The sequence below is a fragment of the Ranitomeya variabilis genome, chromosome 7, assembly GCF_051348905.1.
Source record: "Ranitomeya variabilis isolate aRanVar5 chromosome 7, aRanVar5.hap1, whole genome shotgun sequence".
Taxonomy (NCBI): Eukaryota; Metazoa; Chordata; class Amphibia; order Anura; family Dendrobatidae; genus Ranitomeya; species Ranitomeya variabilis.
Genome location: NC_135238.1, coordinates 179,218,734 through 179,477,141, shown reverse-complemented (window position 1 = coordinate 179,477,141; position 258,408 = coordinate 179,218,734). Strand labels below are relative to the sequence as shown.

Here is a 258,408-nt window from a genome sequence, read left to right as displayed (position 1 = left end):
GAACGTTCACTATTCTGTATGGATGATGTAGAGGGACATCATTCACATCAATCATAGCGAGGGCAGGATTATCTACTCTGCAGGAGGCTTCGAGGGTAATCTGGGCCGTATGGTCTGACCAGGCTGCGGTGGTGATCCTATCATTTCTTTACAAAGATGTTTAGAGTAGGACCATGCCATTGGGGGGTCTATTAAAACAAGGGAACATGTCATCCGATTCTTGCTGCCCCAACTACCGCATTGCATGACTCAGAGACCGGCTCCTACATTACAAATACATTAATTATCTTGTCCAAACACAGCTAAGAAGCAGGTCCTCGTCAGCTTCTACGCACCGCTCAGCTAGACTACATGTCCGTTCACCTGCGCGGACGGGTGACAGCTGGATGGGACCTGGCTCTTGGGTTAGAATTCAAGGTACGACTTGGGGCAGGATGACCGTTTTCCTCTGATATGGTCTCGGATCCACACGGCTCGCGGTTCTAGCACCATGAGTCAACTGACAGGTGCCCTTTAATTTATGTCCACTGTAAGGATCAATCTGTCCCATAATCAGGGAGATCAGCTTCCAAATGGAAGATGCCATTTACAAAGAAAATGGCATAAAGCCTCTCAAGCGATGCATAGAGTATAAACACTCACCCTGAACAAAAGCAAAATAAATGGATATTTTATGTCAGGGGAAACATAGAAGGTTTGTCAGTGAGTGATGAAATGAGCAGGTCGGTGCATAATTCAGTCTCTGCCGGACGCTCCAATGCTCTGAACCATCTTCTGGATCTTCTCTTCATTCCGCAGTATGTTCCCCTTGACTGTACATATCTTATCTCGCTGGTCTTTGATCAGTTGCTCCAGTTCAGCCAGTTCTGCCTTGAGCGGATCCACAGCGGTGTCAGTGACGCTGAGAATACAAGGAGAGACATCATCACCTATAATGTATACACGATGTACTTTATACTGTCAAGTGCTGGTGCCACTGATAGATCTAATGTGGAGCCTTCAAGACGAGGCACAGACCCCAAACTACTACTGTGCACACAGCAGGGGTGTTACAGGTTATCTCACACCATGGGCCAAAATCTTTCACTAAGGTCCTGTGCCCATGTATCAGATTATAGCATTTTTTTCTGTGCAGCTTTATCACAAAACCTGAAGGGTTTCCTGATTCCATCAAAGTGAAAGAGAATCCTGACGTCTCATGCACACGGTGCTTATTTTTTCCGTGTAGATTTAAATCTATTCTAAATCTAATTTTGCTGCAGATTTCACCCATACTAATTAATCTGCACCAAAAAAATGCATGCAAAAAACACCTATTTTACCTAATGTTTTTCCTGCGAATGCAGATATGGTGCAAAAGTTTCTGCACCAAATACTTATCGTGTGCACATACCCTAATGGAGTGATAAGTGTGATAACAGAGAGGGGTAAATCAGTAATTACTAGACTGGAGGATTTCGATCCTGAGCTGGCATTGGGGAGGAGTTGTATCGAGCACTCGCTGAGCATTATAGGAGATTCCGTCAGCACAGAATGACTGTGCAAACCAAGCACAGACGCTCAATGCACCAATGGTACAGCAATATAGTTCAGTGCTCCTTCCCACCTACTTGTTTTGCACCCAACTCAACCCTTCTACGGCTCCGGTCATCATTGAAAAAGGGGAGCAGAGAAAATGGGAATTAGGGGGCACACCGCACTGTTGGGCCATGCCAAGGGTGCACTCAGTGCATGTGCTTGGTTTGGAAAATAACTATAAGCTCACAGACTCTTTAAAGCAGAATTGTCACTTGATTTTAAAATACAGGCTGCATACATTGCTACATAGATCTTGTTGAGCTGATGAGGCTGGTGTCCTTACTTTGAAAATCCAAAGATCTGTATGCAGTTTGTATTGTAAAGTCGGACAATAGTTCTGTTTTAATGGCCGGAGCATCCTTTCAGACATCCTTGCGGAGTACTTGCACTATGCACTTATCAGAAAATAATAAGGAGGAGACATGACGGTAAACCAGATCGAGGGGGTTTACCGTCATGTCTCCTCCTTATTATTTTCTGATAAGTGCATAGTGCATACAGCACTTTGATGCAGATTTGTGACTATTTTGTATTGATGTTTGTTATATAGATATAATTAATAAAATTCTACATATTTTTTAATGATGTTGTGGACGTTTTCACTCCGTTTTCTTGTGTTAATATGTGTAATGATTGTTCACACCTGCCTAAAATGTTTGCACAATACTGTAAATACATACTTATTACATCAATAATCTCTGGGAACATATTGTTGTTCCTTTATTACTCAGTATTTCCACTGAAAATGGGGCCTTCATATGAGCCCCAGTTACCGGTGAAAACAGCCTCCTGTTCTACTCCCCTCATTTCCAGAGCTGATTGGGGTCTGCTAGGACGCAGCACCCCTGCCATGCTGGACAACACCCTGCAATCTTGTTATCACCGGGTCCTACTGAGACGTCAGCCGTGCCAGCGCTTCTATACACTACATACAGCGCTATGTATCTTGTGAAATTAAAAAGACAGAAGCGGTAATAAACTACTTCTGTCTTCTCCCAAAAGCCCATGGCTGCTTCTGACAGTTGTGGATAGGATCTGCTCCTATGAGGAGAAGAAGCTTTAACCCCGTTCTGTATATATACAATAGTATGGGGTTAAAGCCCAGAACCAAGTGCCATAAATGAGTGGAGCCAGTCCATCATCAGGATTTACAACCGTATCACCGCAAAATCTGCAGCTTTTTTTCCCCGACATTTCTTTGTGCAAACCTTAACCAAAGGTTTATAGGTACCTTTGCTCCCTCAAAAGAACTTCGGCGTGCTCTCGGTTCTCCATCTTCCACATCTGCAATTCATTTTTCATTGTGTCCATGTCCTCTTGGATGTAGTCCATCATTTTACCCAGTGGTAAAGCACTGCGACACAAGATCTGGATGGAGCCCCTGAGTTTCTCTATCTCTTTTGTCACCAAATCCTTTTCTTTTTTCCTTCCAGTATCAGCCAAGAGAAGTTTGTCCTTAAAAACATTAAATATAAAAATTGGAATATAAGCAAAGTGAGCTCCCACTGGATTATATTTATATGCTGGTATATATATGCACATCTCTGCACTGCACCCAGAGAACCATTTAAGTAAGACACAGCTACATCACCTATCTAGTGAAAAGATAAAAAGCAATACAGAAAAGGTGCACACCTACAAATACAAAAGCAATTACATTTTATTAAACACCATATAGCTCCAAGATTTAAGAAAATAAGATAGATATATATATATATATATATATATATATATATATATATATATATATATATATATATATATATATATATATATACTGTGCACCTGATAATAGAAGTGATAAATAAAATAAATACACGCTGCATATAATTTCCGTATGGGTAGAAAAACCACACAGAAAGCAAATCTAATAAAATAAGTGTTGAATGAGATAAGTGCAAAGCCAATAGGCCAAACAAAATGCCCATATGAATGTGTTATATTGAAAAATACCCAATATTAATATTCTTTGCATTGAGAAAATACAGAATCAAAATAATAAGGGTCTTTATCTATGATCCATTGCAACTAGATTAAATAAGAGAACTGCTATTGAGCCCATTTTCTTGATTCCTTAGTGGATTATCTCTGGATTTAATAGAAGAGGGTCAGGTATAGAAAGTTCCAATATGGTGTCAGGCAGAGAGGGTTAGATCTAGAGAGTCTCAAAGATATCCTTAATAAAAAAGAGATTTTTGTGTACTCACCGTAAAATCGCTTTCTCTTAGCCTCTAATTGGGGGACACAGGACCATGGGTGTTATGCTGCTGTCCACTAGGAGGCGACACTATGCATAATCTGAAAAAGATTAACTGTGGCTACTCCTCTGCAGTATACACCCCTGGACGGCGTCAGCCTTCTCCAGTTTTGTGCAAAAGCAGTAGGAGGAACGTAACATGAATAACATAGACATGCCTATAAGAAGGCCACTATGTACGAGCTCAAGGAACAATATGAGAACTCAACAGTAACAACAGCCCGAAAAGGGCAACAGGGTGGGAGCTGTGTCCCCCAATTAGAGGCTAAGAGAAAGAGATTTTACGGTGAGTACACAAAAATCTATTTTACTCTGTCACCTCATTGGGGGACACAGGACCATGGGACGTCCTAAAGCAGTCCCTGGGTGGGAAGCAATGGACGAATATTGTGTAGACAGGCCCCTATACTTAGGGCACCGCCGCCTGCAGGACACATCTACCCAGGCTCGCGTCCGCTGAGGACTGGGTATGACCCCTGTAGTGTTTAGTAAACGTGTGTAGGCTAGTCCAAGTGGCCGCCTTACACACTTGTTGTGCCGAAGCCTGGTGCCGAATGGCCCAGGAGGCCCCTACCGCCCGTGTAGAGTGGGCCATAATACCGGCTGGAAGAGGAGAATTCTTAAGGCGGTAGGCCTCTTGTATGGTGGATTTGATCCACCTGGCAAGGGTAGCTTTGGAGGCTGGCAGACCCTTGTGGCCGCCTTCCGGAAGGAGGAAAAGAGAATCAGACCTCCGGAAGGACGCAGTCCTAGACACGTATTTACGCAATGCCCTGACGAGGTCAAGCGTATGCAGAGCCTTCTCCACTCTATGAACCGGAACCGGACAAAGGGATGGTAGTGAAATTTCCTCATTGAGGTGGAAGTTGGACACAACCTTCGGAAGGAAGGATGGTACCGTACGAAGAACTACCTTGTCCTGGTGAAAAGCCAGGAAGGGCTGTCTGCAGGAGAGTGCTGTCAGTTCAGACACCCTGCGTAGCGAGGTGATTGCCACCAGGAAAACCACCTTCTGGGAGAGAAGGCGGAGCGGGACCTCCTTAAGGGGTTCGAAGGGTGGTTCCTGCAATGCTGTCAGGACCAGGTTGAGGTCCCACGTTTCTAGTGGTCGTCTGTAGGGGGGAACCAATCGGGAAACCCCCTGAAGGAAAGTCCTTACTTGCGGCTTGGTAGCAATGTGCCTTTGAAAAAGCACTGAGAGGGCTGACACCTGGCTCTTAAGCGAGCCCAATGACAGCCTGGCCTCCAGACCGGATTGGAAAAAACCAAGTACTTTGGGTAGGGAATAAGGGAGTGGGATCTGGCCACGAGATTCGCACGAGGTAAAGAAAGCTTTCCAGGTACGGTAATAAATCTTGGCAGAGGCTGGCTTCCGTGCCCTGATCATGGTTCTAATGACGTCCAGCGAGAGCCTTGCCTGGGTTAGAACCCAGGTCTCAAGGGCCACGCCGTCAAATTGAGAGCCCCTGAGTTCTGGTGGTAGAACGGGCCTTGTGATAGAAGATCATGGCGGACGGGGAGACGCCAGGGGGCGTCTGCTGTAAGTTGTACAATGTCGGCGTACCATGTACGTCTGGGCCAGTCCGGTGCAATTAGGATGGTTGGAACTCTCTCTTGTTTGATTTTCCTCACCACTCTGGATATCAAGGGGAGAGGTGGAAAAATGTACAGAAGCTGGAACTGGGTCCAGTCCTGAACCAGAGCGTCTGCTCCGAGCGACCGCAGATCGTGTGTTCTGGCCATGTAGTTGGAGACCTTGGCATTGAAGTGGGATGCCATTAGGTCCACATCCGGGGTCCCCCAGCGGTGACAGATCTGGCGAAAAATTTCGGGATGGAGAGACCACTCTCCCGAGTCTATTCCTTGTCAGCTGAGGAAGTCTGCTTCCCAGTTGTCCACACCCGGAATGTGGACCGCCGAAAGAACCGACCCTGTGTCCTCCGCCCAGCGGAGGATGTGTGACACTTCTCGCATCACCTGGGTACTGCGGGTCCCCCCTTGGTGATTCACATATGCCATAGCCGTGGCATTGTCCGACTGTATTCTGATGTGAGAGGCTGCCAGTAAGTGATGGAAGGTCCTCAATGCCAGGAGGATGGCACGAATTTCCAGGATGTTGATGGGCATGGTACCTTCCACTGGTGACCACTTGCCCTGTGCCCTGTGGTGTAGGTGCACCGCACCCCAACCCGTCAGGCTCGCGTCGGTGGTCAGAACCCTCCATTGACCTGTGAGAAAGGATTTCCCCTTTGCTAGCGAGGTTGGCTTGAGCCACCAGTGCAGGGACCTCCTGGTTGACGACGTCAGCTGGAACTCCCTATCGAGAGAAAAGGGATTCCTGTCCCAGGACTTGAGAATGGCTAGTTGGAGAGGCCTGAGGTGAAACTGGGCAAATGGGACCGCTTCTATTGCTGCCCCCATCTTGCCGAGGACTCTCATGGCAAACCGGAGATCGAGGGGGTTTGCGGATGAGGGTGCAAACTCCTAGGCGGAGAGCCAGTGCCTTGTCCTTGGGAAGGAGCACTAGACCCCTGGAGGTGTTGAATAGCATTCCCAGGAAGGTCAGGGACTGACTCGGGGTTGGTGATGACTTTTGTAAGTTGATTAACCAGCCCATGCGACTGAGAGTATCGGTTGTGATTGAGACGCTGAGCTCGCAGTCCTTGAAGGTGGGAGCCTTGATGAATAGATCGTCCAGGTATGGAACAACTACTATGCCTCTGGAGTGTAGGACGTCCATGGTGGCTGCCAAGACTTTGGTGAACACTCTGGGAGCCGTGGCGAGTCCGAAAGGGAGAGCCACGAATTGGTAGTGGTCCTGGCCTATTGCGAACCTGAGAAACCTCTGATGGGCAGGTGCAATGGGTATATGCAGGTATGCGTCTTGTATGTCTATGGAGGCGAGATATTCTCCCTTCTCCATGGACGCAATGATGGACCGAAGGGACTCCATGCGGAAGTGACGGACCCGTACATATTTGTTGAGCTGGTTTAGGTCTAGTATGGGCCGTACGCTGCCTCCTTTCTTGGGAACTACGAACAGATTGGAGTAGAACCCTCGGAAGCGGTCGGTCGTGGGGACCGGTACTATGACTCCTGCTTGAAAAAGCGAGGAGACCGCTTGGTGGTAGGCACGAGCCTTGGCTGGCGGTTTTGGGGGGACAGAGAGAAAGAATCGGTCCGATGGGTTGGAGGTGAAGTCTATTTTGTATCCGGAAGACACTAGTTCCCTGACCCACCTGTCTTCTGTAATAGGCAGCCAGACTTGATGAAAGAGCAAAAGTCGGCCACCTACTGGTGTGGTGTCTTCCGGAGTCCGTGAGTCATGATGAGGATAAAGTCTGAGATTCTCCTCCTCTGGGCTTAGGCTGGCCTGCTTTTGACTGCCAGGTCTTGTCCGACCTTTGCGTCGATCGTGAGTTGTCCCTGCGTGGGGAACGGTTACGATTTTGTGCTGGACACGAGACGGACCAGCCCGAGGAATTCCGAAAGGATAGGAATCGAGTTTGGTTACGCTTCTTGTAAGTGCGTTTAGGTTTGAGTTGGGGAAGAGAAGTACTCTTACCCCCGGTAGCGTTGGATATCATAGTGTCCAACTGTTCACCGAAAAGTCTCCCACTGAGGTAGGGGAGGTGCGTGAGGGACTTCTTTGAGACTGCGTCCGCTTTCCATTCCCGCAGCCAGAGGATACACCGAATTGTGATGGCGTTTGATGCTATCCCCGCTACTCCCCTTGCTGAATCCAGAGCTGCATGAAGCATGTAGTCTGCTACAACTGCTATTTGAACCGCTTGGTCCAACAGCTCAGGAGCGGATGCTTGGAGAGCTTGTAAATTTTTTGCCCAGGCCAGAATGGCCTTGGCAGCCCAAACTGAGGTGAACGCGGGAGCCAGGGATGCCCCTGCTGCCTCGAAAATTGAACGAGCCATGCGTTCTACCTGCCGGTCTGCTGCGTCCCTGAGGGTTGAGCTATCTGGCAGTGAAAGTAGGGTCTGTGCTGTTAGCCTAGAGACTGGGGGGTCCACTTCGGGTGGATCTGTCCATTCCTTGGTGTCCTTCTGTGGGAAGGGGTAACTTGCCTCCAGATATTTGCGATTAGCGAATTTTTTCTCAGGCTGTGAGAACTGCTTTTTAAGGATCGCCTTAAACTCTGGGTGGTTAGAGAAAACCTTAGGCGGCTTGAGAGGTCCTTCAAAGGAAATCTTATGTTCTGGGGCCTCTGGTGGCGGATCAGAAATGTCCAGCACCTGATGGATGGAAGAGATAATGTCCTCAACTAGCGCTGCATTGCTAGGAGGGATTGGGATCAGGGATCCCTCCGTTTCCCTGTCTGAGTCAGAGTCGCAGATGCCTTCCGAATCCTGTGTATCACTGAGGCGTCCCCTGCTGAGTGAGCCGGGGAGGAGGCCTTCTCTGGTCGGGGATTGCGGAGATCTGCATTGTCTGTCCCTGGAATGGGACGGTCTAGATGACCTGGAGCTACGGTGTCTCTCCCTAGAGGGGGATGACCGTGTGCTATGGGATGACGCAGATGGACTTGATCTATGGGTCCGCTTGCGTCCTGACCTAGACGTGGATGTGCCAGGGTCATCTTGTTCCTGAGTCAAGCTCTCCCTTTGCTGGGTAACGGTCACAGCCGAGGCATGACCCTGCAGAGCCTGAAGCAATGTGGAGGTTATCGCAATCTATGACGCAGTCTATAGATAACCTATCTGAGTAGCCCATTCCGGCGTGGCATTAGACACCGAGGCATTGGCAGAGGCTTCTTGGGGCTCTGACACATTAGTTTGTATACAGTTCTGGCAATGCGGGTAGGTGCTGCCACTGGGGAGAGCGGTCCCGCAGGCTGTGCAGAATGCATAATAGCAGTTCTGTCTGGTTCTCTTGGACCTTGAGCCCGGCATAGTGCACAGAGTGCAGAATGGCTGCCAGCAGAGGACCTTACAGGGGTAGAGAAACCTATAGGGGAGCCTTATAGGTAATATGGATTCACAGCTGAGTAAAAAACCCAGCTGTGATCTTACCCCACCAGTGTGCCCCTAGGTCCAGCGCCGAAGATCCACAGTCCTGTGCCCCCCGGAGACTGGCTGCCTGGTCCTGCAGACCGGGAGATGCAGGGTTAATCTACAGAAAAATGGCTGCTGAGAAGGGGGCGGAGAGCTGGAAAAAAGGCGGCAAGGCTGTGTAAAAACGCGCCCTTTCTGTCTCGATCCACCCCCTTTATGACACTACAGAGTGTCATATTTGTCATCCGGGGGGCGGGCCGGGGGACGGAGAGGAGGCAGCAGCTTCAGCTAGGCTGAAGCCGGGGCCTAAATTAGATGCCTGAGGCCCAGAAGGGCTTCAGGCTGGCGCGAAAGTCCGGGAGGGGGCGGATCTGAACCGGACCCCCCCGGATTTAAAGGCAGGATGGCGGTGGGGATATAAGCGGAAGGGGGGCCCAGTGAGGGGTCCCCCTGAGGCAGTATAGAGCTGGTGCTGCCGCAGAGACAGGGGTGCAGGGAGCCCTGTGTTTGTCTGTGCCATGCCTGCCTGCACTCCCCCCGGCCCCGACAGGAGCCCGCAGCTGGGCTGGTGTCCCTGGATGCAGGCGCAGTGTGCTGGCCCATTGCTGGGAGCTGTAGAATGCTGCCTGTACAGGCCCTACCTGAGGTGTCTCAACCTAATACCCCCAGAGGGGGATTAGGGAGGGTGCTGTGTGACCATCAGGGGGCTTTATCCTCGCCTCGACCTCAACCCAGAAACCAAAAGGAATTGGGGAAGGAGGGGGGGTCTTGACTTCGAACCAGCACCCGAGGGACTGGGGAAGGAGCCATCTCTACTTCAACTGGGCACCCCATAATAGGGGGCCGAGGAAGGAGCCATGCCGGGAGTCTCGCAGGAGACCCTCTTTTCTTCATCTGTAATCCCGTCTGAAAAAACGGAGTAAAAATATTTTAGGTGTGCCTCCTATGCGACACTAAGCAAAAACTGGAGAAGGCTGACGCCGTCCAGGGGTGTATACTGCAGAGGAGGAGCCACAGTTAATCTTTTTCAGATTATGCATAGTGTCGCCTCCTAGTGGACAGCAGCATAACACCCATGGTCCTGTGTCCCCCAATGAGGCGACAGAGTAAGAAGGCAAATTAGGAACTAGTGGCTGTAAAAAGAAATCTACTGCAATACAGGTAGTCTGGAAATATATGTTGTCCATGATCCATAGGGATAAGAATGTTGGAAGGACAGGTGGAGTAACCCACAGACAACTCTTCTCTTTGGATGTAATAATGCCATGTGCAAGAGCGGAATCAAGAAACCTTCATGGTTTACTACAGAAGACAGAGGTGGGGGTCTGAGGTCCAACTTTTGATAGACGCTGTCCATGGACCTCCTCCAAGAACATAGTGACCGGCCAGAGGACCACATTATCCCCTATACTGGCCTCCTTGTTTAAGAATGAATTATTTCTAATTGAAGAAATAGCTTTCCTTTTGCCCAAAATTAAATTTTGTTCTGAATATCGGTTTTTTTGGCAATTTAAGGGTGTAACTATCTAAAAAAACAAAGTGAACTGATCGTACTAAGGAAAGGGGCAGGGAAACATCTATTTAGAGCAAGCTGAAAATGACGAGAGCTAGTTTAAAAGGGGTTTTCAGTCACTGATTTCCTATCCACCGTAGGCTTAAAAGTGTAAAAATGACAAACTCCGTTATACTCGCCCTCCGAAGATCCAGCAATATCTCTCCAACGCTACCCACGATCTGTGTCTACAAGCTGCAGCGGTGACACCTCTGCAGTCAATCACTTGGCTCAGTGGTCTCATGCCACTTACATCAGACCATTACACCTGTTCATTGTGCACTTCTCAGCAGGTGTGAGGGATCGTACATCATCGGCACTAATTAATTCCGATATATACAGCACAGGGTATCTCCTCTAACTGCCCCTAGTTGTTATGTGCAACACAGAACTGACTCTTCTCAGAGTCATGTCTTATGTCACCACTGTCAATGGTATATATGTACACACACACACACACACATACACACACGTACACACGCACTCTTGCAGAGTATACATAGTAGTAAGCACTGAATTGAAGTGCTTCTATAACATTCTATATCTGAAGCTTGTCACCAGTCTTGCTCCATATGCTAAGCTTTTATCAATGATTAATGAGCACCATAAAACAAGTATCAAGAGGAGTATAACCGACTACACAGGCTTTACATCTCCAGTGCTCACGGTCATGAGAGGCCACTAACCGGAGGCTTATTAAAACTATAATTTCTGTTCCACAGCTGAAGATCTGCAGGTCTCATAGGGTTCATATACTAAACGGAGTCAAGCTGCCAAAGAAGCAACACTTTCTATTGCTACATGTCCCAAAAAGACCATGGATGTAATGATTTCCAACTGCAAACGGAGCACAGGTGGACTGACTCCGATACGAGACAATATCATGTGATGGGTAGAAGATGAGCTAGGATACAATTATGCAGATGTCCGTTGAGGCCTGTCTGCACCATTTGGTAATGTAAAAGTAAAGACATGGATGTAAAGAACATTAAATTGATACCTTTGGTGAAGAAATCTGCTTTGTTAAACTTCTTTCAAGGGGCTGTCCACTACTCGGACAACTCCTTCTGAATCCCTATATTTCACCCTTGCAAAATAAGAACACCTAGAGTCCCCTCTGGTGCCGGCGCTGTCCCAGCAGTTTCAGTACTGGATCTCCAAGGGACATTGTTATGTATACCACAAAATCACTGCGGCCAATCAGAGGCTGCTTTTCCTACTCTCCTATGGATGTAATTGACATCCGGAGAAAGCAAGACCTGCAGACGCTCCCCTCACTTCTTTAGAATGTCTTGCTTTGCCCCAAGGAGAGGACAGTGAAGCCAGCACAGACTGGCCACAGGGATTGCATGACATAATGTCATGCGATCCTCAGGAGAGCCAGTGGTGATACCGCTGGAACAGCGCCAACACCAGAGGGAAATATAGGGATACAGAAAGGGTTGTCTGAGTAGTGGACAACCCCTTTAATCACCATTTGACGATTTCTGCTAGATTTCGGTGCGCTGGGGCTGAACTGTTCCCTGGGTTTTCTCCTCCCTGTCTGTGATTCCCAGTTCCTCCAACTGCCTCCTGTTTGCAAATGACAGGTCATTGCTGGCATGCAAAGGGGCTGGGAGACCACAGGCAGGGAGGAGAAAACTCTGTGCACAGCCCAGCCCCTGTGCACCAAAATTAACAGAGAACTTCAAATGACGATTAAAGAAGTACAACAAAGCAGATTTCACCGAATCACTGATGTTCTTTCCCTAATGCTGCTATTTGGTTCCAACGACTGGCTAATTTGTATATTTACATGTTTTATATTTTTTCAATAAAATTGTAGATTTTAAATAAATAAAAACCCTTTTTCTTACTTCCTTTTCTGGCACACTTTTTTTTTTTAAATGTTGCATGTTTTGGTGCTAAACCTCAATAAACAGCCCTATATTCTAGAGTACGTTCCTATTATTACACATTTCTTGTACTCAGACTTGCTGCTAATATTTGCTTCTAGGACCTGAGTTAAGGTACCTTCACACGAAGCGACGCTGCAGCGATAGCGACAACGATGTCGATCGCTGCAGCGTCGCTGTTTGGTCGCTGGAGAGCTGTCACACAGACCGCTCTCCAGCGATCAACTATGCCGAGGTCCCCTGGTAACCAGGGTAAACATCGGGTAACTAAGCGCAGGGCCGCGCTTAGTAACCCGATGTTTACCCTGGTTACCAGCGTAAAATCTAAAAAAAACAAACAGCACATACTTACATTCACGTCCCCCTGCGTCCACTTCCTGACTGACTGAGCGCCGTACAGTGAGAGCAGAGCGGTGACGTCACCGCTGTGCTGCTTTCACTTTCACTTTGCGGCGCTGAGTCAGAGGAGGAAGCAGACTGCAGGGGACGCAATGTGAGTATGTGCTGTTTGTTTTTTTTACATTTTACGCTAGTAACCAGGGTAAACATCGGGTAACTAAGCGCGGCCCTGCGCTTAGTAACCCGATGTTTACCCTGGTTACCAGTGTAAAATATCGCTGGTATCGTTGCTTTTGCTTTCAAACACAACGATACACAGCGATCGGACGACCAAATAAAGTTCTGGACTTTATTCAGCGACCAGCGACATCACAGCAGGATCCTGATCGCTGCTGCGTGTCAAACGAAACGATATCGCTAGCGAGGACGCTGCAACGTCACGGATTGCTAGCGATATCGTTATAATGTCGTTTCGTGTGAAGGTACCTTTAGTCTATGGATAAGGGATAGATGCTGGTAAGGGGGACAGATATCACCAAGCTTTATTACGCATTTCGAACTCCCTGAGCATTTTGGCCACACAGCCAAGATCTCAACTACAGAGTTTCAAGGGTTACAGGCTTTTTACATTTGCTCTATGAAGATTCATTAAACCGACCTGCCTCCATGCATAAGATATAGATCGTCTCTCCATAAATCATAAATACATGCTTCTGCTCGTTAGATATTCGATCCTCAGCAGCCCTATCAAGTAGATGTCTCTCAGGAAAAATAAAATCACACAAAAGGTCTAATGAATCGCTCTTGGAGGTGATCTGGACAAGACACAACTATTCCTGAGCGGATCCAACCACTGTTCCTGTATAATGCCTAGGGAACAGACATGTCATGGATTCCTTTATGAATTCATATCTGCGCAAAACTGTTTGTTTTTATACCATAAAAAGACATGTTAGATTCATAGTTGTAAATATGAAATACAGTTTTACTTATGAAAATGTATATCAGAAGATTCTAAAGATTCTGCAAGTCATATAAAATGTAGAAATGATTAGGCCCAGTTTTAACATGAAATTCGGTTCTGGTTCCCACCTTACTGGCAGCATCACGCTGGGTCTCATAGTCCTTCTTGGTTTCTAAGATTTTCTTAACAAGGCTACCTGAAAAACATGGAATGAAAATGTCAGCATTTACAGAGTGAACGTAAAACGAGAATTTAAACTGTTAACGTCCGTCAGTTTCCACGTGGTATTTTGACTCCATTATTTCCTGATTGAACAGCACTAAAGTCACAGAATATTCTCAAATAGGTCACGACTGATTAGTAGTAATTCCCTGCGCTGTATTACTACTCCACAACAGAGACCATCAATATCAGAGCGGTGGAGGTCCATCATCCAGCAGCCCCACCAATCCCCACTGGTAATGGCCAGATGTAGACATATTGGTCCAAGCTGGAATGTGCAGGTCTATTTAATGTGTAGTGGCCACTGCCGGATACTGCAGAACATCTCTTATATAACGAGTATAAGAGCTATAGTGCAGTACCAAGCAGCAGCTGATACATATTGAATGGAGTCGTGCAGTGCAGCTCCATCGAATGCATTTCACATACGGAGCAAATAACAGCTAATTGGAGGGACTGGTGGGTGTCGGACCTCCTCTGACCTGATATTGATGACCTATCTTATGGATAGCTCATCATTATCTTGTGACTAGACAAAGCTCAGTAAGAACTATATAAATTTGATTTAATTAAATTCTCCCTGATGCAGGCATTAATAATTTTATTTTATAATTTAAAAAGGGATTTTTCCACTTAAACGCATGTATTTCTTGCTACATTTCGTTTTCGTTTTTTGCAATTGAGCTTCATTAACAACTTTGCACTGTTTCTCTTCTATAGTCTGTGTTGTTCTGTCTATTGATGGCTGTAGAAAGAGTTAACTGAAAATCCATCAGTGATCTCGTTTTGACAATCTTACGGGAGAGTTTTTAGATCTTTATCTGTATTTTTTTCTGGACTCATCTTAACTGATTTGTAGCCACAGACCACATCAAGGTTGAATGTGCAAGAAAACAAAGCGCCTGTAAAAGGCAAACAGTGCAACATTTTTAATGAAATCCAGTTGCCTAAATGTGTTTTTTTTAGCCCTCAAATACATGCATTTAAGTAAAAAAAAAAAAAAAAAAAGTCCTCAAAGGCAGAAAACCTCATTAACATCTTGGTTTAAGCTGGTGATGAAATATCTATAATCATATCTACGGTATATCTATACCTTCCACATGTCTGAACTACAACTCACCGTGCTTCTCATCTCCTGGGAGATCCAGTTCTGGCTCCTGAAAAAAGAAACCAGGTAAGATTTGTTTTAGTGCAGATAGCGGATGTATCACAGCACACAGTGTTATGGTCTGACACCTACCAGATCCATAGGCATCTCTGACAACTGAGGAGAAGCTTCCTCCACCACAAACTCATTGTCGTCATCATCACCACCGTCATCTTTCTGCTTGTCGACAATCACATTGGATACACCTTTTCCACTGCTGACCCTATGCAATAATAATACATCTCAGTAACAAGCCCTAAACTCTTCCTGTTTTCATGAATGCACAGATAATTATTGTCAGTTCATAGGTGGTCTCCCCTCGACATCTAGAGGGTTCCTGAAGGTTGGCATCGAGAAGCAGGGCTGTCTATAGTTAATAATAATAATAATCTTTATTTTTATATAGCGCTAATATATTCCGCAGCGCTTTACAGTTTGCACACATTATCATCGCTGTCCCCGTTGGGGCTCACAATCTAGGTTCCCTATCAGTATGTCTTTGGAATGTGGGAGGAAACCGGAGTACCGGGAGGAAACCCACGCAAACACGGAGAGAACATACAAACTCTTTGCAGATGTTGTCCTTTGCGGGGTTTGAACCCAGGACTCCAGCGCTGCAAGGCTGCTGTGCTAACCACTGAGCCACCGTGCTGCCTATACAATACAGGTTATTTGCATAAGGCAGAACGCAGGCCAAGGCAAAGCCTGTGAACCAGAGACCAAGAACTGTGATGCACTGGTCACCTACCCACCTTTCTGGAGCGACGACTTCTGCACTGGCTTGACGTCTGACTCTTGGTGGTGCAGGTCGGGCACTTCCAGGTCGTGGGATTTTTCTACAACAAATAAGATATAAGTAGCAAGAAGACACTTGTATCACTGATAGACACAATTATTTATTATATAGAACTCACATAGGATAAAATATAACTTTCACTAAATCATTTAAAAAAACAAAACTCACAATGAAAGTGCAAGGTGCATAACACAGACAAACATACAAACAACTGTGTGGATAGCGCTGTAGATCCTTGTCAGAAATCAATATAACTCTAGGTTTCTGATATTCTATCGTGTCCTATTCAGAAATACTCAATAGGGTCCAACAGCGCAAGAACCACTATGGTTACTGATACCTTATAACATAGGTGTGGAAAACCACTTTAGCCTACTGGGTACATTAACCCCTTCATGACCCAGCCTATTTTGGCCTTAATGACCTTGCCGTTTTTTGCAATTCTGACCAGTGTCCCTTTATGAGGTAATAACTCAGGAACGCTTCAACGGATCCTAGCGATTCGGAGATTGTTTTTTCGTGACATATTGGGCTTCATGTTAGTGGTAAATTTAGGTCGATAATTTCTGAGTTTATTTGTGAAAAAAACGGAAATTTGGCAAAAATTTTGAAAATTTTGCAATTTTCACATTTTTAATTTTTATTCTGTTAAACCAGAGAGTTATGTGACACAAAATAGTTAATAAATAACATTTCCCACATGTCTACTTTACATCAGCACAATTTTGGAAACAATTTTTTTTTTGGCTAGGAAGTTATAAGGGTTAAAATTTGACCAGTGATTTCTCATTTTTACAACAAAATTTACAAAACCATTTTTTTTAGGGACCACCTCACATTTGAAGTCAGTTTGAGGGTTCTATATGGCTGAAAATACCCAAAAGTGACACCATTCTAAAAACTGCACCCCTCAAGGTGCTCAAAACCACATTCAAGAAGTTTATTAACCCTTCGGGGTAAACCAATGAACTCAAACTTGCCAAAATTGCATAATATTCAGTCTACCTGAGACTGTCCCGACGCGTTTCGTTTCAAACTCTTCAGGGGATATCATTGGGGTTGCCTTAACATGCCCGTCCAGCCGACGCTGCCATCCATGCGCGTGGTGAGTCATGTGTACGTTGGCTCTTTATCATGCGTCTTGCATACCGGCATCCGGTCCGTGTCCCGCCCGGAGCTGACCACCTGACCGGATGTTTGAAACAAAACGCGTCGGGACAGTAGGGGAGGACATCCACCACCACCAGTATCTAATATATAATTGCCTAGAATACTACTTCCTGCAATTTGTGCCAACTTCCGTGGCTTTGTCCGGAGCTAATGTCCGGAGATAAGTGACGTCACCAGTGTCCTACACCCAGGCAGAGCACAGGGGCCCCAGGCAGCATATGGGGCCCCAGGCAGAGCACAGGGGCCCCAGGCAGAGCACAGGGGCCCCAGGCAGCATATGGGGCCCCAGGCAGAGCACAGTGGTCCCAGGCAGAGCACAGGGGCCCCAGGCAGCCTATGGGGCCCCAGGCAGAGCACAGTGGCCCCAGGCAGAGCACAGGGGCCCCAGGCAGCATATGGGGCCCCAGGCAGCATATGGGGCCCCAGGCAGAGCACAGGGGCCCCAGGCAGCATATGGGGCCCCAGGCAGAGCACAGTGGCCCCAGGCAGAGCACAGGGGCCCCAGGCAGAGCACAGGGGCCCCAGGCAGAGCACAGGGGCCCCAGGCAGAGCACAGGGGCCCCAGGCAGCATATGGGGCCCCAGGCAGAGCACAGGGGCCCCAGGCAGCATATGTGGCCCCAGGCAGAGCACAGCGATATTTTGGACCACTGTGCGGTGTTTCAGACCCCCTGTGTGATGTCTGGGGCCCTGTTCTTAAGTATATTAAAGATTAAAGTAACGTATATTAAAGTATATTATAGATCAAATTTAACACGTTTATGAGCACCATTGAGTGATATACTCAAGAATGACATAATTTTTCAACATTTTATGGTTTCAAACTGTAAACACTCAGAGTTTTTTTTACTTCAACCAGAAAACCTTAACGGTTCATAAAAAACTTGACTGTTCAGGATATGATAAAAGTCATAGTATTCTGAATCTTTAACTTATAAAGATACCTTTACATGGGGTGATTATTGGTTCCAGAGAGGCTTTCGGCCGATAATCGTACACATGGCTGGTGACAGGACAATACAATATAAACGTTCAAAGGTAAACACTGATAACATTAAAATCTAATATATAATTGCCTAGAATACTACTTCCGGCAATTTGTGCCAACTTTGTCCGGAGATAATGTCCGGAGATAAGTGACGTCACCAGCGTCCTACACCCGCTCAGGGTGGACAAAGATATATGCCTTCGTGGTGCGTGGCACTTTTCTGATTGGTTGCCGCCTGCCGCGAGCGACCAATCAGAAATGTGCCGTACTGTCAAGAATTGTCAAGAGCTGGTGAGTGCAGCCATTTTTTGTTACTGATACCTTATAACATAGGTGTGGAAAACCACTTTAGCCTACTGGGTACATTAACCCCTTCATGACCCAGCCTATTTTGGCCTTAATGACCTTGCCGTTTTTTGCAATTCTGACCAGTGTCCCTTTATCAGGTAATAACTCAGGAACGCTTCAACGGATCCTAGCGATTCGGAGATTGTTTTTTCGTGACATATTGGGCTTCATGTTAGTGGTAAATTTAGGTCGATAATTTCTGAGTTTATTTGTGAAAAAAACGGAAATTTGGCAAAAATTTTGAAAATTTTGCAATTTTCACATTTTTAATTTTTATTCTGTTAAACCAGAGAGTTATGTGACACAAAATAGTTAATAAATAACATTTCCCACATGTCTACTTTACATCAGCACAATTTTGGAAACAATTTTTTTTTTGGCTAGGAAGTTATAAGGGTTAAAATTTGACCAGTGATTTCTCATTTTTACAACAAAATTTACAAAACCATTTTTTTTAGGGACCACCTCACATTTGAAGTCAGTTTGAGGGTTCTATATGGCTGAAAATACCCAAAAGTGACACCATTCTAAAAACTGCACCCCTCAAGGTGCTCAAAACCACATTCAAGAAGTTTATTAACCCTTCGGGTGTTTCACAGCAGCAGAAGCAACATGGAAGTAAAAAATGAACATTTAACTTTTTAGTCACAAAAATGATCTTTTAGCGAAATTTTTTTTATTTTCCCAAGGGTAAAAGGAGAAACTGGACCACGAACGTTGTTGTCCAATTTATCCTGAGTACGCTGATACCTCATATGTGGGGGTAAACCACTGTTTGGGCACACGGCAGGGCTCGGAAGGGAAGGAGCGCCATTTGACTTTTTCAATGAAAAATTGGCTCCAATCTTTAGCGGACACCATGTCGCGTTTGGAGAGCCCCCGTGTGCCTAAACATTGGAGCTCCCCCACAAGTGACCCCATTTTGGAAACTAGACCCCCCAAGGAACTTATCTAGAAGCATAGTGAGCACTTTAAACCCCCAGGTGCTTCACAAATTGATCCGTAAAAATGAAAAAGTACTTTTTTTTCACACAAAATTTCTTTTAGCCTCAATTTTTTCATTTTCACATGGGCAACAGGATAAAATGGATCCTAAAATTTGTTGGGCAATTTCTGCTGAGCACGTTGATACCTCATATGTGGGGGTAAACCACTGTTTGGGTGCACGGCAAGGCTCGGAAGGGGAGGCGTGCCATTTGACTTTTTGAATGGAAAATTAGCTCCAATCGTTAGCGGACACCATGTCGCGTTTGGAGAGCCCCTGTGTGCCTAAACATTGGAGCTCCCCTACAAGTGACCCCATTTTGGAAACTAGACCCCCCAAGGAACTTATCTAGATGCATAGTGAGCACTTATAACCCCCAGGTGCTTCACAGAAGTTTATAACGCAGAGCCGTGAAAATAAAAAATAATTTTTCTTTCCTCAAAAATGATTTTTAGCCCAGAATTTTTTATTTTCCCAAGGGTAATAGGAGAAATTGGATCCCAAATGTTGTTGTCCAGTTTGTCCTGAGTACGATGATACCCCATATGTGGGGGTAAACCACTGTTTGGGCGCACGGCAGGGCTCGGAAGGGAAGGCACGCCATTTGGCTTTTTGAATGGAAAATTAGCTCCAATCATTAGCGGACACCATGTCACGTTTGGAGAGCCCCTGTGTGCCTAAACATTGGAGCTCCCGCACAAGTGACCCCATTTTGGAAACTAGACCTCCCAAAGAACTAATCTAGATGTGTGGTGAGCACTTTGAACCCCCAAGTGCTTCGCAGAAGTTTATAACGCAGAGCCGTGAAAATAAAAAATAATTTTTCTTTTCTCAAAAATGATTTTTTAGCCCACAATTTTTTATTTTCCCAAGGGTAACAGGAGAAATTGGACCCCAAAAGTTGTTGTCCAGTTTCTCCTGAGTACACTGATACCCCATATGTGGGGGTAAACCACTGTTTTGGCACACGTCGGGGTTCGGAAGGGAAGTAGTGACGTTTTGAAATGCAGACTTTGATGGAATGCTCTGCGGGCGTCAGGTTGCGTTTGCAGAGCCCCTGATGTGCCTAAACAGTAGGAACTCCCCACAAGTGACTCCATTTTGGAAACTAGACCCCCAAGGGAACTTATCTAGATGTGTGGTGAGCACTTTGAACCCCCAAGTGCTTCACACAAGTTTATAACGCAGAGCCGTGAAAATAATAAATGTGTTTCCTTTCCTCAAAAATATTTTTTTAGCCCAGAATTTTTTATTTTTGCAAGGGTAACAGGAGAAATTGGGCCCCAATGTTTGTTGCCCAGTTTGTTGTGAGTACAGTGATACCCCATATGTGGGGGTAAACCACTGTTTGGGCGCACGTCAGGGCTCGGAAGGGAAGTAGTGACATTTGAAATGCAGACTTTGATGGAATGGTCTGCGGGCATCACGTTGCATTTGCAGAGCCCCTGATGTGCCTAAACAGTAGAAACACCCCACAAGTGACCCCATTTTGGAAACTAGACCCCCCAAGGAACTTATCTAGATGTGTGATGAGCACGTTCAACCCCCAAGTGCTTCACAGAAGTTTACAACGCAGAGCCGTGAAAATAAAAAATCATTTTTCTTTCCTCAAAAAAGATGTTTTAGCAAGCAATTTTTTATTTTCACAAGGGTAACAGGAGAAATTGGGCCCCAATGTTTGTTGCCCAGTTTGTTGTGAGTACAGTGATACCCCATATGTGGGGGTAAACCACTGTTTGGGCGCACGTCGGGGCTCGGAAGGGAACTAGTGACATTTGAAATGCAGACTTTGATGGAATGGTCTGCGGGCGTCACGTTGCATTTGCAGAGCCCCTGATGTGCCTAAACAGTAGAAACACCCCACAAGTGACCCCATTTTGGAAACTAGACCCCCGAAGGAACTTATCTAGATGTGCGGTGAGCACTTTCAACCCCCAAGTGCTTCACAGAAGTTTATAACGCAGAGCCGTGAAAATAAAAAATAATTGTTCTTTCCTCAAAAATTATGTCTTAGCAAGTAATTTTTTATTTTTGCAAGGGTAACAGGAGAAATTGGACCCCAACAGTTGTTGCCCAGTTTGTCCTGAGTACGCTGGTACCCCAAATGTGGGGGTAAACCACTGTTTGGGCGCACGTCGGGGCTTGGAAGGGAGGGAGCACCATTTGACTTTTTGAATGCAAGATTGGCTGGAATCAATGGTGGCGCCATGTTGCGTTTGGAGACCCCTGATGTGCCTAAACAGTGGAAACCCCTCAATTCTAACTTCAACACTAACCCCAACACACCCCTAATCCTAATCCCAACTGTAGCCATAACCCTAATCCCAACCCTAACCCCAATACACCCCTAACCACAACCCTAACCCCAACACACCCGTAACCCTAATTCCAACCCTAACCCTAATCCCAACCCTAACCCTAATCCCAACCCTAACCACAACTGTAACCCCAACACACCCCTAACCCTATCCGTAACCCTAACCACAAGCCTAATCTTAACCCTATTTCCAACCCTAACTCTAATTCCAACCCTAACCCTAAGGGTATGTGCCCACGTTGCGGATTCGTGTGAGATTTATCCGCACCATTTTTGAAAAATCTGCAGGTAAAAGGCACTGCGTTTTACCTGCGGATTTACAGCAGATTTCCAGTGTTTTTTTTGTGCGGATTTCACCTGCGGATTCCTATTGAGGAACAGGTGTAAAACTCTGCGGAATCCGCACAAAGAATTGACATGCTGCGGAAAATACAACGCAGCGTTTCTGCACGGAACTTTCCGCACCATGGGCACAGCGGATTTGGTTTTCCATAGGTGTACACGGTACTGTAAACCTGATAGAAAACTGCTACGAATTCGCAGCGGCCAATCCGCTGCGGATCCGCAGCCAATCCGCTGCGGATCCGCGGCAGATCCGCGGCCAATCCGCTGCGGATCCACAGCCAAATCCGCACATGCCATAACCCTAACCCTACCTGTAACCCTAACCCTACCCCTAACCCTACCCGTAACCCTAACCCTAGTTCTAACCCTAACCCTAGTTCTAACCCTAACCCTAGTGGAAAAAGAAAAAAAATATATTTTCTTTATTTTATTATTGTCCCTACCTATGGGGGTGATAAAGGGGGGGGTTTATTTATAAATTTTTTTATTTTGATCGCTGTGATAGAACCTACCACAGCGATCAAAATGTACTTGTAATTAATCTGCCATTTTGGAAGATGGCGGCGCCCAGCGAGGAGACGGACCGACACCGGGAGCCTCGGTAAGTATAAGGGGGGGGGGAGATCGGGGCACGGGGGGGGCGTCGGAGCACCGGGGGGGTGACATAGGAGCAGGGGGGGGAGCGGGCAGGAGGACGGGGGAGCGGATCACAGGACGGAGGGGACCGGACCCCATAACGGAGGACTGGGAGGGCGATCGGTGGGGTGGGGGGGGGTCACTTCAGGTTTTCCAGCCATGGCCGATGATATTGCAGCATCGGCCATGGCTGGATTGTAATATTTTACCAGTTTTTTAGGTGAAATATTACAAATCGCTCTGATTGGCTGTTGAAAGTGAAACTGCCAATCAGAGCGATCGTAGCCACGGGAGGGTGAAGCCACCCCCCCTGGGCTGAAGTACCACTCCCCCTGTCTCTGCAGATCGGGTAAAATAGGAGTTAACCCTTTCACCCGATCTGCAGCGACGCGATCATTCCATGACGCCACATAGGCGTCATGGGTCGGATTGGCACGGGTTTTCATGACGCCTACGTGGCGTCATGGGTCGGGAAGGGGTTAAACTCATAGCACCACTAGAAGATTTTGTGGTCCCGGTACAGCAGCGGAAACCGTATACACGTATACACTGCAGTCTGGGGTAAACCAATGAACTCAAACTTGCCAAAATTGCATAATATTCAGTCTACCTGAGACTGTCCCGACGCGTTTCGTTTCAAACTCTTCAGGGGATATCATTGGGGTTGCCTTAACATGCCCGTCCAGCCGACGCTGCCATCCATGCGCGTGGTGAGTCATGTGTACGTTGGCTCTTTATCATGCGTCTTGCATACCGGCATCCGGTCCGTGTCCCGCCCGGAGCTGACCACCTGACCGGATGTTTGAAACAAAACGCGTCGGGACAGTAGGGGAGGACATCCACCACCACCAGTATCTAATATATAATTGCCTAGAATACTACTTCCTGCAATTTGTGCCAACTTCCGTGGCTTTGTCCGGAGCTAATGTCCGGAGATAAGTGACGTCACCAGTGTCCTACACCCAGGCAGAGCACAGGGGCCCCAGGCAGCATATGGGGCCCCAGGCAGAGCACAGGGGCCCCAGGCAGAGCACAGGGGCCCCAGGCAGCATATGGGGCCCCAGGCAGAGCACAGTGGTCCCAGGCAGAGCACAGGGGCCCCAGGCAGCCTATGGGGCCCCAGGCAGAGCACAGTGGCCCCAGGCAGAGCACAGGGGCCCCAGGCAGCATATGGGGCCCCAGGCAGCATATGGGGCCCCAGGCAGAGCACAGGGGCCCCAGGCAGCATATGGGGCCCCAGGCAGAGCACAGTGGCCCCAGGCAGAGCACAGGGGCCCCAGGCAGAGCACAGGGGCCCCAGGCAGAGCACAGGGGCCCCATGCAGAGCACAGGGGCCCCAGGCAGCATATGGGGCCCCAGGCAGAGCACAGGGGCCCCAGGCAGCATATGTGGCCCCAGGCAGAGCACAGCGATATTTTGGACCACTGTGCGGTGTTTCAGACCCCCTGTGTGATGTCTGGGGCCCTGTTCTTAAGTATATTAAAGATTAAAGTAACGTATATTAAAGTATATTATAGATCAAATTTAACACGTTTATGAGCACCATTGAGTGATATACTCAAGAATGACATAATTTTTCAACATTTTATGGTTTCAAACTGTAAACACTCAGAGTTTTTTTTACTTCAACCAGAAAACCTTAACGGTTCATAAAAAACTTGACTGTTCAGGATATGATAAAAGTCATAGTATTCTGAATCTTTAACTTATAAAGATACCTTTACATGGGGTGATTATTGGTTCCAGAGAGGCTTTCGGCCGATAATCGTACACATGGCTGGTGACAGGACAATACAATATAAACATTCAAAGGTAAACACTGATAACATTAAAATCTAATATATAATTGCCTAGAATACTACTTCCGGCAATTTGTGCCAACTTTGTCCGGAGATAATGTCCGGAGATAAGTGACGTCACCAGCGTCCTACACCCGCTCAGGGTGGACAAAGATATATGCCTTCGTGGTGCGTGGCACTTTTCTGATTGGTTGCCGCCTGCCGCGAGCGACCAATCAGAAATGTGCCGTACTGTCAAGAATTGTCAAGAGCTGGTGAGTGCAGCCATTTTTTGTTCTTTCTTACTATTATTTATTAATTGTATTATTCTTACATTTGAATAAATAAAGTATATATGGATTCTAGACTCCCGATACTTTAGAATCGGGCTGCCATCTAGTAACTGAATATAATGGTGTATTATGGTTCGAGGCGGGTGAGATCGTTCTATATTATTATTATTTTTCCATACCAGCCATAACTCATGGATTCTTAAATGGGCCTAATAAGGTTGACAAACAGTCTCAGGTAGACTGAATATTATGCAATTTTGGCAAATTTGAATTCATTGGTTTACCCCAGACTGCAGTGTATACGTGTATACGGTTTCCGCTGCTGTACTGGGACCACAAAATCTTCTAGTGGTGCTATGAGTTTAATGTACCCAGTAGGCTAAAGTGGTTTTCCACACCTATGTTATAAGGTATCAGTAACCATAGTGGTTCTTGCGCTGTTGGACCCTATTGAGTATTTCTGAATAGGACACGATAGAATATCAGAAACCTAGAGTTATATTGATTTCTGACAAGGATCTACAGCGCTATCCACACAGTTGTTTGTATGTTTGTCTGTGTTATGCACCTTGCACTTTCATTGTGAGTTTTGTTTTTTAAATGATTTAGTAAAAGTTATATTTTATCCTATATGAGTTCTATATATGCAAATTTTGGGATAACACCACCGGCTGAATTAATATATCCGACAATTATTTATTATGCTTATATAGCGCCATCATATTCCGCAGCGCTTTAAAGACTTTATCATTACTGTCCCCATTGAGGTTCACAATCTACATTCCCTATCAGTATGTGTTTGGAGTGTTGGAGGAAACCGGAGAACCCGGAGGAAACCCACACAAACACGGGGAGAACATACAATCTACTTACAGATGTCCTAAGTGGGATTTCAATCCAGGACCCCGATACGGCAAAGAAACAGTTTTGAGTACTGAGCCAATGTGCTAAATAGACATACTTATAATGAATAGATTACAAGTCCGGGGATTTACCTTTGTGCAGCAACACTCGGCTCTGCAATATCATGACTTTCCAAATTGTGCAACTCTGAAACTCCAGCTTCTAAAGAAAAGGAAATCAACAAGTGCACAATGTTACATGGTAATAGACGCAATGACAATAGAGATAAGCCCCAAACGTCACACTACCCAGGTCCGGCGTCCACCTGAATCCTCCATGGCAGCGTTCATTTCTGTGCTGGCCACTTTTGGCCTCTGCCACTCACAAATCCCCACAATAACATGACGTTGCAAAACCCTAGTAAAGGGCATAGGAGTCCAAGATGCCAGGTGGAAGATTATTGGCCTAGGAGAGAACATGGCCCTAGTCTGGCTGCCACAAAGGACTGAAGTGGACACAGGACCAATATAATATGACTCCTTTTGCACATCCCTAGATGATGATAATATTAAGCTATAGAGAATCAACCATTGGCCCTCAATATCTAATTGGATGGGGTCTGACGCTTGACATTCCAAATGATGACTTGTTAGTAGGGGATGTGACACTCAATGAGCAGCAGTGCTCTCTTCTACAGCCATCTATGTAGTAGCAGCTGTGCGGGGCACTGCAACGTGGTCTCATTCCTGCAATGTAAAGACTATGCAGGTGAACAGAGCGGAAGAGGCGGCAGAGCCCGGTGAGCGACCACCTACTATGAACAGCTGCTCGGTGTGGGCGCCTAGCGCTGGACCTCCACTGATCTGATACGGATAGCAGATCCCTAACGTAGGATATCCAGATTCTGAACCTGGAAAGCCAGTTCATAAACTCTGCTCACAAAGAAACACACATGGGCCACATAGCAGTAAACCCAAGAAGATGAAAACACATACTGATATCGGACAAAGATTTCATTTTCTGACTTTAGGACAGCCCAAAATGCACTAAATTTATTAAGAGGCATATACTTTTTATTATATTTCATTCCAATGATCTGATTTTTTGTTTATAGACCGTAATATAAAACACCAGTGTCGAATTGAGGGTTGCCTCATGTCAGGCGACTAATATTTCCTCTGTAAGGGTATGTGCCCACGATCAGGAACTGCTGTGGGTATTTATACAGCATCAAACCCGCAGCGGCCAGCTGTGACAGCATAGCGAATGGGATTTCAAGAAATTCTATGTCCAATATGCATCCACAGATACCTGCGGATCACCAGCGGAGATGGAGATGCGGCGCGTCTTTCCATGTATAGGATGTGGTAAATCCACACGGTTCAGTGAACACATGCGGATTCACCTGCTTTCAATAGAAGGCAACGATTTGGACACAGCGAATATGCACTGCATCCAAAATGCTGCTAGTTCTGGGTCTAGACCTGGCCTAAAAGTAAAATAGAGCCCTGACCCCTATATAAAAAACATGATGGACTTTATTCCTATTACAGCACCTCTAACCCCTTCAGCCCGAGCCTGATTTCACCTTCATGTACAAGGTTTATTTTATTCTTTATTCATACAAAAAGAAAAAAAACAACAACTGTATGCTGATCAGTGATGTGTCGCTGATCAGCGCTCGACGGCTGTAGGACGCATGCACGGATATGATTATTTTTTAATGCTTTGCTATCTGACACTACCCCTGACTAAATTAAGTAAAAAAATACTGTATTAGATGCTATTACTATAGTATATTTTTACTCTCCCTAATCTAGTCATAGCAACTAATCTAAATTATTTTTTTCATTCTTTTTTCACACACACAAAACAAAAACTACCAGAGACAGATCAGTGATGAGCATCACTGCCCAGCGCAAAAAAAAAAATGGTGTCAGGAAATATGACGTATTTGATTCTATATTATCACGCACACTGAGCTCTGCTACATCCATTAGGTCTGGGTAAGACACACGCTGCAGCTGTGGTTCCCCCCACAGCTCCTCCTTCTTCTCCCTGCCTAGATAGCTCTCCTTCTCACTGTCTAATTCTATACCACCCTTTCTCCCCTCCCTCAAGAATGTGTTATTAGCAAAAACCAGTTCTTTGTTTGCAGCCAAGTGCTTCCATTTGTGTATGAGAGCTATTCAAGATGGAATAACTCGACCCCAAGTAGTGGTATAGGTGTGAATATTACATTTTTTGGAATGTGCATCAGTTGAGCTACACCCCAGTGCGTTTTCTAATTTCTTGTACCAGCAGTATCCGAGAAATGGATTACTACTTAACCAGGTCATACAGATACCTCGTGTTTAGAATTAATAGTACGCTAATCTCAAAACAAGATCTATAATACGGTCATTGTCCTTCCACGAGCCCCTCCCCAAGAGAATAGAAGAGTTGACATAAGGGAAGGGCATTCCAGGGCGCAGCCCACTCAGTGATGTCACGAGCAAAGGGTATAAGAGATTCAGCCTCATTTTATAAGTGGCTATTTGAGAGGAAGTCAGCTAACAGAAACTCTGCAATCTGCTCTGACGCATTGGGATGTATCACACTTCCCCCAGCCACATGGCCAGCCATGATATCAGAGAACTGTAAGTGCTTTTTCATCTTTAATCCCATCTTTAATCCCTTTTATTTTGTAATCGTACTGAACATATTATAATTGTCACACCTTCTAATATCATTTTTTATACCTTTTGTAAACACTGCCTAATGTTTTTGGAGTAAAAGTTACAATATTTACTTGCTTCGTTTTTCTTGTTTTAAAACATACCCCCAACGTCCGTAAAATTATGCTGATTGGGTTGAATCCTGACATGCTATTAATCATAGTAATAGGAGCTGGTGGCAGCGAAGCATCCTGAGCTTTTCGGGAAAACTGGCAGCGACGGACGGCGGTTGATAATTATAATTCCTGCCTGAGCGGGAGTAGTTATATCGCCCTCGCTGCTGTGGGTCCAATAGCCAGTACATAGCAAGGCAGCCTTTCTGGCGACTAATTACCCTAGGTGCAGTTCCGTGACTGACCTGAGGGTAAGGGGGGTGCCAGAGAGGTGCAAGTTCCAAACCGGAACTGGGAAGTGGGATATAAATAAATCCCTGATGAAGAACTGGGGGCAACCAAACACCCCCGGTTCATGACATATAGGCGGGAAAAAAAAAAGTCCTTGCCAAAAGTGAGCACAGGTGCCAATCAGTGATGTGTGTCTGATCAGCAACTCGGCAGCTGTAGAACGCACACACGGAGGTAGTGCAAAAAGGGGAGGGGGGGAAGGGGAGGGGAGAAAAAAAATGGACATGGACAAAAAATAGTCTTGGAAAGCAGCACGGATGCCGTTCAGTGATTTGTGTCACAGATCAGTGCTCAGCTTCTGCAGGACACACTTACAGAGGTGGTGCAAAGGGGGGGAAAGTCAGGAACCATGAAAACCCTGGAAAACAGCGAGCACAAGTGTCGATCAGCGCACGAACAAAAGAAACTGGCAAAAGTCGAGCGATCAAGTACTGACCAGCATTCAGCAGCAGGAGGGGTGGGGTAGAGGGGTAAAAAGGAGGGAAAAGTGTGTGTGTGGGGGGAGAAGGGGATTGGGGTGGATTAGGAAAAATCAGGGATCAGGAACGTTTTCTTTGTTCTTTAAAGAATTGCAGCAACAACACCAGCAGTGATGGCACAGGCTTCACAAAGTCTCTGGCACCACAAGGCTCAGCACAGTGTGATATAAGTGCAGAGCAGTCATACTGAGGTCAGACCGTGTCTCTGCATTCTGACTGGTGCGATTGCACCAATCACTGCTGGGCCTGGTAACGATGGCGGTGCTAAGCTCCAGCCTATGATTGGTGATGTTACAGCATAGATCATAGGCTGGACATCAGTGTTTGAGGCCATTTCATTGCCTTAAACACCAAAATCGCTGTGATTGGCTGAATTGAACAGCCAATCACAGCGATCATAGTTGTTGAGGGTGCCCCCCCTGTGACGACGACTCCCGGTGGCCGGCTGTGAGAGTCAGCAAGCACCTTAATGCAATCATCGCGACTGTGAAGTAATACTGATATGACTTATCCATACATCCAAGGTCAGAAAGTACTCACCAATCTGGACGTATGGATATGTCCAAGGTCGAGAAGGGGTTAAATAAGCTCTCCAACTATGTTTTTTTGCACGTATAATGCTTACTCACCATCAATAGTCTTCCTAAGTAATTTATTTCACCTCAGCTACATCTACACATTTCCTACACCTTCATTAAAGGAAGATATGTCATGCGATCTCAAATCTGACAGTCAGATCCCCCCTCGGCAGCAACTCCTTCCTGGTCTCTCCATACAGCTAAAGATATTGGTGAAGTTTAGTTAAACTGCTTAAAAGAATGGCAGACTTTACTGCTTCTAGAAATTACTCATAGAGCAGCTTTCATCTTGTATTGTGCTCTGAAAGCTGCACTGTGAATAATTGCTTTTCTGTTAGTTACCGTATTTTTCGCTTTGTAAGACGCTCCGGATTATAAGACGCACCCCAAATTTTGAGGAGAAAAATAGGAAAAAACTTTTTTTAATAAATTGAGGGGGCTTCTTATAATCCATGCGTCTTATTGCTTACCAGGGGTTGTGGCTGCGGTGGATCAGGGTCCCAGGGTCGTTGCTGGAGGCAGGAGTGGAGCATTGCTGCAGGCTGGGATGATGGGGTCTGCAGGGGGGCTTCGGTGCTGCATGGGGGCTGCTGTGCTGCAGGCTGGGATGAGGGGTGCTGCAGGGGGCTCTGGTGCTGCAGGGGGCTCTGGTGCTGCAGGGGGCTCTGGTGCTGCAGGGGGCTCTGGTGCTGCAGGGGGCTCTGGTACTACAGGGGGCTGTGGTGCTGCAGGGCTGTCTCCAGTGCTGCAGGGCTGTCTCCAGGGCTGTCTCCGGTGCTGCGGGGGGCTCTGGCAACATTTTGTGAAAGACCAGAGCCCCCAGCAGTTCGTCCATGCGTTCCTGTATGACTGACTCCGGGAAAATGGCCGCCGGAATCTCGAGAGATGAGATCTCAGTGCTGAAATCTCATCTCCCGAGATTCCGGCGGCCATTTTCCAGGAGTTAGTCATACTAGAACGCATGGACGAACTGCCGGGGGGCTCTGGTCTTTCACAAAATGTCGCCAGAGCCCCTCGCAGCACCGGAGCCTCCAGCATCACCCGGGGCAGCAGCGGACAACCCCGGCAGTGGCGGCGGGTGACAGCGGCAGCGGGCGACAGCGGCGGCGGGCGGTAGCAGCGGCGGACACCCCCTCATCCCAGCCTGTAATGGTAAGCGGTATATCCGCTTTGTTAGACGCACCCACATTTCCCCCCCAAATTTGGGGGAAATAAAGTGCGTCTTACAAAGCGTAAAATACGGTATATAAAGCAGTAATAATGAGGCAAATTTATGTAATGATGCACAGATAAGAGATAGTGAGAAGCTGTATCACACTAGGTTCACTGAGACTGCTGTATATACGTTACATAGCAGAGACAGGCTGCTGTATATACATCACATTGCATTCCCTGAGATTGCTGTATATACAGTACAGACCAAAAGTTTGGACACACCTTCTCATTTAAAGATTTTTCTGTATTTTCATGACTATGAAAATTGTGCATTCACACTGAAGGCATCAAAACTATGAATTAACACATGTGGAATTATATACTTAACAAAAAAGTGTGAAACAACTGAAGTTATGTCTTATATTCTAGGTTCTTCAAAGTAGCCACCTTTTGCTTTGACTGCTTTGCACACTCTTAGCATTCTCTTGATGATTTTTAAGAGGTAGTCACCGGGAATGGTCTTCCAACAATCTTGAAGGAGTTCCCAGAGATACTTAGCTCTTGTTGGCCCTTTTGCCTTCACTCTGCAGTCCAGCTCACCCCAAACATCTCGATTGAGTTCAGGTCTGGTGACTGTGGAGGCTAGGTCATCTGGCGTAGCACCCCATAACTCTCCATCTTGGTCAAATAGCCCTTACACAGCCTGGAGGTGTGTTTGGGGTCATTGTCCTGTTGAAAAATAAATGATGGTCCAACTAAACGCAAACCGGATGGAATAGCATGCCGCTGCAAGATGCTCTGGTAGCCATGCTGGTTCAGTATGCCTTCAATTTTGAATAAATCCCCAACAGTGTCACCAGCAAAGCACCCCCACACCATCACACCTCCCTCCTCCATGCTTCACGGTGGGAACCAGGCATGTAGAGTCCATCCGTTCACCTTTTCTGCGTCGCACAAAGACACGGTGGTTGGAACCAAAGATCTCAAATTTGGACTCATCAGACCAAAGCACAGATTTCCACTGGTCTAATGTCCATTCCTTGTGTTCTTTAGCCCAAACAAGTCTCTTCTGCTTGTTGCCTGTCCTTAGCAGTGGTTTCCTAGCAGCTATTTTACCATGAAGTCCTTTTGCACAAAGTCTCCTCTTAACAGTTGTTGCAGAGATGTGTCTGCTGCTAGAACTCTGTGTGGCATTGACCTGGTCTCTAATCTGAGCTGCTGTTAACCTGCTATTTCTGAGGCTGGTGACTCGGATAAACTTATCCTCAGAAGCAGAGGTGACTCTTGGTCTTCCTTTCCTGGGGCGGTCCTCATGTGAGCCAGTTTCTTTGTAGCGCTTGATGGTTTTTGCAACTACACTTGGGGACACTTTCAAAGTTTCCCAATTTTTTGCACGGACTGACCTTCATTTCTTAAAGTAATGATGGCCACTCGTTTTTCTTTAGCTAGCTGCTTTTTTCTTGCCATAATACAAATTCTAACAGTCTGTTCAGTAGGACTATCAGCTGTGTATCCACCAGACTTCTGCACAACACAACTGATGGTCCCAACCCCATTTATAAGGCAAGAAATCCCACTTATTAAACGTGACAGGGCACACCTTTAAAGTGAAAACCATTCCCGGTGCCTACCTCTTGAAGCTCATCAAGAGAATGCCAAGAGTGTGCAAAGTAGTCATCAAAGCAAAAGCTGGCTACTTTGAAGAACCTAGAATATAAGACATATTTTCAGTCGTTTCACACTTTTTTGTTAAGTATATAATTCCACGTGTTAATTCATAGTTTTGATGCCTTCAGTGTGAATGTACAATTTTGATAGTCATGAAAATACAGAAAAATCTTTAAATGGGAAGGTGTCCAAACTTTTGGTCTGTACTGTACATCACATAGTAAACAGAGACTGCTGTATATACATCACATAGGAGACACCGAAACTGCTGTATATACATCACATAGGATTCACAGACCGTTGTGTATTCACAACATACTGATACCAACACTAAATGGATCCAGAGAACCACAACTGAGTATAATCCAAAAGAATTTTATTACAAAAAATCAGAAGATCAAAGAAAACAATAATGGAACAATAAAATGAGAACCGCAGTAAGCCAATGTGTGGGACACAACAAGCCCAGCACCCAAGGTCACTACTAATACTATATATATAAGTACCAAATCAATGCCATGTGGGATGCGTGGAAACAGGCTAGACATTGAGAGCCTATATACATCTATTAGGCATCAGGACGGGCTGCGGGCGGTCTCCTGGTTCCTTGAGGCTGGAGATGTTGAAAAACCATTGGCTGATTTTATTTTACAGCTACTTCAATTCATCCTCACACATAATTGCTTTATGTTTGCTGACCAGACATACCTCCAGCTTCAGGGGACCGCAATGGGGGCCGCCTGTGCCCCATCCTATGCCAACCTATTTTTGGGTGCCTGGGAGAGGGATATCTTCTTTACTAATCCAGTGGTGCACATTGACCAGGTGCACCACTGGATTAGATATATTGACGATGTGTTCTTTATATGGGAGGGGACAGCCGATCAACTGAATGAATTTATGGCTGAGCTCAATACGAACAACTTGAATATCAAACTTACCTTTTCCTATGGTCGACAGGTCAATTTTTTGGATCTTGATGTCGGTATCTCTAAGCAGGGATTGATTGAAACTAATGTATACCGGAAACCGACCGCTACTAACACCTTGCTCCATGCGAGCTCCTCACATCGTCAGTCTACCATCAATGGTATCCCAATCGGACAACATTTGCGAATGAAGCGTATTTGTTCCAGCCAGGAAAAATTTCAGAATCAGGCTCGTGATTTATACTGTCGCTTCAGAGAACGTGGCTATAGCCATCGACAGATTCGTCGGGGCTATAAAAGAGCATGCTCAACTTCCCGTAATGATCTCTTATATCAAACTTCATCTAAAGATAAAGACGACATGCAGGTGAGACTTATCACCCCATTCAATAGCCAGTGGAAGGAGTTTGTTGGAATTGTCAACTAACATAGGGTCAGACCGCAAAATTCCCCAATCTTGAATACCATCTTACCCGATAGACCATCAATTACTGCCAAGAGATCTGATAATCTTCGAGATTTATTAGTTCGAAGCCACTATTCTCCAGATAGGGACAAGGTAAAAGGAGCAAGTGATTCGATATATGGCTTCTTTCCTTGCACATTCTGTAAGGGCTGTCAGAATCATGTTAAGAGTAAAGATTTTTCCAATCTCCAGGGTGGTAGATGTTTCAAAATTCGTCATAGACTCACATGTGCCTCTAAAGGCGTAATCTATCACGCACAGTGTCCATGTAATAAGGTGTACATCGGGATGACTACCCGTGAACTCAGCATTAGGACTAGAGAACATGTGCGTGATATAGAGAAGGCCAAAACATCCAAAGATGTGAGTTTACTAAAGACGCTGCCTCGCCATTTTTTTCTACATCATGAGTGTAATGCCAATAAACTTAAAATTAAGGCCATTGACCAGGTTTCCTTGGGTCCACGGGGTGGAGATTTATTTAGATCCCTGGCTAGGGTGGAGAGCCGCTGGATATATCGACTTAACACCGTTACTTCCGGCGGCCTAAATGAGGGATTTGGGTTTGGATCATTTCTGTGAGACATCATACACGTTTTTTATGGGGGTGGGGGTTTTTATGTTTATCTGTTTACATTTATTGTATATGTTATTTTACGCTCATGTTCTGTTATGTTTTTAATATTCCAGTGCTGACCTATTGGTTTATGCCTTGTATATCCTGCTTTGCACTTTGAAATCTTAAACGGCCTTGCTGGAGAAAAATCTACTCAAAAAATGCCGGAGCGAACACAAATTGTTGGACTTCTCACCTTATCAGCTTTGCACTGTAGTTTTGGTGTATAATTATATATATATATATATATATATATATATATATATATATATATATATATATATATATATATATATATATATATATATATATATACACACACATATATATATATATTTTAATATCTATGCTTGTACATGTACATATACACTCACCGGCCACTTTATTAGGTACACCATGCTAGTAACGGGTTGGACCCCCTTTTGCCTTCAGAACTGCCTCAATTCTTCGTGGCATAGATTCAACAAGGTGCTGGAAGCATTCCTCAGAGATTTTGGTCCATATTGCCATGATGGCATCACACAGTTGCCGCAGATTTGTCGGCTGCACATCCCAAAGATGCTCCATACAAGGCAGGATGGATCCATGCTTTCATGTTGTTTACGCCAAATTCTGACCCTACCATCCGAATGTCGCAGCAGAAATCGAGACTCATCAGACCAAGCAACGTTTTTCCAATCTTCTACTGTCCAATTTCGATGAGCTTGTACAAATTGTAGCCTCAGTTTCCTGTTCTTAGCTGAAAGGAGTGGTACCCGGTGTGGTCTTCTGCTGCTGTAGCCCATCTGCCTCAAAGTTCGACGCACTGTGCGTTCAGAGATGCTCTTAGGCCTACCTTGGTTGTAACGGGTGCCGATTTGAGTCACTGTTGCCTTTCTATCAGCTCGAACCAGTCTGCCCATTCTCCTCTGACCTCTGGCATCAACAAGGCATTTCCGCCCACAGAACTGCCGCTCACTGGATTTTTTTTCTTTTTCGGACCATTCTCTGTAAACCCTAGAGATGGTTGTGCGTGAAAATCCCAGTAGATCAGCAGTTTCTGAAATACTCAGACCAGCCCTTCTGGCACCAACAACCATGCCACGTTCAAAGGCACTCAAATCACCTTTCTTCCCCATACTGATGCTCGGTTTGAACTGCAGGAGATTGTCTTGACCATGTCTACATGCCTAAATGCACTGAGTTGCCACCATGTGATTGGCTGATTAGAAATTAAGTGTTAACAAGAAGTTGGACAGGTGTACCTAATAAAGTGGCCAGTGAGTGTATATTGGTATTCATTTTTATTTATCATGCATTTAATTGCGGTGTGTATGTGCATATATATTTCTCTGTTTATTATATATCTCCTCATCGTTTTTATTATTGTCATATTATGCTTCAGTGTTATTTTTCCTTTAATATGCAATGTTTGCACATTTTGTTGATTGTCAGGACTATGTCGCCTGACAATTAATGATATCTTTATGCATTTCGCACTTTCAGTATGTTATCACTGTATAGTATTTTTATCTAGATATCACTATCATCACATTAGTATGCGCTTATTGTATAGCTTTTACACTTATTCATCCTGAGCCTCTTTGGCTCTAGCTATCTCTATCACCACATTGCATAGTTGTTGCGCTTATTTATCCTGAGCCTCTCCGGCCTTAATTATCACTATCACCACATTAGTATGCGCTTATTGTATAGCCATTGCACCTATTCATTCTGAGCCCCTTTGGCTCTAGTTTTCACCTTCACCATATTAGTATGTGCTCATTGTATAGGTGTTGCATTCATTCATTCTGTACCTCTCCGGCTAAAATTCCCTTATGTCCGGTGTGCGCATGCGCCGCTTCTGTGGCGCCAGGTCATTGCGTGGGTGGCATCCGGCGCGCTGCACATGGACGCCGTCTCCATGACGGCGCTCTGTGCTTGCGCTCCATTGCCGCTCCCGTGATGGCCCAGTCGGCGGCTATGGAGATGACGCATGCGCCGCTAATACCGGACATGATGTAACGGCAGTGGGGTGTGTGCTCACGATATGGTCTGCAATATCTCGGCAATTAGGAATTATTCATTCCGATTGGTCAGTGTGTGTTTAAATAGTTGGAACCCCCTCCCCAATGCACGCCTCCTGAAGAAGTCTCGACGAAATGTGCGCTGGGGCGGCAGGGACCAACTTACCACCAGCACTCGGGCTCACTCAGTAAGTACATCATGCCCATATTGGTTAACTTATCCTTTGCATTTTTATGGTCTATTTAAGCCTCTTATGCACTATGCACTTTATCCATTTAAGTGGGGCTTAGTAAAAGTATTAATTATTTATCACTAAACAGTTGCACAGACAGTGTGTCTAGCCTGTTTCCACGCATCCCACATGGCATTGATTTGGTACTTATATATATAGTATTAGTAGTGACCTTGGGTGCTGGGCTTGTTGTGTCCCACACATTGGCTTACTGTGGTTCTCATTTTATTGTTCCATTATTGTTTTCTTTGATCTTTTGATTTTTTGTAATAAAATTCTTTTGGATTATACTCAGTTGTGGTTCTCTGGATCCATTTAGTGTTGGTATATGCTAGTTTGAGTTTTGGTCCTATTTACTATGTCCTGGACATTTATATAGTGTTTAATCACAACATACTGAGTAAATACTCTGCTCAGAGTAAATACATATTAATTAGATTCAATGAGACTGCTGTAAACATCACATAGAATACACTGAGACTGCTGTACACTTCACATAGGAGACACTGGGACTGCTGTATATACATCACATAGGAGACACCGAAACTGCTGTATATACATCACATAGGGACTGTTGTGGATACATTACACAGTATACACTGGGACTGCTTTATAAACATCACATAGAATACACAGATTGCAGAATACACATAACATAGGATACACTGAGACTGCTGTATACATCACAGAGAGTACACCGAGATTGACGTATACAGCTCTGGCAAAAATTAAGAGACCACTACATCAAAGACCTGTCATGGGCAGCCCAATCTCCAGACCTGAACCCCATTGAAAACCTCTGGAATGTAATCAAGAGGATGATGGATAGTCAAAAGCCATCAAACAAAGAAGAACTGCTTAAATTTTTGTGCCAGAAGCAGAGTGAAAGACTGGGGAAAGCATGCCAAGACGCATGAAAGCTGTGATTAAAAATCATGGTTATTCCACAAAATATTGATTTCTGAACTCTTCCTGAGCAAAAACATTAGTATTGTTGTTTCTAAATGATTATGAACTTGTTTTCTTTGCATTATTTGAGGTCTGAAAGCACTGGGTTGTTGTTTTTTTTAATTTTGACAATTTCTCCTTTTCAGAAAAAAAATACAAAATGTATTGCTTGGAAATTCGGAGATATGTTGTCAGTAGTTTATAGAATAAAAGAACAATTTACATTTTACTCAAAAATATACCGTATATACTCGAGTATAAGCCGACCCGAGTATAAGCAGAGATCCCTAATTTTGCCACAAAAAACTGGGAAAACTTAATGACTCGAGTATAAGCCTAGGGTGGGAAATGCAGCAGCTACCGATAAATGTCAAAAATACAAATAGATACCAATAAAAGTAAAATTAATTGAGACATCAGTAGGTTAAGTGCTTTTGAATATCCATGTTGGATCAGGAGCCCCATATAATGCTCCATAAAGTTTATGATGGGCCCCTTAAGATGCTCCATATTAAAATATGCCCCATATAATGCTGCACAAATGCGGATTATGGCCCCATAAGATGCTCCATACAGACATTTGCCCCATATAATGCTGCACAAATGCGGATTATGGCCACATAAGATGCTCCATACAGACATTGGCCCCATATAATGCTGCACAAACGTTGATTATGGACCCATAAGATGCTCCATAAAGATATTTGCCCCATATAATGCTGCACAAACATTGATTATGCCCCATAAGATGCTCCATGTGGACATTTGCCCCATATAATTGTTAGGGACTGGTGATTTAGGAGCGACATGCGACTAGCTCTGAGCAGGTGGTAACTATACTGACCACAGTTCCTGATCTTAACACAACACTAGAAGTAGCCGTGGGATGTTTCTGTCTCTCCCTAGACACCTCGTCACAGCCTAAGAGCTAACTACCCCTAAAGGTAGAAACAGGAAAGCTATCTTGCCTCAGAGAAAATCCCCAAAGGATAGGACAGCCCCCCACAAATAATGACTGTGAGTGGAGAGGGAAATGACATACGTAGAATGAAACAAGATGTAGCAAAGGAGGCCACTTCTAGCTAGATAGATAGTACAGGACAGAACACTGTGCGGTCAGTAATAAAAACTAGAAAAAGTCCACCGCAGAGAATGCAAAAATCTCCACACCTGACTAAAGGTGTGGAGGGCAAAATCTGCTGCCCAGAGCTTCCAGCTTAGCTGAATAGATCCATACTGATAAGCTGGACAAATGAGAAAAACATAGAATGTGCTGAACAATAAAGTCCACAACAAGTGGACTGCAAAAGGACAAGCAAGGACTTATCTTTGCTGAACTGGTCAGAGTGTCAGGGAAAACCAAAAGAGCCGTGACTCCAAGCAGGAACAATTGACAACTGGCATTGATTGAGCGATAAGGCCAGACTAAAATAGCCGAGCCAGAAAGACGATCAGTGGAAGCAGCTGCTGATGCTAAATCCAAGAAGCAGCCATACCACTCAAAACCACCGGAGGGAGCCCAAGAGCAGAACTCACAAAAGTGCCACTTACAGCCACCGGAGGGAGCCCAAGAGCGGAATTCACAACAATAATGCTGCACAAACATTGATTATGGCCCCATAAGATGCTCCATGTAGACATTTGCCCCATATGCTGTTGCTGCGATAAAAAAAAAAAATAAAAAAAAAATCACATACTCCCCTCTCGTCGCTCAGGCCCCCGGCACTTGCTATATTTACCTGCTCCCCGTTCCAACGCCGCCGGCCGCAGCTGCGTCTTCCCGGTCCTCCGCACTGACTGTTCAGGCAGAGGGCGGTGCGCACACTAATTGCGTCATCGCGCCCTCTGACCTGAGCGTCAGTGCAGAGGACAGGGAAGACGCAGCGGCGGCCAGCGGCGGTGGAACGGGGAGCAGGTGAATATCGTACACTGCGTTATACTCACCTGCTCCTGGCGCGGTCCCTGCACATCCCTGGTTCCCCGGCGCCGGCAGCTTCTTCCTGTATTAAGCGGTCACATGGTACCGCTCATTACAGTAATGAATATGCAGCTCCACCCCTATGGGAGTGGAGTGAGGTCCATATTCATTACTGTAATGAGCGGTACCATGTGACCGCTTAATACAGGAAGAAGCTGCCGGTGCCGGGGAACCAGGAACCGCGCCAGGAGCAGGTGAGTATGATTACACAGCTACTGCTCCACCTCCCCTGCCGACTCCTGGATATGACTCGAGTATAGCCGAGAGGGGCAATTTCAGCCTATAAAAATGGGCTGAAATTCTCGGCTTATACTCGACTATATACGGTACCTATAAAGAGAAAAATCAGACAAACTGAACAGTTTGCAGTGGTCTCTTAATTTTTGCCAGAGCTGTATATACATCACATAGGATTCACTGATACTGCGGTGTACTCCTAACAGAAAACACTGGGACTGATGTAAATACATCACATAGGAGACACTACAACTCTGCAGGAGGCAGAGGTGAAACAGCAGAAGGGTAGTGGTCTGGTAAGCATCAGCTCATTCTTAATATGGTCTAATATACTACACGTTATTATAAGAACTAATCTCAATGTCTCAGGAAATAATGAATTAAGCAATTATGGGCCTAATGGCTCTATATATTTAATAGAAGTACTTTATGTATGTATTAACTATTCTTTGTATAAATGCATTTGCCATATAAATGTCAGATTTTTTTTACCTTGTTCTATGCACCTTATTTAAAATGGGATTTAACAGAATTAATGAACCTGTGAAACTACTTCTATTGTGAGTGTTTTGCGCATACTGAGACATAAAATTGTACATATGGATCTCGTTCCCTTTAAGATTATTTTGTTTGGAGTGTTCCATTTCCAATCATTGTGATTGTTTGCATTAAACATGTAAAATAAAATGTATTTTGATGTATTATGGTAGTGGCTGTATTTTGTAGGATATATGTCTGCGGTATACATTGGTGACAGCAGCTCTACGACACTGCTCTTTCTCTTATCTGATTGCCATCAATAAATCAATGTGATCAGACTCTCCCATCTTGAGTCTTTGTTCACCGCTGATATGGTTCCCCTAAACCCTCTCCTCCTAATATCTTTATGTAATGAAGGGGATGTGGCAGGTTTTCTTTATTTGTATATTGGACGAGTTATAACTACTGAAGGGTCTTACCTTCATCACTGGCAGCATCTCCTGTAAAGTGAATAAAAAGTAACCATTACAATCCTGTAACTTTGCGCTAAGTTTGAATAACTAGTTGGATCATTAGAAGCGGTGGTGTATATTTAATAAAAGATTGGAAATCCAAATTTCTATATTATTGCTGCAGCAATGTAAACATTTAAAGGGTTGTTCCACTACTTTTATATAGAGGATTTATCCTTATGATAAGTTATCAATATCAGATTGATGGGGGTCCGGCCCAGCAGCCCCACCAGTCAGCTGTTTACTGTGCTGTGGATGCAGGTTGTTAACATTTATGGAGCTAAACAGCACAGCGCTACTTACGGTGTAGTGGCGGCTGTTCGGTACTGCAGATTTCCTCCTATTATTGGTGAGCAAAAGTGCTCAGTGTCTTCGGCGTGCTCGAAACATTTGTTTGAGTCCCCGCGACTGTATGTCTTGAGGCTGTTCAACAGCCGCAACACATGATGAGATTACCTGTTTGTTAGGCAATCCTGCATATGTTGGGGCTGTCGAACAACCGCGAGACATGCAGCCGCGGTGACTCAAACAAATGTTTCGAGCACGCCAAAGTCACTCTGTTAGCACCTGAGCATGCTCGGAAAACACCTTATCCCAGCACGTTCGCTCACCACTAGTTCCTATTAATTCAAATTGAGAACACCTGATCGCGTGGGATATCCCAAATATCGGGATATCCCAATATCTTCCCTCACGTAATCTCCGATCCTCTCAAGACCTCCTACTCTCCTCCACACTTATTCGTTCCTCACACAACCGCCTCCAAGATTTCTCATGAATATCCCCCATCCTCTGGAACTCCACGCCTCAACCCGTCCAATTATCCACCACCTTCGGATCCTTCTGACGGAACCTGAAAACCTATCTCTTCAGGAAACCCTACAGCCTGCAATAATCATTCTGCTGAGTCACCAACCACCGAGCTGCCGCGTCACCAACCGCCCGAGCTGCCGCGTCACCAACCACCCGAGCTGCCGCGTCACCAACCACCCGAGCTGCCGCGTCACCAACCACCCGAGCTGCCGCGTCACCAACCACCCGAGCTGCCGCGTCACCAACCACCCGAGCTGCCGCGTCACCAACCACCCGAGCTGCCGCGTCACCAACCACCCGAGCTGCCGCCTCACCAACCACCCGAGCTGCCGCCTCACCAACCACCCGAGCTGCAGCACCCCGACCTCCTGTCTCTTCCCCATTATCCCGTAGAATGTAAGTCCGCAAGGACAGGGTCCTCTCCCCTCTGAACCAGTCTGTCATTGTAAATTTGTTTACTGTAAATGTTATCTATAACCCTGTATGTAACCCCTTTTCTCATGTACAGCACCATGGAATTAATGGTGCTATATAAATAAATAATAATAATATCGGGTGTTGGACCCCCACCAATCTTATAGTATTTTCAATAACTTATTTGCTACTATTAGAGCAACCCTCACCGCTCGGTTTTGCCGGTCTTCTGTCTCGAAGTTTTGAGGCTGATGGTCGTGAAGTTTTGGACTGTGCACGGGGCTTCGAAATAAAAAAAAAAATAAAAAAATTATTGAAAACTGTTGAAATGCAAAATCTTTACAACTATAATTTACGTACAAACATAGGGGAACTGGGAAACTGCAAATATGTCAACTATGATCTAGATTTGCTGAGAGAATCTTGATAATTAATCTACCTCTTCTCCAGCCGGAGAGGGCTCCACGGACAATGAAAAAACAAAACACAATAATTACAAATTACAGTATACAATGAAGTAGCCAGAGAAGGCACACTGCCATCAGATGAGCAGCAAAGCAATAACATCTATTCCTTACTAACCGCACCACTATGAGCCGGCTTATTGCACTGGACCCGACAAGCTGTTTCTCAATATGGAGTTGTACCGTTTCCCTTTTCCTAATTAACATCAATTTTTAATGAAAATCTAAAATCAGCACATGTAAACTATCCTTTAACTAGAGCTGAATATTTATGCTGTAATAAACTTTTATTTCTTGGAGACTGAGGGACCTGCTTGAGGCCAATACGGCTAATCTTACCCCAAGTCTCTGGAGGGCTGCGGACAATTGTGCAGCCCCCTATGCACATTATACGTGAACATGGCGGAGGCAGCACTAGGCTACATCTACCTCTTTATCCGAGATGACTTTGTCTTCCCCTGTGACCACCTCGGAGGTTTTCCTTATAGATTCCTGGGATTCTTTATGCTGGAAGACAGATCTCTGAGAAGTTAGTATCAGAGCTTACAGATAATTTGGAGAAATCCCACTTAGAACAAGCAAACATACCATGTTTTCCCCAAAATAAGGGTCTTATATTATTATTTTTCTCCAAAAGATGGGTTAGGCTGGTTTCACATTTGCGGTTGTGTCCGCAGCATTTCTGATGCATACATCCGCATGCGTCTTGATTTCATATGTTTAACATTGTAGATGCAGGTGCATGCGTTTGCCCATGTGTGCTTACGCATGCGTCTTTTTCGCGGTGTGCGACAGGGCGCGGCTAACGCACCATGTTGCAATTTTTGAGGTGGCAAATTTCCGTCAAATATGCGCAGGCATGTGCATGCGGAGGAGTGCGTAAAACAAACGCATTACTGTCTATGGGAGCATGCGTTCGATGCGCTTCGGACTGCACATGTCCAGAAACTGATTTAGCCACGCCCACTGAGACACGCCCTCCTGAAAATATCGAACGCATGCGCATAAAAAGCGCAAACGCATGCAAAAAATGCATGCAAACGCAGCGTTTTTTTCCTGTCATGCGTAAGCTGATGTGGGTAAAAAATGCTGCGTTAGCATGCGTTTGCGGTTGCGGACAAAACGCTGCGGACTAAACCGCAAATGTGAAACTAGCCTTAGGGCTTAATTCAGGGGAGGTCTTATTTTTTCCCAAAAAAACAACAACTCAAATTTAATCTTGAACAAAAAACAAAACAAAAACATTTATTCAGATATAAACATATCAAAACACACACATACACACACTTAAAATCCATGATACCACTAAAGGTCTTGGAACAATCTTAACCTTGGACCAGAAACGCTGGCGGTCCCTATGAGAGTGGGGGGTCCAGGGCAATAGCCCCGTTAACCTCTGCCCCAACAGCGGCCCTGACTGTAATTAGGGTTTATTTGTTAGGTGGGGCTTATATCTCAAGAATACTCCAAAACTCCTGCAAAATCATGCTAGGACTTATTTTCGGGATAGGTCCTTATTTTACGGGGAAAGAGTCCACACGGTCCCAGAGATATGGACCTTTTTATTTAGCTATTTTTTTCACTAAAGAGGCATGGTTGCCAAAGCCCTGTTGGTAATGACCATACACAATAGGCCCAAACTTCTGGATAAAAAAAAATAAATAATGAATACTCAGGTGAGCCAGAACAGAGGACTTTTGCCTGGATGACAGATCCTAGAAGACTGCATTGCTGTTGACTTAACTGCTGAGTGCCAACTCCTGATCACTTGTGTGGAATGAAAATCAACATCTTGAATAATGGCGAATACGTGATCAAGGTGGAGCAAAAACCTGAATAGAAGCTCCGACACTGGAAACTCTGACTAAGATTACTCAGCAATGAAGATTAAAGAAAAAAAACATGAAAGATTATCGGTAAATCTCACCGGTTTGCTTCTATGCATATTAATGCACTTATTTTTTAAATGCCATATGAGGTCTGCAGTCTCTGGTAGAACAAGATATACATTGGGTATAAGGAGAAAATGTGCAAAGAGTTAAAGTAAAATAAAGGGAATATTGAGACAGTGAGCATCTGCTATGATACAAAGCATGCCGCTGAGCTCCAGCATTCTGCCATACTTGATATTTAACAATTAGAGAAAACTAGAATTTCCTATAGATATGACTCAGCGCACTGTCGCACTCCACAATTAATTATTAACTCTGATGTTTGCGAAGCTGTGGCCTAAATAAGTTTGGTCTGCTGCTTAGTAACACTAAGTGAGAAACGCAGGTCCGATCGCCAAACTCGGGGGTAAATCTGGATGGCTTACTCACTGAGCCAGCTGTGCACATAGATACACCTGACAAGACTTGCTCTCCAGCACCAGAGAGGGCCGGTAAAGAAGGCTGCCGCTCCCCAGTACAGGCATACCTAACCAATCAATGTGCTACTGCAAATCTGAAGAATCAGAAGGAAGCCAATCCTGGGAGAGAACTGCTGTAACACTAATGCAACCTTGTTAACCCCTGCTGGTCATACAATAAAAGGCATTATCGGAGCACAATGGGGTTTTGTTTCTTTTAGCATTGAGTGTCTAGTTTAAAGTGGACATTTAAACTTATTCATGTGCATACCTTTCGTTCTGTCCTTTCCTCATCTTGCAGCTTGTCATCTCTTCCACGTTCCTTCCTTCTTTCCCTCTCAGGGTCTCTCTCCCTTTTGCGCTCTTTTTCCCTATCTCGGTTCCGCGTCTTTTCTTGCTCCCGTTCCCTACTACGCTCCCCATGATCACTGTCCCGGTCACGATTGCGATGATCTGAATCCTTCTCTTTGACCAGACTTCTTTCCTGGTCTCTGTCTCGCTCTCTCACTTTCTCTCTCGCTCTGTCCTTCTCTTTTCCATGACTCCCTTCACTACGTCTCTCCCTTTCCTTGCCCTTCTCTCGCTCAGACTTGTCTTTACTTCTATCTTTATCAGTATCTGATCGGGACTCACGCGCTCTGTTCTTTTCCTTCTCATTTTTCTCTCCCTCTCTTAAACCATCTCTCTCCGTCTCCCCAGTTCTCTCCCTTTCTTTCCGTCTTTCCCGTTCTTTTTTCTCTTCCTCTTTGAGTTGTTGCCTGTCCTTCCTATCTCTGCTTCCACTTCTTTCTCTGATTTCAGTTTCTCTTTTGTCCTAAAAAGTGGAACAAAAGAAAAAACGGTAACAAAAGGCAATATATCATGAACATTATATGGCAAATGATTTGTCTGAAATTCAGATCCATTTAAAAGTGATGCCCATTAAAAGGGTTCTCTGGGACTAACATATTAATGACGTGGCCATTGAATAGGCCATCAATGTGGGATTGATGGGGGTCATGGACAACCCCTTCAAACCATGTGATGTAACGACTAGAAGTCAACTTCACTCCAATTACAAGTACATTACTTCAGAGAGATGGAGGGAGGAGGGTTGGCTGACTGGCTCATCTAATAGCTAAGTCAGCCTTCGCAGTCAATGACTTGGACTTCGCTACTGAAATAAGCCAGCCAGCCCCCTTCAAACACACCACTAGTCACATGTCAATTCAGGAAACTCTTCCTCTGTCAAAACAATGCTGAAAGTGAAGGTGCCAGGATCGTTAACATCTTGAGAAAGGGGTAGTTTTCTTAAAGGGAATCTGTCACCACATTTGAGCTATATAAACTATTAATATGGGAATACAGGTTATAGACTTCTGAAAAAAAGTTCTACCTGTATGTGTCATATCTCATGTCTTGTTGTGAATAAATAATCTTTTATCAATTTATATAAATGACCTCTTCCAGGCTCTGGGGAAGACGTTGCCTGGAAGATGACTCACACTGGTAACTCTCCTTCATGTATAATAAGCTCTGGAGGCAGAGTTAAGTGACTAATGTAGAAAAGGAGAAATGAATCTTGTTTTCTTGAAAACACATTTTTGCTTCCCTCTACGCTCTGCTGTATTTCAACAATGTCACAACCCTGTCTGCCTGTGAGATAGAAGTTGAAGCTGAGAGGAACCTGCAGATGTGTCAGGTATAATCACACACAGCTTTGCAATAAGATCAGGAGAGCAGAGAGCGGCCATCACACAGGTAACCATCACACTGGTAACTCTCCTTCATGTATAATAAGCTCTGGGGGCAGAGTTATCTTCCAGGCAGCGTCCGCCCCAGAGCTTGGAAGAGGTCATTTATTTAAAGTGATAAAAGATGAATTTCTCAGCAACAAGACAACTGATGTGAGGCAATCATGTAAGTGTTTTTTTCAGCAATCTATAACCTCTATGCCCATATTAATAATTTAGATAGGTCAAATGTGGTGACAGATTCCCTTTAATTTATGCAAGCCATTTGTGAGTTTCATGGTTTTTTTTGCACTCACATTAAAACAGGAAGCTGAATAACCTCATTTAAAAAGTCACTTATCAATAGTCTTGGTTGCATGGCCTCTTTTAATTGACTTACAATGTTAGTACATATTTTATCCATCCTTAGGACTTCATGTCTATCACTTCATAAATGACTGTATCAAAGTTAACAGCAAATTCCCGTCAGTGACTCTAACCTACTTCTTTCTCCTTGTGACCTCTCCGCTCTTCATCCTTTGCTTCTCTGTTCTCTTTATCTTGAGATTTGGAACTTGATGGGGGCTTGCCTTTGGGGTCTACTTTTTCTCCTGATAATATCCGCTTTACGGCATCATCACTGGACAGCTGGTTAAAAAGAATGTAGGGTACATGGTGTGACCACAGCATAATGCTGCCAAAAAAACTGCTGATCCTACATGGGATGTATACATGTAGATTATTATTTCTGAACCCTCATGTAATAGCCATAGTGTCGAGTGGCGGGTTAGGGTATCCTCTGTCCCCACTCATTGCATGGACATCCTATTTCTCATTCATTCTAATGGGTTTCATATGCAAACTGCCTCTTCAGAGAAGAAAACAAACTCTAGCGCCACCTATTAGAAGTAGCAATCTTAAAAGTCTACATTGAACCTTTAGCTAAATCTACCTAGTGGATAAGTGATCAATTTTGCAGGCGGAAATCCACCTTTCATGTAAACTAGCAGAGTTCTCAGGTGACATCTGCACTTACTTTATTCAGGCAGCATTTTCCTATGGCTTGGAGGAACTCATTGGTCTTGTCTGGTTCATGTCCCGCCACAATACGAGCTGGCTTGACCGAAAGCGGCTCCCCGGAGACCAGAATGACGACATCTATTGCCTTCTGTAAGAAGCTGATTTTGGCGTCTTTATCCTAAGAATGAAGAACACAGAAAAAAATATTTGGGGCCTTCCTTAAAGGGTTGTCCTGCTAGAATGTGACTGCAGACTTGTGAATACTTCCAACGCATGCACTGTGAGTATTAGCTAGTGTCTACACTGGGAACGGCGGTCAGGTATGCGATATGCATACTCCCGGCCAGGACCCGACTAGGGGGCTCAGCCCAGCTTGTCAGTTGAGGGTACGACACCCCGCAGGATCCAGGCAGAGAAGACTGAAAATCTGCTGTCACTCACAGATGGAGCCCTGCCCCCACTAACGACGTACGCTACTCAGTACGTCCGATTCAGATTTCCAGAGCAGAAGTAGCAGAGCTGGAATCACAGCAGACTAGATGACCCACGTAGGGATGAGCTTATAGGCGCAGGGCAGGTAGGAGTATGTAGGAAAACCGATGGTTAGGAAGGGTTAGGACATAGGAAAGCGAGTGAAATTAGTAGTGGAAAACCTCTTTAAGGACAGTCAAAAGTACTGGAATAATACACTCTGGAAAATCTAAGCTGGCCCCCGTTACCTGGCAGGACGGGCCCCCAAGAGCAGAGATGACAGGCGCTACACACTAATAGACTGGAGCACAGAATGGATGACGGACAAACTCTGTAAAGACCTTAGTCTTACCGCTCTTCAGATTAGTACAGCTTAAATCTGCGCTGACTGACCTGCATTTACACTGGAGAGGATTAGACATCATCATTTCTAGACCACTTGTTGCAGCAACACAGACCCTGGTTGCAACTTTGTTGCATGGACAATAATGATGAGAAGATGACGACAAATTGCATCGTGGGTACATGAGTCAGTCATCATTATCAAAATGTGCTGGCCACCAGTTAGCTGAGAATAAAGCCAGCAGCGTTCCCAGGTCACTCACAGTCGCTCATTTATGGCAAAAGCCAAACTGTATTTTAGCCTCTGCTTAATGTCAACCACCTGTCATGTCAAGAAATGCTAATTACCTGCAGATATCGGGTTCATCTGTAGGTGAATAGTCTTAAAATTATGCCTGCCTTAATAAACGACCCCTCAGAAGCAGTTGGCTTACAGTCATCGGGGCGGTGCAGGAAGCAGTTACCGGACACAGAGAGCGCACTGTCATCACTTTTTGGCACTTGTGATTGACAACCTTGCTCTGCAGACATGGTGGAGAAAAGGCTGTCAATCAAAGATTCAAGGAGTGATTAAAGCCTGCTCATTGTATATTGAGCGGTGACAGCAGCGGGTCCCTGCACCGCCCCAATGACTGCAATTTATCAGTTACAGGGAGAATATCAATCCCTTTTTTCCCTATAGCTGCGTTTCCAGGAAGGCAGGCATGATTCTAACACCATTACCTACACATTAACCTTATATCATATATAAGATGACATTGGTCTGAGTTTTAGCTTTTGTCAGATGAGAAACAAAAAAAATAAAAAGATTCTTCGCCTTTTCTTATCTACCGTGTTTCTCCAAAAATAAAACATACGGTACTTTGAAAATAAGTCCTGCCATGATTTTACAGGATTTTTGAAGTATGCTTGAAATATAAGCCCTACTCCAAAAACAAGCCCTAGATACACTCAGTGCCAGAGTTAGGCAGGGGGCAGGTGTGTGGGTAATTGCCCGGGGTCCCCAGTGTTTCTATTCCAAGGTTAAGCCTGCTTAAAGGATCTTTAGGCCATGTACACACGTTCAGTATTTTTCGCGTTTTTTCGCTATAAAAACGTGATAAAAACGCGAAAAAAACACTAACATATGCCTCCCATTATTTTCAGTGTATTCCGCATTTTTTGTGCAAATGTAGAAAAAAATCGCATCGCGGAAAAAAAAGCAACATGTTCATTAAAATGCGGAATTTCAGGGGATTCCGCACACCTAGGAGTGCATTGATCTGCTTACTTCCCGCACGGGGCTGTGCACACCATGCGGGAAGTAAGCAGACTATGTGCGGTTGGTACCCAGGGTGGAGGAGAGGAGACTCTCCTCCACGGACTGGGCACCATATAATTGGTCCAAAAAAAAGAATTAAAATAAAAAATAGTGATATACTCACCTTCGATGTCTTCCCGCCTCTCCGCTGCATGCTGCCGCTTCGGTTTCTATAGCTGGTGTGCGGTGAAGGACCTGCGATGACGTCACGGTCTTGTGATTGGTCGAGACCGGTCATGTGACCGCTCACGTGACCGCAACGTCATGGAAGGTCCTGAACCACACCGGCATTTATAGGAACGGACGCCTGCAGGTGAGTATAACCATTTTTTTAATTTTTTTTATTATTTTTAAACATTCTATCTTTTACTATAGATGCTGCATAGGCTGCATCTATAGTAAAAAGATGGTCACACTTGTCAAACGCTATGTTTGACAAGTGTGACCAACCTGTCAGTCAGTTTTCCAAGCGATGCTACAGATCGCTTGGAAAACGTTAGCATTCTGCAAGCTAATTACGCTTGCAGAATGCTAAAAAAACGCGAAAAAAACGGAAATAAAATGCAAAAAAAAAAAAATGCGGATTTCTTGCAGAAAATTTCCGGTTTTCTTCAGGAAATTTCTGCAAGAAATCCGGACGTGTGCACATACCCTCAGGGACATCAAGGTCATGTGACCATGAGGTCACAACAGGTCCTATTAACTTAGGGAGTAGAAAAACTGAAGAGGACACAGGCTGTTATGTACCATATGTGCAGTGTGTGTATATTCATGTGTACGTACAGTGGGGCAGATCTCAACCCTACGTACAGATCTCAACCCTATAGAAAACCTTTGGAGGGAGTTGAAAGTCCGTGTTGCAAAGCGAAAAGCCAAAAACATCACTGCTCTAGAGGAGATCTGCATGGAGGAATGGGCCAACATACCAACAACAGTGTGTGGCAACCTTGTGAAGACTTACAGAAAACGTTTGACCTCTGTCATTGCCAACAAAGGATATATTACAAAGTATTGAGATGAAATTTTGTTTCTGACCAAATACTTATTTTCCACCATAATATGCAAATAAAATGATAGAAAAACAGACAATGTGATTTTCTGGATTTTTTTTTCTCAGTTTGTCTCTCATAGTTGAGGTCTACCTATGATGTAAATTACAGACGCCTCTCATCTTTTTAAGTGGTGGAACTTGCACTATTGCTGAATGACTAAATACTTTTTTGCCCCACTGTATATACAGTGTGTGTATAGTCACGTGTATGTATGTGCAGTGTGTGTATATATTCATGTGTATGTATGTGCAGTGTGTATATATTCATGTGTATGTATGTGCAGTGTGTGTATATTCATGTGTATGTATGTGCAGTGTGTATAGTCACGTGTATGTATGTGCAGTGTGTATATTCATGTGTATGTATGTGCAGTGTGTGTAGTCATGTGTATGTGCAGTGTGTATATATTCATGTGTATGTATGTGCAGTGTGTATATATTCGTGTATGCATGTGCAGTGTGTGCATATTCATGTGTATATGTGCAGTGCGTGCACATTCATGTGTATATGTGCAGTGCGTGCACATTCATGTGTACGTATATGCAGGTGTGTGTGCGTGCGTGCGTATTGACATGATTATATTTGTTGTTCAAGAATAAAAGTGGATTTTTGTTCACAGAAAAAAATAAGATATCCCCTAAAAATAAGCCTTATCCCAACTTTCGGAGCAAAAAAATACAGGACCCAGTTTTAGTTTCAGGAAAACATGGTAGTAGTCCGAGAAAAATGGACAGCACTCAAATGGCATCAGAGTGTTGTCAGATTTCTTTCACATACCCACACATTCTATCACATTGCCGATTTTGTTCTGACATTCAGATGAACATTGGACATGTCTCGGCGATTTTGAGTGGATCGCTCAGTATGTGAAAAATCACGGACATGTGACAGCCCCCCTCCCCTTCACTATTGTAGGTATGAGTGGTATCCGTGAAACACACAGATAAGACTCCCACACAAAGAAAATGGACATGTGAATGAGCCTTTACACTGCAGGCATCTGAGAGCAATGATTGTGATCCGAGCTTGCTTCAACCACAACAGTAACATTTAAGAGGCTAGTACGGGGACAGGCCTCTATGCGATCTGCCATGTTGGTACACCCATGAAGCCCTGACGTTGGATGTAATACACAAGCATTGCAGTTTCATGTATCCTAAGCACAAATTAAAAGGACAAGTGCATTCAGCGTGGACAAACATTTCTCAATCATTGATAATAGCTAAGACGTGTAACTGCTGGGATTTTTGCTTGTGGCGCTCATACTCGATACTGATTAAATTGAGATTTTTTTATTTTATATCCATTTTTTATCTGTTGCATATTATTAGTCGTGTCTATCCATCCTATGATTTCTATAATAACACAACTTTTCTATCTTGGTGTTGCAATATCAATGTTGAGGTGTGAACATGGCACGGTCTGCAGATTACGGTGCCGGCAGTCACACAGGTCACATATAAAGCTCCACACTCTTGGGGCTACGCACGGCTTCCTACAGTCGTTCCACCCTGGCAGCCTCCCACTAACATCAGCCACTGTATCTTGCCCTTGTAGTCAAGTGTAACTGGGCAACCCCCGGACAGTTTATAAGGCAGTTGCCACGTAAGTGATATCTCGGGAATGTGCCATGTTTACAGGCGTGAAATAATTTATTCGGTTCCACTGGATACCATCATACATTTACATAGCTAAGAATATGGTGGGAACACAGAGCAAAAGGGACAGGGTCAGATTTTATGCGATGGGATGTTCATATCGGATCAAGACTTTTTTAAAGGCACAGTCTACATTTTAAAAGGCTCCAGGCTTTCCCGTCTGAAAAAAAGGAACCTGTTTTTAAAAAACAAAACATAAAATTCTGAAATATGACAAATCTTAATTCGCCTTATTTCTTCTAATGGTTCCATTGATCTCTGTAACATTTTGTCTACATGGCATCAGGTCATGCAGCAAAATCCTCCAATACATGCCAGAGATATCTATTTCCCATGGACATAAATGTGGACCTGTCCGCTGGTATCCAAGGACGCGACCACACAACACCACAGAGCCCATGGGGATATACAGGATCAATGGAAACTAATTCTCACCAGTGTAGGGGTTGCAGCTGTCGCCATCAGACTTTGATTACAAACTGTCAGCATGTAACTGCTGCAGCCAATCAGTCCCTGCTGTCTCATGTCACTGCTGCAGCCAATCAGTCCCTTCTGGCCCATGTAACTGCTGCAGCCAATCAGTCCCTGCTGTCTCATGTCACTACTTCAGCCAATCAGTCCCTCCTGGCCCATGTCACTGCTGCAGCCAATCAGTCCCTTCTGGCCCATGTCACTACTTCAGCCAATCAGTCCCTCCTGGCCCATGTCACTACTTCAGCCAATCAGTCCCTCCTGTCCCATGTCACTGCTGCAGCCAATCAGTGCCTCCTGTCCCATGTCACTGCTGCAGCCAATCAGTCCCTCCTGTCCCATGTCACTGCTGCAGCCAATCAGTCCCATGTCACTGCTGCAGCCAATCAGTCCCTCCTGTCCCATGTCACTGCTGCAGCCAATCAGTCCCTCCTGTCCCATGTCACTGCTGCAGCCAATCAGTCCCTCCTGTCCCATGTCACTGCTGCAGCCAATCAGTCCCTCCTGTCCCATGTCACTGCTGCAGCCAATCAGTGCCTCCTGTCCCATGTCACTGCTGCAGCCAATCAGTGCCTCCTGTCCCATGTCACTGCTGCAGCCAATCAGTCCCTCCTGTCCCATGTCACTGCTGCAGCCAATCAGTCCCTCCTGTCCCATGTCACTGCTGCAGCCAATCAGTCCCTCCTGTCCCATGTCACTGCTGCAGCCAATCAGTCCCTCCTGGCCCATATCACTGCTGCAGCCAATCAGTCCCTCCTGGCCCATATCACTGCTGCAGCCAATCAGTCCCTCCTGGCCCATATCACTGCTGCAGCCAATCAGTCCCTCCTGGCCCATATCACTGCTGCAGCCAATCAGTCCCTCCTGGCCCATATCACTGCTGCAGCCAATCAGTCCCTCCTGGCCCATATCACTGCTGCAGCCAATCAGTCCCTCCTGGCCCATATCACTGCTGCAGCCAATCAGTCCCTCCTGGCCCATGTCACTGCTGCCACCAATCATGGGCCACATCCTGCAAGATATCACCACCACTTGGGCTAGCAGCTTGCAAACAAAGACACGTGGCCCCGGGTCACCTGCACTGAATCAGCAGGGGACTGAAGAGACAAATGTGTTGTTTGTTTTTTTTAAGTTATTTCAGTGTATTCACTGCTTTTTTACTTTTTTTTCAAAGAGCTAGAAAACACCTTTAAAGTACTGGAAAAAATTATCAATGTCATTATAGCATTAGAAAGTGCAAGTCATCTTCAAAAAATTTTCACATAAGAGGAGTCTTATCTGCAGATTTTAGGAGAGGGTTTAGGGGTCATCCTTTGTGTCCTATTTACAGAAATGAATGTGAAAGATCCTAAATGTGATAGCAGTTATATGAAACGATGCCTCTATAAAGGTACCTTCACATTAAGCGACGCTGCAGCGATAGCGACAATGATGCCGATCGCTGCAGCGTCGCTGTGTGGTCGCTGGAGAGCTGTCACATAGACCGCTCTCCAGCGACCAACGATGCCGAGGTCCCCAGGTAACCAGGGTAAACATCGGGTTACTAAGCGCAGGGCCGCGCTTAGTAACCCGATGTTTACCCTGGTTACCGGTGTAAAATGTAAAAAAAAACAAACAGTACATACTCACCTTCGCCTAAGACTCCCTAAAAACCTACATCTGACGAGCACTTACATTGATATGCGAGGTTATAAGGCACAATATGGAGATTTGCTTCTGGAAATACATATAAGCAAAATTCCCTTTAATGTTGACCTGTCACTGGGTCAACAGTAATGTTTTCCCTTATTTTTACTCCTCAAAATGGTTCCAGAAATACAACCCCCCCCCCCCCCTTAGTAAAGACTATCAAAACTAGCATTACATAAAAAGGCCCATATATCTGGCACTGTTTGGACTAGCCCCTTCTGACAGGTCCTCTATCAATGGTGTCTGCTTCTATAATAGATAGCACACGGACATATTATATCCTGTGGGGTATTCACATTCCAGCATTTTATTTGCTGATCATAGGTCTGCACACAAAAACAGACATCTCTATTTTGGACCAATTTGCAGGTCAAACCTGAGCCATTAAAGTAAATGGGTCATGAAAAGAGGATGACAATTGGATGGTAAAAACGGAAACATGGACCCAAAGCAGATGAAAAAAAAAAGATCCAGCTTACTGATGAAAACTTTTTTTTTTTTTTTTTGAGGACACAACATAATTCCCTGTTAAGGTTTAATAGGGAGTAATAAGAAATGGATGATGAAGAATGATGTTGGGAGTAGCAGTCCTTACCTTCACATTATCCGATTTCAGTTCAGATTCGGTGTATAAGCCCTTAAAAAACCCCGTTGTTCTAATAACCTGAAACATAAAAGCACAACATATTATGGCCCAGACATTATATTAGGGCACATTTACACATGACTGGCGTTAACCTTTTGTTTTTCTTCTCATATATGAGAAATCTGATGAGAATCGAACAAATTCTGATAACTCAGATGACATTCCAATGACAAGCTGATGAAACTCGGTCTGCTTTTCTCGTGCATGATGTCTAAGGCGACTATTACTTATTGACTGACTTTATACGATTTCCAAGGAACCATTGACTTGCATTACCGATGTTAACCCAGCCTACCCAGATTGTAATCGGTCATGTCTTCAATCTTTTCCACGGACCACTCAGTTCAAGGAAAAAAAAAATGGACATGTGCACAGCCCCATAGAATATCATAGGTACACGTGCTATCCATGAACACCACAGATGACACTCGTCCAAGAAAATCAGTCGCTTGCACGAGTCCTAAGGCCGAGCGCCCACAGAACTTATTACCTGACAATCTGCGGTGTGGAATTTCCAGTGATAAATTCACTGTATAATGCAGTGCCAGTGATCCATAACAAAGCTCATCTACACAGTGAAAATATTATTTACATGGAAATTGACTTACAATCTGCAGCGTGTCAATTCATTGTGCAGAATTCCCTGTGGACTCCAGCCCTGCAGTGCACAGTGACGCCACCCACCAGATTAGCGGCAAAACTCGCATGTAACACGTCAATATGAGGCAAAAGGCTTGTGTCATATGTGCTGAACGAAGTGTACACATTGCGCTCCCCGCATCACACTCCTCATATCAGGCGCCCCGAATCAAACACACCTTATCACACTCCCCGCATCACGTGACCTGTATCGAGTTCCCAGTACAATGTTCCCTGCATCAGGCGCCCCGTAACAAGCTCCCTGCATCAGGCGCCCCGTAACAAGCTCCCTGCATCAGGCGCCCCGTAACAAGCTCCCCGCATCAGGCGCCCCGTAACAAGCTCCCCGCATCAGGCGCCCCGTAACAAGCTCCCCGCATCAGGCGCCCCGTAACAAGCTCCCCGCATCAGGCGCCCCGTAACAAGCTCCCCGCATCAGGCGCCCCGTAACAAGCTCCCCGCATCAGGCGCCCCGTAACAAGCTCCCCGCATCAGGCGCCCCGTAACAAGCTTCCCGTATCAGGCGCCCCGTAACAAGCTCCCCGTATCAGGCGCCCCGTAACAAGCTCCCCGTATCAGGCGCCCCGTAACAAGCTTCCCGTATCAGGCGCCCCGTAACAAGCTCCCCGTATCAGGCGCCCCGTAACAAGCTCCCCGTATCAGGCGCCCCGTAACAAGCTCCCCGCATCAGGCGCCCCGTAACAAGCTCCCTGCATCAGGCACCCCGTAACAAGCTCCCTGCATCAGGCACCCCGTAACAAGCTCCCCGTATCAGGCGCCCCGTAACAAGCTCCCCGCATCAGGCGCCCCGTAACAAGCTCCCCGTATCAGGCGCCCCGTAACAAGCTCCCCGTATCAGGCGCCTCGTACAGCGCTCCCCGTATCAGGCGCCCCGTAACAAGCTCCCCGTATCAGGCGCCCCGTAACAAGCTCCCCGTAACAAGCTCCCCGTATCAGGCGCCCCGTAACAAGCTCTCCGTATCAGGCGTCCCGTAACAAGCTCCCCGCATCAGGCGCCCCGTAACAAGCTCCCCGTATCAGGCGCCCCGTAACAAGCTCCCCGCATCAGGCGCCCCGTAACAAGCTCCCCGTATCAGGCGCCCCGTAACAAGCTCCCCGTAACAAGCTCCCCGTATCAGGCGCCCCGTAACAAGCTCCCCGTATCAGGCGCCCCGTAACAAGCTCCCCGCATCAGGCGCCCCGTAACAAGCTCCCCGCATCAGGCGCCCCGTAACAAGCTCCCTGCATCAGGCACCCCGTAACAAGCTCCCTGCATCAGGCACCCCGTAACAAGCTCCCCGTATCAGGCGCCCCGTAACAAGCTCCCCGCATCAGGCGCCCCGTAACAAGCTCCCCGTATCAGGCGCCCCGTAACAAGCTCCCCGTATCAGGCGCCTCGTACAGCGCTCCCCGTATCAGGCGCCCCGTAACAAGCTCCCCGTATCAGGCGCCCCGTAACAAGCTCCCCGTAACAAGCTCCCCGTATCAGGCGCCCCGTAACAAGCTCTCCGTATCAGGCGTCCCGTATCTGCCTTTCTTCCTCCAGCACAGATTCATAGTAGACATTATATTTAAAACTCCCACAGTACTACAAGTCTCAGCATGCTCGGTGAGGAGATTCTGGGAGTTGTGGTTCTCACACATACAGGTTGCCCTCCTCATGTCTGGCCCCGTCCTCACCTCTGTCAGGATGTCGTGCAGGTACCGGAATGGAGGCTTCCCGAGTAGTTTATCCGTCAGAGGCGGTTTCCTGATCACCTTTCCCAGGGATTCCTGTGTGCGCCGCACAAGCGCAGCGTCCATCCCGGACACCGGGAGACGTCACTGCTCAGCGGCAGAGGAGAAGGGCAGAACCGTGCTGTGCGCCTCCTGCTCCCCCCGCTCAGCCCTGCTTTCGGTTTACACCCGTCTCCAAGGCTCCGGGTACCGTATACTCAGGACCGACAAGCCTTTCCTTTCCCACAATCCATAGCGATCACTGTTCTGCGCATGAGCCGCCTCCGCCGTTACCAAGCGTTCGCAACCATGGCAACAAAACGTAACACATTCTGGGGCGGGGCCAAAACTACTGCTAGTCACGTGTCCAGCACGTCAGTAACCAAGACACGTGACCTGGGCCATCTTTTATAAGTGAACCACAGAGTGTCTGTCAGACACAGCGTAATAGCGTATGTAAATACGGTTCGTATTTTACGGCCGTAATACGCAGAAATGTTCCCAAACTAGTAATCCGTATGTCATCCGTAGGCAGGGTGTGGCAGCGTATTTTGCGCATGGCATCCTCCGTATGTAATCCGTATGGCATCCGTACTGCGAGATTTTCTCGCAGGCTTGCAAAACCGACATCTAATGGATTTATGTGCTCAAATGTTCGTTAAAACATAAATACAGTATGTATATATATGTCATTGAGACACACATATATATATATACTGTATTTATATTTAATTCAGCGCGATATATGTGAAGAGCCGGTAATTCAATTGCCGGCTTTTCATTTCTCCTTCACAAACCCGATGTTAGGGCTATCGGAACGCACCAAATGAATATATAGATTTTATTATGATAGACGCGTTCGCAGCCCGGTGTCCACCGTGCAGGAGAACCTGCTGCTAGCAAATAGCGGAACTTAATGGCGGTGTTAGCTAACTGTGTTACTTCACAGAGCAGCCGTGAACTCAAAGCGCTGCGCCCTGTTAGACTCCACAGAGGCACAGGCTAACTGCCTAAACAAGAGCAGTCAGTGGTCATGCACGCACACGAAACTCCTCGACGGAGGTGCCAGCATTCTAAGGGCTTATTTAGGCCAGGTCCCTGAATACTCTCATACAAGACCACACTGGCGCAAAGTACATAAATAAAGAGCAATACTAGCGCATGGCCATGCGAGCCTTAAATAGTAGCAGCACGTACAGGACCTTCCTGGAAGGACCAATGAGAGGCTGCCACAGAGCGTGAGCACCTACAGGACCTTAGCTGCAGTGTTTGATCATGTGACCCTCGATCTCCACTGAGAGATCTTACTCTGGGCATGCTCAGAACGAGAAAAGCAGGACTTAGTCCCAGAAGCGTCTGCTCGCCGCTGTCCAGCACTGACTTCAATGGCAGGAGCAGGAAAAGCAGCAGCAACTCTCTGTACAGAGTCAGACTGAGCAAGACCCTGGGACCGACGTCTCCGCCGTGCAGGCTCCACTGCGGCAGGAGAAGAATGGGAGACCGCAGCAGAGATGGCCCGAGATTCCCCCTGTGCAGAGATGGGCCCTCGACCCCCAACACCCGACATGATATGAGACATGGTTTACATACAATAACCCATCTCATATCCCTTTTTTTTTGCATATTCCACACTACTAATGTTAGTAGTGTGTATGTGCAAAATGTGGGCCCTCTAGCTTGTAAAATAAAGGGTTAAATGGCGGAAAAAATTGGCGTGGGCTCCCGCGCAATTTTCTCCACCAGAGTGGTAAAGCCAGTGACTAAGGGCAGATATTAATAGCCTAGAGAGGGTCCATGGTTATTGGCCCCCCCTGGCTAAAAACATCTGCCCCCAGCCACCCCAGAAAAGGCACATCTGGAACATGCACCTATTCTGGCACGTGGCCTCTCTCTTCCCACTCCCATGTAGCGATGGGGTAATGAAGGGTTAATGTCACCTTGCTATTGTAAGGTGACATTAAGCCAGATTAATAAGGGAGAGGTGTCAATTGTGACACCTATCCATTATTAATCCAATTGTACGAAATGGTTAATAAAACACACACACATTATTTAAAAGTATTTTAATGAAATAAAGACACAGGTTGTTGTAATATTTTATTATACCGGTAATCCACCTGATGACCCTCGTTCTGTAACAAAGGAAAAATAAAAAAACAACAATATCTCATACCTTCCGTCGCTCAGGTAAAGTCCCACGAAGTAAATCCATCTGAAGGGTTTAAATCATTTTACAGCCAGGAGCTGTGCTAAAGCAGTGCTCGTAAAATGATTTAACCCCTTCAGATGGATCATAATGCTATCTGGACCTCCATTTTTTAGTCATGTATGTTTATTAGTATTGTTATTTGGCTCCTTTTTGATTTAAGCAAGACTGTCTGTGTCTGCTTTTGGAAAAATTGTTAGTTATCACCTTTTTTCTCTCCACCTTCCTTTCCTCTTTAGTACGGCACGCTTTATCTTGAACCGGTGTATTTTTTTATATTGTATATATTTTTCTTAGGGTTCATTAGTGTGTATCTAGGGCGAGCCGTCGGTGAGTGGGGGTGCCATTTTGTGTACAAGATAGGGTGCCAACCTCCGCTGTTAGGAAGGGTATACTAGGGAGTAATAGGGTACACTAGGAGCCTATGCTTTTGTGTTTTAGGGTGTTGGTCTGTGGTTATTTGTCATCAAGTTTTTTTACTGGCTACTAATAAAATATTTTTTTAGGTATTAGTTATTTTTTGTTTATTTATCTGCCTAATATATCCACTACTGGTAGGGTATAGGCCAGAGAAGCAAAACTCTGCAGGACTTACATACTTGCAGTCTGGTTGCACCTTGCTATAGCCAGGTGGAGACAGCCGGAAGATGCAACAGTGCTGGAAGTGTTATAAGAGGCAACTCAGCGAGATGGCCTGACACGGGGAGGAGCAGAGTGGCTAACACAGTGATTAGGATGGCGCCGATAAGGTATCTGAGTAACGGGAGTAGCAAACTTCTAAACGCATTAAAAAAGATATGTTTTTCATGGAGCAGTTTCCTCTCCATAACTGACAGCTGTTGACTGACTGCTGAGGGTTTAAATAGCCAGGAATCCTACCCATGGCTCCAGTTGAAAACTAATCAAGGTTAACCCTTCAAGAAGCAAGCAAAAACAGACAACAGAAAGAGTACAAGTCCAGCAGGCCTAGGATTTAGCTGAGCAGTGCTTACGCTGCCCAGCGGCAATCACAGCCTACACGGCACACTGCCTAGTAGACATGGCCGGCGTGGCTGCAGTGTGTTCACACATGAACGTTACAGTACTCCCCCTTTTAGGATGAGTCACTGGACTCTTAAAACCAGGCTTCTCAGGAAATGATTGATAGAATTTCCTAATTAGCTTATTGCCGTTTGGCTCAAGAATTGGTGTAGGAAGGAGGGGTTTGGGTTCCTGAAGAACTGGTCCGACTTCTCAGTTGGCTACAGATTCTACGCTAGGGACGGGCTGCACCTCAATGGGGAAGGTGCAGCTGTGCTGGAGGAGAAAATGGCTAGGAGGTTGGAGGAGTGTTTAAACTAGGGAATGGGGGGAGGGTATTAATTTTATAGGAGGGGAAGATAGTGCAGATAGAGAGCTGGGCACAAATAAGGAAGTTGGAGGTGGCGGTGGCATGGGGGGTGGGGTTAGATCAATTAATAATTTAAGAAGGAATAGAGGTGCAGACAGATACATAAAATGTATGTAGGCTAATGCCAGAAGCCTCGTCAACAAAATGGCCGAATTAGAATTAATGGTGTTGGAGCATAATTATAACATGGTGGGGATATCTGAAACGGGGCTGGATGAGAGCCATGACTGGGCTGTTAACTTGCAGGGCTATAGTCTGTTCAGAAATGACCGAACGGATAAGAAAGGGGGAGGGGTGCATCTATATGTAAAATCATCCTTAAGAATGGAAAAAATGGCAATTAAATTGGTCATACTTTTAGTAGCCACATGTAGGTGCAACAATCTGTGTGGTGAGCTATTTATCTGCTAAGTTTCAAAGGAGGAATGTTTCTCCTTGCGGAGAGTGCCAAGCCAAAGTAAAGTAAAGAGACTTATAGGCCATGCAATGCTCCTCTGGGAACTTAAATATGCAAATGACTTCTTCCGAATAAAGAGGACTTAATCACTGATGCCACCTATTGTCTGTAGCAACCCAAAAAATTAACTATCAACCCTTTACTGAGCAGAGGTCTCTCCCCTAGCCAAATCGGATCTCCTACTTTTCACTGAGGGGCAACACCCTGAAAAACACGTGTCTGCAAATAGAGTTTCTGATTTGTCTTCTTATCCTAAGAAACATGACAAAGCTTGTTAAAGGGTCGATATTGATGTTTAGGATTGCTACTTCTAATAGGTGGCGCCAGAGTTAACATCTTATTTCTTCTTATCAACTCAGCAACATTTTCTAACTGCAGAGGGCAGCATTTTAGCAAATATACCATTTATGGTACGGTATGGCAATAGCCCTTCAATTAAAAAGAAAAACAACAATCAGTAATTGATTTCTCTGCAGATATCTTCCCCTGTGTGGATTCCTAATGACAAATAGGAGGACAGGAAGAGGAAGGTAACTGCAAAGGCTCATTGACTGCCATAAAATATTGATTGTATTATGTTGAGCAGTACTGCAGTAGTGTCATTTAGGCATTTTTTTTGCCTATTAATGACCAGTGCAATTATGTACTGCCTGCACAAGTGTTTACACCTATGCACGCATTCAGTCAATTGTCAGTAATCTGCAGGGACCAGAGATAGATAGAGCTACACGATTAATGTGAAAATCCAACTTGGAATACCAGTTAGTTTTATGTATCTAAATAGTTCAAAAATTGTGTGCTGATTTAATTTCAAACCCCTTCTCAATCTGTATGGTTTTCCTCATTAAAATAATAAAACTTATGCTCCAATACCCCTGGTGCCTCAGCTGTTTTAGCACTGTCGGTGTCGACTCTCCTGGCGATCGCGTGATATTGTTACATCACGCAATCCCTACAACCAATCAGCAACCGTTTCATTTTCCCTGCCTTCGGACAAATCACTTACATCAAGAGGAAGAGAGAGCTGCACATTGTAAAGGAATGTAAAGCTTTTATTAAGTGCACTGAATACAGTAGTGCCAAACATACACTGACGAGCAAAAGGGTAACAATGTTTTGAATTTTTGACTTTCAGGCTCTATTTCTCACCATCCACTACTGCTTTGAACGTGAGACTACCATTATTTTGTAGACAATCATCTTTGCTATCTCCTACATAAATTTGACTTGCAATTATTTAGCATATGATTGGTTATGCAGATTCTTGTCATGTATCTGAATTGTTACCGTTTTGCTCCTAGAAATCTAAATTTGTATTTTTATTATTTTGTCAGCATTTTGTAAATCCAGTTTTGGCTTTCAACACTGCCTGAATCCTTCTGGGTATGCTCATGATCAGATTCAAACGTGTCGACTGAAATCTGATCCCAAGTCTCTTCTACATGTTCCCAAAGTTATAGGGGGTTTTACACTGGCACCCCGGCACCTGACTGTTTTTCAGCATGGGTAAGGAACTTTATCTTTAACACCACCACCTTGTATTTCCATTTCTCCATATAAATTTTTGTTATTATGACAATGTATGGGGCATGTACTACTCTACAGATAGTGGATGTTGCCTCATACTGTACTTATGTTTGGCTATTAGTACGTATAGTTTGGATTATTTATGGTGTAGTGGATTTCATACCATGCTTTAGGCACATTTAGATATACTAATTGTGCCGGGGGTGTAGCAGTCTCCAGACTAGGGTTTTTTGTTAATCTTTGTGCTAATTGTATGTGATTTTTGATATTTTCAATAAAATTTACCATTTTTTAAGAAACATTACATGTATGGAACTCCATTTTTTCTATTGTTAAACAAGTATTGTGAGCATACATTTACTGGCCAGTAACTCAATGGGTATTTATATGAAGCCAATTTGGCATTACCTTTCAGCATTTGGGACACATTTTTTTCTTGTGAGTTTGAGTTCACTATGCTCCCAAAGTTGGTGCAAACTGCTCAACTCACTTTGGTATGTATACAACTTTTCTTCCACTCTACCCACAAGTGTTCGATTGGGTTGAGGTCTGGGGACAGTTGGGGGCCAATCCAGCACCTCTTCTTCATTGTCATTGAACCATTTCTTGGCCAATCTCAACGCATGCTTTGTGTTGTCCGGCTGGAAAACTATGTCGTCCTTTTCATGCTCATAGTACTCGAGTGTACAAAGTAACTCTTCTTGAAGGATACTCCCAAATAGCTCAGCATTGAGATCACCATCGACCCTGGTCAAGTATCCAACACCTTTGGCTGTGAAACAACCCCATATCATCAGGTTTCTTCCACCGAATTTTACAGTTCCTTCAATTTCTTCATCTGTTAGCCCCTTTTTTAATTGTTTCTTTCAGACCCATTTTCACTCATCAGAGTGTAGTATATTGACTTTCGTCTCATCGCTCCAGATCACCCATTTCCAATCTTCTAGAGTCCATTGTTCAAACTTTTTTGCAAACTCAAACCGACTTTTCTGATGAAGATTTGGAAGTCAAGACTTCTTCACCATTTTTCGGGCCTCCATTCCAGACTTACCTCGCACGATCCTTGTATGAGCATCTGTGATCTCATTATTACAAAGCATATGAGTCACTTCCACTGCCCTGTTTGTTGCGCCAGAACTGATAGACCTTGTTCTACATAAATAATGGACTCAAATCGCTGTACACAGTGAAAGCGGCCATAGAGCTGCACAAATCAATGCAAGGTTTGCTTTCCAAAGCTCATCTGAGGTTGCATAAAATTGCATCTAACAGTGCTGTTGTCATGAAGGTCTTTCACCCTTATGAGCATGCTGCAGAATTCAGAGACTTGAATCAAGGCTCAGAAAAACCACCAGTAGTGAGCAGTCTGGGCTTGATGTAGAACTTGTTGAAGGACTCCTTTGGCTCGATTGTACATAAAAAAAGAAATTTAATAAGTGTCGAATCTTGTCTGTGGTGAACAGCCTATATGATCAGTTGAGATTTTTGGTACTCTTCACTATACATGGTGAATCTCTGTTAAGACACTTCTCAGGGGCTATTAAAGAATGGGATGTACCACTGCCTGCTGACAAGCAACTGAAGTAGAGATACTTCAGGTAATCTCTTTGTTCCTTGGATAGGATTCACATACCACACTGTTACACTCCTACATCCCTTGCTAGGAGTGAAAGGAAGGAGATCCATATGATCTCAGATTCCTCTACTAAAGCTTTTGAAGCTGTTTCTTATTTAAACATTATAAACTCTAACAATGAAGCTCGTATTGGATTTCATTTTGGAAAGGCTAAAGGTACCTTCACACGAAGCGACGCTACAGCGATAGCGACAACGATGCCGATCGCTGCAGCGTCGCTGTTTGATCGCTGGGGAGCTGTCACACAGACCGCTCTCCAGCGACTAACGATGCCGAGGTCCCCGGGTAACCAGGGTAAACATCGGGTTACTAAGCGCAGGGCCGCGCTTAGTAACCCGATGTTTACCCTGGTTACCAGCGTAAAAGTAAAAAAAAAAAACAGTACATACTCACCTGCGCGTCCCCCGGCGTCCGCTTCCTGACACTGACTGAGCTCCGGCCCTAACAGCAGAGCGGTGACGTCACCGCTGTGCTTTCACTTTCACTTTAGGGCCGGCGCTCAGTCAGTGTCAGGAAGCAGACGCTGGGGGACGCGCAGGTGAGTATGTACTGTTTGTTTTTTTTACTTTTATGCTGGTAACCAGGGTAAACATCGGGTTACTAAGCGCGGCCCTGCGCTTGGTAACCCGATGTTTACCCTGGTTACCAGTGTAAAATATCGCTGGTATCGTTGCTTTTGCTTTCAAACACAACGATACACGGCGATCGGACGACCAAATAAAGTTCTGGACTTTATTCAGCGACCAGCGACATCACAGCAGGATCCTGATCGCTGCTGCGTGTCAAACGAAACGATATCGCTAGCGAGGACGCTGCAACGTCACGGATCGCTAGCGATATCGTTACAAAGTCGTTTCGTGTGAAGGTACCTTAAGTTCGTTCCCAGACCTGAGTACACCTTTACCTAGACTTGAACTCTCCAGAACTTTGTTAGCTGTAGAGATTGCAGATTTCATACAGATAAAGCAATCCATTAATGTGGATGACCCAAAATTGTGTACAAGTATAAGCAGGTAGCGGGATGCAATGACAGACAGGAGGCAGACCAAGGATTAACAAGGGGTTTAATAAGCAGGCTGAAATGTACACAAGGAGCAAGGTTATACTTAATACAGAGAGAACTAATAGGGGAAGGTTTTTTTTTGTTTTTTTTTTGTAAATATATTTTTATTAAAGAGAAGAGAATTTTACAAGAAAAACAGTAGTTGAAAACTACGACAATGATCAAAGTACTTTTTCTTATAATATACAATTCGAGAAGAGTAACACAAAAAACACTCATTCACAAACCTTGCATAAATCTTACATAAAAGAAAGAAAAAAAAAAACGGTAACTTTAACATATAAGCAATAACTCCTTGCCCCCGCAACAGGCGAGGACTTTCATTACCGTGAATAAAAGAAAGCATACCTAAAATCAGTTCTCCCATGTCCCCTAGAGCGAGACATGCACGCAAATAGTAACATTATAAAAGTAACTGGTAAATCATGGTACAGACCTATCACACCGAGCTGGTGGAAGGTGAACAGCTCACCCAGGGGGGAGATAGAAAGAGGAGGAAATAGAGGGGGGAGCCCACGTAGGTGGGGCTCAAGAAAAGAAATAAAAAATGAGAACACGAAAAGAAAAGAAGAGTAGCTTAGTAATCGACTGTAGAATAGACAGGTGTATTCAGGTAAACAGGTCAGGGAAACGAGCAGAATCTTTAAATAGAATCCATTCAGTCCAGATACCTAAAAAGGAGACCCTTGTCTGTGAAAGGTCTGCATCAATTTCCTCCATCCTAAAGATGGTTTCAAATTCTGAAAACCACTCCACAACATCGGGGGGAACCGGGTCTCGCCATCGGCGGGGGATCACCGTCCTAGCAGCCGCTAGGCAAAATTTAAGGATGTCCTTTTTTTGGGATCCCACCGAACCGGGAATCATGGAGAGCAATGCCATCTCCGGAGTACCGGTGATGTGCTTGCCTGTGATCAAACCATAATTTCGGAACACTTGGTCCCAGAATGTTCTAATCAAGGGGCAGCCCCACCAGATATGCAAAAGGGAGCCAATGCCATTTCCACACCTCCAGCAGCAGTTTGAAATTGAGGGAGAAAATTTGTGTAACCTGTCAGGTGTGAGGTACCACCTATATTGCAGTTTATACCCCTTCTCCGAGGCCTCACTGGAACTCAGGAGTTTATGGTTCATCAGGAAGCAACGCTCCCATTCCTCATCCGACAAAGTCCGCCCTAAATCCTTCTCCCAAGCAGACTGGAAATAGAGCCTTGCGTCAGAGTCAGGTGTTGAAAAAATTGAGTAGAGGGAAGAGATTCCCCTGCTCGGGGCGTCTCCACCGGCAAACAACAGTTCCAAGGGAGAGAGTCTACAGTTCGAACCCCTTGGCAAATTCAAAGAGGCCAGGAAGGACCGGACCTGCAAGTACTCCCACCAAAGAAGTTTAGTGGAGGGAGATTGGGTTTGGAGGGAACAGAGGGTGGGAATCTCACCACGCTGTAAGATATCACCAACCCGTATGTCATCCTCGTATTTCCATCCCATGAAGGCTTTCCTGTGAATGCCCGGAGGAAATGCCGGGTTGCAGAAAATAGGTGTAAGAAGGCTGGCCCCAAGAGGAGCGGACCCCTTCACACCACTGTAGTGCCATGCCCTCATAGCCTCTGAGGTTAGGAAGGAAAATCTCCCCCGTTGAAGAGCATATTGCTTTGGGATCCACTGAAGATAATGAAGAGGCAAATCGGACCATTCTTGTTCCAACTCTACCCATTTTTTAAATTTAATTTTATATTTCCAGTCCAAGAGGCGAACTAATATGGCCGAACTGCAATAGTTTCGGAGGTTGGGTAGACCCACCCCACCAAACTGGCGTGGCCTAGATAAAACCTTGTAACTCACCCTCGGTGTTTTCCCCTTCCAGATAAAACGGGAAATCAAGGACTGTATTTTAATAAAAAACGATTTATGTGGCCAAATGGGAATCGCCTGAAAGATATAAAGAAATCTCGGCAGGATATCCATCTTAACCACCTGAATCCTACCGAGCCACGACAGCCTCAATGGGCCGTAAGACTCCAGAAGGGATCCCACCCTGTTCAAAATGACCTGATGGTTCAAAGAAAATAATTGAAGAGGATCCGAGGTGAGGTTCACCCCGAGATATGAAATCTGATCCTGTTGCCATCTAAAGGGGAAGGCCGCTTCAAGGAAGCCACCACGGAAGAAGATAGAGAAATGTTTAGGACCTCAGTTTTGGAGTAATTAATCTTGAAGTTACTTAAACCCCCGAAGGATTCAAACTCCTTCATAAGCACTGGAAAAGAGACGACTGGGTTAGAGACGAAGAGGAGGATGTCGTCGGCAAATAGGGTCGTTTTATGGTTAGAGTTTCCAACCTGAATCCCTGAGATACTGTCATTAACTCGGATAGCCTTAGCCAAATGCTCAATAACTAAAACATATAATAGGGGCGACAACGGGCAGCCTTGTCTAGTACCGTTCTGAATGTAAAAACGATCGGACAAAGATCCATTTACTCCAACACGAGCTGAGGGTTTTGAATATAATGACATAATTTTCCCCAGGAAATTGGATTGTAAGCCAATATGGGTCAGGGTCTCCCGTAGAAAGTCCCAATGGACTCTATCAAAGGCCTTTTCCGCGTCAATCGACAGAAGACAAAGAGGGGACTTTTGCATCTTGGTCCTCTCAATAAGGAGAAGAGACCTGATAATGCTGTCCCGCGCCTCCCGGCTCTTGACAAAGCCCACCTGATCAAGGTCGATAATAGATGGGAGAAGTCCCGACAATCTGTCAGCCAATACCTTGGCAAATAATTTTACATCGACGTTGATCAGAAAGATTGGCCTATAACAGATTTCTGAAACTTAACATGGACAAAACAGAATTCATCATCTTTCCCCCATCTCACGTGACCCCCCCAACGAACCTATCCATTACAGTAAATGGCTGCCCACTCTCCCCAGTCCCACAAGCTCGCTGCCTCGGGGTTATCCTTGATGCTGATCTCTCCTTCAAACCACATATCCAAGCCCTTTCCACTTCCTGCCGACTTCAACTCAAAAATATTGCACGAATCCGTTCATTCCTCAACCAAGAATCTGCAAAAACCCTAGTCCATGCCCTCATCATCTCTCGCCTTGACTACTGCAACCTCCTGCTCTGTGGACTCCCCTCAAACACTCTCGCACCCCTCCAATCTATTCTAAACTCTGCTGCCCGACTAATCCACCTGTCCCCCCGCTATTCTCCGGCCTCTCCCCTCTGTCAATCCCTTCACTGGCTCCCCATTGCCCAGAGACTCCAGTACAAAACCCTAACCATGACGTACAAAGCCATCCACAACCTGTCTCCTCCTTACATCTGTGACCTCATCTCCCGGTACTTTCCTACACGCAACCTCCGATCCTCACAAGATCTCCTTCTCTACTCCCCTCTTATCTCCTCTTCCCACAATCGTATACAAGATTTCTCTCACGTATCACCCCTACTCTGGAACCCTCTACCACAACACATCAGACTCTCGCCCACCATCGAAACCTTCAAAAAGAATCTGAAGACCCACCTCTTCCGACAAGCCTACAACCTGCAGTAACCACCGATCGACCAAACCGCTGCATGACCAGCTCTACCCTCACCTACTGTATTCTCACCCATCCCTTGTAGATTGTGAGCCTTCGCGGGCAGGGTCCTCTCTCCTACTGTACCAGTTATGACTTGTATTGTTCAAGATTATTGTACTTGTTTTTATTATGTATACCCCTCCTCACTTGTAAAGCGCCATGGAATAAATGGCGCTATAACAATAAATAATAATAATAATAACTCCCGGCCAGCAGGGGATCTTTATTAGGCTTTGGCAGAACAGAAATATGAGCCTCTAGGGACTGGGGGGTAAAGCTATTCTCCTCAGAAATCGCATTAAAGGTGAGGACCATTTGGGGAAGCAAGTCAGATAGAAGGGATTTATAGAATAAGGGAGTGAACCCATCCGGCCCAGAACATTTAGAGGTGGACGTGGATTCAACAGCTTCTGACAGCTCCTCAGGGGTTACGTCCTTTTCCAGGACCGCCAAATCCGCCTCAGGGAGGGACGGGACCTTGATCCTATTCATATAAGATTTAATTTTATTTTTCAACGTGGTGGGATCCAAGTCAGCGTACCTGCCCCTAAAGGTACCGTCACACTAAGCGACGCTGCAGCGATACAGACAACGATGCTGATCGCTGCAGCGTCGCTGTTTGGTCGCTGGAGAGCTGTCACACAGACCGCTCTCCAGCGACCAACTATGCCGAGGTCCCCGGGTAACCAGGGTAAACATCGGGTTGCTAAGCGCAGGGCCGCGCTTAGTAACCCGATGTTTACCCTGGTTACCAGTGTAAAATGTAAAAAAACAAGCAGTACATACTCACCTTCGCGTCCCCCGGCGTCCACTTCCTGCACTGACTGAGCGCCGGCCCTAACAGCAGAGCGGTGACGTCACCGCTGTGCTGTACTTTCACTTTGCGGCCGGCGCTCCTCAGTGCAGGAAGCGGACGGTGGGGGACATGAAGGTGAGTATGTACTGCTTGTTATTTTACATTTTACACTGGTAACCAGGGTAAACATCGGGTTACTAAGCGCGGCCCTGCGCTTAGTAACCCGATATTTACCCTGGTTATCATTGTAAAACATCGCTGGTATCGTTGCTTTTGCTGTCAAACACAACGATACACGGCGATCTGACGACCAAATAAAGTTCTGAACTTTAATCAACGACCAGCGATATCACAGCAGGATCCTGATCGCTGCTGCGTGTCAAACACAACGATATCGCTAGCCAGGACGCTGCAACGTCACGGATCGCTAGTGATATCGTTTAGTGTGAAGGTACCTTAATGTTGTACAGGGATTTATAGAACTTTTGAAAGACCTCTAAGATCTCCTCATTACTATGGACCAGTTGGCCCTTATCATTTTTGAGTGATGAGATAAGGGTGGGACCCGATCTGGGATGAAGCAGTCGTGCTAGAGGGCGCCCACAAACATTAGCTCTTTTGTAGAAAAACCCTTTAGTTCTTTCCTTGTCACCCATAAACCGTCTATCCAGCAGGCCTTTAAGTTCAAGCCTTTTTGTAGTGAGCTCGACGAAAGTCTCAGAGGACCTCAAATTCTTATGCCTGCTTTCCAGGGTCTGAATTTGTGACAGCAAAGCATCTATTTCCTCAGTCTGAAGTTTTTTGATTCTAGCCCCATGTTTGATTAAGGTGCCTCTCATGATGCACTTCAGTGCTTCCCATTTAATTGCCTGAGGTGTGGGATCTGACGCATGAGTATGGGCGAACGCTGCAATGTCAGATTTCAAATCACTCAAACAGGTGGTGTCTCGTAAAAGGTTGCCATTCAATTTCCATGAGAATTTTTTCATAGCCAGCCCGGGTATCTCCAAGGATAGAAAAATAGGGCAATGATCCGATTGAACCATATTACCAATCTTGGCATCAGGCCTCCAAGATAAGACCCCCCTGCTGACCAGAAAAAGGTCAATTCTGCTGTAGGAGTTATGTGGAGTAGAATAGAAAGTATAATCCTTACCACTAGGATTGAGGATTCTCCAAACATCTATCAGATGTAGTTTAAGTAAGAATTTTTGTAGGGCTCTCACCTTTCTCGATGGGACCGCCCCCCGACCAGAGGAGGTATCTAGTTTGGGATCAAAGACAAAGTTAAAATCACCACCTATCACAACCTGGCCCTCCGCAAATGAAGATCGTTTCAACAATAGAGACTTGCAGACCTTAGGCTGTTCCCGGTTCGGGAGATACCAGTTAACTAGGGTCAGGATCTGTTCAGCAACTTTAACTTTCATAAAAATGTAGCGTCCCCCTTCATCTATGACCTTGTCTATCAATATGATATTTAAATTCTTACAAAAGGCTATTGAGACACCTTTTGTCCTCGATTCGGGGTTGGAACTATGGGACCATCTATCATAAAGTTTACCCCCGACAACTGGTATCCGGTCAGCTCTAAAATGAGTTTCTTGAAGAAAAAGTATCTGAACCCCTAGCTTGTGCATATCTGAAAGTACGTGGCTTCGTTTTTGGGGAGTATTAAATCCCCGTACATTTAGGGAACCAAATTTTAAGGAACCCATTTTTCAATAGAACGTCGAGTACCCAACCGTTAGGCCCCAAAAAGGGGTTATCCTGCCACCTGAGATATGAGAGCAGAAAACAAGACGCAGCAAATTAGAAGAAAAAGAAGAGAAAAAGAGTAGGCAAATATAGAAGAAAAAAGGAATGTAGCAGTAAATTGTACCCCTGAGGGAGCTGAAAATTAAAAACTCTTACTTAAAATATGGGGTATAGTCGTTTCACGAATATCACGGTTTGGACCACCCGTATAACCCCTTAATGGGTCGTGTCCTTTCCACTGAAGAAAGGAAGAAAGTCAAAACAATATATAACAAAATAAATCATATACCGATGGATTCGATAAACAATATAACTGTATAACACACCATGTTCCCCGGCGAACTTCCCTGAGACAAAAAAAATACACAAAATTACCCAGTACAACCGAACCACAAGAGGGGGAGGGAAAGGGAGAAGAAAAAAAAGGGGGGGGGGAAGGGGTAATCAAAGGAGAGGAGAGGGAGGGGGAAGAATAAGAAGGGGGAAGGAAGAGAAGGGAATAGTGGAGAGGGAAGGGAAAATGACCAAGGGAAAAGAGCAAGGCATACTGTATATCATCAACACGGGTATTACTGCCTAAAGCTAGACCAAAGACCTAAGGGTCTGCAACCGACTGAACCAAAAATACTGGATGCTTGCATATCAGCCGTCTTCAGATACATCATTACAGTTCTGTCCTCTACCACGAGATCTAGTGCGGCCTCTTCCACGGTTGCGACGCGCCCTCTTTCGGCGCTGTGGCATAGGGCCCATATCCTGACCAACGGGATAAGGCCAGTCAGGGAATTGTAGGCCCGGATCCTCGAGGTTCAGAAGGGAGAGAAATGAACGATGCTCCCTGGGGTGAGATAAGGACACCATCTGGGTTCCCCGCCGAACCTGAAGGCGGAACGGATATCCCCAAGAATAGGGGATCTGGCTCTGGCGAAGGAGGTTAAGTAGAGGTCGCAGAGCTCTCCTCTTTTGGAGGGTTCTCCGTGACAGATCCGAGAGGAACTGTAATTGGCAATCTTGGAAACGGATCTCCTGGGTCTTTCTGGAACAGTTGAGGATTTCTTCCTTCACTTGGTACCTATGAAAACGACAAATCACGTCTCCAGGCAGACCTCCATCCTCAGGGGAGGACCCAGCGACCTATGAGCTCTGTCAAATTCAATACCCAACTCTGGGGCAGTGTTCCTAAAGGAGTTGAACAAAGCTTGAAGAGTCGCAGTTAGGTCACTGGCTTGGACTGATTCCGGTAGACCCCTCACTCTCAGATTTTGCCTTCTCTCCCGATTCTCCAAGTCCTCCATATGGTCTAGAAAGCTCTCAAAGGTGGACATCTGGGCTGACAGTTTATCCTCAAGGGCTAGGATCTTGCTGGAGAGATTTTCCACAGTAGTGTCAGTAAGTGTGACTCTGCCCGCTAGAGCTGAGACGTCCCCTCTCAGGGCCATTGTTTCAGCTTTAAAGGAGTTCTCCACCCTGGAGATAAAGCCCTCAAGTTCCTCTTTAGTTGGAACGTTGCTAATACGGGCCTTAAAAGCTTCCCACATGTCTGGGTCAGGGCTATCTTGTGGCCGCATATTTGGTAAAATAGGGGAACCACTGGGGCCTCCACTGATGGTCGGCTCCACTCGTCGCTCACCCCCTGTGGCTTCTGTGGGGTGATTTAGTAGAGGGGGGAGATAACCTGCTCCACAGCCCGGTTTCTGAATAGAGAGTTGCTGAAGCACCCCCTCTGCAGGTGTAAGTGGCCGAGGTGACAGGCTAGGAGGCAGCCGAGTCTCCTGCAGCACAGGCCACTCAGTTTGGGAGGGGTAGAGATCAGCTCTCTGTGTCCAAGACCTCACCGCTTCTCCCTCTGTTTGTACAGTCTCATGATCCGAGCCCCCACCATCCTCCCTCTCCCCTGCGGTACCTTCATCTGAGACCCCCTGCAGGGGGGCCTCCAGGGGCCTCTCCTGAGTAAACAGTCTGGTGACAGACGCTCTGGAAACCTCAGTGCAGGCCTGCAGTGTCTCCTTCTCTCTCTGTTTGTTTTTTGCCTCATGTGTAGTGCTGCAGGGCTTGGGGGAGGGATCAGCCATCTTAGGATCAGTGCAGCTCCAAGACCCCTTCCTAGAGCTTCTTAAAAAGCGAGATATACTTGCAGAGAACTCCACAGGGGGTCCAGAAGGGGTGTTGGGGCGTGCAGGCTTCCGTTTAGCAGGCATAGACTCCGGTAAAGTCAGTTTCTGGGCTGTTGCAGGGCTTTATTCGGCTGGGGAAGCAGGAGCTCAGGGATTAGCAGCCTTCCTCCATTATGGCCAGGACACGCCCCCCAGGGGAAGGTTTTTTAACTACCGGGGAGAATAATACAAATAATACTCTTAACACTTTGGGCATCAGCCACGGGTGTGCTCCTGCCCGTGACTGAGGACGTTTAGATTATGTGACAAAAAAAAGGATCTGTAACAGTTCTGTGAAAAAATGGGGGAAACTTCCCTGGCGTTAATGGTGTCCTTCTGTGGTCCTGATGATGGCGGTGTCCTCTGGTGGTCCTGGCAGTGGCGATGTCCTCTGGTGAATTTGGCGATGACGGTGATAGTCTGTGGTATTATCACGGGCACTGGCCCCAACGGATGAAGGGAGGAAGGAGGAATAGTCTCTTCCCTCAGTGGTGAGAGTCCCTACACTGCCGGACCCTGTGACACTGTCCCGACACACTCTATAATGACCAGCTCGGTCCACTGTGCCGTACCGTTGAGCACCTGTATCCCGTACACTGACCTTGCCTCTCACGGTCAGTACTCCCAGCTGGGGCAGTCTTGTCAGCGTCGTCGTCAGCAGTCTCTCAAAGGTCCACGATGCAAGTGGGGACAGCGGTATTAGCGTGGACAGCGGTCTCTCCGGGGTGTCAGTGGAACCCCATCTGTCGGCTCCTGTCAGCGCGACCTCTCGTCCCCGGCACCAGTCAGCGCTGTCCTGTTGCCTCACAGCTGATCTTTTCTGAAAGGACTCCCTCACATGCGCCGTTCCCACCTGAACTGTTTGAATTTCTGCACGCGCATTAACTGTCTGCTTAGCCACACCCCCTTCTCTCGAGCACAGGGAACGCTCTGACACCCCAAGCTCTGTATCCTAGGTGACAGACCCAACGGTTCCGGACCCGTTATGGATGAGGAAAAAAACCTGGTTAGTTTCTCCCCCTTACACAGTCAGCAAGGTTATTTTGGGTTATATATACAGTACAAGCAGCCAAAATGCTTCTAAGTTTATATATGTAAGCGTGTTGAAAGGATCAGGCAGTCTTCTAAACCTGAACAATGGCAGTATGTTCCATTTCATTTAAAGTCTTCTGACCATGCCTTTGGGCCAGTGTCTATTAGTTGCTTTACAAATTCCTCTTGGTTGACAGGTCCGGAGTTCTTGGTGGATTAGATCAAACAGACTATCAATGAAGAAGTTTTCAGCGCCTCCAAGATCCTGACAATAATTCCAGAGATTTGTCCTGAAGTCAGTACACTATTTGACAGACTGGGGGAAAGCATTGGCTTGGGCTGTCAGCAATTTAAGTGCTTCTCAAGATGGCCAAGGTTTGTTCACGCCATCTCAAGTTATGTCCATATTGGATAGTGCTATAGCAATAAACCCAGTAATGCTGTTTGCTGTGTGGTTGGGACATTTAACATAAGCGGTTTTCTGCAGAAAAATTGCTCTGAGTGAGTCCATTGTTATCTCAACAATAAACAAATTGTAGCAAGGTTAAGGCTTCTTTCACACTAGCGTCGGCCCGACGTGCCGACGCGCGTTGTGAAAGTAATGTCCGACGTGGGCAGCGGAAGTAGTCTTACGACGCTTCCACTGCCCCATTGTAATGTCCGGGGAGAAGGGGGTGGAGTTTCGGCCGCGCATGTGCGGTCGAAAATGGCGGACACGACGCGCAAAAAAAGTTACATGTAACTTTTTTTGTGCCGACGGTCCGCCAAAACACGATGCAACCGTCGCACAACGGTTGCGACGTGTGGCACTCGGTCGCAATGCGTCGCTAATGAAAGTCTATGGAGAAAAAACGCATCCTGCGGGCAACTTTGCAGGATGCATTTTTTCTAAATAACGACGCATTGCGATGTGCGTCGAACGACGCTAATGTGAAAGTAGCCTAACTGTAGAGCATGAACATGCAAAAAAACTTAAAATTACCAGTTTTATTTGATTATTTAAAATCAAAACAACAAATATAAAAAATGATCAAAAAAAAAAAACCCTGATACACACCTTAATGTGGCTCCTATCCTATTGAACTGCCTAGAAGTGGAGGTTGGCACACTAAGTACATAACAAGTAGTGGCGCCCCCGCTCTTCGGTGTCTGTCCTACCACCCTAAGGCCGGGGTCACACTAGAGAGAAATACAAATGAGGGAGAGGTGCAAAAACAACGCATTGCACTTGGACCAATGTTTCTCTATAGGGCAGCTTCCATCAGCCGTATATTTCTCGGCCGTATTTTTTGGGCTGAGAAAATCGCAGCATGCTGCGATTGTCAGCGTATTCCTACAAAAATACGCCAATGCAAGTCTATGGGGGCGAGAAAAATACGGATTACACACTGACCATGCGTGTGACTTGCGAGAAATACACAAAACTTTTCCAGGTGAAAGGAAATGGGCCAAGCCATTATCAGGAAGCTTAGACATGCTAATTAGCTTAAAAACCGCTCCAGACATCCCGAAAGAACGCCTCCACGGAGTCCTGCAGCATGTCTTCATTCATCAATGTAGAGATGCTTATTGTTCTGGTCCAAGAAAGGCCTGAGCTTTGGGAGCATAGGGATGCACATTACTCCGACCGGGCCAGAAACGAAGTGGCATGGAGGAGGATCTGTGGGCTACTTTTTGCAGATTTTGCAGACTGTCCACGTGAGGGACAGCAACAAATAAGTTCACTCATGATTTGAAAATAATATTAACTGCACTAAATAACATGTTTTCACACTATCCCCTTAAATCCTAGTATGTGGGTTTTTTATGCTATTATTATTAATTAAGATTATGTTTTGAAAACACAGCTTACTAGTCCACATGACTACACTGTGTGCAGAATTATTAGGCAAGTTGTATTTTAGAGGATTATTTTTATTATTGATGAATAACTCTGTTCTCAATCAACCCAAAAGACTCATAAATATCAAAGCTTAATAATTAAGTTGGAGTGTTTTTTTTTTAGATTTGGCTATCTTAGGAGGATATCTGTTTGAGCAGGTAAGTATTAGTGTGCAGAATTATTAGGCAACTTAATAAAAACCAAATATATTCCCATCTCACTTGTTTATTTTCACCAGGTAAACCAATACAACTGCACAAAATTTAGAAATAAATATTTCTAACATGCAAAAACAAACCCCCCCAAAATTAGTGACCAATATAGCCACCTTTCTTTATGATGACACTGAACAGCCTTCCAACCATAGATTCTGTCAGTTGCTTGATCTGTTTACGATCAACATTGCGTGCAGCAGCCACCACAGACACTGTTCCGAGAGGTGGACTTTTTTCCCTCCCTGTAGATCTCACATTTTATGAGGGACTAAAGGTTCTCTATGGGGTTCAGATCAGGTGAACAAGGAGGCCATGTCATTATTTTTTCTTCTTTCTACCTTTACTGGCCAGCCACGCTGTGGAGTAGTTGGAGGCATGTGATGGAGCATTGTCCTGCATGAAAATCATGTTTTTCTTGAACGATACTGACTTCTTCCTGTACCACTGCTTGAAGAAGTTGTCTCCCAGAAACTGTCAGTAGGTCGGGGAGTTGAGCTTCACTCCATCCTCTACCCGAAAAGGTCCCACAAGTTCATCTTTGACTATACCAGCCCATACCAGTACCCCACCTCCACCTTACTGGTGTCTGAGTCGGAGTGGAGCTCTCTGCCCTTTACTGATCCAACCTCTGGCCCAGCCATCTGGCCCATCAAGAGTCACTCTCATTTCATCAGTCCATAAAACCTTTGAAAAGTCAGTCTTAAGATATTTCTTGGACCAATCTTGAAGTTTTATCTTATGTTTCTTGTTCAAAGGTGGCCATTTTTTAGCCTTCCTTACATTTGGCCATGTCCCTGCATATCGCACACCTTGTGATTTTTGTTACTCCAGTAACGTTGCAGATCTGAAGTATGGCAAAACTGGTGGCAAATGGCATCATGGGCAGTTATTTTGCACCTTTTTCAATCCGCAGCATCCAGATGTTACAGCAATGTGGATGGGATTTTATGAAATCCTGTCTCCACTATGTGTGCGACTATGCATCCAGCAGCCCTGCGTTTCCAGACATGTGACGCGTCTTTTTAGACCGCAGCATGTCTGTTTACCTTGCGGCGACCCTCCGTCTCCACAAGCTAAATAACACAGTCCTATGTATAGGGTGCGGCAATTCCGGATGTTTTCAATGAACAAATCTGGAATCACCGCGCTTACAGAAGGGGGTGGCGCTGGTGGCCGTGGAGACGTATCCTAATTCTCCATTGTGATTAGTCTCGCAAAACAAGAGGAAAACTGCAACAAACAAATGTTTGATTTGCCAACTAATAGGACGGTCACAGAGCCACCATTTACTTATGTGGGTTTGGATGTCTTTGGGCCATGGGTAGTTGCCACACATAAAGCCAATGGTGGCCACACAGAGAGTAAATGATAGGCAGTTTTGTTTTCATGAATGAGCATACGCGTGATACACATAGAAGTGATAGAATCCATGGATGCCTCCAATCTTATCAACAATTTTTCCCGATCAGAGGGCAAGAAAACTAATTGAGATTTGATTGTGGAACCAACTTCATAAGCGCCTGTCGTTTTTGGTTTTTGTTTACAATATATATATATATATATATATATATATATATATATATATATATATATATATATATATATATATATATATATACTGTATATACAGTCATAGGTAGGTATATAGGTGTATATACAGTCATAGATAGACCACAACTACGAGAAAACAAATCCCGAAAATCACCTTGTCTGATTTGGCAAGATTTATTTTGCAAATTATGGTGGAAAATAAATATTTGGTCATTGTGATACAGTGACTGGCGTCATTGTGAATGACCGGTATATGTCGCAGAGATAGAGGTTGTCCCCTGCGCTGTAAGCCCGAAATGTTGTTGTTCTGGGATTTGCAGTCCCACAAGTGTTTGCGTAGTAGTAAATGGAGTTAGTCAGGTTAGTCGGAGAGCTGGGCGGGTCTGACTAACCCCACGCACCTCCTGCCTATGGGGGTGGCTTCAGGTACATAATGTGACTATGGTTTGGGTCACATGGTCTGTGTTCAGAGTACATGGACCTGAAGGCCTGTGTGTTGGGAAGTCCTGTGTCTGGGCCAGATCCCTGAATAGCACATGGAGTGGCTGCGTACCTGAAGGCCTGTGTGTTGGGCGGTCCTGGGAGTAGGACAGAAGTCCTGAATAGCACACGGAGAGGCCATGGACCTGGATGGCCTCTGTGCTGAAAGGCCCTGGGAGTAGGACTGGATTCCTGAAGAGCACAGGTGAGGCCATGGTCCTGCAGAGCCTGTGACTGCTACTGTGTTGGGGAAGCTACCGTCCTTCTGTGGGTCTGGAATTGTCGGGTGGCCTGGTGAGCAAGGCATTATCCTGGACAATGACCCCAGTTAGGCTTCCCTGGGAGAGATGACTGACGAGGAGTCAGCATGTGGAGCAAGAGCTCCTGTAAGGTAACTCCAGATAAAGGGGTTATGGGCAGATGAGTATCTGCCAGTGGAACAGACAGTTAGTACCTATGATGTTCCATGGATGTTTATGAACTGTGTGCTCGCCCATGGTAACTGGATGAAGTGAGAAGTCCGATGTGTTTAGTGACTGTGAGTCGAAGTCGTAAAAAGTGTGATGTAATGGACTTTACATTATGCGGTTTGAGTCTAAATAAACTGGAATAGACTGTTTATGTGAGAAACCGTTCCTGTGTGCTTTGATCCCGTTGCTAAGCGACTGTCCCCAACACAGGGAGTGCTATCTTACATCATTAACAAAAGTTCATCTCAATATTTTTCTATATATTCTTTGTTGGCAATGACAGGTCAAACGTTTTCTGTAAGTCTTCATAAGGTTGGCACACACTGTTGGTGGTATGTTGGCCCATTCCTCCATGCAGATCTCCTCTAGAGCAGTGATGTTTTGGGCCTGTCGCTGGGCAACGCGGACTTTCAACTCCATCCAAAGGTTTTCTATGGGGTCTGTGATCTGGAGACTGGCTAGGCCACTCCAGGACCTTCATATGCTTCTTACAAAGTCACTCCTTCGTTGCCCTGGCGGTGTGCTTGGGATCATTATCATGCTGAAAGACCCATCCACGTTTTATTTTCAATGCCTTTGCTGATGGAAGAAGGTTTGCACTCAAAATCTCACCATACATGGCCCCATTTATTTTTTCATGTACAGGGATCAGTTGTCCTGGTCCCTTTGCAGAGAAACAGCCCCAAAGCATGATGTTGCCACCCCCATGCTTCACAGTAGGTATGGTGTTCTTTGGATGCAACTCAGCATTCTGTCTCCTCCAAACACGACGGGTTTTGTTGTTACCAAACAGTTCTACTTTGGTTTCATCAGACCATATGATATTCTCCCAATACTCTTCTGGATAATCCAAATGCTCTCTAGCAAACTTTAGATGGTCTCGGACATGTACTGGCTTAAGCAGGGGGACACGTCTTGCACTGCGGGACCTGAGTCCCTGGTGGCATAGCGTGTTACTGATGGTAGCCTTTGTAATGGTGGTCCCAGCTCTATGCAGGTCATTCACTAGGTCGCCCCGTGTGGCTCTGGGATTTTTGCTCTCCGTTCTTGTGATCATTTTGACCCCACTGGGTGACATCTTGGGTGGAGCCCCAGATCGAGGGAGATTATCAGTGGTCTTGTATGTCTTCCATTTTTTTATTATTGCTCCCACAGTTAATTTCATCATACCAAGCTGCTTTCCTATTGCAGATTCAGTCTTCTCAGCCTGGTGCAGGGCTACAATTTTATCTCTGGAGTCCTTCAACAGTTCTTTGCTCTTCACCATAGTGGAGTTTGGAGTGTGACCGTTTGAGGTTGTGGACAAGTGTCGTTTATACTGATAACAAGTTCAAACAGGTGCCATTATTACAAGTAATGAGTGGAGGACAGAGGAGCCTCTTAAAGATGAAGTTACAGGTCTGTGAGAGACAGAAATTTTGCATGTTTTTAGGTGACCAAATACTTTTTTTCCACCATAATTTGCAAAATAAATCTTGACAAATCAGACAAGGTGATTTTCTGGATTTGTTTTCTCATTTTGACTCTCATAGTTGTGGTCTACCTATGACAGGCTCTGACTGGCCCATAGGGGAACAGGGGAATCCCCTGGTGGGCCCCTGTGCAAATCTGGACCCCCAACCTTACTGTATGGGCAGTACTTGTCATAATTCACTTTGTACAGAAAATAGCAGCATCTCATTCACTAACTAAACTACCCAGTTTATTATTATATAGCGATATAGGTACATTTGTGAATCAGTTTCATGTAATATTTGTATGCAGGTTGTGATGCAGTGACCCCTGTGGCAGCTAGGGGGCACTGTGTGTGCTCATTGGGATATGCATGGAGGCATATCTGTTGTTATAATGGTGGTGAAACAGTGACTGGCAGTGTTGTGAATGGCCGATATGTGTCGCAGAGGGAGTCTGCGTGGTAAGTCTGATGTAATGTTGTTCTGGGACCTTTTGTCCCTCAAGAATGTGTATAGTTAGTAAGGGAGACTTACTAGGCTAGTTATGTGAGATGGGCGGGACAAACTAGCCACAGATCCACACTCCCACCCAGGGGAGTGGTTAAGGGTATATAATGTGACCAGGGTGTTGGTCACATGGATCTTGTGTGGTTCCTGTGTTGGATTTCCTGGGAGTAGGAGTCCTGAGAAGCAGATGTCAGTGTGTTGGATTTCCTGGGAGTAGGAATCCTGAATAGCACACTGGGCAACCTGTGTTGGATTTCCTGGGAGTAGGAGTCCTGAGGAGCATATGCCAGTGTGTTGGATGGTCCCATGAGGGATGGACGTCCTGAATAGCACACTGGGCAACCTGTGTTGGAAGACCTGGGAGTAGGCTTCCTGAAGAGCACAACCTGTGTTGGATCTCCTGGGAGTAGGAATCCTGAAGAGCTCATGCCAGTGTGTTGGATGGCCCATGGGGGATGGACGTCCTGAATAGCACACAGTAAGACTATGGTTCTGGAAGGTCTGTGTTGGGGAAGCTATCGTCCTCCAGTGGCTCTGGACTGACTGATGTGTGCTTGCCAGGCAAGTTGGTGAACACCGTAAAGGCAGTTTCCCAGGAGAGAGGACTGACGAGGAGTCAGCAAGTGGAGCAGGAGCTCCTATAAGGTACCATTAACTGTTGGTGCTTGTGTTAGTCTATGAACTGTGTGGTCTCCCACAGCAACTGAACGGAGTGAGGTTCAGCCTGTTTAGAGACCACGACCGAGTGTCATGTGCGTTGTATGTGAGTTGGGACATTGGTGAACTGTACGGCGTACGGACACCCATGGAAACTGGGCGAAATGAGAGGTCCAGCATGTTTAGTGTCTGTGAGACAAAGCCATATATGAAGTGTACAAGATAAAGCTGCAAGTTAATATCACCAGTTGGTGCCTGTTGTGTTCTATGAAATGTATAATATGAACTGTGCATAACCCGGTTTATGACACTTTAATAAACCGGATGGACTGTTTTGTGTGAAAAATCGTGCCTGACTATGTTAATCCTGTGCCAAGCGAGTGTCCTCCAATACACTCAGTAAGTGCAACCTTACATATGGTGGAGAATGCGGGCAACGGCCCAGAAAGCACGTGTGGAGTTAATTGCTGTGGCTCCGCGGGGCCACGAAGATTGCGTCTGGCTGTAACTCAGCGTGGTTACGAAGGTGACAAGCGTCTTGCTGTGGATCGGCGGGTCCACGAAGGTGACAAGCGGCTTGCTGTGGATCGGCGGGTCCACGAAGTTTGCGGTGAAGCCGTGCAGAGTCTTGTGGAGCGTAGCTGCAGTTGCAACAAGAGGTTCCGCAGCAGCAGCGGGAGCTGTGGCGGTACCAGCAGGAGCTGGTGAAGTGACATATAAACAAAAAAAAAAATACTTTTTCCCTTTTTCCTCCAGGTCGTGCAGACTCTTAAAGGGCCAGTACAAGCCCAGAGACATAGTGGTGTACTGTGCGAACTGGGGCCTGAGTGCCGTGGGGGAGTCCACGGGGTGTACCCAGGGAAGGGGTGGTGTCCCTAAAAGGGGCGGTGACCCAAACGGGGATGGTTGCCCAAAAGGGGGCGGAGTCCCAAAAAGGGGCGGTAGCCCGAAAAGAGATACTGCAGACAAATGGGTGCCCAGGGCGTGTAAGTTATGTGCGTCCGGTGTGCTGTGTGAACTATCCATCTGGTGAAAGTTTACGGGGGTGTGCCCTGCGGATGCATGAGGTGGAGGTGTGCGAACTGGTCGATTCTGGGGGCCCGGTGACTCTGATGAGGGTTGCACCTGAGGGATTCGAAATACCCGGTAGGAAGGTCGGGGTCACCTGCATCCATGGGCACACTAAGGGCTATCAGTGGCCAAGGTGGTCCTCGAGATGGTCAGGGATAGTGCAATACATGATGTCGCCATAGTCTCAACCTTACCCTGCCGAGTGATAATTGGCCGGGACTCTAGGTTGTTCACAGACTCGTGGGAGAAGGGAGCTTTTTTACAACAGGAGAATGGAGGGCTCTCAGCTGGTGGGGTTGCATACCTTAAAGCATGTGTGTCTCCCAAGGTTGATGGGTCAGACATATTGGTGACCAGAGGTGAAGATGGGTCTGCCCAACTTACTGACCTGACGTCACCTGAAGTGTGCCACAATATGACTGGTAGTGGTCTGGTAGATAAGGATGGGGTTGTTAAACAGAGTGGAGCTGTCACCCAGATAGAGAGTGACTGTCGGGGACCTCATTGTGGGGTGTGATACAGACTCCCGGGGTGACTGTGACTCTGAGGAAGTAAGGGAGTACAGTAAAGAAGAGCCCCACAAGAAGGGCAAGTCCTCCCGTCTCCGGAAACGTAAAAGGTGCAAAGAAGTGGTACCAGTTGCCCCTGGTGAAGATGTTGATGAAGAAATAGGGAAAACTCTGAAGTGGCAGAGTGTGGGTGAGCAAGCTGGCCCATCTGAAAATATATTTAAAGAGGTGATAATGCGACACGTGCTAGCCAAAAGAGAACAGGATCACGAAATAGAGCTAATTAGAGAGACAGTGAAAGAACATGTCGAACGAGAAAGGGACCTGAGACAAGTGGCTGAGCATAGGGTGGATGAGCTGGAGAAGGAAGTCTTTGAGCTCAGAGATCTACTGTTCACGTGGCAAAGTGTGTATAAGACCCTAAGGGAAGATATGGAAGTGCTCAGAGAAGCATTAAGAAGCCCTCTACCAGAGAAAGAGTTGGCGCTAAAAGCAGAACAAGACAGTCACCCGGTTGTGACAGGTGTCTTGATGGAAAGGTCCATGGCAAAGCAGGAGCCATCCGTTCCTGAAGAGAGTGAGACTCCGCTCTTCAAGTGCGTGATAGATGTACCCGAAGAGGCGCAAGATGCATGTACCAGTGAGGGTGTGCATGAGGCCTTTAAAAAGGCAGTAGAAGCATGTAGTGTGCACTGGGCAGTAGAGACAAAACAGTTGGTGATACTGTCGACTAAGGATGTCACAGTGAAGTGGGTGGCTGTCCTGAGGGATATGCACCTACAGTTCCTCCGCATGAAACAGATGATCCTGTTGAGGAATAATGAGGCCACTCGATGTTTGGAGCAAGCCAGGAAAACACAAAGTCGGCTGGGCTTGGTGGAAGACCTCGTGCAAGTACCCAGAATTCTGGTGGGGAAGGTAATTGGCAGATTTGGGAAAGTGATGCAGGAGATGGTGAATACATCCGGTGTGAAGAGACTGAGGATTCCGGCTGATGACGAGGCCCAGGTGGGTGAAGATGGAATGGTTCCATTTCTTGTTGTTGGGTCCAAGGACAGTCTAGCGAATATCAGGATTCTCCTCGGGTATCGCGTGGCATACCTGAAAGAAATAAAGCTGCTAAGACTGTACAGATGGCAGGTCAATAACCAGCTGCAGAACTTAAGGTGGCGGCCGCCTTCTTCCCAAGGAAAAGAGATCAAAAGGGACCCTCCAAATAATGGAATGGCTGACCGCCAAGCACGTTCAGAGAGACAAGGTGGTCGAATATCTGAAAGTGTCAGTTCTACTCCCAATACAAAGCTAAGGGACATGGACAGTAGTAGACGTAGTGATGAAGGGTCAGACTCAGATCAGTCGCTAGGCTTGACAGGACGATGGACTCATGACCGCAATAACCGTAGGTGGCAGCCATGGAGAGAAAGGCCGGGTAATGGGACGCACTTGGAAAGTGTGGTGACTAAAGGTTTGGTGACACAGACAGACTGTGACTTAAGGGCCAACGCTCAAGGCCTACTTGTTGACTGCTGGGGGTGGGGTAAACCCAACAAGGGTATAATTATGTGTGATGCTCAAAACCGACTGAGACGGTTCTCTCGACTGGTAGGGCAAGGTAAAGTGTGTGACCTGTCTCGAGACCCCGAGTGTATGACAGGTGTTCAACCCCACAAGTTTGAACAGAGGGGGGTATGTGATGCAGTGACCCCTGTGGCAGCTAGGGAGCGCTGTGTGTGCTCCTTGGGATATGCATGGAGGTATATCTGTTGTTATAATGGTGGTGAAACAGTGACTGGCAGTGTTGTGAATGGCTGATATGTGTCACAGAGGGAGTGAGCGTGGTAAGTCTGATGTAATGTTGTTGTTCTGGGACCTGTAGTCCCTCAAGAGTGTGTATAGTTAGCAAGGGAGACTTACTAGGCTAGTTATGTGAGATGGGCGGGACAAACTAGCCACATATCCACACTCCCACCCAGGGGAGTGGTTAAGGATATATAATGTGACCAGGGTGTGGGTCACATGGGTCTTGTGTGGTTCCTGTGTTGGATTTCCTGGGAGTAGGAGTACTGAGGAGCAGATGTCAGTGTGTTGGATTTCCTGGGAGTAGGAATCCTGAAGAGCACATGCCAGTGTGTTGGACGGTCCCATGGGGGATGGACGTCCTGAATAGCACACAGTAAGACTATGGTTCTGGAAGGTCTGTGTTGGGGAAGCTATCATCCTTCGGTGGCTCTGGACTGACTGATGTGTGCTTGCCAGGCAAGTTGGTGAACACCGTAAAGGCAGTTTCCCAGGAGAGAGGACTGACGAGGAGTCAGCAAGTGGAGCAGGAGCTCCCATAAGGTACCATTAACTGTTGGTGCTTGTGTTAGTCTATGAACTGTGTGGTCTCCCACAGCAACTGAACGGAGTGAGGTTCAGCCTGTTTAGAGACCACGACCGAGTGTCATGTGCGCTGTATGTGAGTTGGGACATTGGTGAATTGTATGGCGTACGGACACCCATGGTAACTGGGCGAGGTCAGAGGTCCAGCATGTTTAGGGTCTGTGAGACAAAGCCGTATATGAAGTGTACAAGATAAAGCTGCAAGTTAATATCACCAGTTGGTGCCTGTTGGGTTCTATGAAATGTATAATATGAACTGTGCATAACCCGGTTTATGACACTTTAATAAACCGGATGGACTGTTTTGTGTGAAAAATCGTGCCTATGTTAATCCCGTACCAAGCGAGTATCCCCCAATACACTCAGTAAGTGCAACCTTACAAGGTGAAAAGTGTCAATTACAGGCCTCTCATCTTTTTAAGTGGTAGAACTTGTACAAATGGTAGCTGGCTAAATACTTTTTTTCCCCACTGTAGTTCTCAGGATAGCCCGCTAGTGCCATTTTCATGATACTTTTGGGCTCTTTATTTCTCACTAGATGGTGGCGCGATTCTAACGCATCGGGTATTCTAGAATATGTATGTATGTATGTTTGTCGCGTTTAGCACAGCCACATAGTATATAGCAAAGACAGCCACGTAGTATATAGCACAGCCACGTAGTATATAGCACAGTCAGCCACGTAGTATATAGCACAGCCACGTAGTATATAGCACAGCCACGTAGTATATAGCACAGCCACGTAGTATATAGCACAGCCACATAGTATATAGCACAGACATATAGTATATAGCACAGATATATAGTATATTGCACAGCCACATAGTATATAGCACAGCCACATAGTATATAGCAGCCACATAGTATATAGCAGCCACATACTATATAGCACAGCCCACGTAACACAGACAGCCACGTAGTATATAGCACTGCCACGTAGTATATAGCAGCCACATAGTATATAGCAGCCACGTAGTATATAGCACAGCCCACGTAATTTATAGCACAGCCCACACAGTATATAACACTGCCCACGTAGTATATAGCAGCCAGGCAGTATATAACACTGCCCCTGTAATATATAGCACAGCCCACGTAGTATATAACATGCATCGGGTATTCTAGAACATGTATGTATGTATGTATGTATATATGTCGCACTTAGCACAGCCATGAAGTATATAGCACAGCCACGTAGTATATAGTACAGCCACGTAGTATATAGCACAGCCACGTAGTATATAGCACAGCCACATAGTATATAGCACAGCCACATAGTATATAGCACAGCCACATAGTATATAGCAGCCACATAGTATATAGCAGCCACATAGTATATAGCAGCCACATAGTATATACTGTAGCACAGCCCACGTAACACAGCCACGTAGTATATAGCACAGCCACGTAGTATATAGCACAGCCACGTAGTATATAGCGCAGCCACGTAGTATATAGCACAGTCACGTAGTATATAGCACAGCCACGTAGTATATAGCACAGCCACATAGTATATAGCAGCCACATAGTATATAGCAGCCACATAGTATATAGCACAGCCCACGTAACACAGACAGCCACGTAGTATATAGCACAGCCACATAGTATATAGCAGCCGCGTAGTATATAGCACAGCCTACGTAATATATAGCTCAGCCCACGCAGTATATAACACAGGCCACGTAGTCTATAACATAGCCCACACAGTATATAACACTGCCCATGTAGTATATAGCAGCCAGGCAGTATATAACGCAGCCCACATAATATATAGCACAGCCCACGTAGTATATAACACAGCCCACGTAGTATATAACACAGGCCACGCAGTATTTAACACTGCCCACGTAGTATATAGCAGCCAGGCAGTATATAACACAGCCCACATAATATATAGCTCAGCCCATGTAGTATGTAGCACAGCCCACATAGTATGTAGCACAGCCCACGTAGTATATAACACAGCACATGCAGTATATAACACTGCCCACGTAGTATATAGCAGCCAGGCAGTATATAACACTGCCCACGTAATATATAGCACAGCCCACGTAGTATATAACACAGCCCACGCAGCATATAACACAGCCCACATAGTATATAACACAGCCCACGTAGTATATAGCAGTGTGGCCACCATATCCCTGTTAAAAAAAAGAATTAAAATAAAAAATAGTTATCTACTCACCCTCCGTCGTCCACCGAAGCTGTCCAGATGCGCGCGATGTGGCTACCAGCTTCCGTTCGTAGAGATGCATTGAGAAATTACCCAGATGACTTAATGGTCTCATGAGACCGCTAAGTCATCTGGGTAGTTTTGCAATGCATCTCTGGGAATGGAAGCTGGCGGCCGCATCGCGCACATCGGTGGACGGTGGAAGGTGAGAATAGCACACTTTTTTAAAATTATTTTTAGCATTATATCTTTTTACTATTGATGCTGCATAGGCAGCATCAATAGTAAAAAGTTGGTCTGGGATGGGGCGACACACTGGCGCTGACTAGAGGGGAGTAGGGAGGGGGCACTGACTGGAGGAGAGTAGGGACGGGCCAATTCACTGCCGGACTAAGCCTGTCGCTGATTCATCGGAAATCAGCAACGCGGGATTTCCGTTAAGGAAGTTGCAGACAGACAGACAAACAGACGGAAGTACCCCTTAGCCAATTATATATATATAGAAGACAGCAAATACAATAAATACAAACACCAAATAACATATTTTCCTGGAATTATTTATTTTTAAAAAATAAGAATGGTTGCCTCTACAATGTAAGTGTATATGTAATAAACATGCACGTACGCTTTATAACATTTTACATTACAATATCCATTATTCACATCTTCGTTTATAGAATAAAGTAAATGTTTGAGTGCCCATTGAGGACTTTTCAATCTCTGGCTATTGTCTGCCGTAGTTTATGTGCTTGTGGATGTCACTTTTCCATTATTGGATCCTAGGCTCTGAACTTTTACCGGTGATTTAACACACCCTATTCTTTGTGTACCTTTCCACTGACATATTTGTATTTCTTGCAGCTGAGCAGGATACCTCCGTACACAATACGGAAACATTACTATGCTGATTGTTCTAGAATCTAACGCTGACTCAGACTTAAGCCGCCCATAACAATTAGATTGAAGTGGATACATTTTGCCAATTTCTGAGTGATCACTCTAAATCGAGCCTCTATTGGGTTTATCAGAGGAACCCAGATGTCTGCTGTCAGGTGGTAACATTGATAACTTACGTTTTACCTCTTTGACAATAATTTGCTATGATGGGAATATTTTTTCCTGTTTTGCTCATATATGATATCTCTGCATCTAAATACAAGGGTTAGGCACCCTCCAAAATAAATGCTAAGCTCTTCCATTGTGAAAACTAGGTACCAGGGCCGTAACTACAACCGGGGCAGCGTCCCAGGGCCCCAACCACCTAAGGGGCCCCAAACTGATGGTAAAAAATTATTTTTTTTTAATTTTCCAAACATATTCACTGAATATTTAACTTCTAAAACTTGCATCATAAACAAAATTTATTAAAGGTCTTGCGGAACATGGTGAAGCCTTTGTGTTGTATACAACAATGCGTAGCAGGCTTCACCACGTTCCGTACAACCTCTAGTGATTGAAATGTTGAGGGGCCCCACTATGAAGTTTTGCCCCGAGGCCCCGAAGTTTATAGTTACGGCACTGTTAGGTACACATTAACAAACGAAAAACATATTTTTTTCACAATGCCTAAGGCAGTGTCACAACTAAATATGTCTCTGGCACAAGCATTCAGGGGATGATGACAAAATGCCAAAGCAGCAAACTAAAGGATTACATTACAAGTAAATGTGGCAGAACTGATACTGTGCAGTTTTACCAGGGATTAGCAATGAATCTAAAATACACACTTGATATTTAATCGGGTCACACAACTCCCCCAGCCCCATATGGCAGACTACGGGTCCACTTTACAGGTTCATAGGAATTTCATGTGCCATCCTATTCTACACTAGACATAATGCTTGCCCCCAATTTTTCTCTGCAGGCTAAAGCATCCAAACAGATCAATGCAGCCCAGACTCTACATATGGAAATGAATGCAACCATCACAATGTCATAGTTTGTAAAAACAAACAAACAAACAAGTAACGGTATAATTAAAAGGGTTGTCCACTCCAACACGTCACTGCTTTGGCTGCTTATTGGATGCAAAGATCACTCGCTTCGGCAGATTTTCTCTGATTAATATCAGTCATTATTACTAATAAACAATGTGCAAATGGATCTTATTTCCTGAGGGACAAATATGCTTTAGACTAATTATATCAGGTCCTCTCATATGAACTACAGACATTCATTCACTCAAGTCTTTCTATGAGCAGGGAGAGCGATGGGAGGGTTATTTTATGGTGAGTGTCCAGGAGACATGGGCGATGGAGTGAAAGGACACTGTGGGTCATACATTAACAGAAAAAGCTCCATGAGTGTTTCTATTACAGAAATGAAAGACAGCAGAATTGCAATAAGTTCTCACATGAGAAAGAGTGTACATATTTGTTGCACAGTATTCAGGAGCATTTTTGAATGAAGATTTTTCCATTAAAGGGGTTGTCCACTACTCAGACAACCCCTATTCAATCCTTTTGAATTCCCCTGAGTAAAATAATAACACTTATACTCACCTCCGATGGCGACACTGTTCTAGCGGTGTTGGCACTGGTGCTTCCGGGGCTTGCGTGACATTGTCACGTGATCTCTGTGGCCAATCCCTGCTGGATTAATTTTCCACTCCTTTGGGCAAATCAAGACATCCAAAGGAAGTGAAAGCTGCTGCTGACATCTTAGTTCCTCCATATGCAAGTTACAGCCGTAGGAGAAGAGAATGAAGCCAGTATTGATTGGCTGCAGGAATCGTATGACATAATGTTGCATGAGTCCAGGGGGAGTCGGTGTGACACTGATGGCACAGCGCTGACACCGGAGGTGAGAATAAGTGTCTTGTCCATTAGATGATATACACTTGTCCCAAACGTTTTTCCACTTATCAAACATTTTTTATACTCTTCTGAACTAATGCTGTTTAATGCCTACAGCTATTGTTTATTAACTTCTATATCCTGAAAATGCTTTTCCTTTAGGTTTTTCTTCATTCTCGAGAATAAGAAGAAGTCACAGGGACTAGTTTGAGTGAGTAAGTGGGATGAGAAACCGGTATAATGCTGTTTTTCTCCAAAAACGGGTCGATTTTCAATGCTGTGTGGGCAGACACGTTATCATGATGAAGCAACCAGTCACCCGATTGCCACAAATCAGATTGTTTGTTTCTCACTGCTTTACGCAATTGCTTCGGCACTTGCAGATTGTAATGTTGGATCACTGTGGTGCCCTGAGGAGCAAATTCAATGTTAACAATTCCATTGATGTTGAAAAAACAAACCCTCATAGACTTCAAATTTGACTTGCCGTGGTTTTTTTGGTCTGGGCGATGAAGCTGTCTTCCACTGGTCGGACTGCTGTTTTGTTTCAGGATTATAGGCATAACACCAAGATTCATCCCCTGTGATGACTTTTTACAAAAGATCAGTGTGAGGGACAAGGGAGACACCATCTTCATTTATAAATTTCAGGCCCAATATATTATCCAGAGCTCTCCCTCTGCTCCCTGAACTGTGGTCCCCACCCATGAGATAAACACACACATTTTCAAAAGAACAGGAACTTGCCATATGGCAAGAGAATTAGGGTACCGTCACACAGTGCCATTTTCATCGCTACGACGGCACGATCCGCGACGTCGCAGCGTCGTATGATTATCGCTCCAGCGTCGTAGACTGCGGTCACACTTTGCAATCACGGCGCTGGAGGGATGCCGAAGTCCCCGGGTAACCAGGGTAAACATCAGGTTACTAAGCGCAGGGCCGAGCTTAGTAACCCGATGTTTACCCTGGTTACCAGCGTAAACGTAAAAAAAACAAACAGTACATACTCACATTCCGGTGTCTGTCCCCCGGCGTTCTGCTTCTCTGCACTGTGTAAGCACCATAGCCGGAAAGCAGAGCGGTGACGTCACCGCTGTGCTCGCTTTCCGGCCGGCAGGCGCTCACAGTGCAGAGAAGCTGAGACGCCGGAGGACAGACACCGGAATGTAAGTATGTACTGTTTGGTTTTTTTACGTTTACGCTGGTAACCAGGGTAAACATCGGGTTACTAAGCGCGGCCCTGCGCTTAGTTACCCGATGTTTACCCTGGTTACAAGCGAACACATCGCTGGATCGGTGTCACACACAACGATCCAGAGATGTCAGCGGGTGATCAAGCGATGAAAGAAAGTTCCAAACGATCTGCTACGACGTACGATTCTCAGCGTGATGTCTGATCGCAGTAGCGTGTCAGACACAGCGATATCGTAACGATATCGCTAGAACGTCACGAATCGTGCCGTCGTAGCGATGAAAATGGCACTGTGTGACGGTACCCTTAGAAGCCCCATGTTAATTAATGCGAGGAGGAAAAGAGCTGTCAACCCCCTGCTGTCTTGTGTGCAGGGCTGACAGGGCCCTAGACAGAGAGGCACCAACATATGGAGATTAATTATGAGAGTACCGTGCATCTCAGAAGTCCAATATGCCACCAGAATCCTGGGAGCCCGCTCCACCCACACCTGTGTTTCATCGTTTTCTAGCTGTCCCAGATACTGAGCTATCGAAACTGGCTCTCCAGAACTCCTTAGCCGACCCAAGTTTCGATTCTCCATATTGGTCAAGCCCCAACGAACCCGAGACATCAGTCGCCCCGCTTGGACCTCCCACTAGGAAGTTATGACCCATCCTGGATATTGGGAATTATTTCAGCTAGAAGGTCAGGGGAGGAGATTTCAGTTCGGCCCAGGAGGCAGTGGCAAATATGGGAGAGGGCAAGCTAAAGGTTAAAAATTAGCTACATGCCTTTAGCCAGTGTGATTGTTCTGCCACAAAAGACGCGTCACATCACGTGTGGAGATGGACCACAAACTAAGAAAGTACTTGTAGATTCTAGTGCTCCCCTGGATCCACATGCTACAAGGACCAGTAACTTGACACATACAGCTACCTGTACCCTACCTTTATATGTACTTCTGACTGTAATATCTGTATTTTACTCTGTATATATTTGTATTATCTAGTGCGCCTTTTGGCAATTAAAATATCAGTTAATTTTGGGCTGCTCTTTTACCTCGAATCCCGATTTCCCACGTCCGTGAGTCCGGCTAGTACTTATATGCTACCTGTGGTTGGTTTCTGAGCTTGTTAACGTACCAGGATTATATCTAATGAGGAACTGGTAGCAGCATACCGTTCTAGTGTTATTGGGGGATCCTGGCAGTGACAGACTAGAGTTTTATATATGTATATTTCTGGCCTGGGACTGGTGATATACACTCACTGGCCACTTTATTAGGTACACCTGTCCAACTTCTTGTTAACACTTAATTTCTAATCAGCCAATCACATGGCGGCAACTCAGTGCATTTAGGCATGTAGACATGGTCAAGACAATCTCCTGCAGTTCAAACCGAGCATCAGTATGGGGAAGAAAGGTGATTTGAGTGCCTTTGAACGTGGCATGGTTGTTGGTGCCAGAAGGGCTGGTCTGAGTATTTCAGAAACTGCTGATCTACTGGGATTTTCACGCACAACCATCTCTAGGGTTTACAGAGAATGGTCCGAAAAAGAAAAAAAATCCAGTGAGCGGCAGTTCTGTGGGCGGAAATGCCTTGTTGATGCCAGAGGTCAGAGGAGAATGGGCAGACTGGTTCGAGCTGATAGAAAGGCAACAGTGACTCAAATCGCCACCCGTTACAACCAAGGTAGGCCTAAGAGCATCTCTGAACGCACAGTGCGTCGAACTTTGAGGCAGATGGGCTACAGCAGCAGAAGACCACACCGGGTACCACTCCTTTCAGCTAAGAACAGGAAACTGAGGCTACAATTTGTACAAGCTCATCGAAATTGGACAGTAGAAGATTGGAAAAACGTTGCTTGGTCTGATGAGTCTCGATTTCTGCTGCGACATTCGGATGGTAGGGTCAGAATTTGGCGTAAACAACATGAAAGCATGGATCCATCCTGCCTTGTATGGAGCATCTTTGGGATGTGCAGCCGACAAATCTGCGGCAACTGTGTGATGCCATCATGTCAATATGGACCAAAATCTCTGAGGAATGCTTCCAGCACCTTGTTGAATCTATGCCACGAAGAATTGAGGCAGTTCTGAAGGCAAAAGGGGGTCCAACCCGTTACTAGCATGGTGTACCTAATAAAGTGGCCGGTGAGTGTATATACCGCCCCCATTACAGAGCGCCTCAATAACCAGTATGTAACAGGGAAGTCTCTCCAGCAACTACTTATCCTAGGTGCAGTTCCCTGACAAACCCTAGGGTAGAGGGGTGATAGAGAGTGCTGTCTGTGTAAGCTCCATCACGGATTAGTGACGGCGGTGGGATATCTGTTTCCCCTGGCTCCCGTTCGTTACAATCAGGGTCAGTTTGTGCCTGTTATTTCCATTCTTGACACACTCTAAGACGTTCTCCCTAGGGTTATTTCGCAAGAAACAAAATTTGACGTGGGTGCGTTGCTCCTCAAAGTTTGTCATCACAAAATAGCCGAGAGGGGCTTACGAAAACAATCACTGTCCGCTGCAATGGTTTCTCATAAATGCTGCTTGCCCAACTGAGCAAGGAGAGTATCTAATAAGCGTATCTAGCTGGGGAGGGCAGCACTGCCAACTCACTTGCCTACAGAAAATAATCTGGGTTTTTTTTGGAGCACCCCCCTCCCCCGAGGAAGCCCATATGAAACGTGCGTTGGGGCTGCCGCTGCCTTCACCTGTGCACACAGGTCATTATGGGTGAGATCATTTCCTTTTTTATCTATGTCATGCTGATTTAAGATGGTGTTTCCACAGATACTATTATTGTGACTTAAACCTGCACCTCATGGTGGTCATCATTGTCTTTTGCTGTGGGTGCCCCTCTTTATGAGGACTGTATGATATTTGAGCCACATATTATACTTTATAAGGAAGCACCACTGCTGTGAACCGCTGTAGGTTTTATCTCAATTCCTAGCCTGTCATTTTTGTGTACATACTGTAGATAGGTCGTTCTCTGACACCTTGTGCCTTTGCCTTTAACCTTATATTTTGCATGTTACCTCTTATTATGTTTTGTTATTGATAATAAAATGTCATACTTTTTCATAATCTGGTTGATACTCCTAGTCTCTTTTTGAGTATATATATCTTAGTGGAGCTTCCAGCATTTATCCATTTTTGCCATTTGTGGACATATAGTTATGGGATATTTTGGTATCGCTATATGATGACTTCAGTTTTGATGATATTGATAGTAAACGTTTGAACACAGTCTAAAAGCTAAGTGACGTGTACTAGAGAATAAAGCCGAGTCTCTGATATTATTCTTCCTTCAGTGTATTATAATACATATAAACATAAGTCAATATTTATTGTGTCACTTCACGAGTTATAGAGATCTTCATTTGTTTTTAAATAATACCACTTCCTTTTTTATAAACATAATAATTATTTGGCTAACAGCATAACTTTTATATTAATGAAAAGTCTCTTTACTTTCAAGACCAATATCTGCTTATTCCTGGCTGTGGACACAAATACACATCTAGTATCAATTAAACCAATTTTTACAAAACAAGTGTATTCCAGGGTTATAGATGAATGGTGAGCTGTTGTGAATTAGACTTTTTTGGCTCCCTCTAGTGGTTACTAGTGATATGACTCTGGGATTTCCTTCCCTCTGTTTACACCCAGCTGGGTCGTTACTTCAGGGGGGTTGCTATATAAACCTCCTGGAACCTTAGTCCAGTGCCTGGCATCGGTGTTATCAGACACATTCTGTTTGCTGGTCCTGGTTCGTGCTAAATTAAGCTAAGTCTTGCTTCTTTGTTTTTTGGGTTATTTGTTTGCTATCATTTTTGTCCAGCTTGTACTAAATGTGATTCCTGACCTTGCTGGAAGCTCTAGGGGGCTGGTGTTCTCCCCCCGGGCCGTTAGACGGTTCGGGGGTTCTTGAATTTCCAGTGTGGATATTTTTGATAGGATTTTTTGCTGACCATATAAGTTATCTTTCTATATTCTGCTATTAGCTAGTGGGCCTCTCTTTGCTAAATTCCTAGCTCATTCTTATGTTTGTCTTTTCCTCTTACCTCACCGTTATTATTTGTGGGGGGCTTCTATCCAACTTTTTGGGGTATTTCCTCTGGAGGCAAGAAAGGTCTTTCTTTTCCCTTCTAGGGGTAGTTAGCTCTCCGGCTGGCACGAGATGTCTAGGATCAACGTAGGAACGTTCCCCGGCTGCTGGTATTTGTGGTGCTAGGATTAGTTATATGGTCAGCCCAGTTACCACTGCCCTATGAGCTGGTTTTCTGTATTTACTGACTTAGCATTATTCCTGAGACCCTCTGCCATTGGGGTCATAACAGTATGCCAGGCCAATATTGAATGTTTAAAGCATTGCAGAAGTGGGATAATAAGAAAGGAAATTCTGAGTTTTTTTTTTTCCTTCCTTCTCTTCCTCCCCTTTACCTTTGAGTGGCGTGTGCTTGCTGCAGACATGAATTTGCAGACCTTGATTATAAGTGTTGACCAGCTGGCAGCTTGTGTGCAGGGTATACAAGATTTTGTTACCAGTAGTCCTATGTCTGAACCTAAAATACCTATTCCGGAATTGTTTTCTGGAGATCGATTTAGGTTTAGGAATTTCAAGAATAATTGTAAATTGTTTCTTTCTCTGAGACCCCGTTCATCTGGAGATTCTGCTCAGCAAGTTAAAATTGTTATTTCTTTTTTGCGGGGCGACCCTCAGGATTGGGCTTTCTCGCTAGCGCCAGGAGATCCGGCATTGGCGAATATTGATGCGTTTTTTCTGGCGCTCGGATTGCTATACGAGGAACCCAATCTTGAAATTCAGGCAGAAAAAGCCTTGCTGGCTATTTCTCAGGGTCAGGATGAAGCTGAAGTGTATTGCCAAAAATTTCGGAAATGGTCCGTGCTTACTCAGTGGAATGAGTGTGCTCTGGCCGCAAATTTCAGAAATGGCCTTTCTGAAGCCATTAAGAATGTGATGGTGGGTTTCCCCATTCCTACAAGTCTGAATGATTCTATGGCACTTGCTATTCAAATTGACCGGCGTTTGCGGGAGCGCAAAACCGCTAATCCTCTGGTGGTGTTGTCTGAACAAACACCTGATTTAATGCAATGTGATAGAATTCAGACTAGAAATGAACGGAAAAATCATAGACGTCAGAATGGGTTGTGTTTTTACTGTGGTGATTCTACACATGTTATATCAGCATGCTCTAAACGCTTGAATCCTAGAAAGGCCCGCTGGTCATTGTTTTTCTCCCGTTTTGACTTTGTGGTCTCGTATTTACCAGGTTCAAAGAATGTGAAAGCTGATGCTCTTTCAAGGAGCTTTGTGCCTGACTCTCCTGGAGTCACAGAACCTGTTGGTATTCTTAAAGAAGGAGTTATTTTGTCAGCCATTTCTCCTGATTTGCGACGTGTGTTGCAGAGATTTCAAGTTGGTAGACCTGACTCTTGTCCACCTGACAGACTGTTTGTTCCTGATAAGTGGACCAGCAGAGTCATTTCCGAGGTTCATTCCTCGGTGTTGGCAGGTCATCCGGGAATTTTTGGCACCAGAGATCTTCAGGGGGGTTGCTATATAAACCTCCTGGAACCTTAGTCCAGTGCCTGGCATCGGTGTTGTCAGACACATTCTGTTTGCTGGTCCTGGTTCGTGCTAAATTAAGCTAAGTCTTGCTTCTTTGTTTTTTGGGTTATTTGTTTGCTATCATTTTTGTCCAGCTTGTACTAAATGTGATTCCTGATCTTGCTGGAAGCTCTAGGGGGCTGGTGTTCTCCCCCCGGGCCGTTAGACGGTTCGGGGGTTCTTGAATTTCCAGTGTGGATATTTTTGATAGGATTTTTTGCTGACCATATAAGTTATCTTTCTATATTCTGCTATTAGCTAGTGGGCCTCTCTTTGCTAAATTCCTAGCTCATTCTTATGTTTGTCTTTTCCTCTTACCTCACCGTTATTATTTGTGGGGGGCTTCTATCCAACTTTTTGGGGTATTTCCTCTGGAGGCAAGAAAGGTCTTTCTTTTCCCTTCTAGGGGTAGTTAGCTCTCCGGCTGGTGCGAGACGTCTAGGATCAACGTAGGAACGTTCCCCGGCTGCTGGTATTTGTGGTGCTAGGATTAGTTATATGGTCAGCCCAGTTACCACTGCCCTATGAGCTGGTTTTCTGTATTTACTGACTTAGCATTATTCCGGAGACCCTCTGCCATTGGGGTCATAACAGTGAGCTGTCTGATACTTGACTTGACATCTTGGATGACTCTTTTCTAGGGGACTCAAAAGGTCAAAGACTAAGGGCCCAATTCATTAAGACCTTGGGGTGTGTTCATATTGCGTTTTTTTCACTCTTTAAAAACATCTATTTTTCAAGCATAAGACACTTCAGGAGTCTCTCCTTTTTTCAAGAGTTTTGTAAACCTGAAGTGTTGGGGTTTTTCTTTGTTGCTTCTTTAGGCTGTTTCCTGAGCCTTTTTCCATAGTTTTTGCCTCCAGTTTTTTTTTTACTTCTTTTTCTTTTGCACCAATACTTTTGTTTGGGCGTTTTTCAGCATTTAATATTAATAATCTTTATTTTTATATAGCGCTAACATATTCCGCAGCACTTTACAGTTTGCACACATTATCATCGCTGTCGCGGATAGGGCTCACAATCTAAATTCCCTATCAGTAAGTCTTTGGAATGTGGGAGGAAACCCTCGTAAACATGGGGAGAACATACAAACTCCTTGAAGATGTTGCCCTTTGTGGGATTTGAACCCAGGACTCCAGCGCTGCAGTGCTAACCACTGAGCCACCGTGCTGCCTGTGCAGCATTTCATTGAGGTTTTCATTCTTTAGACTTTAGAGCATTTTATATTTAGCTTTTTCGTAACAATTTCCAAGCAATATAATGGTGGAAAAAGACAGTGTGAACACACCCTTAGGATATATGCATGCAACATCTTCTAGACACTGAAGTACCCACCCAGTTTTGCAAGAAGACCACAAATCAGAAATTTGCTTTCCGATTGCCATCTGCTCTGATTTCCAGAACCGTTCTGGTTCCCTACTGGCCTACATGACTGATCTTCTACTTTGTCGGCTTACACTGTATGGGGTGGCTCTTTTTGTCCAATGTAAGACTATGAGAACCAAAGTGAAGCTCCATAGACTCATATTGATAAAGCCACTTCTGCTCCACAAATAAACCCTTGTGTGAGCTGGCAAGTCTATTTTCAGGTCAAATGGATCAGATCAGCTCTGGAAACCAGGGAAGACATCAGTTAGAATTTTCTGTCGAGGCAGTCAAGGATCGGCCATTTGAATAGAATTTGAACTGATTCATATTTTTTGCTATATCTATAGTAAATATATATATATATAGAGTACAGACCAAAAGTTTGGACACACCTTCTCATTTAAAGATTTTTCTGTATTTTCATGACTATGAAAATTGTAAATTCACACTGAAGGAATCAAAATTATGAATTAACACATGTGGAATTATATATTTAACAAAAAGGTGTGAAACAACTGAAAACATGTCTTATATTCTAGTTTCGTCAAAGTAGCCACCTTTTGCTTTGATGACTGCTTTGCACACTCTTGGCATTCTCTTGATGAGCTTCAAGAGGTAGTCACCGGGAATGGTTTTTACTTCACAGGTGTGCCCTGTCAGGTTTAATAAGTGGGATTTCCTGCCTTATAAATGGTGTTGGGACCATCAGTTGTGTTGTGCAGAAGTCTGGTGCGCACACAGCTGATAGTCCTACTGAATAGACTGTTAGAATTTGTATTATGGCAAGAAAAAAGCAGCTAAGTAAAGAAAAACGAGTGGCCATCATTACTTTAAGAAATGAAGGTCAGTCAGTCTGGAAAATAGGGAAAACTTTGAAAGTGTCCCCAAGTGCAGTTGCAAAAACCATCAAGCACTACAAAGAAACTGGCTCACATGAGGATCGCCCCAGGAAAGGAAGACCAAGAGTCAGGCCATGTGCACACGTTCAGGATTTTTCGCGTTTTTTCGCTATAAAAACGTGATAAAAACGCGAAAAAAAACGCTTACATATGCCTCCTATTATTTACAGGGTATTCCGCATTTTTTGTGCAAATGTTGCGATTTTTTCCGCGAAAAAATCGCATCGCGGAAAAAAAAGCAACATGTTCATTAAAAATGCGGAATTGCGGAGATTCCGCACACCTAGGAGCCCATTGATCTGCTTACTTCCCGCAAGGTCTGTGCACACCATGCGGGAAGTAAGCAGATTATGTGCGGTTGGTACCCAGGGTGGAGGAGAGGAGACTCTCCTCCACGGACTGGGCACCATATAATTGGTAAAAAAAAAAGAATTAAAATAAAAAATAGTCCTATGCTCACCCTCTGATGGCCCCCGAAGTGTTCCCGCCTCTCCGGTGCATGCTCTCTCTTCCGTTCCTATAGATGGTGTGGTTCAGGACCTGTGATGACGTCACTGTCTTGTGATTGGTCGCGTGACCGCTCATGTGACTCACGCAACCAATCACAAGCCGCTGAGGAGATTGGCTGTCTGCAGAGGGTGAGTATAACCATTTTTTTTAAACATTCTATCTTTTATATAGATGCTGCATAAGCAGCATTTATAGTAAAAAGTTGGTCACACTTGTCAAACACTATGTTTGACAAGTGTGACCAACTTGTCAGTCAGTTTTCCAAGCGATGCTACAGATCGCTTGGAAAACTTTAGCATTCTGCAAGCTAATTATGCTTGCAAAATGCTAAAAAAACGCGAAAAAAACGCAAAAAAAAACGCAAAAAAAAATGCGGATTTCTTGCAGAAAATTTCCGGTTTTCTTCAGGAAATTTCTGCAAGAAATCCGGACATGTGCACAAACCCTCACCTCTGCTTCTGAGGATAAGTTTATCCGAGTCACCAGCCTCAGAAATCGCAGGTTAACAGCAGCTCAGATTAGAGACCAGGTCAATGCCACACAGAGTTCTAGCAGCAGACACATCTCTACAACAACTGTAAAGAGGAGACTTTGTGCAGCAGGCCTTCATGGTAAAATAGCTGCTAGGAAACCACTGCTAAGGACAGGCAACAAGCAGAAGAGACTTTTTGGGCTAAAGAACACAAGGAATGGACATTAGACCAGTGGAAATCTGTGCTTTGGTCTGATGAGACCAAATTTGAGATCTTTGGTTCCAACCACCGTGTCTTTGTGCGACGCAGAAAAGGTGAACGGATGGACTCTACATGCCTGGTTCCCACCGTTAAGCATGGAGGAGGAGGTGTGATGGTGTGGGGGTGCTTTGCTGGTGACACTGTTGGGGATTTATTCAAAATTGAAGGCATACTGAACCAGCATGGCTACCACAGCATCTTGCAGCGGCATGCTATTCCATCCGGTTTGCGTTTAGTTGGACCATCATTTATTTTTCAACAGGACAATGACCCCAAACACACCTCCAGGCTGTGTAAGGGCTATTTGACCAAGAAGGAGAGTTATGGGGTGCTACGCCAGATGACCTGGCCTCCACAGTCACCAGACCTGAACTCAATCGAGATGTTTGGGGTGAGCTGGACTGCAGAGTGAAGGCAAAAGGGCCAACAAGAGCTAAGTATCTCTGGGAACTCCTTCAAGATTGTTGGAAGACCATTCCCGGTGACTACCTCTTAAAAATCATCAAGAGAATGCAAAGAGTGTGCAAAGCAGTCATAAAAGCAAAAGGTGGCTACTTTGAAGAACCTAGAATATAAGACATAATTACAGTTGTTTCACACTTTTTTGTTAAGTATATAAGTCCACATGTGTTAATTCATAGTTTTGATGCCTTCAGTGTGAATGTACATTTTTCATAGCCATGAAAATACAGAAAAATCTTTAAATGAGGTGTGTCCAAACTTTTGGTCTGATTATATATACAGTTAGGTCCATATATATTTGGACAGAGACAACATTTTTCTCATTTTGGTTATAGACATTACCACAATGAATTTTAAACAAAACAATTCAGATGCAGTTGAAGTTCAGACTTTCAGTTTTCATTTGAGGGTATCCACATTAAAATTGGATGAAGGGTTTAGGAATTTCAGCTCCTTAACATGTGCCACCCTGTTTTTAAAGGGACCAAAAGTAATTGGACAGATTCGATAATTTTAAATGAAATGTTCATTTTTAATACTTGGTTGAAAACCCTTTGTTGGCAATGACTGCCTGAAGTCTTGAACTCATGGACATCACCAGACGCTGTGTTTCCTCCTTTTTGATGCTCTGCCAGGCCTTCACTGCGGTGGTTTTCAGTTGCTGTTTGTTTGTGGGCCTTTCTGTCTGAAGTTTAGTCTTTAACAAGTGAAATGCATGCTCAATTGGGTTGAGATCAGGTGACTGACTTGGCCATTCAAGAATATTCCACTTCTTTGCTTTAATAAACTCCTGGGTTGCTTTGGCTTCATGTTTTGGGTCATTGTCCATCTGTAGTATGAAACGACGACCAATCAGTTTGGCTGCATTTGGCTGGATCTGAGCACACAGTATGGCTCTGAATACCTCAGAATTCATTCGGCTGCTTCTGTCCTGTGTCACATCATCAATAAACACTAGTGACCCAGTGCCACTGGCAGCCATGCATGCCCAAGCCATCACACTGCCTCCGCCGTGTTTTACAGATGATGTGGTATGCTTTGGATCATGAGCTGTACCACGCCTTCACCATACTTTTTTCTTTCCATCATTCTGGTAGAGGTTGATCTTGGTTTCATCTGTCCAAAGAATGTTCTTCCTGAACTGTGCTGGCTTTTTTAGATGTTTTTTAGCAAAGTCCAGTCTAGCCTTTTTATTCTTGATGCTTATGAGTGGCTTGCACCGTGCAGTGAACCCTCTGTATTTACTTTCATGCAGTCTTCTCTTTATGGTAGATTTGGATATTGATACGCCGACCTCCTGGAGAGTGTTGTTCACTTGGTTGGCTGTTGTGAAGGGGTTTCTCTTCACCATGGAGATTATTCTGCGATCATCCACCACTGTTGTCTTCCGTGGGCGCCCAGGTCTTTTTGCATTGATGAGTTCACCAGTGCTTTCTTTCCTTCTCAGGATGTACCAAACTGTACATTTTGCCACTCCTAATATTGTAGCAATTTCTCGGATGGGTTTTTTCTCTGTTTTCACAGCTTAAGAATGGCTTGTTTCACCTGCATGGAGAGCACTTTTGACCGCATGTTTACTTCATAGGAAAACCTTCCAAATGCAAGCACCTCACCTCAAATTAACTCCAGGCCTTTTATCTGCTTAGTTGAGAATGACATAATGAAGGGATTGCCCACACCTGTCCATGAAATAGCCTTGGAGTCAATTGTCCAATTACTTTTGGTCCCTTTAAAAAACAGGGTGGCACAGGTTAAGGAGCTGAAACTCCTAAACTCTTCATCCAATTTTACGGTAATATGGATACCCTCAAATGAAAGCTAAAAGTCTGAATTTCAACTGCATCTGATTTGTTTTGTTTAAAATTAAATTGTGGTAATGTCTATAACCAAAATGAGAAAAATGTTGTCTCTGTCCAAATATATATGGACCTAACTGTATATATATATATACACTCACTGGCCACTTTATTAGGTACACCTGTCCAACTTCTTGTTAACAATTAATTTCTAATCAGCCAATCACATGGCGGCAACTCAGTGCATTTAGGCATGTAGACATGGTCAAGACAATCTCCTGCAGTTCAAACCGAGCATCAGTATGGGGAAGAAAGGTGATTTGAGTGCCTTTGAACGTGGCATGGTTGTTGGTGCCAGAAGGGCTGGTCTGAGTATTTCAGAAACTGCTGATCTACTGGGATTTTCACGCACAACCATCTCTAGGGTTTACAGAGAATGGTCCGAAAAAGAAAAAAAATCCAGTGAGCGGCAGTTCTGTGGGTGGAAATGCCTTGTTGATGCCAGAGGTCAGAGGAGAATGGGCAGACTGGTTCGAGCTGATAGAAAGGCAACAGTGACTCAAATCGCCACCCGTTACAACCAAGGTAGGCCTAAGAGCATCTCTGAACGCACAGTGCGTCGAACTTTGAGGCAGATGGGCTACAGCAGCAGAAGACCACACCGGGTACCACTCCTTTCAGCTAAGAACAGGAAACTGAGGCTACAATTTGTACAAGCTCATCGAAATTGGACAGTAGAAGATTGGAAAAACGTTGCTTGGTCTGATGAGTCTCGATTTCTGCTGCGACATTCGGATGGTAGGGTCAGAATTTGGTGTAAACAACATGAAAGCATGGATCCATCCTGCCTTGTATGGAGCATCTTTGGGATGTGCAGCCGACAAATCTGCGGCAACTGTGTGATGCCATCATGTCAATATGGACCAAAATCTCTGAGGAATGCTTCCAGCACCTTGTTGAATCTATGCCACGAAGAATTGAGGCAGTTCTGAAGGCAAAAGGGGGTCCAACCCGTTACTAGCATGGTGTACCTAATAAAGTGGCCGGTGAGTGTATATATATATATATATATATATGTGTATATATATATATATATATATATATATATATATATATATATATATATATATATATATATATATATATATAGTAAATCAAACTTCTGTGAAATCAAACTGTCCACCTAGGAAGCAACACTGTTTGACAATCAATTTCACATGCTGTTGTGCAAATGGAATAGGTAACAGATGGAAATTATTGGCAATTATCAAGACACACTCAATAAAGAACTGGTTCTGCAGGTGGGGACCACAGACCACATCTCAGTACCAGTGCTTTCTAGCTGATGTTCTGGTCACTTTTGAATGTTGGTTGTGCTTTCACACTCGTGGTAGCAAGAGACGGACTCTACAACCCACACAAGTGGCTCATGTAGTGCAGCTCATCAAGGATGGCACATAAATGTGGGCTGTGGTAAGGTTTGCTGTGTCTGTCAGCGTAGTGTCCAGAGGCTGGAGGTGCTACCAGGAGACAGGCCAGTACACCAGGAGACATGGAGGGGGCCGTAGGAGGCCAACAACCCAGCAGCAGGACCGTTACCTCAGCCTTTGCGCAAGGAGGAACAGGAGGAGCTCTGCCAGAGCCCTGCAAAATGACCTCCAGCAGACCACAAATGTGCATGTGTCTGCACAAACAGTTAGAAACCGACTCCATGAGGATGGTCTGAGTGCCCGATGTCCACAGATGGGGGTTGTGCTCACAGTCCAACACCGTGCAGGATGCTTGGCATTTGCCACAGAACACCAGGATTAGTAAATTCGCCACTGGCGCCCTGTGCTCTTCACAGATGAAAGCAGGTTCACACTGAGCACATATGACAGACATGACAGAGTCTGGGGACACCGTGGAGAGTGATCTGCTGCCTGAAACATCCTTCAGCATGACCGGTTTGGCAGTGGGTCAGTAATTGTGTGGGGTGGCATTTCTTTGGAGGGTCGCACAGCCCTCCATGTGCTTGCCAGAGGTAGCCTGACTGCCATTAGGTACTGAGATGAGATCCTCAGACCCCTTGTGAGACCATATGCTGGTGCGGTTGGCCCTGGGTTCCTCCTAATGCAGGACAATGCCAGACCTCATGTGGCTGGAGTGTGTCATCAGTTCCTGCAAGATGAAAGCATTCAAGCTATGGACTGGCCCGCCTGTTCCCCAGACCTGAATCCGATTGAACACATCTGGGACATCATGTCTCGCACCATCCACCAACGTCACGTTGTACTACAGACTGTCCAGGAGTTGGCGGATGCTTTAGTCCAGGTCTGGGAAGAGATCCCTCAGGAGACCGTCTGCTGCCTCATCAGGAGCATGCCCAGGCATTTTAGGGAGATCATACAGGCACGTGGAGGCCACACACATTACTGAGCATCATTTCCTTGTCTTGAGGCATTTCCACTGAAGTTGGATCAGCCTGTAACTTCATTTTGCACTTTGATTTTGAGCATCATTCCAACTCCAGACCCCCGTGGGATATTAGTTGTGATTTACGTTGATCATTTTTAGGTTTTATTGTTCTCAACACATTCCACTATGTAATGACTAAAGATTTCCTCAGCCCACAATCTACTAAAACTCTTGTGCATGCCCTCATCATCACCCGCCTTGACTACTGCAACACTCTCCTCTGTGGCCTCCCCGCTAACTCTCTTGCACCACTCCAGTCTGTCCTCAACTCTGCTGCCCGGCTAATCCACCTCTCTCCTCACTATTCCCCTGTTTCTCCTCTCTGCAAATCCCTTCACTGGCTCCAAATTCCCCAACGAATCCAGTTCAAACTACTAACACTGATCCACAAAACCATCCACAACCTGTCCCCTCCCTAGATCTCTGAACTAATCTCCCAATATCTTCCCTTGTGTAATCTTTAATCCTCCCAAGACCTACTCTCCTTCACACTTATTTGTTCCTCACACAACTGCCTCCAAGATTTCTCCCGAATATCCCCCATTCTCTGGAATTCCACGCCTCAACACGTCCGATTATCCACCACCCTTGGTTCCTTCAGATGGAACCTGAAAACCCATCTCTTCAGGAAAGCCTACAACCTGCAATAACCATTCTGCTGCCTCACCAACCACCCGAGCTGCCACCTCACCAGCACCAGAGCTGCCGCCTCACCACCACCCGAGCTGCTGCCCACCACCACCCGAGCTGCTGCACCCCCGACCTTCTGTCTCTTCCACATTATCCCGTAGAATGTAAGTCCGCAAGGACGGGGTCCTCTCCCCTCTGTACCAGTCTGTCATTGTAAATTTGTTTACTGTAAACGATATCTATAACTTTGTATGTAACCCCTTCTCCTGTACAGCACCATGGAATTAATGGTGCTATATAAATAAAAAAGAATAATTTACAACTGGAATATATCATTCAGTAATATCTAGGATGTGGGATTTTAGTGTTCCCTTTAATTTTTTGAGCAATGTATATATATCCCGTTTATATTACAAGAGGTTAAACAGTTTAATTTAACATTCTTGCAATTCTACTCCCTAATAAGAAGACATTCAGCAACTTCTCACCATCTGTCCACAATTCTCACTCTCATAACCGGTCTAGTAATCTACTTTTTCGGCCGCTCCTACTTTGAGAATGGTTTTATCTGTGAATGTTATCTGCATCCTGGTCCCTGAACATAAAATGATTGCACTTACAGCTCAGCCGGCCGCTGCACCCAGCACAGCATCTACATTTACAGAAAGTGGGGATAGAAGTGGCATGAAGTTACACATACACTATATATAATGCATAGATTGGTTGGGTTACTATAGTTGCAAAGTATGCACTTCTAAATAAGTATTGGATTTACTACATTTAGGTTTACTTGGCACAAGAAGAGCATAACTTGGGAATGAGGGCTCATAAAAATGTTCTGACTATTAAAACATAATAAACATATTAATAAAACATAATAAACATAGTAAAACAAATTAAAACATAGTAACATAACATAAAAATGTTCCGTTTATTATAATCATAAAGATATCTAGGCTTCACTTAAAAAGGCCCTGACACCATGTTAAAAGGAGTTTTCTCTATTGTTTTATTCCCAGTCTATTCTAATAGAAATACATGCAGCCGCACGCTCCGGTACCGAGTGCCGGCGGGAGTGCCGGGTATTGATGCGAGATACTCGTGCGAGTTTCTCGCATTGCACTCGCAAGTGTGACCCCGGCCTAAAGAGTAAAACCTGGCTGCATTAAATCTAGTGACAGATCCTCTTTTATTGCTATTTATTCTTACTAACAGCTGTAAATGTAAAAAGTGAATAAGGCTATGTTCACAAGCAGCTTTTTTGCTGCAGCGAAAAACCCTCGTCTTGACAACAAAAAAAAAATGCCTGATTTTACTGAGTTTTCAACACTTTTTTTGCAGCGCTTTCAACTTTGCCACAGCCATCCAGATTACAGGGATGAATCACCTTCTGGGCTGCATTTTGCTATTTTCAATACAATCAGTGTTTTATCAGCAGGAGATTATCATTACAAGACAACTTTGGCGCATATAGGGTCGTCCAACCTTGCCCGAGCACTGATTAGCGCTTTCTGTACATTGTATACAGACAGCGGTCGATCAGTGGTGTGGACAAGGTTATACACATATCAACAACCGAGCTCTGCTAGATCTGCAAGAGAGGAACTGTGACTCTATCATAACTGCTGCACCCAGCAAACTAAGTGGAATCAGGGTCTCTGGCCCTACATGATGGTGCTGACAGATTCCTTTTAAAGGGAATCTGTCAAAAGAATTTCACCTCTTAAACTATTTATGTGTTTGTAGCTTTCAGAGACAAGTTACATGGTCAGTCCATTCCTCTGTTACTGAGAAATCAGCTTCTGAATTTACACACAAATAATGCTGAAGAACTATTTGTTATTTGTATAACTTTTTGACAGTGAGGGTGATCAATGAGAGGAACAGGCGGCCACGAGAGGTGGTGAGTTCTCCTTCAATGGAGGCTGGACTGACATCTGTCTGAGATGGGTTAATGAATCCTGCATTGAGCAGGGGGTTGGACACGATGACCCTGGAGGTCCCACCCAACTCTAACATTCTATGAGTCTATGACTTTTTGGGCCCCCTGGATGCGATTGCAACCCTTTCACCTATTATAATTACACCCCTGCAGCTACACATACTTGTTACCAGTTTGTGGTTGCCCATGGCTATGATTAAAAGGCTTGTAGATGAAAACATTTGTAACATGCCTTTTATTAATTATAATGTGAAATGATTCTAGTTGGCCACACTAATGCCTAATGTGCTGCTATCGAGTATCTTCATGGCACTGACTGGGAATCAGCAGGTGTACTTTCTTTGCAATACTAATGGAGGAAAGGTGCAGACATAAAGTCAGCCAATAAGTTTAGGACACATCCAGGACGGAGAGCGAGGCCGGGTGTGTCTGCTACATATCTGAACTAGACAAACAATAGAAACCTAAAGAAATGGAAAGGTGTGATGGGGGCAGATCTCAGCTGGAGCTGGTCACTGGGTTGGGCCTGCTGACTCCAAGGATCAGGACATCCTGGTTCTAAAGCTGACGATGATTTCTGCCTCCTCCGAGTATAAATAGGTCATCATCTCAGATCTATAGCACTCATCATCCAGGTGTTCTCCTCACACTGAAAAAGGTGCAGAACGACAGGTGAGTGACTGCATGAAGCGTGTACAGGCAACCTGCTGAACAAGGCAAGAATGGCTGTACTCTGGTCTGCACTCTTTATATTACATTCCCTATTATTGGCTGTGTTCAACATGACATGATATATCTGCAACGCAAAAATTAGTCATAGTACATTAGCAACTAATTGGCCATCTTAGCATGTTGTAGTCACAGCTACAAAGATGATCTGAGTTTACATAATGTTAAAAGATGCATTATATATTGTATTTGTTCTGGTATGAAATAAAATAATATTACTTAATAGAGTTAAAATACAGTACGAAAAAATGTGTATGCGTAATATAATGCAAAGAGCTTTTGACATTTATTTCTGAGAAATTGACACTTAATGAGGTGGTCCAAAACCCAGATTAATTTTCATTCTAAATGCCTATTTACAGCCATAATCTAATCTATTTTCTAATATACTTTAATTAAATAATCCCAATCGTTCCATCACTAATTACTTTACTTTTTTTTTGCTATTTTCTCTTTTATGTTGCTTCGTTTGAGAATCCTAATGCATGCTGGGATACTCAAACAAAGTGTCATCAGGGAGCAGAGGCTGCGGTCACTGCCATTGCCTCTATCGCCTCCCTGAAATGAAGTTTCATCAGTGACCCTCATTTTAGGGGCTGGGCTAGTCCCTGCTATACTGAGCGTGTGTCGGTTGTTAATTCTGACATAAGCTCAGTAGCTTCCTGTCACTGTTTGATATACACAATGACAGTGCGTTCTCTCGCCCTGTCATATCAGAAGTAACAAGCTGGCAACAAAGTGCACTGTCAGTGTGTGTTGTAATAAAATTAACCAGTGTGCAGAGACCAGGGTTGTCCCCACAAGTGATGTCACTGGCGGGGCGGCGTTGGTCTCTACAAGCTGGTATTCATCATATAATATGTACCTTAGGGCAGCACGGTGATTCAGTGGTTAGCACTGTTGCTTTGCTGTGCTGGGGTCCTGGGTTCAAATCCTACCATGGGCAACATCTGCAAGGAGTTTGTATGTCCTCCCTGTGTTTGTGTGAGTTTCCTCTCACACTCCAAAGACATACTGACAGGGAATCTAGATTGTGAGCCCCAATGGGGACAGCGATGATAATGTCTGTAAAAAGCTGTGGAATATGATAGCACTATATAAGCAAATAGTACAGTGCGCTCTGTTGTTGAATTATTATTTGTGATCTGAGCCAGCGAGAGAGCGCACTGTCATTGCATACATCACTCAGTAGCAGGAATTTACTGAGAATACGTCAGAATTGACAACTTATACATGCTCAGTAGAGCAGGGACTAGCCCAGCTCCTAAAATGAAGGTCAGTGATGACATTTCATTTCAGGAAGGGGGCAGAGGCCGCGTCAGTGACCAAGTGAAGAGTAATCAAAAAAACAAGCAGTAAAAAAAAAAAAAAAACAGTTTGTGTAGTTAGGGAAGGATAGGGACTTTTTAATTAAAGTATATTATAAAATAGATAAGATTATGGCATTAACTAGATAGGGACTTAGAATGAAAATTAAAATATGTTATGAAGTTGGGATAAGATCAGCAAGAATAAAAAAAATGGGTAGCTATATATGGCACCCTAGAAAAAGCAGAACACATCTAATTAAAAAAAGTGTCTAAACTTGGGTGCTAGCCTCAAATTCCTCACTAAAATGTAATAAAATTAAAGGCACCACCAATCAATCAATCTAATCATCTCCTGCAAAAGTCCAGGTTTCTAACAATCATGACTCTTTCCAAATAGCAGCTACACATTTTGGGATCGATGCCATCTTACCAAGAAAGAGGAAATGTACAATTAGTAAAAGATTGTCCGGATCCTTCTATTGACAATTCCGCACATTGTTTGCTCATCTGTATAGTGATGTTTGCTCGGTAACATTACGTGTCCAAATACAGGTTTTGCGCACTAAGTAATAGAAGTTCTCTTGCAGACACCATGAAGCGCAACCTGTTCGTTTGTTGCCTCCTTCTCCTCTGTTCAGTGCTGGGAGAGGCAGCTACAAGAAAGCCAAAGAAGCAGCCAACACCCGATGCCAGCGGCACAGCCAAACCTGAATCTGAACCTGTAGATTCTCCTGTCACTCAGCCAAAAACCCTTGCAAGAGGCAAGTGTCTGTTATAGGGTGGGAAATGTTAAAGATGCTAAACCTGTAGGAGAATTTTACTACTCAATGTAGTGGTACAATAACATTAAAATAATGTTTTGCAGTAATCTGAGAAAATGAACTTTCAAGCCACATGCAAATTATCCGGGAAGTGCATTTGGGCAGGTCAATGAACTATGAGGGCAGCCCCAATGCACTTCCAGGGTAATTTGCATGTGGCTTGAAAGTTCATTTTCCCAGTGATGGCACATCAGATTACTCCTAAGCTAATCTGACTAGTCTATTCATGCTGATGGGTTTCTTAAGAGTGAGATCAGACGGTACAGTTGGCCATGTTGCTGAAACTCCACCCATGGTGGCAATAACAAAGGCCAGAAAAAAATCAAATAAAATCAAGGAATGGAGCAATGTAGGTAATACTAAATGGCAGCAGAGACATAATAATCTACATGTGTAGATAAACAACAGAACTGCACCGTGTGGGAGTCCACTTACATTAGTTCCACCCCAGGTATACAGCAAAGTGCTAAATTGGAGTGAAGCATATAGTTACATGGTAACATCCCCATGTGGGGCCCTGAAAATTCTTATGGTGCTTTGAACACACTGTTCAGCATTGTAAAGTGCAAAGTGCCTAGCTGTAATCTGCTGTCCATAGCATGAATAAAGAGAAATTAAACTTACATTGGTGAGTATCCTGGCTAAAGGTGATCCTCTGCTACCCCGACAGCACCGTTTCGCCTGACTGGCTTCCCTTTAGCCAGGATACTCATTCCTTGATTTTGTTTGATATTTTCTGGCTTTTGTTATTGCTCCCAGCTGTATGTCTTCAGAGAAAACTCCCCTGCTGAATGTCACTTGTTTTTAATGATGTCATAATTAAAGATACGTTTTTAATTATTATTATCAGCCTATTTCAGTGTCCAGTATACATAACAATATGTGTCTGTTATCTACAGGCTGGGGTGAGAGCATTGACTGGGCTCAGACTTATGAAGAGGCTTTGGCCAAGAGTAGGGAAGCGTAAGTATGAGAACACAATGTAGAACTAAACAATGTTATAGTATAATATTTTATTCACCTACGGTCAATATTTCATATAAGAATTTTAATCATTTTAATCACATCCCAATTATTTTTTTTTATATTTTACTTTTTTTGCATTAATAAAATTTTTTGTTTTGCTTTCTAAGTCGTCGCTCTCCCAATTAACTTCTCATCTTCTCTTTGCAGAGGGAAACCTCTCATGGTGATCCATCACTTAGAAGACTGCCCTTTCAGCCAAGGTAATGTAAAAATAATTGATAAAGAAATATTTGATAATATTGAACTTGATGTATCCAATGGCCATTCTCATATTTCAGGTTTTAGATAAATCTCCTTATTTAATTTATTTTGTCTATATATTGTATAATCTTAATTTAGTAATTTTCCTTTCACTTATTTTTTTTTTTTTCTTATGCAGTAAAGCAAAAAATATTTTGCTAACTGGAAGCTAAATAAACTGCTGTTGACTGATCTTGGCAGGTTTTGTCGTTTACGACGATCCATTCCATGTAACCCAACTAATTGCAATGCCCATGATTACCTGCTATTTACTAAAATAATACTAGTAAAGAAACATTACAAGACCGATATAGCAAAATCAGATTATTGAAGGTTTCTGGGTGGCAAAAAAAAGAAAAGAAAAGTACAGAAGTGAGGTGCTAAATTTTACCTTTGTTGGCTGTACAGCCCTTTTTAATTTATTGTTAAAGGGACCCTGTCTCCAGAAAAAACGCTATTAACCTGCAAATATGGGGTTAATTTGCAAGTTAATAGTGTTATGCTGGCCGGTGCCCGCACTTAGCCGAACTCTGCAGAGAGAAAATGAACTTTATTCCCCCGGCAGCAATCTCATTTCAGTCACGGGGGGGCAGCGCCGGCACTGGTTCAGGGCACCGCTCGGCGAGTGTAACTGCGGCATCGACCCTGACTGACAGCTAATGCTGAGAGAGTGTAAATCAGGGCTGGGTGCACGGTTTTCAGTCACGGGGGTAGCGCCGGAGCTGGTTCAGTCACCGCTCTAAGGCTATGTGCCCACATTGCAGAAATGCTGCGGAACTGTCCGCAGCATTTCCGCAACTCCCTGCCACGGGTAAAACGCATGTGGAATTTGCATGCATTTTCCCACAAAACACAAACGTTTTGCAAGCGTTTTTAGCTTGCAGAATGCTTGCGTTTTCCAAGCGATTTGAAGCATCTCTTGGAAAAGTGATTGACAGGTTGGTCACACTTGTCAAGCATAGTGCTTGACAAGTGTGACCAACTTTTTACTATTGATGCTGCCTATGCAGCATCAATAGTAAAAAATAGAGTGCTAAAAATAGAAAAAATAAAAAAAAATTCTCACCTTCTGAAGGCCCCCGATCTCCTCAGCGGCGCTCCCGGTATGTTCCGTTCCCAGGGATGGTTTGCCGAAGGACCGTTGTGACGTCACGGTCGCGTGACCATGATATCATCCCAGGTCCTTCGCGCAATGCATCCCTGGGAACGGAAGCCGCCGCGTGCACCGCTGAGAGGCGGGAAGACTCCGGGGGCCATCGCAAGGTAAGTATATCCCTATTTTTATTTTAATTCTTTTTACAGAACTATGGTTCCCAAGGGCCTGGAGGAGAGTCTCTTCTCCTCCAGATCCTGGGTACCATCCGCACATGAAGCGCTCACTTTACGCATGGTGGGCATAGCCCCATGCGTAAAGTGAGCATTTCAGTGCAATCCTATGGCGATTCCGCAGAGAGAGAATCCACAGCATGGGCACATCAACTGCGGAATCCCATAGGATTGCATGGGAATGTGGTTTTTAAGAATTTCTGCTGCTGCAAAAACGCATAAAAAACGCAACGTGGGCACACAGCCTAAAAGTACAGAGTGGCGGGTGTAATCGCGCCCCAGCCATTATGGACAGCTGTCAGTCAGGGCCAGTGGCACGGTTAGAGCCGGTACTGTATACTCAGATTGGTGACTGAACCAGTGCCAGTGCCGCCCCCATGATTGAAACGGGAACACTGCTGGGAAGAATAAAGTTCATTTTCTCCCCGCAACATTCAGGAAAGTGCAAGCACCAGGCAAGTTAATAAACGCTATCTCTCTGCAGGTTAATAGTGTTTTTTTCTGGTGACAGGTTCCCTTTAAGGACTTACATTTGTATAATTTCATATTGAGAATATGACTGAATCAAGGAGATATAAGATGTCTTGTTGATGACATCCAAGCCGAGGTAGGGAAAGTCTAGTAATAAAAGCTGGCGTTTCAGTTAATTGCCCCCCTATGTACGTAGTAGATGGATAGGCAGCGACTTTCGGAGCAAGAGCAACTCTTTGTTAGTGATTCCCTCTGTCCTCATTGGATATATAGAAAAAGGAGTTTACTTTGTAAGATAGCCTTTAACCATTAAAAGAGTTAGTGTACATGCGTGGCCACTAGTGATGAGAGAGTGTGCTCATTACTCGGGTTTTCCGAGCATGCTCGGGTGATCTCCGAGTATTTTGGGTGTGCTCGTAGATTGTTTGTGTCCCCGCAGCTGCATGATTTAAGATGGCTAGACAGCCTGAATACATGCAGGGATTGCCTGTTTGTTAGCCTGAATACATGTGTTGACTCCCTATCTAGCAGCCACAAATCATGCAGCTGCGAAGACACAAACAATCTACAAGCATGCCCAAAATACTTGGAGATCACCCAAGCATGCTCGGAAAACCCGAGTAACGAGCACACTAGCTCATCACTAGTGGCCACTGCTCAATTCTTATTTTAAGTTTCAAAGCCCTGCTTTTGGGAACGGTGGTGGTCCCAGCAGATATATAGCCCAGCGATCAGCAAGTTATCTATCACTAATGCACAATGGATGCACTACAGTCTCTTGTACATATGAAATGTCTACTCATTTTTCTTATAAAAAATACTTATAAATATATTTTTATATTTTAAAAAGACACTTACAATTTCTGTCTCCTACATATAGAATTAAAGAAAGCTTTTTCTCTTGATGCGATGGCACAGAAATTGGCTCGGGATGATTTCATCATGTTAAATGTTGTGGTGAGTTTATGGTTATTCCTTTATAACATACATGGCAAACTCTGGCCCACAGGGTAATTATATTTGGCCCCCAAATCCCCCCTTCCCAAGTGGAGCCATTATTGTGTATGGAGGGCAATGTGGGGCCCATTATACTGTATAGAAGGCATTGTGGGGCTCATAATACTATAAGGAGGACTATGTGGGGTCCATTATACTGTATGGGAGAATATGTGGGGCCCATTATACTGTATAGAAGGCAATGTGGAGCTCATAATACTATAAGGAAGACTATGTGGGGCCCATTAAACTATAAAGAAGGCAATGTTGGGCCCATAATACCATAAGGAGGACTGTGTGGTGTCTATTATACTGTATAGGAGACTATGTGGGGTTCATTATACTGTATGGGAGAATATGTGGGGCCCATTATACTGTATAGAAGGCAATGTGGGGCTCATAATACTATAAAGACGACTATGTGGGGCCCATTAAACTATAAAGAAGGCAATGTTGGGCCCATAATACCATAAGGAGGACTGTGTGGTGTCTATTATACTGTATAGGAGACTGTGGGGTTCATTATACTGTATGGGAGAATATGTGGGGCCCATTATACTGTATAGAAGGCAATGTGGGGCTCATAATGCCATAAGGAGGACTGTGTGGTGTCTATTATACTGTATAGGAGACTATGTGGGGTTCATTATACTGTATGGGAGAATATGTGGGGCCCATTAAACTGTAAAGAAGGCAATGTTGGGCCCATAATACCATAAGGAGGACTGTGTGGTGTCTATTATACTGTATAGGAGACTATGTGGGGTCCATTAAACTGAATACTGGTTGGCCTGTGACTTTGTCCAAGTTTTTCAGTTTGGCCCTTTATGTGTTTGAGTTTGACATCCCTACTCTAGAATGTATGAAAACACTTTAAGAGGAGCGTCATGTAGTGCCTGGTACATGAAATATGCTAACAGATAAGCCAGAACTGCCCTAGTGATAAATATTTAATTGTGCGCTGTATGAAACATCACTTAGTTATGTATAGTCGTACATCACTGAGGTTTGATTAAAGGGGGTTTCCAGATTCAACATACATTTCCACAGTCTCTCTATATGATTGCAGTTTACCAAATCTGGACACTGTGCGGTTTCCCCTTTAGTTCCAGCTTTTGCTGTCAGTTCCCGACTAGCTTCTCATCTGCTTCTATAGAACACTGAGAGAAGAAGAAGAGAAGCTAGTCAGCAGCACATGACTACAGAAATGCAAATTGCAAACTTGTGGCCATGTGACCTTCTGCTGAAGCTGGAAATAGAAGGAAATCCTCAACATTCACACATTGCACACAGTCATGATTTGAAATTTGCAGTCACATTGCATGCCCACAGAAATTTATATTTAGCCCCATAAAATCCCTTAAAGGGAATCTATCACCAGATTTTTACAACCCCATCTGAAAACAGGATGATGTAGGGGCAGAAATCCTAATTCCTGTGATGTGTCACTTACAGGGCTTCTTATTGTAGTTTTGATAAAATCACTGTTTTCTTTGCTGCAGATCTAGCAGTTCTCTAAATGCTGAGCTCTGTATAACCCCACCCACATCACTGATTAGCAGTTTGTCGATTATGCACAGTGTACAGAGAAAACTGCCAATCAGTGATGGGGGAGGGGTTATATAGCGATCATGAATATGGAGGACTACATGGCAGCAGGTTTACTAGTCCTCTAGTGATAATGTTCTGCTGATAAATAAGCGATTTTATCAAAACTACAGCAGACAGCTCAGTAGGTGATACATCGCTGGAATCAACGTCTTTGCCCATACATCATGCTGCTCTCAAACTTGAGTCAAAAACCTGATGATTTCCCAATACTCCGATAAATGGCAGTTGGTACCTATAAAGTTCTATGCAGAACTGTCCGGACAGGAGAACTTGTAGCAGAATGTCTGTCTGCCTCTAGCTCCTCCCCTCTCCATAGAATTTTAAAAGCACCAACTGTCATCTCCTATCTCAGTAATGGAAAAATCTGTCTTCAGTGAATACAGATTATACCCATGTATCGAGAGTTAAAGATCAATTTAGAAGGGGAAAGAAGTAGATATTTTTCTGATAAGATCTATTACTAAGTTGCTTATTTTCATGTGTACTATTGATTTTTGAAATAAAAATAAACATTGTAAAAATACCACCCAATGCTTTAGTTTAAAGACATGGGTGCTTTCATGCAATTCTGCATCAAAATGTATCATAAAAAGTACAAAAATTAATGCTTTTGGCTACTAGTCTGACGCATAAGGAGCCCTCTTAAAGTTCAGTCTGTGTAAAGCGTATATATGTCTATATGTATATATCTATAGAAATTCACCATCAATAATTAGACCAAAATCTCTGATGTAGATACTAGTAGACATGCAAGACACAAGGTCAACCAAAGTCCTGATCAGATGCAGCGGGTGATAAAATGTGCAATTGCTGATCTTCTCTTAGTAGAAAATAAAAGCGATCGTCCCACCGATCGGCAGAATGGGGCACACTTTTCCTGGTTAGAATGTGTGCAGTCTCAACCTTCGACCTATTCATTCCCTATGGTGGGACTGCTGGAGAAAGCCGATAACGGCACTGCCATTCTGTATGGGATCAGTGTGGGTCCCAGTGGTCTGATCCCTACTGATCTACAAGTTATCACCGATCCTGTGGGTAGGTGACAACTTGTTCCAAATGGACAACCCCTCTAAGTAAATCAGATGTGACCTCTACAATATGTTGTCTTCACAGCACCCTGTGGCTGATGAGAACCAGTCTCCAGATGGACTCTATGTACCCAGAGTCTTGTTTGTGGGTGAGTTTTATTAAGCAATTAATAGTTGTGAAGTTTTATAAAATATTTTTTATTTTAGTCTCTAGTTTACACTTTTTTTTTCCATCTGGGTTAATATAATAGAAGTGCACTAGGTGACCGTAAAAGTCTCCGAGCCATTCAGAGTCTGGACTAATGCATTATCTATTCTATAACAGATCCATCAATGACTGTCAGGACAGATCTAGCAGGGAGATACTCCAACAGACTGTATGCCTATGAAGCTGGGGATATTCCAGAGTGTAAGTATTGTATGGTTTATGTATGGTGTGTATTTAAAGGGAACCTGTCAGGTCGCCAAATGCTATTAACTAGTGGAGATAAGGCTAAGCCGCAGGTGTATAGCGTTAAAATGCCTTCCGGCCGCTTTACTAGACGTGTGGCTACTGGGAGAAGATTACCGTAACTTTATTCCTCCTTAGAGGCAGCGCCTTTCAATCAGATGTCTGCCCGGAGCGGCTATAGTCATTGCTCATAGCATTGTGATTAGTGGCTGTAAACAAGCGCCAGCACTTTGTTTGGTAGTTCGCTCTGCATAGTTGTGTTGCAGAACGAGCAGTCAAAGTGCTGGCGCGTAGTCACAGACTTCACTTACTGTGGACTGAGTGACTGAAGCCGCTCCGTGCATGCCCCTATGAGTGAAAGCCGGGGGCTACTGATAGCCACACTTTTGAAACATTAGTAACCTACAGATTAATCCGATAACTGCAGGTTACTAGCATTTGGAGACCTAACCGGTTCCTTTAAGTGGTAGTCATCTTAGATGAAGAATTGTCTGTGCACTACAAGTCGGCCAGAGACACTACTTTTTAGGGGTCGACTCTATGAATTCTATATGCCCTGGTCACAGTTATTTGATAGTAACAAGTCCGTTATGTTGTAATAATATCTGGATTCTTCTTTAAATCGACAGTGATCACAAACATGAAGAAAGCCAAGAATATCCTGAAGACCGAATTGTAGGTGTGTGATCATTGTGGAAAATCTGCAGTGCAGAAACTATGGCCACGAGGTACTGGACACCGCCAGTAACAAGACACTATAGTAGCCCCATCGAAAAAATAAGTCCTTATGGCAACCGACTCACAGTGGCAAATATTTCTAGCTTACTTGCTATACTAGGCTATAGTATAAGAAGTCTTTCCTATTAGTGATGAGTGAACATGCTCAGATAAGGGGTTATCTGGGCATGCCCTGGTGCTAGCCGAGTGTCTCGGCATGCTCAAAAAATATGTTCGTGCCCTCGCACCTGCATGTCTCGCAGCTGATCGACAGCCACGACACAGGCGGGGATTGCCTAACAAATAGACAATCCTTGCATGTGTTGCAGCTGTCAATCAGCAGCGAGACATGCAGATACTGGGACTCTACATATTTTTCAAGCATGCCGAAGACACTTGGTTAGCATCGGAGCATGCTCAGATAACACCTTATCCGAGCATGTTCGCTCATCACTATTTCCTATGGTTACTTTTTCTACCTCTTGTATAGACTACAGCTTTTATTTGCTACATCTCGTTTTCTCTCTGCTTATGTAATTTGGTAAAATGACAGTTTCCTTATGTACGAACTCCATTAAAATAACCTCTTGTACCCTATATTTTCAAGCAAACATAGAAAACGGCCTTCTGTCAAAACCGATACTCCAAGAAAACAACATATACACTAGCACTGAGTTGGCAACAGAGGAGACGACATCTGTATGAAATGTTAATGTTACTAGTATTTTACAGATACACTGCTCTTAATACTCTCACTGTGGTCTTTGCTCTGCTCTTTTCACATATTGTATTGCCGATTATGATCCTCAAATTCTATAAAATCCGCACACAGAACATGGTATTAACTGTGGGGAAACTAGAGATTCTCATTTACTCCTATTTGCTGGTATTCTGTTCAGGTCAACAGGTCACCTCTGCAACTTTTTACATTTTATACAAAATATTTACTATGTATTGTAAAAAAATAAACATATTTTATCCCTAAAAGCTGTGTTCACTTATATCCATTTTTTAATTGCTTTGTTTGGTGCATATAGGGATAAACAAGGGCAAATACAGACAGAGAGGAGCAAAATGCTCGGTATATTCACATGTGGCAGATTTGTCAGAGAAATTAAACATATTGCCTCATTTATCTAAATTGGTCTTGCAGGAATCCATGCACATGCCAGTAAAAAAAAAAAAAAAAAAAAAATACAAATTCACGTTTAGATGAGGATCACACTTATACATTGCTTTTGGTCAGCACTATGTGGGAGTTTCTGTCAGGATCCCCGAAAAACAGAATTCCAATGGGAACCGCAACAAATCCCCGACGGAGTCCCAGTAGACACGGTGTGGCCTCCGTTCTGGCAGTATTCGTCATTTTCAATCATGTACAAAAATGTACCAGACCACGATTTTGTGCCTGTTAAAAAAAGACAAATAGTGCCAGGACGGAGGCTTCATTGAAGTGAATGGGTGCGTTGGGATTTCCTTTGGAATCTTGTGTTTTGTGAATTCCAATGGAAACCCGCATGTAGCCCTTGGCCTAGAGCACACTAGAAGTGTGAACCTAGACTTACGTCATTATAACGGATTTTTAGATACAGTACTTATTACATAGCTACAGAATGTGAATATAGTCTCAGGCTATTTTGACATGCAGTGTTTTTTTTGGGTGCGCTTTTTTCTCATGTGGATTAGAAGCTGCGTTTTATAGTACCAGCAAAAGCAATGAGATTTCAGAATTCTTATGGTGTCAGATTTTTTTGTTCCTAACAGTATTTTAACACTCCCAACGTTTTTGAAAATCTGCAGCGCGTCGATTCTTTAACTTTTTTTTACCCATTGAAAGTGATGAAAGTCTGCATTGTTTTAAGCATTTTTGCAGTTTATGTGTTTAGTGAATGTAACCAGCCTGAAGAATGCAGCTATTTGCTGGGTTTAATGCGCAGCATTTTTACTGTCATGATGGATGGGCTTATCGACAGAAAAAAAAGATGACTGCAAAATTACCGTACATGTAAACATACCCTAAATTTTGTTTTCTTAGCACATCCTGTTTAATGTAGATTATTCTCATGAGATTCCCAAGTAAAACAGAAAAATTTTTTTTATCAAGTATCGGATATTCTTAGAATATGTTAATGGCAGAAGCATGGGACAAAACTAGCAATTGCGCCTGAGCCTTGGTGCCAGAGTGGCCCAACCACATAAGAAGAAATCAGTATTAAGCTGGGGCTACAAAGTTGCAAAGCCAAGGATTGCTTCATCGCAAAGTACTGCAGGTGAATGGATTCACACTGCAACCTGCAAAGTCCTGCAACAAACAAATCACAAAAAATTGCACTGGTTCTGACTTTTAGAAGGTTTCTTGACTGGGAACCCTGCGGGTCATTACTCATTCATTACACAGTGGCATAAAGCACTCTACGGCCACAGGACCAGTGTTGTGGCCAAATTAGTATTGTAGCCTCAGCCACATAAGCACCACAGGATATTTGGGGGCCTTTACCTGATTTTTGGATTAGGACTCAGACACCTTTAGTGGATGAACTATGGCAGAAAATGTGAAATTTTGGTGCATCTAGTTTCAGACCTATTTGCAGGTAACTCGAAAAAGTTATTTAGGCACGAAAAAGAATGTCAACAAGTGGTGTCAAGTTAGACAAGAACATTAGTAACTGAAAAATATGTCTAAAAATCTTCCCTAAAAGTTTCCAGTGTAGTCCATATACTTTTATAAGTGCTGAGGTTTATTTCCATTTTTTACTCCTTAGGGGAGGTTCACAGGAGGGTTTAGAACAGGTACATTCAAGAAAACCACCTCGAAAAGTACTCAGAAGAATGAACAATCATTTCTATGAACAAATGGCTTGTGGTGCATACGTTCCGTCTTTTGCGCATCTTTGAAATGCTTCAAATTCATAAAAGACGCAAAGAGTTAAAAGAAGTGAGCTGTCCATTCTTCAGGCATTTTCTGCTCTGAACACGCTCTATACTGTCCAATACCAGTCAATGAAAAGGCTCAAAAGATGCTCTGGAGTGTTTAAGCTTTGTGTCCGAAATTGTGCCTAAAAAACACAACAACAAACAGCTAGCGGTTTCTTCATTGTTGAATGAAGTTAAATTAAAAACAAACACAAAATAAAGTCTAGAAAACACCAGAAGAAAACATGCTAAAAAAGGGCTAAAAAAAAACAACAGGTGGCCTTTGTAAATGTCAAAATATTTTCAGGAAACAAGTATAAAGAAAATAAGACCCTTTAGGTTTACAAAATACTAGAAAAAAGAAGCGTTTCCTGAATCATCTTCCATTTCAAAAACTCGCTTCTTGTAGCCTGAAAAAAAAACATTCTGTGAACATGTCCTTAGGGAACAACTGATGTCACAATGCATCTGTGACTGATAGCGATTTGCAGGCGATTACTGTGTGATTTGTCGCCATATCATTAAACAAAAGAGTATTAAGGACTTCCTAAAAATTGAAATGGTTAGCACAAAATTATGTTAAAAAAAACAACAGAGGCTTAGGATTTCAATGTTGGCTTAATTGTACTTATTATAAGTTACCAACACAGAGGGAATCAATGAACAAGCTGTGTAATGCGCATGTAACGCTGAATAAGAGACACTAACCACTCTGGCTAATCAGTGAACCTTTTCCCTTAACCCAGATTTCTCTGATGTGAAATGGGTTTTCCAAACCAAGTCAATCTATACCTTCTACTGCATCTTATACTGCAGGTTACCAGCACTCTTACCTTTTTAGGGTATACATGTCAAACTCTATCCAAATCTAGCCCACAGAGTGACTATATTTGGCCAGTGACAGTGATAACCCACCCTTCCTGGATGCCGATATAGTTTAAAACAATGATGGAGGAGGGAGCGTCAGCTGACGCTCCCTCCTCCATCATTCTCCCTCTGCAGCTGACGTCTCAGTAGTGGGTGCGATGACGTCACTATTTTACATCAGCTGTGCCGCACAGTGAAAAGCTTCAGAGAGCTCGCTGCCAGAATCAGAGCATTGGGGGAACAAGGAAACATACTTATTTTTTATGTGGGACCCATTACACTATATGGAGGACTATATAGATCCCAATATACATTATATAGAGAGCTACGTGGGGTTATTTTTCTGTATGGAGGGCTATGTGGGGCCCATTATACTATATGGGGCCCATTATTCTGTTTGGAGGGCTACGTGGGGCCATTATACAGTGTGGAGGGCTATGTGAGGCCCATTATATAGTGTGGAGGCCTGTGTGCTGATCACAGTTGGGGCATCAAACTGTGATGGGGTCACCATACATTGACGGTGGGTTTAAAGGAGGGGTACAGTAGGGTCATTATACTGAGTATGTAGAGGAATTCACTGTGGGGGTATCACACGATGTTTGGGGGGCACTATGTTGGAATCATACATTATAGGGTCAATGAAAGGGCAATCTAGGGACTTTAATAGGATGAAAATTACTTTGTAAGGGATACAAAGTTGTGAGATATGCTCTTCTGCGACTGCACTGAATGTTAAGGTTTCATTTGTTCATTTTCTTTAGTGGGGGGGGGGGGGGGGCAATTAGAATGTCTGCTATGTTGCCCCATGATTTCTATATACACCCTCACCCGTGAGGAAATACCCAATGCTTCAGTCATTTGATCTGTTAAGATCGATTAATAAAAATGTACTTTGTTCATGGGACAACCTCTCAAGTTTGTTTCCGTATGAAAAGGTTCATCGCTATATTTGATAAAAAAAAAACCTCCTCAATTGTCGCCATTTTTTAAAATAAATATCAAGGTTGGCCCATGACTTTATCCAAGTTTTTAATTTTGTCCCTCTGTGTGTTTCAGTTTGACCTCCCTGTTTAAGGGAATCTGTCACCAGGATTTTGCCACCTAATCTGAGAACAGCATAACGTAGGCGCAAAGACTCTGATTCCAGAAATATGTCACTTTCTGGGCTGCTTCACTTAGTTTGGATAAAATCACTGTTTTAACTCTGCCCCCACCACTCATTAGCAAATTTCTGCCTATGCAGTGTGTATACAGCTGCCAATCAGTGGTGTGGGCGAGGTTATACAGAGCTCAGCAGTCTGATCGCTGTTAGATCTGCAACAAGATTTTATAAAAAATACAGCAAGCAGCCCAGTAAGTGACACATCGCTGGAATCAGGATTTATGTTATAACACATAATTAGTTAACTTTAAACGCTAATATATTGGCAATAAAACACTTTAAACACGTGATGCAGATGATAGCTGCAGGTAGCATTTCTCTAATACCCACTGGGAGTATTTTTTTATTTTAAACACAAGAAATAACAAACATGACATTTATAACAGAAAAAAAATATTTATTTTTCAAACTCTTAACTGAAATGATTTGATTGTTACCTCCTGGACATACAATATATTGCTGCTGAGCATTTCCACTTCCAGACATTACTTACGTATACTTTTGCTTTTTCCTTGATAAATTATCCAATGTCTTACCATACAATGATATTTCAAAACATTAACAATATAGATTTTTTTATGTCCTTAAAGGGGTGGTTCACTTCCAGACAACCCTCTATTAAATGTGCACAGGGAGGGAGCTGAAAAACTATACTCACGTTTCAGATCGGTGCTTTTGCATACTTGGTGCTATGTCCCCCGCCATTTTCTTTTAGTTAGGAAAAAATGTGAACACTGCAGCCGATCAGTGGCTGCTACAAGTCAGCACGTGACGCCCCCACCAGATTATGATCCCAGGAGACACATCACTGAATTAAGGAGGTGTAGCACCAGTCTAGGAGGTAAGGATTTTTTTTTCTAACTTCCCTGGTCCCATAAATAAAGGGTTATCCAAACATGGACAATCTCTTTAAAAAGGGCAGTGAACCTTATTGTTTAATCTGAAGGCTCATCTAGGCCACCAATCTTATCTTCTATGGAGCCCATCGTCATCCAGTGCTGCATTCATAGTTCTGTGGATGTCAAGTTTGATAATTTCCAGAATTTGCTTGGAGTTGAGAGTCTATATAGAGCTTTTATGATGATTTGCACAAAAGGAAGTGTAGTCTTTGCAAATCAAAAAGCAAAGTACAACGTCAGAACATTATAAAAAGGTGCGTTACAATGTTTTAGGGCTCTATTTGGTACTCGTGGACAATACACCGGTCAGAAAGCATCCACTGCTGGGACATCCATCATTGTGCTGTTCTCTATGGGTGAACCTGGCAGTACGTGCTTAATTTACCTGCAGCGCCACCTCAGGAAGAACTAAGCATTACACACATCCCCATATGAATCAATGGGTTGTATGTGTAATGCAGGATCGGACAAGTCCTCCACAGTGAGAGACGCTCTTACTAACCAACTTTACTCTCCACTTTCCCCATCAGTTGTGAAACATCATTAACTCAACGATTCTCAGCACGGTGTAAAAAGTTTACTAACTGCTAAGCCCCACTATACCTAAAAGATGTTGTACCAAATGTAGAAATTCCAAAAAACAAACTCATATAAAACATGGAAAAACTTTTAAGTATCTACTTTGGGCACCAAAGAGCTCAGTAAACGACCATTACACAACTATAATGTGGCTTAAAAAAGGAAACCCTGAACCTGGAGATCATCAGTGCTACTTCTAGTCTCTTGATACATAAATAATCAATTGTTTTCTAGAGTTGGCCTTTTTTGATTTCTTATGTTACTTCTCATGCCTTAATGGAATAATGTTGACATATAATCACAATGTGACCAAGTTTGGATCGTTATGACATTGTCATTCTTGCAGCAGGGTGGAAAGGACAGCAAAACAAGTGAAGGCACATTAAGGAGACTTATAAAACCAATATATATGTATATCCATGACTGTTACCTAGCCCTGCAACAAAAACGCCAAAATTGTGTCTTAAGCCCTTAAAAGTTCTATGGATTAAATGATTGCATTGACTATGATCATTCCCTCATTTAGTAAGAGCAGCTTATTCCCCCCAGTAATGAGTGGGAACGTAAACCTTAACCGTGTCATCCCACAATGAAAGGAATCATCATGCGTCGCTATATCGAACGTGAAATGATAAATGCGATTTCTTTTTACCCCGGAGAATTAACCAAACAAGAACCGTTACATCAAGTGATTTGCAGGAGATGATGAGGCACATCCACAGAGAAAGAATATGTCCCTGATGGTTTACAGAAAAGGGTCAGTGACAAGCACTGGTATAAAGCAATTAGAGATGGTGCCGCACCAGACCTCCAGGGGTAGAAAGAAACCGAGATACCACAGTCACATTGCCTTCTAGTGACAGTATATGCTTATCCCTGAGGAAAAAGGGAAACTATATCCCAGAGTGTATGCTCCATCGTCTGGAGCAAGTCTTTGTTATCTGAAAACTCCCACTCGGATGGAGAGAGGGGTCTCTGTCTTCCGCCCTCTTGGTCGGACTTTATCATTGCAAAGTGCTTGTGAACTGTAAAAGAGAAAGGGAATAAAGAAGGAGAGGCCAAAACAATTATTACTCAAACTAATGATGATCTACTAATATAAAAGGGAATGGTTGAGAAAGCTGTATGTGAAACGCGCGTCGGGGTAGTGCTGGCAGAGCCCCACCAAGTATTCTTTCCTCCCCTCATTATGGGTAAGCATTACTACCTACAAACCAGCCTTTTGTCTCACTCTGTGTGTATTGGACTTCTACTATATATTGTGGGTGTATAGGTTTTGTATATACTATACATTGCTTGATATTTTAGATTGACTTGGTGGATCGGTCTGTTTATCCTCCTTATTTTTGACTTTTCAGTGGTGCTAAAAATCCCTGACACCGGAATGAGGCCTTAATAGAAGAAAATTGGGGTAAATATATTGAATGTCTTACTAGCTTTTGACTCCTGTGACACTGTTTGAACTGTGAAGTTTTTCTGCATTTCTGCACACTGGGAAATTAACCCCTTAGTGACAGAGCCAATTTGGTACTTAATGACCGAGCCAATTTTTACAATTCTGACCAGTGTCACTTTAAGAGGTTATAACTCTGGAACGCTTTATCGGATCCCACTGATTCTGAGATTGTTTTTTCGTGACATATTGTACTTCAAGTTAGTGGTAACATTTCTTCGATATTACTTGCGATTATTTATGAAAAAAATGGAAATATGGCGAAAATTTTTAAAATTTTGCAATTTTCAAACTTTGTATTTTTATGCCCTTAAATCAGAGAGATATGTCACAAAAAATAGTTAATAAATAACATTTCCCACATGTCTACTGTACATTAGCACAATTTTGGAAACAATTTTTTTTTTTGTTAGGGAGTTATAAGGGTTAAACGTTGACCAGCAATTTCTCATTTTTACAACACCATTTTTTTTTAGGGACCACATCTCATTTGAAGTCATTTTGAGGGGTCTATATGATAGAAAATAACCAAGTGTGACACCATTCTAAAAACTGCACCCCTCAAGCTGCTCAAAACCACATTCAAGAAGTTTATTAACCCTTTACGTACTTCACAGGAACTGAAACAATGTGGAAGAAAAAAATGAACATTTAACTTTTTTTTGCAAACATTTTACTTCAGAACCATTTTTTTTAATTTTCACAAGTGTAAAAACAGAAATTTAACCACAAATTTTGTTGTGCAATTTTTCCTGAGTACGCCGATACCCCATATGTGGAGGTAAACCACTGTTTGGGCGCACCGCAGAGCTTGGAAGTGAAGGAGCACCGTTTGACTGTTTCAATGCAGAATTGGCTGGAATTGAGATCAGACGCCATGTCGCGTTTCGGGAGCCCCTAATGTGCCTAAACAGTGGAAACCCCCCACAAGTGATACCATTTTGGAAACTAGACCCCTTAAGGAACTTATCTAGATGTGTGGTGAGCACTTTGAACCCCCAAGTGCTTCACAGAAGTTTATAACGTAGAGCCGTGAAAATAAAAAATCGCATTTGTTTTCACAAAAATGATTTTTTCGCCCACAAATTCTTATTTTGACAAGGGTAACAGGAGAAATTAGACCACAAAAGTTGTGCAATTTCTCCTGAGTACGTCAATACCCCATATGTGGGGGTAAACCACTGTTTGGGCGCACCGCAGAGCTTGGAAGAGAAGGAGTGTCGTTTTACTTTTTCAATGTAGAATTGGCTGGAATGGAGATCGGACGCCATGTCACGTTTGGAGAGCCGCTGATGTGCCTAAACAGTGGAGACCCCCCACAACTGACACCATTTTGGAAACTAGACCCCTTAAGGAACTTATCTAGATGTGTGGTGAGCACTTTAAACCCCCAGGTGCTTCACAGAAATTTATAACGTAGAGCCGTGAAAATAAAAAAATCGCATTTTTTCTACAAAAATGATCTTTTTGCCTCCAAATTTTTATTTTACCAAGGGTAACAGGAGAAAATGGACACCAGAAGTTGTTGTACAATTTGTCTTGAGTACGCCGACACCCCGTATGTGGGGGTAAACCACTGTTTGGGTGCATGGCTGAGCTCGGAAGCAAAGGAGCGCCATTTGACTTTTCAATGCAAAATTGACTGGAATTGAGATCGGACGCCATGTCGCGTTTGGAGAGCCCCTGATGTGCCTAAACAGTAGAAACCCCCCAAAAGTGACCCCATTTTGGAAACTAGACCCCCCCATGGAACTTATCTAGATGTGTAGTGAGAACTTTGAATGCCCAAGTGCATCACAGAAGTTTATAATGCAGAGTCGTGAAAATAAAAAATATATTTTTTTTAACAATAAAGATTTTTTAGCCCCCAAGTTTTTATTTTCACAAGGGTAACAAGAGAAATTGGACCCCAAAAGTTGTTGTCCAATTTGTCCTGAGTATGCTGGTACCCCATATGTGGGGGTAAACCACTGCTTGGGCGCACGGCAGAGCTCGGAAGAGAAGGAGCGCCATTTTGGAATTCAGACTTTGATAGAATTGTCTGTGGGTGTTATGTTGCGTTTGCAGAGCCCCTGATGTACCTAAACAGTAGAAACCCCCCACAAGTGACCAAATTTTGGAAACTAGACCCCCTAAGGAACTTATCTAGATATGTGGTGAGAACTTTGAATGCTCAAGTGCTTCACAGAAGTTTATAATGCAGAGTAGTGAAAATAAAAAAAAAATTTTTTTTCCCACAAAAAAGATTTTTAGCCCCCAAGTTTTTATTTTCACAAGGGTAACAGGAGAAATTGGACCCCAAAAGTTGTTGTCCAATTTATCCCGAGTACGCTGATGCCCCATATGTGGGGGTAAACCACTGTTTGGGCGCACGGCAGAGCTCAGAAGGGAGGGAGCACCATTTGACTTTTTTAGCGCAAAATTGGCTGTCGTGTTTGGAGACCCCCCTGATGTACCTAAACAGTGGAAACCCCCAAATTATAACTCCAACCCTAACTCCAACACACCCCTAACCCTAATCTTAACCCGATCCATAATCCTAATCACAACCCTAACGATAATCACAACCCTAACCCCAAAACAGCCCTAATCTCAACCCTAACCATAACCCTAATCAAAACCCTAAATCCAACACACCCCTAACCCTAATCCCAAACGTAACCCTAATCCCAACCCTAATCCAAACCCTAATCCCAACTCTAACCCTAACTTTAGCCCCAACCCTAACCATAACTTTAGCCCCGTCGTCACAAAAAAAGTTCAATGTAACCTTTTTTTTGTATGTCGCGTCCGCCATTTCCGCGCATGCGTGGCCGTAACTCTGCCCCCTCCTCCCCAGGACATAGACTAGGCAGCGGATGCGTTGAAAAACTGCATCCGCTGCCCACGTTGTGCACAATTTTCACAACGTGCGTCGGTACGTCGGGCCGACGCATTGCGACCGCCCCGTACCGACGCAAGTGTGATAGAAGCCTAAGGCTACTTTCACACTAGCGTCGTACTCGGCCCATCGCAGTGTGCCGGGCCGACGTACCGACGCTAGCGTTGTAAGCGCTGCACAACGGGTGCAGCGGATGCTGTTTTTTCAACGCATCCGCTGCCCCATTGTGAGGGGAGGCGGGGGCGGAGTTCCGGCCGCGCATGCGCGGTCGGAAATGGCGGACACGTCGCACAAAAAAGTTACATGTAGCTTTTTTTGTACCGACGGTCCGCCAAAGCACGACGCATCCATTGCACGACGGATGCGACATGTGGCAATCCGTCGCAAATGCAAGCCAATGGAGAAAAAACGCATCCTGCAAGCACTTTTGCAGGATGCGTTTTTTCTCCGACGCATTGCGACGGAAGCCAAAAAACGCTAGTGTGAAAGTAGCCTAACCCTAACCCTAGCCCTAAATTTAGCCCCAACCCTAGCCCTAACCCTAACTCTAGCCCTAACCCTAGCCCTAACCCTAACTCTAACCCTAACCCTAATTTTAGCCCCAACTCGTCTTCTCCTGCCGGCCGGCAGATGGCAGCAGATGGCGGGCGCACTGCGCATGCGCCCGCCATAAGGAAAAAGCCGGCTGGCAGGAGAAGACAGAAGAGGACCCAGGGACACCGGGTGAGTATGTTAGGGTCCCCGAATCCCCCTATTTCTCTGTCCTCTGATGTGTGATCACATCAGAGGACAGAGAAATACAGATCGCTTTTTTTTTTTTTTGCGGTCGCCGGTAAACTGTTAATTACCGGCGATCGCAAAACAGGGGTCGGTGCAAACCGACCCCGATCATGTTCTTTGGGGTCTCGGCTACCCCCGGCAGCCGAGACCCCAAAGATCTTCCGGGTGCCGGGCGTACTGCGCGTGCGCCCGCCATTTTTTCCCGGAAAAAAGATGGCGGCGCCCATGGGGACCCACGAGGAGCACCGGGGGAGGTAGGTAAGTATCGGGGGGCTATTGGGGGCCATCGGGGACCCTATTTCTCTGTCCTCCGATGTGCGATCACATCGGAGGACAGAGAAATTAAACGGCACATCGCATTTTTTTTTGTTGCGACCGCCGGTAAACGGTTAATTACCGGCGATCGCAACTCGGGGGTCGGTAAAAAACCCCCGAATCATGTTCTCTGGGGTCTCGGCTACCCTCGGCAACCGAGACCCCAGAGAAAATCCGACTCTGGGGGGCGCTATTCACTTTTTCCACAGCGCCGTTAATTAACGGCGCTGTGGTTTAAGTACCCTTAGCGGCCGCCGTTAAAAGGCGTATCGGCGGTCGTTAAGGGGTTAAACGATTTTTTTTTTTGTTATTGTTTTTTTAATTGCATAGTAAAATGTGTGACGTGCCATTGACTATTTTTTAACCTGACATCTTTGGAACCAGTGGTTATTTTGGACCACTTGAAGATCCCATTGACATACAGACAAGTGTGATTCTTACCTCTTTTTGCCTTCTGCACTCTGCCTTTGCTTTTCCTTAGCAATGAAATCAACTTCAGAGTAAAAGTCGGCTCTGTCATCTAATAAAAGGTTCTGTCAAAAACATTAACAACCAATGAGTCGGTGCCAACAGCCTTTTCCACGTAGTCAGACCACAGATTCAACTTACCTTTACCCCTATAATGTCGCCATCTTTTAGGTAATACGGTGCCCCCTGTAGGCAGTCTGCTTTTTTTTTCTTCTTTTTCTTGGAAACATGCTGAGTCTGTAGAATAAAACAACTCAGAAATATTATATACATATATATATAATATTCGGTTTCATCCTGACATAAATTGAATGGGTCTTTTTGTGCATAAATCCATTGTGAAAAAGAGTTCATTATTAAAACCCCCACACAACTTAGGGTAGAAACGCGTATCAGGGTCTAAGGTGCAGGTAGATGTGGTGACACCTTCTATTATTTTTTGGGTATGTCTGATTATAATGTTATAATGCATATTCTCTCTTCTCTTGATTTTATTTTTGTACACCAATTCTCTCTATATCTAATTTAGTGAATAGCATTGCAATTAACTTAGTTGATATACTGTATATATGTGCCTATACATAGATGTTATTATCACTCTTTGGAAGTGTTCTGCCATCTTGTGGCTATTCTTTCTATAGTTTTCTTATCCTCACTACTTTGAGTCTCTCATCGGCCTCCCCTTGCTTTCATTGTTTTTTTTGTTATTTTTACTATTAACTTTACATTATATTGTGTAGTTGTATAATTCAAAAGCAATATTTATTGTATATGTACATTTATCTGATTTTTGATCAAATTGGAGTAACACTTCTATGATATTTTATTATTAAAAGAGATCGCCACGTTGTAGATAGAAGTAAAGGGTTGAGTGGCAAGTTACATGAATGTCAGGATGTAACAGAACAGATTAGAACAAACTCCTTATACCATCAGCAACATATAAATATACTGACCCAGCTGGATATCGGAAGCCATTCATGTTTATCTGGAAAATACTTTGCAATCTCAACTTTGTCCACAGATAAAGAGCAATGGTTAGCAATCGTCTGCCGCAGAGCAGATGCAGTGCACCCACGAGAGATATTCCAAGCGACGTCCACAGATGGGAAGTATCGACACTCCCCTGGGACAGAAAGCTGAACCCGTAGAAGGAGATCCTGTGGTCTAAATAATCAAGAGGGAAATCCGAAAATGATTAAAATAATTTCAAACTACATGCCTGTCAATCTTATGTGGATTAGTACAATACTCAAGTAAATAGTACATATAAATAACATAAGGGTACTTAGATAACACTATTTTGATCAAAAAAAGCGTAAACGCCATCCCACCGTGACAAGGTGTACCCATCGAGACAGTTCTATCCTGTTTCTAATAGTAAAACCTCACCTTGTGCCTGCTGGATGTAATACTAAAGACAGGATGGGACTTTCCCGATTGGGTACACTTTGTCGCGGTGGGATAGTTTTTACGCTTTTTTTTTTTAATCAAAATTGTGTTAACCAAGTACGTTAGGTTATTTACATGTACTGTTACTATTTACTTACTACGGGGTATTTGCTCATTTTGTTTTTTTTCTTGGGTTTTGTCCGTGAAATGGCCACAGTGTGAACGTGAGCATACACTTTGCACGTATAACAACTTGTGCTCTGGCTCATTTCTGTGGTTTTACTGTAGTGCAATACTCACCCCAGGATCTCCTCCTGCTGTAATGGCTCCACACAAAGTGTCGTGTTAATGCCCATTTTGTAGTCACTGCAAAAAATACAAAATTCCTATAATGGGCAACACTGCACGAATCTCAGACATTTATGGTACATTTATAGGATCTGACATAGTTGTCTGATAGGTGCAGATTCCAGAGATGGGACCCAAACCTATATTAAAGAACTGGGTCACAGACGCCCCTTTTGACTGTGGCTGAGAACTTGGGTCTCATCCTTTGGGCTCGTTCACATGACCGTAATTTCAGTTCAAGTAATGTCCATGAAAAAAAGGACAGCACTCGGACTAATGTTGTTCAATCTGCATGAAAAAAAATAAAAATCACAGCATGCACTAGGTGCAACCAAAATCCCCTACTTTCATGAGCCATAACTTTTTCTTTTTTTTTTTCCTTCAATATAGATATATGAGGGCTGTTTTTTCATAAGGATGAGTTGTAGTTTTGAATGAAAATTTATTTTACCATATAATGTACTGGAAAATGGGGAAAATAAATATCCAAGTACAGTGAAATGGTGAAAAACAAAGCAACTCTGCCATTGTTTTGGGGGTTTTGATGTCAATTGTGCGGAAACATGCTTCTTTACGATTGCAGTGATACTAAACCAGCTTTTTCTTTTATTTAAGTGGTAGAAAAAATTCAGTAAATTATAAATTATAACAAAAATAAAATAAATACATATGTATGTATACACACATAAAAAAATATATACACTCACAACTGGCTTGCAATATAGAGTCAAAATAATGTTCTCTTATGAATTCCAGTCATTTAGGAGGACTACGATGGCTGTGGTGGAGGGGGAATGTAGGCACCTGACTGCCATGATCATCCATCGGCACTTTGTGATTCTCTTGCAATAGGGGCAATCGCGCCATTTAAATGCGACTGTTAGTGATTGACAGCGGCATTTTAATGGTTAATCAGTGTTCGGCGCTAGCTCCATTCACGGTTGTTACAGGCAGATACCGGCTGTGTGACAATCTTAGATCCATGTGTCCTACGTCTGGGAGGGGTTAAGAAGAGAGTGTTCCCAGGGTTTCCTTTGTGTTAATCTTACATACCTAAATACATACTGATGGTGAATTTACATTGTGAGCCCCATTGGGGACAGAGATGCAGATAATATCTATCTATCGAATATGTTGTAGCTTTACAAGCAAGCAGTCAATGCTTTTCTGTATTTGTCCATTTAACATAAGGATGCTATAGGCAGTGTCATTGCAGGCCTATCAGTCAATATGAAATCTATAACTCTTGTAAAATATAGTTTCATTAGCTTTTTTGCCACTTTCACTTATAGCTGTACAGACATTATCAGCCCTGTCCCCATTGGGCTCACAATGTACATTCCCTATCCTATGTCTTTGGATTGTGGGAGGAAACCGGAGAACCCGGAGGAAACCCACGCAAACATGGTTGTGATTTGAACCAAAGACCCCAGAGCTGCTGAGCCCTGTTAAGATGTGGTATTACATGCGTGGTCCCTTGGTATTAGGCTAGGGTCACATTGCGTTATGTGACCGCGTTTAACGGACTACGTTACACCGCGGCATAACGCGGTGTTAACGTAGTCCGTTCATGCCGCCATAGCCTGTAATGGTGAGCGCGTCGCTAGCGCCCGCCCACATTGGGCGTGCGCTAGCGATGTCGCGTCATTTGAGTGACGGACCTCGGACGCTGCTTGCAGCGTCCGCGGCGCGCCCGAGGTCCGTTCCTCGCTAGTGCAGATCGGGGATCTGCGCTAGCGGGGACACCGAACGCGGACCCTAGGGAAGCATTGCGTTAGCGCAACCCGCTAGCGCTATGCGCTAAACGGATTGCCCTAACGCAATGTGAACCTAGCTTAACAATACAGGAGGCCCCTCTTATAGAAGGTGCATACGCCCTAATAACTCACCTCATTTGCAATTGATTTAACCGCAGCAATTTTCCCAAACGCTTGTTGTCCAAGGTCCAAATACGAAGGAACTCAGGAGAGGGAATCCCAAGAGCATCAAAAACTGTTAATGTCATGATCTGAACAGAGGAAGAAATAATGAAAAAGGATAAATATCTGAAAATCACATTGGATAATACTAAGAAAACATGGAAGATCTATTCAACCGATTTGTTTTTGACATAAGGCAATTCACAAGTATTAGTTGCTGATGTGCAGATACCTGTAATTTAAGGTCCTGGAGTGAAGCGTCCTTGGATATCTCTATGTGGCACACAAAGCAGAGGTCAGACTCCACGTCTTCATGGATCGAATTATCTGTGAAATGTACAGAAAGCAGAATCTGGTCTGAAGGACTGCTTGTATTCTGTAATCTGGAACAAAAGGACTAGACAAAACAAAGAAAGCTGCCCAAGAAGCCTACCTCCAGAAGGGTTTATCTGCAGTGCAGCAGCATGAGTGCTCACATGGTTTACAGAAGTTTGCTGAGTCTTTGGACAGTACAGCCATATTGGTAACTTCAGGAAGCCCTATGAGGAAGTGATCAAATACAATGACATCTCTTATATGTTATTATAGAAAAATCAATGAGATAACGAAGTTAAAATTACAAATACTGACCTTAGGTGGAAGTCTTCCTTCTGTTATAACAAAAATGTCCCCAGATCGAATTTTTAGATCCTTCAATGAAGAGTCCTGAAAATGCAAAATAATAAGGGTAAACAATATATTAGATGAAACCTACTTCTATGGAAGGTTTCGAGTTATGACCTTCTAATAATAATCTTTATTTATATAGCGCCAACATATTCCGCAGCGCTTTACAGTTAAACAGTTTCAAACACAACAGTCATAAGTAACGGCATTAACAATAATACAATGATTAAAGAAAAAAGGAGATTTTTGTGTACTCACCGTAAAATCTTTTTCTCCGAGCCACTCATTGGGGGACACAGGACCATGGGTGTTATGCTGCTGCCACTAGGAGGACACTAAGTAAACAGAAAGATTAACTCCTCCTCTGCAGTATACACCCCTTCACTGGATACAATTTCAACCAGTTCGGTAGTAAAGCAGTAGGAGCATGAACAAAGACCAACTATGTCAAAACCAAAGAAGTAACAACAAGCCAAAACAGGCTAACAGGGTGGGTGCTGTGTCCCCCAATGAGTGGCTCGGAGAAAAAGATTTTACGGTGAGTACACAAAAATCTCCTTTTCTCCTACGCCTCATTGGGGGACACAGGACCATGGGACGTACAAAAGCAGTCCCTGGGTGGGGAGCAATATGCTAATACCCCATGTACCACCAGCTTACTGAGGTACCGTTGTGTGCAGAATGCGCCTGCCGAGGGCAGCGTCTGCCGAAGCCCGAGTATGGATGAGGTAGTGCTTCGTGAAAGTATGCAGACTGGACCAAGTCGTAGCTTTACAAGCTGATGTGCGGACGCCTGGTGCCGAATGGCCCAAGAAGCACCGACCGACCGGGTGGAATGCGCCTTAATCCCAGCTGGGACAGGAGTGTTCCTGACACGATAGGATTCCTGAATAGCGGAACAAATCTACTTGGCTAGAGTGGCCTTTGAGGCAGGTAGACCCTTCCTATGTCCCTCCGGAAGCACGAAGAGGACATCCGACTTACGGAAGGGAGCCGTGCGAGATATGCACCTCCGAAGAGCTCTAACCAGATCCAGAGTATGGAGAGCTTTCTCGATACAATAAGTAGGTGCAGGACAGAAAGACGGCAAGACAATGTCCTCGGGAGAGGTTCTCAAAACCACCTTGTCTGGGTGAAAATTCAGAAAAGGGGGGGGGGTCGGCAAGAGAGAGCCGCCAACTCAGAAACTCTCCTAATTGACGTAATTGCCACTTGAAAGACCACCTTCGATGAGAGGAGGGTGAGAGAGATGTCCTGCAATGGTTCGAAAGAGGCCTCCTGAAGAACTCCGAGAACCAAGTTAAGATCCCATGACGCCAAAGGCATTCTATAAGGAGGGACCACCCGGGAGACTCCTTGGATGAACGTCTTAACCGGCAGTCTGGAAGCGATCCTTCGTTGGAATAGAACAGACAAGGCGGACACTTGTCCCTTGAGCGAGCTTAGGGCAAGGCCTGACTCTAAACTTGATTGGAGAAACTCCAGAATGGACAGAATGGAAAAGACTAAGGGCAAACGTCCATGGGTATTGCACTATGAAAAGAAGATACGCCAGGTGCGATGATAAATGCGCATGGATACAGGATTCCTAGCGCGAATCATGGTAGAAGAAACCCCCGGAGAGAATCCGGCTTGGGCTAAAATCCAGGATTCAACGGCCACGCCGTCAAACACAGGGCCCCAGAGTTCTGGTGGCAAATCGGGCCCTGGAAGAGAAGGTCCGTGCGATCTGGAAGGCGCCAGGGGGTGTCGGCGACCATTTGGACGAGTTCCGCGTACCATGCTCGGCGCGGCCAGTCGGGCGCGACGAGAATCACCGGTCTCCCCTCTGCTCTGATCTTTTTGATGACTCTCGGAAGCAGAGGAAGGGGCGGAAAAATGTATGGCAGCTGGAACGGATGCCACGACAGAACCAGGGCATCTGCCCCGATGGCGCGAGGATCGTGGGAACGGGCAATGAACTGGGGAACCTGGTTGTTGAACCTCAAGGTCATGAGATCCACATCCGGCGTCAGCCAGCGAAGGCAAATCTGCTGGAAGACTTCCAGATGGAGGGACCACTCGCCTGAAGCAAGACTTTGGCGACTTAGGAAGTCCGCTTCCCAATTCTCCACGCCCGGTATGTGGATCGCCGATATGAGCGAGTGATTGGTCTCTGCCAAGCGCAGGATGTGGGAGACTTCGCGCATGGCTGCTCTGCTGCGGGTTCCCCCTTGTGGGTTGATGTACGCAACGGCTGTGGTGTTGTCAGATTGAATTCTGATGGGATGACCTGCGAGAAGGTGGTGAAAGTTGTGTAAAGCGAGAATGATCGCTCAAATTTCCAGGACATTGATTGGGAGACGTGACTCTCTCGTTGACCAACGACCCTGTGCCGTGTGGTGAATAAAAACTGCACGCCAGCCAAAAAGGCTGGCATCGGTAGTCACCACTAACCAGCGCACAGGAAGAAAGGATTTCCCTTGGTTCAAGGAAGACTGTAGTGTCCACCACCTGAGGGTCTGCCTGACCTGTGGGGGTAGATGAAAGCGACGGTTGAGAGAAACCGGGCTTCTGTCCCAGGCTAAAAGGAGCGGGGATGGCACTGCGCAAACAGAATGGCTTCCATCGCCGCAACCATTTTCCAGAGGATGCGCATCGCAAAGCGAATGGAGTGAGGGACTGGGCGGAAGAGCCTGCGCGCTCCCTGTTGTAAGGATAGAACCTTCTCTGGAGGGAGAATGACCAGCCCGCGGGAAGAGTTCAAAATCATGCCCAGGAAGCAGATTTGCTGGGCCGGCACTGGAGATGATTTCTCGAAGTTGATCTTACAACCCAGGCGAGAAAGAGAATCCACGGTGATGCTCACCGACTCCTCGCAGGCAGACTGGGATGGACCTTTGATTAATAGGTCGTCCAGATATGGCAGGACTACCACTCCCCGAGCGTGAACAATGGCCATGACAGCCGCCATGACCTTTGTGAAGACTCTGGGGGCGGTGGCAAGTCCGAAGGGTAAGGCCACAAACTGGAAGTGTTCTTCTTGGGCTGCGAAGAGCAGGAACTGCTGATGAGAGGGAAAAATTGGGATGTGTAGATAGGCATCTTTGATGTCTATGGATGCAAGGAACTCTCCTTTTTCCAGGGACGCGACAACGGAACGGAGGGAGTCCATCCTGAAGTGTCGGACCCGTACGAATTTGTTTTAGCAGTTTGAGATCCAGTATGGGCCGTAGAGTCCCGCCTTCTTTAGGACCACAAAAAGGTTGGAGTAAAACCCCGTGAACCTTTGGTCTCGAGGGACTGGAGTGATGACACCGTCCTTTTGAAGCGCCTGTATGGCGTGAAGAAAAACTCGATTTTGTATCTGGAAGACACGAGCTCTCTGACCCACTCGTCGTGAACGACCGAGAGCCACTGTTGACGGAACAAAAGAAGGCGTCAGCCTACTTTGTCGGTGTCCGCCGGACACGCCGAGTCATTGAGAAGGTTTAAGGGATGCGGACGGCTCAGGGGCAGACGGCCTGGGTCCGGGTTTCCAGGAACAGTTTGGTCTGTATGAGACCTGGGAAGTTCTGTTGTCCCGACGTCTCGAACCAGGGGAAGAGGACGACAAACTGGAGTTGTTACGAAATGACCGGAATCGAAACTGCTGCTGATTCCGAAAGTGCCGGGCCGGTTTTTGCTGGGGAAGAAATTCACTTTTTTTTTTTTTTTCTCCGTAGCGTCAGAAATGATTTGGTCTAGGTTTTCCCCCAAATAAACGACCCGCTTGGTAAGGAAGAGAGGTCAGCGACTTTTTGGAAGCAGAGTCTGCTCACCAATCGCGGAGCCATAGGGCCCCCCCCGATGGAAATTGCGTTAGCAGCCGCTTGCGCTGCGCAATTAGCCGCATCTATGGAGGCGCTAACAACAAAATCTCCGGCCTGAGCTAACTGGTTAGCTAGTCTGGCCGTCTCTGGGGGAAGATTACTGCCGTGGACGGTAAAGGTCAACACCTCAGCCCAGGCCACCATTGCCTTAGCTACCCAGGAAGCTGCAAAGGATGCAAGGAGGGCTGCTCCTGAGACTTCAAAGACTGAGCGAGCCAAATAATCAATCTGGCGGTCAGAAGGGTTTTTGACTGATGAATCGTCTGACAGAGAGAAGATTGTTTTGGATGCAAGCCGCGACACGGCAGGATCCAGAAGGAGAAAGAAGTAAGCCCTTCACCAGATCCCTTGAGAAAGGATATTTAGCTTCCGTGGCTTTTTGAGCCGTAAAGCGCTTTTCTGGGTGCTCCCTGTGTTTTGGATAATATCCTGAAACTCAGGGTGATTAGCAAATATCTTTTGGACGCGTTTTCCTGAGAGGAAGCAGATTCATCGTCCACCATTAATGCCTGACCAATAGAGGAGTCTTGGGTTAAAGATTCCTCCGACTCATATATTGAGCCCTGTACGCTGCGACCCTCAGGGGAGGGGGAGCGAGAAGATGAGCTTGCAGAAGCTGAAGCTCGAGCGTGTACGGGAGATGGGGAAAGGGTCCTTTTCCTGGAACCCCGGGAGTCCCGTACAACGGTGCGCCCCCTGTGGTCGGACAGCCCCGCGCCGTTACCAGATTCCGTTGCAGCCGACGGAGGTGAATTCTGGTTTAAGGAGGACCCACGGAAAGAGTCCAATGCCTTGACCAAGGATTCCACTGAACGTGCGCGGCCCACTCAGGAGACGACATAGGAAGTGGCGGCAGAAGGCGGCTGCACACTGGCCAGGTCACAGTTCTGGCACAGGGGGGTACTGTGGGCACTTGGCAAAGCAGACTTGCAAGTGGCACAAATGGTAAAAAATACAGTGTGCTTTTTGTCCCCTTTTTTTTTTTTTGCGCGTCCATAGATTGAGACATAGTGAATGTCTATCTCCGATAAACCGCAGTAGCAGTTATGTGAGCAGGGAAGGGGTTAAGCTTTTCCCTATGTAGCGGAGCAGCTTACCCACGGTCCTGAACTGGTGTCCCCAGGGAGGAAGAGAGGGAGGTAGCGTTTTCGGCTGTATTTCCCTGCAGCAGTGGAGTCCCAAGATGGCGCCCGAGATTTGCAGGGCTCTTCTCATTCAAAACGAGAAGCGCCTGAACAGTGGGCGGGGCTCCGGCGTGGGCGGGGTTTTTGAACTGCGGCCTAGTCCGGCTAGAGAAGCCGGGGACTAAATTAGTGGAGCCGGCCGGCGAAGCACTCTGGCGGCCGCGACGCCGCGCCTAACGATCGTCGCTGGCATCTAGCCAGCGGTACCTCTCCCCAGGGACCCGGACCGCTTCTTCCCACGCCGGCAGCGTGAGGAAGATAGTACTCACCGAAGGAGGGACCACCTCCAGCTCAATCGATCCTCCCTGTGTCGGGGGACGGAGAGCCTCCTGAAGCATGCTTGCCTTCTCAGGGGACTTACAGCTGTGCCTGCCGCATGGAGATTTTTGCAGGGTTCTTCTGCGCCTGCCACAGGGGGCTTACGGCTACTGTGGGGACTACGAGACGCCAAGATGAGGGCTTGAGTGCGGTGGAGCCCGGGAGATGCACATAAGAGGTATACTCCATGTGCTCGCCATCTTACAGGGGGGAGAGCGGGACCGTATAGGAACCGTCGCCCTAGCGTAGATTAGGCGTGCCCCATACGTCGCAGGAGAGGGACGGGGAGGTATACTCGCCATGCTCGCCTGTTGATGGTTCGGGGGAGAGCGGACCCTATTAAAAAAGGAACCCCCTTTACTCCGTTAAGTAAAAAATTAAAAATTTACAGAAAACTAAAAGCTTTAAAATAAAAATTAAAATAAGAAAGTTGGGGCCTGAAAACAGACCCAAGTGCCTCCTACAGACACTAAGCAAGAACTGGTTGAAATTGTATCCAGTGAAGGGGCGTATACTGCAGAGGAGGAGTTAGTCTTTCTGTTTACTTAGTGTCCTCCTAGTGACAGCAGCATAACACCCATGGTCCTGTGTCCCCCAATGAGGCGTAGGAGAAATAAAACAACCCTGCTCGTGAGAGCTTACAATCTACAATGAGGTGGGGGAGACACAAAGTACAGGAGCTTATTTACAGTGATGGTCCAGCCATATTCAGGGGGTGGGGGATAGATGGAGATAGTGAATGGGCTACACACGAACGCCCTTACACATAAAATGACTGATTAGTGAACGTGATAGGCCGCTCTGAGCAAATGTATTTTGAGGGAGCCCCTAAAACTACGCAAATTGTGGTCCTAATATCTTGGGGTAAAGCATTCCAGTGGATTGGCGCAGCACAGGAGAAGTCTTGGAGTCGCAGTGGTCGGTTAGGCCAATAGACCGAAATGAGGGAGGAGATGTAAGGGGTGCCGCACTGTGGAGAGCTTTGTGGGTGAGAACAAGTACTTTGAATTGGATCCTATAATGATTGGGCAGCCAGTGTAACGATTGGCGAAGAGCGGATGCGTCCGAGTAACGATTAGCCAGTTGGATGAGTTTCAGATAGAGAGCGGACTTGATGTTGGAGAATGCGGACAGTCAGTGGCGTTCTGTAGTACAGCGGAGGTAAGGTCAGAGGATGACGTGTATAGTTATGGGTCATCAGCATAAAGATCGTACTGAAAGCAAATCTGCTGATGTTCTGTCCAATTGGGGCTGTGTAGAGGAAAAAGAGAAGTGGACCAAGGACTGAGCCCTGAGGTACCCCGACAGTGAGAGGAAGAGGAGATGAAGTGGAGCCGGAGAACAGAACACTGAAGGAGTGGTCAGAAAGATAAAATGATAACCTGGAGGGCAGTGTCCTTAATGCCTAGTGACTGGAGCCTAGAGAAGACCAGAATAACATAAGCAGCTTTTGATTCAGACATTTAAGAACATATTTCTACTTTTTGTATATCTACTGAGTTCTGACTTAAACAAAATGCATGAAAAGTTGCATGAGTGAAGGCACACATACTCTGACCTTTTTAGTGCGAAAAGAAATGATTGCTTGACTTCCAATTTTTTTTTTAAATCATGCGGTTTACAAGAACAGCCTTCACACTATAGATTCCTGTGGTGGGAGGGGATTCTTTTGTATCTACACTTAGTGCGTTTGTTTAGGTACCTCCTTTTTTGCGCTGAAATATATGCTGTCCTTCACATAGGTAATTAAAATAATAGTGGTGGGGGCCGATATCCGACACCCCCAACAATCAGCTGTTTTCAGTTCTGGCAGTGCCCAGATGTAGACAGTGAAGGTCTTTGAATAGTATAGATCCGTTCACTACGCGGTGTCCGTTTCCAGAAACTGAAGCTCAGCGCCTATTCCTTTTTGCATTGTGCTCTTTCGATCTGGCCACTGCTTACATCTGGCCACTGCCTGCGGAGCGGCTAGCCACTGACTAGCGGTGTCAGATCTCGACTGATGTTATACTGATTACCTATCCACTGGATCAGTCATCAATTTAGTAAGACTGGTAAATCCCTTTTAAAATGTTGACAGTGCATATAGCGCATATGTAGGAATCATAGGAAGAAACGACATGACAGATGACAAAGAAGGATAAAAAGGAACAAAACAATGTGAAAGTCACAGTATACAAAGGAAGCAACAATTGGTGCCTGTACCTCTTCAGTCACAGCATCTCCAGCTTCATAACACCAGTCCATCTTTCTTAGGTGCCAGCCTGCGTCCCCTAAAAAAAAGGGAGGAAAAAAAAGCTAAAATGAATCAAAAGCTTCAAAACTAAAATTGTAGCTTTACTGAACTGAATGATGTTGAGGAATTTCGAGACCCTGAGAAGTATTATTAAAAAGATTTTTGTTTAAATAGCTCCTATGTCGTATTAACCCATATGTGTATGTATGTATAACCTGTCTACTGTCTATTGTGCACGGTCCGCCATATACAAAACCTCATGGAATATAGTCCGTTTTGACATTTTTTATGCAAAATTGCTTTTTATACTTTTCCTAAATGAACATTAATGAACATTATAAAAAGGTTAAAGCTTAGATTCATCCTATCATCCTCATTATATGGTTTATCCATTTAGTTGATCTCGATAAAAAAATTAAAGAAGTTTCTGGCCTGTATTATGGATCAGAGGTGATCGGCGCTGTATGATCTATATACCTGGAACACTAAGATAATATAGAATGTGCTGATCTGGGGTCAAAGTGGCAACATGTATCTATGTACCGTTACAAAGTGACACACATCAGGTTGCTGGGGGAAGGGGTATGGGGAACATGTAATTCTTATATTTAACACATTTTCATTTCTCACCTGGTAAGCCTGCTCTCAGCAGCATCTGATCCAAGCACTGAAACAAAACAGAATTAAATAAGTAATAAACTCCATGCAACGACCTGATGACTAAAACTCAGCCATTTTGACAATGCACTTCTTTTACTTTTGAATGACAGCAATCATTTCACCATATAATACACTGATAAAAATTGGGAGAATTTCTTTTAAATGGGATGAAATAGTGAAGGAGAAAAAAAAATTGACACTTTTTGAGTTTTGCTTTTGGGATGTTCATTTCTGGTAAAATGACTCTTCCGGGCCATATTATTGGTATCTCTGCTAAATTGCACAGTTATTTTTTAGATTTTAGTGGCTAGAATTTGCTTTTAGAACCTTATAAATTAAAAATTGTTTATCTGTCTCGCCATTATCTGAGATTCATAACTATTTTGATTTGGTCAATGGAGCTATATAAAGACTTTTTTTTTTTTTTGTGTGGTGAGCTTTAATTTTGCGGGGATCACGTGGTGTTTTTATAATTGCTTCATTTTATTTTTTTTAGGAAAGTGCTACAACTGAAAAACAGTAATTCTGGAGTCTCAATATTTTTTTTTACTTTACAGCATTTATTTTACAAGTTAAATAAGTTTATATTTTGACAGAGCAAACTTATGAAATATGAAATATAATAATTTGTTTAATTACTTTATTCTTAATCTAGGTAAAGGGGGTGATTCAAAGTTGAATTTTATTTATTTATTTTTTTTAACTTGAAGCTGCGATCCTTTGTTCTATATACTTCAATGCAGCTGTATTGCAGTATATAGTGAAAATGATTGTCTCCTGAAGCAACTTGTAATCGTTCTGCAGTCTACATGTCTCACACAGGAGTAACCCGCCTGTTCTGGGCTACTCCTGTATGAGATGTAATAACAGCTTTCTCTGTTTGCACAGCAGAGTTATACAGAGCTCAAGAATATAGAGGACTACATGGCAACAGATTTACTAGTCCTCTCGGGATAATCTCCTACTGAAAACAGTAACTTTATTAAAACTACCTCAAGCAGCCCAGTAAGAGACACATCACTGGAATCCGGGTCTCTGTCTCTACATTATGCTGCTCTCAGATTAGGTGGCAAAAAACTGGTGACAGATTCCCTTTAATAAATCTACCCCAGAGCACATCTAGAACTAGAAAGGGACTGCAAATGATTTCCATTTAGTAAGATATACCTTCTTTACTGTTAGACTTTCATCCAGGATAATGTCTTGTTCCTGTCCCTCCTGAAGATCACTTCCAAGGATAAAAGATAAGAAGACCTGTGGATACATACAAATAATGTAGCTAATACAACAGGTTCTCATTGCTTAGTGCGGACACTCATATTTCCAATGGTTCATCAGAGCCATCTGAGACTTAAGTTCCAAAATGAGAGCTCAATGGTGCCCAATCTTGCCATTCATTTACATCCATAAATCAGAAAGAAAACATTAGAAGGGGTACTGTAACCTATTAGTTATTGTGTGATGTACAAATGCAATGTGAACAAGGTACCTAGATGCCTCCATTTATTATCTACCAACACTATACTAGCAATATCAATATATTATAGAGCATTAAAGTCAATAGACCAGTGAAAGTACTTGGATTTTCTGTACCTCCCATTGACTAAAAGGCTATATTCACATCATTAGGCTTTTCAGAGTGCTGTCCGTGGAAAAACTGACAACATGCAGACAAATGTTATTCGATTTGGCTGTTAAGGAGATTGGTTTTTCACGTAGACTGAAAGTGCGCATTAAAAAAATAAAAAAAGGAGATTTTTGTGTACTCACCGTAAAATCCTTTTCTCCGAGCCAATCATTGGGGACACAGGACCATGGGTGTTATGCTGCTGCCACTAGGAGGACACTAAGTAAACACAGAAAGAATAGCTCCTCCCCTGCAGTATACACCCTCCTGCTGGCTCTCAGTGAACCAGTTCGGTAACAAAGCAGTAGGAGCTTAATATTTAACAAGGATGAAATATGTCAAAAACCAAGTTAACTCAACAAAAACCAAAGCCAATAGGCTAACAGGGTGGATGCTGTGTCCCCCAATGATTGGCTCAGAGAAAAGGATTTTACGGTGAGTACACAAAAATCTCCTTTTCTCCTACGCCTCATCGGGGGACACAGGACCATGGGACGTCCTAAAGCAGTCCCTGGGTGGGAAACAATTAACTGCAATTGCTACTTGCACCCACAAGTTACAGATGCGGCACAGCCGCCTGCAGAATTCGTCTGCCGACGGTCGCATCTGCCGAGGCTTGAGACTGAATGTGGTAATGTTTTGTAAAGGTATGCAGGCTGGACCAAGTTGCAGCCTTACAAACTTGTGCTGCCGAAGCTTGGTGCCGGATGGCCCAAGACGCACCCACTGACCGAGTGGAGTGAGCCTTAATCCCTGATGGGACAGGAAGACTTCTGACTCGGTAGGACTCTTGAATAGCCGAAGGGATCCATTTGGCTATTGTCGCCTTGGAAGCGGGAAACCCTTTCCTCGGTATTTCTGGGAGCACAAATAGGGCATCTGAACTGCGGAAAGATGCTGTCCGTGAGATGTATCTCCTAAGAGCTCTCACTAAATCCAGTGTGTGAAGGGCCTTCTCGATGCGATGGACTGGTGCCAGACAGAGTGACGGTAAGACAATCTCCTCATTGAGATGAAAAGAGGATACAACTTTCGGTAGAAAAGAGGGGGATGTCCTCAAAACCACCTTATCCTGATGAAAATTCAGGAAAGGAACTTGAGAGGACAGAGCAGCCAGCTCGGAGACTCGTCTTATAGAGGTGACCGCAACTAGGAAAGCAACTTTCCTTGAAAGAAGAGACAGGGAAACCTCCTGTAGAGGTTTGAAAGGAGCCTGTTGCAAGACTCCGAGGACCAGATTAAGATCCCATGGTTCCAACGGCATCCTATAGGGGGGCGCCCGATGGGAGACTCCCTGAATAAACATCTTGACCTGTAATCTGTTGGCAATCCTGCGTTGGAAGAGAACAGACAGGTCTGAGTTCTGCCCCTTGAGAGAACTAAGGGCGAGACTCAAGTCCAAACCCGTTTGTAAGAACTAAAGAATGGAAGGGATGGAAAAATGTAGAGGAGAACGTCCTCGGTCGCTACACCATGAAAAGAAAGTCTAGTGCGATGATAGATACGCATAGACGTAGGCTTTGTAGCGCTGATCATGGTAGCTATGACTTCTGGAGAGAAACCTGCCTGGGTTAGGACCCAGGACTCAACGGCCATGCCGTCAAACACAGGGCCTCTGAGTTCTGGTGGCATAAGGGGACTTGAGATAGCAGATCTGCGTGAATCGTTAATCGCCAGGGAACGTCGGCAACTAGTTGAACTAGTTCCGCGTACCACGCCCGGTGCGGCCAATCTGGCGCAATCAGGATTACCGGTACCCTCGCCGCTCTGATTTTCTTGATGACTCTCGGCAGGAGAGGAAGCGGGGGAAATATGAATGGAAGCCAAAAATGATGCCACGGGAGTACAAGAGCGTCTGCCCCGATGGCTGCCGGATTGTGGGACCGAGCCATGAAGTCGGGAACCTTGGAATTCAGCCGTAAGGCCATCAGATCCACGTCCGGGGTTCCCCAACGACAGCAGATCTGGTGGAAGATCTCCAGATGGAGAGACCACTCCCCAGAGTCGAGGCATTGTCAACTGAGGAAGTCTGCCTCCCAATTGTCCACTCCCGGGATGTGAACCACAGAGATCATTGAGCGGTTTTCCTCGGCCCATCGGAGGATGTGGCCTACCTCTGTCATGGCCGCCCTGCTGCGGGTTCCCCCTTGGCGGTTGATGTATGCCACTGCAGTGGCGTTGTCGGACTGAATCCTGATTGGGCAACCTGCTAGGAAGGGATGGAACTGGAGAAGTGCCAGCCTGATCACCCGGATTTCCAAGATGTTGATTGGGAGGCGTGATTCCTGGGGGGACCAGCGGCCCTGAGCAGTGTGATGAAGGAACACCGCTCCCCAGCCTAGAAGACTGGCGTCTGTCGTCACAACCAGCCAGTGTACTGGAAGAAAAGACTTCCCTTGATTCAGGGAGGATTTCAATGTCCACCACCTGAGAAACTGTCTGACTCGCTGGGGAAGGAGGAACCGATGGTCTAGGGAGAACGGGTTCCTGTCCCAAACAGCCAGGAGGGCATGCTGTAGAGGACGGAGGTGTAGCTGGGCAAATGGAACCGCCTCCATAGTTGCTACCATCCTGCCGAGGACTCTCATACTGAAGCGCAGAGAGTGAGAGCGAGGCTGAGAGAGCTTCTGAGCTGCTCGCTGTAAGACTGAGATCTTTTCCGGGGGAAGAAGAACCAACCCCCGGGACGAGTCGAGTATCATTCCTGGAAAGGAAACTCGCTGAGCCGGCACTGGGGAAGATTTTTTGAAGTTTATCTTCCAACCCAGGCAAGAAAGGGTATCTATTGTGATGGCCACGGCTTACTTGCAGGAGCAGAAAGAGGGGCCTTTGATGAGGATATCGTCTAAATACGGGAGCGCCACCACTCCTCGGGTGTGGAGTATGGCCACGGAAGCCGCCATGACCTTGGTGAATACCCTGGGAGCGGTGGCGAGGCCGAAGGGCAGAGCAGCGAAATTGGAAGTGATCTTCCTGAACTGCGAAGCGAAGAAACCCTTGGTGAGAAGGTAAAATAGGAATGTGGAGGTATGCGTCCTGGATGTCTATAGACGCCAGGAACTCGCCTTTTTTCATGGAGGCAATGACAGAATGAAGCGATTCCATCCGGAACCGTCGTACCCTGACGAACTTGTTCAGCAGTTTTAGGTCCAGTATGGGCCGTACTGTACCGTCCTTCTTTGGAACAATGAAGAGGTTTGAATAAAAACCTTGAAACCTTTCGCTTTGAGGAACCGGAATAATAACTCCGTCTTTTCTCAGAGAGCTTATAGCTTTGAAGAACTGATGATTTTGCCCTGGGAGAAGACAGGAAAAACGGTTTGGAGGACGAGATAAGAGATCTATCTTGTATCCGGAGGACACTAGATCGCGGACCCACTCGTCGTGAACGACCGAGAGCCACGCGGCACTGAAGGAAAGCAGGCGGCCGCCTACTTTGAGGGTGTTCCCCGGATACCGCAGGGAGTCACTGTGTGGAAGGTCTGCCCGTTCTGGCGCCTCTGGATCCCGGCTGCCTTGGCCTGCCTCTCCATGAAGGGGAAGGCTTAAAAGAGGCCTGTGAACCTCTGTCTACACGTTGTGCCCGGCCGGAACCGGGAAATGTGGAAGTAGAGGACCAGTTGCAGGTTCCAAAAGGGCCGAGAGGGTCTCTGTTGTGGAAGAAATTTACTCTTCCCTCCAGTGGCGTCAGAAATTAACTGGTCGAGCTTTTCACCAAAAAGGCGACCGCTCTGATATGGGAGAGAAGTCAATGACTTTTTGGAAGTAGAATCCGCACGCCAGTCCCTGAGCCATAAGGATCTCCTGATGGTGATGGCATTTGCTGCTGCTTGAGAAGCGCAGTCAGCGGCATCCAGGGACGAGGTCACTCCAAAATCTCCAGCTCTGGCTATCTGAGTAGCGAGGTCTGCTATCTCGGGGGGAAGATTGGTATCCAGTACTGCTGAAGACAAGGCCTCAGCCCAGTGGGTCATAGCCTTAGCCACCCACGTAGTGGCAAAAGATGGAAAGAGTGCGGCCGCTGAGGCTTCAAAGGCTGAACGCGTCATATTGTCGATCTGACGATCGGTTGGATTTTTAATAGAGGCGCCCTCCGAGGAGGATAAAACAGATTTCGTAGCCAGGCGCGATACCGGAGGATCTACTGGGGGAGATTGTGACCAATCTTTTCTTAGATCCTGGGCAAAGGGATATTTGGACTCCATGGGCTTCTGCCCTGTGAATCGTTTATCTGGACGGATCCTGTGAGATTCAACAATTTGCTTAAACTCGGGATGAGTGGCGAACACTCTGTGAGCTCGTTTGGTCCTCTTAAAGGACACGGCATGATCCGTTTTAGATAAGGGTTCCTCCTCAAGTCTCAAAGCCTTATTCACTGACTCAATTAGAGAGTCGAGAGTCTCCTGATCGTGATGAAATTCCTAAACTAGGGACGTGTCAGAATCGTCCTCTGAAACAGGTTCTCTACTAGCCCCAATGGAAGGGGAGCGAGAAATGGAGCTGTCAGAACCCGAAAACCGTTGATGGTCTGGGGATATGGCATGAGTCCTTTTCCTGGAAGAGTGAGAACTCCTTGGCAAGGTACGACCCCTGGAGTACGAGGGGTTCTGACCATCGGAAGCGTCGTCCGTATTAGTGCCCTGGTTAGAGGAAGGGTCTCAGAACGAGTCTAACGCTTTTGCCAGAAATGCCATAGACCGGGAAAGGGAGGTAGCCCACTCAGGGGGACCAGGCTCAGTGGGTTCAGTATCAGCAACAGGTGGTTCCTGAGCAGTCACCGGTTCACAAGCTGTGCACAATGCAGTATTGTGACCCAGGGGTAATGATACCTTACAAGAGGTACATGCAGCGAAAAATACAGTGTGGGTTTTCCCAGACTTTTTGTGAGGCTTTGGTTGAGACATAGTAAAGCCTGGAGGAAAGCGCTTACTAGCAGGGGAAGGGTTAAGCTATGTATCTGCAGCTTACCCAGGTCCTGTGTCTTGAGTCCCCAGGGCAGGTCCGCAGTGTAGGCAGAGAAAAACGGTAGTCCTGAGGACTGTGATAGGAAACGCTGGAGCAGTGCTGCAGCATCAGGGCTGTGGGTGTCCCAAGATGGCCGCCGAGACCAGGAAGTGTGAGCTCATCACAGGGAACGAGAAGTGCCAGGAAAAGTGGGCGGGGCTAACTGCCGGTGGGCGTGGCCAGAACTTTGGCCTGTATTGAGGGAAAATGTATTGTTTTTTTTCTTCTTTCTTCTGCGGTTGTGGCCTGCAGCGCCGCGACCGCTATTAGCGCCATCATTAGCTGCACTCCTTCGTGGGGTTGCCGCACTACGGACCACCCACGGACACAGGCTTAAGGTGCGGACCTCCCATACCCCAGGGACCAGGACCCCCCTAGCGCCTCGGCCCCCGCAGTGTACTCACGGTAGATGCGGTGGGCCGGTGCTCAATCCACCGTCGCCATAGTCAGGGTGGGGGTGGAGAGCTTCTGCCGCCATGCGTCATCCGCTAGATCAGTGGTGATGCAGAGAAGGGGCTGCACGGACGCCATATATATCATGTCCGGCTATGCACCTGGCTCCGGGAGAGATAGATGGAGGGCTACTCCATGTGGTCGCCTGCTATGGAGGGGGGAGATCGGAACGCGAAGGAACCGTCGCCCGTAAGGTGAGCTCAGGGCTGGCATCCAACGTTGCAGGAAAGGATACGGGAGGGACGCTCCACGTACTTGCCTGTTGATGGTTCGGGGGAGATCGGAACCTAGAAAGGAACCGTCGCCCCCATTCGCTCCATTAAGGAAAAATAGAATAAAAAGTTAAAAGCTAAAATAAAAACGGTGGGGTCTGAAAGCAGACCCAAGTGCCTCCTACAGACACTAAGCAAGAACTGGTTCACTGAGAGCCAGCAGGAGGGTGTATACTGCAGGGGAGGAGCTATTCTTTGTGTTACTTAGTGTCCTCCTAGTGGCAGCAGCATAACACCCATGGTGTCCCCCAATGAGGCGTAGGAGAAATTGCAGCATGCATTATACGCTTACACATTTTGGATGAGACCTGTACAAGTCTATAGATAGGCTACAAAAAAAATTAAAATCGGATCCCATACAGAACAACCGTATAGCATCAGACATTTGTGGACCTTATACAAAACTTAGGAAACGGTTTTTGGATATCTTATTCACTGAAAAAAAAAAAAAAAGATATATATATCTCTCTCTCTCTCTCTCTCTCTATATATATATATATCTATATATCTATCTATCTATATATCTCTCTATCTATCTATCTATCTATCTATATATATATAGTGACCCCTGTAACAGGTAGGGGGCGCTGCATGGTCTCCCCGGTATGTGCACGGAGTCGTATTGAGGCCGTGAGAATTGACCTGCAGTAATGTCAGGATCACGTGACCAGCCCAGGTGATCCATTACTGTGGGTGTGGTTACAGGTACATAACCTGACCAGGGTGTGGGTCACGTGGTCTTCTGTGTGGTTCCAGTGTTGGATCTGAATGGTCCAAGTGCAAGGTCCTGGAAGCCTGTGCATGGGCTGTGTGCCCCGTGTAGGAAGACCTGGGAGGAGGCTTCCTGGAAAGCACATGGCTTGGACCTGGTGGCCTGTGGTGTTGGACTGAGTCCTGAATAGCACCCAGACAGGCCACGGCCTCTGTGTTGAACGGTCCCAGGTGGGATGGACGTTCTGAAGAACACAGTGTGATCATGGTCCGGCACAGTCTGTGTTAGAAGCTCCTGCGAGTGGAGTCTTCTTGGAGCACCTGAGAGACTGTGGACCTGGATGATCGGCGTTGGGGAAGCTACCGGCCTTCGGTGGCTCTGGACTGACTGATGTGTGCCGGCCAGGCAAGTTGGTGAACCCCGTTAGGCAGTTTCCCCAGGAGAGCGGACTGACAAGGAGTCAGCAGATGGAGCAGGAGCTCCCATAAGGTATCATTGTCTGATGGTGCTTGTTATGTTCCATGAACTGTGTTGTAACCCACTGCAGCTGGTCAAGAGAGGACCAGCATGTTTAGTTGCTACAGACTGAGGATATGAAACGTGATGTGATGTCCTAGTACAGTGTGTAAATGGACTGTTCACGATGTGGTTTATGATACCCTAATAAACCAGATAGACTGTTTTGTTTTAAAAACCCGTGCCCGTGTGCTGAATGTCGCGGCCAAGCGAGTGTCCCCCAATACACTCAGTAGGAATAGTCTTACATTATCTTACAATATATACATATATATATATACACACGTCTATAAGCAAGAGAGAGGAGAGTGGAGAGGAGAAGGGAGAAAAAAAATGGAAATATAGATGACAATACAGATGAAAGATCATCAAGGTAGATAGAAAAACATGGTACAAGATATATATCTTTCCTGCATCAAGGTAGACACACCGTAAGTTCATCTTTGGAAGGTAAACATCTCATAATTGCCTCATATTAGGAAAAAATACCTTCCCAACTCCACGTACACCATACTTATACACCACACTCTAGCAATCAGTAAGGATTGCAGATGTCGGATGCCAGCAATAACAGGATTTTTGGTTGCTTACCGTAAAATCTGTTTCTCGGAGCCTCCATTGGGGGACACAGGAACCATGGGTGTATGCTGCTGCCACTAGGAGGTTGACACTATGCACAAAAAAAGTTAGCTCCTCCTCTGCAGTGTACACCCCACCGACTGGCATTATACTCTTCAGTTAGTGAGAAAGCAGTAGGAGAAAAACAGTAAGGTTGAAGCATAACCACAAACATGAGAACTGTAAACATGAGAACAGTATAGAACACAGAACAGCGAAAAACATGGGAGGGAGCTGTGTCCCCCAATGGAGGCTCCGAGAAACAGATTTTACGGTAAGCAACCAAAAATCCTGTTTTCTCTATCGCCTCTCATTGGGGGACACAGGAACCATGGAATGTCCCAAAGCAGTCCCTAGGGTGGGAAAAAAGGACTTCTGTCAGGTCAGAGGACTCACCACTGCCGCCTGCAAGATCCTTCTGCCTAGGCTGGCGTCCGCCGAAGCGTAGGTATGGACCTTGTAAAATTTGGCGAACGTGTGGATGGAAGACCAGGTTGCCGCTTTGCAAAGCTGTAGGGCGGAAGCCCTGTGGTGCACCGCCCAGGAGGCGCCGACTGCCCGGGTAGAGTGAGCCTTTATCCCAGGAGGGGGCACTCTGTTCTTGACCCGGTAAGCCTCCAAAATTGCCGTTCTGATCCAGCGAGCGATAGTCGCCTTGGAAGCCGGCACCCCTCTACGTGTGCCATCAGGAATGACGAAAAGAGAATCTGTCTTCCGGAAAACGGCCATTCTAGTCAGGTAGATCCTCACTGCCCTGACAAGGTCCAGCTTGTTCAACGATTGCTCCAGAGGATGAGTCGGAGCTGGACAAAAAGAAGGTAGAACGATGTCCTTGTTGAGGTGGAAGGTGGAAACCACCTTAAGAAGGAAGGAAGGCGGAAGCCTGAGGACTACCTTGTCCTGGTGAATGACCAAGAACGGAGGTCGGCAAGAGAGGGCCGCCAACTCGGAAACGCGGCGGATAGAAGTGATGGCCACAAGAAAGGAAACCTTCCACGATAGGACTGACAGGGGACTCTCCCTGTGAGGCTCAAAGTGGGAAACCTTCAGAATGTCCAGTACCAGATTTAGATCCCATGAATTCACCGGGGCCCTATATGGAGGGACAGCATGGGCTGCTCCTTGAAGGAAGGTCTTAACCTGTGGCTGAGAAGATAAAGTCTTCTGAAAAAGGATGGAGAGCAGAAACCTGGCCCTTTAGGGAACTAAGAGCAAGGCCCAAATCCAGTCCTGCCTGAAGGAAGGCCAAGATGGAAGGCAGGGAAAAGGACATAGATGAAACGCGGTTGGACTCGCACCAACGGAAGTAAGCCTTCCAGGTACGATAGTAGATCCTGGAAGACGAAGGCTTCCGAGCCTGGATCATGGTGTGAATCACCCGGTCTGAAAGGCCGACGCTCTTAGGACTGCGGTCTTCACAGCCACGCCGTTAAACTGAGCGACCGAGAATTCGGGTGGCAGATCGGACCCTGAGACAGCAGATCGGGCCTGTATGGAAGGCGCCAGGGGGCGTCCGCAAGAAGGTTGACGATCTCTGCGAACCAAGCTCTCCTGGGCCAATCCGGGATGATCAGAATGACCGGCACCCCTTCTGCTTTGATCTTTTTCAACAGTTTGGGAAGCAAGGGAAGGGGTGGGAACAGGTAGGGCAGCGCGAACTGTGACCAAGGAATGGCCAGAGTGTCGACGCCCACTGCAAGAGGATTGCGAGACCTGGAGACGAACTGAGGAACCTTCCTGTTTGTTCGAGACGCCGTGAGGTCCACGTCCGGAGTCCCCCATCGAAGGCAAATCTGATGGAAGACTTCCTGGTGAAAGGACCATTCTCCTGCCGCGAGACCCTCGCGGCTGAGAAAGACGGCGGTCCAATTGTCCACGCCGGGGATATGCACCGCGGATATCACCGGGACCGTTGCCTCTGCCCAGAGGAGGATCTTGGATACCTCGGCAAGGGCCAAGGAGCTCCGAGTCCCCCCTGATGGTTGACATAAGCCACAGCCGTGACGTTGTCCGTCTGGATTCGGATTGGTAGGCCCCTGAGAATCCTTTCCCAGTGGCGGAGGGACAGAAAAATGGCCCGAATCTCAAGGACATTGATCGGGAGAGTTGACTCCTGTGCCGACCAACGGCCCTGAACAGTCAGATGGCGAAACACCGCACCCCAGCTGAGCAGGCTGGCGTCCGTCGTCACCACTTGCCAGTGAACTGGAAGGAAGGACCTGCCCTGGGAGATGAGAGGGGACGCCAGCCACCAGTTGAGAGACCATTTGACCCGGGGAGAGAGTCGGATCGGACGATCCAGGGAGAAGACAGACCTGTCCCACTGATACAGAATGGCTTGCTGAAGGGGTCGCGAATGAAATTGGGCGAAGGGAATCGCTTCCAATGTTGCCACCATCCTCCCCAGAACCTTCATGGCCGATTGGAAGGAGGGAAGCCAAGGACCCTGGAGCAAGCGTATGCCCCGACGAAGGATGGATCTCTTGTCTTCGGGAAGAAAGACTTTGCTCTGACGAGTGTCGAAGGGCATTCCCAGAAAGATGATGCGCTGAGAAGGAATAAGGCAGGACTTCTTCCGGTTGACCAGCCCCCCGAAATGGGCTAGGGTGTCGAGAACGATGGACAGGCTTTTGTGAGCCTGAGAAAAGGACGGAGCCTTGATGAGGATGTCGTCGAGGTATGGAAACAGAACCAGGCCTCTGACCCTCAAGATGGCCATCAGTGCCGCCATGATCTTCGTGAAAACTCTTGGGGCGGTTGCAAGACAGAACGGTAGGGCGACGAACTGAAAATGTTCCTGGAGCACCGCAAAGCGCAGGAATCGGCGATGTCCCGGAAATATTGGGACATGGAGGTAGGCGTCCTGAATATCTATGGAACACAGAAATTCCTGAGCCTCCATGGAAGCAATTACCGAACGAAGGGATTCAATCCTGAAGTGCTTCAGAAAAACTCTTGTTCAGCAATTTGAGATCCAGAATGGGACGAACCTTGCCGTCTTTTCGGTACCACAAAAAGGTTTGAATAGAAACCTGTGAACCGTTCTTTTTCTGGGACGGGAACGATTACCCCGGCTTTGAGGAGAGAAGCGATGGCTCCGAAGAAATCCAGAACTAGAGCGGGGTCTCTTGGAGGTCGGGATTCGAAGAAACGATCCCGGGGTCATGAAACGAACTCTATCTTGTATCCCGAGGATACAACTTCCCTGACCCATGCGTCCTCTACTGAGGAGATCCAGACGTCCCTGAAGAAGAGGAGACGGCCGCCCAGCCTGGGAGGTGGGCTGGGGTCTTGCCGAGAGTCATGCCGAGGTGGATCTTCCAGTCCTGGACCAGGAGGATCTACCCTGGGAGTAGCGAGGACGCCAGGAAGGAGTGGGCCTAAAGGATACTGTCTTCTTCTCCTGACGTGCCTGTGGCCTCTGTTGCTGCTGGGGAAAGGAGTTTGACGCCGCGAAGCGACGAAAAGACCGAAATTGACATCTAGGAGGACGACGAGGTTTAGCCTGGGGAAGAAGAGAACTTGTGCCCCCGGTGGCGTCCTTAATGATTTGGTTCAGCTTAGTACCAAAGAGACGAGACCCCTGAAAAGGCAGGCTGGTAAGGGACTTTTTGGAAGACAAATCCGCCTGCCAGGCCTTGAGCCAAACGGTCCGGCGGATGGCAAATGCGTTGCTGGATGCCTGAGCCGCACAAGACGCGGCATCCAGGGAGGCTGAGACCACATATTCACCCGCGTGAGAAATCTGGTTGGTAAGTTCCCCCAGCTGTCCGGGCGGAGCCCAGTCCAGATTGCCCCGACGGAGTTGTTTGGCCCATTTGGATATGGATTTTGAAACCCAAGTGGAAGCGAAGGCCGGGCAAAGACTAGCTGAGGCCGCTTCAAAGGATGACTTCGCGAAAGATTCTATGACCCTATTGTTAGAATCAAATATGATGAAGAAGAACCTTCGGCACTCAACAAGTCCACAATTCTTTACTCTCAAATAGGAATTTTATTAGGCGGCCAGCAGAAAAATAACAGACATCAAAATTCCAACGTTTCGGCATACATTGCCTTTTTCAAGGAAGTCTGTATATAGTAAATAGCGTTCCTATTAAATTACTAGCCAACACGGCGTGGGAAAAGGAGGCGACTGCAAAAAGTAGAATACTGGCGTGCGTCCTGTAGCTCAAGGTGAGAGGTCATCTCACCTTGAGCTACAGGACGCACGCCAGTATTCTACTTTTTGCAGTCGCCTCCTTTTCCCACGCCGTGTTGGCTAGTAATTTAATAGGAACGCTATTTACTATATACAGACTTCCTTGAAAAAGGCAATGTATGCCGAAACGTTGGAATTTTGATGACTGTTATTTTTCTGCTGGCTGCCTAATAAAATTCCTATCGAGAGTAAAGAATTGTGGACTTGTTGAGTGTCGAAGGTTCTTCTTCATCATATTTGAGTCTTTTTCCTTTGAGCACCGCATCATTATTTTTTGAGCGCACCACTCTTGACCTGACTACCTATTGTTAGAATCCTTCAGAGATGCTCCGCCGGACAGTGGAAGAACCATGTTGGTGGACAGTCTGGAAACTGGAGGATCCACTGAAGGAGAAGCAGTCCAATTAGCGATGAGCTCCGGAGAAAAAGGGATATAAAACGCCAAGTCGCTTTCCTCTCTGAAAGCGTCTGGTCGGGTTCTCTCTTTCTCTGGTCATAATCTCCTCGAATTCCGGGTGAGTGAAAAACTTGGAAGGTGGTATAGCCCGTCTAAACGAAACCGCCTGATCTGCGGGTTCCATAGAGGACTCCTTGATGACACAGGTTTGATTTATCGCTCCAATGAGATTCTGAACCATATCCCTCATGGTAGCGATTTGGTTAGAATCCAGATCCGAAATATCCTCTGAGGGCGCATCAGAGAACGCCTCGCCTGACTCAGGGGAGGAGGACAGGGGGGAAGTCTATCGCAGAGAAGGACCGTGTGGTGAGATGGAGCGAGAAGAGGACTCAGACCGGCGTTCCTGTCTGGACCTTTTGCAGCTTGCAATGGAGGGCTCGGATGGAGCTTCCTGCGACCCGCTGGCTACTGCGGGAGTCTGCAGGGGTAATCGGTCCAGCACTGACACCAGAGTTTGAGACACCCGTGTTAGATCCGCCACCGATTGTGACAGAGAGAAAACCCAGCCTGGGGTAGGGGTATCGCTCTCAAGCGGAGCAGCCGGGGGATCCTGGGCGGTGGGAACAATCGGGTTGCTGCAGGCCTGACAGAGTGGAGAGGACTGACCTGAGGGAAGTTTGCAGTTACAAGACGAACATGCAAAGTATTTGACTAAGGCAGAGGAATTAGAGGAAGAAGTAGGAGGACGAGAGCAGGCCCCCTTTAGAGGTAGACATTTTGAAGGGTCCCTGAAGAAATGCCAGAGGGTTAGGGGACAAGGGGGCAGAGGGAAGTGTCAGTCTGCAGAGCAGAGCTACTCACGGCAGACGAAAACTGAAACCAGGTGGAGGACGTCGTCCGGCTTGCATGTGGACCTCCGGGGAAGACTCTAGTCAGGAAGGCGATAAGAGCTCCTGCCGCAATTCAAGAGGAACCGCAGGAAAAAAACGCCAGATTGCGCGCTCTGCAAGGTGGTGGAGCGGCGGTGTGTGGCGCCAGCGAAGTGGGGAGGGCGGAGTCTGCTGAGGTCCCAGGAACAACCGCCACAGTCAGGACATGGAATGCCAGAAAGAGTTGACCCACACAGGAGATAGATATAAAATAGCCTTTATTATAGTGAGTGGCAAAACAAGAAGAGTTATATATACATAAAATTTGCAATCAAATATAGGATAAAAACAAGTACGCGATTTACTTTCAGGACAATAGAAAAAAATATAAAATATTTTATAATATATGGTGCCCTCCAATCATGGTTGGAACAGATAGAAACCTACTTAAATAAAATATAAAAATTGTATAAACAGTGACCACCTAAGATATCACCTCAATAAAACGCATTAAAGTGCATAAGTGAAAAAAGTTTTATGGTGGTAGTGTGTGGGACTGCAGAATATAAAAGCACACCATTCAATACGTGCAAAGCCACTCACAAAAGCAGCATGTAGCTGCACAGTGAACACACCAAAAAAAGTGCAGAGTGCAAAGAAAATAGAGGGGTATTCTATCTGTAAATTACCAGTGAGGAGAGACGCCAGGTCCTGACACCGCGCACCCCGACGCGCGTTTCGGAAAACACTTTCCTTCGTCAGGGGACCCCTGCACGTATTGAATGGTGTGCTTTTATATTCTGCAGTCCCACACACTACCACCATAAAACTTTTTTCACTTATGCACTTTAATGCGTTTTATTGAGGTGATATCTTAGGTGGTCACTGTTTATACAATTTTTATATTTTATTTAAGTAGGTTTCTATCTGTTCCAACCATGATTGGAGGGCACCATATATTATAAAATATTTTATATTTTTTTCTATTGTCCTGAAAGTAAATCGCGTACTTGTTTTTATCCTATATTTGATTGCAAATTTTATGTATATATAACTCTTCTTGTTTTGCCACTCACTATAATAAAGGCTATTTTATATCTATCTCCTGTGTGGGTCAACTCTTTCTGGCATTCCATGTCCTGACTGTGGCGGTTGTTTCTTACTTGAGTGTTTAGTCACTACCTTTCACAGAGCACCGATATACAATATATATTTTATTGAATTTTATCTTGTATTATTATTGGTTTAATTTTTATTGGAGCATCTGTGTATTCTAATTGAGGTCCCAGGAGCATCAAAAATGGTGCTGGTGGGCGGAGAATGTGGAGAGAAGGTCGTCGGGTGGGAGAAAAGGCCGCCCGAGCAAACCGGAAGTGGCGGAGACGCGGCACCGGAAGTAGGCCCCGGCCGAAGCCGGGGACTAAATTTGAAGCTGGCGGCCGCTGGAGAGGACCGCAGACAGCGCGTCAGCTCCGAAAGGTACGGCCGCCGGGGAAAGCGGCGCGGCTGCCTGTAGGGGGCCGTGCCGCACAGAGCAAGGATGCGGCCGCAGGCAAGGCAGTGCGACTGCCTGTAAAAGTGCGGCCGCCGTGGAGGAAGCAACGCGGCCGGTCACCAGGGCAAACGCTACTGCGGAGGTCTGTGCCAGAAAGTGCGGCCGCAGTAACAGCTGTGCGGCTGCCTGTAAGGCGCCACGCCGCGCCGAGTAAAGATGCGGCCGCAGGAAAAGTTGTGGAAGTGCCCATATTTCCCCGCTCTTGTCTTTCCCAGTGATGGAGGGAGCAGAGAATCTGGAGAGACCCCCCAAGGAGAGACTGATAGGGAGGGAAAAGGATACTCACCTAAACATCCAACGCCGTCCGGTACTAACCTTAAAACCTGGAAGGTATTAGACGTCCGTGGAACTGGTCATGGACGTCCTCGTCTCCTCCAACAGACAGGCTCTGGTGGGCGACTGGGTGGGGGACGGAGCTAGGACCGGACTTCTGAGCACGCTTGTGTGCCAGGATCTTGGTCCTGCTGTTGGATCTATGAGGATACGGGGTGGCAGTACACGCCGTACTCATAGTCCGTATTGTGGGACTACAGGTGTGACTGATCACCCTCTATCCCTCCGGAAAAACCTGAAGGAAAAAAACGACGCACATTGAGGTAGATAAGGGTCTAATGAAAGACCCGTGTCCACCTCCTACTGACACTAAGCTAAAACTCAAGAGTATAATGCCAGTCGGTGGGGTGTACACTGCAGAGGAGGAGCTAACTTTTTTTGTGCATAGTGTCAGCCTCCTAGTGGCAGCAGCATACACCCATGGTTCCTGTGTCCCCCAATGAGAGGCGATAGAGAAATGGCTTTTACGGTACGTCAACTGTATACACAATAAAAGTTGTACAGCATTTTAAACAATCTTCCAGATGACTGATATCAGACGATGGTATAGATGGAGTATAAGCTGGTACCCCTTGCTGATCGCAAAATTATTGCGCTAGTCTATACATATTACATTTCCACTGAACCCAAAAAAAACTATTTTGTAAAAGAAACCGGTGATCTGCTGTAAGTAACCGTGACTAAGACATGCATACGCCCAAATAGTAGAATATAACTTTTAATACATGATTTATATTACACACCTAATGACTATTGGACTAAAAAAAAAAATTTTAAACACATACCTCTGAGGCCTTAGGTGCTCTGCCTCTACACAGACCCAAAATGCTCCCAGCTTTAATATCAGCCTCCTGCAGTGTGACATCCTCAGAAACTGGGAAAAAGGAGAAAAGTTTATTAAAGAGGTTTTCCAGAAGTTACATATTGATGACCTATTCCAAGGATAGGTCTTCAATAACAAATCAGTGAGAGTACAAAACCCCAGACCCCCAATGACTAACTGCTTGCAGATTTAGCGGTGGCCAGATGTACGCACTGTATAGATTCATAACAGCGCAGATCCATAACTAGAGATGAGCAAATATTTCAATATTCGGTTCGGATTACGATTGCCGTATTTGCAATATTCGCTGAATGCCACTGGAGTCGATGGGAGTGATCATCATACATAAAATCAGCACAAATATGGTACAAATATGGCACATTTGGATTCGGCGATAGTTTTCCGAACATATTCGCTCATCTCTATCCATAACCTGTGTAGTGGCCATTCCGCGGTACTGCAGCTCCCATTTACTTTAATTACTATCTGGTCCCAGAAAGTGGAAAGTTCATTTAAGATAAAGAAAAAGCTTTACTAGCGACTGTATGACAAAATGTATCTATTCAACTGCTATTAAGTGTCAACGCTCTCACCTAGACTGTCCTCCTACCATTGTTCTTCAATGCTACAACACTATAGTCTTGGTCAAAAGTTTTAAGACCGATACAAATTTTGGTTTTCACATCGTTCGCTGCTTCAGTGTTTTTAGATCTTTTAGTCAGATGGTTCCTATGGTTCCTGAAGTATCAGCATTTCATAAGCTTTTAGGCCATGTGCACACGTAGGTTCGGGTCCCTGCGGATTTGATAAATCTGCAGGGCAAAACCGCTGCGGTTATCCCTGCAGATTTATCACGTTTTGTCTTGCGGTTTCCGCTGTGGGTTTTGGTTTTACTATTGATGCTGCATATGCAGCATCAATAGTAATGTTCAAAATTTTAAAAAAATGGTTATACTCACCCTCTGACGTCCCGATCTCCTCGGCGCTGCACGCGGCGGTCCGTTTCCAAAGATGCTGTGCGAGAAGGACCTTCGTGACGTCACGGTAATGTGACCGCGACGTCACCGCAGGTCCTGCTCGCACAGCAAACCTGAGACCGGACAGCCGCGTGCAGCGCTGAGAGGTGAGTATAGCATTATTTTTTATTTTAATTCTTTTTTTTTACCACAAATATGGTTACCAGGTCCTGGAGGAGAGTTTCCTCTCCTCCACCCCGGGTAGCAACCGCACATTATCCACTTACTTCCCGCATCGTGGGCACAGCCCCATGCGGGAAAGTAAGCGGATCAATGCATTTCTATGTGTGCAGAATCGCTGCGATTCTGCACAAAGAAGTGACATGCTGCGGGTTGTAAACCGCTGCGTTTCTGCACGGTTTTTCCCGCAGCATGTGCACAGCGGTTTGCGGTTTACCATTGGTTTACATGTTTACTGTAAACGCAATGGAAACTGCTGCGGACCCGCAGCATCAAAATCACTGCGGTTCCGCGGTAAAAACCGCAACATGTGCACATAGCCTTAAACTTTTATTAATAAATACATCAAGTTTATGCAAAGATTCAATATTTACAGCATTGTCCCTTATTTGTCAAGACTTCTGGCCTTCGCCCTTACATGTTGGATATCAGCTTCTGGGCTAAATCATAACTGATGACATCCCATTGTTTCCTAATTGGTGCTTGGAGTTTATCACAATTTTTGTCCACCCATTTTTTGAGGATTGACCACAGGTTCTTAATGGGATTGAGAACTGGAGTGTTTCATGGCCATGTACCCAAAATTTAAATGTTTTGTTCATCCAGCCTCTTAATTATCACTTGTCTTGTGACATGGACTCCATCATGCTTGAAAAAGCATTATTCATCACCAAATAGCTTCTAGATAATTTGGAGACGTCGCTCCTTGAGGATTGTCTGCCATTCTTTAATCATGTTCAGAACCAAAGACAGAAACATAATGACTAAATACCTTGCAGTAAATAAATAAATAAATAAATAGCATGGTGCATGAAAATAATATATGGAACTTAGTTAACATGTTTTTGATTAAAAAAAAAATGCGAAAGCCATCTCGCCTCTTCACGGTGACCGTAACTGGGACAGTAAAAAAACAGGATTTTTGGTTGCTTACCGTAAAATCTGTTTCTCGGAGCCTTCATTGGGGGACACAGGAACCATGGGTGTATGCTGCTGCCACTAGGATGGCCCCCTGACGAAGGTGCTTCACCGAAACGCGCGTTGGGGCGGGCGCACATCCCCTGGACACCCTGACTGCATCAAGCTACCGGTAATTATTATGATACAAATGTGAATTATGGTATGCATAGATATCCTCTCCTAGCCTGGGCCGTATACTTGTTTGTTTAGTGGCAATGTGCCTTGATATAATGGTGGCCATTTTTTTGATATGGAGTGGGATTATTCCAGGGTATGTGCTCCCCTGCGTTTTTTCTGCATAGCGTTTTCTTGGGATATGGATTACATCCTTCCTTCTTGTGCACTAAATGTCTGTGTAATTTATTAATAAAGGTGATTTGTATTTTGATATACTAGCTTGACTCTGGTATCGTTTTTTTGTGGTGTGGTGCTGCCACTAGGAGGCTGACACTATGCAAATAAAAATGTAGCTCCTCCTCCGCAGTATACACCCACCGACAGGAACTAGGTATTCAGTTAGTGAGAAAGCAGTAGGAGAAGCAACATGTAAAAGAGAAAGAAAACTCAAACTTTAACAATATAACACAATAAACAGCTGTTCAACTTGGGAGGGTGCTGTGTCCCACAATGAAGGCTCCGAGAAACAGAATTTACAGTAAGGCCTCTTTCACACTTCAGTTGTTTGGCGACAGTCTAAAACCGTCATTTTCCTCAAAAAACGGATACGTTTTTTTTTTGACGGATCCGTTTTTTTCCCCCATAGACTTGCATTAGCGACGGATTGTGACGGATGGTCATCCATTCCATCCGTCATGCGACGGATCCGTCAAAATTTAGCGGACGTCATCTAGACATTGACGGTCATTGCAACGTTTTTTGTCTCTGTTGAAATGACGGATCGCGACGGATCCGTCGCGTCCGTCATTTCATAGAATGGCCACCTATGGGTGACGGATCCGTCGCAACCGTTATTTCGACGGATCCGTCACCCCAATCCATTTTTTCAATTTTTTTCAATTGCGCATGCTCCAAAAAGTATATACAACCCCCGAGTAACGGATCCGTCAAAAAAACGGATCCGTTACATCCGTTTTTTCAACAATTGTGACGGATCCGTCGATCCGTCACTTTGTCGGAAGTGACTGACGCCAAACGACTGAAGTGTGAAAGAAGCCTAAGCAACCAAAAATCCTGTTTTCTCTATCGCTTCATTGGGGGACACAGGAAACCATGGGACCAAAGCAGTCCCTGGGGCGGGAACAGTAGTCATCTCCAATCAGATCGGAGAAACTCACCACCGTCACCTGCAAGGTCTTTCTACCTAAGTCGGCATACACTGAAGCCAGGCATGGACTCTGAAAATGTATTTATTTTTTTTCTTTATTTTTTACGAACATGTGGAGGACCGATCGTCGCTCTGTAGAAGTGCAGGGCGGAGGTCCTATGTGAAATGCCAGGAGGCGCCCACTGCTCGGGTAGAGTGCGCCTTAAACCCGGAAGAAGGAGCTCTGCTCTGACCTGGTAAACCTAAAAATTGTTGACCGGATTTAGCGAGCATTCATTGACCTGGAGGCCGGAGGGCCTCTCTACGCCGAGCCCATATACTGAAAAGGGGGAGGGGCGGCCTAGCTGGATAGACACACGTCGCCCTGGCCAGGCAGCCAGAACCTACGAAGGATGAGTCCGAGCCGGACGAAAGGAAGGGGATCAAGAATGATGGACAGAGACATGGAGAACCTCGGCAAGGTAAGGGAAGAGCAGTGGACCTGTGATCCACAGAATGTGCAAAACTGCTGCCACAGACTCTGCAAAACTCTGGGAGTGGTTGAGAGCACAAAGGGAAAGCTATAAAATTAAAATGGACCCGCCCCTCGCAAAAAATAAAACTGGAATCTCCGATGTCCTGCAGAAGAGAGGACCTGGATAAAGGCTTCCATAGGACAAAGGAAAACATATGTGGTTCCCAGGAAGCAATTACTGAATGAAGAGATTTCATCCTGAAAGACAAGGATGGACTCCTCCGTTAGATCCCGTCGAGTCACGCTGAGGAAAAAAAACAGCAGTAGAACGACGAGGGTTACTCTGAGGAAGAGAGCTTGTCCCTCTGGTGGCCTCCTTAATACTTTGGTTCAACTTGGAGCCAAATCGACGAAAACCCTGGAAAGACAAGTTGGTGAGGAACTTCTATGAGAATAAGTTCGCCTGCCACGCCTTAAGTGAAATGGTCCTTCGGATGGCCACGATATTGCTGGATGTCCAAGTAGCACCTGCAGCGGCATCCGAGGAGACCGATACCATGTACTTAACTGCAAGCGTAAATTGGTCCGCGAGGACAGCCATTTCCTCCGATTGGACTCCAGAAAGAAAGCCCAGATGGAGCCGCTTAGCCCATGCGTCTATAAACTTTGCTGCCCAGGTGGAGACAAAGGCAGGGCACAATATAACGGTGGACACTTCAAGGTTGACCTTGCCAAGGACTATTAGTCCGCCGTTGGTATCCTTGAGGGATGCTCTCTCTGGGAGAGGAGGACTATTGGTGGAAAATCTGGAAACCGGAGGGTCCATAAATGGAGAAGTGGTCCAGTTCGCAGTGAGCTCAGGAGAGAGGGAACATAGGAAACTGAGACGCTTCCCTCTTTGGAAATGGCTGGACTAAGGATTCCGAGAAAATGACAAGGAAAGACCATTAAACTTAATTGACAAGGAAAGACTTGAGAGTAGGGTACTGTGAACCTGCTAGAGAGGAAAACGCTGAAGACGTACTGAAGGGGACCTTGAGTGGAACCCTGGATCTCAACCCCGTGATGTAGACCCTGTTACATCAACAAAACGGCTCAGAAAAGGAGAACCGTTTTAAGAGACAACCTCTTGCCCGTCTAAGCATATAGAACGTAGACTACCGGATGACTCTGCAGACTCAGATCAATCAGGAAGCTAAACTTAAGCATACAGGGATGAAGATGGTTAAAAGGAACTATGGAAAAAGTTGTCTAGATGCGCATTGGGAGGCACAATATACAGAGGTAATTCTGCAGCGCAGCTACTCACAGTAGTTGCCCTGTTTTCAGCTTCCAGGCTGTAGGAAAGCTGGAAGAGGAAGGTCCCACAGGAAAGGCACTATTCGGTCGCAGGAGGTGGAAAATGGCGGCCGTGAGAGGATGCCCTGGCTCCGGAGGGTAAAAGCGCACGTTACAGGGAAACACGCTGAAAAGCCCCACTCTGTACAAGGAGACTGACAAGCCTGGAAGAGGGGCAGAGCCAAGCGCCGGGTTCAGAAGGCTAAATATTGCGCCGGCTTAGAGGCAGAGATGAAGCTGAGAGGGGCAGGGCTATAACAGGCCAGGTGTGCCAAGCTACACAGGCCAGGAGGAACTGAGCAACGGGCGGGAAAAAAGCCCGCCTGAAAAGTAGGAAGAAGGGGGCGGAGCCAGCGCTGCAGCTAGGCCCGAGTGAAGTCGGGACCTAGATTACTGCTGGTGACCGCCGGAGCATGGGGGAGCGGCGTGGAGGATCTAAAAACACTGCAAAAGAAAGCCTGGAGCCCCCAATACCCTCAAAATTTTAGGGGGGAAAGGTCCCTAATGCCCAACTCCGCAGCTAGGCCCGGGAGAAGCCGGGACCTAGATTACTTCTGATGACCGCCGGAGCATGGGGGGAGTGGCATGGTCACTATTAAAATAAAGGAAAAATTGGTCTTCTTTCTTCTTTGATCTTCTTATCTTCTTCGCCACACCTGGGGGGAGAGAGAAAGTACCTCCCCATCCAAGGAAGTTCGTATGTCTGATAATCCAGCGTTGTGGGACATCCGCGTTTCATCAAACCAACAGGCTCTGGCGGGCGAGTGGGTGGGAGACGGGAGCAGGACCGACAATCGGATCACCTCAACACGCTTCTGTGTTAGGGGCTGGGGTCCTGCCGACTAGACGTATGAGGATACGGGGTGGCAGTACACACCGTACTCAGTCTCTTTGTGGGAGTACAGTAGTGACAGTTCACACTGTATCCCTCCAAAGTACCTGAAAAGGAACGACGCACACTGAGGTAGATATGGGTCTAGTGAAAGACCCGTGTCCACCTCCTACTGACACTAAGCTAAACTGAATATCCTACTTCCTGTCGGTGGGGTGTACACTGCGGAGGAGCTAACTTTTGTCCTGCATAGTGTCACCCTCCTAGTGGCAGCAGCATACACCATGGTTTCCTGTGTCCCCCAATGAAGCGATAGAGAAAATATGTTAACCAAGTACCGTATATGATTTACACACACTATGCTATTTATCTACTGCAGGGTTTTTAATCATTGTTTCTGTCTTTGGTTCTTTCTGTTCAGTAGCCAGTCTGAACGTGAGCTTACACGCTGCATACACACCAGTTTATATCCCAGTTCATACCTTTGGGTTTTTTTTCCTCTGTTTGCATCCTGTGCATATAAAGGTAAGGCCTACCGTTCCTTTGAGCTGGCATTATTGATGTGGTTTCCCATATGTCCGTTTCCACTAGTTGGGCCTGGACATCTCAACCCTTATCCACATGCATGTCCCTTGACAAACAGTAAGGTTTTTATATTAGAATTATGGTCGCCGTGATGAGGCTGGATGGCTTTTCGCATTTGTTTGATCAAAAAACATGTTGTTAACTAAGTGCTGTATAATATTTTCATGAACTATGCTATTTATGTATTTATTTACTGCAGGGTATTCAATCATTATGTTTCTGTCTGGTTCCTTCTGTTCAGTAGCCAGTTTGAACGTGCGTTTACACACTGCATGCACACCAGTTTACATCCCAGTTCATACCCTTGGGTATTCTTTAATCATGGCAGTCTTCTTAGGAAATGGTGAAGTAAATTGTGAGTGAACCCACTTCCCTTGGATGAAAAGCAACCCCACACATGGACAGTCTCAGGATGCTTTACTGCTGGCATGATCCAAGACTCATGCTAGCAGACCCCTTTTCTTGTTTGGATGATCATTCTCACAGATGTTCCAAACGTTTGGAAGAGAAGAGGGCTGAGTCACAAGTAATTACTTTACCCCAGTCTAATTCCTGTACTTCCTGCAAAATGTGAGTTTGTCCTTGACACCAGGCTAGCCTTCAAAAGCCTTCACCTTAGTCTGCATGCAGATGTACTGATGCCTGCTGCCATTCCAGAGCATGTGCACTGCTACTTGATTGATCACCAGGCTGATTCATCTTTAAGAGACGGTTCCGGCAATAGTTGGACTTTCTAGGATGACTTGAAGTTTCCTGCACAGCAATTGAACCTCTCTCCTTGAATTTCTTGATGGTCCAATGAATGGTTGATTTAGAGCAAATCAAACAATGTTGTTGCCTGTATAGCCAATCTGATGCAAAACAACACTGACTGCATGTGTTTCCTTGGAGATAACCATAGTTAGCAGAAAACAATGATTTCACACACAATGATTTTTCTTTTTTTTTTTTTTTTTTTAATGATGAGGGATGAGCTAGGGTGGAACCCAAAAGTGCACTAAATGGTGGAATAGCAAAATGGGAGAAAACAGGTGCAGAACGTCGTTGTGCAAAGGCACAACTCCTGTAAAAACCATAGACATCAGCTGCTGCTGCTCTATGGCTAGGAGAATAAATCCTCCAAGAGAATTTTCAGACATGGATATAGACTGTATAGGGGCTGCACTACTGGAAAGAAGAATCCTCTACTAGCGCTGAAAAGGTTTTATTTTTTATTTAAACTCGTTTCAATGCATTTATTCAGAGAAAAAAAATACAACAAAAAACAAATATTCCGCACCAAAACGTGTTGAAATAATAAACCTCATTGGCATTGGTTGATGATTTTTCTTTCCAGCAGCAAAGCCCCTAAACCATGGTATATCCACATCAGTAAATTCAAACAGTATGGCAGAGTAATATCAGATTTGCCCTCATTAAACATTTTCTCCCGAGCTAGTGAGAAGAGCACTTATATGATGTAAGCAAGTAATTTTGTGGCAGGGCTGAAAATCAGTGAAAAAGTGGTTAAGTTAATTTTCATGGCAACTTATTAGTTTGCAATTTATATGATCACTCTTCATAATCTAGTTAATGCAAATTGCCACTATAAAAACTGAAGCAACAAACTTTGTGAAAACCAAAACTTGTGTCACTCTTAAAACTATTAGCCACGACTGTATTTTGCTTTCAGAAAGGCTTTACTTCTATCTGTATCCATCTCTGACCACATTTGACTTACAATATTTGTAAAGGTTCAGATAATTTGCACCATTAGCAATGGGCATAGACGGTCATATCTCTCACCTGGTGGGAGCAGCTTTCCGCTTTTATGCACAGGTCTGAGGCATGTGTCACCTAATATATATATATATAAAAAAAATACAAATAGTGGAAATAATTTTTTTCATACAACAAAAGCCAGGTTCATTAGGGTGAAGGCAAAGCTGTACGATAAAAGAAATGTTAATGCATAACTGAAAGGCTTACCATCATTTCCTGGAAGTTCCAACAGTTCTGCTGCTTTTCTGCGAATACTTAAGATAGTCTGAAAAAAAAAAAAAAGGTGTGCAAAATACTTTTTCTATTATTCTTCTACTTCTTAAAGTTTATCTTGTAAGCTTTAATGGTAAGGTACTTGACAGATGACCATACCTTAGATAGTTATAGAGCGAACACTAGATTTGCTAGCAGCCATTTCTCAAGAACTGATCATTTACAAGCTCTGGCAGCAGCTTAATTTTCCAAGGAGTAAATGACTGAGGACGCAAAATCATTTATATAATCTAATGTGTAAGGCACCCATACTCCGATGTGACAGTAGGGAAATCTCATTTAAAAGTTTTTGCCAAAACATGCAACTACATGTGCTATGCAACATGTAACATATTTACATACCGTAAGTATTTAATAGAGATGAGCAAACAAAGATTAAAACTCCACTGGTTCGCTGTCCGATTGGGTGACCAGTAGGGCCCAATAAGCGGTATACGTACCTCAGGATGACATGTAGAGGATTGCTGGCACAAAAGTGATTCCTGCCCTGGTCCAACCTGTGATGGACCAGACTGGACGCCGGAAGAGGGCAGCTCAAATTTGTTTGCTCATTTATTGCATTTAATTCTAACACATACACTCACTGGCCACTTTATTAGGTACACCTGTCCAACTTCTTGTTAACACTTAATTTCTAATCAGCCAATCACATGGCGGCAACTCAGTGCATTTAGGCATGTAGACATGGTCAAGACAATCTCCTGCAGTTCAAACTGAGCATCAGTATGGGGAAGAAAGGTGATTTGAGTGCCTTTGAACGTGGCATGGTTGTTGGTGCCAGAAGGGCTGGTCTGAGTATTTCAGAAACTGCTGATCTACTGGGATTTTCACGCACAACCATCTCTAGGGTTTACAGAGAATGGTCCGAAAAAGAAAAAAAATCCAGTGAGCGGCAGTTCTGTGGGCGGAAATGCCTTGTTGATGCCAGAGGTCAGAGGAGAATGGGCAGACTGGTTCGAGCTGATAGAAAGGCAACAGTGACTCAAATCGCCACCCGTTACAACCAAGGTAGGCCTAAGAGCATCTCTGAACGCACAGTGCGTCGAACTTTGAGGCAGATGGGCTACAGCAGCAGAAGACCACACCGGGTACCACTCCTTTCAGCTAAGAACAGGAAACTGAGGCTACAATTTGTACAAGCTCATCGAAATTGGACAGTAGAAGATTGGAAAAACGTTGCTTGGTCTGATGAGTCTCGATTTCTGCTGCGACATTCGGATGGTAGGGTCAGAATTTGGCGTAAACAACATGAAAGCATGGATCCATCCTGCCTTGTATGGAGCATCTTTGGGATGTGCAGCCGACAAATCTGCGGCAACTGTGTGATGCCATCATGTCAATATGGACCAAAATCTCTGAGGAATGCTTCCAGCACCTTGTTGAATCTATGCCACGAAGAATTGAGGCAGTTCTGAAGGCAAAAGGGGGTCCAACCCGTTACTAGCATGGTGTACCTAATAAAGTGGCCGGTGAGTGTATAGTCCATGCAAGGTGAGGTTATAGCTGCATTATATTACATTGTTACAGATTTCCCAAGGAAATTACATTTATACTTAGTGGTCAGATATCAGAGTAAGAGTTTTAAACTAAGAATATCAGATCTGCTCTACTCACAGAGTCCGGGTCTGCTTTAACTTGAACGATTCTCTTTTGAGACTCTGAGCCGCACCAGTCCTGGACTTTCATGTAGTTTAAGCTGAAGTCAACAGCCATCTCTTTCCCCGCAGCAACAACCATTTCCCTAGAATGAAAAGTTATCCACATGTGTCTTGGCAATGATATTTTATATACTGCGGCAACCACAGTAATATGTGAAGAATAAGTCCCTATGTGTAATATAAGTGAAATGTGTATGTAACATGACATATGGCGAGTTCTTACCCCTCTTCTTGAGAATCTAGCAGAAGTAGGGAGCTTCCATCTCTAAGGCCCAACATTTTCAGGGTTTTGCTCATATCTTCTATGGCAAAAACACTCCAGCCCTCGCTGGTTTCTGTGGACGGGGAGCACAATAACGACTCTTTTGAGGGGCTACCAGCTAATGTCTGCTGCAGGTCTTTCAACTGAAAGTTGGAAGGGAAAACTCTCTGACTTTCTGAGTATTTCTGCGAGCAACCATTGTTTTCGGTTTTACACGGACGCATAATTGTTAGAAGAAGAGGAGCAAATTCGGGTCCGCTCTGCACAGACAGACCTCCAACCTGCATTACAAATAAAAGGAGATTTAAGTACATTTGCAACATAGCAACCATGAGAAAAAGACCTACCACTATAAAACTCATGATTAGAGAAAAGCCATCTGAATAGTAGGTGAGCTGAAGAGCCCAATAGCTGCCAATTTATAGCGTACAGAGCTGTGCTATTCCGGCTCAATAGACCTTTACATCAGGTCATTGTTGGAGCTGGCTGCAGCTTATCAGTGGTGGTATCGGATGCTGGACACCCATCATTCTGATATCGATCACCTATCCTAAAAATAGGGATTTTTGTGTACTCACCGTAAAATCCTTTTCTCTGAGCCAATCATTGGGGGACACAGACCGTGGGTGTATGCTGCTGCCACTAGGAGGCTGACAATAAGAAAGTTAGCTTCTCCTCTGCAGTATACACCCTCCTGCTGGCTCTCAGCTAACCAGATCGGTGCAAAAGCAGTAGGAGATCAATAACAACATATGAGCATATAGCATGTCACTATATATATATATATATATATATATATATATATATATATATATATATATATATATATATATATAGCGCATGTCAGATTATAAAACAAGCACAAGCTAATAACAGGGTGGGAGCGGTGTCCCCCAATGATTGGAGAAAAGGATTTTACGGCGAGTACACAAAAATCCCTATTTCTCCTACGCCTTATTGGGGGACACAGACCATGGGACGTCCCAAAGCAGTCCCTGGGTGGGGACAACATCAGATCAGGCCCTGTGTAACCGCTACTTACAAGTGCGACACCGCGGCCTGCAGAGTCCGCCTGCCCAGACTCACATCTGTGAAAGTCTGGGAATTATAGTGCTTCGAGAATGCATGCGGACTGGACGAACCCGCAAGCTTGCAGTCGTGCTGTGCCGACTCCTGGTGCCTAGAATCCAAGAAACATCGATAAACAGGGAGATAGGCTCACATCTAACACGGAAGGATTCCTGGATGGTGTAACAAATGGCCGATGAAATGGCTAAACCCTTCCTGTAACCGTCAGGAAGCAGTCCTCTTACAGTGAGGTAGCCCAAATAAAGCGTTCAACCTTCGGAAGGACGCCGTCCTCGAGACGTATCTACTCAGAGAACTCACCTCGTCCAAAATATGGGGAACCCATTCCGTTATGTGGACTGGTGCCGAAAGAGATGAGGGAAGAACGATGCCCTCATAACTGTGGGAATACAATACCACCTTGGTAACAAGGGATGGGGATGGCCTGTAGACAACCTTGCCTTCATGATAATAAGGGAAAGAAGGTCTGAAAGAACAGAGTGGCTAGCTCCGAAGACTCGTCAGGATGAGGAGATTGCAGAAAAAAAAGGGCGATGTTCCCTGATAGTAAAGTCTGTCCGGATCAAAAGGAGTCTACTGTAAGACTCCCAGGATCATTAAGGTCCCAAAGATCTAACGGTATGCGATAGGGAAGAACCACGTGTGAAGACTCCCTGCGAGGAAGTCCATATTTGCAGTTTTGTTGCAATAAGACGGAAAAATACTAGTTTAGCAAACGAAAAAAAACCTGACATGGTCAGTGCGGATCTCCCAGGATCACTGGGGCCCTTCCTGCTTCCGAAAAGATCTCGGAAGTAGTGGAAGAGGGGTGAAGGAAACTGGTACCATGGAAGAACCAGAGCATGCACAGAGATGGCTTTTGGACCTGGAGGTAGAACCATGAACTTAGAGTAAATTGGCGTTCAGTCTGGACGCCATCCGACCTACAACTGGAGTGCTCCAGAGAAGACGGATCTGATGGAAGACTGTTGTGAATTTGCTTTTTGCTCCCTCTAGTGGTTACTAGTTTTTTGACTCTGGTTTTTCTGTCTTTCCTTTTATCCGCACCTGGGTCGTTAGTTAGGGGTGTTGCTATATAAGCTCCCTGGACCTTCAGTTCAATGCCTGGCAACGTAGTTATCAGAGCTAGTCTGCTGTGCTCTTGTCTACTGATCCTGGTTCCAGTTATATCAGCTAAGTCTGCCTTTTGCTTTTTGCTATTTGTTTTGGTTTTGTATTTTTGTCCAGCTTGTTCCAAATCTATATCCTGACCTTTGCTGGAAGCTCTAGGGGGCTGGTGTTCTCCCCCCGGACCGTTAGACGGTTCGGGGGTTCTTGAATTTCCAGTGTGGATTTTGATAGGGTTTTTGTTGACCATATAAGTTACCTTTCTTTATTCTGCTATCAGTAAGCGGGCCTCTCTGTGCTAAACCTGGTTCATTTCTGTGTTTGTCATTTCCTCTTACCTCACCGTCATTATTTGTGGGGGGCTTCTATCCAGCTTTGGGGTCCCCTTCTCTGGAGGCAAGAAAGGTCTTTGTTTTCCTCTACTAGGGGTAGCTAGATTCTCCGGCTGGCGCGTGTCATCTAGAATCAACGTAGGAATGATCCCCGGCTACTTCTAGTGTTGGCATTAGGAGTAGATATATGGTCAACCCAGTTACCACTGCCCTATGAGCTGGATTTTTGTATTCTGCAGACTTCCACGTTCCTCTGAGACCCTCGCCATTGGGGTCATAACAGTTTGCCAGGCCAGTATTAAATGTTTAATGCATTGCAGAAGAGGGATTATAAGAAAGAAGATTCTGAGGTTTTTTTTTCTCCTTCCCCTTTACCTCAGAGTGGCTATGCTTGCTGCAGACATGAATGTCCAGACCTTGATTACAAGTGTGGACCAGCTGGCTACTCGTGTGCAGGGCATACAAGACTATGTTATCAGAAATCCTAGGTCAGAACCTAAAATACCGATTCCTGAACTGTTTTCCGGAGACAGGTTTAAGTTTAGGAATTTCGTGAATAATTGTAAATTGTTTTTGTCCCTGAGACCCTGTTCATCAGGAGATTCTGCTCAGCAAGTAAAGATTGTTATTTCGTTCTTACGGGGCGACCCTCAGGATTGGGCTTTTTCGCTGGCGCCAGGAGATCCGGCATTGGCTGATCTTGATGCGTTTTTTCTGGCGCTCGGTTTACTTTATGAGGAACCCAATCTTGAGATTCAGGCAGAAAAGGCCTTGCTGTCTATGTCTCAGGGGCAGGACGAGGCTGAAGTGTATTGCCAAAAATTTCGGAAATGGTCCGTGCTGACACATTGGAACGAGTGTGCACTGGCCGCTAATTTTAGAAATGGCCTTTCTGAAGCCATTAAGAATGTTATGGTGGGTTTTCCCATTCCCACAGGTCTGAATGATACTATGGCACTGGCTATTCAAATTGACCGGCGGTTGCGGGAGCGCAAAACCGCAAATTCCCTCATGGTGTTGTCTGAACAGACACCTAATTCGGTGCAATGTGATAGAAAAACCGCAAATTCCCTCATGGTGTTGTCTGAACAGACACCTGATTTAATGCAATGTGATAGAATCCTGACTAGAAATGAGCGGAAAATTCATAGACGCCGGAATGGCTTGTGCTACTACTGTGGTGATTCTACACATGTTATCTCAGCATGCTCTAAACGTATAGCTAAGGTTGTTAGTCCTGTCACCGTTGGTAATTTGCAACCTAAATTTATTCTGTCTGTAACTTTGATTTGCTCACTGTCATCTTATCCTGTCATGGCGTTTGTAGATTCAGGTGCTGCCCTGAGTCTCATGGATCTCTCATTTGCTAAGCGCTGTGGATTTACTCTTGAACCATTAGAAAATCCTATTCCTCTTAGGGGTATTGATGCTACACCATTGGCAGCAAATAAACCGCAGTATTGGACTCAGGTTACCATGTGCATGACTCCTGAACACCGCGAGGTGATACGTTTCCTGGTTTTACATAAAATGCATGATTTGGTCGTTTTAGGGCTGCCATGGTTACAGACCCATAATCCAGTCCTGGACTGGAAGGCTATGTCAGTCTCAAGTTGGGGCTGTCGTGGTATTCATGAGGATTCCCTGCCTGTGTCTATTGCTTCTTCTACGCCTTCGGAAGTTCCGGAGTATTTGTCTGATTATCAGGATGTCTTCAGTGAGTCTGAGTCCAGTGCACTGCCTCCTCATAGGGACTGTGACTGTGCTATAGATTTGATCCCAGGCAGTAAATTTCCTAAGGGAAGACTGTTTAATCTGTCGGTACCTGAACATACCGCTATGCGTTCATATATCAAGGAGTCTCTGGAAAAAGGACATATTCGTCCGTCTTCTTCCCCTCTTGGTGCGGGATTCTTTTTTGTGGCAAAAAAGGACGGATCTTTGAGACCTTGTATTGATTATCGGCTTTTAAATAAGATCACTGTCAAATTTCAGTATCCTTTACCGCTGTTGTCTGACTTGTTTGCCCGGATTAAGGGTGCCAAGTGGTTCACCAAGATAGACCTTCGTGGTGCGTACAACCTTGTGCGCATTAAGCAAGGTGATGAATGGAAAACCGCATTCAATACGCCCGAAGGTCATTTTGAGTACTTGGTGATGCCTTTTGGGCTCTCCAATGCGCCTTCAGTTTTTCAGTCCTTTATGCATGACATTTTCCGGAAGTATCTGGATAAATTTTTGATTGTTTATCTGGATGATATTTTGTTTTTTTCTGATAATTGGGATTCGCATGTGGAGCAGGTCAGGTTGGTCTTTAAAATTTTGCGTGAAAATTCTTTGTTTGTCAAGGGCTCAAAGTGTCTCTTTGGTGTACAGAAGGTTCCCTTTTTGGGGTTCATTTTTTCCCCTTCTGCTGTGGAGATGGACCCAGTCAAGGTCCGAGCTATTCTTGATTGGACTCAGCCCTCGTCAGTTAAGAGTCTTCAGAAGTTCTTGGGCTTCGCTAACTTCTACCGTCGGTTTATCGCAAATTTTTCTAGCATTGTGAAACCTTTGACGGATATGACCAAGAAGGGCTCCGATGTAGCTAACTGGGCTCCTGCTGCCGTGGAGGCTTTCCAGGAGTTGAAACGCCGGTTTACTTCGGCGCCTGTTTTGTGCCAGCCTGACGTCTCACTTCCCTTTCAGGTTGAGGTGGACGCTTCGGAGATTGGGGCAGGGGCCGTTTTGTCGCAGAGAGGCCCTGGTTGCTCTGTTATGAAACCTTGTGCCTTTTTCTCTAGGAAGTTTTCGCCTGCCGAGCGAAATTATGATGTGGGCAATCGGGAGTTGTTGGCCATGAAATGGGCATTTGAGGAGTGGCGTCATTGGCTCGAGGGTGCTAAGCATCGTGTGGTGGTCTTGACTGATCACAAAAATCTGATGTATCTCGAGTCTGCTAAACGCCTTAATCCGAGACAGGCCCGCTGGTCATTGTTTTTCTCCCGCTTTGATTTTGTTGTCTCGTATTTACCAGGTTCAAAGAATGTGAAGGCCGATGCTCTTTCTAGGAGCTTTGTGCCTGATGCTCCTGGAGTCGCTGATCCTGTTGGTATTCTTAAAGATGGAGTTATCTTGTCAGCTATTTCTCCGGATCTGCGACGTGTGTTGCAGAGATTTCAGGCTGATAGGCCTGAGTCTTGTCCACCTGACAGACTGTTTGTCCCGGATAAGTGGACCAGCAGAGTCATTTCCGAGGTTCATTCCTCAGTGTTGGCAGGTCACCCGGGAATTTTTGGCACCAGAGATCTGGTGGCCAGGTCCTTTTGGTGGCCTTCCTTGTCAAGAGATGTGCGGTCATTTGTGCAGTCCTGTGGGACTTGTGCTCGAGCTAAGCCTTGCTGTTCTCGTGCCAGCGGGTTGCTCTTGCCCTTGCCTGTCCCGAAGAGACCTTGGACACATATCTCCATGGATTTCATTTCTGATCTTCCGCTATCTCAGGGCATGTCCGTTATCTGGGTGATATGTGATCGCTTCTCCAAGATGGTCCATTTGGTTCCTTTGCCTAAGCTGCCTTCCTCTTCCGATCTGGTTCCTGTGTTTTTCCAGAACGTGGTTCGTTTGCACGGCATCCCTGAGAATATTGTGTCAGACAGAGGATCCCAGTTCGTTTCCAGGTTCTGGCGATCCTTTTGTAGTAGGATGGGCATTGATTTGTCGTTTTCGTCTGCTTTCCATCCTCAGACCAATGGACAGACGGAGCGAACCAATCAGACTTTGGAGGCTTATTTGAGGTGTTTTGTCTCTGCTGATCAGGACGATTGGGTGACATTCTTGCCGTTGGCTGAGTTTGCCCTTAATAATCGGGCTAGTTCCGCCACCTTGGTTTCGCCTTTTTTCTGCAACTCTGGTTTCCATCCTCGCTTTTCTTCGGGTCATGTGGAGCCTTCTGACTGTCCTGGGGTGGATTCTGTGGTGGATAGGTTGCAGCAGATCTGGAATCATGTGGTGGACAACTTGAAGTTGTCACAGGAGAAGGCTCAGCGCTTTGCCAACCGCCGCCGCGGTGTGGGTCCCCGACTACGCGTTGGGGATTTGGTGTGGCTTTCTTCCCGCTTTGTTCCTATGAAGGTCTCCTCTCCCAAATTTAAACCTCGTTTTATTGGGCCTTACAAGATATTGGAAATCCTTAATCCTGTATCTTTTCGTCTGGATCTTCCTGTGTCGTTTGCTATTCACAATGTATTTCATAGGTCCTTGTTGCGGCGGTACATTGTGCCTGTAGTTCCTTCTGCTGAGCCTCCTGCTCCGGTGTTGGTTGAGGGCGAGTTGGAGTACGTGGTGGAGAAGATCTTGGATTCTCGCCTCTCCAGGCGGAGGCTTCAGTACCTGGTCAAGTGGAAGGGCTATGGTCAGGAGGATAATTCCTGGGTGGTCGCCTCTGATGTTCATGCGGCCGATTTAGTTCGTGCCTTTCATGCCGCTCATCCTGATCGCCCTGGTGGTCGTGGTGAGGGTTCGGTGACCCCTCACTAAGGGGGGGGGTACTGTTGTGAATTTGCTTTTTGCTCCCTCTAGTGGTTACTAGTTTTTTGACTCTGGTTTTTCTGTCTTTCCTTTTATCCGCACCTGGGTCGTTAGTTAGGGGTGTTGCTATATAAGCTCCCTGGACCTTCAGTTCAATGCCTGGCAACGTAGTTATCAGAGCTAGTCTGCTGTGCTCTTGTCTACTGATCCTGGTTCCAGTTATATCAGCTAAGTCTGCCTTTTGCTTTTTGCTATTTGTTTTGGTTTTGTATTTTTGTCCAGCTTGTTCCAAATCTATATCCTGACCTTTGCTGGAAGCTCTAGGGGGCTGGTGTTCTCCCCCCGGACCGTTAGACGGTTTGGGGGTTCTTGAATTTCCAGTGTGGATTTTGATAGGGTTTTTGTTGACCATATAAGTTACCTTTCTTTATTCTGCTATCAGTAAGCGGGCCTCTCTGTGCTAAACCTGGTTCATTTCTGTGTTTGTCATTTCCTCTTACCTCACCGTCATTATTTGTGGGGGGCTTCTATCCAGCTTTGGGGTCCCCTTCTCTGGAGGCAAGAAAGGTCTTTGTTTTCCTCTACTAGGGGTAGCTAGATTCTCCGGCTGGCGCGTGTCATCTAGAATCAACGTAGGAATGATCCCCGGCTACTTCTAGTGTTGGCGTTAGGAGTAGATATATGGTCAACCCAGTTACCACTGCCCTATGAGCTGGATTTTTGTATTCTGCAGACTTCCACGTTCCTCTGAGACCCTCGCCATTGGGGTCATAACAGAAGACTTCCGGGTGAAGTTCCCACTCACATGAGGCAGGACCCTGACTGCGTCTGCCGCCCAGATTTCTACTCCTGAGAGGTGTAGTGCCGAGATCGCCAGATGATAGAGCGTGGCCCAACAGAGAATGTTAGGTACCTCGGCCATGACGCCTGACCGTGGGTACCTACTAGATGATTGACGTATGGCACAGACGTGGGATTGTCTGATTGAATCGGATTTGGTGACCCGCCAGAAGGCAGTAGACATGCTGTAGAAGTAGCTGTACCATTCGGATCCCCAGAACAATGATCAGGAGGAGAGGACTGGCATTGGTAGTCACTAATAACCGGAAGAAAGGATCTTCCCTGGATAAGGAAGGAGCTCAGAGACTACCCACTGAAAGCCTGATTGACCTGCAGAAAACGAGAGGAGCGAATGAAACCACTTCCATTGTCATCACCAATTTTCCTCAGAACACTCCTAGCAAATCGAAAGGAATGAGGGGATGAGTGAACAAGTGCGCGAGCTTCCTGTTGAAGGGCCACGGCCTTGTCTCAAGGGAGAATCACCAAACTTCTGGAAGATTCCAGGATCATCCTCAAAAAGGATATCTGCTGGGCTGGAAATGAGGAAAAAAAACTAAGTTTAGCTGCCAGCCCAGGAGAGAGGGTATCGCAAGAGATATAGACAAACTAGATTTTCTATCTGACAGTCGGTTGTATTTTTAATCGATGACCCATCGGGCAGGGATACTGGTAGGTATACCACAGGAGATTCTACCTGGTTAATATGCCAAGTGGCAGAATGCAAGGAGGAAAAACCGTCTCTTACTAGCGCCGCTCTATTTTGACTGTGCGGAGTTAAAATGATGAACCCTCGATCCACCATCCTCTTAACAGGGAAGTGGAAAGGGATCGTCCGCCTTCTTGCGTCATCTGCTAAATAGTGGAGATGCAGAGGGGCTGTTCGGACACCAAAAAAAGGAGCCTCTGTACATCCACAGAGTTAAGGTCCCTGGGTGGACAGAGCTGGTTGTCCGGCGTTAGGCCTGGCTGTAGAAGAGGATACATGGAGGCGACACTCCATGTGCTCGTCTATTGCTGGTGTGGGGAGATCGGTGTCCTTTAAAACCAGGCATGGCATCCCACGTCTTAGGGAGGGAATACCCCGCGTGTTTGCATATTGGCTGAAAAAGGATACCGCGCTTGCAGAGGTTTCTGTCCAGTGGATCGCTTATGCGGACGCTACCTGTCTGGGTGAATGGTAAATGCTCTGCTGGGAGTTTAGTTTCCTTAGGACACTGCGTGATCTAGAGTAGAACCGAAGTCCTCGTCAATCTACAGATATTGGTTGATGATATAAATAGGCGAATCCATCCTTTTCTGAAGTTCTGGTGAGTCCAGAACCAAGGAAATATCCGATCCATATTCAGAGACTTGTTCTCAACAAATCATTGGTGAGGGTTCAGGAAACGAAACTTCCGTTTTCTAGGCGCGTGTACATTTCTAGAATACTTGCGTCTCCTGCTAGCTGACGGCTCACATGAAGGAAAGGGAGATCTATATCGGTCCTGTGAGCACTCCGAGCCACAGAGGGATCACGGAGGGATTCAATCTCTTGTCAGAGAATCCATGGGTTGCGGCAGTGACGAAAACCCACTCAGGGAACTAGGTACTCTGGGATAAGCTAGGGTCGGCGGCGGAGGGCTCCTGAGCTCATTTAGGGTGACCGGCTTCGGACTGGTCATATGCCCTTAAGACCAGGGAATGCTGGTCATGTGCCCTTAAGACCAGGGAATGCTGGTCACGTGCCCTTAAGACCAGGGAATGCTGGTCACGTGCCCTTAAGACCAGGGAATGCTGGTCACGTGCCTTTAAGACCAGGAATACTGGTCATGTGCCTTTAAGACCAGGAATGCTGGTCATGCGCCTTTAAGACCAGGAATGCTGGTCATGCGCCTTTAAGACCGGGGAATACCGGTCATGCGCCTTTAAGACCGGGGAATACTGGTCATGCGCCTTTAAGACCGGGGAATACTGGTCATGCGCCTTTAGGACCGGGGAATACTGGTCATGTGCATTTAAGACCAGGGAATACTGGTCATATGGCAGGAAATACTGGTCATGTTAATCACAGGGGGAAGATGCAGGGGAAGAGAGCAGTACTTCCTTACCCAGATGCAGAGTCGTTGTGCCCCGTTGTGTGTGTGCTGGCAGGGTGGACCAAGATGGCCACCGGGAGTTGCAGAGGTGGTAAAGTCTCGCAGAGAGCGAGAGGTGCCAATTTGGGGTAGGAGCCACAGACGTGATGTGGGCAGAGCCTCGTGACTTCCATGAATAGGCCCAAGCAGGGGCCTAAATTTCTGCAGCCGGCGTGACCAATACCAGCGTTGCTGAGGGAAGCGATCGCTCCCATGCCAGGTAAGAAGCGCCAGAAAAGGTGGGCAGAGCCGCCTTAGCGCGCCATACTGCGGGCGCGGCTTCCGGGATGTGGCCTACACATCGGCCGAAGCCAGGGGCTAAATTTTTGCAGCCGGCTGGAGCGTTACCTCAAGGAGGTGGGCCACAGGGAAGCGGAGGCTGCCTGTCAGCATGTGAATATACCACTGAAGAGGCCCATCACTGACTGGATCCACTCACCATCGATGCGCGTCCTGGCATGGAGCCGCCGCGATGACTGGGATTCAGCGCCGAGGAAAGCGCACGCACTCTACTGTTCTGCTGCAGGTGCAGGGATAAAGGGATAAACCTCAATCCATTATCCCTTTGTTAGGGAGGTAGAGAGGAAAAGTCCGCCTCCTTGTGCCATCCGCTTTAACAGTGGTGGGACAGTGGGGGCTGCTCGGACGCCATAGAGAGGGGCCTCTGTACATCTACGGAGTTCAGCCCCCGGGTGGACAGGGCCAGTTGTCCGGCATTAGGCCTGCCTCCAGGAGAGGATACATGGAGGCGACACTCCATGTGCTCGCCTGCTGCTGGTGTGGGGAGATCGGGACTCGAAGGAATCAACGCCCCTAGAGTGAGCCCAGGCATGGCTTCCCACGTCGCAGGAGAGGATACGGAGAGGCGACACTCAGCGTGCTCGCCTGGTGATGATTCGGGGGAACTTTGAAAGGAACCGTCGCCCCCTTCACTCCGTTAATTAAAAAATAAAAATTTACAGAAAAGTAAAAAGTAAAATAAAAACGGGGTCTAAACCAGACCCTGTGTGCCTCCTACAGACACTAAGCAAGAACTGGTTAGCTGAGAGCCAGCAGGAGGGTGTATACTGCAGGGGAGGAGAGAACTTTCTTTGTATCACTTGGTGTCCTCCTAGTGGCAGCAGCATACACCCACGGTCTGTGTCCCCCAATGAGGCAGAGGAGAGATAGGTGATCGATATAAACTAAGTGAACAACTATCTTAGGTACAATTTGACCACTATTACGGTATATAAAAAGGGTATTGTCAAGTTTGGAAGTTATCTCTCCTACCTATGGGATAGATATTGAGCTCATGATCGCTGGGGGACTGACTGCTGTAACCCCCACCGGTCCCAAGAATTGAGGCTATGAAGAGCCCCATGTGAGAGGAGTGGTGGTCGATCATGCACACTGCCGCCTCGTTCATTATTATGGGAGTGCCAAAGACCAGCTGAGCGCAGTTCTTGGGCATCTCCAGCACTCCCATTAGGAATGAATGGAGTGGAGTGCTCGAACACCGCTCCATGCACACAAAGCTCTTCAGAGCCCCAGTTTATGAGATCAGTGAGGGCCCCAATGGTCGGCCCCCTAGCAAACAGGAAGTTCTTCCCGAACCCATGGATAGGAGATAACTTCCAAAATATAAAATATCCATTTAAATCCTATTTGATTGTGGGGATCAGACGACAGGACCAGTGGTGAAATTAATTTTCAAGTTTTGCCTTACCTGCATTCCATCCCAAACAAATATATCACACCCATTATGTACGCCAACACTCACAAGATCCTGCTCAGCATCTGAAAAAACCCAAAACATAAACACAAGGAATAAGGTTTACTTATAACAACAAATGCAAAGTCTTAACATGTGAATGGAGGCTGGACATAGGAATCAGAAGAAAAATCCAGAGAATTGGGAAAATAAACTTGTTGTCTCCAAAATAAATGGGTGCAATAAAGCAACCTAGAGACATGGTGGCCATTATCTCATATAACATTTGGCCTGGTGAAGAATTCTCAACAGCCAATAATACCGATGATTTATTATCAGCTTTTCACATTGTATTTTATCTTAATTACCTACCGCATAGATCCTGGAAGACATGTAACCCTGCCGGCAGAAGTTTCGCAATGCTCAGAACATGTCCTTCTACGGATGGATCCAAAAGCTTTAATAAATGCGAAGACAGGTGTTAAAAAACAAACATTGAATAGAGAGAGTAACACACTTAATTCTCATCATTATAAGGGAGACCTGCTTTTTAGAATTATATAATTAATTTATAATGAATTTCTTGGGAGTCAAAAATTTACAATGTGCTATAAAATGCAAGTGAAAAATTGTGTCGATTAGACGGCAGAACAAAGTACATTATATTCAGCTTGAAATTACACTGTGTGCAGAATTATTAGGCAAGTTGTATTTTGATCACATGATACTTTTTATACATGTTGTCCTACTCCAAGCTGTTCAGGCTTGAGAGCCAACTACCATTTAAGTAAATCAGGTGATGTGCATCTCTGTAATGAGGAGGGGTGTTGTCTAATGACATCAAAACTCTATATAAGGTGTGCTTAATTATTAGGCAACTTCCTTTCCTTTGGCAAAATGGGTCAGAAGAGAGATTTGACGGGCTCTGAAAAGTCCAAAATTGTGAGATGTCTTGCAGAGGGATGCAGCAGTCTTGAAATTGCCAAACTTTTGAAGCGTGATCACCGAACAATCTAGCGTTTCATGGCAAATAGCCAACAAGGTCGCAAGAAGCGTGTTGGGCAAAAAAGGCGCAAAATAACTGCCCATGAATTGAGGAAAATCAAGCGTGAAGCTGCCAAGATGCCATTTGCCACCAGTTTTGCCATATTTCAGAGCTGCAACATTACTGGAGTAACAAAAAGCACAAGGTGTGCAATACTCAGGGACATGGCCAAGGTAAGGAAGGCTGAAAACGACCACCTTTGTACAAGAAACATAAGATAAAACATCAAGACTGGGCCAAGAAATATCTTAAGACTGACTTTTCAAAGGTTTTATGGACTGATGAAATGAGAGTGACTCTTGATGGGCCAGATGGATGGGCCAGAGGCTGGATCAGTAAAGGGCAGAGAGCTCCGACTCAGACGCCAGCAAGGTGGAGGTGGGGGACTGGTATGGGCTGGTATCATCAAAGATGAACTTGTGGGACCTTTTCAGGTTGAGGATGGGGTGAAGCTCAACTCCCAGACCTACTGCCAGTTTCTGGAAGACAACTTCTTCAAGCAGTGGTACAGGAAGAAGTCGGTATCGTTCAAGAAAAACATGATTTTCATGCAGGACAATGCTCCATCACATGCCTCCAACTACTCCACAGCGTGGCTGGCCAGTAAAGGTCTCAAAGAAGAAAAAATAATGACATGGCCTCCTTGTTCACCTGATCTGAACCCCATAGAGAACCTGTGGTCCCTCATAAAAGGTGAGATCTACAGGGAGGGAAAACAGTACACCTCTCGGAACAGTGTCTGGGAGGCTGTGGTGGCTGCTGCACGCGATGTTCATCGTAAACAGATCAAGCAACTGACAGAATCTATGGATGGACGGCTGCTGAGTGTCATCAGAAAGAAAGGTGGCTATATTGGTCACTAACTTTTTTGGGTTTTGTTTTTGCATGTCAGAAATGTCTATTTCTAAATTTTGTGCAGTTATATTGGTTTACCTGGTGAAAATAAACAAGTGAGATGGGAATATATTTGGTTTTTATTAAGTTACCTAATAATTCTGCCCAGTAATAGTTACCTGCACAAATAGATATCCTCCTAAGATAGCCAAATCTAAAAAAAAAAACATTCCAACTTCCAAAAATATTAAGCTTTGATATTTATGAGTCTTTTGGGTTGATTAAGAACATAGTTGTTGATCAAAAATAAAAATAATCCTCTAAAATACAACTTGCCTAATAATTCTGCACACAGTGTGTTCCAACTTGCCATATTTCACTTACATTAATGCAAGTCCATGTTCATATCTGCATGTTCCTCATGGGTTTTGAATAGGTTTCTCTGGGGCCGATTCATTAAGGTTAATGCTCTATACACCAGTCTTAATGAAGGGCTCGCTAGAGTATGATGCACCAAATTCATTGAGGTGCACGCCATGTAATGAATTCAGCGCATCTTCTCTGTGATTGGAGTAAGAAACGCCAGCGCTTTTGCTAAACCTGATAGGCGGGGGGTGTAGCCACGCCCCATCCTGTTCTGGCTCCTCCCTAGCAGAGCCGCTTTCGTGTGAAAGCGGAAAAAGTCACAACATTTTTGCACAACTCCTGGTTGTGCAATATTTTTGTGACTTTTCAAAGCATTTTAAGGTATGCTAGTGCATATGGGTGATTTTCTACACAGATCATCGGAAAAAAAAAAATAATGACAGCACGCATTAGTCTTGTCCAATTTAAAGACTACTATGGTGATCCACAAAGGAAAAAAAGATGGAAGGAAGAAGAAAGAATTTCAAAATGTTGAACACACACAATTCAACATGTACAGATAAAGTAATAAGTAGTGATGAGCGAATATACTCGTTACTCGAGCATGCTCGGAGATTTAGTTTTTCTTGCCGCAGCTGAATGATTTACATCTGTTGTACTTATGCAGGCTAACAGATGTAAATCATTCAGCTGTGGCAAGAAAAACTAAATCTCCGAGCACTAAAAAAATACTCGGAGGACCCCCGAGCGTGCTCGAGAAATCTCGAGTAACGAGTATATTCGCTCATCACTAGTAATAAGTAATAATGATATCACCTGGAAAATAGTTTGCCTCAAGTCTTCTACATTTCCTCGGCGGTCCACGCTGATTTCCAGGGTACTGTCTCCTATGGAAGTCACTGGATGTAGAGCACCATTATCCAAGCGGTAGAAGGATGATAAGTGGAGGCGCAGGTTCACGGAATAGTCTTTCCTGTCAGACTCTAATCTAAATGGACACAAAATATTATCAAATACACTTATCACTTTGCCGCCAATTCCATCATTTTCTGACAGGTTTTAAGTGGTAAGAAGTCATAATGTTTTTGAACATCATGTACAAAATGATGGCAAGACTAAAGGATAGGCCATTGAAGGGAATCTGTCAGCAGGCTGAGACCGTGTTTTCAGGATATGTCACTTATTAGGCTTTGTGCTGTAGTTTAAATACAATCAGTGTTTTATCAGCAGATTATTACTGCCTGACTAGATCTCACGTGCAAGGCAGTCCAGCTAATCAGTGTAATCCTACCCCCACTACTGATTGGCAGCTTACTAATAATGTACAACAGAAGCAGCCAATCATGGGTGTGGGCGGGGTTATGCACAGCTCAGTATTCTGACCACTGCTGATCTATAACAGAAAAAAACAGGGGTTCTATCAAAAGTGCACCAAGCAGCTAGTAAGTGACACATTGCTGGAATCGGGGTCTCTGTCTCTACAACATGCTGCAAAAACGTGCTAACAGATTCCATTGCCAGTCAGCTCTTTGAAGGGGCCGCAGCACTTACAGCTACAAGCAGTTCAGTCCCACTCAAGTGAACGAGACAGAGCAGTAATAATGGCTATAGCATCTACTAACATGTTTGGAGCTGTGCCTGCTAAACGATGAAAGGAGAGCGATGCTCACTGGTGCCACCACATGGCGATTGTCAGGAGTGCAAGGAGTCAGATCCTCCCCGATCTAATTCTGATGGCCAAACCTATCATAAGTCATGTCAATCTCCTGTAAATACTGAATGAAGAAACAACAGTCATGCCCGACCATGCTGCTCCATTCATGCCCGACCCTTCAGTCCTGCGGTCTGTGTCATAGACTACATTTTTCACAATCCAGAAATTGAACGATGAATGTTAGGCCTTATGTGTTAACTGCTCAAAGCACGACAGCCTGTATTAAAACTAAAATCTTCCATCCTGATAGTGAGCATTTCGATTGTATCGTGTACTGTAGATAATCCGAGTAAGAATATGCAAAAAAAAACAAAACACCCTACTGCAGGTGATGCACTGACTTTAAAGGGGGTGGTCACTTTATCATCTTTGGTAAAGAGAAAGGGGCTGGCTTAGCTCAGGAACTGCCAGATCGCCCCCTTTAAAAACATCACAAACACAATGGAGGAGATCAATGCAGATGGGGAGTTCCTGAACCCCGTGAAGGGCGCTAAAATATCAACATTGGGGTAGTGTCCTTCATTAAAGTATATCAGTAAGTTTCATTGATTTTTTTTCATAAAAAAAAGTTGTTTTAACGCATTTCATGTAGCTGGAGAAACCTTTAATCTATTCATCTAGAAATATGTCTGCACATAAATGGAGATGGAGAGATAATCAATATGACACAAGTGAAGAGATATGGAGAACTGGAAACATGAACTTGCCTTTTCTGCTGCAGCTCCTCATTAGCTTGATCCATCTGGGACAGAAGGTGGTCGGGGACTCCGTACCGAGCATTGCCTTTAGCTAGAAAGAAATGCATATTTTCTATTACATATACTATTCCAGTACGATATGACACTATGTGAGAGGACAAGGGACATGTTACACAGGGTATTACCCTTCTGTGGTCTCTTCAGTTGGCTCCTGCGGTAGAAGAGCATGTACGCACTCTCTTTCCCCTGGAACTGTTTTTCAATGTCCTTTTCCTGGATGCCCTGTACTGACGAGTCATTGAAGTCGAACCAGTGACTGGAACTTCTTTGTGTAGAGACCGTTTTCCCTACATTACTTGGCTTACAACATTGTGGATCAGTGCCATTTACCGAATGTGCCAAGCCAACAAGGGAACCGTCTGAGCTCAAGTGAAAAACCGAGGCATGGTTCTGCAGGAACTAGGAATAAGAGCGCAAACAAAACACTTCAAAATCTGGAAAAAAAGGATTTTTGGTTGCTTACCGTAAAATCTGTTTCTCGGAGCCTCCATTGGGGGACACAGGAACCATGGGTGTATGCTGCTGCCACTAGGAGGCTGACACTATGCACAAAAAAAGTTAGCTCCTCCTCTGCAGTGTACACCCCACCGACTGGCATTATACTCTTCAGTTAGTGAGAAAGCAGTAGGAGATAAATAACAAGGTTGAAAATCATAACCACAAACATGAGAACTGTAAACGTGAGAACAGTCATAAAGCATAGAACAACAGAAATTGAACAACATGGGAGGGAGCGGTGTCCCCCAATGGAGGCTCCGAGAAACAGATTTTACGGTAAGCAACCAAAAATCCTGTTTTCTCTATCGCCTCTCATTGGGGGACGCAGGAACCATGGGACGTCCAAAAGCAGTCCCTGGGGTGGGAAAAACGGACTTCCATCAGGTCAGAGGACTCACCACTGCCACCTGCAAGATCCTTCTGCCTAGGCTGGCGTCCGCCGAAGTGTAGGTATGGACCTTGTAAAATTTGGCGAACGTGTGGATGGAAGACCAGGTTGGCGCTTTGCAAAGCTGTAGGGCGGAAGCCCTGTGGTGCACCGCCCAGGAGGCGCCGACTGCCCGGGTAGAGTGAGCCTTTATCCCAGGAGGGGGCACTCTGTTCTTGACCTGGTAAGCCTCCAGAATTGCCGTTCTGATCCAGCGCGCAATAGTCGCTTTAGAAGCCGGTAGACCTCTACGCGTGCCATCAGGAATGACGAAAAGAGAATCCGTCTTTCGGGAAGCGGACGTTCTATCCAGGTAGATCCTCACCGCCCTGACGAGGTCTAGCTTGTTCAACGATCGCTCCAGAGGATGAGTCGGAGCTGGACAAAAGGAAGGTAGCACGATGTCCTCATTGAGGTGGAAGGTAGAAACCACCTTAGGAAGGAAGGAAGGCGGAAGCCTGAGGACCACCTTGTCTTGGTGAATGACCAAGAATGGAGGTTGGCAAGAGAGGGCCGCCAACTCGGAAACGCGGCGGATAGAAGTGATGGCCACAAGAAAGGCCAACTTCCATGATGGAACTGATAGGGGAATCTCCCTGAGAGGCTCAAAGGGGGAAACCCTCAGAACGTCCAGTACCAGATTTAAATCCCATGAATCCACAGGGGCCCTATACGGAGGGACAGCATAGGCTGCTCCTTGAAGGAAGGTCTTAACCTGTGGCCGAGAAGCTAAAGTCTTCTGAAAAAGGATGGAAAGCGCAGAAACCTGGCCCTTGAGGAAACTCAGAGCAAGGCCCGAATCCAGTCCTGCCTGAAGGAAGGCCAAGATGGAAGGCAGGGAAAAGGACATAGGTGAAACGCAGGTGGACTCGCACCAACGGAAGTAAGCCTTCCAGGTACGATAGTAGATCCTGGAAGACGAAGGCTTCCGAGCCTGGATCATGGTGTGAATCACCCGGTCTGAAAGGCTGACGCTCTTAGGACTGCGGTCTCAACAGCCACGCCGTTAAACTGAGCGACCGAGAATCCGGGTGAAGATCGGACCCTGAGACAGCAGATCGGGCCTGTCTGGAAGGCGCCAAGGAGCGTCCGCGAGAAGGTTGACGAGCTCCACGAACCAAGCTCTCCTGGGCCAATCCGGGGCGATCAGAATGACTGGCACCCCTTCCGCTTTGATTTTTTTCAGCAGTTTGGGAAGTAATGGAAGGGGTGGGAACAGGTAGGGTAGCACGAACTGTGACCAAGGAATGGCCAGAGCGTCGACGCCCACTGCCGGAGGATCGCGAGACCTGGAGACGAACTGAGGAACCTTCCTGTTCAATCGAGACGCCGTGAGGTCCACGTCCGGAGTCCCCCAGCGAAGACAAATCTGATGGAAGACCTCCTGATGCAAGGACCACTCCCCTGCCGCGAGGCCCTCATGGCTGAGGAAGTCGGCGGCCCAATTGTCCACGCCAGGGATCTTGGATACCTCGGCCAGGACCAAGGAGCTCCGAGTCCCCCCCTGATGGTTGACATAAGCCACAGCCGTGGCGCTGTCCGTCTGGATTCGGATTGGTAGGCCCCTGAGAATCCTTTCCCAGTGGCGGAGAGACAGAAAGATGGCCCGAATCTCGAGGACATTGATTGGCAGAGTTGACTCCTGCGCTGACCAACGGCCCTGAACCGTCAGGTGGCGAAAAACCGCACCCCAGCCGAGCAGGCTGGCGTCCGTTGTCACCACTTGCCAGTGAACTGGAAGGAAGGACCTGCCCTGGGAGATGAGAGGTGACGTCAGCCACCAGTTGAGAGACCGTTTGACCCGAGAAGAGAGTCGGATCGGACGATCCAGGGAGAAGACAGACCTGTCCCACTGAGACAGAATGGCTTGCTGAAGGGGTCGCGAATTAAATTGGGCGAAGGGAATGGCTTCTAATGTTGCTACCATCCTCCCCAGAACCCTCATGGCCGATCGGAAGGAGGGAGGCCGAGGACCCTGGAGCAAGCGTATGCCCCGACGAAGGATGGATCCCTTGTCTTTGGGAAGGAAGACTTTGGTCTGACGAGTGTCGAAGAGCATTCCCAGAAAGATGATGCGCTGAGAAGGAATAAGGCAGGACTTCTTCCGGTTGACCAGCCATCCGAAACGGGCTAGGTTGTCGAGAACAATGGACAGACTTTCGTGAGCCTGAGAAAAGGACGGAGCCTTGATGAGGATGTCGTCGAGATATGGAAATAGAACCAGGCCTCTGACCCTCAAGATGGCCATCAGCGCCGCCATGATCTTCGTGAAAACTCTTGGGGCGGTTGCAAGACTGAACGGCAGGGCGACGAACTGAAAATGTTCCTGGAGCACCGCAAAGCACAGGAATCGGTGATGTCCGGGGATTATCGGGACATGGAGGTAGGCGTCCTGAATATCTATGGAACACAGAAATTCCTGAGCCTCCATGAAAGCAATTACTGAACGAAGGGATTCCATCCTGAAGTGCTTCAGACGAACTCTCCTGTTCAGTAATTTGAGGTCCAGAATGGGCCGAACCTTGCCGTCTTTCTTCGGTACCACAAAAAGGTTTGAATAGAAATCTGTGAACCGTTCTTTTTCTGGGACGGGAACGATTACCCCGGCTTTGAGGAGAGAAGTGATGGCTGCGAAGAAGCCTGGAACTAGAGCGGGACCTCTTGGAGGTCGGGATTTGAAGAAACGATCCCGGCGTCATGAAACGAACTCTATCTCGTATCCCCAGGATACAACTTCCCTGTCCCATGCATCCTCTACTGAGGAGATCCAAACGTCCCTGAAGAAGAGAAGACGGCCGCCCAGCCTGGGGGGTGGGCGGGGGTCTTGCCGAGAGTCATGCAGAGGTGGATCTACTAGTCCTGGACCTGGAGGATCTACCCTGGGAGTAGCGAGGAGGCCAGGACGGAGTGGGCCTAAAAGATACTGTCTTCTTCTCTTGACGTGCCTGTGGCCTCTGTTGCTGCTGAGAAAAGGAGTTTGACGCCGCAAAGCGACGAAAGGGCCGAAAGGACCGAAATTGCCGTCTAGGAGGAGGGCGATGAGGTTTAGCCTGGGGGAGAAGAGAACTTGTACCCACGGTGGCGTCCTTAATGATTTGGTCCAGCTTGGAACCAAAGAGACGTGAGCCTTGAAAGGGCAGACTGCTAAGGGACTTTTTGGAAGATAAGTCCGCCTGCCAGGCCTTGAGCCAAAGCGGTCCGGCGGATGGCAACAGCATTGCTGGACGCCTGAGCCGCACAAGACGCGGCATCCAGAGAGGCGGAGACCAGGTATTCACCCGCGTGAGAAATCTGGTTGGCAGATTGGTGGTGGGCTGCACTGGGCCTTGTCCTCTCCACCTGCTTTCCTGTGGATCTGCTTTTGGGTTGCTACCTCGCACTGGGTAACTTGGCCTCAGCATTTTCTGGGGTCTTTCATTATGTATTGCTGCATCTCCTTACCATATTCATGGTGACCTTGGGACTTATGTTGGAGTCCATTTGGCCACTGTTATTTGCTAGATAGTTTGGTGTATTTTTATCCCATGAGCCACGTAGGTGCAGTTTTTTGCCATCTAGGTATTGGCTCGTTATATTGCTCAGTGTGTTACTATCATGGTTGCTAGGGGGCTTTATATTGCTAGCCTGAAGGACTGTTTTCTGGCTTGCTTCTATTAACCCCTTTTGCCTATAGCTGCACAGGCCTGCATTCACGTAGTCCTTATCACACTATTTTGTTGGGTATTCACTCATACTCAGATTTATATGATTGTGTATGGACAAGGCTCTTTGCTGTTTTTAATTATGTTTTATATTGTGTGTTGTGTGTCACTAAAAATCTTGTTTTTTTCATATATGATTTATTATCATGTCTCTTATTTTTGTGTATGTGGTGTGCATATTTGGAGTGATGCTTTTTCTCTCATTATTCATTTGATTTATCACTCATTTGCACCCCATACTATTTTGTTTACACCTTTGTAGTGCGCCTAGGGCTTTGTTTGGTTACAGAAATCTGGTTGGCAAGCTCCGCCAGCTGTCCGGGTGGCGCCCCGTCCAGGATACCTCAACGGAGTTCTTTGGCCCATTTGGGTACGGATTTCGAAACCCAAGTGGAAGCAAAGGCTGGGCATAGAGCAGCTGCAGCCGCTTCAAAGGCTGACTTTGCAAAGGATTCTATAACTCTATCGCTAGAATCCTTGAGAGATGCTCCGCCGGACAGTGGAAGCACAGTGTTGGAGGACAGCCTGGAAACAGGGGGATCCACCGAGGGAGAGACCGTCCAATTGGCGGTAAGTTCTGGAGAAAAAGGATATAAAACACCAAGGCGTTTTCCCCTCTGAAAAAGTCTGGTCGGGTTCGCTCTTTCTCTGTTCATGATTTCCTCGAATTCAGGATGAGGAACAAAAAAACTTGGAAGGTGGTTTAGCCCGTCTAAACGAAACCGCCTGATCTGCGGGTTCCGTAGAGGGATCCTTGATGCCACAGGTTTGGTTTATAGCTCCAATGAGATTCTGGACCATATCCCTCATGGTGGCGATTTGGTTAGAATCCAGCTCCGAAATATCCTCCGAGGGTGCATCAGAGAACGCCTCGCCTGACTCAGGGGAGGAGTATCGGGAGGACGCCGACCGCAGAGGAGGACCGTGTGGCGAGATGGAGCGAGAAGAGGACTCAGACAGTCGTTCCTGTCTGGACCTTTTGCGGTTTATCAAGGAGGGCTCGGACGGAGGCTCCTGCGACCCACTGGCTACTGCGGGGGTCTGCAGAGGTAATTGATCCAGCACGGACACCAGAGTTTCAGACACCCGTGTTAGATCGGCCACCGATTGTGACAGAGAGGAAGCCCAGCCTGGGACGGGGGTATCACTCTCGGGCGGATCGGCCGGGGGATCCTGGGCGGTGGGAACAATCGGGTTGCTGAAGGCCTGACAGAGCTAAGAGGACTGACCTGAGGGAAGTTTGCAGTTACAGGACGAACATGCAAAGTACTTGACTAAGGCAGAAGAGGAAGAAGTAGGAGGACGAGAGCGGCCCCCTTTAGAGGTAGACATTTTGAAGAGGTCCCTGAAGAAAATGCCGGAGGGTTAGGGGACAGGGGAGCAGAGGGGGGTGTCAGTCTGCAGTGCAGAGCTACTCACGGTCGACGAAATTCCAGACGGAAGACGCAGCTCAGGTTGTGGTCCCTCAGGGAAGATTGGAAGGAATGCGGATCTGCAGCAGTCCAGCCAGAGGAATACGAACCCTAGTAAGCCCCTGCAGCGCACGGATATAAGGGACGTGCGTGGCTAGGAGTACTAAGATGGCGCCGGTGGGCGGAGCAACGCCTCATAAAGGATACTGTCTTCTTCTGCCGAGGTGGGGGTGGTCGGCGGGAAAAAAGCCCGCCCGAGTAAAGGGGGAAGTGGGCGGAGCGGCGTCGCCAGAAGTAGGCCCCGGGAAAAGCCGGGGCCTAAATTAAAAGCCGGCGACCAACTGCGGTGCAGGCGCTGCCCGGTTTGAGGGGCGCGGCAGCCGCAAGGCCACCGCATAGAAAAAGGAAGCGCTGCCGCCGGTGAGCGTGTCACCAGAAGTAGGCCCCGGGAAAAACCGGGGCCTAAATTAGGAGCCGGCGACCGCCGGAGATAAAACGCGGTGCCGGCGCTACCCGGCTGGAAGGTGAGCGGAGCGGCAGCCTGCGGGGCCGCTGCATAGATAGGGGGAGCGCTGCCGCAGGCTAGTGTGTCGCCACAAGTAGGCCCCGAAGGAAGCCGGGGCCTGAATTAGGAAAATGGAGACCGCCGGTTAGGGCAGCGGCGGTTGCCAGATGCAGCAAAGTAGCGCGGCTGGCAGAAAGGCCGCCGCGCCAGACAGGACCACCACGCAGGGAACAGAAAAAGTGCTGCAAATGCAGCGATGACCCCTGCTGATTCCTGGGACCCCTTTAGGAACGCCGACCAGGCCAAAAGGTGGCATGGAACACTGAACTCAAGGGACCCCGGGACTAGAGGAATACTCACCTAAAAACATCCCACGTCGTCCGTTACTAACCTCGAACCTTGGGGAATGTCTCTGACGTCCATTGGAGCTGGTGATGGACGTCCTCGTCTCCTCCAACCGACAGGCTCTGGTGGGCGAGTGGGTGGGGGACGGGGCCAGGACCGGACTTCTGAGCACGCTTGTGTGCTAGGCTCTTTGTCCTGGAGAGGGATCTATGAGGACACAGGGTGGCAGTACACGCCGTACTCATAGTCCGCCTTGTGGGAATACAGGTGTGACTGTTCACCCTGTATCCCTTCTGGAAAAAAACAGAAAAGAAACGATGCACATTAAGGTAGATAAGGGTCTAATGAAAAGACCCGTGTCCACCTCCTACTGACACTAAGCTAAACTGAAATGTATAATGCCAGTCGGTGGGGTGTACACTGCAGAGGAGGAGCTAACTTTTTTTGTGCATAGTGTCAGCCTCCTAGTGGCAGCAGCATACACCCATGGTTCCTGTGTCCCCCAATGAGAGGCGATAGAGAAATTACATTTCATGTTGCTAAATGGAACTGGCCTAGCTGAGATTTTCTTTTAAAGGGATTCAACAATTTTGTAGAAAATCTAGGATGATCTCAAAAGTATTGAAGCCAGCGACCCAACTCCATGGCAGTGAAAAGTGACTATGCATTTGTCATACATAGTCACCCTACCTGGTGCCCTGGATGTGCCTCTACCAGTGGAGACCGGCATTTTGGGCAATATCAGTGACAATGGGAGCAGCGGTAAATCTGAACCATTCCTCCACACAAGAGGAAAGTCCAGACTCCCCACTGCATTCACCAAGGCACTGCCACAGCCGTCTTGGACGATGTTGGACCATAATACATGGCACATATATAGTCACTTTTCAGTGCAGGGGTGGAGGTTCACTTTACAATACCTTCTAGCTTTTCACTGAATTATTGTAAAGAACAATTTTTTAAATAGGGCAATGTAAAAAGCATTATATATAAGGGTGGGTACACATTGCTCAATATAGTAATGCTGGGTTGACACGTCCATGATATACGGTCCATGTTCAGTTCGCAGTACCAGGTCCTGCCGGCGGGTCTCCAAACCTAAACTTACATGACTGTCTCAGGTGAAACCAGCGGTAGGTCGAGTATTGCAATCAAAGAACAGAATAGATGTCAAGGACATGATAACCCGGTCCAACATGTTAAATTCATTTCAATTTCAGTAATTAGAATAAACTGGAAAAATCCACCCTAAGCAGTCAGTGTCCCACATATACTGCCAAATACTCTAATAGTGTGTTTTGGCTTTGTATGGCAATTTAGAAGTCTCCATACATAGGAATGCTAAAGAGCAACTTTATTCCCAAAACATACTCTTCCCAATCACCATTGGAGGTGTCTATCCCATTCAGAAAACCTGTATCAACAAGTCTAGTACTTACCTGCAATGTCATGTGGGAATAAACCATTACTTAATTACTGCGGTCTAAAAAAGGGTTTTAGAAAACCCCTGCTTCCGACTGCAGTTTGATTAAAAAATAAAAAGCAAACTGTGCTTCAATGAACCTCCTGGGATCCAACACGGAGTCTCCGCCGCTGCTCCTGATGTCGGTTATTGTGCGTAGCATTGACATCACGTTGACAGTGTTGCAGCCAATAACAAAGTTCAGCGGTTGCGCCATTAAATCGGGCAGCTCAGTTATTGCTAGGACCCGGGGAGGGCGAATAAAGCACCTTAGTATTTTATTTTTTTCCTTTTCTTAAACTGTGCTGGCAGAGAGGGGTTTTCTGAAACCGGAAAACCCCTTTGAGCACTCCTACAAGTCTAAATCAATGGTCTATGGTCGAAGGACCTTTGATGTTACAGAATCCACAAAACTAGGAGGCTCACTATTCCTTATATACTTTGATATCTGGAGCACTTTGATAGACAGGCAGGAAGACATTTTGAGTATAGAGTTGATATAACTATCATTATACAGATATAGACTGATGTATCTAACCTACCAATAGTCTGGATCCCTACACCATGACTATTCAATGCTTGTACCTTACGGAGGACTCCATGCTGCTTCCTATAAGCCTTATTCCAGGAAGATCCGGTGTGCTCCAGTAACTTTTGACTCAATTGATCCATAGGGATCATTTTATCAACCCCAGCCTAAGAAAAAGAAAGACAACATGTTCTGCTTTGATTTTTTTGAAAAGGTTTGTAAGGGGAAACACAATACTTCCATCAACGTAAAAAAAACCTAACAGCACTGATACATGCAAACTGCTCATTAGGGTTCTAACTTTTAGATTGACATAAAAACTAATAAGAAATAAAAATAAAGAGTCAAAACAACAGCATATCAAAGGGGTTAGAAATATGCACTCATTATGTGAACTTAATGAGATATCACTTACTGTGCATATTATTATTTATTTTTAGGGCACCATTGATTCCATGTTGATGTACAATACAGGGGGTCATTATGGGTGTAAGCGTTCTTGAATATGTGGGTTTCCAAGTTCCATATGAAAGTTCTGATTGTGTTGGATAACACGGGTCAGCACAAAATACAATTTCAAGAGCGGTTTTGGTTATTCCACCTAATCTTTATGCTTTTTGGTGCGCTGAATCTGAAAATGACCTCCGTTTTGTCATAGGACATCACGTTTCCTGACAATTTAGACAACTATGTTAAATAAGGCAATACCGCGATATAAATGAAAATAGACTTATAAAATTAATTTGATCTGACACATTTTTCATGAAAAACATTTTTGAACTGAAATAAGCTCACTAACACTCACTAAAACCGTTTTTTTCCCCGTGAGGCTCCTCTTGGTACATTTACGCTTGTGAGTAGCATTTGGAATGTCTCTCTGAAGCGTCCAACGGTTGTCTGATATTATTGTAATGCTCTATCATGGTATTGACAAACTCTTTATCACCTATAAGCCTTCTAACGTCTGGTCCGATGAACACACCTTCCTTCAATTTTGCCTCTGAGAGGCTTGGAAACTAGATGACCAAGTATTTGAAGCATTCCCCATCTCTTTCAAGTGATTTTACGAATTGCTTCATCAAGCCCAATTTTATGTGGAGAGGAGGTAGAAGAACTTAATAGGGAGGTAGCAAAGTTTCTCGGAGGACATTTTTTTCACCGATTGAGCACCCTTGGCTGCCATCTCTTCTTAGTCCAGAGGTTTTTGTCAGTCTTCACTGTCCCACAGACACAGAAAACAAGGGTATTTGGTATACCCAGCTTGTTGCTCGAGCAGCATGCATAAGACCTTCAAATCCCCACACACTTGCCAACTGTGGTCTTCATATTTAAGTTTACGAAGAACCAATTCCAAGTACTCTTAGGTTTGCTTCAAGTGTACGAAATGACCTATAGAGATGGAAGTGTAAAAAACGCCGTTGTGGAGTAAAACTGCATTGAGACTTCTTTTTGAAGAATCTATAAAAAAGATGCCATTGAGCTGAATCATATTGGATTTTGAATTGACCCATCAAATCTTTGACATCGATGCAATAAACCAACTTGTCTTCCTGGGCAAAGTAAGGAATGAACTCCTTTTCACAATGTCTGAACCATGAAAAAGACACTCCTGTTAACATTAAATTCCTGCTTTTGAGCCTTGATCCGAGTAACTCAGCGGCATCTTGGGGGAGATTCAAGTCTTACTAAATCCTTTGTCTCCTCCTGGGGAAAAAAAATGTTGGTCTTTTATCATCTTCGAAGTCAGAACTTGATTCATCATCTGGTTCAGGTATGATTCGACTGATGAGCGGGGTCCTTGGGTACTGGTATAGCTGTGCAGAAGATGTGGCAAGTCCTGACATTTAAAATTTTTTTCAATATTTTTTTCTTTATGAAAACACCAAAATACATGGAAATTATATGAAAATAGGGATTTTTGTGTACTCACTGTAAAATCCTTTTCTCCGAGCCATTCATTGGGGGACACAGACCGTGGGGTGTATGCTGCTGCCACTAGGAGGCTGACACTAAGTGATACAAAGAAAGTTAGCTCCTCCCCTGCAGTATACACCCTCCTGCTGGCTCTCAGCTAACCAGTTCGGTGCAAAAGCAGTAGGAGATCAATAACAACATATGCGCGTATAGCATGTCACGTTATATATGAGAGTATAGCATGTCAAATTATAAAACAAGCACAAGCTAATAACGGGGTGGGAGCTGTGTCCCTCAATGAATGGCTCGGAGAGGATTTTACGGTGAATACACAAAAATCCCTATTTCTCCATCGCCTCATTAGGGACACAGACCATGGGACGTCCAAAAGCAGTCCCTGGGTGGGGACAACATCAGATCAGGCTCTGTGTAACTGCTACTTACAAGTGCGCCACCGTGGCCTGCAGAGTCCGTCTGTCCAGACTCACATCTGTGGAAGTCTGGGAATGATACTGCTTCAAGAATGCATGCGAACTGGATGAACCCGCAAGCTTGCAGGCTTGCTTTGCCGACGCCTGGTGCCTAGAACCCAAGAAACCTCGATAGACAGGGAGACAGGATGACATCTAACACGAAAGGACTCCTGGATGGTGTAACGAATCCACCAGGCTAACATGGCCGATGAAACAGCTAAACCCTTCCTGTAACCATCAGGAAGCCTTCTTCTTACCGTCAGGAAGCCCAAATAAAGCGTCCAACCTTTCGGAAGGACGCTGTCCTCGAGACGTACCTACTCAGAGCACTAACTTCGCCCAGAATATGGGGAGCCTATTCCGTTTTTTTTTACTGGTGCCGAAAGAGATGAGGGAAGAACGATGTTCTTGTAACAGTGGGAATACAATACCACCTTGGTAACAAGGGACGGGGATGGCCTGAGGACAACCTTGCCTTGAAGGTAATAAGGGAAAAAAAGTTTGAAAGAACAAAGCGGCTAGCTCCAAAGAGTCGTCAGGATGACGAGATCGCAGAGGAAAAAGGGCGACCTTCCATGTCCGGATTAAAAGGAGTCTACTGTAAGACTCCCAGGACCATTAAGGTCCCAAAGATCTAACGGTATGCGATAGGGAAGAACCACATGTGAAAACTCCCTGCGAGGAAGTCTCTACTTGCAGTTTTGTTGCAATAAGACGGAAAAATACTAGTTCCGCAAACGAAAAAAATCTGACAAAACTCTTGCAATCGCCGCTCTCTTTTGACGGTGCCAAGTTAAAATGATGAACCCTTAATCCACCATCCTCTTAACAGGGAAGTGAAGAGGGATCGTCCGCCTTCTTGCATCATCTGCTAAATAGTGGTGATGCAAAGGGGGATGTTCGCATGCCAAAAAGGGTGCCTCTGTACATCCACAGAGTCAGGTCACCTTTAAGACCAGGGAGTACTGGTCATGCACCTTTAAGACTAGGGAATACTGGTCATGCACCTTTAAGACCAGGGAATACTGGTCATGCACCTTTAAGACCAGGGAATACTGGTCATGTGCCTTTAAGACTAGGAATACTGGTCATGTGCCTTTAAGATTAGGGAATACTGGTCATGTTCCTTTAAGACTATGGAATACTGGTCGTGTGCCTTTAAGACCAGGAAATACTGGTCATGTGCCTTTATGCACAGGGGGAAGATGCAGGGGGAGAGCAGTACTTTCTTACCCAGTTGCATGTGCCCCTTCAATGCAGAACCATCGCCTCTGTGACTTCAATTAATAGGCCCAAGCCGGGGCCTAAATTTCTGCAGCCGGAATGAGCAATACCAGGGGTAGAATAAAGGGGCGTTGGTGGTTGGTCGAGAGAAGCGAGCGTTCCCGTAATAGGTGAGAAGCCCCAGAAAAGGCGGGCGGAGCCGCCTTAGCACACCATAGTGCGGGCGACGGTTCCAGGATGCAGCCTACACATCGGCCGAAGCCGGGGGCTAAATTTTTGCAGCCGGCCAGAGCGTTACCTCAGGGAGGTGGGCCACAGGGAAGCCATGGCTGAGGCTGCCTGTCAGCATGTGAATATCCCACTGCAGAGGCCCATCGCTGACTGGATCCACTCAACATCAGTGCGCGCCCCGGCATGGAGCCGCCGCGATAACTGGGTTTCAGTGCCGAGGAAGGCGCACACATTGTATTGTTCTGCTGCAGGTCAGGTATTGCAGCGCGGACGGTGCAGGGATAGAGGGATAAACCTCAGTCCACCATTCCTTTGTTAGGGAGGTGGAGATGAACCGTCCGCCTCCTTGTGTCACCGCTTTAACAGTGGTGGGACAGTGGGGGCTGCTCGGACGCCATAGAGAGGGGCCTCTGTGTATCCACGGAGTTCAGCCCCCGGGTGGACAGGGCCAGTTGTCCCCTGGCTGGGGAAGAGGGTACGTGGAGGCGACACTCCATGTGCTCGTCCGTTCAGGGTGTGGGGACATCGGTGCCCTTGAAGGGACCCGTTGCCCCTAAGAATCAGCTCAGGCGTGGCACGTCGCAGGAGAGGGTACGGAGAGGCGAAACTCTCCGTGCTCGCCTGTTGATGGTTCGGGGAGATCGGAGCTTTGAAAGGATACATCACCCCTTCGTTATAAAAAGTAAAATCAAAAATGTAAAAGGTAAAAATAAAATAATAAAGCGTTTTGGGTCTGAATAGCAGACCGATCCGTGTGCCTCCTACCAACACTAAGCAAGAACTGGTTAGCTGAGACTCAGCAGGAGGGTGTATACTGCAGAGGAGGAGCGAACTTTCTTTGTATCACTTAGTGTCAGCCTCCTAGTGGCAGCAGCATACACCCACGGTCTGTGTCCCCCAATGAGGCGATGGAGAAATAATCAAACAGCTTTTTAGTCACGGACCTATGTAATCAGACGTGTTGGAACACAGAATTCCAGAGGATGGGGGCTATTCGGGAGAAGTCTTGGGAGGTGATTGGGTGGGGAGCGTATAAGTGTGGAAGAGAGAAGGAGGTCAGTAGGGGATCAGAGGTTAAGTGTTGGAAGAGATCAGATTAGGTTGGACATATACGGAGGAGACAGATTATGTACAGCTTTGAAGGTCAGTGTTAGTAGTTTGAACTGGATATGTTGGGGAATTGGGAGTCAATGAAGGGATTTGTAGAGAAGAGAAGCAGAGGAGCAGCGAGGAGAGAGGTGGATTAGTGAAGCAGCAGTTAAGGACAAACTGGAGAGGTTCAAAAGTGTAATCTGGAAGGCCACAGAGGAAGACATTGCAGTAGTTGAGGCGGGAGATGAGGGAAGGCACTAAAATTTTAGTATATTGAGGGTTGAGGAAAAGATGGATTCTGGAAATATTTTCTGAGTTGGAGACAGCAGGAGGTGGCGAGAGCTTGGATGTGCGGTTTGAAGGACAAGGCAGAATTGAAGGTCACTCCGAGGCAGTGGACTTCTTGTGCTGCGGAAAGGGTGGTGTCGTTAATTGTGATAGATCAAGTAGGGTGGTTAGGTGAGATGGAGGAAAGATGAGTAGTTCAATTTTGTCCACATTGAGCTTTAGGAATCAAGAGAAGAAGCAGGATATAGCTGATAGGCACTCTGGACAGCGGAGAGTTGACTTCTGGGCCAGAGAGGTAGATCTGAGTGTCATCAGCGTACATGTAGTACTGGAAGCCATGGGACTTTATGTTGTCCTAGGCTAAAGGTATAGATGGAGAAGAGTAGGGGTCCTGGGACAAAGCCTTGAAAGACAATGACAGAGAAATGGTGAGACGAGAAGATAGCGTGGAAGTGGAGTATGAGATGCTAAATGTGCAGAGGGAGAGGTATTTGGTCTTTGATGCCGGTGTTGAAGGCAGAGGACAGGTCTAGAAGGAGGACTATAGAGAATTGTCTGTTCGCTTTGACGGTGTCGTTAGTAATTTTAGTCAGGGCAGTTTCAGTAGAATGGTGGGGACCACAGTTCATTAAAGAGTTAGATAAGTGGTTGGACATGCTGTTCGAGGAGTTTGGAGGCGAATGGGAGCAGCCATATGGTGCGATAGATGGACGAAGCGATCAGATCAATGGATAGTTTCTTCAAGACAGTTGTGATCGTGTCATGTTTGAAAGCAAAAGGGAAGGTACCACACATTAGCGATAGGTTAAAGAGGTGGGCTTGGGCCAGGAGAAGCGTGATGGTGAAGTTGGGGAGGAGGTGGGATGGGATGGGGTCAAGTGCACAAGTGGTGAAGTGCACTTTTGAGAGAAAATGAGTAAGCTCTCCTTCAGTGATAGTGGGTAGGAAGGTCATGAGGGAGGGGCAGTGGCCTGATATACATAGGAGTTGGGGTGGGTAGGTAGCAAAGATTTGCCTTGTTTGCTAGATCTTATTTTTGAAATGTGTTGCAAAGTCGTCTGCAGTGATAAGGGGAATCAGAAGGGGCAGTGGAGGGTAGATGAGGGAGTTAAAGGTGTTGAATAGCTGTTTGGGTTTGTGAGATAAAGAAGATGCAAGGGTGGTATAGTCTTGTTTAGCAGAGATGAGGGCCGACTTGAATGTGAAAGTTGCTTGTTTGAATGCGGTGAAGTATTCCTGTGTGTTTTCTTCCAGCGCTGCTCCACAACCCTGGATGCTTGCCAAAGATTTTGTGGGGTTGTTGTGCCAGGGTTGTCTTTGATTCATCGCATTCTGCCATGCACGAGAGGGGCAACGAGTAAAAAGCTGATGGTGCTTATACACCAAAGCAGGTAAAACGTCTAGTATATAGGAAGATATAACATTGGAAGAAAAAAAATAGGTGTTATGGAATTAAAGGGAACCTGTCACCCCATTTTTTCCGTATGAGATAAAAATACTGTTAAATAGGGCCTGAGCTGTGCATTACAATAGTGTATTTTGTGGACCCCGATTCCCCATCTATGCTGCCGAAATACGTTACCAAAGTAGCCGTTTTCGCCTGTCAATCAGGCTGGTCTGGTCAGATGGGCGTGGTGTCTTCCCCCAGATCTTGCTTATTTTTCCGTTGGTGACGTAGTGGTTTGCGCATGCCCAAGTCCAGAATCCACTGCACAGGGGAGGGAAAAGAGCGCGATCTGCGCTATTCCCCTGGTGATCGGTGGGGACGGCCATCTTCCTGTGGCCGCGCGTGCGCAGATGGAGCGCTCTGCTGCCCGGGGCTTCAGGAAAATGGCCGCGGGATGCCGCGCGTGCGCAGATGGAGATCGCGGCGGCCATTTTCCTGAAGCAGAGTTCGCATCTGCGCTCCATCTGCGCACGCGCGGCCACAGGAAGATGGCCGCCCCCACTGATCACCAGGGGAATAGTGAAGATCGCGCGCTTTTCCCTCCCCTGTGCAGTGGATTCTGGACTTGGCCATGCGCAAACCACTACGCCACCAACGGAAAAATAAGCAAGATCTGGGGGAAGAAACCACGCCCATCTGACCAGACCAGCCTGATTGACAGGCGAAAACGGCTACTTTGGTAACGTATTTCGGCAGCATAGGTGGGGAATCGGGGTCCACAAAATACACTATTGTAATGCACAGCTCAGGCCCTATTTAACAGTATTTTTATCTCATACGGAAAAAACGGGGTGACAGGTTCCCTTTAAGTAATTTGGAAGTTTGCATCTAGGCTGATAGCTTTGGAAGAAAGCTGTGGATGTGCATAGTCAAAGACAGCTTGGCCTATGTAAGCTTAGTTACATTTTTAGACACTGTTTTGCGTAGTTCTCCAAATAAATTCGGTTGGTATAATATAATAAGATTTTACTTTTCTCAGGATTATTTTATATATTTTTTAACATCTCACTCTAGTAAGATGTTAAAAAATATAAAATAATGCTGAGAACCCCCCCCCCCCCCAAAAAAAAAAAAAAAAAACACAGCCATAATGGATCACACACTGTATTTTGTGTATAGGCCATTCGGCATTGCGGGTGTCCTATATATCAACTGCTATAACAGGTACCAAAATCAGAACAGACTATTACAGTCTCTGCAAAGTGATGGATTACAGCCTTCTTCAATTATGTTTAGGGTCTTAGAGGATTCCATCTAAAGTCCAGAAAAACAGATTTTAGATGGAAGTCCGACACAGGCATTGGTTATAATGAGGCATATGAAGTCCAATAACTGCAACTGCCATTGACCTTTTTTCTTGGGGTGTCTATCTTTAATGCAGGATAGAATAGGGTCGTCTCTTGTGCTGGAGCTAACAACAGCTGATCAGCAGGGTTGCCAGGTCTCAGAACAACCGGTAGAATAACAATATCATAGCCTCAATTTTAAATGCCTGGACAACCCCTTTAACAAGGCCTCCACTAGTATATTAGAGCTGTAACTGATTAAATGATAATGATGTATCTGCTCATTCTGTACTAATTTTTACAACAAAGTTGTCAAGCATAAAATAAAATGAAAACTCAGAGCAAAACTGATATGTTTTGCTTAGCAAGGGGTCTTAGGGTGATGTACGTAGCTGGGATTCTGGCTTTGTTTTAAAAGGCTGTCCACTACTGGACAATCTCTTCCTAAATGCTAGAAATAAAATAAAAACAAAAAACCTCATCATCCAGATCAGAGCCATTCCAGTGATGTCGGCACAGTGTCTGCCGACATTCACTGACCGCTGCAGACGACCTGCAGCCGCTGATTAGCTGCAGCCCTTTAGGCTATCTGCACACGTTGTGGATTTTGCCTCGGATCCGCAGCAGTTTTCCATGAGTTTACAGTACCATGTAAACCTATGGAAAACAGAAACCGCTGTGCTCATGCTGCGGAAAAAAAAATGCGTGTCAATTCTTTCTGCGGATTCCGCAGTGGTTTACACCTGCTCCTCTATAGCAATCCGCAGGTGTCAAGCCGCAGGTGGAATCCGCATAAAATCCACGGTAAATCCGCAGGTAAAACGCAGTGCCTTTTACCTGCAGATTTCTCAAATCCGCTGCGGAAAAATCCGCAGACCTAAAGAATACGTGTGCACATAGCCTTAGTATTCCATCAGAGCAGAAGACCATTTTGTTTTGATGTCTTTGCTTGAATGGTCAAAAATGACCTGGCAATAGAATTCTTCAAGTCAGTATGATTACAGCGCTACCAAAACTATTTATTTTGCTATTATTTTAGTGGTTTAAATAAAATTCAGAACTTTGTATATATATTTTTTTTAATTTTTAATTTATATTCTCTGACAGCCATAACTTTGTTATGGATACAATTTTCACTCTTTGACAGCAGCATCTAAATGGTTAAAACGCAGCAATCCGAGCAAGCTCCGCTCGCTGCTGTTACAGACAGATGCCAGCTGTGTAAAACAGCGGATAAACAGTTACATCCATTTTTGTAAAGAGTCTTTTCTTTTATTTGTTTTTTAAACAAACTAGGCAAAAAATTACAGTTTACTGGAAAAGCAGCCATCTTCTGATTTTTATTAGTGTAAGTACCTCTGCAATAACAGCAGCAAGGATAGCAGCGGGGCAGTCTTGGTCATCCCCCATTTCTCCACCTCTTTTGCTTTTCTTCTCTTCCTGTGTAGAAATCAGAGGGAATAATAGCGATCAGTTATAAAACTAGTAGTTCTTACACTTATCTCTGGCTGCAGTTCCTCCATCATTGTCTCTCTGCTCAGTGACAAGTGGGCGGTCCTTCAGTGATGCCCATGTGACCCTCTGAACTACATTTCCCACAACCCCCTGCTTCTTCTCCAGGCTCCTTGCTCTCTCGCGTGCTCCTCTACCTGCTCTGTGATCTGCTGGTGACCGCAGGGGCAGAGCTAACATGAGGAGACTTGGTGCTGTGCACAGTTCCTAATATTATATGACTAAATGTAACCCTTATCTGTCCCTACCACCCTGTATAAAGCTTTCCACCCCTCCAATTCTGTATATGTTCTAGATATAGTCTACCTATGAGTCCTCTCCTGGCTCCAAAAAATATAATTATTGCCTACTGCAACCAATCGCAGAGCAGCTTTCATTTTACTAGAGCTGTTTAAAAAATTAAAGCTGCGCTCTGACTGGTTGCTATGGGCAACAGAGATAGTTTCTCTATAAGACAATATAGACAATGGCCCAGTTGTATTTACACTGTATTTCTAGATAGGAGATGTCCATTATAACAAATATGGACAGGAATATTCATGGTGTTAATGAGAAAAACCACTGATAGTTTAGTGACTGATGCTCCTGTGCTTTCTCGGCGTTTTCTGTCACACAACAAAGAGGGGGTCATACAGATAGGAAGATGGCTGTCCCTCAAACAGCAGTGACAGCAGTGTCCATGTCCACCCTGTGCAGCGAGGACGGTGCAGTCACACATGTTCTGCGTCACTGCACAGTAATAATAGGCTACTCGCTATAGAGGAATAGCTGGTACCTACTGAGCATGTGCAACCTTTCAGGATAGAAGTGTAGGACGTATCCATGGGCAACCAGGTAGACAGAAGCATCTAATGTGCAAGTGTTCAGGGGTCAATATCCAGACTAGCAAGCATTTTTGGAAATCGATTGTATTTGACTTTATTTCAGGATAATACTACATGCTGCCAGAAAACCCTCCATCTCCATCAGCCCAAGGCTTATTCAGTCAATAGCAATTTCTCGTGATCTCTCCATACAAATGCATGCTCAATAAGCCAGAGCATACATGTGTTCTCAATGGGTTGGGGAGTTAGTGATCTGCTGCCGGACGCCTCTTTCTATTTTATCCTCCTTGAAGACAAAAGGATTGAGTGTTATCCCCTTCACCCCCAAGGGTGGTTTGCACGTTAATGACCGGGCCAATTTTTACAATTCTGACCACTGTCCCTTTATGAGGCTATAACTCTGGAACGCTTTGACGGATCTTGGCGATTCTGACATTGTTTTCTCGTGACATATTGTACTTCATGTTAGTGGTAAAATTTATTCGATATAACTTGCGTTTATTTGTGAAAAAAATGGAAATTTGGCGAAAATTTTGAAAATTTTGCAATTTTCCAACTTTGAATTTTTATGCCCTTAAATCACAGACATATGTCACGCAAAATACTTAAGTAACATTTCCCACATGTCTACTTTACATCAGTACAATTTTGGAACCAAAATTTTTTTTTGTGACGGAGTTATAAGGGTTAAAAGTTGACCAGCAATTTCTCATTTTTACAACACCATTTTTTTTTAGGGACCACATCTCATTTGAAGTCATTTTGAGGGGTCTATATGATAGAAAATACCCAAGTGTGACACCATTCTAAAAACTGCACCCCTCAAGGTGCTCAAAACCACATTCAAGAAGTTTATTAACCCTTCAGGTGTTTCACAGGAATTTTTGGAATGTTTAAATAAAAATTAACATTTAACTTTTTTTCACACACAATTTATTTCAGCTCCAATTTGTTTTATTTTACCAAGGGTAACAGGAGAAAATGGACCCCCAAAGTTGTTGTACAATTTGTCCTGAGTACGCTGATACCCCATATGTGAGGGTAAACCACTGTTTGGGCGTATGGCAGAGCTCGGAAGGAAAGGAGCGCCATTTGACTTTTCAATGCAAAATTGACTGGAATTGAGATGGGACGCCATGTTGCGTTTGGAGAGCCCCTGATGTGCCTAAACATTGAAACTCCCTACAAGTGACATCATTTTGGAAAGTAGACCCCCTAAGGAACTTATCTAGATGTGTGGTGAGCACTTTGACCCACCAAGTGCTTCACAGAAGTTTATAATGCAGAGCCGTAAAAATAAAAAATCATATTTTTTCACAAAAATGATCTTTTCGCCCCCAATTTTTTATTTTCCCAAGGGTAAGAGAAGAAATTGGACCCCAAAAAATGTTGTGCAATTTGTCCTGAGTACGATGATACCCCATATGTGGGTGTAAACCATTGTTTGGGCGCAGGGCAGAGCTCGGAAGGGAAGGAGCGCCATTTGACTTTTCAATGCAAAATTGACTGGAATTGAGATGGGACGCCATGTTGCGTTTGGAGAGCCCCTGATGTGCCTAAACATTGAAACTCCCTACAAGTGACACCATTTTGGAAAGTAGACCCCCTAAGGAACTTATCTAGATGTGTTTTGAGAGCTTTGAACCCCCAAGTGTTTCACTACAGATTATAACGCAGAGCCGTGAAAATAATTTTTATTTTTTTTCTCAAAAATGATTTTTTAGCCCCCAGTTTTGTATTTTCACAAGGGTAACAGGATAAATTAGACCCCAAAAGTTGTTGTCCAATTTGTCCTGAGTACGCTGATACCCCATATGTGGGGGGGAACCACTGTTTGGGTGCATGACAGAGCTCGGAAGGGAAGGAGCGCCATTTGGAATGCAGCCTTAAATGGATTGGTCTGCAGGCGTCACGTTGCATTTGCAGAGCCCCTGATGTACCCAAACAGTACAAACCCCCCACAAGTGACCCCATATTGGAAACTAGACCTCCCAAGGAACTTATCTAGATGTGTTTTGAGAACTTTGAACCCCCAAGTGTTTCACTACAGTTTATAACGCAGAGCCGTGAAAATAAAACATCTTTTTTTTCCCACAAAAATGATTTTTAGCCCCCCAAATTTTTATTTTCCTAAGGATAACAAGAGAACTTGGACCCCAGAAGTTGTTGTTCAATTTGTCCCGAGTACGCTGATAACACATATGTTGGGGTAAACCCCTTTTTGGGCGCACGGGAGAGCTCGGAAGGGAAGGAGCACTGTTTTACTTTTTCAACGCAGAATTGGCTGGAATTGAGATTGGACGCCATGTCGCGCTTGGAGAGCCCCTGATGTGCCTGGACAGTGGAAACTCCCCAATTCTACCTGAAACCCTAACCCAAACACACCCCTAACCCTAATCCCAACGGTAACCCTAACCACACCCCTAGCCCTGACACACCCATAATTCTAATCCCAACCCTAATCCAAACGTAAATGTAATCCAAACCCTAACCCTAACTTTAGCCCCAACCCTAACTTTAGCCCCAACCCTAACTTTACCTCCAACCCTAGCCCTAACCCTAACCCTACCCCTAAACGTGACTGAAATACGTGGCACTGAAATACGTGGCACTGAAATACGTGGCACTGAAATACGTGGCACTGAAATACGTGGCACTGAAATACGTGGCACTGAAATACGTGATACGTGGCACTTAAATACGTGGCACTGAAACACGTGGCACTGAAATACGTGATACGTGGCACTGAAATACGTGGCACTGAAATACGTGGCACTGAAATACGTGGCACTGAAATACGTGGCACTGAAATACGTGGCACTTAAATACGTGGCACTTAAATATGTGATACGTGGCACTTAAATACGTGGCACTGAAATACGTGGCACTGAAATACGTGGCACTGAAATACGTGATACGTGGCACTGAAATACGTGGCACTGAAATACGTGGCACTGAAATACGTGGCACTGAAATACGTGGCACTGAAATACGTGGTACTAAAATATGTGGCACTGAAATACGTGATACGTGGCACTGAAATACGTGATACGTGGCACTGAAATACGTGATACGTGGCACTGAAATACGTGGCACTGAAACACGTGGCACTGAAATACGTGGCACTGAAATACGTGGCACTGAAATACGTGGCACTGAAATACGTGGCACTATGACTGTCAGAAAATGTTCATTAAACGGTTAGGGGTGAGGTTAGGGGTAGAGTTAGGGTTAGGGTTTGGATCCCTTTATCACGTTGATGGTGGTGGGTGGCTTTTCAGTGTGTTTTCTGGTTTTTTTTCAAAAAAATGCATGCGTTTTTAACGCAAACAAACGCATGTGCTTAAAAACGCAAGAAAATACTGCAGGTTGTATTTCTGAAAATGAACGCATGCAGAAAAAAACCGCATGCGTTTGAAAACGCGACCAAACGCGTACAAAAAAACCGCATGCGTTTTCAATGTTAAATATAGGGAAAAAAACGCATGCGTTTTTTTGTGCAAAAAACGCTGCAGACAAAAACGCAAGTGTGAAACCAGCGACGCTTTTTATAGCAAAAAAGTTTTTGCGTCTCCACATTTTGAGACCTATAATTTTTCCACATTTTGCTCCACAGAGTCATGTGAGGTCTTGTTTTTTGCGGGACGAGTTGACGTTTTTATTGGTAACATTTTCGGACACGTGACCGTTTTTGATCGCTTTTTATTCCGATTTTTGTGAGGCAGAATGACCAAAAACCAGCTATTCATGAATTTCTTTTGGGGGAGGCGTTTATACCGTTCCGCGTTTGGTAAAATTGATAAAGCAGTTTTATTCTTCGGGTCAGTACGATTACAGCGATATCTCATTTATATCATTTTTTTATGTTTTGGCGCTTTTATACGATAAAAACTAAAATATAGAAAAAATAATTATTTTGGTATCGCTTTATTCTCAGGACTATAACTTTTTTATTTTTTTGCTGATGATGCTGTATGGCGGCTTTTTTTTTGCGGGACAAGATGACGTTTTCAGCGGTACCATGGATATTTATATCAGTCTTTTTGATCGCGTGTTATTCCACTTTTTGTTCGGCGGTATGGTAATAAAGCGTTGTTTTTTGCCTCGTTTTTTTTTTTTTTTTTCTTACGGTGTTTACTGAAGGGGTTAACTAGTGGGGCAGTTTTATAGGTCGGGTCGTTACGGAGGCGGCGATACTAAATATGTGTACTTTTATTGTTTTGTTTTTTTATTTAGATAAAGAAATGTATTTATGGGAATAATATATATATTTTTTTAGGATTTTTTTTTTTTTTACACATGTGGAAAAATTTTTTTTTTTACTTTTTTACTTTGTCCCAGGGGGGGACATCACAGATCATTGATCTGGCAGTGTGCACAGCACTCTGCCAGATCGACGATCTGCTGTGCAGGGCTGCAGGCTTACCAAGTGTCTGCTCTGAGCAGACACTCGGTAAGCCACCTCCTTCCCTGCAGGACCCGGATGCCGCGGCCATCTTGGATCCGGGACCTGCAGCCAGGAAGGAGGTAGGAGACCCTCGCAGCAACGCGATCACATCGCGTTGCTCCGGGGGTCTCAGGGAAGCCCGCAGGGAGCCCCCTCCCTGCGCGATGCTTCCCTATACCGCCGGTACACTGCGATCATGTTTGATCGCGGTGTGCCGGGGGTTAATGTGCCGGGGGCGGTCCATGACCGCTCCTGGCACATAGTGCCGGATGTCAGCTGCGATATGCAGCTGACACCCGGCCGCGATCGGCCGCGCTCCCCCCGTGAGCGCCGCTGATCGGTGATGACGTACTATCCCGTCGGCGGTCATACGGGCCCACCCCACCTCGAAGGGATAGTACGTCAAATGTCGGGAAGGGGTTAAAGATGTTGTCTAGGCTTTGGGTTTCAAGTCTGTAGAGAGCGGTCAGGATTCTCTGATGCTGGCAGCGGGCGAGCGCACGCCTGCAAGTATGCGATTTGCATACGTGCGGTCACGAGCCGACTAGACGTGGGCAGCCTCACTCAATACAACTGTATTGAGCGAGGCCGGACATGTCTAGTCGGAATGTGACTGGAAGAATGCAAATCGTAGAAGAATGACCACATGACTACCCAGTCTTGGCAGCGGAGAATCCTGACAGCACACACTGGACATGCAGTGAGGATTCAAAAGCCTGGAAAACCCCTTTAAAATTCAACTTTTACTTGGATAGAAAGTCATGAGGCTCCATACACAAAGATTAGTCAGCTGGTCATGCCAAAAATCGGTGGAATTGGTGAAATTGCTGTAACATGTTTCTGAACCTTTAAGGCAAATGTTGGGGAAATAAAGGACTGACAGACACTTTTGATGCTCCTTGTGCTTGACAAAAATAAGATTCTTACAGATTAAAATGCACTCTGACATTGGGAAACAGCAGCCAGGCTTAATTTCTAATGGATCTGCAGAAAATCTAATGTCTATGACTGTCTTTACAAAATTAGGATAGATCATTACGTTACAATTTGTAATTTACTTACCTCACAGCTCCAATGTCCCAGCTCATCTACGTCCCGAATGTATGCATGATAATGGCCACCATAACATCCTCCCTTGTGTATGATAACTGAAAAGAGCTCATACATTTGCACTGAATCCTCCAAGTGATTCTAGAAGAAAGAGGACAGAGGAGTGGCTGACAATGCAAAAGGAAATATGAGCAAATTCCATTAAAACTGACAAAATGCATTTAAAACGTTTAAAGTGGGTATTACCCATCACAGACATGGATGCTGGCACACAGATAAACAGAATAAAAAAAAGCGAATCCCATTCAAACCTGCTCACAAAATGGGCGGATGTTGAGGCGGTTAGGGAAAGTGTATCGTGAGGTTTCTTTATACCGCTCACACTTTTCGAAGTCGAAGTTGAACCTCAGAAGAGAAAATGTGAGGAAGGGAGGTAATTTCCCCAGTTTGGCAGACTGTAAAGATATAAAGTAACAGAAATAAGTTGAAGCACAAATGGAAACTTCTGATCGTAGACTAAACCCGGTCTACAGTGTTGCTTAATTTTATGAGCCATTAGTTTGACATGAGACAAATTTAAAAGGTTAACTAAACTTTGTCCATGTTTTTTAATATTTGGTGGGCACTTTAAATGCCTGTAGATAGGATCCAGACCCCGACCAGAGACCCCCACTGCTGAGGCTCCCGTCTGCTGAGGCTCATGCCTGCTGAGGCTCATGCCTGCTGAGGCTCATGCCTGCTGAGGCTCATGCCTGCTGAGGCTCATGCCTGCTGAGGCTCCTGTCTGCTGAGGCTCCTGCCTGCTGAGGCTCCTGCCTGCTGAGGCTCCTGTCTGCTGAGGCTCCTGTCTGCTGAGGCTCCTGTCTGCTGAGGCTCCTGCCTGCTGAGGCTCCTGCCTGCTGAGGCTCCTGCCTGCTGAGGCTCCTGCCTGCTGAGGCTCCTGCCTGCTGAAGTACACACTATTTGACGGTCTATTGAGAAATCAATGAGAGTCTCAGGGTCCAGACCCCCACTGGTCTGCAGGAAATTAATGTCTCTGCCAAATATGAAAAAACACCAGCTTCAAAGTTTTGCTACTCTTTATTAAAAGTGTTGCTTCTGTAAACTGGCTGAATTACGGTAATCCTGCATATCAACATAGGTTTTGGATTTTATTTCTGATGGTCACTCTAATAAGATAAATGGTAGAGATGAGCAAAAAGATTCACACTACCCTGGTATGGCTATGGCATCCAGTTTGGTCCTCCGTGACAGCTGGACCAAGGCAGTGTTCATCTGGGCACCCCTGGCACTTACTAAGCTCAGCAAAATTGTGAAGTTGAGTCACTAGGCCATAGGGGACATCATGGGGGTGTTGCAAATGGCAGAGGCACCTAGGATGAAGGACATAGGATTGCCGGTGAAGGGTCTGGCTGCCATGGAGGAGCAACTGGATGCAAAACCAGTCTAGTTCTAATCTTCTGTAATTATTAGTTGAGAGCAAATTGTGCTCCATTTATACATTTTTTCACTCAATATAAAAGTAAAAAAAGATAATGTTGTATATTTGCGGTCACAGCAGTAGAGAGGCAATTTAATAAGTCGCGATTACCTTGGCAGCTGGGACAAGTTTGTCACAGGCTCCACAGCGGTAGAGGTTGTCTCCATCAAACATTTCTTCTGCCACATAGAAGCTGCATAGAGATTCCTCTAAACTGCTCATGTCCTTCACAGCTAATGTAAGATCGAGAAAGTCTTCCTGTATAAAAGTAAAAAGAATTAAAGCAGAAAATTTTACCCAAATTGTTACATTATTAACTATATCAATGATGTGTGACAAAGTCGGCAGCCCTTCTCTTCTGCTACATAATCCCACAAGGTTCTGAGACAAGTCTTAGGATGCATTATTCTCCTTTATATAATGAACAGACAAAGCACTAGACTCAAGTCCTAGTAGACCAAGTGCTTTTACTACAGAACATGTCCAAAATACTGTATACATATTAGCTGATATTCTTAAAGGGACTGACCATTTGATCTTTATTTTAATGGATGTGCTGGGGACACAATTTTGTAGTACTGAAATAAAAGTATGACAGATTCTTGATATAACGTGAGATATTTGCCAGCTCACTTCCATCAGCGCATTTTTAACCCCTTCACCCCCAAGGGTGGTTTGCATTTTAATGACCAGGCCAATTTTTACAATTCTGACCACTGTCCCTTTATGAGGCTATAACTCTGGAACGCTTTGACGGATCTTGGCGATTCTGATATTGTTTTCTCGTGACATATTGTACTTCATGTTAGTGGTAAAATTTATTCGATATAACTTGTGTTTTTTTTGTGAAAAAAATGGAAATTTGGCGAAAATTTTGAAAATTTCGCAATTTTCCAACTTTGAATTTTTATGCCCTTAAATCACAGACATATGTCACGCAAAATACTTAATAAGTAACATTTCCCACATGTCTACTTTACATCAGCAGAATTTTGGAACCAACATTTTTTTTTTTGTTAGGGAGTTATAAGGGTTAAAAGTTGACCAGAAATTTCTCATTTTTACAACACCATTTTTTTTTTTAGGGACCACATCTCATTTGAAGTCATTTTGAGGGGTCTATATGATAGAAAATAACCAAGTGTGACACCATTCTAAAAACTGCACCCCTCAAGGTGCTCAAAACCACATTCAAGAAGTTTATTAACCCTTCAGGTGTTTCACAGGAATTTTTGGAATGTTTAAATAAAAATGAACATTTAACTTTTTTTCACACAAAATTTATTTCAGCTCCAATTTGTTTTATTTTACCAAGGGTAATAGGAGAAAATGGACCCCAAAAGTTGTTGTACAATTTGTCCTGAGTACGCTGATACCCCATATGTGGGGGTAAACCACTGTTTGGGCGCATGGCAGAGCTCGGAAGGAAAGGAGCGCCATTTGACTTTTCAATGCAAAATTGACTGGAATTGAGATGTGACGCCATGTTGCGTTTGGAGAGCCCCTGATGTGCCTAAACATTGAAACCCCCTACAAGTGACACCATTTTGGAAAGTAGACCCCCTAAGGAACTTATCTAGATGTATAGTGAGCACTTTGACCCACCAAGTGCTTCACAGAAGTTTATAATGCAGAGCCGTAAAAATAAAAAATCATATTTTTTTCACAAAAATGACCTTTTCGCCCCCAATTTTTTATTTTCCCAAGGGTAAGAAGAAATTGGACCCAAAAAGTTGTTGTACAATTTGTCCTGAGTAAGACGATACCCCATATGTGGGGGTAATCCACTGTTTGGGTGCATGGCAGAGCTCAGAAGGGAAGCGCCATTTTACTTTTCAATCCAAAATTGACTGGAATTAAGATGGGACGCCATGTTGCGTTTGGAGAGCCCCTGATGTGCCTAAACATTAAAACCCCCCACAAGTGACACCATTTTGGAAAGTAGACCCCCTAAGGAACTTATCTAGATGTGTTTTGAGAGCTTTGAACCCCCAAGTGTTTCACTACAGTTTATAACGCAGAGCCGTGAAAATAAAAACTTTTTTTTTTTTTTTTTCACAAAAATGATTGTTTAGCCCCCAGCTTTGTATTTTTACAAGGGTGACAGAATAAATTGGACCCCAAAAGTTGTTGTCCAATTTGTCCTAAGTACACTGATACCCCATATGTGGGAGGGAACCAATGTTTGGGCGCATGGCAGAGCTCGGAAGGGAAGGAGCGCCATTTGGAATGCAGACTTAAATGGATTGGTCTGCAGGCGTCACGTTGCATTTGCAGAGCCCCTGATGTACCCAAACAGTACAAACCCCCCACAAGTGACCCCATATTGGAAACTAGACCTCCTAAGGAACTTATCTAGATGTGTTGTGAGAACTTTGAACCCCCACGTGTTTCACTACAGTTTACAACGCAGAGCCGTGAAAATAAAAAATATTTTTTTTCCCAGAAAAATGATTTTTAGCCCCCCAAATTTTTATTTTCCCAAGGATAACAAGAGAACTTAAACCCCAAAAGTTGTTGTCCAATTTGTCCCGAGTACGCTGATACCCCAATAGTTGGGGTAAACCCCTGTTTGGGCGCACGGGAGAGCTCGGAAGGGAAGGAGCACTGTTTTACTTTTTCAACGCAGAATTGGCTGGAATTGAGATCGGACGCCAAGTCGCGTTTGGAGAGCCCCTGATGTGCCTAAACAGTGGAAACTCCCCAATTCTAACTGAAACCCTAATCCAAACACACCCCTAACCCTAATCCCAACGGTAACCCTAACCACACCCCTAACCCTGACACACCCATAATTCTAATCCCAACCGTAAATGTAATCCAAACCCTAACCCCAACTTTAGCCCCAACCCTAACCCTAACTTTAGCTCCAACCCTAACCCTAACTTTACCTCCAACCCTAGCCCTAACCCTAACCCTAGCCCTAATGGGAAAATGGAAATAAATACATTTTTTAACATTTATTATTCTTCCCTAACTAAGGAGGTGATGAAGGGGGGTTTGATTAACTTTTATAGTGTTTTTTTATATTGGATTTTTATGATTGGCAGCTGTCACACACTAAAAGACGCTTTTTATAGCAAAAAAGTTTTTGCGTCTCCACATTTTGAGAGCTATAATTTTTCCATATTTTGGTCCACAGAGTTATGTGAGGTCTTGTTTTTTGCGGGACGAGTTGACGTTCTTATTGGTAACATTTTCGGACACGTGACAGTTTTTGATCACTTTTTATTCCGATTTTTGTGAGGCAGAATGACCAAAAACCAGCTATTCATGAATTTCTTTTGGGAGAGGCATTTATACCGTTCCACGTTTGGTAAAATTGATAAAGCAGTTTTATTCTTCGGGTCAGTACGATTACAGCGATATCTCATTTATATGTTTTTTGCGGGACAAGATGACGTTTTCAGCGGTACCATGGTTATTTATATCCGTCTTTTTGATCGCGTGTTATTCCACTTTTTGTTCGGCGGTATGGTAATAAAGCGTTGTTTTATGCCTCGTTTTTTTTTTTTTCCCTTACGGTGTTTACTGAAGGGGTTAACTAGTGGGACAGTTTTATAGGTTGGGTCGTTATGGACGCGGCGATACTAAATATGTGTACTTTTATTGTTTGGTTTTTTTTATTTAGATAAAAAAAAAAATAGGAATTTTTTTTTTTTTTTTTTTTTTTTTTTTTACACACATTGGGAAATTTTTTTTTTTTTTTTTACTTTTTTACTTTGTCCCAGGGGGGACATCACAGATCGGTGATCTGACAGTGTGCACAGCACTCCGTCAGATCACCGATCTCACTTAGAGTGCAGCAGGCTTACCAGCGCCTGCTCTGAGCAGGCACTCGGTAAGCCACCTCCCTCCCTGCAGGACCCGGATGCCGCGGCCATCTTGGATCCGGGGACTGCAGCGAGGAAGGAGGTAGGAGACCCTCGGAGCAACGCGATCACATCGCGTTGCTCCGGGGGTCTCAGGGAAGCCCGCAGGGAGCCCCCTCCCTGCGCGATGCTTCCCTATACCGCCGGCACACCGCGATCATGTTTGATCGCGGTGTGCCGGGGGTTAATGTGCCGGGGGCGGTCCGTGACCGCTCCTGGCACATAGTGCTGGATGTCAGCTGCGATATGCAGCTGACACCCGGCCGCGCTCCCCCCGTGAGCGTGGCCGATCGCGTATGACGTACTATCCCATCCGTGGTCATACGGGCCCACCCCACCTCGACGGGATAGTACGTCATATGTCAGAAAGGGGTTAATTATTGTGTTGAATGAGAGCTCACAAGATTTCACTGATTGGGAGTAGTATATATCACATGTACGCTTGTATGACCAATAGCATTCAACTAAGACCACACTGTGGTGTTCAAATCAGCCACCAAGATTTATTTCTCTATCACGGAGTTTTAATGTCATATGCTGGATCACTTTTTTCTTTTAGAATTTACAGATACCCCTCCGGCACTTGTTAGTGTTGCCTTCCTCACTGACCGTACAGTTATCCAATCCACAAAGTGGCCGCTGACCAGAGCATGTGACCAGACCTGCACAGCAACCTCCAATAGAAAATCACCGATAGTCCGAAAGCCATTTTACAATTGGAGGAGAGTGATGGGCAGGTTTAGTCTCATGACCCGGTATAAAATGAGAAGAGAAGAACTGTGCAGTCTGTGGAGAAGGCAGGACTAACAGAAGTGCAGGAGGAGAACCTGTAAAACTTAATTAGTAAGTGCCACAAAACATGTCCCCAACACATAAAAGAGTGGCAAGCTAACCCCTTTAACTCTTAATTTCATGCCATCACATATGCTACATTATTGGATCAATCAATAAGTAGATCTTGGATAAAAACGCACTTGTTTGTAGTAGTGATATATTTTTTTTAGCAGGGTATCATGGACGTAGTCATTAAGGGTGACCTGACCTGCCTCTCACTGATATGCCCACATTCCTGGCACTGGATACGATTAACAATTGTTCCATGGTACAAGTTCTTGATGAGATCATGGCCGGATGTGCCCTCCAAAGAGCTTTCCAAGGCACTAAACAAAATGCGGTTTAACTCCTGGACATCATGCTGGCCAGTTTGCTTTAGGAGACAGAAATTAAAGGATCAATAACAGATAGGTAACAGGGACATATAAGAAAACATTGTGCAACAATACAGTAAAACTTATGCAATACAACTCGTGTTGATATATATTTTTTTAATCTTATACTGAAATATTTTTTGTTTTTTATTAGGGAAGTGGTCTGCTATTATCAAAAACCATCACTAGCATTTAAAATAATGTAAGTTCAAGTAGTTTAGAAAGCTGGAAATTTCCATTTATGTCATCAGATCAAATGAAAAATGTTCTCAAGGTTTTACCTCTGGAGGGCGAGAAATGGTGATTCTAGAGTGTTCTCGTTATACGCTACCTAGAAACACGTTGTCTATAATTGACTATGAGTTTGGAAGAGTGGAGACTAGTGATGAGCGAATATACTCGTTACTCGAGATTTCCCGAGCACGTTCGGGTGTCCTCCGAGCATTTTTTAGTGCTCTGAGCTTTAGTTTTTAGCGCCGCAACTGAATGATTTACATCTGTAAAACTCCAAGCACTAAAAAATACTCGGAGGACACCCGAGCGTGCTCGGGAAATTTCGAGTAACGAGTATATTCGCTCATCACAAGTGGAGACACTTCCATTGGGGGTCACACTTGGAATATCTACCTAGGGGCATTTCAGATCATTCCCCAATAATACTGGAGATGACCTCTCCCCCACCTGAAATGTGTAGTAAATATAGGATACACCCCTTCTAGTTTTCTACCTGAATCTTTCTATGATGCCAACATCATGGTATCACTAAAAACAGATAAGCCTCACAAAGAAGGTGCATCATATAGAGCCATATCCTGAATAATGTCGATTATAATAGTTTGACCAAAATTCTAGAGAACAGACTAAACAAAGTAATTCACACAATTATTCACCCAGCCCAGTGCGCTTTTATTCCTGGTCAGTCTACATCCAATAATATAAGGAAAGTGAAAGTAATTGCACAGTTGGGTTGGACAAGACAGGAAGATTGGGCCTTGGCATCTCTGGATGCTGCTAAGGCATTTGATTTGGTTGAGAAGGCCTACTTTCAGAAGGTCCTTCAACAATTTGGCTTTGGACCAGGCTTCAAAAGGTGCATTGCTGTCTTGTATCGATCTCCGAAAGCCAAGGTCCTGATTAATGGTTTTATGTCCTCATTGATTCCTTTGGGGAGTGGGACCAGACGGGTGCCCTCTGTCCTCCTCTTTTGTTTGATATTGTCATGGAATCACTAATCGAGGGATTAAAGTGGGTTCCCGTGAGGACCTCTTGATGCTTTAATCCTGTTTATGGCTATTCCAAGAGTTACACTGGCTTTGATAATGGATCTGATTGATGAATTTGACCTGTTCTCTAGTCTAAAAATAAACTGGCAGAAATCCATGTTGTTACAAGCACCATGGGATGGAAAGTAGGTGATGAATTCTGCAGATTATGAATAGTATCCCATGTTAAAGGGAACCTGTCACCCCCAAAATCGAAGGTGAGCTAAGCCCACCGGCATCAGGGGCTTGTCTACAGCATTCTGTAATGCTGTAGATAAGCCCCCGATGTATCCTGAAAGATGAGAAAAAGAGGTTAGATTATACTCACCCAGGGGCGGTCCCGCTGTGGTCCGGTCCGATATGCGTCGCGGTCCGGTCCGATATGCGTCGCGGCCCGGGGCCTCCCATCTTCTTACTATGACGTCCTCTTCTTGTCTTCACGCTGTGGCTCCGGCACAGGCGTACTTTGTCTGCCCTGTTGAGGGCGAGAAAAGTACTGCAGTGCGCAGGCGCCGGGCCTCTCTGACCTTTCCCGGCGCCTGCGCACTGCAGTACTTTGCTCTGCCCTCAACAGGGCAGACAAAGTATGCATGCGCCGGAGCCGCAGCGTGAAGACAAGAGGACGTCATCATAAGAAGATGGGAGGACCCGGACCGGACCGCAATGCCCAACGTACCGGGACCGCCCCTGGGTGAGTATAATCTAACCTCTTTTTCTCATCTTTCAGGATACATCGGGGGCTTATCTACAGCATTCCAGAATACTGTAGATAAGCCCCTGATGCCGGTGAGCTTAGCTCACCTTCGATTTTGCGGGTGACAGGTTCCCTTTAAATATCTAGGTATACACATTGGAAGAAATCACATGCCACTGAGTGATTTAAATATATCCCAGTTTGTCATACTTGGGGGAGAAAATTAGAATTTGTGGAGCCTTCCTCTATCTGTAGCTGGGAGAATCAATGTCATTAAAATGAGAGTCCTCCCTAAATTCCTATATGTTCTTGAACATTTTGCCTCCATAGTCCAATAGAAGGTCTTTGCCATGATCAACTCCCATTCAGCATCCTTCATATGGGACTCAAACAGACACGAACTGAAACTGACCACTCTTCAGGGCCCAGGTATGAGACAGCTGCAGCGCTCCCGGACTTTTTATACTATTTAGCTGGCAAACATCATTTTCTTCAACACTGGATAGGAGATACTCATTTGCTTTATTCTGAATACCACCTTGCACACCATTCGAGTCTTCATTGTCTATGAGGGGGTCTTGGAGGCACCAGAACAATACTCACGCTCCTTCTTGCCAATTCACAGACTTGCGGTTCAAGTGTGGAAAGTCATATATAAGATTTTTCAATTCAAGGATACTGTAGTCGAGTCCCCATAATGGCTAAAAAGTGCTCTTCCCAAATTGCTACATTCCCAATATGCTCAGCTTTGGTTGAACTTTAGGGGTCAAGAAGACATTGGCACAGGTATATATGCAGGGTGTTGTGGCTTCCTTTGATCAATGTTAAGAACTCTATCAAGTCCCCAGACATGCTTTCTTTAGGTATCTGAAACTAAGACAGGGACCCAAGGGGTTGATCTCCTTTTTATACACCTAATTACTAAGCAGGAGAAGCTCCTCATTGTCATTGTTGGTTGAGGCCAAAATGGAGGACAGTATTACCCTTCACATCAGAAGAGAACTGGAGTGAGGCCTTGCTCTCCCCACAATCTGTTTCACCGGCAATTAATAACAATCTAGTCCAAATGTATATAGTCCATCAATGCTACTTACTCCTAGTAGGTTATATAAAATGGGTAGAGCCACCACTGCAAATTGTCATTGGTGTGGGAAAGGGGCAGAAGATTTTATACATCTAATGTGGCATTCCCCTTATATTGTACACTTTTGGAAAGAGGTCATAGCTATCCTCATCGAGATCATACAGCACTATGTAACTCCCTGCCCTAAGGTGTGTTTATTAGGAATCCTTGACCTGGCCTCACTATCTGCGCACTCTTCTCAGGGAAACCTTGTTTTTTGCTCCAATGCCATCACCATGAAATGCATGGATAGAAGACCCCCAGTAACTTCACACTGGGTCAATATGGTAAATACTGCAGCTTCCTATGTGAGGATGATATAGAAAAATAGACATTGTCAAGAAAAATGTGATAAGTTATAGAAGCTTGGGTTTAATTCCACTTTGACTCACAATAGCCCCAGGTGATGAGGAGGATTCTCTCATGATAAAGTATGTGATATTTGGCGCTAGACATGGGGTGTCTTATGGTTTTGGCTAAGATATTAGACCATAGTATGTCAAGGGCAGGGTTACGTTTGCCAGAAAGCATGAATGAGCAATGAGAAATTCTGTTCTTTTGTTCTATGATGTATCCTTGTTATGTTGGAAAATCATCAATAAAACAAGTTAAAAAAAAAAGTTCTCCAGTAAAGACAATCCACTGATCTGTGAAAGTCTGACTGCTGGACACGCACAGATGAGTAGAAAGATTCCCTGTTCTGCCAAATGGGGAACTTTTATCCCTGTTGCAATGAAACTGCAGTGCGACCTCCCCTTTATTCAATCCCTACGGGGCGCTATGCTGTGAATAGGTGATAAGTTATCACTGTACAAGCAATTTTACGATCTTGTGTATCAAACTTGTAAACAAGAGAACAAACAAGAATGCCAGTATTAAAAAGGAAAATTGATTCAGCAATCGGACACAAAACTAAACATGGCAAGCATGTATTATGCTGCTCTTGTTGCCAATATATCCGACACTAGAAATACATTTCAACCCCCAAAAAATGTAATGTTCTATATAAAAGAGAAGAAAACCTCATTATTATCCCAGCCAAAGCTGCTTGTAAGGTCAGAGGTTGATGCCGCCTGTTGATCCACTAAGAGGAGTTGTGCAAACAGTCGCTGTAACTGCAATGGAATGATGCGAACCTGGAGAAGAACAAGACACAGGATAAAAGTTTTTAAATCATTTTATGTGACAATATGAGTACAGTGTATGTCTTATTGCTGCGGTTTCCATGACCAGAATTTTGCAGCAGCATTGTCTTCTATTGCCTCCCAATTTCACAACCCTGATTCTATTCAGGTACTCTGGTATCTAAGTTACTCCAACAGAAAAAGGAGATTTTTGTGTACTCACCGTAAAATCTTTTTCTCCGAGTCATCATTGGGGGACACAGGACGAATGGACGAATGGGTGTTATGCTGCTGCCACCAGGAGGACACTAAGTTAAACACACACAAAAGATTAACTCCTCCCCTGCAGTATACACCCACAGGCTGGACAATCCAGAGCCAGTTCGGTAACAAAGCAATAGGAGTAAGCCAGTTAAACAGAAAACATGTCATAGTCAAAACACAGACTGAAAAGAACAATTGAGCCAACTAGGCTAACAGGGAGGGTGCTGTGTCCCCCAATGATGACTCGGAGAAAAAGATTTTACGGTGAGTACACAAAAATCTCCTTTTCTCCTACGTATCATTGGGGGACACAGGACGAATGGGACGTCCCAAAGCAGTCCCTGGGTGGGTCACCAGAAGTTATAAATGCTGAGCGAGCCTACAAGCTACAGATGAGACACAGCCGCTTGTAGGATTCGCCTACCGACGGAAGCGTCTGCCGAAGCCTGAAAGTGCACCTGGTAGTGCTTCGTGAACGTATGTAGACTGGACCATGTAGCGGCCTTGCAGACCTGTGCTGCCGATGCCTGGTGCCGGATGGCCCAGGACGCGCCGACTGACCGGGTAGAATGAGCCTTGATCCCCGGAGGTGCGGCGTGACCCTTGACACGGTAGGACTCTTGGATGGCGGAACGAATCCACTTGGCAATGGAGGCCTTGGAAGCGGGTAGTCCCTTCCGTGGCCCCTTCGGAAGAACGAACAAGGCGTCTGACCTACGGAGAGACGCAGTCCTGGAGACGTAACGTCTGAGACCCCTCACTAAGTCCAGAGTGTGGAGCACCCTTTCCGTGCGGTGGGAAGGAGCAGGGCACAGTGAGGGAAGGACAATCTCCTCATTAAGATGGAAGGAGGAAACGACCTTCGGAAGAAAAGTCGGACATGTCCGCAAAACCACCTTGTCCTGGTGGAACACGAGGAAAGGAGGTCGGCACGACAGAGCTGCCAGCTCAGAGACACGTCTAATAGACGTGACAGCCACGAGGAAGGCAATCTTCCAAGACAAGAACAGCAAAGACACTTCATGCAAGGGCTCAAAGGGGGGCTCTTGAAGAGCACAGAGAACTACGTTCAGGTCCCATGGTTCCAAGGGCATCTTGTAAGGCGGAGCCATATGAGAAACTCCCTGGATGAAGGTCCTGACCTGCAATCTGTTAGCAATCTTTCTCTGAAAAAGAACCGAGAGAGCAGAAATTTGGCCCTTAAGAGAGCTGAGAGCAAGACCCAAGTCTACGCCTGATTGGAGGAATTCCAAAATGTGAGGGATAGAAAAACGGAGGGGGAAACGTCCCCGCTTCCTGCACCAGGCGAAGTATGCCTTCCAGGCGCGGTGGTAGATGCGCATAGAAGAAGGCTTGCGTGCGCGGAGCATGGTAGATATCACCGTCTGGGGCAACCCCTTCTGCCTCAGTACCCAGGACTCAACGGCCACACCGTTAAACACAGGGCCTCTGAGTTCGGGTGGTAAATGGGCCCTTGAGACAGGAGGTCTGCGCGACTCGGCAGCCTCCAAGGTACGTCTGAGACCAGTTGAACCATCTCGGCATACCATGTCCTGCGCGGCCAGTCCGGAGCGATGAGAAGTACTGGGATCCGTTCTGCCTTGATCTTCCTGATCACCTTTGTCAGAAGAGGAATTGGGGGAAAGATGTATGGGAGTCTGAAACCCTGCCATGAGAGGACGAGAGCGTCGGCTCCGAAGGCTGAGGGGTCGTGAGACCTGGCCATGAAGACGGGAACCTGGCAATTGAGGCGAGATGCCATTAGGTCCACGTCCGGGGTCCCCCATCGAGAGCATATCTGGTGAAAGATTGCGGGATGGAGAGACCACTCTCCGGGATCGAGGCTGTGGCGACTGAGAAAGTCCGCTTCCCAGTTTTCCACGCCTGGGATAAAAACTGCTGAGAGTATGGAATGATGTGTCTCGGCCCAGCGGAGAATTAGCGTCACCTCGACCATGGCCGCCTTGCTGCGAGTGCCCCCTTGGCGGTTGATGTAGGCTACCGCAGTGGCGTTGTCGGACTGGACTCTGACCGCGCGGCCGGAGAGGAACGGCTGAAAATGATGGAGAGCCAGTCTGATTGCCCGGATCTCTAGGATATTGATGGGCAGCTGGGACTCCTGCGGAGACCAGCGACCCTGAGTCGAGTGGCTCTGGAACACTGCACCCCAGCCGAAGAGACTGGCGTCCGTCGTGACAACCAGCCAGTGCACCGGAAGGAAAGACTTCCCCCGAGTCAGGGAGGACCTCTTGGTCCACCACCTGAGGGACTGTCTGATTGGGCGAGAGAGAAGGAGACGGCAGTCGAGCGAGGCGGGATTCCTGTCCCATACTGCCAGAATGGCGTGTTGTAAGGGACGGAGGTGAAAAACCGCAAAGGGCACTGCCTCCATTGCCGCCACCATCCTGCCCAGTACCCTCATGGAGAAGCGTAGGGAGTGAGAGCGAGGTTGAGTAAGCTTCCGGACTTCTCTCTGAAGAGTGGATACCTTTTCCGGAGGCAAAAGTACTAGACCCTGAGAGGAGTCTAAGATCATTCCCAGGTAGGATATGGTTTGGGCCGGGACTGGGGAAGATTTTTTGAAATTGATTTTCCAGCCCAGGCGCAAAAATGTATTTATAGTGACGTCTACCGCTTCTGAACAGGACCGGAAAGAGGGGCCTTTTATGAGGATGTCGTCCAAGTAGGGCAACACCACTATACCTCGAGCATGTAGAATGGCCACGGCAGCTGCCATGACCTTGGTGAACACCCGAGGAGCAGTGGCCAGCCCGAAAGGTAGGGCGACAAACTGAAAATGGTGCCCCTGGACCGCGAAGCGGAGGAAGCGCTGATGAGACGGTAGGATGGGAATGTGCAAGTAAGCGTCTTGAACATCTAGAGATGCAAGGAACTCGCCCTCTTCCAGAGAGGCAATTACCGAGCGGAGGGACTCCATACGGAATTGACGTACACGGACGTACTTGTTGAGGAACTTGAGGTCCAATATTGGACGTACTGAGCCGTCCTTCTTTGGTACAATGAAAAGATTGGAATAGAAACCTTGGTACCTCTCGTTCTGAGGTACCGGGATGATGACCCCGTCTTCCCATAGCGATCTTATGGCCTGAAAATACTGACGGACCCTTGCTCTGGGAGGAGGGGACTGGAAGAAACGAGATGGGGGAAGAGAGACAAACTCTATCTTGTAACCGAAGGATACCAGTTCGCGGACCCATCGGTCGGAAACTACCGAGAGCCATGCGTCCCGAAAGAAGAGTAGGCGGCCGCCAACTCTGTCGGTGTCCTTTGGCGTCTGCCAAGAGTCATTGAGGTGGAGACCTGTTAGGTCTGGGCCCCCTGGAACCCTGTTGTCTGGGTCTGCCTCTCCAAGAGGGAGAAGGTTTGTAAGATGGCTGGGAGGTTCTGTCCTTGCGCTGACCTCTCCCGGCGCCGGGTGGCGCGGAGGGAGGATTGGACCAATTGGAGCCGAAACGGAAATATCGGCCTCGGCCCTGTTGGTTGCGAAAGGGGCGAAAGGTCCGTTGCTGGGGAAGCAATTTGCTCTTTCCCCCTGTGGAGTCTGCGATTATTTTATCTAGTTTGTCCCCAAAAAGGCGTTCGCCCTGGTATGGTAGGGACGTGAGAGATTTTTTGGATCCTGAGTCCGCTTTCCAGTCCCTGAGCCAAAGGGATCTGCGGATCGTGACAGCATTGGCCGCTGCCTGTGAGGCACAGTTGGCCGCGTCTAAGGATGCGGAAACTACAAAGTCCCCCGCTCTGGCAATCTGAGTGGCCAGGTGTGAAACCTCGGGGGGTAAGTCGGCGTGTAGTGCTGTAGAGGCTAAAGACTCGGCCCAATGGGTCATGGTTTTTGCAACCCATGTGGCGGCAAAGGAAGGGAAGAGAGAAGCCGAGGAAGCTTCAAAAGCCGAGCGAGCCATCTGGTCAATTTGTCTATCAGTGGGATGCTTGATGGACGCGCCCTCGGAGGATAGAACCGCCTTGGTGGCTAGCCGCGACACTGGCGGGTCCACGGAGGGTGACTGAGACCACTCCTTAGCAAGGTCCTGAGCAAACGGATACTTCAATTGCATAGCCTTCTGACCTGAGAAGCGTTTATCCGGACGGACTCTGTGGAGATCGACAATGTCCTTGAATTGAGGATGCGTAGGAAAAAAATCTATGAGCCTTTGTGGTTCGCCCGAATGACACGGGATGAACCGCCTTGGACGGGGTTTCCTCCTCTAACTGTAGCGTCTGACTTACCGAGTCTATGAGAGAATCTAGGGTCTCTTGGTCATGACGATACTCTGGGGAACAGGACACGCTGGATGCGTCGTCCAGAAAGGATTCCCTGCTATGAGCTGGGGATGAGTGACGAGAGACTTCGCTCTCTGAGCCGGAGGGCTGATCACGGACCGGAGATATTACCCTGGACTTCTTTCTAGATGAGAGAGGGCTTCTGGAAACGGTACGACCTCTAGGCCGAAAGGGGTTTTTAGGCCGCGTTACCTCATCCGTGGAAGCGCCCTGGGTAAGGGACGGGTCACGGAGGGACTGTATCGTCCTTTCCAAGGATGCCACAGATCGAGCAAGGGAGGACGCCCATGCGGGGGTACTAGGCTCACTACATTCCGGGTCAGAGGCCGGAGTATCCTGTGCCGCAGACATTTCGCAGGCGGAGCACAGCGGGGTAGTGTGACCTCGGGGCAGAGATACCTTGCAGGAGGTGCACACAGCAAAAATAACAGAGTGGGTCTTTCCAGTCCGTTTTTGCTTAGACTGTGACATCTTTGCCATAAAGTGAGCGTACTGGCAGGGGAAGAGACAATCCTACTGAGTGCGTCTCACCAAGTTCTGCGGTGCTTGGCAGGGAGATCCTGAAGTCCTGTGCGCTGTGGTGCTGCAGAGCCGCCAGCGCACTTCCTGGTCCAAGATGGCCGCCGAGATGTGAGAAGGGCGCTTCTCGGGAACGAGAAGCGCCCAGAGAGAGAGAGAGAGAGAGGGAGGGGGGCGTGTCGTGGGCGGGCGGTGGATTCCCTGCTATGCGCGTCGGAACGCTGCCATTGCCACCGCCATCCTGCTGTATGAGGGAGGGAGTCTGATTGTCCGTGTTGGAGTCCGGCCCAGGGCCGGTAAACTGTGCCACCGCCCTAACAGAGCGCCGGATTGCCCGCCATGCCTCCATTATAAAGCTGCCCCGCAGCTGCAGCGCCGCATTAGAAAGAGGATAAGGGATCCCTGAACGGGCGGTCCCCTGTCAGCTGGTCGGCCCCCGCACTTACCTTGTGCGATGGGGCCGATGCTCCATCCACCTTCACCTTAGTAGGGAGAGGGTGGAGAGCTTCTGCCGCCGTGCAACATCCGCTATGTTCAGTGGTGATGCAGTGGGCGGCTGCACGGACGCCATGGCATACTGTCCGGCTGTGCCCTGGCTCCAGGAAACTTAGGTGGATGATTAGTCCCCGTGGTCGCCTGACAGGGAGGGAGGGAGATCGGAACGCTAAGGAACCGTCGCCACACTGGAAAGTGAGCCAGGGCTGGCGTCCATCGTCGCGGGAAAGGATACAGGAGGAACGCTCCATGTACTTGCCCGTTGTTGGTGCGGGAGAGATCAGAGCTGAAAATTTGCCTGTCGCTCCCTTCCGTAAAAACAAAAATTGGTGGGGTCCTGAGGACCCAAGTGCCTCCTGAGACACTAAGTAAGAACTGGCTCTGGATTGTCCAGCCTGTGGGTGTATACTGCAGGGGAGGAGTTAATCTTTTGTGTGTGTTTAACTTAGTGTCCTCCTGGTGGCAGCAGCATAACACCCATTCGTCCATTCGTCCTGTGTCCCCCAATGATACGTAGGAGAAATGAATGGAGCAGCAGCATGAATGTGCTACTATACCACCCCATTCAATCCTGGCCATAGTGAAGAGGAACAGGGGATAGGTACTGCCATTCTGGTAATCGGTCATGGGTTTTTCAAGGTAACTGTAACATACAATAACTGACAACTGAAAAAGGATAATCTTTTCCCACCAATCGTAGGACAAAACACCCCTGTATCTCCTCACCTGTCTAGTCTAAGACACACTTCCTATTTTATTAATGGCTCAGCCTGTTCTGTACCTCCTCATGCTTTACAGTGTAGGCGCCTGCTCACATTAGCTCATGTGTATAGGCAATGCCAAAAGCCTAACAATATCAGGAAGTTGGTGTATGTTGAGGGTGTCCCTTATAGTACAAATAAAATAATCATGGAAAAGGCCACATATACTAAGTAAAATAACCCTCAGTAAATTTGTAAAGATATATACACATTACATCTTTTTCAAGTGGATCCTACTGGAATCTGCCTGAAAAAGCGCCGCAAAAGTGCCCTATAATATGAACATGGTGCACAGCAATGTCAAAACGACATTTCAACAACATTCCGTGTTATGTTACTTTTCTTAAAGGGAATCTGTCACCCCATTTTTGGCCGATAAGCTAAAGGTACCGTCACACTCAGCGACGCTGCGGCGATATAGACAACGAGCCGACCTAAACTAGATCGCTGGAGCGTCGCTGTTTAGGTCGCTGTAGAGACGTCAAACACAGCAACTCCAGAACGATGCAGGAGCGATCCAGTGACGTAACGGCGACTCACTTCTCGTTCTCGCTGGTTGTTAGTTCCACGTCAAACAGCCGGAGTGTACCGACTGGCTAGAAGGAGACGCTGCGACGCCCCCTATGCTCGTTGCTGGCATCGTTGCTTTTGATGTCAAACATGACGATACACGCCGACCTGGCGACGAAATAAAGTTCTGGACTTCTAGCTCCGACCAGCGATGGCACAGCAGGATCCAGATCGCTGCTGCGTGTCAAACACAACGAGATCGCTATCCAGGACGCTGCAACGTCACGGATTGTTGTCGTTCTCTTTGCAAAGTTGCTGAGTGTGACGGTACCTTAAGGCCACCACCATCAGGGGCTTATCTACAGCATTCTGTAATGCTGTAGATAAGCCTCCGATGTAACCTAAAAGATAAGAAAAACGAGTTAGATTATACTCACCCAGGGGCGGTCCAGGTTCGGTTCGGGTTCGATGGGCGTCGCGGTCCGGGTCCACCGTCTCCCATCTTCATGCGATGACGCACTCTTCTTTGCTTCCTGCCACAGCTCCTGCGCAGGCGTACTGATCTGCCCTGTTGAGGGCAGCATAAAGTACTGAAGTGCGCAGGCGCCGGGCCTCTCTGACCTTTCCCGGCGTCATCGCATGAAGATGGGAGGTGCTGGACTCGGACTGCGACGCCCACCGGACCCAAACCGGGACCACCCCTGGGTATAATCTAACTCGTTTTTCTTATCTTTCAGGTTACATCGGGGGCTTATCTACAGCATTACAGAATGCTGTAGATAAGCCCCTGACGGCGGTGGCCTTAGCTTATAGGCCAAAAATGGGGTGACAGATTCCCTTTAACTGCTTCAAAGTTCGGAATCCCTGAAGCAGTTAAAAAAAGTGACATGCTGTTTAAGCGACTTCCAGTGGAAAGAGGCTTGCTCTCTATATTTCACAATAGAGGTTAAAAGATGTTGGAGGTGCGCATGAACAACGGCAAAACCGCCAGCGAAGCCACTTCAGGGAAACTGATAAACCAGGTGGCTTTACCGGAATTTAAAAGACATTGTGTGTATTGGCTAAGAACCACTTTTACACTGCATCTAACACAGTCCTATAACCCAAACAGGATATACACCCCCTGCAAGAAAATATAACACGCATGTAATAAACATAGGAATATGACGGTACCTTGGAATCAGGGACATCTTTCTCGTCTAGAGATCCAAGCTCTTCAGGACGCAAAGCAAAAAGGGCTTCTGTTAAAATAAAGGCACAAAGGATTATGAATAAAAGATTCTCAGTCATCATAATCATTTCTGAGATCCTCCTGATATGGTATAACATCTGATGATTTAAATATTCTCATAGTTTTACAGTTGTTTTTAGTGCATAGCTGTAAAGAAAAAATTAACATAGGAGACAACAAAAACTCTCACTGTCGCCCTAATCCACTCCCGTCTGGACTACTGTAACGCTCTATTAATTGGCCTCCCCCTCACTCGACTTTCCCCTCTCCAGTCTATCCTTAATGCAGCAGCCAGGGTTGTCCATCTGGCTAATCGTTACTCGGACGTGTCCGCTCTTCGCCAGTCGTTACACTGGCTGCCCATTCATTACAGGATACAATTCAAAGTACTTGTTCTCACCCACAAAGCTCTCCATAGTGCGGCACCCCCTTACATCTCCTCCCTCATTTCTGTCTATCGGCCTAACCGACCTCTGCGCTCTGCAAATGACTTTCGACTAACCTCTGCACTAATCCGTACCTCCCACTCCCGACTCCAAGACTTCTCCCGTGCTGCGCCAATCCTCTGGAATGCTCTACCCCAAGACATTAGGACCATCCACAACTTGCATAGTTTTAGGCGCTCACTCAAAACACATTTGTTCAGAGCGGCCTATCACGTTCCCTAATCAAACTCATTTTATGTTTTTGTGCGTGTGTAACCCATTCACTACTTCCATCTACCCCGACCCCCGGAAGATCGCTGGACCATCACTATAAATACACCATTGTAAATACACACCTGTGCTTTGTATCTCCCCACCTCATTGTAGATTGTAAGCTCTCACGAGCAGGGTCGTCTTATTTTGTCTTATTTTTGCTTTATTACTGTATTGTTAACGTTGTTACCTATGACTGTTGTGTTTGAAACTGTTAAACTGTAAAGCGCTGCGGAATATGTTGGCGCTATATAAATAAAGATTATTATTATTATTATTATTAGAACAAAGCCCAATCAAGCCTCAGTGGTGCCATACAATTGTATACCAGTGCAGCATTTAGCAAATCAATACCAGAAACCCAGCCATATCTCTGTGCTGTATCACCATCACCAGGGAAAAGAAAAAAAAGGTTTTATTTCTTTTTTAAATCTGAATTACGGTTTGATTTTTGCTAAATTAGATAACCCAGATATTCTGTAGATGCATATTATGTTTTCGATGTAGCTCAGTTTGTCTAGACATTTTAATTTCTATTTCTATATAAGGTACTTTATTAAATATTTCTTAGTTTCCTTAGAAATATATCTACAAACAACAGAAGATTTTTTTTCTGTTAAATTACATAGGAACCTTATTAAATACCCCATAAGTTATCAATGGAAACCTTCGTCAAATACAGACTTTTACATTTACAACAGCTTGTCCTCTGCCGACAGAGCGGTTCACAAAGGTTGTTGTTAATTAAATGGCTACTATAGAAGCTGCAGGGTATTGGATTTATCTACCATTTCCCTGTCCTTCATGAAAATACTAGTAGCATTGTACATAATATTTCTAATGCACCTCGGAATTCTGGTGTGAAAAGTAAGGTCTGTAGCAGGGAATTAAGGTAACAGGTGCTTCCTTGGTTCCGGAGGCCACGTAATCTGGTTTCTCCCCTTGGTTCCAGTATTTCATCTTTGGATTTTGATTTTCTGCCATTATTAGCTGTATTGTTTGAAAGGAATGAGAAGTCTTCATCTTCTTCAAAAAGATCCCCAAACATTTCTGATGGAACAGTTTAAATCTGCAAAGTGTAAAAGAAAAAAAAAAAAAAGTAAAGAACAAGCAACTATAGATAACAGACCGTTAAGAGGTTGCATTTAATTATTTATCACCAAATCTGTATTCTCAGATAATTTTATCTCAGTAATAAATCCCGGTTATCATATCTCCTACTTCACTATTTCACAGGGGCTAAGATTGTGTTTGATATTTTGCACTGTCCCGCTGCAATAATAGACCCCACTCCACCCCAAATGTATTATTGGTGTGGTCTTCCAACTGTGATCCCCACAGATCCCAAATAGGGTGTCCTGTATCCCCCATATAAATGGAGCTGTACTGTGCATGTATGACCACACGAGGTAAGTACTTTGGGTCACACTGCTCCGGTCCAGAGTCCGATTGGATTCTCTGTGGCAACCGGTCTGCACTTCTGTGCCTGGCATACTTGGATCCTCTGGCATTTACTAGTCCCTGTTACATGATAGTGCGACACACATCAAGACATCACAAGGCCTAGCAAACTCAAGAGGTACCCAAGATGCTGGCTGCAGTAGTGAAGACTGCCGTGGTCTTTTTGCTCATCTCTAGTGACATCACTGCATATACTTGTATGGGAAGTGCCCAACCACCACTCCCATAGACAATGAACAGAGCGGTGATCACACATACACACTACTGCTCCATTCATACATGGGACCACCATTCTCAGTATTCATGGGGGTCCCAGCATTTGAAAACACTGCCGATCAAACATTTACCATCTGTCCTGTGGGTAGGTGATATTATTAATGTCCCCTTTAAGTGAAATCCTAGATCCAGATTGATGGAGGTCCAGGCCCTGAGACCCCCCACAAGTGTCCAGCTCAGCAGACAGGAGCATGCACACAGAACTATGCTTTCTATTGAATCTATAGGTGGCCTTTCCTGTCTGCCGAGCTGCACACTTCTCAGGGGGCTACTGTGCGATCGGTAGGGGTCTCAGGACCTGGATCCTCACCCAATCTGCAGGAAATTCAAGTGCCTAATAAATAGGTAAAATCAGATAGAAAAAGTGTAGTTCATTTTTAATGTTATAACCCTTTACAAAAGGGAGTATGTGTGAGCAAACGTGCGGCAAGAGCATAAAGGTATGCTGTAGTTAGTATAGAATTGTATTAACTTAACCAAATTACATCATTTATTTCTATCAAATCATTATGCTGTTAGTGTAGCTTCCATCAATATTCCTGTGTTGCCTCTCAGGGCTGGGGATGGTGGGTTACACTTCCCAGGAGACCCCTCATGCCCTACTATGTGAGCTGGGTGGGGGGCACCAAGGTATAACACTCCCGCCATGCACTGTATCACCAGCACATTCAGATCTCTCACTGGCTACATGTGGGGGGTAACATTATGGGGGTTGTAGCTCTTGTCACCAGCATCCTCTTACAATAAGGAGGATCGCCCCCAGACACAAACAGAAAGGCTCCAGAATATAATGCACGGACAAGGAAGACAGAAAACACATAGAACATGCTGCAGGAAGGTGCCGCAATAAGGAGCAGCCTAGCGATCAGCTGTCACGTTGTGCTGATAGGATCACTGCCGACATAGAGGAAGTGCAGGGACTACAAGCCCCGCCATGTACGCGCTTATAAGCCTAGCACTCACTACACAGAGCTGATGCGCGGCTGCAGAGGGCAGTCACAATAGTTTTACCTGCTAGCAACTCGGCCAAGCGCACTGCAATGATTCCAAGAACAAGATCTGCTACCTGGGAGCCGCCATCTTTGATGTATATGCTGTCAGTCTTAGAGCGCTGCTGGGAAATGTAGTCTTATCCGAGAGAATAATAGTAAGAAACGCGGCCGAACTAACTACAAATACCGGCATGCAGTGCGTTTCTCTAGCGTTGGGAAATACACAGAGAGCTTTGAATAACTTTATAAACTACCGACGAAACTCGACTACAAGGGAATCACTCCTTGTCCTAGCTCCGCTATAGGGGGCTGCAGAATCTCTTCATAACTTGCTGGGCAGCATGGTAAAAGATAAGGGGGCAGCAAGAGAAGAAGCACAGGCTAGTCTGCCTTGGCTGAATACAGTGTCTTACATTGAGGAACTAGGAAAGGGCCGGTTACAGGATTATGGGGTTTAATTATTTCCTCCTTGGTCTTCCAAGACTTAGGCCATGTGCACACATTGAGTATTTACGTTTTTTACCTCAGTATTTGTAAGCCAATATCAGGAGAGGAACAATCAGAGGAAAAGTATAACAGAAACACGTCACCACTAGTGATCAGCGAGTATACTCGTTACTTGAGTTTCTCCGAGCACGCGCGGGTGGTCTCCGAGTATTTCAGCATGCTCGGAGATTTCGTTTTTGTCGACGCAGCTGCATGATTTGCGGCTGTTAGCTTGAATACATGTGGGGCTTCCCTAACAAACAGGCAATCTCCACATGTATTCAAGCTGTCTAGCAGCCGCAAATCATGCAGCTGCGTCAACAACAAAAAAAAAATCTCCGAGCACGCTGAAATACTCGGAGACCACCCGAGCATGCTCGGAGAAACTCGAGTAATGAGAATACTCGCTCATCACTAGTCACCACTTCTGTATTTATCACCCACTCCTGGTTTTGGCTTACAAATACTGAGGTAAAAAAAACTGATCAAATACTCATCGTGTGCACGTGGCCAAAGAGGGACAAATCATGTGGCGCTCCGCAGCAAATTTTGACCATGCACCATAGTCACATCCATTTACCATTTCTTTCTTCCCTGGCAGGAATAGATGCCAGAGGAGCGGTGGCAGTGAGGGACATTCAGCAGACACCCAGAAATGCAGGTCAGTGGTATCTAGCGGCTGGGCAGGAGGCCCCCAAATCTCTTACCTTCCGCTGTCCCAATGCTGCTTTCTATTAGCCAGGGCTGGGCGACGTCATTTATGCATCACATAATCATCTTTAGTTGGGACCTTTGAGGAGCTGGCATTGTTCTAAAGTCTACTGGACCAATGGACGTAGAGCAGAATCCACGGCTCTAAGGGATGCAGACTTTTTCCAGCTTAGGGCATCGGTTACTTCAAACTTGTTTTTTATTGGAGATTTGCTTGCTGTGTTTCATTAGAGATTTGCTTGCTTGTCAGTTCAAGTGCACTAATTTCACCTGGAAAGTGTTCAGCCTCTGGACTCAAAGTTGCCATTCAGTGACAGTAAGCAGAGGAAGATGTGCAGGATGGATGTTATGTATACATAAGGCCGGCGTCACACTAGCGAGTTTTACGGACGTAAGAGCGCAGAAAATACGTCCGTAAAACTCGCCAAACAAACGGCACAATTATTCTCAATGGGGCTGCTCCTATCAGCCGTATATTACGGTTCAGTATTATACGGCTTTCTACGGCCGTACAAAATCGCAGCATACTGCGTTTGTCAGCGTATTGCGCAAATAATACGCCAATGAAAGTCTATGGGGGCGAGAAAAATACGGATTCCACACGGACCAGCAGTGTGACTTGCGAGAAATACGCAGCGGTGTTAGTGAAAAGTCGGTAATTCAATTGCCGGCTTTTCATTTCTCCTGCCTAAACCCGACATGATATGAGACATGGTTTACATACAGTAAACCATCTCATATCCCCTTTTTTTTGCATATTCCACACTACTAATGTTAGTAGTGTGTATGTGCAAAATTTGGGCGCTGTAGCTGCTAAAATAAAGGGTTAAATGGCGGAAAAAATTGGCGTGAGCTCCCGCGCAATTTTCTCCGCCAGAATGGTAAAGCCAGTGACTGAGGGCAGATATTAATAGCCAGGAGAGGGTCCATGGTTATTGCCCCCCCCCCCTGGCTACAAACATCTGCCCCCAGCCACCCCAGAAAAGGCACATCTGGAAGATGCGCCTATTCTGGCACTTGGCCACTCTCTTCCCACTCCCGTGTAGCGGTGGGATATGGGGTAATGAAGGGTTAATGCCACCTTGCTATTGTAAGGTGACATTAAGCCAGATTAATAATGGAGAGGCGTCAATTATGCAGGGTGGATTGATTTAAATCACGCCGATTTAAATCATGATTTAAATCACGATTTAAATCAAAAGATTTTTTTCTATTTAAATCGGATCGATTTAAATCATGATTTTAATCATGATTTAAATCACTGATTTAAATCAAAAGGTTTTTTTTAATATAAATCACGATTAAAATGAGAAGTGAGAGCAGTGCGCATGTGCGCCCATAGTTACACGGACGAAACTAGGGGCAACGATCTAACGCCAGGGTGAGGGGGGGACCCCAAAGTAAGTAAAAATCTTTTTTGTTTTACTATATGGCAATAGGTAGGTGTTTAAAAGCAGCATGTCTTGATTGTATAAACTATTAATAGCCTCCACATTTTGTTCATACTGCCCCTTTAATTCCACACTTCTAGCTTGGTTTCACTTTTGGTTTAGTTTCTTTTTCCATTCAGTTGACATGCCCAAACATGCAAGAGCAAAGTGCAAATACTGTCAAAAGGATATCCAAGGACTTGTTTGCCGTTTGAAATCACATTATGAAAACTGCAACCAGAAGGGAAATGAAGATGTTGATAGTGAAGTGTTTCTTTGGTCATCTTCATCACCGCACTTCTCATGATGTTGCCTCATTCACGCCACCAGGCCTTGCATCTCTTTGTTGCATCGTTTGCATTTTGCACGCATGCCTGCCTTACCGATAGGCGAAGGAGCTTCATTAAAATATTCCCAAACTGGGTCTCTTTTACGGCCTGCTGCCATTATAAGGAAAGAATGTAATAAACCTCAGATCGTACACACAAACAGATCCAGACTTGTCTGTCTGTGGCTATGCTGCAGTATTGTGCTCAAAGTTTCACTTTCATTTTTTTGTCTGCTTGCCCTTCCTCCTCAAAACACTTAGATTCACATTCTTCTTGTGTTGTGCAGATCTATTCCACTCCAAACAATCAGAAACATATTGTCTAACTTCTTGGACTTGGCACTGAAGGGGTTGATTCTGTATTCATAGGTTTGTAGAACAATAGGATTAAGGTCTTTTTCTCAACTCTGTTCATGTTGTAACATTTTTGCCATGAAGAAGAGGCTGGGACCTCTGCGGAGTCAAATTCAGTTTTGAGAACTGCGTAAGTAAAGCGAGCGTCTGTGATAATATAGGAGAGAAACTGCCCACTAATCCTACAGAAACCTCTGGAAGAGCATGGCATTGTGAATGTTACACATATACAGCCTTTATTCTACTGAGTTAAACAACTCAGCTTTATCTCATGATGGAAGAACCTTTGGATGGTAAAATATTTTCCTCAAAAAGCAGTTTATTGAAAAAAATCCGATTTAAATCAAAAAAATCCGATTTAAATCAAAAAAATCCGATTTTTTTGATTTTTTTTAAAAAACATTGATTTTTATCCACCCTGCAATTATGACACCTATCCATTATTAATCCAATTGTTTGAAAGGGTTAAAAAACACACACATTATTAAAAATTATTTTAAAGGGCCACTGTCACCCCCCCCAGCCGTTATAAACTAAAAGAGCCACCTTGTGCAGCAGTAATGCTGCAGTCTAACAAGGTGGCTCTTTTAGTTTTTGATTCATTTATTACCTCAATAAAGCGTTTTAAAAATTGGCCACAAATACCAGATATTGTTCCTGGAGGCGGTCCGAATCGTCCTCTATCAATCTCCCAACTGCCGTCACTCTTCTCTTCAGGGGCGATGGTCGCCGCCCCCTTCGCGCTGTTGCTTCTTAAATCCGGCGCCTGCGCTGTGCGTGCCTGCCTGGGGCAGGCGCAGTCTTCATTGTCAGTCACAGCTCAGACGCAAGGTGCCTCACTGCGCCTGTGCGGGCAGTGCGGCCACCCTGTTCCTGAATCCCCGCCCCGCACTGTGTTATTCATTATGCACAGTGCGGGGCTGGGGTTCCTGGGCATGCGCACTGCGCTTGTCAGACGCTCCCCCGGTCCCCCGCCTTCCAGCGTTGTTCTTTGTGGCTGTTCAAAACGTCGGCAATGAAACCTGTATATTCCGGCAATGCTGGAAGGCGGGGGAGCGTCTGACAAGCGCAGTGCGCATGTCCAGGAACCCCAGCCCTGCACTGTGCATAATGAATAACACAGTGCGGGCCCCAGGCAGGCACGCACAGCGCAGGCGCCGGATTTAAGAAGCAACAGCGCGAAGGGGGCGGCGACCATCGCCCCTGAAGAAAAGAGTGACGGCAGTTGGGAGATTGATAGAGGACGATTCGGACCGCCTCCAGGAACAATATCTGGTATTTGTGGCCAATTTTTAAAACGCTTTATTGAGGTAATAAATGAATCAAAAACTAAAAGAGCCACCTTGTTAGACTGCAGCATTACTGCTGCACAAGGTGGCTCTTTTAGTTTATAACGGCTGGGGGGGGGGTGACACTGGCCCTTTAATGAAATAAACACACCGGTTGTTTTAATATTTTATTGCTCTCTCAATCCATTTGAAAACCCTCGCTTGGCAAAATAATAAAAACACAAGATACATACCCTCTGGTGAACCGTCACGTCCCACGAGGTAATCCATCTGAAGGGGTTAACTCATTTTACAGGCAGGAGCTGCGCTAAAGCACTCGCTCGTGTTTGTAATCCCCGGGGAATGAAGGAAATCTGAGTGATCTGTACTTACATTGAGTTGCGGTGAGGCGCCCTCTGGTGGATGTTCTCATGAACTGCAGCCTTGGAAAAGTTCCCACGCTCGAGTTCATATGAGTTCATATCGCTCCAGCGCTGTGTATTGCAACGTGTGACCGCAGTCTACGACGCTGGAGCGATAATCATACGACGCTGCAACGTCGCGAATCGTGCCGTCGTAGCGATGAAAATGGCACTGTGTGACGGTACCCTAAGGGTACCGTCTCACTATACGATTTACCAACGATCACGACCTGTGATACGACCTGGCCGTGATCGTTGGTAAGTCGTTGTGTGGTCGCTGGGGAGCTGTCACACAGACCGCTCTCCAGCGACCAACGATGCCGAGGTTCGCTGGTAACCAGGGTAAACATCGGGTTACTAAGCGCAGGGCCGCGCTTAGTAACCTGATGTTTACCGTGGTTACCAGCATAAAAGTAAAAAAATCCAAACAGTACATACTGACCATCTGATGTCCGTCAGGTCCCTTGCCGTCTGCTTCCTGCTCTGACTGAGTGCAGCCGTACAGTGAGAGCAGAGCGCAGCAGTGACGTCACCGCTGTGATCTGCTCTCACTTTCCGGCCGGCAGACAGTCAGAGCGGGAAGCAGACGGCAAGGGACCTGAAGGACATCAGATGGTCAGTATGTACGGTTTGTTTTTTTTTACTTTTACGCTGGTAACCAGGGTAAACATCAGGTTACTAAGCGCGGCCCTGCGCTTAGTAACCCGATGTTTACCCTGGTTACCAGCGTACGCATCGCTGGATCGCTGTCACACACAATGATCCAGCGATGACAGCGGGAGATCCAGCGACGAAAGAAAGTTTCAAACGATGTGCTACGACGTACGATTCTCAGCAGGGTGTCTGATCGCAGTAGCGTGTCAGACACTGCGAGATCGTAACGATATCGCTAGAACGTCACGAATCGTGCCGTCGTAGCGATAAAAATGCCACTGTGTGACGGTACCCTAAGACATAAGATAGTGATAGTGTCTCAGAGGCCTCAGTTGAGCCATTGTTTCATATGAGACTGTACCTTGACTCTTGTTGTATGTTAATTTGTGAGTGCATGCTGATTATTGCATCAGATCACTGCAGTTTACTAACCTACACAATTAAAGGCCCCGTCACACACAGCGACGCTGCAGCGATACAGACAACGATGCTGATTGCTGCAGCGTCGCTGTTTTGTCGCTGTGTAGTCGCTGGGGAGCTGTCACACAGACCGCTCTCCAGCGACCAACGATGCCGAGGTCCCAGGTAACCAGGGTAAACATCGGGTTACTAAGCGCAGGGCCGCCAGCGTAAAAGTAAAAAAAAACAAACAGTACATACTTACCTTCCGCTGTCTGTCCCCCGGCGTTCTGCTTCTCTGCACTGTGTAAGCACAGCGGCCGGAAAGCAGAGCGGTGACGTCACCGCTGTGCTGTGTTTTCCGGCTGGCCGGTGCTCACAGTGCAGAGAAGCACAGCGCCGGGGGACAGACAGCGGAAGGTAAGTATGTACTGTTTGTTTTTTTTTACTTTTACGCTGGTAACCAGGGTAAACATCGGGTTACTAAGCGCGGCCCTGCGCTTAGTAACCCGATGTTTACCCTGGTTACCAGTGAAGTTATCGCTGAATCCGTGTCACACACACCGATTCAGCGATGTCAGCGGGACCTCAACGACCAAAAAAAGGTCCAGGCCATTCCGACACGACCAGCGATCTCACAGCAGGGGCCTGATCGCTGATACGTGTCACACATAGCGAGATCGCTACTGAGGTCGCTGTTGCGTCACAAAACTTGTGACTCAGGAGCGATCTCGCTAGCGATCTCGCTATGTGAGATGGGGCCTTTAGGATAAATATGCAGATTATTTGAACAATCGAACAATGAAGGATCACCTCCACCCACCTTCCTCCAATCCAGTGGAAGAATGTCATGAATGGGAGCTGTGGATATAAAAAGTCCTTGGCTCCCTCTGCAAAGAGACCCTCTTCAGGAACAGCCCTGGAGCTTGATACACGTGCTACGGTCGTGATATCTATCGTCTGTATGTGAGGAACTATCATAAGGAACAGAGGCGTAGCTAGGGTTTCAACTTAGGGGGGCGCAAAACATCTGAGTGGGCCCCTAACCAGCTAACCCTGATTACAGTTACGCTTGCGCACTCTAATTGTGAATATGGTGGAACCTCAGAATATGACCGCACAGTTATAGAAAATAAATCTATATACAAAAACGAACATTGATTTTACCGCCATATTGTAACGATATACAACTTTGATGGTCGCAATACTCTGAGTGCCCCTATAACAACACAGTAATGCTTAAGTGCCCACTTTACATTTAATAATGTTCCCTCATGTACTGCTCCATTATACACAGTATGATGATTCTATAACTCCCTGATACACCGTATGATGTTCTCATGGCTCCCCTTTACACAGTATAATGCTGACAGAGCTCCCCTATATACAGTGTAATGGGCCAACAGCTCCCATATGCACAATATGCCTTCACAGTTCCCTATACACAGTATGGTGGGTCCATAGCTCCCTTATAAACAGTATGATGTCCCTCACAGTTCCCCTGTACACAGTATGATGGGCCCACAGCTCCTTATATACAGTATGATAGGCCCACAGCTTCCTTATACACAGTATGATGAGCCTGCAGCTCCCTTATACACAGTATGATGGGCCCGCAGCTCCGTTATACACAGTATGATGGGCCCACAGCTCCCTTATACACAGTATGATGGGCCCGCAGCTCCCTTATACACAGTATGATGGACCCGCAGCTCCCTTATACACAGTATGATGGGCCCACAGCGCCCTTATACACAGTATGATGGACCCGCAGCTCCCTTATACACAGTATGATGGGCCCGCAGCTCCCTTATACACAGTATGATGGGCCCGCAGCTCCCTTATACACAGTATGATGGGCCCGCAGCTCCCTTATACACAGTATGATGGACCCGCAGCTCCCTTATACACAGTATGATGGGCCCACAACGCCCTTATACACAGTATGATGGACCCGCAGCTCCCTTATACACAGTATGATGGACCCGCAGCTCCCTTATACACAGTATGATGGGCCCGCAGCTCCCGTATACACAGTATGATGGGCCCGCAGCTCCCTTATACACAGTATGATGGGCCCACAGCGCCCTTATACACAGTATGATGGACCCGCAGCTCCCTTATACACAGTATGATGGACCCGCAGCTCCCTTATACACAGTATGATTGGCCCGCAGCTCCCGTATACACAGTATGATGGGCCCGCAGCTCCCTTATACACAGTATGATGGGCCCACAGCTCCCGTATACACAGTATGAGCCCGCAGCTCCCTTATACACAGTATGATGGGCCCACAGCTCCCTTATATACAGTGTGATGGGCCCGCAGCTCCCTTATACACAGTATGATGGACCCGCAGCTCTCTGTCATGATTTGGCAGTCTGCAGTCACATAATGTGACTGCAGACATTTATTCCAAGCCTTTATCAACTTTATAGTGCTAAATAGCTTATTATTAAATTATTAAAGCACCACTCTAGCAGGGTTTTTTTTCCACCGCTGGAGTAGTGTTTTAAGCGCAAGTCCCCGGTCATTTACTCATCCTCCGGCATATTCACTATTTTGGGCCCTGCTGTAGTCCCGCTGCTCAAACTTGTGAGCGCAGCTTCTGACTGGCCAGAAGATAGAAGCTATGTCACAAGCGCTCAATGTAAGACTATGAGGCTATGTGCCCACGTTGAGGATTCGTGTGCGGATTTTTCCTCACCGTTTTTGCAAAATCCACAGGTAAAACGTGCTGTGTTTTACCTGTGGATTTCCCGCAGATTTCCTGCGTTTTTTGTGAGGATTTCGCTTGCGTATTTACACCTGCGCAATCCTATACAGGAGCAGGTGTAAAACGCTGCGGAATCCACACAAAGAATTGACATGCTGCGGAAAATACAATGCAGCGTTTCCGCACGGTATTTTCCACACCATGTGCACTGCGGATTTGGTTTTCCATAGGTTTACATGGTACTGTACACCGCATGGAAAAGTGCTGCAAATCCGCAGCCAAATCCGCAACATGTGCACATACCCTGAGAGTGAGAAAGAGGCCAGAACGAGGCTCCCATAGACTCACATTGATTTGTGACCTCTGCGCTGCTCCATAAAACACTGGAGCAGCGGACAGGTCACAAACTGTAGGAGACGGAGCCGAGCGGAGTCAAAAACAGAGGAAAACGCCAGAAGGTGAGTATCAGACAGGGGACGGGGATTTTCAGCACCGCTCCAGCAGTGAAATTAAAAAAAATGCTGGAGTGGTGCTGTAAATGTGATGCAGCTCTTGGTTACTATATGGGGGCTCCTTATACTAATACGGTGCATACTAAAACCCTATGTGCCAAATTAACCTATACCTATGCCTATGGTAGATATTTTAGTCGTATTCATCTATACCTATGCCTATTTTAGATTTTTTTTACCGTTTCATTTTCTTAATTTAGTTTTCCTTTCCACTTCACTCTATTTGAAGCAGAGTAACCAATTTATTTACTTATGTATTTATTTTGACATAAAGTTGCTATACATGAATGTAGGGGTTCACTTTTTTGGAAACGGAATAACGGTTTTAAGCTCCGTTTTTTTTATTGGAATAAGTTCATATTAGTCCAACAAGGTTATCTTCCAAGTTTCATTAAGATCTTTTTAGGGATTCAGTCTTTATGCACCGCCATATTCTGCCATACCTATGCCTAGTGTGTTATCATGGTTGGAAACGGAATAACGGTTTTAAGCTCCGTTTTTTTTATTGGAATATGTTCATATTAGTCCAACAAGGTTATCTTCCAAGTTTCGTTAAGATCTTTCTAGGGATTCAGTCTTTATGCGCCGCCATATTCTGCCATACCTATGCTTAGTGTGTTATCATGGTTGGAAACGGAATAACGGTTTTAAGCTCCGTTTTTTTATTGGAATATGTTCATATTAGTCCAACAAGGTTATCTTCCAAGTTTCATTAAGATCTTTTTAGGGATTCAGTCTTTATGCGCCGCCATATTCTGCCATACCTATGCCTATGGTATTTTTTTTTCTAAAGTTGTATTTTTTTAATGTATTTTTCCTTTCCACTTCAGTCTATTTAAAAATAAATTAGCGGAGGTTAAACATTAATTGTGTTTTCAACAAGGCAAACCCATACATTTCTATATAGTAACTTTAAATTTTAAATAAACACTGAATCCCTAAGATCATCTTGATGCAACTTTGAAAATAAGTTTGTCATTAATATGAACTTTTTCCAGCAAGAAAAACAGAGCTTAAAAATGTAATTCTGTTTTCAACCATGTTAATTCATACATTCCTATATAATAACTTTACATTTCAAATAAACAGTGAATCCCTAAGTAGATCTTTATCGAAAAATTTTGCCTTAGGCCGGCCTCACACTAGCGTGTTTTACGGACGTATGAGAGGTGCTGAAAATACGGATTGCATATGGTACAATGCTTGTCTATGCCCCAGCTGCTATCAGCCATATTTTACTGATCCGTATATTATACGGTCTTCTACGGCCGTAGAAAATCACAGCATGCTGCGTTTGTCACCGTATTGCGCAAAAAAATACGCCAATGAAAGTCTATGGGGGTGAGAAAAATACGGATTACACACGGACCAGCAGTGTGACTTGCGAGAAATATGCACCGGTGTTCTATAGAAAAGCCGGCAATTCAGTGCGGTGTACAGTAAAATCACACTGACAGTTTACATTAGAATAGCTAAAATAAATGTCTACACATAGTATAGGGGTGTGTGTGTATATATATATATATATATATATATATATATATATATATATATATATATATATATATATATACTAGATGGTGGCCCGATTCTAACGCATCGGGTATTCTAGAATATGCATGTCCACGTAGTATATTGCCCAGCGACGTAGTATGCTGCCCAGCCACGTAGTATGCTGCCCAGCCACGTAGTATATTGCCCAGCCACGCAGTATGCTGCCCAGCCACGTAGTATATTGCCCAGCCACGTAGTATGTTGCCCAGTTACGTAGTATATTGCCTAGTGACGTAGTATATTGCCCAGTAACGTAGTATATTGCCCAGTGACGTAGTATATTGCCCAGTGACGTAGTATATTGCCCAGTGACGTAGTATACAGCACAGAGCCACGTAGTATATTGCCCAGTTACGTAGTATATTGCACAGCGACGTAGTATACAGCACAGAGCCATGTAGTATATTGGCCAGTCACGTAGTATATTGCCCAGCTACGTAGTTTATTGCCCAGCCAGGTTTGTCACAGTTTAAAAAATAAAAAATAAACATATACTCACCTTTCCGAGGTCACCTTGTAGTCCACGGCAGCTTCCGGTCCCAGGGATGGTATGAGCGCATGACTGTGATCACGGTGATGCGCCCTCTGCTGGATGTCCTCATATGAACTCGAGCCTGGGAACTTTTCTTAATATTTTCCCACGCTCGAGTTCATATGAGGACATCCAGCAGAGGGCGCATCACCGCGACTGAAGGTAACTACAGGTCATTGACCTACATTCCATTCATTCCCCGGGGTTATACAGGCAGGAGCACAGCTGCATTAGCAGAGCTTCTGCTTATAAAATTAGTTAACCCCTTCAGATGGATTTACATCATGGGACGTGACAGAACGACGGAAGGTATGGGATATTGTTGTTTTTTTATTTTACCTTTTTTACAGACCGAGGGTCTTCAGGTGGATTACCAGTATAATAAAATATTACAAAAACCTGTGTATTTATTTTATTAAAATACTTTGTAATAATGTGTGTGTATTTTTTAACCATTTCATACTATTGGATTAATAATGGATACGTGTTATAATTGACGCCTCTCCATTATTAATCTGGCTTAATGTCACCTTACAATAGCAAGGTGACATTAACCCTTCATTACCCCATATCCCACCGCTACAGGGGAGTGGGAAGAGAGTGGCCAAGTGCCAGAATAGGAGCTTCTTCCAGATGTGCCATTTCTGGGGTGACTGGGGGCAGATGTTTTTAGCCAGGGGGGGGCAATAACCATGGACCCTTTCTAGGCTATTAATATCTGCCCTCAGTCATTGGCTTTACCATTCTGGCGAAGAAAATTGCGCGGGAGCCCACGCCAATTTTTTCCGCGATTTAACCCTTTAATTTAATAGCTAGAGCGCCTAAATTTTGCACATACACACTACTAACATTAGTAGTGTGGAATATGCAAAAAAAAAAAAGGAATGTGAGATGGTTTACTGTATGTAAACCATGTGTCATATCATGTCGGGTTTGGGAGGAGATAGGAAAAGCCGGCAATTGAATTACCGGCTTTTCTCCTGTCTAGCGCTGTATGAAATATTAACATATATACATATATGTGTCTCACTGACATTTTATAATAATAATATATATATATATATATATATATATATATATATATATATATATATATATATATATATATATATATATAATATCTATATATATATATATATCTATATAATATCTATATATATATAATTGTCTAAGGGTTTAATTGTCTGTCTGTCCTGCAAATCCCGCATCTCTGATTGGTCGAGGCCGCCAGGCCTCAACCAATTAGCGACGGGCACAGTCTCTGATTGGTCGAGGCCAGCCGGCCTCGACCAATCAGCAACGGGCATTGTCCTCCACTGCTGTCAAGTGCCGCCATTGTGTTGTCTAAGGGTCTAATTGTCTGTCTCGGAAATCCCAACTTGCTGATTGTGCCCGTCGCCGGCTGGCCTCGACCAATCAGCGACGGGCATTGTCCTCCACTGCTGTCAAGTGCCGCCATTGTGTTGTCTAAGGGTCTAATTGTCTGTCTCGGAAATCCCAACTTGCTGATTGGTCGAGGCCAGCCGGCGACGGGCACAGTCTGCCGCGAATTCTGGAATCATAAATTGTCCTCCACTGCTGTCAAGTGCCGCCATTGTGTAGGGTGTGTGCCTGCTTCTCCCTGTATGGGCGGCATCTCCTTGTGTTTCTATCTTAGAATGGGTCGTAAACGAAAATACGCCAATGAGGATGACAGAAAAGCAGCAGCAAGAAAACGACAACATCGGGAACAGGAGACACCACAACAAACTGCCGCCCGAGAAGCCGAGGGTGTGGAATCTCACAGACAACGTCGCCAACAGGAGACACCACAACAAACTGCTGCTAGACAAGCCCAGGATGCTGCATCTCACAGACACCTTCGCCAACCGGAGACACCACAACAAACTGTTGTACGACAGGAACAACATGATCGCCAAATTCATAAAAAACGAATGCTCTACTACCAACTAAGGCACGACCAGGACAATATTCAACAACTTGCACATTACGTAACAGACAATGAATGTACAATTCATGAACACTACTGTGGGAATATGAATGCAGTTTGCTCTAAATGCGACTCTCTGAATTTCATTGATGAAAAACCATCTGACAATCAGTTTACTCAATGCTGCCAAAAAGGAAAAGTTATGCTACCGAGACCTCACTACTCAGATCTGTTTGAGCAGTTAATGAAAGGAATGCGTCATCACTAGGGTTGAGCGACCTTGACTTTTTTAGGGTCGAGTCATGTTTCGCGAAACCCGACTGTTGGAAAAGTCGAGTCGGGCGAAATCGGCCGATTACTGCGCAAAGTCGAGGATCGGCCGGAACACGAAACCCTATGCACGTCAATGGGTTTTTTTGTTTTTTTTTCTCTCCCTCTCCCTCTCTCTCTCTCTCTCTCTCTCTCCCCTCCGTCCCAGCACAGAAAATTTCGTTTTACACATTCCAAATCGCTAGTGCGCACAAGCGATAAAATGATGATAGGCGTGCACGCCATAACCCCTATGTCATCACTCTGCCCACGCTCCTTCATTGGCTGAAAAAATGGCGCTACACGCGTCATACGAAACGCGACTTTGGCGCCAAGATCGCGTACCGCATGGCCGACCCCACACAGGGATCGGGTCGGGTTTCATGAGACGCCGACTTTACCAAAAGTCGGCGACTTATGAAAATGAACGATCCGTTTCGCTCAACCCTAGTCATCACAAGTCCTGCGCGGAAAGGACCTGCCGTGACGTCACGGTCATGTGATCGCAACACGGTCATGTGACCGCGACGTCATCACAGGTCCTGCGCGACAAGGACCTGTCGTGACGTCACGGTCATGTGACCGCAACGTCATCACACCCTGGGACCGGAAGCTGCCGCCTGCACCCCACACAGGCGACAGAGCTACAACGCGCCTGCGGAAGGTGAGTATATGTTTATTTTTTATTTTTTTAACCTGTGTCATACATGGCTGGGCAATATACTACGTCGCTGGGCAATATACTACATCACTGGGCAATATACTACGTCACTGGGCAATATACTACGTCACTGGGCAATATACTATGTCACTGGCCAATATACTACGTCACAGGGCAATATACTACGTGGCTGGGCAATATACTATGTCGGCTGTGCAATATACTACGTGGCTCTGTGCTGTATACTACGTCACTGGGCAATATACTACGTAACTGGGCAATATACTATGTAACTGGCCTATATACTATGTAAGTGGCCAATATACTACGTAACTGGGTAATATACTATGTGGCTCTGTGCTGTATACTACATCACTGGGCAATATACTACGTGGCTGGGCAATATACTACGTGGCTGGGCAATATACTACGTGGGCTGTGCAATATACTACGTGGACATAGATATTCTAGAATACCCGATGCGTTAGAATCGGCCACCATCTAGTATACTATATAATTGTCTAAGGGTCACTTCCGTCTGTCCTTCTGTCTGTCACGGTTATTCATTTGCTGATTGGTCTCGCAAGCTGCCTGTCATGGCTGCCGCGACCAATCAGCGACGGGCACAGTCCGGAAGAAAATGTCCGCTCCTTACTCCCCGCAATCAGTGCCTGTCGCCCGCATACTCCCCTCCGGTCACCGCTAACACAGGGTTAATGGCGGCGGTAACGGACCGCGTTATGCCGCGGGTAACGCACTCCGTTACCGCTGCTATTAACCCTGTGTGTCCCCAACTTTTTACTATTGACGCCGCCTATGCGGCATCAATAGTAAAACATGTAATGTTAAAAACCATAATAAAAAAAAAAAATACTATACTCACCCTCCGTAGTCGCTCGCGCCGGCCGTCATCTTCCGTTGCAGGTTCCGGTGGCAAAGATGGTATGGGAGGAAGGACCTGCCATGACGTCACGGTCATGTGACCGCGACGTCATCACAGGTCCTGCGCTCATACCATCCCTGGGACCGGAAGCTGCCGTGGACTACAAGGGGCCCTCGGAAAGGTGAGTATATGACAGACAAACCTGGCTGGGCAATAAACTACGTAGCTGGGCAATATACTACGTGACTGGCCAATATTCTACATGGCTCTGTGCTGTATACTACGTTGCTGTGCAATATACTACGTAACTGGGCAATATACTACGTGGCTCTGTGCTGTATACTACGTCACTGGGCAATATACTACGTCACTGGGCAATATACTACGTCACTGGGCAATATACTACGTGGCTGGGCAATATACTACGTGGGTGGGCAGCATACTGCGTGGCTGGGCAGCATACTACGTGGACATACATATTCTAGAATACCCGATGCGTTAGAATCGGGCCACCATCTAGTGTATATATATATATATATATATATATATATATATATATATATATATATATATATATATATATATATATATATATATATATATATATACACATACCCCTATATTATGTGTAGACATTTATTTTAGCTATTCTAATGTAAACTGTCAGTGTGATTTTACTGTACACCGCACTGAATTGCCGGCTTTTCTATAGAACACCGGTGCATATTTCTCGCAAGTCACACTGCTGGTCCGTGTGTAATCCGTATTTTTCTCACCCCCATAGACTTTCATTGGCGTATTTTTTTGCGCAATACGGTGACAAACGCAGCATGCTGTGATTTTCTACGGCCGTAGAAGACCGTATAATATACGGATCAGTAAAATATGGCTGATAGGAGCTGGGGCATAGACAAGCATTGTACCATATGCAATCCGTATTTTCAGCACCTCTCATACGTCAGTAAAACTCGCTAGTGTGAGGCCGGCCTAAGGCAACATTTTTCGATAAAGATCTACTTAGGGATTCACTGTTTATTTGAAATGTAAAGTTATTATATAGGAATGTATGAATTAACATGGTTGAAAACAGAATTACATCTTTAAGCTCTGTTTTTCTTGCTGGAAAAAGTTCATATTAATGGCAAACTTATTTTCAGAGTTGCATCAAGATGATCTTAGGGATTCAGTGTTTATTTAAAATTTAAAGTTACTATATAGAAATGTATGGGTTTGCCTTGTTGAAAACGCAATTAAAGTTTAACCTCCGCTAATTTATTTTTAAATAGAGTGAAGTGGAAAGGAAAAATACATTAAAAAAATACAACTTTAGAAAAAAAAATACCATAGGCATAGGTATGGCAGAATATGGCGGCGCATAAAGACTGAATCCCTAAAAAGATCTTAACGAAACTTGGAAGATAACGGAGCTTAAAACCGTTATTCCGTTTCCAACCATGATAACACACTAGGCATAGGTATGGCAGAATATGGCGGCGCATAAAGACTGAATCCCTAAAAAGATCTTAATGAAACTTGGAAGATAACCTTGTTGGACTAATATGAACTTATTCCATTAAAAAAAACGGAGCTTAAAACCGTTATGCCGTTTCCAACCATGATAACACAGTAGGCATAGGTATGGCAGAATATGGCGCATAAAGACTGAATCCCTAAATAGATCTTAATGAAACTTGGAAGATAACCTTGTTGGACTAATATGAACATATTCCAATAAAAAAAACGGAGCTTAAAACCGTTATGCCGTTTCCAACCATGATAACACACTAGGCATAGGTATGGCAGAATATGGCGCATAAAGACTGAATCCCTAAAAAGATCTTAATGAAACTTGGAAGATAACCTTGTTGGACTAATATGAACATATTCCAATAAAAAAAACGGAGCTTAAAACCGGTATTCCGTTTCCAACCATGATAACACACTAGGCATAGGTATGGAAGACTATGGCGGCGCATAAAGACTGAATCCCTAAAAAGATATTAATGAAACTTGGAAGATAAGCTTGTTGTACTAATATGAACTTATTCCAATAAAAAAAACGGAGCTTAAAACCGTTATTCCGTTTCCAACCATGATAACACACTAGGCATAGGTATGGCAGAATACGGCGGTGCATAAAGACTGAATCCCTAAAAAGATCTTAACGAAACTTGGAAGATAACCTTGTTGGACTAATATGAACTTATTCCAATAAAAAAAACGGAGCTTAAAACCGTTATTCCGTTTCCAACCATGATAACACACTAGGCATAGGTATGGAAGAATATGGCGGCATATAAAGACTGAATCCCTAAAATGATCTTAACGAAACTTGGAAGATAACCTTGATGGACTAATATGAACTTATTCCAATAAAAAAAACGGAGCTTAAAACCGTTATTCCGTTTCCAACCATGATAACACACTAGGCATAGGTATGGCAGAATACGGCGGTGCATAAAGACTGAATCCCTAAAAAGATCTTAACGAAACTTGGAAGATAACCTTGTTGGACTAATATGAACATATTCCAATAAAAAACACGGAGCTTAAAACCGTTATTCCGTTTCCAACCATGATATCACACTAGGCATAGGTATGGCAGAATATGGTGCATAAAGACTGAATCCCTAAAAAGATCTTAATGAAACTGGGAAAGTAACTTTCTGTCACTAATATGAACTTATTCCAATAAAAAAAACGGAGCTTAAAACGGTTATTCGTAATTCTTACCAAAGTGATGATGGGAGAGCCTGGTGTTGCAGCTTGACTTCTGTAAGATATGCCCCAGCTAGCATGTCCACTTACTCTGCATTCTCTGGTTGCTAGGGTACTGGATGTGTGAGAGGAGGGTTTATATACTATCTCAAGGTAGACAATATTAACATTAGCTTCTAGCCTATAGGTACCGTCACATTAAGCGACGCTGCAGCGATATAGACAACGATGCCGATCGCTGCAGCGTCGCTGTTTCGTCGTTGTGTGGTTGCTGGAGAGCTGTCACACAGACAGCTCTCCAGCGACCAACGATGCTGAAGTCCCCGGATAACCAGGGTAAACATCGGGTTACTAAGCGCAGGGCCGCGCTTAGTAACCGGATGTTTACCCTGCTTACCAGTGTAAATGTAAAAAAAACCAAACATTACATACTTACATTCCGGTGTCTGTTGCGTCCCCCGGCGTCTGCTTCCCTGCACTGTGTAAGCGCCGGCCCTAAAGCAGAGCGGTGACGTCACCGCTGTGCTCTGCTTTACAGCTGGCCTGCGCTGACACAGTGCAGGGAAGCAGACGCCGGGGGACCCGACAGACACCGGAATGTAAGTATGTAGTGTTTGGGTTTTTTTACATTTACAATGGTAACCAGGGTTAATATCGGGTTACTAAGCGCGGCCCTGCGCTTAGTAACCCGATGTTTACCCTGGTTACCAGTGAAGACATCGCTGAATCCGCGTCACAGACACCGATCCAGCGATGTCAGCAGGAGATCCAGCGATGAAATAAGGTGCTGGCCTTCTAGCTCCGACCAATGATGTCACAGCAGGATCCTGATTGCTGCTGCGTGTCAAACACAACGATATCGCTATCCAGGACGCTGCAACGTCACGGATCGCTATCATTATCGTTGTTAAGTTGTTCAGTGTGAAGGTACCTTTATCTCACTCAAAACATCACCCTCCCTCTCTCAGTTCAGGTACACAGAGAAGGGAGTTGTAAGGCTATGTGCACACGTTCAGTATTTATCGCGTTTTTTTCGCTATAAAAACGCGATAAAAACGTGAAAAAAATGCTTACATATGGTTCCCAATCGTTTCTATGTAATCCGCAAAACTTGTGCAAATGTTGCGATTTTTTCCGTGAAAAAACGAATCGCGGAAAAAAAAGCAACATGTTCATTAATTTTGCGGAATCGCTGATTTCCCGCACACTGTACAAAATCTACCATAGGCATAGGTACAGACAAAAATGACTAAAAAATCTACCATAGGCATAGTTAAAATCTACCATAGGCATAGGTAAAATCAGTTCCCTGAAAAATGCACACAGGAAAATTGCACACAGGAAAATTGCCCACATGAAAAATGCCCACAGGAAAAATGCCCACAGGAAAATTCCCCACACGGAAAATTCCCCACACGGAAAATTCCCCACATGGAAAATTCCCCACACGGAAAATTCCCCACATGGAAAATTGTCAATTACAGCATCACAAAAGTTTCAGATCTATGATATTTCAGGTGCAAGGTGAGGATGTTCACATAATATGTGATCAACTTGTGATTTACAGTTGACCTAGTGCAAAAATGACGATCTGTGATTTGCAGCAGTCTGTCATTCTCAGCACTAGATAGATCTAGTCTGCTCTCTTCTCTCACTGATTCTGCCTTACTCCTCCCACCAGCCCAGAGCAGCAGCACATGCAGAACCGGCAGCAGTGTGATCCAGAGGAGCCATCACTGCTATCAGTGCTCACAAAAGAATCACTGCTGCTGGCAGAGATATTTGGTCCTGGAAGCCCAGAAGGCACCGCAGAAAGGTGAGATTCTGTCACTTGTACCACTTTGTGTTCTTGCTGAGAATGTATGATATGCTTTTGCAGTGGAGTCCGATGGGCCCCAGTGCGAAATTTGACCCTTCCCCCCCACACACACACATTGGTCAGATGTGTGGGCCCCTGTAGTGTTCTAAATTCTATAAACATGTATGAATTGCCCCCCTCCCCCTTCATTATGTAGTAATGTCCCCCATACTGGTACATATGCCCATCATCCTGGTGAATATGTCTGCATCCTGGTATATATGTCTTAATGCTGGTGATGTACAGTACAATGTAAATCAATGTGAAAAAAAAAAGCTGTGCACATGGTGCAGAAAAATCTGCGCAGAAATGCTGCAGATTTCAAAGAAGTGCATGTCACTTCTTTTGTGCGTTTCTGCAGCGTTTCTGCACCCCTCCATTAATAGAAATCTGCAGTGGTAAAATCTGCACAAAAAACGCATAAAAAACGCACTAAAAACGCATAAAAAACGCACCTGTGGATTCTGCCAGGAGATGCAGATTTAGTGCAGAAAATTCTGCACCACATTTCCTACGTGTGCACATAGCCTAGGATTGGGGACCACGTAAACCAGGATAGGGACATATATACCAGAAAGGGGGCATAAATACCAGGATGGAGATCATGTGGACCATACATACTAGGATGGGGACCATATATACCAGCATTAGGACATATATACCCGGATGCAGACATATTCACCAGGATGATGGGCATATATACCAGTATGGGGGACATTACTACATAATGAAGGGGGGGGGCAATTCATACGTGTTTATAGAATTTAGAACACTACAGGGGCCCATTCATCTGACCAATGTGTGTGTGTGGGGGGGGGGAAGGGCCAAATTTCGCACTGGGGCCCATCGGACTCCACTGCAAAAGCATATCATACATTCTCAGCAAGAACACAAAGTGGTACAAGTGACAGAATCTCACCTTTCTGCGGTGCCTTCTGGGCTTCCAGGACCAAATATCTCTGCCAGCAGCAGTGATTCTTTTGTGGGCACTGATAGCAGTGATGGCTCCTCTGGATCCCACTGCTGCTGGTTCTGCATGTGCTGCTGCTCTGGGCTGGTGGGAGGAGTAAGGCAGAATCAGTGAGAGAAGAGAGCAGACTAGATCTATCTATTGCTGATAATGACAGACTGCTGCAAACCACAGATCATCATTTTTGCAGTTTTGCACTAGGTCAACTGTAAATCACAAGTTGATCACATATTATGTGAACATCCTCACCTTGCACCTGAAATATCATAGATCTGAAACTTTTGTGATGCTGTAATTGACAATTTTCCATGTGGGGAATTTTCCGTGTGGGGAATTTTCCATGTGGGGAATTTTCTGTGTGGGGTATTTTCCGTGTGGGGAATTTTCCGTGTGGGGAATTTTCCTGTGTGCATTTTTCCTGTGTGCAATTTTCCTGTGTGCATTTTTCTGGTCACCGTAAAATCTACCATAGGCATAGGTAAAATCTACCATAGGCATAGGTATAGACAAATATGACACATAGGGTTTTAGTATTTTCCTACTAATACTCATAAAGACCCAGGTGGTACGTATCAAAAGCCCCCTAACCCCCATCTCCAGCCTCCCCAGACAGCAAATATTATGTGATGGATCACATATAAAATCATAACAAAACATTATAATATTCAGACCCTAGTGCCCTGTCCCCCTCCCCCACTTCAGCCCCAATACCCCCATCAACTCACATCCACCCCCTCAGTGCCCTGTCCCACTTCTCCCACCTTCAGCCCCCACAACACCCCCATGGTCTCACATTTACCCCCCAGTGCCCTGTCTCCCCTCCCCCACAATACCCCCATGGTCTCACATTCACCCCCCAGTGCCCTGTCTCCCCTCCCCCACTTCAGTACCCAATACCCCCATCATCTCACATCCACCCCCTCAGTACCCTGTCCCCCCTCAGTACCCTGTCCCCCCTCACCCACCTTCAGCGCCCACAATACCCCAATGGCCTCACATTCACATCACAGTGACATACCTGAATTTAATAACCCTAAAATGTTCCATCCCCAGCACTTACTGATAAAGTTTGCACTGCAGGCAGGACCAGGAAGTGTCTAGGTGAACTGCAAACTGTGGGCACTAGGACCCAGCGTGCCTGAGCCAATCCCAGCGTGCACAGAGTGAGGAAAACTGCAGCCAGGAAAAGCTCCATCATCAGGTCAGACAGGCGAAACCATTCACTGCAGGGGGGAGACTGCTGCCGGCCACTGTGCTAATAGCGTGCAGAGTCTCCGTCAGACGGGTGCAGACAATATACTGCTCTGCTCCTATGCGGTGTTCTGCCTCCTCACAGAAGTGGCCCTGGCTCCCGGTGGGCCCCTTCATGTGACAGGGCCCGGGGCGATGGCCCCCTCTGCCCCCCCAGTAGCTACGCTACTGATAAGGAATGTTGTTGGCACCTGGAGCGGTAAACATGTGCTACGGTCGTGGTATGAAGCATGGACTGTGACTAAAGATTATACTGGCAGGAGATTCAAAAGCTGTGGGCCAACCAAAAGTTGGGAGACAGTGGGTATCGCCTGGTATGGGGCAATGGAACTATCGGCCCCAGCACTGTGACCATCTTCCTGGAAATTGCTGTAAGACCATGAATATAAGGAATAAAAAATAGTTGTATTGTTAACCTGCCTCAGTGATTATTACAACCCACAGCCTCAGGTCTACACAGGACCTATAGAATAAATAATGTGTTTTTTGTTTTCTGCAGGTGTTCACACCAAAATACATAATAACAATCATC

General features: G+C 45.5%; 3 protein-coding genes across 6 annotated transcripts; 1 reads left to right on the top strand and 2 right to left on the bottom strand.

The window, feature by feature from the left end:
• Window positions 1-654: 654 nt before the first annotated feature.
• TRAF3IP1 (TRAF3 interacting protein 1) lies at window positions 655-58,001 on the bottom strand. 2 transcript variants are annotated; one of them, XM_077272406.1, is made up of 16 exons: window positions 57,586-57,852; window positions 55,216-55,284; window positions 47,654-47,815; window positions 47,122-47,265; window positions 45,177-45,719; window positions 42,985-43,062; window positions 42,531-42,551; window positions 42,301-42,373; window positions 40,832-40,852; window positions 25,611-25,680; window positions 15,713-15,796; window positions 15,054-15,183; window positions 14,934-14,970; window positions 13,720-13,787; window positions 2,810-3,033; window positions 655-901 (listed from the first exon to the last, which is right to left on the bottom strand). In XM_077272406.1, exons 1-16 carry the CDS (start codon window positions 57,706-57,708, stop codon window positions 736-738), a joined length of 2,013 nt encoding a protein of 670 aa, XP_077128521.1. In that variant the 5' UTR covers window positions 57,709-57,852; the 3' UTR covers window positions 655-735. The 2 variants fall into 2 exon arrangements, with proteins under 2 accessions (XP_077128521.1, XP_077128522.1); XM_077272407.1 differs by lacking the exon at window positions 42,531-42,551 and having other exon boundaries at window positions 57,586-58,001.
• A 51,513-nt stretch (window positions 58,002-109,514) lies between these two features.
• On the top strand, window positions 109,515-120,695 carry LOC143784286 (anterior gradient protein 2-like). Of its 2 annotated transcripts, XM_077272378.1 has the most exons (9): window positions 109,515-109,654; window positions 111,609-111,782; window positions 112,742-112,805; window positions 113,016-113,068; window positions 115,786-115,862; window positions 118,626-118,689; window positions 118,866-118,949; window positions 119,621-119,719; window positions 120,316-120,695. In XM_077272378.1, the coding sequence occupies exons 2-8, from the start codon at window positions 111,614-111,616 to the stop codon at window positions 119,668-119,670; spliced, it is 561 nt and encodes a 186-aa protein (XP_077128493.1). In that variant the 5' UTR covers window positions 109,515-109,654; window positions 111,609-111,613; the 3' UTR covers window positions 119,671-119,719; window positions 120,316-120,695. The 2 variants fall into 2 exon arrangements, with proteins under 2 accessions (XP_077128493.1, XP_077128492.1); XM_077272377.1 differs by having other exon boundaries at window positions 119,621-120,695.
• Window positions 120,696-124,943: 4,248 nt separating this feature from the next.
• Window positions 124,944-257,782, bottom strand: USP40 (ubiquitin specific peptidase 40). 2 transcript variants are annotated; one of them, XM_077272376.1, is made up of 32 exons: window positions 257,686-257,782; window positions 234,047-234,269; window positions 232,445-232,512; window positions 224,319-224,432; window positions 220,052-220,216; window positions 215,249-215,395; window positions 213,969-214,112; window positions 213,670-213,798; window positions 207,181-207,264; window positions 197,926-198,036; window positions 189,116-189,389; window positions 188,940-189,021; window positions 187,335-187,506; window positions 184,646-184,730; window positions 184,289-184,359; window positions 172,551-172,870; window positions 172,284-172,410; window positions 170,604-170,661; window positions 170,421-170,471; window positions 161,948-162,036; window positions 145,770-145,856; window positions 144,573-144,609; window positions 143,912-143,979; window positions 136,318-136,392; window positions 136,121-136,226; window positions 135,920-136,014; window positions 135,658-135,776; window positions 133,721-133,786; window positions 132,985-133,195; window positions 132,170-132,265; window positions 132,002-132,093; window positions 124,944-127,156 (listed from the first exon to the last, which is right to left on the bottom strand). In XM_077272376.1, the coding sequence occupies exons 2-32, from the start codon at window positions 234,246-234,248 to the stop codon at window positions 127,069-127,071; spliced, it is 3,633 nt and encodes a 1,210-aa protein (XP_077128491.1). In that variant the 5' UTR covers window positions 234,249-234,269; window positions 257,686-257,782; the 3' UTR covers window positions 124,944-127,068. The 2 variants fall into 2 exon arrangements, with proteins under 2 accessions (XP_077128491.1, XP_077128490.1); XM_077272375.1 differs by lacking the exon at window positions 257,686-257,782 and adding an exon at window positions 235,949-236,056.
• Between the last annotated feature and the right edge of the window lie 626 nt (window positions 257,783-258,408).

Coding starts and splice junctions, on each gene's coding strand:
- LOC143784286 (XM_077272378.1), top strand. CDS start 111,614: ATGAAGCGCAACCTGTTCGTTTGTTGCCTCCTTCTCCTCTGTTCAGTG. Junction 111,783..112,741: donor GCCAAAAACCCTTGCAAGAG/GCAAGTGTCTGT, acceptor TGTTATCTACAG/GCTGGGGTGAGAGCATTGAC. Junction 118,690..118,865: donor ACCCAGAGTCTTGTTTGTGG/GTGAGTTTTATT, acceptor ATTCTATAACAG/ATCCATCAATGACTGTCAGG.
- TRAF3IP1 (XM_077272406.1), bottom strand. CDS start 57,708: ATGGACGCTGCGCTTGTGCGGCGCACACAGGAATCCCTGGGAAAGGTG. Junction 15,797..25,610: donor CCGAGTGTTGCTGCACAAAG/GTAAATCCCCGG, acceptor TATTTGTTGTAG/AAAAATCCCACGACCTGGAA. Junction 902..2,809: donor GTTCTTTTGAGGGAGCAAAG/GTACCTATAAAC, acceptor TTGTATTCTCAG/CGTCACTGACACCGCTGTGG.
- USP40 (XM_077272376.1), bottom strand. CDS start 234,248: ATGTTTGGGGATCTTTTTGAAGAAGATGAAGACTTCTCATTCCTTTCA. Junction 189,022..189,115: donor ACTGAAGAGACCACAGAAGG/GTAATACCCTGT, acceptor ATTTCTTTCTAG/CTAAAGGCAATGCTCGGTAC. Junction 184,360..184,645: donor TGTCTTCCAGGATCTATGCG/GTAGGTAATTAA, acceptor GGGTTTTTTCAG/ATGCTGAGCAGGATCTTGTG.